General features: G+C 39.5%; 3 protein-coding genes across 5 annotated transcripts; 1 reads left to right on the forward strand and 2 right to left on the reverse strand.

The window, feature by feature from the left end:
* Window positions 1-7,026: 7,026 nt before the first annotated feature.
* Window positions 7,027-18,746, reverse strand: rassf9 (Ras association domain family member 9). The gene is made up of 2 exons (XM_085283003.1): window positions 18,592-18,746; window positions 7,027-11,204 (listed from the first exon to the last, which is right to left on the reverse strand). The coding sequence occupies exons 1-2, from the start codon at window positions 18,636-18,638 to the stop codon at window positions 9,944-9,946; spliced, it is 1,308 nt and encodes a 435-aa protein (XP_085139129.1). The 5' UTR covers window positions 18,639-18,746; the 3' UTR covers window positions 7,027-9,943.
* Window positions 18,747-24,117: 5,371 nt separating this feature from the next.
* On the forward strand, window positions 24,118-29,195 carry nts (neurotensin). 2 transcript variants are annotated; one of them, XM_085281146.1, is made up of 4 exons: window positions 24,118-24,384; window positions 25,772-25,833; window positions 27,827-28,024; window positions 28,748-29,195. In XM_085281146.1, exons 1-4 carry the CDS (start codon window positions 24,324-24,326, stop codon window positions 28,889-28,891), a joined length of 465 nt encoding a protein of 154 aa, XP_085137272.1. In that variant the 5' UTR covers window positions 24,118-24,323; the 3' UTR covers window positions 28,892-29,195. The 2 variants fall into 2 exon arrangements, with proteins under 2 accessions (XP_085137272.1, XP_085137271.1); XM_085281145.1 differs by lacking the exon at window positions 24,118-24,384 and adding an exon at window positions 25,268-25,413.
* Window positions 29,196-43,995: 14,800 nt separating this feature from the next.
* Window positions 43,996-173,570, reverse strand: mgat4c (mgat4 family member C). 2 transcript variants are annotated; one of them, XM_085283004.1, is made up of 7 exons: window positions 173,170-173,570; window positions 150,885-151,126; window positions 120,721-120,791; window positions 106,697-106,780; window positions 50,718-50,869; window positions 49,281-49,428; window positions 43,996-48,607 (listed from the first exon to the last, which is right to left on the reverse strand). In XM_085283004.1, the coding sequence occupies exons 5-7, from the start codon at window positions 50,844-50,846 to the stop codon at window positions 47,451-47,453; spliced, it is 1,434 nt and encodes a 477-aa protein (XP_085139130.1). In that variant the 5' UTR covers window positions 50,847-50,869; window positions 106,697-106,780; window positions 120,721-120,791; window positions 150,885-151,126; window positions 173,170-173,570; the 3' UTR covers window positions 43,996-47,450. The 2 variants fall into 2 exon arrangements, with proteins under 2 accessions (XP_085139130.1, XP_085139131.1); XM_085283005.1 differs by having other exon boundaries at window positions 150,767-151,126.
* Between the last annotated feature and the right edge of the window lie 97,671 nt (window positions 173,571-271,241).

Below are 271,241 nucleotides of genomic sequence, written 5' to 3' on the forward strand. Positions count from 1 at the left end.
GAGTCCCATCTCTACTCCCACCACTGGCCTCCGGCCAAGCCTCCTGAGGTGGCCCATCACCTCTGCTGGCCTCAAGGTAAGCTACCAGAGGGTCTCCCTTGCTGGCCTCCTGTCGACCCTCTGAACTGTTTTGGCCCCTGTGCTGGCCTTCTGGTTGGCTCCGTGAACTGCTTAGTCCCTGCCACAGGCCATCTGGCCAATCCTCCAAACTGCTCCTTGTTTCAGACTCTGGCATCATGTTTTAGTTTTACTTCCTGTATCTTATTTATCTTAAGCTGTTGCACCGGCTTGTTTACCCATCTATTGCCCTTTGTCCTAATCACCCTGTGTGTATTTACAGACTCAGTTCTCCCCTTGGCCTTTGTCATAACGTCTGTTATCCTTCCATCGTGTTCCCGTTATCATCCCCATTGTGTCTTCTGCTTATATTTATATTATATTGGGGCCACATTGCATAACTCGTGACACACTATGCAGGATGTGTTCCTCAGAGGTACAAGGAGACAGCCTTGATGGGACCAAATTAGGTATAATTTAAAAAAATGTAAAAAGTTTTCATATTGCGCTATAATAATAATGGCAACCAAACCTGTTGTTCTGGGTCTTTTGTTATAGACTAATCTGAGAAATATTCTTTAGAAGCCGTTTGCAACAGAGCATGCAAATCCTTGGCAGGTGACTGGTTGAACCATCTGTCACTCTTGAAGGATAACTCACACCTAAAACATGTCTGCACCTGCCACTAGGTCCTCATGCATGTAAGTCGTTTTGTTCAACAAACCGTTGTTTCGTCACAGGTGCATGGCTTTAGGTGTTATCACATTCTTTCTTCACAAATTCCTATTATTCACCCAACTTCCCAAGGAAATTATTGTTCAGGACCTCTTACCAGTGCTTTTGGTTCAAAATGTGCTTTTTAAGAATAATTTTGACACTGACATTCTGGTCATTGTCATGCTGATGATCTTTTAATCTGAGCTAAATATGCAATTTTTCTGTGAGACAACCGATGTCGCTCAGAAATGCTCGCCCAAGAAATACAAATATGATTAAATAAATCTGGAAATTATATGAAAATATGGAACTAATTGATCCTATGCCAGATGCTTTAAGAGCACTAGATTAGACTAGATTCTGATTCATTCAGCCAGGTAAATGGCCTGATATTAATATAAATAATAACTGTTGTGGAGCCCACTTCTTTGAAAGATGATATTGTACAACTGTAAAAGGTTACCCTGAATTAAGATCAACACACACAGTTTAAATAAATCAGACAATAATTGTATACCTGCTGACTCACAAGAATGTGAGTACTAACCGGTTTAGGATTAAATCCTTAGGAATTCTACCTTAATGCAGCTTTAAAATGTGCTTTTTGGCTTTTATCTGAAGGGCTTTATACTAAAGGTGGCTCTTACATCTCTGACCTGACTGAACTGGACCTCCAGTCTAATGTTACTTTGCCAGAAGAATGTGATTTTGTTTGATTGTGCCCACTGAGCTTTCATTCTCCCACTTGGATTATTTCTGCTTCTAGAGCAGCTCAGCCACAGAGCAAAATCCAACTTTTCGTTTCTCCATTTCTTCCTCTGTTTGAACCAACTGGAACCATGTTTTCTGTCTGTGCCTTTGACTGTCTGAGTGGCAGTCTTGTAATAAACGTCTGCGGGGGCAGCGAGCAGCATCAGAGAACACCTGTCGAAAGGCCAGGGCAGCAACTCTAATAAAGAGGAAAATTAACATCCACGCCAAAAGAAAATGTGTTTACAGGAGCTACAAGGAGAGAAGTGGTGGTGGGAGGATTCAAAGGATTTGCAAAGAAACATTAATGTTGGGGAACAAATTAAAAAATTTTCTGCAGTAAACAACCGCACGACCCAGATCACATTTCTGAAATTTTATCTTTAACACACCGTGCACACACACTCACTCGCGCGGTTCCCTGTTTGCACTCTTGCTTTTATCTGGCAGCAGTCATAGTTTATTGCACTTTGGGCTTTTTTATAGGGTGACTCATGACTTGGCTTCATGGCTTTTGGATGGGTGGCACTACAAAAGTGCTTTGATTGAGGCAATTAAGCCCAAGGCATTTAAACTACTTTGACAGGTCCCAATTTGTCCAAGGTGAACTCAGATGTGACTGACTGGGGCTGGCTGCTGGGACTGTTGGAATGCCACATAAACAGCATTTGATGCAAGAAACAATCCTGATGTGTTTCGCTTTAATTCCAGGTCATACTCATAAAATAAACGTCCCCAGTCTGAATTCAGTATGTATAGCGAGAGGGAAGTTACACAAACAGACACAGATACTTTGATTTTAGTATAATAAAACTACATTTACTGCTGGGTGTACTGTGGTAATGTTTCTCCACACAAACACGTGGAAACAAAAACTGAATGTGTTTTGCACGCTTCTTCAATCATTTCCCCGCTTTACAAGCCACTGAACTTACAGTGATGATTTAGAATTTGTTCATTTCACTCAACAATTAGGCACGGTAGTCAGCTGGATTTTTCTGTCTCACCTCATCTGCCACAAACTCGGAGTAGTAATGGCGTCTGTAAGAATTTTACAGTATTATTCCAGTGAAAAGGAATCATGTCAGTGTCCTTGCTGGCAATTTACTGTGCCTTTGAGAGCAAACAAAAGCTTCAATTCAAATAGCAGTCCTATCTGGGTGTTTTCTATTGTAAAGAACCTACAACCTCAAGGAATCAAGTGTTCCCCCATGAGAAGGCACTTGAAGATGGTGGGGACAAAAAACATCAGCTTAACAGGAAAAAACCCTCTAGAGTAGTTGGGGACAAGGTCAGAAAAGAGAGAAAATGCACTACAAACTGTGCAAACTATTGGACGGAAGAGAGAGAGAAATTAAATAATATTTAATGACAAAAAGTGGGGGTGAAGCAGAAATGTTTGATGCATCACAAGAAGTCCCTCAGTAGCATGAGCCATTAGTTATAGCTATGGTAACCGGCACTTTGCAGTTACCCGAGCCATCTGGAAAAAGCCTAATTAAGTATTTTTCACTCTGAACATGATCTTAAAAGCAGAGGGTTGTGCCTTTAAAACCTGTTTTCACAGGACAGGAGTGTGACAGTTAAGTAATTATTTAAACCAGCTCTTCATGTTGTTAGGTTTGCTCCAAGACACAAGAATTGTGGGTTGGAAGCTGCTTCCTGAGCTCACTCAGTCAACCATTCGCAAACTTGAAATGACAATTATCAGTTCATCTTGATACTCCCAGGTTTTGAACACTGCTTAACAAACCATAGCTGCAGCACACTTTGCATACGACGGTGTGCACATTGTTTTCCTCACTATTGATTCACTTTTTTCTGAGTTTAAAAGATCTGGTTTTCTCAAGGCTGAGATAAAAACATCAGATAGATGTAATAGATTTAATACATTTAGTAAATTCCTTTTTGATCTTTTTGACAAGCATGTTTTTGTTTGTCTGTAATTTGAGATACTATGTTTCTGGGTAAAGATATACTACACACAAAAATATACATTAAAAAATCAGCTCTCATCTTCAGCACAGGCAGCTGATGCCAGATTATGGTTTACTCAAACTGCCCAGTTGTAGTAACTGGATGGACTGAACAAAGACAGGTTTGCAGTGTCTCTAATTGTCATTTTGGTAGATGTAATTATTGTTGTCAGCAAACACACTTGTGAGCTGGTAAGTCTTTGAATTGCTGATCTGCAGCAGAGAGAAGAGGTAAATGTTACCTGCAGCGTCCTTCAAACAAAAAAAGTATTTCTGTGGGAAGTATTTAAAACATTGCATATTTTCAAGGCACCTTGACAGTAAATGGAGTTTTCTTTTACCCCTTTCAGCTTAAGCACTGCTTCTGAGGCTTTTCAGCCTGCCCATGATTGGAAATGTATACCCAATCTTTGTTAAATGTCTTTTGGTGTGTCAGCTGCCTTGGCAGCAAATAGTTTGCGAAAGAACAAGCAGCTCCTTAACACCCTAAAGAACCAGAGCCAAAATCTCTGTTCATTTTAATATTTACTGCCATTTGAGCACAGTAGGTGCCTGAACACGTTTAACTGCAGAAAGAGGTGAGTTTGTATTTTAAGACCTCTATTTGCCATTTTCAATAGACCCCTGCAGAGGTTGCAATGGAAATATTTTATTTTGGATCTACTTTCTTTTGGCTTCCTCTTAGTATTTTTGTTTTATTCGACCTAATCCAGAACTTTTACATTTCAGTTCATCGTACAGTGCAAAGTGTAATTATGTAACGCTTGATGTGCTAAATTATTTCAAATGGAGATGTTAAAGTATGCAGCCACTTGCTATAACCACCGCTGCAGCTCTTCTGTGTCGTGGCCTGCTGCTCACTTATGAGCTTTCTGAAATCTATTAGCATAGCAGTTATTTAATTTTGGTTGGTTATCACAGATCGTACATTTTCCCCTTAATGCCTAGTGCATCATATTTCATACACAAGTTTTTTTTTAAGTTTTTGAGACTTTAACAACATCGGTATGACCCCCCCCCCAAAAAAAAAGGCACAATAAATTGCACATTGCATTTCTAAGCAAACCAAACGTGCTTTATTCTTAAAAATTGATGGAAGGTTTAAAAAAACAAAACAACAAAATGCTTCAATTACAAAGAATTTGAATATTCTGGCCATAATTTCATGGTTCAGACTTTAAATGATTATTACTTCCAATGCTAGCCAGTACCAAACTGAGATCTCAACATCCAGCTTTGTGTTTTAATGCCTCCTAAATTCATTCAATCACAAACAGCCCAGCAGAGCCCTGCCAGGAACATAGACCCTCTCATATGAGACTCACAGACAGTTTGGACTTCAACATTCTCCTCAACCATAAGAATGAACAGCAGCAAGGCCGTTAGATCCTCGCTCTCTATATTGTTGAAATAGGATACCTTATAATTACATCTATTGAACACGCTGCTTTGCACATGGCTTCTTGAGGCTCTTATTGACTTGAGAAGGGGGTTTATAAGAGCAAGTGAGGCTGTTGTCAACACTTGAATCGCTCATTTCTTTTTCCTATTTCCTGTTATTGTGGGACCAAATGATATTTGGCTTTAAACAGTCTTGGAGCAAGAAGAGCAGCCATATAAGCTTCTGCTTCAACACATGTGGCTGTTCCAGAGGTACTTGAAGCCCTTGATTCTGAACCCCACATTCTCCTGCTAGTATCTGAGAACCTGTTTTCTGGCTTACGTTGATCATGTGGTGTCTGAGGCACGACACTGTGCTCTTGATGTGAACAGATTTTATTTTTGAAAATTTGGCTCATCCAAATTCAGACTTGCTGTCAGAAACACCCACATTCTCCTCGTGTGTCCATGACTTTTTCAGGAAGTTATTGCTTCACATGCTCAAACTCTTAAATTTATTGATGCTTGTAAACAAAGGAGTTTGATTCTGTTGCTCCCCCTGAGGTATTAAGAGCACTGATGACTCATGCAGTGAAATTTCACCCTCCGGCATTGCACTTGTAAACCATTATTATCATTTTTAATTTGATCTTTCAACATAGACACGGCTGATTTTTCTGACTTTGGTTTCAACCTGTTCTTATTTTTGCATGCTTTTTTTCAGTGAGGGGGCCCTCGTGATATTTTCACTTACGGTTGGACCAGCCTTTGTGGCATTTTAAATGTGCACTGGTGGCTCTGATCAAAGCACAATCCACATCAATATCATTCAAGCACATGTAACTTCGGTTCAGTGTGTGTTGTGCTGTGACTGTCCTTCAGTGGTCCTGTTGGCATTAACCTGCATGTTAGCCACAAAAGTTATTCTCATTACATATGAAAGATTTGCTACCAATCCACCTAAGCCGTTAAAGAACACAGTAGTTTAATACAATGCCTAGTTAGCACAATCATGATTTTCACTCCATACGTCATAAAACCTCTGCACGTAGTGCAACACTCATTATAAGCTAATGTGTCATATGCGTAATCATAAGAACCAAAGTACAACCATGGCTGTAGCCACAGTCTGTCTTTTATCTGCCTCAGCAGCAGACAGCTAAGCAATCTAGCTCTTCTATTTAGATGCTGTGACTCATAGTGAGTGAGTCTGCTGTGGCCACAATCAGTGGGGTCACTTACAAAATGCAGTATCAAAAAACAGCTTGGGCTCTCTCTATAGATCAGAGGGAAATCAAACTTTATTATGACACAATGAAAACTATTTGGTCTGTGGCTCTTTATTTGATCATTTCCTTCAAATGCGCCAAAAGTATATTTCTTAAAAGTTTAATAAAACTAATCCGATCTTGTCGGATTTTGGAAAATGTTAGCGCCTGGTTAGTAGTTGGATAGCAGACTGTCTGGTCAGATCAATCCCCAGATATTTCTGTGTTCCCCATGTCTCAAAGAGCAAGATGGGCAAGATACTAAACCCCAAGTTTTCCCTGATGTATCCATCGGAGTGTGAGTGAGTTAGATAAAAGTGCTTTTGTATAGATAAAACCACTATGTGCATGTATGATAATGTGATTGACACTAGAAGAAAGTGCTTGAGTTCTCAGAAAGGAGTAGAAAGGAGCTATAGAAAGCCTGGTCCATAACACCATAAACCTCCATTTCATCAACAGGTTGGGGATGCCAGTGCAAGATTGCTTCGAACTGTAAGCTCTCAGGCCTTTCATGCTTGGTTACTTGGTAGCTTGAAGGAGCAAAGACAGAGGGCAGGGTGGGTGAGTCAATTAGTGTGTGAAATAGATATCCTCTGCTTTTTTCCAGCCCAGCTCTGCCCTGAGCACAAAGTGTTCATCTGTCAGCAGTACCTAGACATGAGGAGAGTGTTCGCTGTTGTTTGTGCTAGCCTGGTGACCATCTCGTCTGATTATATGGTGCCTGAGGACTCTGAGGTAACTGTGTCATATCTCTATGGTGACTGAGAGCTTAATTCAATTCAATGGGTATGACACACTAGTTTTTTCCCCCTTTTAACCTTAGAATAAAGATTTTCTAGAAGCAGCCCAGTGCTTAACTATTTTTTTTTTTTGCATTTTTAATAACCCAAGATTTTGTGCCTATACAAATGGCAACTAAAATAATAATAATAATGATAAAAAACATTGGAAGATGTATTCTTCCCAAAAAGGACACAAAACTACGCCAGTCTCCAGGCGTAGATTTGTGTTTGATCAAAACCAATTTGTAAGTGTTTAAAGACCCTAACTAGATGTGAAACTGTTGGAAATGTGGCAAGCAGCCCTATGATTTCAAATCCTATGATTTGTATAAGAAGATACCCTTCCTTAGTCAGCGCTGTTGCTAGGCTTTATTTATAAGACAATCAAATCCTAAACAAATGGTGCCGAAAAACCCAACGACAGTGTTTTTAGTTATTTAAAGTATTAGCTTTTATTATGAAAGTCAAGATGTACATTATTCTTTATAATAGCTTACGTTTTAAGTGGTTAAAACACAGGGCGTGTGAATTGAATTTGGTGGATAGTGAAAATAGTGTTTGATTAGGCAGGTAGCGAATAGTGATTTGTCACAAAATTACATCTGAAAAATACAAACCCATTTCCAAATAAGCTGGAACGTTGTGAAAATTGCAAACAAAAACAATGCAGTGATAAGCAAATCTCATAAACCCATATTTAATTAACAAGAGGATACACGTTCAATGCTTAAACTGAGAAAAATGTGGCATTTTAAGAAAAAGATATTAGCTCATTTTGAAATTGACTGCAGCAACACATCTCTGCATGACAAAAAAGTTGGAAGAGAGCCACGTTTATGCTGTGTAGCTTCCCCTAAGTCTGTAAACATGTGGGAACTCAGGAGAACGGTTGCTGGACTCGTGGGAGAGGAATGTTTTCCCATTCTTATTTGATATAAGATTCTTTGTCTTCTTTGTCATATTTTTGGCTTCCCATGTTTTCAGACTGTGTCATTTTACTGACCTGTTGCCAAATTATCTGAAAAATGTCCCACCAGCTATTTATGTACCAGAAATTGTTGTAACTTGAATTTCGTTTGCCCTTCACCAACTTTTCTGAGACATGCTGCTGTCACCAAATCCAAAATGAGATAATATTTTCATGAAATATTAAAATGTTTGAAATGTTTACGAGCAAAATGGGTTTACAAGATTTGCAGATCTCATGAACCCATTGCATTTTATTTTTACTTGAATTTTACACAATGTCCCAAAATTCTGGTAACTGGTAGTTTGGTAACTACAGTAAATAAATAAGCTTTTCTTTTACAATTGTGCCTTTCTCAGTAATTACTTATATTACTTGCAGAAGCATAAGGTGCTGCGAAAAAGTATTTGCCTCCTTCCTGATATCTTATATTTCTGCATATTTGTCACACTGTTTTAAACATTAGACAAAGATAACCCGGGTAAATACAAAATGCACTTTTTAAATGATGATTTTATCTATTAAGGTAAAATAACTAAATGCAACAAGGTCTTGTGTCAAAAACGAAACCCCTATACCCAATAACAGGTTGTGCCAATCTTAGCAGCATGGACTGCAATTACACATTAGCAATAACTGGCAATGAGTCCTTCACATCACTGTGGAGGAACTTTGTTCTACTCTTCTTTGCAGAATTGTTTTAATTAAGCCCCACTGGAATATTTTTGAGCATGAACTAATTGAGATGTTATGCCAAAACATCTCAATTAGATTTCAGTTTGGACTCCTTGTGAGCTCATTGCTCTTTGTGTGTATTTAAGCCATTCAGTGGCGTACTTTGGATCATTGTCCTGCTGCATAACCTCAGTGCACTTGAGTTCCAGGTGATGCCGTCTGCCAGGATAGAGTCTGTTCGGTAGAGAGTTGCCAAAGCCTTGATGCAGGAAAGCAGCCCTAGACCATCACACTACCACCACTGCGTTTGACTGTTGGTATGATGTTTTCCTTATGAAATGCTGTGCTACCTTTTACGTCAGGTGTAACAGGATGCAAACCTTTCAGAAAGTTCTGCTTTTGTCTAATCAATCCACAGAATATTCGGGAATCAAGTTGTTTTTGGTAGATGTGACACAAGGTTTTGTGTTCTTTTTGGTCAGCAGTGATTTTCACCTTGGAACTCTGCAATGGATGCCATTTTTATCTATTCTCTTTCTTAGTGTTGAATCATGAAAGCCTTAGAAATGACTTTGTAGCCCTTTCTAGACAGAAAGATGTCATCTAATCACAGTTAAATAATGATATATCAAGAAGGGGCAATTACCATTTGAAATCGGGCAAACTAGGTTTGTATTTACAGAATAGTCAAGAACAGTGTTTAAAGTATATTTTTCTTTTACAAATACTACATCAAAACTATTATCTTTTTGTTTTAATATAAAACATTGTTAATAGCCTTAAGTGTGTAAGAAGTGCAACTTAATAAATAGCTTGAGGACTTTACAAAAAGCAAAAAGCTTATTTACTATCATCTAAAGTGACAAATCTAAACATCTAAAAATTGGTCTTTGCATCTCTGTTGGCAATTAAAAATGGGAAAACCTTCTATCAATAATGTAGGATTATAAGTAGCGCACGCACAGCCTCAGTTAGTGTCTTGCATGTATTATTTCATGTTACACTGATACCTAACCATCTGTTACTTTGATACCTGAGAAAATTATTCATATTAAACAAGGATATGTTTTGCATCTTGCAAACTCTTTGCAAAAACATTTTTGACCAATTTTCTGTGAACACGTTTAAGAATCAACCACAGTACTCTTGTATTAATTTGTTGGAACCCAAGTTGACATTTCTTACATTCTTCTTTTTGGCATGGTGTGATGACGATGCAACAAAGTTCCGGAGACACTAAAAATTGCAGAAAATGTGTCTTTTTGCTAATTTTGCAAGCACAGAGCATGAAACAAAGAGCACATGTGAGGAGTAAAAAACTGCAGCTGGTGACTGAAGAAGAACACATTGCTGAGTGAACCGGGTTCTTCAAACGTCTGTGTCCAGCGGGGGAGGGAAATCGAGACACGGTGACAGAGAGTCCTGACTGTGTGTGGAGCTAATCCCAGTGTCTGAGTCTGTGTCTGTAATGTCTAGAGGGGACAGGGTGTGTTTGAGTTTCACTGTCTGAGAAATGCCGCACTGGGTCTCACTTTTCCCTTGGACTGTTATGGGCTGCTCCTCCTCTGTGCTGTCCGTGATTTGCAATGAGCTCAGCTGGGCGGCTAGCTGCCAGCACTCTTGATCCTTAGAAACCAGTGTATTGTCAAAGTACTTTATCTGCTTGTCTATTTCAGCAGCTTGGTTGTGAATGGAAACACCGGTGAAGAGGCTGTGATTCAGTTCGCCCCGCAGCCTCTCGATTTCAGCAGTATAAAATGCTTCGTCTGTGTCAGCGGGGATCCAGGAACCAGTGGCCATTCCTTCCTGGTCTTCATCTTGAGCCAGAGCGAGGCTGTCCTTCCTAAGCTCAGCGTCAATTTCATGGGACAACTGGAGGATGAGTTCCTGGTGCCTCTGAACCTCCATGTCCAGCTGTACAACCCCATCGCTGGTGTACAAGTATTCTTGCAGCTGCTCCTCAATGTGTGCCTCGGAATTTGGACTGCAGGCCTGAGCCAAGGAAGTCTCCGACTTGGTTTCTTGCTGGACTTGCAGCTCAATCCGCTCAATCTCTGAATCTAGCTCCCTTATCCGCTGGATCTGCTCTCTAATTGTGTGGTCCTGGTTGAGAATAAGTTGCACCATCTGGTCGATCTCCTCTGCACCTAGGGAGCTTTTGCTCTCCATATGAAGTTTCTCCAGCTTTCGGAAAGCTTTTTTTACCATGCGCTTTTGTTTTTCCGCTGGCAGAGACTGGGAATACTGAGCACGACCGTGCTCACATCGCTTCAGCTTGGCCCCTTTGCACTTTCCACCTTTCTTAGCAGGCTGAGGCACGAAATCACTGGTTTTAACTAGAATAAACTGTATGAAGGGCCTCTGATCACCCCAAGCATACCAGAGTCTCAGTATTCTGGTAAGAGGTGGCAAAGCTCTCTCGAAACCCTTCCACCGTTCAACGAGACAGAAGTCTTTGGGTTCTCCATCCAGTAGCCGCTTGCTCTCTGGGACTGACTTGTGATCATCCAGCAATGCCTGAATCATATCTGCACATGTCGTATGCTTTGTTACTCCACAGACAACCTTCTCTTCATTGCAGACAGTAACTTGGATCTCCTTTCCTACCACAGGCTCTGCATCTTTTGTCCTATGCAGAAGACAAAAAAACAAAAGTTACAACTTTGGCTATGCATGAAAACTTGGAAATGCTTTCTTAAGTTAATGCTCTACAATGTTTACACTCTGTGACATTAAAATATAACCCTTCATGTTTCATTGCATTAAGGCGGGTTTGGATTGCTGGTCGTGTTTCCTTCCCCTCACCTCCAACCAGTTGGGGCAGATGGCTGGCCCCCACTGAGCCTGGTTCTGCCGCAGGTTTCTTCCTGTAAATATGGAGTTTTTCCTTCCCACAGTCACTAAAGTGCGACATCTGATTTTTGAAGTTTTCTCTGTTTTCTCTGTATTATTGTAAGTCTTTAACTTGGTGTTGTGTTTTGGTGCTTTATAAATTGAATTGGAATACATTTTTAGTGATAGTAGTAGTTATGTTCACAAATTCAATTCTAGACACGTGCATTTGGGGATTAGAAATGCTCCTTTCTAGACAGCAGTTCAACAAAAGGGTTAAAAAAAATGTAGTTAGATAAATAATCCCAAAAGGAAATTTAGACAGCCATATTTCAACATACTTGCCATCTGAAGTAAAATAAGTCTCTCTCTCTATAATACTTTAAAAGTTGTTTTCCTATTCTAAGTAGTATGTTTTTATGAATGCATCCTTATTTGATGGCTTTCCATTAGGTCAATGAGCAGAAAACTACATTCAGTCATTTTGTGCTTCCTGGCTTGATTCTATTACTGTTTCTCATCGTCTTACTCATCAGAGATGATCACTTAATGGTTCAGTTCTGAGCTATTTAACCTCAAGGCCCTCATTAAGTTTTTGCATGGATCGTAAAACCTGTTCAAAAATTGACCTCTGATGGGCCGAAGATATTCATTTTTTACATCCTTAATGAACCACCGGTAATATTCAGGACCTAATATCCAGTCATTAAATGACGGCCACAAATAAGAAGATAACATCACCAGACATTTAAATCTGATTTCAGGATAAAGAATGATGTATCACTCTATTATTTATATGAAAGATAACATGTTAGGAACATTCTGCGATTCATGTGTTTCATTAGGGAATCTCTGACTGCCAAGTTTCTGTATTGGTGAATTATTTAAAGTTAAATTCTAGTCTTCAGGGAAAAATAAGTGACACATAATACTCCTATAATTGCAGACAGTTTAATCGCAAAGAAACCCAGAGAAAGATTATCCACATAAAAATCACAGACACAAAAAAGTAGAACTCCTCCTTTGATGGTTTAACTGCAGACTGATTTTTGTGGGTTAAAGGAATGTTGGTCTGTGGTTTTTCAACCCAAAAGACAATACTTCTTTAGTCAGTTCACAGTAATAGAGAAAAACATTCTTCTAATCCTGGATAATATCACATCTACGAATAAAAAGAGGTTGAAAAAATTAGCCTTAAATAACAAAAGCAGAAAACATCAACAAGGAAATCTGGCTGTAGCTTGTCAGGAAATTTGATATAGTGACACTGATGGGTAAAAGGAATGGGCCAACACACTTGTCTGGAAGTGGGATTTTCATCTAAGCCTTTTAAAATTATATTTCACTTTACTATCTACTATCAAAGTTCAGTGTTGTTCCTCAGGTTGGTATGCAGCAATGTCTTCACATCTAAACCCTACATCATGTACCTGCTTTGCCTTTATTTGTTCTGATAACCTTGGCCGAATGCAACTTATGCTAATTTACGTCACCAATGCGGGAGGAAGCAAAAAAACCAACCAACCAAACCAAAAAAAACAAAAAACAAGCCACATCCTATTAAGATAGGATACCCCAACCTGCATGTCTAAGACATTGTGTATATTATTCAAAGGGAGAAAGAGGCTTATCTCTCAGTTTGTAGATTTGACAGACTGATACCACAATGTATTGGTTCCCACATAACACATGAACACCCAACTGGAGCATAGTGTAAACATCTGGCGAATAAGGTCTCAGGAATGCAATTCATAGGTTGGTTAATGGTTATTGAGACTCTTGGAGAAAACCGGAGCAAAGCAAATACCTGAGCTATGTGTAGGCCAAACAATTCCAACATGCCTCAAGCATTTAATAGACAACAACCCTTGTTGCTTTGACCATGGAATTTCCAACTTCACCCAATACAACACAGCCCCAGTGCTACTGCTGCACAGGAAAGAAAACAGGCGGTGTACCCAGTACACCGTACATAGTGGCCACATGCTTAAAAAATGAGCTTATCTGACACAACAGCTCAACATCATAGAGCAGGCAATATGTGTTAGGGCATGAACCATGGCATCAACTGTGGCAAGTTTGTGGTGTGTTTGAAAAAGTCTTATTATAATATAATACAATACATTATTTCACTTTTTAACCCATTACTTTTATTAAACATAGTGTCGTTGTCAGCTTAAATTAAAATGCTATGTACAAAACAAATTCATTTGGATGAATTACGAGTGGTAAACCTGACCAATTATGCATATTTTATTTATTATTGATAAAACAATACTTAAAGGTTACTTTCACATGTGCATTAATGGGTCAAAACCTCTCCCACCTTCTCAGCATGTGATGAGGAATCCAAAAATCAGAGCAATTTCATTATATGGGGCCAAAAAATATTTTGTGAGCCACTGTTATACTGTATTGCAAGGATGAAAGAATGGCTGAGGCAAGAAGTGCAAGGGCACGAAAGAAGAAAGGTAAAGGAAAAGGGAACAAAATTATAATTACATGTTCAGTGCAGCATAGCTATACTACACATCTGTAAATACACAATGCAGATGTTTCCAATAAACCTGAACCTGTCACACACTGTCCTCATTTCTAATCTTGCAGGCGAATAAACATGCTGTACATACACTGGCTATTTCAGAAAGGGTGACCCAAGGCCACAGCTGTGCAGGAAGACAGTACAGTTAGGCAGGGAAACACCTGTATTTGTCTCAGGCCACAATCACCAGCACTCAGGCAACATCCTGCCACTATAGTTTTATGCACTGTAGGAGGAAGGGAGGAAAAGAGATTCCATGTTGCTCACTATGGTTACTTTTAATTTTCATTCTACTGTGAAGAAAGAGCTAACAGTTTCTATTATGCGTTATCACTGGAACACATTGGAACTGAAAGCAAATGATTTATTTGGACGAAAAAGAAATAAATATTTCATTTATTCATGAGAATGACTTTTATGAGTCTAATTTAGTTTCCAAATTAGTTAAAGGAATATTTATTGTTAGAGTTCTTTGATTGTTAAGGTCCAGATACACATGCTGCAACTAATGCCAGTGTGAATTGACTTGGAGAATGTCTAAACACTGTAGCTTATGCAATGCAGCCAAAATGGCAAAGCCTCAATGATTCCCAGCAGTTAGTAGATGTGAAGTCTGTGTCCTGCTGTGGCAGAACTTATTGAAAGCTCTTGGTATCCTGCTTTGCATTTCTGCAGCTAACAGCATTATCACTTACATTTAAGGCCCCTGTAAGCCTCAGGGTTGTGAGTCAACTGCTAGTACATCAAAATCCACATAAACTCCCAGCAATTCCTGGAAGTTTTCTGTCACTGACACAACCTTGTAAACAGTACCTAACTTGCACTTTTATGGCTTTTTACATTGCTTCTTATTGAGGAAAACAGCAATTTTTATCAGGGTACTAAAGGGTATTAAAGACGGCTGTACACTAGCCCCTCAGCCTAAACGATAGCATATTTTTTCTTTAAAGCTCTACCTCATAGAACAATGATTCTTCTGCTGTGTTTATTTTGGAAAGAATACTGCAGGAATATGACTCCATTAATGGCAACTTGAATTGTGCTGGCTTAGCCTCACAGACATCACCACTTTGACTTACTGTACTGGCTGAAATGTGGTTAACCAGAACTTTGCGGTGTTTTTTAAGAGCAAACAATTAGATGCATGGCAAACTGTTAGGACTCTGACAAGAGATACACAAGTAGTGCATGCACTGCTGCGCTGATTGCATCGCACCACATACTTTATGAGGGCTGTCACTTTGGGTGCCATTTGATATTCATAGCTTGGGATTACACAGCAGTTCCAGACGCAGCAAATGAGGGTGCCTTCATAGGTCACACTGCTGGGTGGTAAATGACAAAGCTGACACTGATAGTGTAATGAACTCAAAGCTAATGTTGAATTACAGCTTCAGATGACACATACTTTCAAGAAAAACTAAAATATAAAGCCCTTATGGGTGAAGACGGATGTTGCACGGCAACTGGCACAGTACAGGTTCGACTTTAAATTCACACTTGAATGAACCCGAGAAACCTGAGCAGACCCACTTGACCTCACCTTGAACTTAGAGGCAGAGATATCCAGTTAGAACTGGGACGTGCGGGAGGAAACTACCCACACGTCTAAGTTCAGTTTAACCTTAAATTATAGGAATTTCCGTACCAGCTTCTGTGTTGGATGATTACGTTACGGCTGCATTGCGGTAGCATATTGTAATGCTCATAATGACAACCTGGAAGGAATTAACAGTTCCCACTTGTGTGATAAGTTTGCAAGGTACAAGTTACCACAGAGGCCTGTATGCTGGTGGTTTGAGCAAGTCATAGCAAATGACAGAGTTATAGCTCTAAAGTGTCCCGACATGTTTTGGCAGATCAATGACGAAAAAGAGATGCAAATATGCTCAACAGAAACAAAGCTTTGATAGCAGATAGGCAAACATGTCCTTTAGCCTCTGCTGTCAACACGTCTCACTATGGAATCGTGAGTATATTTGGATTTGATTATATTTGCTGCTGATAAGATCACAGGTTTGCTTTTACAGCTCAAAACAGTCCTGAGTGAAACGATCAAACTTACCCCAGATAGATTAATTCACCTTCTATGCAGCATCAACCAATTCAAAATTAAAATCTGTGTGATTTATGCTAACGCCTTCATTTTGTTTGTGGTTTTCATAGCTGTAATACCTCATAATTAGCACTTAACACGAGGTTGATGGAAAAGTCATGAATTTTACTGGCATCTTGATCTGTTCAGTTAAGCCAAGCTAAGTACAATCAAATAAGTAAACATAAATCCTCAAATCACAAATGCTAACCTCAAGTTAAAACCAGAAAAAAAGGCCTATGTGCAATCCAACATTTCTTACTTACTCATCCTGATTTTATGACTAAACTAATGCTGACTGGAAGAACAAGTTCTGATAAAAAGTTGTGGCTGACTGGATCAACTAGAGATGAAGTGAAGACATTTTTCAGCTGTATTTCCTTTAAAAGGAAACTGAATGTGCGCTGCAGGATATGACACAATGCACTGCAGACTCATGACCTCTGCACTTTTTTTTTCTTCAAAAACATAAATGTCAATAATATCAGACAAGCGAAAGGGGACAATAAGAAGCTTGCATTTGCATTTCCTACACTAATCAAAGTTTCTCTTTCTTCGAGACCAACACTTGTAGTTTATCTAACAAATTATAGGTTTGACTGGTGTATATAAAACAATAGGGGTTTACTAAAAAAGGTAAGATATAGAAATCCAAGCCAAAACAAATAAATCATACTAGTCTAAAGTATCTACAAAGTGTCTGTCTGGCTTGGCTTTAACACAGAGAATGCAGAAGAGAAACTATTGGATGCTGGACAGGAGACGTTTCCTCTTGTTCTTATCTGAGGATAAGAATGAGGGATTGCTGAGGAAATAATGTGACTTTTTTATCTGGATATGTTGATCTCTGGGAAGACTCCTTCCCTGATAAGCATCTGTGAGCAGAGACACAACACACCCTGTTTGTTCCTTTCCTATGTGAAATCGCCCACCCCTATTATCTTTTGCCCACAGGAAGTATCTAAATCACCATAACAACCCTTTCTCATTAAAAGAAATGACTTCCCCTGTCCTTTTTAAACACAAACTGTCTTTTTTTTATTGCTTTCAGCAGCCTGCAAATTTGTATTAATCTAGCAATGTTAAAAACTAATTAACAATGCTATAGTGGTGGCTTAGTGCAAGTGGTCACTACATTGCTTTGGTCACATAATTCTGAGGCTTGTATTTCCTGTTGTTTGAAGGATCAGACTCCCTGATTTTAGTATGGAATATTCCAATATTTTTTACATTTACCAAATCAACATTAACGTTTTCTTATTTTGTGAATATTTTGATGCTTCGGCTTGCTCCGACTGCACATGTTGTCAACATCCAGCTCAAAGTTTCACCTCGAGTAGGAGCCAGCTTCAGGTGTCTCCGAAGTGAAGCGTTTGACATGTCTAAAGATCTAAACACTTGAGATAATTATAGGTGCCTCGATGATAATTACTATGCAAGAAAAAAAAAAATAAGACAGCCACTGGAGACAACTTCAGTCAGACTGTTTGAAGTTATCAAAGATAATTCATCTCAGCTCTGTGTGATGTGAAAATGCATCAATTCTGCTGATGGTGCCTCTGTCAAAGTGTTGTAATTTAGCACTGTACACTACCATACCTCTCAGCGTTGTTGCTGTGTTTGGTGTTAATTGAGACCCTTAATGAGTAAAGCTAATTAAAACCCTTTAACTTTCCTTGTCTTGATCTTGGCAGCAAGGGATTCAATCATGACCTAGATACTCAGAAAGAGAACTCTGTTTACCAGCTCTGCACAACAAAAGTCTGTAGTCAACAAAAGAAGCAGAATGTCTACACCAATAAGAGACGACAGCTTGTGGCTCAGTAACTCTACTTTCCTCCTTGCCTTTACAGAACTGTAGCTGGACCCCAGCTGCAGAGAGAAGCACATCAAAAGGCCAAGCTACGCTCTTAGGGAAATTGCAAAAAGCAAATTATGGTAATACAGATTACATGATCTCTACTACTTTGTACGTGTACATATGTGTGTGCGTTTTTTTATAATAGCAGAAGAAAGTCCAAACGTTTACAAGCTAATGTACAGTAGGCCTGCAGTGTTGTAAACAAACAAAGACCACCACTAAAAGGCACATCACTCATTGGCACACTGATAAAATCGTTCATGTATAGTATTAGTAAAATTAATATATATTACTCCCCAAATAGTATTAAGGAAATTAAGAATGAATTGGTTTAAGATAGTAATAACCTTGATGAAAAAAAGGACGCTCAAAATCTCATATTCCACGGAAGTGTATATTATTTCCTTGGAATTCAGTATGGAGGTTTGTCAGTTTTTCTAACTGGACCGGGGAGACATCATTTTTTAAAACAATAATAATAGTCAAAAAGATGATATGCAGAACTAAATTAACAACTTAACTGCGTTTTATTTTGTGCTGCTCATTCGTAGTTCGATGCGCGCCGAGTTGAGCGTAAATCGTCTCCCTCACGCATTTCATTGTAACGTCTTTTTTTAATGCTCGAAGTTGGGGGGAAACACACTCAACAGGTTTAAAGAAAGCTCATACTCATCTGATCAAGTTACCTGTTTTTCATTCGGGCTTTAAGGAAGTTTTTTCCAAATGGAGCCATGACTCAGGAGCACAAGAAAACAGACCGGCGATCCAAAGTGAGTTACAGTCCAGGCATTGTAGGACGTCGGACACTTATCGGAATGTTTCAGAAAAGTTGACGGGTGTCCCGGGTGCAACTCTATCCGCCCCATCCGAAAAGCGGAGGGAGGTGTTTCCTACAGCCAAACGAGATTTAATGGTGAAACTCTGCCCCCTTCCACCTGCAGGAACAACCTGAACGACTAAACGAAACACTTTCTTCAAAAGGATACTCAGCTCTGCAGAAATACGAAATAACGTAACAATTAGAGAACATTGTAGATTATGTTGAAATATTAGCGGAACTATAATATAAAATATAGAGCAGATAAGGCACAGAATAACAGCATTTCTTTTCATGTATCCACCCTGCTGACGACATAAAAAAAAAGCTGTAATGTAATGTTACAACATGTTTACATTACAACCCAGGAAAATGTAACATGTTGGGTTTTGATAAATGGTCTTCCTTTCTGGATCAACAAATGTTACATTGAGATGAAACAGCCTGTTTAAAAAAAAAAAGTCTAAGAGTGTTTGACGCTGTAAATCTCTCAAAGAGCACGTGGTTTTTCAAGCTGTCCTAACACATATTGAAATTATTTAATTGTTTTTGGGGGTTAATTACTAAATAGGGTAGCCACAAAAACACACAGCTAAAACAACTGACTGAGCATTACTTAAACTCATCGTTGAAAGTGATTTTAACATTAGTGTAAATGCTGAGAGCAACAGCCTCCACACTGTATGTGATTTAAACACAATTAGCTTCTTTCAGAATGTAAATGAACTGACTCGTCATTTTAAAAACACTCTGAATCTTGTCCTGACATATGGTACATCATAGAAACTGAGTATTTAACAGTATTCCCTGAAAACATGTCTTGTCTGACCATTTTTTAAATTTAAATTTACAATAATGGGAATACATTTCATTACAGTGGAGGTCTCTCTGAAAGTGCTGTAACAAAGTTTAAAGACATGATCCTTGCACTGTTATCTTCAATAATACCATGTACTGACTCATGATGCGAGCAGCTACCTGAATCTTACTCCTTCAGAGACAGATTATCTTGTTACCTATGTAACAGCCCAACTATGACTCAACAAAGCAGAGAAACGTACAGCTTTGTATAAGTCACACCTGTCTTAAAGCAGGCAACTTTTAAACTAGGGAGGAAATGGCATTTCACTAAATTAGAAGACCTTCTTCTGATCTGGAAAAAATACTTTGCTACTCTTTAAAAAGCCCTCAATGATTAGACATCTGATAGAGGAAAACAGTTTCTGTTCAGCAGAGCAGCCAGGCAAAGAGTCAGAGCTCTGCTGACCCAAGTATTCCTTTGACCTTAACTGCTAATGACTTCATGAATTTCTTTACAAATAAAATTAACCATTAGGGGAAAATTCTTCTGGGTTCTGGGCTGGGATCAATACTATTGACAGCACATGCTTCCCTTAGACAATGTTAGTAGAAATAACTGCAAAAACTTTCATTGCTATGTTGATAAAACTCAGTTTCTCATGAAGGCAGGAGATACAAATCAATTACTGAACCTTCAGATGTGCCTAATAGACATGTAAGCCTTGATGGTACTACCTTGGGCTCCAATAACACTGCAAGGAATCTTTGATATATTCACTTATTCTTTCATATATCCTTCAGTGTGCATATTAAAGGTATTGTTACGTTCCCCTGAGGGGTCTAGGCGGTGAGGGGGAAGTAACGAAAAGTGTCCGGGTCAGAAAAAGGAGACAAGAAGGTATGAGGGTTAAATTAAAGAGTTTTATTAAAGTAGCTCAACTAAAAGAGACGGACAAGCCGCTATCACCATTTAAGAAAACAAACAAAACTCAGGCGTTGGTCAATAAAGTAAAACGTAAGCCAAAAAGAAAGAGCAGCTCACTAACTGCAAATACACCAAACACTCAGCTCACTAGCTGTAACCACACAAACATACAGCTCACTAGCTGCAACCACACTACTGGCACTCTGGCCCAGAGCTCACCTTTCCCTGGGCTTAAATCTCCTTGATTACTGACGAGAGTCAGCTGCACAAAAGGGAAAGGTGGCACCTCAGGCAGAAGAGGTGGTGGGACACGCCCACACAGGCACCTTCAGGAGGAGGCCCTGCTAGGGCCGTAACAGGTATATATAGGACTACCTACAATGACTGGACTCCTGTAAATAATTATTATCTGCTCGTTCAGAAGCTCCCTGAAAAGGTTTTCATTTGATCCAGATGTTATGGTTGGGCAGATGTGGGGTTTTCTTCTTGGTCTGTCTTTCTTTCTCTCTCTGCTTTGCCTCCCTATGTCCACTCTCGGCCTGTGCTGTCTTTCTTCTGTTCAAGTTTCCTGATCCATGCTTCACCAAGGAGTTCTACAGACATCATCTGAGCTTTGAAGACAGAAGGACTCACCCTCATCTCACCTGCCTCCCCACTTTCCACCAACCCACTCACTACTCCTAAGGTATTGTGTCTGTGTGCCAGCAGTCCCTCTTAAATCCCTGTTCAAGCAAATTACAAGTAAGAATTTTCTCTCACCTCTAATAACTTACAGAGACTTACCTGCATGCACTCTGTCTCCTTCAGTAGAGACTCCCATAAAGGTTGTAGCATTCTAAGTCACTCACCTACCCTTTACTATCTGTTCAATAAACACGTTAAACCCATTAATGGTTGTCGGTGTCTGCTTCTGCAGACACATTTGCAGTTAAATGTTACATCAGAAGGCTGCAGTGAGAATTCTGACAGGGACTAGAAAGAGAAATCCTATTTTTCTACATCGGCCTCTCTTCACTGGCTCCCTGTTAAATAAAGAAGTTAAAATTCTTCTCCTCACATACAAATCTTTAAAGGAGAATTTGAGGTGGAACTTTCAGCTATCAGGTCCCTCTTCTGTCTCCTTGAATTTAATCGTTATTTATTATTAATCTCTGGCTCTCTCAGCATGTCTTCATCCTGTCTTCCTCTCCTCACTTACAGCCGGTTGTTGCAGATGGCCGCCCCTCCCTGAGCCGGGTTCTGCCAGAGGTTTATTCCTGTTAAACGGGAGTTTTTCCTTCCCACTGTCACCAGAGTGTGACATCTGATTGAGAAGTTTTTCTCTGTATTATCAGAGGGTCTATAAACCACATTGAGGCAACTGTTGTGATTTGATGCTATATAAATAAAATTAAATTGAACTAATTTGACCTTAATCGGTTCCCAGTTTGGGAGACAGACAGGTTCTTCACTTTTAAAATTAGGCTTAAAACTTCCCTTTTGATGTAGCCTATAGTAAGGGCTGGATCAGGTGACCATGGACCATCCATTGGTTAGCTGCAATAGAGTTAGGCTCCCAGAAGGCTTCTTCTTCACTTACCTCATCTCATGTTTTTTCCTCAGGCTCAACCGGTCACAACAAATGGCTCCCCCTTTACAATTTTGTGCAACAAACAGTGTTGGTCAAGTTACTTGAAAAAAGTAATCAGTAACTAATTACTGATTACTTCCCCAAAAAAGTAATCCTGTTACTTTACTGATTACTTATTTTCAAAAGTAATTAATTACCTAGTTACTTAGTTACTTTTTAAAAACACGATTTACAACCTGAATAGGTAATAAAGCGATAGATCTTTCAGCCCAATTCTACTTTTTCTACATAATCCATCATACAAAATGTTATCAAACGGAAAGGTCCCTTTTTAAAACTTGTTTTATTATTTTTAATCTTTTAACTTTATGCATCAAGCAAAAATTAAATTATATGCAACATTCTCTGACTGGAAGAAATTTGTTTAATATTTAAACCTATTTTCTGCACATTCCAGCACATAAAATATTTTTTTGTGTGTGTTTACACTCAGTCTTTCAAATAGATGCAAGTAAAACACAGCAGAAAATAAATAAAATCAAAGACTCAGCGGTCCTGTTGCTCTATTTTCACCTGTATAGCAGGAGTAGGGTAGGCGGAGGTTTACCCTGGTGCAGGTGTGCCGCAGCAGTCAGTGGAAGAATCCACGAGTTTCTCTGTGAATTTCCCATTATGTCGTAGCGCACTCTGTGCTTGCTCGGAAGTTTCGGGGTTTTTTTGCTGTAAAAAGAAGTTTTCTTCCCACGCACGATGGACGCTAATGTTTTTGTCACTTTTTATGGGATCAAACTCAAAGTAAGGTCAGTACTTCCACGCTTTAAACGCTGCACGCTCATACTCTCTCCCACAATCGATATGTGATCCATTGTTGATCTGCACACAGCTGTTGCCACGAACTTCGCACGTCACTGTCATGAGACATTCTCGCAAAAAATCACGGTTTTAGTAACGCAGTAACGCAGTAACGCAGCGTTCCTACGGGAAAGTAACGGTAATCTAATTCCCGTTTTTGCAATAGTAATCCCTTACTTTACTCGTTACTTGAAAAAAGTAATTGGATTACAGTAACGCGTTACTTGTTACTTGTTACTTGTAACGCGTTACTGCCCATCTCTGGCAACAAAACCAGAAAACAGCTCTATTTAAACTACACTAACAAAATGAATCAGAAATTAGTGCATGAGTTTATATTTGCTCTTAAGTTCATAGAGTAAGTATGCTGATTTAAAAGTGTTTTCTATGGAATTAAGCAAAAATATAATCCTAAAAAGAGAAATAAAGTTGGAGGATATTTGATGGAAAGCTTTCAAAAATCTACCAAACAGACCTGGTGGTAAGATTATTTTCTTAGTCATTGTTTCCAAGGTCCTCTTAACAAGTTGTAAAAGCCAGGTTAAGCTCCAGTGAAAAAGCTTTTTATTATTAAAGTCAAAAACAGAAATCCCAACATCTGCAGGTTGTGGACTGATTGTGATGATCATGCAATGCAGTAATAAATTTCAAGCTATTTGTTGGTTTATGGATTACATTTATGTCAGCGGGAATTTATAGTAGAAAAAAAAACTATTACAAAGTAAAACCTGCTTTAGAGAAACATGGACAGAGTTGTGCCTTCACGTTAATTAAATTGTAATCGTCACCAATATTTGAGCCTTTAGCATGTAGTGGTTTTGTTTGTTAACCAAGACAACAACCTGGTGAATTAGAAAAAAAATGAAAAGACTGTTCAAACTGTGAAGCAAAAAGTGAGCCTGATTCGTTCATCCTGCCTCATCACTGCTGGTACCCATCAGTGGAACATGAGGCAAAACTAACCTCGGACTGTGTGCATTCATGAAGGGAAATAACCACATCTTCAAAACCTTGACGCAAAAACCTTTCACGTCATGATGCCGGAGTGTCGTCGGATGAAACATCTGATGACACAGGAGAATGAGTGGGATGTGGTAATGGGTGGGAAGGTGGGGATGGAGATGTGTGTCTGTGTGGGTGGGGTAAGTGGGGGGGGGGGGGGGGGGGGGGCAGATGCTGTGACATCATTTTGGCTCTTATATACCCAGGGAATGGAGCCCACTGTGCTTCACATCCCAGCAGCAGAAACTGCTTAAGTGTGTATAGATCTGAAGAAGAAGAACAAGAAAAAACAAAACAGCAGCTTCACTAAATTGTGTCTCCAGCCTCTCTTTGTCTGTGTCTGGCCCCTAACCTTATGGACTAGATTCCTCCTCAGGTGAATTCTTCAGTGTGGGATCCTTTTTTTGTTCTTTTGGGGTATTTCTTTTCAGATTTTTTTGTTCTGATCAAGATGCAGACACAGTTGGCGTGTATGCTTCTCCTCTGTTTAACATGTGGTGCACTTTGTACAGGTAAGCACTGGTGTTCTTTCAACAGGTTTTCTATGTAGAACTTTATGGATTTATTCACAAAACAGGTGCATCATACTGAAATGTTGCATGTGCATAAAAGAAGGAAAAATTACTGCAAATATTTCTGAAAAACCTTGAATGGCAAAGTTGGTTAAACAGGATGGTTTTGAGTTTGGTCCTTTAGATTAAATACTGAAATAACCTGATTTGTTCTCTCGGGAAAAATCAGAGAATGGCGTGTGACTTCATGACATAGCTAACTTTTAAACCTCGGTTTATTAAAAAAAATAACTGTATAAGTGAAAATCTTAATTTTGCTCAAGGATTACAGCTCTTTTAGGCTACTATAAAACCCCTTTCCCCCTCAAAGATCAATTGCCTCTTCCATTCTTTTAAATCCATGCATAATTTGTGCTTTGTTTAACTGTCAGGGTGCACTGGGACTCAGGCTGATCAATAGTGTCACCTGTTGAAAGCTTAAAAGTGGCCATAGTCACATGTGAATATGGGCTTTTATGACAGTTTCACTTCACCTCTTCCAAACACGGCACAGCAGAAAAAACTATTAATGTAACTATTAATGTAACTTACACTATTGTTCTCATTCTTTGTTTGATCTTATGTTAGGGAAATGAAACTTAATTAGTTTCATTTATTTTACATTAAATGCAGTTTACACTGAACTATTTCCAATACTCAAAATGAGAATGGATTGTTACTAGATGATAGTTACTTTTGGATCAATAACCAAATAAAGGACAACTTTTATGCATGCGCGCACATAACACACACACACACACACACACACACACACACACACACACACACACACACACACACATACATATATATATATATATATATATATATATAGGGAGAGAGAGAGAGATGCACATGGAATTCTTATTGATATTATGTGTTGCTTTTTGTCACTGTCAGGGTGCACGGGGACTCTGTTATCAATAGTGATGAAGATGACCACCATCAGATACCGAGGGCTGGGTTTCTTCACCACTTTACTATTCAAATGTAAATGATGAGAAACTATACTTAATTGTTAATTTAAATAACATTTCATTGAGGACTGAACTAAACTACACTCCAAAAATATTTATGCCCAAAATACTGACTTCTTTAAGTAGTTGGATAACATGTCAATTTTTTTATGTTGTTACACAAGTAGAATGTAAAACATTAAATTTAATGGAATCAGTTCAAATGAAACCGACTGAGTATACATTTAGATTAGACCTAGTATATTTGTTTTAATTATACTGATTTATGTTTATGTTTTATTTATGTTTTTTGTTTATGTTTTATCTTTTGTTTTGTGTTTTTATTTGTGTGAAATCTGAATGTTGTAAAGCTGTTTTTCTGTAACTGACAGATGTTGACCAGGAGCAGCGAGCGCTAGAAGAGGAACTACTCAGCAGTCTCTTCACTTCCAAGGTATCTGGTCTTTTTACATCTGTGATATCAGAGACTGGAAAGAAAAGCTTCATCCTGCCGGGTCGGTCTCTGACCTCGCCGATAAAGGCTTTCCAGGTGTTCTTTCATGAAATCTACATCCACGCTTCAGTGGCAACCTCAGCTTGCGGTTGTGCTCATGCTGAGTGGGAGATAAATAATTTACCACAAGAGGCTTTTTATGCCACTCAGGCTGCCTGAGCATTTACTTTGTTTTTTTTAAGTCAATTTGCTCTTTTTAAAAGTGTATCCAGTTCAAATGTGCTCAGAAAAATAACAAATAATCACCTTTCCATTTGCTGCAGTGCTTTGAAACGAGGAGAAAATAAGAGCTGAGATTGGGCATTCTAATTCAGTTGTAACCTTGAGCTTTTTATCACATTTATCTGATGTCTGCCTGAGGCTATGCAAAGATCAGGTATGAAATCAGTGAATGTGGAACCAAAGGCACGCACAGACGGATGGCCGATCCTAATAGGATTCAGATGGACCTGGCAGTATAGTTACGACACATCTTTTACCGTTCTTGCTGATGAAAAACTGCGATGCTCACACGGAGACATGACGGTGACAAATCAGCCATTTGATTCATAGCTGCCGATGCTCAGAGGTTGCTCAGGGGTGATGATTGTAATAATAACTTGCTGCATGACTGACAGACTGCTCAAGAGGCTGGAAAGTGCAGTATGGTGGAAGATAGACCTAATTGTGGCTCTTTATCTACACACTATATATTTGACAATAAAATTGACTGATATACTCCTCCCTTCCTTTCATCTGATTAGATACCACGGTTAATGCTCCGTTGTGGTTTTTCATTCTCTACTGAATACAACTAAATTACCTTCTTATTACTCTGCATAGTGAGTCACTGACCTCTGTGTTCAGTATCGTTAGTTGTTCCGATGCTGGAATTTAGATTGAACTTTTGCGTCTCTATAAAATGCAAGTTTGTGAACGCTAAAGAGCCCAGGAGACTAACGTTAAGGTAGAAATTTCCAGTGAAGCACCACAATCTTTCATATGACATTACAGCACAATTGCATGGCCACACTAACTCAGCTAGTTTGTCTTTTGTGCATGGGCAATTTCCAAATGTCAGCTGCCTATGTTTGATCCTGACGCTTGTTCATTTGATGCCACTAAAGCTTTTATCCACGTCTCCTGCCTGGCAAACAAAAAGAGTTTTCGTCTTTATATTTGAGGATACTTCCACTGGTCATAAATGATGAGTGAGCCTCCCTGACACTGACATCTTTGACTGCAACATGCACGTGACAGCCAGTACACACAGAGGATTCTGGGGGCTCTTTACCATCTCACTGCACTCTAGAGACACTAGATTATAACTCAGTAGTCTCACTCTGTTCACTCTGAGTGCATGTGTCTTTAAGAAATAATAGGTGCTTAGATTACATTGTAAAAGTCTCACATGCAGAATCCTCAGTCCCTTTTTAAAGGAACTACCTGAGTGTTTACTGCTGCAAATGCAAAATGTACAACATTAAAAGTGAGACTAAGGTGTAGTTCACAATACTGACTGTATTCTGTTTGCTCAAACATAAGCTATGAAATGACAAATATCAAAATGATTAAGTCAGATCGAGGTATCGAATCAACAGTTTGGCTGAATTTTAAAATTATGGCCACAGTTTGTACTTACAGTGTTGAGGACGCGGATTGAGTAATACCTGAAAATGTCGTTTTTCAGTCAGATCATTTCTGTCAATATAAATGTTTCACGAGAGAAAACAATCCCCATTAAACCAAAAAGCTTCTAAACCACCTGAAACATCAGCCTCTTGAGTGGTCAGTACAGTTTTCACTTCACCCAAGTTCACAAAATACACGAAAACACCAACGAAAATATTGCTCAAAGCAGGAATCTGATTAAGTGATGCACTCTGAGTGTTAAAAACCCAACCACTCAATCCATTTAACTGTCTCATCCTGGTATCTTGTGCCCTCTGTGCAGATGAAACAGAATAAGCAGAGTGCCCCCTATTGGCGCGTGTCTCTGGCCAACCTCTGTAAGATGCTGAGCGCCCTGCGCCAGGAGGCGTGGAGTGGGGAGGAGGAGGATGGGGGTCTGAGGGAGGGGAGCCTCCAGCTGCTGGATGAAATGTACAACTTGCAACACATCTGCCGAGTACTGCAGAGCCGGGAGGAGAGGGTCAGACAATCATCTTTAACTTACTTTCTTTTGCTGTGTGGGCTACTTTTCAAATAACAACATTGCATACCCATATGGAAAAGATATATATAAATCTTATAAAGTTTGTATCTGTCTTGTGTGAAACTTGTATGAAAAGCATATAAGTGTGAAAACAGATATAAGATCCCTTGAAAAATGATATAATGAAACTTGTATGTTTTGGATACTTACTAAAACAATGTATGAAAGTAATGAGAAAGTGGCCACTTTCATAAGTAATCACATATAAGTTTTTACTATTTCTTTTCCATATGGGAAATTATGGATAGCTAAGGAAATTCTCAAAAGTCCTAATCTCCTACCTAAGCTACTTGTTGAGAAGTAACTGTCAACCAAAAGCCCAGTCAAAACAAATACACAGACTTGTGTACATACACACTTACTCACTCACATCGCCAGAACACACAGGAGTATGTGTGTTCTCCCCTAAAGCAAACACACTTCATTAAATCTCCCCTCTCCCCCACTTCGCCTCCTCATCTCTTCCTCACTCGCTGTCATCGTTTTTCTCTCCACTTTTGGCTCCTCGCACTGTGGCATTTCTCTTTTTTTAAATGTTAACACAACACCTGCAGATTAGCAGTCAGTACCAAAACATGTTTGCCTGCCGCCCGCCCCCCTCACACTCCCTCATGTTGCGTGACACTCATCCTCTGCTGTGTCTCCCTTCACTCCTCACAGCTACTCCAAGACTCTCTAGAGTATTCAGAGGAGAACAGCGACGCTCCACTGAAACGAAAGTCACCCTACATATTGAAGAGGCAAGTGGGGCACATCACTAAGACTCGGCGGCCGTACATCTTAAAACGAAGTACATTTTACTGACATCCCAGAGACCGCAGCACCATTTTAAGGGACCGGACCACATGTTTTGTGTAATTATGTGATTGTGTTTATTTTCTGTCTTCTTGTAGATGCAGTCTTTTTTTTTTTCCTGTTCCTTTTTATCCAATCAGACCCTTTGATTGTATGTCCAACAGAGAGGCCTGTCTTTATCCTGCTCCTGAAAATAAAATCCTTAGCATCAAAGAAATAGTGTATCTCTGAGAAACTGTATTTATGTATGCTATTTATTCACTGCAAAATAAATCTATTTTGTTTCAGAAATTAAAGGATTCATGATACAAAACCAGCACAATGTCACAATCTGCTTTTTCTATTTATGTAATGACTTAGCTAAGTTGTGTCATATTTCATCCTTTATAATACTTAATTAGCATTCACAGGATCACAACCTACAACAAATTACTCCTCTGATCAAACAAAACCAGGAGACACTTTATGTCTCCCTAAGTGTCACCAGTAGCTTCAGTCGGTTTAGCACAAACTCTCCAAGTCTCTGCAACTCTACTTTGACATGCATGGAAACACAGAGTAGAAGCAACACTGTTCAACCGGTTGAAAATTGGTTACTGCAAAGGCCACAGCATATTATTCACCTTCATCATTAATTCAGTCCCACTGCGCGCCATGGATAGAGGTTTTGTCATCTTGGAAAAGATCACTCTCATCAGCATAGAAAAATGTCTCTGTGGACCCATACTGTGAAATCAAACTGCTCCCACGGCATTAAGCCCAGGATCCATATTTTCGCTTTAATTTCTCATCTGTCCTCATTCTTTATCAACTTTAATCTCAATGAACACAGTTTAGTTTAGGACTCAGTACTTTATTGTACATAAAATTGTGCAAAAAGATAAGATAAAAGTTATCTTTTCTTTATGCACAATTGGGCTGCTAGATCCTAAATATGGATTGATATGCATTTAGAAAAATCCCAACAAATTAGAAATGAAACACAAATAGTGCCTAAAATGTTAGCTATGCTTAATCATTTTTAAAAAAAAAAAAAAAAGAAAAAGTACAAACATGCTGTTGGTTTTTGGTCTTCCATAAGACCAAAAAGGTTATTCTATATTTCTTAGTATGGAAATATAGAATGACCTTGTTCTTTAGACATCCATTCTTATGTATAATAATGCAATCTGAGATCTTGATTTATGTCTTTTTTTGTTTGGAATTCAAATCAGTCATTTATACAAATATCAGTGATGGAATTTTACATATCCTAAAATACATTTATAATTTGGAAAAAATAGTAGACTTTGCCGGTAGCAGCATTGTTGCAATGTAATTTATTATTAACGGCGTTTGTCTCCTTTTATAACTTTTATAGATTGATGAAAAATCTATAATATAATGAAAAACAGCCCAATAAATGCTGCCACTCTTTGACTTGGGATCCACTTGCAACTACAGTCAGGTCTGAACACTGATGCCGTAATGATTTCTTGATGTTAAAATTCAGCTTGTGGCGCCTTTAATATCAACACATTGATCTTAATAGCATGTGCTATGCTGAGCATTTTTCAAAGGAGCACAGAGGCCCTTTGACTTCAGCAGATGAAATACACCTTTACTACAGCGAATGAGAGGTCTTGGCCTTAATAAATGGCAGTTTCCTCTCTAAATCAAAAAGCTTTGGTGTTCTTTGAAACTTGGTTCTTAACCTTGACAGCCAAAGCACTTGGATGACGTGCAACACACAATCAAACACGCATTTGGGATGGCTTCATCTTGTTGCCTGAGAGAGCAGGTGATGTGAGAAGATTAGATTTGGAGTTTGACGCAAAGGAAAAGCTGTTTTTATTCAAAACACGTTTGGGCCAAACAATTAGGTACAAAGGATTTCTTTGTTCTACAAAAGTTTTGGTAACACTTTTTGAGATGAAGGTAAGTGAGAAATCAGGCACAAAAAATTCATGTTACCATCAACACCTGATATTTCACCTGAACTCAGTCCCCTCAAAACATGCTTACAACACGTAATCCCGTACGAAAAAGAATCAAAAAGCAAAACTGCATTTCTAAGCGGGACAGCTATGTCCAGCCTTGCTGATAGTAAAGGGTCATACTTGGGTATGGACTCATTATCTCCTTTAAAAAAGCGTTTCGGATAACAGGGATAATCCCCAGACCCCGATGTGGTCATATTTCAGTGGAACCATTTCTCTGTCAGGGAAAGGTTACAAGAAAATATTCAAATGTAATTTCTCAATTTTTGAGTACCTAAAAGGAAAATGATGTTCACCTCCTTTGTATTGGGGTGACAGATGAAATATCAGAGACAGATAGCTCAAAGTCCCACATGTGAAACGAAATCTAACTGTGCTCCTGGATACAGGTGGATGTCGAATTTCTTTTTTATGATATTTACCAACTGAGTTCATTTGGTATCTTTTTCTGAATGTAACACAAAAAAGGTAAAAGGTCCTCTGAACTTAAATTACATCGCTGAGATGAAATAATATGCAGCCATCATCGTTCTAGCTTTTCATTCACTCCAGTTACTGCAGGTATTTATCAAGTCAGTTAGTTTTAAAGCTGCCATTTAAACTTTCATACCAAAATTACTGCCGGCGCACCTTTAAACCAGGTAGTTCTGCACAGCTGAATGCCCCAGAGTGTTTCAAATAGCTCCATTTGAATACATCAAATACATCAGGTGTAACAAGGAAAGGTCAAACTTTGCATGAACAAAGGTTAAAAATATATCATATAGACAACCTTCATTATTATTCTTTTCAAGTCAGTGGCCACCAACACTGTATGCGCCCATCACGGGCAGTGGATGGCGGTGTTGTGTAACTACTTCAGATTTACTGTGTGAATGGCTGCTGTCAGAAATTCAAGTATACCTTTAGGGGGAAGAGTCACATATCAAGAGAAAAAAAAGAAAAAAGAAAGAACAGTCACAAAATCTTTGTAGAAATCTGCATCATAAAGTGAGAGCATTGGGATCTTTTTGGTCAACTTTAAATTTTAACAGAAAAGTATATGCTGTTTAAGAAAAACTGGAATGATATTTTTTCACATACTATGACACGTCAATGAAAACACAATTCTGTAATTGTAGTTGTAGCTTTAAACTGAAACAGGTTTTGTAGCAGGGCAGTATTGTGGTGTTTTGTGGCCTCACAGCCTCACAGCTGTTAACATCTGGAAATCAGTTAAGTCTACAACCATGCTTATACTTGTTTGAATATTCTGTATAAACAAAAATGTTCAAAGCTTAACAAAATAAGTCATATCAATACAAGAAATGACCCTGTGATGTTACGTTCACAATTGTGAAGGCTCTTGCGACTTACATTCAGCAACACATTTTAACTGCATGTTTATTTTTAATAAAACGAGTGAAAATGTCAAAGTGCAGTGTTTCTTGTTTGTGTTGCGATCAAGGAAACCTTTTAAGTGATTTAGTTGTGGATATTGTAAAACTAGGAGTTCAAAAAGCAATAGCAATATCCTGCAGGCTTTTACCCATCATGATACATAATAACAGATATTATGATTATATTAAACTGGTCTGTTTCTTGGTTTACTATACTCCAACCTAGCTCCAGTCAGGAAAAATGTATTTCAAAAGATGGATTGTAAACAAATCAAAATGTTTCATTTTGTTAGTTGTGCACATGCACGTTCACTACCAGCAGATGGCAGTACATCACAAAGCTAATCCAGACCACTTATTATACTGGTGTGGGAAGAGGCAAGAAGATGACATGAATCATTTCAAGACTGACCTTTGGTTCTTCTTTAGTAATAATTTCCTGCTTAAATAGATTTTAGTCAGAATCCTGAAATGGTCATTTGATTTTAATTCAGTTCTATTCAGTTAATTCAGTTTTATGCACACAGTGCCAGGTAACAGCAGTAGCCATTTCAAGGCATGTATGTTGTGAGATACAAATCCTGCAGTTATTAGAAAGAGAAGTCTAACAATCACACAACAAATGAACAAGAAATGTTCTTAATAAACAAATGTTGTCTTTCTCCAGTGATTACTACAACTGGTTCATTTTAATCACATTCTGCAACAGTGTGCTTCCAACTATTAGGAAAGAATGAGAACTTTATTTCAGTGTCAAATAGAGCTCTACAAATTCTCTTTAGATTGGTACTGTTACATCAAGCCTCATAAATGCTACAGACACTTGACTGCTGTGCAGTGCCATGAAACACTATAAGGCTGACAAACCTTTATGGGCCCAAATCTTGACTCTTGGGGCAGGAATAAACTTTAAAACAAGCTTTAATGCTCCTTGGTCCAGAAAATTACAAAGTTCCAAATCCAAAAGATAACAAAGAATCCAAACATCCCACACACGCTTGGGAAACTCAGAGAAATCAGAGCAAGGGAAACAGAAGGCAGTGTGGATGACAGGACAAAGGATGACGGGAAGGCTCCACAATATGTACACCACAAAAAAAAAAAAAAAAAAAAAAAAGAGTGGTGAGCAAACATGAGGGGAACACGGCAGCTGCCATAAGGCGAGAGGCGGGGTACACCCTGGACAGGTTGCCAGTCTGTTGCAGGGCTAACAAATAGAGACAGACAACCTTTCTCAAATGTTTCTGAATAGAAAAAACAAATGTGGATTGGACTTTTAGCTTTAATATAAAGATAAAGTACTATGCAAAGGCTTTTGGCACCTCAGATGATCAGATTCTTCATGTAATTTTCTACAGGACGTCACTGACTCGAGATATACAACCAGAGTCATACACTATCTTCAACTACAAGAACAAGGACTCCTGTAACAGAAGTGTGGTGGCTGACGTTAGACAGTTAGAGAGCTAAAAGCTAAACACTTTCAGAAACTGCTTAGAAGAACTTCTGCTGTTTAACAACTGGTAGATTAAAGCTCTTTCATTTACATGCATTTGAAATCCTCCTTACTTGTAGAGCCAAAACCTTTCCACGGTATGGTGCACAGAATTCACTCAACAATAAATTGGCCAATTTAAATTTGGAAAATTAACTAGGAGAGTAAATCGGCAGTTATTTACTTTAACGCTCTCTATTTACTCAGTATTGGGCAAACATACAGTTGTGGTCAAAAGTTTACATACACTTGTAAAGAATATAATATAATGGCTCTACCGAGTGTCCCGTTATTTCTAAAACTCTGATTTTTCTCTGATAGAGTGATTGGAACAGATACTTCTTTGTCACAAAAAACATTCATGAAGTTTGGTTCTTTAATGACTTTATTATGGGTTAACAGAAAAAAGTGATCACATTTGCTGGGTCAAAAATATACATACAGCAACATGAATTAGCAATTTTGGTGACTTACAAAGTTGTCAGTGAACTGAGCTTCATAGCATGGCCTCTTAACTTCTTGTGAGTGATTATGAGTGACTACAGCTGCTGACTTCTCTTAGGCCAGTTAAATAGGGCTCATTGGATACAAACGCCCACAAACGCTACAATGGGAAAGTCAAAGGAGCTCAGCATGGATCTGAAAAAGTGAATTATTAACTTGAACAAGTCAGGAAAGTCACTTGGGGCCATTTCAAAGCAGCTGCATGTCCCAAGAGCAACAGTGCAAACAATTGTTTGTAAGTATAAAGTGCATGGCACTGTTTCGTCACTGCCAAGATCAGGAAGAAAACGCAAGCTATCACCTGCTGCTGAGAGAAAATTGGTCAGGAGGGTGAAGAGTCAACCAAGAATCACCAAAAAGCAGATCTGCCAAGAATTAGAAGCTGCTGGAACACAGGTGTTATTGTCCACAGTCATACGTGTTTTGCATCTCCATGGACTGAGAGGCTGCCGTGCAAGAAGGAAGCCCTAGTTCCAAAAGTGGCACCTTAAGGTTCGACTGAAGTTTGTTGCTGATCACATGGACAAAGATAAGACCTTCTGGAGGAAAGTTCTGTGGTCAGACGAAACAAAAATCGAGCTTTTTGGCCACAATGCCCAGCGATATGTTTGGAGGAGAAAAGGTGAGGCCTTTAACCCCAAGAACACCATGCCTACAATCAAGCATGGTGGTGGGAGTATTATGCTGTGGGGCTGTTTTGCTGCCAATGGAACTGGTGCTTTACAGAGAGTAAATGGGACAATGAAGAAGGAGGATTACCTTCACATTCTTCAACATAACCTAAAATCATCAGCACGAAGGTTGGGTCTTGGGCACAGTTGGGTGTTCCAACAGGACAATGATCCCAAACACACATCAAAAGTGGTAAAGGAATGGCTAAGTCAGGCTAGAATAAGGGTTTTAGAATGGCCTTCCCAAAGTCCTGACTTAAACCCCATTGAAAACATGTGGACAATGCTGAAGAAACAAGTCCATGTCAGAAAGCCATCAAATTTAACTGAACTGCACTAATTCTGTCAAGAGGAGTGGTCAAAGATTCAACCAGAAGCTTGTGGATGGCTACCAAAAGCGCCTAATTGAAGTGAAAATGGCTAAGGGACATGTAACCAAATATTAGCACTGCTGTATGTATATTTTTGACCCAGCAGATGTGATCACTTTTTTCTGTTAACCCATAATAAAGTCATAAAAGAACCAAACTTCATGAATGTTTTTTGTGACAAAGAAGTATCTGTTCCAATCACTCTATCAGAGAAAAATTAGAGTTTTAGAAATAACGGGACACTCGGTAGAGCCATTATATTATATTCTTTACAAGTGTATGTAAACTTTTGACCACAACTGTATGTGAGGGTGCAGCTCTGGCTTTACAACAAGCCTCGCGCTGGAGGAATGCTATTTATCATTATCTCAACATCAGAACAGATCTGTCAGTTTTTGCAAATTTGCAGGCTGCCTCAGCAGATGTTTATCAATATAACGACTCTTGTGACCCTGAAAAAGTTCAGGCTTAGTACGCCTCCCACATCCACGGGACAAATTACACCCTGCGTGAATTAATTCAACTCCATTAAAAACCTTCATCGACATCTGCCGCTGCAGCAGTGCTCTGGCCTGCTTGTCTTGGCCTTTCTCCAGCCGAACGCCTCTTCAATTTAACTCCAATTTGGAGTTGGTGGATGTTGGCTGACAGCTTGAAGCTTCTCACTGGGATGCTGATAGGAGCGTCTTCACTCCTAAAGGAAAGTCATTCTCTCATCTGGACAGCGTTGCAAATTGCGTAAAAAGCCAGTCCGATCAAGATAATGGCTTGTGAAGGAATGAGATTAGCTTCCTTTGTAAAAAATCTGATTGTGTGGATGGGACAGTGGCATAACAAGTGTGACCTTGTTGCAGGGGCCATCGGAGAAAGTAATTAGGGCTTGCATATGGGCTGCATTACCGAAGCCTTCAGCAAGGGCAGTGAAGGGAGAGCCATGTCAATGCAGTTTATTGTCACAGGTAAGGCTGTCAATGTCAGTTGTGAATAATGCTCCCTGGTTAGTTAGACAGCAGACAGAGACAAAGGGCAACAAAAAAAAAAAAGGCTTAAGAGACTCAGTTCAGTGTTCGCCACCACTGGAGAACACAAACAAAATGCCAAGTCAAAAAACCCCATGACATTTATTTAAGTTAACAGAGGCAGTCAGAACCTTTAAAGGTTGGCCTATAGTTATCCATTACTCCCAAATAGTTGCGACAGATGGCTGGCAGGGGTTTCGTCCTGTTAAAAGGGAGTTTTTCCTTCTCACCCTTGCCAAATGGGTTTTTTTTTTTTTACTGTAAGCACCTTGAGGCGACGACTGTTGTGCTGTATAAATAAAACTGAATTCAACCGATGTTACTAAGATGTGCTAAGAAGGGATTAGGAGCTTTAATACTTAGGAGAAACTTGACACTTGACATGACTGACATGATTAGCAAGACAATGATCTTGCTCATGGCACTGTTGGAGGAAAGGGGGTAACTGCCTGCCAGAAATGCCTGATATGTTTGTTTGCATGCCTGGATAACATATTACCCAGGATGTCTTATATGTCTACAACTATCACATGTCTATAACTAATTAAATGTTTAATTTAAGCAAATGTTAATCGAATTAAGCAGTTCACAGATAATGAGTTTTGAGCTTTAGGCAGCCATGGGTATTTGGCTTGGCAGAGTGTTAATCCGGTCTTTTTTGCAAGGATAACACAACCAGGGTCTACTAGGTACGTTTTCAGTAAATGTTCTTGCTAATCTGACTTGAGTTAATTAAACAAAGGCTATTCTCTGTTTCTTTGGTAATTGTCAGTGGCTTATCAGAAAGTCCTTTCACACATTCTGATAAAGGAAACCAATGGACCTCACCCATTCAACGCCATCTCTGGCTTTTCTATTCCTGGTGTTATTGCTAATGAAACAAGCAAATTGGCGATGTATATGCATTCTCCATAGAACTACAGCTATGGATACTGTATGATCACTGACACAGTTTCATAGTTCACCTGTATAATTATGCCAGTACCACACAGAAGTCGCTGCTGAACAGGGCAAACTGAACCATCACCTTAACAGCTACAAAGGCGATACCAAACTAAACTAATGACTGAAACTGGCATTCACTCTAAGTTTAAGGCTCAAGATGTGCTCTCACAGTAAAAGTGTCGGCAGTAACATAGTCTCTCTAACTCCAGAAAAGTTAAGTAAATATGACACTCTGTGCTGCAGAACTATTTGTTATCTTATGGCTAAGACAGCTGCTGGTTATTGCAGAGTTCTCTCACTACTTTATGAAAGTCTCTTTCTTTCTTGTTCTTTTAACACTTGTTATTTAGAGACGGCTACAGTGTAGGTGTTCAGAAAGGGCTATATTACATGGCTTTCAAACCATCAGAGTTATCTCACTTGCACCTACACAAGCTCTCTCACAATAAGACTTAGTATATTGATTTTGAACATGTACGTTTATGTCCCTGTGTGGTTGCTGTGACACTGTTTGTGGATCTTATTGTCCTCAAAGAAGAGATGATGGGACAAGGCGTTGTTTGTCAGGTGACAGTTAAAGCAACAAGCCCCACTGCAGCACTGCCGGCACTGCGGGGCGCTCCACTGGAGCTGGTCAGATCTCATCTACATCTGTCTGACAGTGCTGAAACACATGTTTACATAAGCACACATGCATACATGTGGTTGAATTGCTTCCTGTGCATACATGTACGCCATTGTGTGTGGAAAGGCATTCACAAGGCTGATTCTCACAGACAGATCCCTCCACTCTGCAGGATGCCCTGGCATTATAAGCAGGCTTCATGAATAAGACAAGGATCAGTAATTGTTTCGAGGGGGAAGAGGGACGTGCGGTTGGTGCAGTGGGTCTTCAACTGGCTGATTGTGTCACTGTGACTGTCTATGATAATTAAAACACCCCCCCCCCCCACCCCCCCACCCCCCACCCCCCCATCCTCAGTCACACTGGTGGCATTGCAAAAGACAGTAGCGGAGCTGTTATTGCTTGTCCTTCAACTGAAAAGATCTGGTTGGCCAGAGAACTGAGAGCTTTTGTTCTGAAAGCTGAAAAATCTGGTGTCCAGCCTGTGCGATTTTAAGCTTTGCGCCCTGGGAAATGTGTTATCTAAGCGGCGCATGCAAGAAACCCTGACATTAATCTTTAATTAAGGCCTTTACAATTTCGGACGACATGCCTGAGAGTGTGAGAGTTACTGTAGTGGATAGATATGAGCAGTGGGGAGGGCCAGGAAATATGTTATATCTTGTGGTGAGCTCATTTTGTCTCATCAAAGTCAAAGCTCTGTTGATCTGCCAAAATATTGCCTGGCTTTTTAAAATTTATTTATTTTTTTTCCTTTTTCTCATCTGTTTGGCTAATCATGAGGCACACTATGAGGTAAGCTTGTCACTGAGGAAGCTTTTTTTTGTATCATTTGAGAAAATAGATAACAATCCCCAGAGGTAATAATAGTGAAACGCGCACTGTCGTTGTCTGTTTTCTACACAGTGCTATAAGTTCTACCATGAAGGTCTTCTGATAACTAAAGTGAATTTTTTTTGCACTTCTTCTTTTTCATTTTGTTTTTGGTAATTGTTTGTCGAAAGAGCCAAGTGATAAACCTGCTGGTAAAACCAGCATGCCACTGAAGCTGTTCTTGTGTTGTGACAGCTGCTGCCTGTGTGATGTTCCACAAAAAGTCCCCAAGACACAACCTGTTTCATCCTGGCAGACAATTCACATGAAAAAAGACAAGTCTCATATGAAACGAAATGGGACTTAGGTAATTGTTTTGATTACTCCTTCCCCTGTTCCCAGTTGGATGAAAGCATTACAAAACTGAAAGTGAAGGTTTTAGGGAAGAGGAGACTGAGGAAAAGTAGCAGCACATCTCCCTGCGGCAAGATTTATTCGCTGGCAACAATGAGAGACAGATGGGAGGGTGGTGGTGGGAACAGGAGAGGGGGGACGGGAGGGGTGCGGGGGGGTCACACCTTTGTGAAGCAAAGCAATTGGGAGCGATTAAACTCTCATTCGCCGTAGGGACTATACACTTTGAGGCAGAAGCTGGCTCCAGCAGCGCCTGCAGCACAGTCCCTTTTATCTCCACTCCTCAAGAAGACCCTGTAAATGCCATGGGAGTTGTTAAAGGGAAGCACGCAGTGTTCTGCTGGGCGGGTTCGTGGTTAATGTTCAACATCATGACGGCAAATGAAAAGAATTTTCTTGAGGTTGCCTGCCCTTGCAATGGATAATCTATGCAGTGAGATTGTGGCTTAGCCCATGTAATTAAACTCATGACCTACACAGTTATATGCCGTTACTTTTTTTTTTTTTTTTTTCCCCATGTGTGACAGCCAGTTCCTCAACTGGTCACTTGAAGTTTGCTCTAAAAGCAAATCAACCACTCCAGACTCTCATGATGACATTTAAAAATCAAAAACAACAACAAAACTAGAGCTACTCCTCTCCTCCAGAGAACTGCATAAAGAACTCACGTGATGAAACTGTATATTAACAGTATTAAAGTATGAGACTCAGGCAGGAGTCTCTGTGTACTGAGGTTTGGAGCCGACTTTGGGATTTGTACTGAGAGTAGAAAGAAGGTGAGAGAGAACCTGGAGAGGTGGAGGTATGCTCTGCAGATAAGAGGAAACAAAGCAAGACAGAATACATGTGTGCGAATGAGACTAACAGTGGAGATGCAAGGAGCAGAGGTCATGAAGGTAGATACGTTTAAATACCTGGGGTCAACCACCCAAACCAACTACAAAAGAGAGGTGAAAGAAGAGAGTGCAGGCAGGGTGGACTGGGTGAGGACGAGTGTCAGAGGGGATTTGTGACAGAAGGACAGAAGCAAGAGTGAGAGGGAAGTTTTACAAGATAATAGTGGTGCTAGACCTGCTATGATCTAAGTTTGGTGACAAAAAGATAGGACGCAGAGCTGAAGATGGTAAGATTTTCACCATGAGTGACCAGAATAGACAAGATTAGAAATGAGTACATCAGAGGGAGAGCTAGGGTTGAGCTGTTTGGAGACAAAGCTAGAGAGGCAAGGGTGAGATGGTTTGGAAATGTGCAGAGGAGGGATGGTAGATATATTGGACAAAGGGTATTGAATATAGAGATGCTGGGCAGAAGGAAAATAGGAAGATCACAGAGAAGAGTCATAGATGTATTGAGGGAGGATATGCAGAGGGTTGGTGTGACAGAGAAAGATAAAGAACATAAACAACACAGTCTCATGGCTATAAATTGCTAATGCTACCCTGTCATATCCAAAGTGGGAGACCCACCTGATACTGGGATACAAACGTCAGTGTAAGAGCAGCAAATTTAGGTCTGAATAATCTGCACAGAGGTCAGAAAGTGAAATATTTGCATCCAAAAATATAGTGCAAAGTATTATAGCATAGAAAGTATGAGTACACTGAAACTTTACATGCAAGATAAATGCATTCCACCACTCCTTCCAGTCATGCCGTCAATCAATCGTACTTCTCATGTTAAGAATACCAGTATACTGCTGTTTACATACAGTTGCTGATGAAAGCTGAAGCCCCCAGTCAGCACAAGTAGATTCTACTTCTCATTGCTTCGCTTTTCCACCATCTGAAAACAAAAGATGATCAAATGCGTCATATGTTTTTTTTTGTTTACCCTCAGCCGTTTTCATCATAGTTTTGGCTGTTAGGAATGCACTCTGATTCCACAACCAGCAGCACAGGCTGGCTCAGGCATCTCAGCATCTATTGTAACTGGCTTCTCATCAACACGATAGCACCAAAATGCTCGGGGACTCCTCCATCACTGAAAGGCACACAATCACAGGTTGCTAGCCAGGTTATTACGAGTCATTCATCATCTGGGCCTGCTTTGTGTTTCTCTACCTTAAGCTTTGCTTCAAATTCAATGCTTTCAAATCCCCCGTACTTGCCCATTTGCCTGTTCATTACACTTCTTTTCAGCTTCCTCAATATGTCTTTTATCTCTCCTCCACCATTTCCCCAGCTTGGCCCAACCTCAGCCAGTGCACCTGGCTCGTGGGTCTGTGCTGTAAGAGCTCCATAAAACACAAGGCACAAAATGGACCCAATCAAAAGCTATATACAAGCTTTGATGCTGCACTACTGTGTGCATGACAGCATATTGCATCTGCACCTTAAGAGAAGAAGCAGCCAAAATAACAAACAAGCCTCGCCCATTGTTCTTTTGATTTGCTGAACACATTGCTGCAGCTTCTTAATAGACATGTGAGGTGGAATTAAAATCCATCTACAATGTTGAATTCCCAGAGAGTGCAGGACAGATCAAGAGGCAAATGAGGAAATCCACACAATCCATATCAGTTTGATATCATGTGGGGTTTTTCCTCCTGTGCAGGTTCGTGCTGGCAGCACCATGGCAACCACAGCATTGATTGGCCGATGTCTCCCACTGTGCACAGCGCAGGTCTTGTTATGTGGGATATTGGTTTTTTACTTGCCTCCCTGGCTCCTTCATGGTGTGTATTAGCCGTGGTTTCTCGGGCGCCGGGTCGTCATGTATGCTTACCTTTCATTTGGTTCTGGATGACTTTGAAGGGCAGCATGTGGAGCGAGACAGAGACGACTGTGACAAAACACTCAGAGGCTCTGAAACAGAGCCAGTGCTATCAAGTCCCAACTCCTTTATTAAACATGTCATGAAACTCCTAATATTTATTGATTCTGTACCATTCCTCTATAAAAAAAAAAGTTAGTTTGCATCCAAATTTGAAATCTAAATCTTTAGCATTGTTTGACGTTCCTGATTAAATAAACTCCAGTTGTCAGTGAGAATTATTCCACTCCTTCTAATTAATATGTTATGCTTCTCTATATTTTAAAAGCAGTCCCTGTATCTCCCAACTTCATGGACTCTCACTGATTCAGTGAAAGGTTTTATAGATAAGAGTGACATTGTTCATTTTGGTTTTGTAAAACTTTATAAAATGTTCATTCACTCACGCACTGCTGGGAAATAACCTTGTCACTCGTGTTTCATCGGATTCTTGCAAAAAAAAATGAAAATCCCCCAAGAACACTTTTTTAAACGTGTTGTTTTTAAACTTGACAGCAGCCTCACAGCAAGAGAGTTTGATCCAGGATAGCCTCCTTCTGTGTGCAGTTTGCATGTTCTTTACATGCCCGTGTGGCTTTTTCTCCAGGAGTTCAGCTTTATTTAGGTTACAGCTACCGAGACACTTCTGATTATGTGATCTCTTGAATTCTGAAATTACTAATTTCTGGTTAAACCCCCCCCCCCCCCCCCCCAAACCAACGACACATACATAAAAAAACATACATATGAGATAATAAATGTTCATGACAGCCACCTCCATATTTTGTTCAAGTGATGATCACTAATTGTCTTCATTTGATGAATTAAACTCTGTTTGAAGTGAAGGGAAATGGACTTTGAACTTGATTTTTTTTATTGTACGTATGCATGTGTATAAACATACATAAACGTTTAGTTTCTAAATAAAAAATAAAATAAAAAAGTAGAATCAGCAGATTGTGCTGACGTATCATTTTATGGCCTAGGAATGTGTAAAATGTTTTCAGCCCACCTTCTGTGGTCTCATTGTTATTCCTGCTATCATTGAACAATATTATCTTGGCTCTTCATATGAACTTAGAAAAAGTAAAGGAATTTATGTTGGGTTGATCATTTCTTGCATTGTTGTTGTAACAGTGCTTCTTGGCAATTAATCTTATAGTTGTTGGAAAACCTGTTTATTTTCCCATAGTAAATGGTAAATGGGCTGTTTCTTATATGGGGATTTCTACTGTATTTGAGCACTTAAGGCACCCTATACAATATGCCTCATTCACCCATTCATATAATCAAACATGGAGTGGAGTTTTTCTTTATTTAATTAGTTTTATTTTTTGTCATAATTTGTACATTTTGTTGTACAACGTTCTACAAAATAAAAATGTTCTAAGAGATGGGTTTAAATAGATTGTTTAAGTGTATATCTACTAAGTGGAGATAACACTGCTGATAACACTGTAAATTGTAAAATGCCTGTATTTATATATATATAAAAGATGGTGTTGTTTTTAATGCACTGGGCACATGTTAAACAGACACTTACCGTACAGAGGCTTATGTATCCATTTACACCGGCCATAAAACTTATACAGCATGTTAGACTGTATAAAGTCCCACTTTAACAACACTGTTTGCTTCAGAATGCATTTTTGCCTGACAGTGCATTTTCAGAAAATATGTGACTCGTGTTGACCAATGGCCCAAGAGCACAAAGCTTTACACGTTACAGTACCCCCTCACACACCACCCCCAATTTCTCTGGGATCATCTGTACACTTTCATTAAGTATGCAGGAAAAAGAGCAGAAAGCTTATGAATATTGAAATGAATAATGTATGTTTTCTGCTTTAAGCTACAACTGCATCTGAGTAAAGCAGGCTCGCTCTTGCTGCAAATTTAAAGAAACTTCAAATGTCAATTATTAGTTTTAGTGAAAATGTATGTTGTAAGAGTATGATCTTTTTTTAATGTCGTTCTTCACACTGAAGCAAAACTAGTTCTTGATTTAGAGTCATGTAAATGCTGTTTAGTTATCCGCTGGGCTTTCAAAGCAACGATTCAAGCCCCGACACACTGCAGACATATATTCAGTATGTTGTGATCCATTGAGCTTACTGGTGTGTCTTAGAAGTCAGTGCACAACAAAGTAAGCATTCATTTGTTTAATCTAACTTATTTTTAAATACAGCATTTACAATACAACATTTGAAATGATATGTATAAAAAAATATATGTCATCTTACAATACAGTACCAATTAGAGAACGATGGAAAGTAAAACAGACACAGAAACAACATCTTAACACACCCGCTCCACTTAACAATATACAGCATGTCAACTCTAAACTTGGTGAATGGTAGGCTTCTACGTACAGACTCAGAACAATTTCATTAGCAGAAGCTGAACAATAATTCATAGATCCTTACATACAAAAGGAGTTGTTTTATCCACTGAAAATGCTTTTGTTCATGCACTTTGTACATGCTCCACTGGAAGACAGCTCACGTTTCATATAACTCCCACACATCACGTTCACACAGTCATCATTTGCTCAGAGCTTTGGGGACTAGACCTTCAAAGCCAATATAACTGAACAACTTAGATAGTTAGTTTCCTGCAGGTGAATCATAAAGTTCTGCTTTTTCCCTCACAGGTCCGGTGAGGTTTGATGCAGTTACTCTTTGATTTTAGACAATTGTAACCTTAAGAAAATTAAAGGGCCCTTTAAGTATTAAGACAAATGTATAATGGATCCTTTTCACGCGGTTCACCCAAGGCCATAGTATGAACTGAGGTTTCCAAACATATTGCCAATAGCAAAGAATGCTCTGCACAGCAGTTTGCTGATATTCTTTTGAGGAATTTATTCAGGCTTTGTTGATCCTCAAGATGTAAATCTGTCCATAATTCTGCAGTGTGCGGCTACTTTTAGCTGACATCTTATTTCATATAAAGACCAGACAGCAATTTCTCCTCCACAAATATCACCTTCACAACATGGTTGCACTGCTTGGAGATGAGGCTTATTAAAGCTATCCATTACCACTTGTGCAACAGCTAACTGCCCTGTGATAACATCATGTGTTTATAGCTCATAGGCAGGTAATAAGCAGGTAACACTGGGTTGAATTGGCACCGCAATGTGTGTCACGAAGAATGCCACACACACACGCACAGCACAATGTAAATTGTGCTTCCAAGCATCATCCATTCAAACAACATCCCCTCCAAGGAGCTGATCCATGCAGGTCCTGGAATCATTTACTAAAATGAATAGTGGTTTTCCCAGGGAAATGTTGAGGAAAAACAATAAGCTGTATTGTAAGGTGGTGGGCATTCTAATTTCATTTCAGATAGTACATGGGGGATTTGCTCAGGGAGAATTTCAAGATTGCAGTACAAGCCAATCTGTGAAAGGTCTCGATCTGTAACACTGAACAAGACCTTGAGGGAAAACACGAAACAGGTGGCTATCACACAAGCGGAACAAAGCTGTACAAAACTGTTCCAGCATGCTTAATGATGACCTGCGTGCGCTGCATGTTCCTAAAGAACATCGGTACAATGTAAACATTTCTTGCCACCACTTCAATTTAGAAACTAATGTGACATATAGCAGATTCTGATCACACAACAAGGTTACTTTTAAAGCATGGTACTGAACTGCTTTGGGTATCATGGCAATGATAAGTTAACATGCCATGTGTCTGCTTAATTCTCAGAAGGTTAGCTGTTTAACAATATTGAGCAATGAGCCCAAAAGCATCTTCAGGGGAAACTCAAGCAAGTTCCCCCAAAAGAAACTGTATGAACAGAGATCAAAGATCACGGAGAAGCAACCATGTAAGAGCAGAAACAGTGAAGGAGTGAGAGCCCAGCACTGGGGAAAGAACGAATTGAGATCTTATAGCTCCAGGGAAGATGTTGTTTTGCTGGTGTAGAGAGTGAGGCAAACACAGACCAATTTACTAGGAGGAAAACTGTGTTGTTAAAAAAGAAAGGAAAAAAAAAGAAAGAGTCGTATGAGCAGACCTGGCCCATTTCTCACTGTGCAATCTAATCTCAGCTCTTGGAGAAGATGGGCGAACACAAACAGTGCTCTCCCGTCAGCAGCGCTGACAGGATATACAGTGTTTGAAAAAGAGCTCAACTCAGTCACACATCTGCCTTACCCGTAACTAAGAAGACGATTAAACAGGAAAGAATATTTAAAGCAGAGAAATCTGGTGTTACTTGATGAATATTCAAGGCAACAATGACCTCTGACACTTCCTGATGAGATTTCGAGCTGGAAAATGATTAAGGGTCAAGAGGGGACATCCTCAGAGAGAAATCCAAGGGCTACACTTTTGCCAGTTCATTGTCCGTCATGATAAAAAAACAAAAAAAACAAAGAAACAAACAACAAAAAAAACCCTACAGGATTTTCAATAAGGTGGTTGTTTAAAGAATACCATGTTACACTTAATAATAAGTCCTTCAATTATAAATTAGTACTTCATAATACTCCGAAACAAAAAACTGCAGCAAATCAGTAGTACAGTGTCCTACAAATAAAATTTGTGTTCATCATTTACATGAAGTGCCTTCCTGAAAAGCTTTCAAAAACATTCCTAAATAATATATAGTTATTTGAATTACTAATGGGTGAGTGGGTGTGATGACTGAGCGTAGTATCAGCTCAACAGTTTCTAAAATTTGACAGTTATTAAATATGAATGATACTGTACACCAAATGGACGCATAATCATGCATTTATGACCTTGACGGTGTTCAATGCGGTGCTCGTCTTTCACAGTTATCATTTTGAGCATATTAAATGTGTGAATGTATGAAGAAAAACTCTTAATGACTACACTTTCAACTGAATTTCCCCACAACTTTGTTATTGTCAACAAATCCCATGAAAAAAAAAAGCCAACACAAAAACTCTGCTCGATCTCTCAAAACTTTCCAAAAACTCCAGTGCTGTTACTGCTGGGCGCTGTAAGCAAAGGATACATTATTTTGTATTTAGTGCTTTGGCAACCATGTAAGAGCAGAAACAGGGTAAAATGATATTTTGGATAACTGAGCTTAACGACACTGAGAAACAACATGCTGTATATCACACTGGAGATAGAGAGTACAAAATAGTATGTTTTAGTCTTTTCATGGAATTTTGTTACAGAAACAAAATACTGAAATTGTAAACCATATTTTCCTTTGGGCAGGAGAATAGTCAAAACAAAGCTAAACAAAAACCCAACAATCAGAACATTGTGACATGATATTACTTAAAGCTGCTAAACAATAACAGTGAATTATCACCCAGCCATGTATTAAGGATCGCTATCAAAAGCTGAAATGGATAAACTCCTGTAACACTTCAACATGTGTTAATGAACACTTTGAGGTCAGCTGAACAGTCCTTGAGAATGACTGTGAAGATGCTCCACTAAGAGTACAACTTGCAGGTAAAAAACTATAGATTGATTTGGCAATCAAAACGAGTATCAATAAATACATATAAAATGAATAAATAAATCTGGAAATACATACATTACTAAATAATAATAAAAACCTTTGCCTTTATGACATATTAAAAGTCTCTGTATAGTCATCATTGGCTGGGGGGTTGCGTAGTCCATAAACTTATACTTCTGATAATGAGCCATTCTTTCTGGCTGCCTGTGACCACAATGCGTACACACTCAATGTCAAAGGCTATTTTGTGGTCTACGTCATGGACCTCAATGTTGCCATTTTTAAACTCTCCTAATGTGATATAAGAGGAACACTGTTTGCCTTTTTTAGTCCCAACTAATTTCTCTCCTACTTCCAGAGCTCCGTGATGAAGAATGTCATTCTGCCGGTCATCAGACCCAGTAACAATCTTAATTTTACTGATTTTGGTAGATTTGTTAAAGACTACAATAAAGAAATCTCCAGTGGAGGGAGGTTTTCCCCAAAAGTATTCGTCCACTGTGCTGTAAGCCTTGGTGGCGTCATAGTTTTCAAAGACATTGATGTTTGTGTAAAGGCTGGCGGGGGGGTTGTCGGGAATGTCTATGGAGTCTTCCTCAAAGTCATCATCCTTCAGCTTGTTCTCGGCACCTTTATAGGAGGAGTAGTAGCCCATGTGCTGGAACAGTGAAGGCTTGAAGCGGATCACGTCCTTCTGTGCAAGCAGGCCTCTGAAGTGGATGAGGAGCCAGTCGCAGGGCATTTCCTGGTAGAACATGAGCAGGAAATGAGCCAAGCGCGGCAGGTCTCTGGAGTGATACAGCTTCCCGATGTAGCCCAGCTTGGAGAATTCCAACATCACCCAGTAGGAACCTTCTCTGGAGGTGATCACCTTCTTCAGTGCCGTCAGGAAGTTCCTGGAGCAGCGCACATCGTCCTCTAACATCATGTAGAAGTCGGAGAGGTTTGTGCAGAAGTTGAGCAGGAAAGCGTAGTCCACGTTCTGCTTGGAGCGGAAACGGACCCTGTCCTCTGGGTCGTTGTAGTTCCTTTTCAATCCGTCCAGAGACGGATAGTACTCCTCTGGAGCTTGGATTACTAAGAGACGTCCAGCTATGATGTGGTGTGCAAACTTCCTGGTGATTTCCTGCACCAGGTTCTCACACCAGACCAGGTCAAAGTCCGCCAGATGGACGACAACCACAATCTCTTTCAGTTCCTCGTAACTGGACTGATCAAATATGGATTTGATCGTTTCCAGGAGGTAGTTTCCTCTTTTTCTTTTGACAGATGAGAGCCCGATGGTGAGATACTCTGTGAATAAAAAATATGAATGTCAACTTTGATCACTATTTCCAAAAACATCTTTAAAGGACAGGTTTCAGATGAACTGCATAAGTTTCAACGCTGTCTGAGAAAATATACTCCTAAAATTGTAAACGTGAAATTAGAGTTTAAGTAAATTTATTTCAAGGTCTGCTTATTAGTTGCTTCCTGAGCCTTCAAATGGTCATCAGCTGATCTTTATTTACAATCAGCCCTTATCACATGACCAAAGTTCCAGCGTAGTTGAAAGTCACTTTGAATTCAAACTATGTCAAAGTCCACCAGTATTATTTGAGAAAATAAACGTAATACAAATTTTTAAATGCATTTGTATTTTTCTAAAGCATTTTCTAAATATTTTTGCTGAATAAACAATTGTGCTCAGTGCTCACTTATTTAACAGCACACAGTTATTGTCTATGAGGGAAAATAGACATAAAAGCTTTGTGAATAAAGCACAAAGCACTAAAGAAGAATTTAATGTTGAGGTAAAGAAGCCCCTGTGGAGCAGTTTCTGTTTATTGCTATGCATTAAATCCCAATGTCACAGATTTTAAATTTAATTTTGCATCCTCTTCTTGCAAATACAATTCACTGTAATTTGCCCCGGCCCATGAAAGACTCAATGTAAATTTCTATTAAAAAGAAACAGTAAACTTACTCTTGCGGTTCAGTGGGGTACCAGCGAGATAGCGATATGTGACGTTGATGGATCCAGAGAAATTACTCAGGTCTCTGAAGGTGTGGACGTATCGTTCTGAGCTTGAAGGGTGGACTGATGTTTCCCTAAGCTGCCTTTTATCCCCTTCCTGGAGCAAAACATTAAAAAAAAAACACATTATCAACTGATGCACACAAAAAAATCTGGAAAAAAAATCTAATTATGTAAATTATTAAAGTTCCCAATTATCAAATAAATAAAGTATTTCACATCTCAGCATCAAATAAGGTGGACATCAGATGTTTCTTTTGACAAGTAAATGAAAAGTAAAAAATTTGTGTCTTGGCATATTATACATATTTAAACATTTCCGCAAAAAACATGGAAAGCCTGTAAAGTTTAAGACTGAAACCATTCCCATCATTATTGAAGCTCTATGACATGCATTAACATCTATTGATTTTCAGAGTATTCGGTTTAAATTCAGTTCAAGTCAATTTTATGTACAATCGCAACAGCGCCAAATCACAACAAGAGTTGCTTCAAGGTGTTTTTAAAGTGTATAGCTTAGTAGCTAGCAGTACTTTTATCCTGTAATTGAGCTTCTTTATGTGCAAAAATTAAAAGAACAATTTTCCTATTTTCCTGATCAGAAGAAGAAGAACTAGATTCATTTTGTGAAGAGCCAGGTTGATGGATAGCTGAGAAAACTAGCTATGTATAGCATGTGTATTAGGGTTTGTGTATATTAGGATACTGCTGATCATTTCAGTACTGGGTAAAACTTTACAAGGCTTCTAAACATACAGAACCACTGAAACAGCCTTAAACTGATGAAAAACATTGCAGTTGACAGTGAAGCCCCTCACACACCCCAAATCTGTGTTTGACCAGGACCATTTGACTATTTTGTGCAGTTCATCCTCAGCAGACATACCCCTGTGTTGTGAAACTTCATATTATATACATTTTTTCAAGTATTCAAATTTAGCAAAGTAGCTTAAAACACTATTTTCTCAAGTGTTGCCTCGGAAAACACATTTCTTTCTTTATATTGATATCAAATCTATTGACATGACACAACTAAACCTCCATTTCAGAAGGTTTGTTTAAACCCCTGCAGGCAGTGAGGAGAAAAAGCCGCCAAACCACCTTAATATTTTAAAGAACAAACACTGATAATATACCGAGATCAACAAGAGTTGCTGGCATCATGAATAAATGATAAATCATAAAGATGATCTCAATGTGTCCACCTCATTAACATTTAAATATGTCTCTCTTACAAAAGAGCAACTGCACATCAAACAGGAAGCACGTCTGGAAATGTGGTCAAGTGTGCATCAAGAAGACATCCAGAAGAAATACAAACATAAAGTGTCTAATGCTCTGTAAAAACACTTCTGCAAATGCGCATACGTAGAACAATTGACTAACCAGCACGTAGCCATCTTCAATGTAAAGGTTCAGGAAGAGGAGGAAGGTGATGAGGAAGCCGAGGAAGGGAATAGTGGAGCGTTTCCTCAGACATCTCATCTTGTCCAGGGATTTCCACATCAGCCTCATGCTCTACACAGTATTGCTGAGATCTGCACGAAATAAACATGAGCAAAAACACATCACACAAGACAGAAGTGTATGCTTTGAATTTCATCAGCCACGATTCTGCAGATAATTTGCCTTTAGCAGACTGTTGTGAGATTTTAACAACATAAGACCATCTTTCATGTATTATTATCCCCCACAAGTGTAATGGGTAATGTTTTTTTTATTGTACACAAATACATTAATATACACTGAGCAGTAAATTTGTTCAGTTCCCGTTCCCCTTTAATCTATTTTTAGGTCTTCAGTGATGAAGGCTCATGCCATTTCTGACAGCACACATTTCAGTGCTTTCTTGGTCAAAGAAAACAATGCTTCTGCCTGCTCTCATCAGCTAGCAAACTCCTTCATAGTGGAATAATGTTTGTAGATTACAGGCCACCATCACTCAAGAGGAGAGGAAAATTCAATTTTCAATCATGTCTCTTTATTTCCGATTTCTGGTCGATAAAAGAAAGAAATTAAAAGACACAGAGGGCAAAAGAAGAGAGAGCAAAATGGGTGAAAGGTTTTTCATAGCTAGTCAGTACATAGGTATTTTCTAAAGCTGCAAAAAAACAAGTACTTTCAATAATCTATTAACTACAATGACGTGTTTTTGCTTCCCATCGTAGGTAAAGTCAGTGCAAAATTCAAAAGTACTGAATCTGTAAAAAAGGCAAAAAGTCAAAACATTTTAGAACTGTCACTGCATTTTCTGTTCTGCGTTACTGGTACTACTACTGGTTTTTATCCAAAGGACATTATTGTTGGTTTTGTTCAATTAACCAATCAGATTTAAGGCAGCTTTGGTTGCATGCAGTAAATGGATTGGTTCGTCTATAGCACTCAAAGCACTTTATACAACCTTCCCAAATTCACCTAAAGCAATTTTTTCTACACCTAAGTGCTTTCTATCTAACAATCACACATCAGAGAGCAACTTGGGGTTCAAATTGCGTGCAGAGTGGAGCAGCCAGGGATCAAACCACCAACCTTCCAATTAGTGGATGACCTGCTCTGTCTCCTGAGCTACAGCCACCCTTAAAGCAGCACATGCGTATAGCATCATACATTCCTAAACATTAACTAGTGAACTTAAAAAACAAATCTGGATTGGATACACTGGCCCAAAAGCCCCCAAAATCTGCTGAGTTAACAGATTAGCCAATGGGTTCCCAGAGTGACGCGTCAGGAACTGAATAATTTTTAATGGTGATGCACAAAACAGTTTCTTCATCCTTTAAAAGCTATAGATACATCTATCTATCAGTCTGTCTTGTTACAATTACTTATTATAACTGCTAGTTATCTACGAAATCTCAGGCTTCGGGTCAAAAACTTATAATTTTATATAAAGACATTTTAGGTTTTATTTTAGTACTATGATGAACTAGGAAATGGTGACCTTGGTTGCCAAGCAAGCACTCACATTCACAATCTTTATTGAATCCTGTAAGCCATTCTCAATGTCTGCTTTTAACTACTATTTTAACTACTATTACTAACAGTGCAAGGACAACAGTGGGATTATGAAGGAAGAGGAGAAGCACAATATAGCACCATTTATAGACCTGTGCAATCAAATGTAATATATATCTAAATATGACTTTTAAGAAGCTTAAGTTATACTTATGTGTTGTTTGTTCCGCACACAGTTTCTCCGTTCAACAAATCAGTTTTGTTGTATGAATTGTGGCATTTCTCTATTGCCGACGTTAATAGTACAAGAAATACAGAACACAGTTTGTGTAATGTTGGTACATGGACAATTCAACAAATAAAAGCTACATCAAACACAGCTTTCAGCTAGAACAGAGCCATACACACTAGCTTCAGTCACAACGGGAACAGAAAGCTCTCAAAGCACATGTACAAGTGAAACCTACTGAGGGAGAAAAAGCCTATAAACAGCGGCAGCAGAAGTAACAGTCCACAGACATGATGCAAGTGGTGTCTGTCCTTTTGTTTGCCAGCAATTAGGCATCAGCATTCCCTTTTGTTCCCTTGTTGCAAAGCCCATGAGATGTCTAATAGAATACAAACTACCTCTAAGCTCAGTTCAATGACCACGTACAAATCAATCACCCACACCAAGAGTCAGCTTCACTGGGGTTTTGACTAGTCAATACCTCTTTTTGCACACTTGAAAACTAAATTTAACATATCTGTCCGGCCTGTTCTCTGCAATTTTCACCTCACTGTGGTTCAGCCATAACTGTGTGTGTATATATATACACACACACACACACACACACACACACACACACACACACACACACATATATATATATGTGTGTGTGTGTATATGTGTGTATATATATATATATATATAAACAAAAAACACCCAGCACGCCCCTGCGGGCGGTTTATCCTTCAAGCTCGGGTCCTCTACCAGAGGCCTGGGAGCTTGAGGTTCCTGCGCAGTATCTTAGCTGTTCCCAGGACTGCGCTCTTCTGGACAGAGATCTCCGATGTTGTTCCTGGGATCTGCTGGAGCCACTCGCCTAGCTTGGGAGTCACCGCACCTAGTGCTCCGATTACCACGGGGACCACCGTTACCTTCACCCTCCACATCCTCTCGAGCTCTTCTCTGAGCCCTTGGTATTTCTCCAGCTTCTCGTGTTCCTTCTTCCTGATATTGCTGTCATTCGGAACCGCTACATCGATCACTACGGCCGTCTTCTTCTGTTTGTCTACCACCACTATGTCCGGTTGGTTAGCCACCACCATTTTGTCCGTCTGTATCTGGAAGTCCCACAGGATCTTAGCTCGGTCATTCTCCACCACCCTTGGGGGCATCTCCCATTTTGACCTCGGGACTTCCAGGTTATACTCGGCACAGATGTTCCTGTACACTACGCCGGCCACTTGGTTATGGCGTTCCATGTATGCCTTGCCTGCTAGCATCTTGCACCCTATATATATATATATATATATATATATATATATATTTTGAGTATGTAAAACTTTCCAAACCTTATCTGTCAGTGCCAACCTGCTTATTCTACTATTGCCTCTTGTTTGGTGTTATTTATTGGACCAGATGATTGAGGTTTTACTAACTTAAATAACGGGGACCTCAGAAGCATGTGGAAGAACCATACACAGTCAAAACAGCCTGGCACCTCCTCCTCATGTTGCTCACCAGCTCGGTCACACATTGCTGTAGGATGGCATCCCATTTTTCAACCAGCATTTATCGCAAGTCAGCCAATGTGGTTGTTCTGGTCACAGAATAGGTTGGCTGGCATTGACAGAGAAGATTTGGCAAGGTTTTAATGGGCGCAACCCACATACTCAAGTCTGCTGCTCAACCCACAAATACATTCTCCTCACAAATGTGGGATAGTATAGGAAATAGTATAGAATAGTATAGGAAAATGGTATAAGATGCCAAAAAAGCATTGTTATAACAAAGAAATAACTCATCAAACACAAATGTCCTTATTTTTTATATATAAAACACTGATGTGGATGAACACACCTGCATTTGTTGTGAACTGCTTGGTTATGACGTCATTACAGATTAACAAACTGTGCTGTTTGAGCTGCAGCAGCACAACATCCTTCTAGTAAGACCACATCTTGAGATATTATTGAATGAACTGTAATCAGTTCAGTCTGAGTTGTAGGGGGCGATATCTTTTATCACATAAGAAACATTTTGCTAGATATTTCTCTAATATATGCAGTCTGAACACCTGAGTTAATATTTTATCTGCAAAAAGAGGAATTGCAATCTTCATGAACGCTTCATGAGCTACTGCAGTACAGATAATATCTGAAAGGAATATGCTAGCTGTCTGAAATGCATCTTGTATAACCGTGCAGAACTATGGTTGATGCAAAACAGCTTGCATATTGTGTGAGGAAGCTGAGTGGAGCACGATGATGAGAAGAATCATTAGGCCGACTCTGGAGAAATCTCAGCTGATGGCTACAAGTACAAGAGTCCTCCTGACGGCACAGCTCAGGTAACTCTCTTTGCTTCTTAGAACCTCCTTAGTGAGATATCAGCAGCAGATCTTTCGATATCTGCACAAACATAAGCTGTGTTGGGACGTTTTGCATACAATTAAATCAAATTAAATTCTTTGGACAATCCCGTGTGAATGCTACAATTAGACAACTTTCTATTCCAATGTTGGGGAGGAGTTTATGCCTCTGGATGGAGACTTGAGTGTCTGTCATCAAGTTACAAGACAAAGAAAGGCGCCTCTTATTTCAATAATTCAGTATGGTCTCAGAGCAGGAAGAGGATGAGATCCTCCTCCTGCCACAGGCACAGCTGGGAAACATGCTCACTTCTGCTACCCTAGATTTCACTTCTTTATTTTATTTTATTTAATTTTACACAGCAGAACATCTAAAACAGTGTCACCTCCTTACTCTGAGAATTCGCTAGAACATAGACCAGGTATACGCTGGCATGCTGTATGAATTCACCGATAGCTTCCAATAACAAGTGGGTGGGATGTGCGGCTTGTTGTGTTTATTCTTGTGGCATGAATCCAGAGTGGAGCTGCAGCAGTGAAATGCACTAAGTGTATTTTAATGGGTGTGTCATCCTGGCAGTCACACAGCCCCTCGGATGTCCTCAGCACCATTTTGGGACACAGTATACTTCCAGCAAGCTGGGGCTGTTAAATATCCATTATGCGCTGTGTGTGAACTGGACCAAATAAACCACAATACCGCCCCTCTGCTTGCTTTTGCCTAGCAGTGCGTTGTGCACTGAAGTCGCATCAACTGCCTGTCCCAAACGCCTTTTGAAAACCGTGCTCTCAATAAGAAGTTAAATCCTGTTACACAGGCATAAAGGGCTCGGTGGCAACAAAACTGTCACAAAAGCCAAGCACTCTGGCCGTAAAGACCTCCCAAATTTGATTTAGGCATTAGGCCACTAAATGCTCAGCGTGATCAAAACTTCTCAAGCCTTGTAATTTTTGTTCAGCATACTTTGCTTTGTATTCTATAACAAGCAGTCTGCAAAAATCCTTTAAGATCGATGCTTCGGTTGCTCCTGGATGAGATAAGATAGAAAATATGCCCCTTCAAAAATCCTCCAAGGAAACTATCACCTGGTTGTATCACACCAGAGCCTTAGGGGTTGGAAATGGCTCTCAGCTGGAAATCTTTCGCCCATCAATCTTTGACGTCACAGCGAGCTTATGAAGCTTATGTTGTTGTGCAGAAAGATGATCACCAGAGGAAGAAAAAATGGTAAACAAAGGGGCTTGGAAAATTATGAGAAGACCTCTAATGTGAACCGGTCACAAAATGAAGATGAAAAATTTATGTTCAACAATCAAGAGCATATAGTGAATCTTGACTGAATGGGAGCATTGATACACTGAAGTTAATGGAGAGTAATATTAAAGGCTTATAGGCTGGAACTGGTTTATTTATTCAATGAGGATAATAATATTAACTCATTCACTGCCATTGACGTCTATAGCCGTCAATTGCAGTGAATGAGTCAATGGGTTTAACTCATTCACTGCCAATGGCTGGCAGTGAATGAGTTAATATTAGTAATAATAATAATAATAATAATAATCCACAGTCTAAGTAAAAGTTGTAAAATTTACCACAATAAAGAGACAAAAAAAAAACACATAACAAATAACAGATTCATTATGCAACACTTCTATTAGTTGAAACAATATCATGAAGGGCGAGAATTTTAAAGCGAGCTTTTACATGTTTCGTAAGCGATATCCCTTTTTTCATGTATCTAGACTTAAACTACCTTGACAAGCAATCTCTGCATTCATCCTCAACGTCCTCCACGTTTCTGTGGCAGTGCATACGACATGACTTATTCAGAAATTGTCCCCCATCCTCCACATCCTCTAATGGTGAAATCTGACAGAGGCCAACTGCAAATGGAAACCAAGCAGCTGCCCCGCGCGAAGAAGGCAATTGTGTGGTCCAGCCTGATGTGCAGCTCTAATGCCAAGCTTTCGATATGATGGCAAAAAAAAACAGAAAGAAAAAAACTAGAGAAAAAACAACAAAAACAAAAGGCTTTCATGTCTTCCTCCATTTGCAGTGGCTTGATTGGTGCAGAGTGGCAGCAGTCCTGCATGCCAACGATACCACTTTCTTTTTGTCAAGTGCTGTGAAAGGAAAACGAAGAGCTCGGCCGGAGTAAATGAAACAAGGTATAGGACGGTGCAGAGCGGCAGTGACACAAACATGAGTTGAGCTCCACAGTAATTTCACATCCCATCTTCCGGAGGTTGTTTTATCAAAGTCACTTTCATTGTGGCGATACCACTGCACCTTGGAGGACACGTAGCTTGGTTGAAGCGTAACACCTGCTAACCTGAATTTGAGAATAATTTGAATGGATAGCTTTAAAAAAAACAAAACATAGTTGGTGTATACTATCAGCTTAATGAATTTATTTTTCTGAATGCAGGCAGCGAACTGGGAAAAGGCCGAATAATGAAGAAGAGATTTGAAAATAAAATGTTCTCCTCTGGGAATCTCAGGTACACACAGCAGCAAGCCCCTCCACGTGCTATTCAAAAATCAAAATAACCTCCTAACAAACACATTTCTTGCCAGCTTGAATCAACTTTCAACATTCAATTTAGGCCACGTTTTTAGAAGAGTGAAGAAGCATTTCTGTAATGGGAAAACCTAAATGGGAAACTTATTGTGAATAAGAAAAGGGGAACAGATTAATAAAATGGGCAGAAGAAAGCAATTCTCCCACATTTCATCTTGTTATCTGTTTTACATTATTTCCCCTGGGTATCCTGCACCTTGCAGATATACAGCTCTGCACAAATAATCAATTAAGCCGGGAGATTTGCAGGTATTCAGCAGTTGCTTTGTGTCAGGCCTTCAGCCACTTTCAATGGATTTTCGTTCTCAATAAAAAGCCGAGAGTAACAGAGGCTTTTGTTGATAACAAAATTGTGGCATGCAGTGGAATAATAAATCTGTTTATTATGAAATGAGTCTTTTATTAATCTAACTGGTCAAACAGTTTACCAATTACTGCATTCTCGCAGCATGCCAGAGAAAGGAATCTGTCATCTACAAAGTCCACAGACCCTTGTCAGAGAGCCACGGCTGTTAGGGAAACACAGAAATGATCTTAATTATCGAGATGCAAATGTAATTCCAACAAACCCTGCGTATCACAACAGCCAATCACGTTTGACAACCTGTCATCTCCACAAAGGTATTCTTCCAAAGGGAGAACACTCCTATATTCCCTCTGTAAACTGCCAAGCAGATTTCTGATCATAAAACCGAGTCAGACGGTTCGCTTTGCCAGGCTGCTATGCCAAGGATCCAAACAGATGTAACACCCCAGCACAGAGGCAGCCCTACCCTCCCCCCATTGTCTCCCTGTGCTGGGCCTGTCACTGCTGTCAGCAGGCTGAGCTCACTCACTCTAATGGGGGGGGGGGGGGGGGGGGGGGGGGGGTGTTGAGTATTGCGGTGGCAGCAGAGGGGAGAGTGAGTGCTGAATGTGATGCATTCCCCGTGGACATACTGTCCAAGTGTGCCACCCTCCCCCACCACCACCGACTGCCACTGCTACCACCGCCGTGGCCCTCGTGGGAGAAACATGCAGACCAGTGACAATGGCACTTCCAGCTGTTCCCTCATAAAGAGCTGGTGTGCAAGACAAGCCATGACGCTTTAAAAACCCCAAATGGTCTCAGCTCGTCATCCTGTCAGGTGCTCTGACACTAGAATATTTCCAGCCTCCACCAAGAGCCCACCAGCCCTCGCACACCCACCCTCGTGTTCTTGCCTCTGTAAGCTCACACAATGAGAGGCCAGTCCATTGTTCTAGTTCCAGTATATGTTGGAGACGCCAGTAAAGGCTTTCAATTCATCAGCACTGGCACAGGTGGCGCAAGCTACTCGAATACATTCTCATGAAATGTTAAGCATGCGCATCCCATTGATGCTAGCTTCAGAGCAATCAAGCATCAAAACAGTCGGAACAAACAGCTCTGGCACTCGCTCTGCCGCGGTACAACTGTGCAGATTATTCATGGTCCGTAACTGAAATGTGATTGTGCAGAGCCTCATCAGATCGGTCCATATATATTTTGTTTAAATTATTTATTTTACTGGATGGAGAAGAGGCGTCTCATAATTTTATAGCTTTCAATCCACTTGTGCCATCTCTGTGCAGCCAACCCTTAACTTTAGCAGCACTGTGAAAGGGAGACTGCATTTATCACGAAACACAAACTGAGTGCAATCAAGGAGCGTAATGTGCTGATAAGGTGGCAACATACACACGCTTCATGACATAGACGCACTCACACTCTACAGTGATACACAGAGATATATGATGTATGGCTCCTACTGAAGCTACGTTAAACAGCGTATATTTGAAGTATATTCTGGATGTAAGGTTAGAGGGAATTTTGAAAAGCTTTTTATGGTTCCAGAGGCAGTGAACATAAAGAGGACAGTGAAGTGTGAGAAATAATTTGGTCTCTCCTAGGCCCTTCTAACCACTTAGCACTTTGACCTAGATTAGCACTCTGTCAGAGGTGCACTTGGGAGGCATGGCAATGGAGGACTACGATAGTGTCTGCTTATTTCCACAAGAAAACACTCTTGACATATGTTCACTCCCTGAGCACATGCAGACGCTTGCATACTGGTTTTATTTTTGATATCAAGTATTACGTAGTATCTCTATCTGTAACACAAGATGATTAGTATTTGGATACTGTGAATTTCTCTCCAGGGCAAAGATATTCAATTAGTTCTTTGTTATACCGCAATCCACTAATGGACCGTGCGGCATCTCGACTTCAAACTCCACATCTATCCTCTGTGCCTGACGTCATGTGTCATAAACATATGCTGCTGCTCCCCTGAGGCCATTTTCTACATTAAAAACACAGACCCATGTGAATTAGCCGACAGCATCCTGTCATCGTGTCTATTCTTAAAAACAAAAAAAACTGGACTGTGCCAAGGGCAAGACGGAGAATGGAAAACAATAGAGGGAAAACGGCCATTTAAAAAAAAAAGTACCAGGAAGAAACCCCCTCTCCCGTTCCTCCCCTCTCTCTGTCTCCATTTGGGAGACAGCAAAAAGGAGACTTGGCTCTGCCTTAAAAGCACTTAAAAAACCAAGGTCACCTCCTGGTCAAATCTGTGAAATGAGAAAATAGCTGAAGGGGCAATAGGCCAGCAGCAGATAACATGAGAATGCACTATCTTTCCCCTACACATTTAGTGCAGTGGAGGATGAGGCACTGGCAGACTTTTCAAAACAAAAGAGGTTGAAATAAGGACTGGAGACACAATAAGATGGCCCACTTTCACCAAGTATGACAGCGCATACATTGAAGTGCTCTTAGAGAATGAGGCTTTTGGTCAAGCAGATAGTGGAGAGCCAAAGAGCCGAATGTGAGCTCACACAACTGGGTTTTTGCATTTAATCACTCAGGTAAATTTAAAGCCACATCCTTGTCCTTCAATTTAAGTCAGGAGCTGTTGTTACCATTAAGGAAATGAATCCTAGAACTCAACTGAAATTCTCAGAGTCACATAGAGTGAACATCCACTCTCTCCCTAAGGTGCAAATTGGAGTAGTAAAACCTGAATTGATGTTATCAGGTGTTTGGAAATGGGCCATTGATGCTGAATTATCTCTTGACATTGGGGGCTCATGAACTTCTGTGAAATATATACCAACAAAATTATGCCTATTTAAGTACAGGGCTTGCAGCTGTGACTCATAAAATGTGCCCATAACATATAAGCCCTGTTTGCACAAAACAGCAGCATCACCTGGAGTCCCACAGTGATTTGTAATAGCTGCAGATGGACGTCACTGCTTTAATCAATGTGTGACTCAGTAGTGTCTATTGTGTGTAAAGCAATATCACCTCACTCTGATGAAACCAAAACATATGAAAGACTGCACTGAGACACGCTTAAAAGAAGCGGAGGATTCTTCAGTGTCGTTGGGGACACTTCTGCTGTGCAGTGGTGCAATTTTTCTATTTCTTTTGTTTTTTATGTGACTTCCGTTGTGTTTTGTGTGCTTTTGTGTTCTGGTGTTTTCCTAAGCTATACGTTTGACCTTTAAGGGCCACCGTAAATATCAGCCATATATCATTTAACAGAAGTCATCTAATACTGGTCTTATCTTGTGCTTGCACAGTCAGACTCTTAGGGTTCTTCTTTTCTACTGTACTTACACTTTGTACACTCACTCCATAACGCAGCATCAAAGCTAGAGAATTAGATATATTTATAATTAGCCGATGACAAACAGCTAAACAGAGGAAGTGGCGCAGAATGTCATTTTAAGTGATAACTGTTTGCTAAACTATTAGCCGCAGCAACTGTATGGGCAATATTAGCTCTTCCTTTTCAGCTTGTGTAGCATCCAAAAAGTGCTTATTGCGACCTTGACTTACAAGATGACCCCCAGGTTGTACTAGTCATGTTTAATTAAGGCTGCAGTGTTCCAGCATCTTCCTCATTGTTAACTGATGTTCTGTTGAGCAACTGCGGGATTAGCTAGCGAGTAATAAATCATGGCAAATCTCTGTGATCAACACAGCTTTAAAGGTGATGGGAACTTGTTCATTTTTAATGAGCATACAGATACATTTGAAGCAGCTAACATCATTTGGAGTGAAAGCAGTTTGATGTAAAAAATCAACATTTTAATAAAATCTTTAATAGCTCTTCAGTTGATAACACTGTTATTGTCACAATGAGTAAATTGCATCTTGTGTGGATTGTGGAAGCAAAATATCACCCCTTACAGTGGGCTGACGCAGCGGTTTTTATCAAGGAATGAATCAAGAAATCTGTAATCTTTAAAGATTTATAACTTCAAAAGCAATCTCCACAGTCCTGCAAATCACAAATTCTTCCCTCCTGAAAGCAAGAGAATGAAAAACCAGCAGAAAGTGAGATGAACAGCACATTACCTGAGCAGAGAAGCACATGTTTCCTGCCAGCCTCACCAGTCTTGAATAACAGAGTTCTCCTGGAGGCAGCTCTCTGTTGATCAATTGACTACCTATCCCAGTGCTAGACTGATGGGAGAATATCCCATATCCCTGCATCCTCTGAATTCTCCCAAGTCTCCATCATGAATATTTGATGAGGGATGTGTGTGCCAATCACTAAAAGACGTTTATCTCCAATACCCATGACTGGGCAGCCCTTGCTGAGCTTCTCTGCTGGTAATCAAAAACAAACGTTTCATGGATGAAAAAAGGGCCTTTTCATGAGAATCAGCGATACTGCTATAATATATGCATGGAAGACTGAGAATGCATTAGGATTCAAACTTGATACAAAGATGAGACATATTCATTTTTAAATGTTAGATTCATATTTCTCTCTACCAAGGAAATGTAAAAGTGAGACGTATATTATTGTACAGCTAACCCGCCTGTGTTTGCTGTCTGGCTTCCCACGAGTCTTCAGGAGCACATGTAGTCTATTAATTAGCAATTCTTGGACTTGTGTCTGTACTCATTCAACCTCAACGACCCTGTTTGTGCTACAGCAACATTGCAGAATGTTCAGCAAATTCCTGCAGTCATTCCTCAGACCTTTTGTTTCCCATCATTTTATAACCTTGGTTATGCAAAACACTGGCATTTCTGCTGAGAGAAATGAGCTTACAGGCCCTCATAAAACCTGATACAGATTCTGTAGGCCTTTAACGATCCTTATATAGAGCACCTTTCACCACTATTCTGACGCAGCTCTTCCGATCTACAAAGAGTGAGAGTGGAAAACTGTGAAATAATATGGAAAAATGTTACATTTCCCCTGCCAGATTTAGTTTCTCTTGAAATCTGAAAAAGCATGGTCATCGTCGAGCCACTCTTATTAATTTATATCATTTGACTTCAAATGCATCAAAGCCTCTAAGGGGGTGAGGAAAGAAACCCGAAGTCATGTGTGATTCAACATAATGTTGATTATTTGACTGCATCCCTTGTTACACACTAACACAAAAGCTTTTTGTCAGTCATATATGAAACTATAGTGGCAGTTTATGGCTATAATCAGATCGAAGTAAACGAGGCACCGAACCAACTGTAACACAATTACACTTTAATTAATGAGTTTTACTGTTCAGTGACATTTATGCAAAGCACTAAACATTGATGTCTCCACAAAGAAGACACTGGTACATTTTCTAGCTCTGATTCCTTTCGTTTTTCAACTCAGGTTGAAGGCCATCCTGTCAGTTAAAAGAGCATTTAAAATTCTCAGTGCAGTTGTTTGTATGATTGTATTACAATCATACAAACAGGGCTCTAATCCACCACCTCCCTAGGGTGTTTCTGTGTGCTGTTTGCATGTTCTATCCGTGTGTGAGTGGGTACTCTGGCTTCCTCCCACAGTCCAAAGACATGCAGTGAGTGGGCTTAGGTTAATTGGTGATTCTGAATGGCCCTGCAGTGAGTGCCAATGGTTCTCTGTCTGTCTGTTAGCTCTGTGACAGACTGGGGACCTGTCCGGGATGTATCCTGCTTTTGCCCTATAGTAGCGGGGATAGGCTCCAGCCCCACTGCAACCCTGAATTGGAGAATGGATGGATGGTGACATGCATGTGAGCATGTTAATTCATACAATTTACAGAGAGTATTATTAAATGACCTTTTCCCACCAACGAGCCTTCACCGAGCCTGCTGAGGTCAAGCATCTATGATTATGGTTATGGTTATGGATTATGGTTCTGACAAATTGTGCCTCTTGTTTATGAATGTGGAGCCAATGGGAGTGTTTTTTTAAACAGCAGTTGTCTACAATTACTCTTGAGGAGGATCTGTTTCTGTCATTTTGAGATGCTGACAAAGGATGCCCTTTACCTTTGAAGTACTTCATCTTGCCTCAGGTAAAAGTGTCCATAACTTGGCAAAAAGGAAAACTTTTTGTTTGGTTCCTTGCCTCGGGCAGGTTTTCAAACCAAGTGGGCTCCTCTGATGTTGAAATATACACATTGCACATACAAAATAGTATGTCAAAGAGAGAGAGAGAGGCACAGAAACAACCCCGCTCATATCATGAAAGTGCAACTCCTACTCTATCAAGAAAGGATGCCGCACATTTCCTCCTGCCTTTTGAAAAAGCAAATCAGAATCCACTAAAAGCTTGTCTGTCTGCATTATTAATGCCTGTATAGTGAAAGAACTATCCAAGAATATGCCTTGAATCCAAATCTTTTTTGGGCTTCATGCGAAACAAAAACCAAACATTTTGACCATTTTGAGTCTAAAATTCACAAATGTTTACAACGTACACAATTGTATTCTAAATAATAATGAGTTAAAATCACATCAGGCCTGATAAAATTATCACAAATAAAGGCTTAAGCACATTAACTGCAACCTTTTTACAGAAGGGGAGAGTCGTGTTTCCAGCACAAATATATTCTACAGACAGCCATTCTCGTTCACCTCCAGAGCAGAGGCTCTAGTGGTTTATTATTCAACATAAGTCTGCACACCAGCCCAGCTCCACCTTTGGCTCATTTCTGAACAATTTTCAAGCTTCCTGTAAAATGAATATGCATTGCCTTTGCTGTGAATCCATTTGCAAGACAGAATGATAATGAGGAGAAAGTGCTTTCAAAAAACCCAATTAATCTCATGTAAAACGGCTGCTCAATGCTTCTAATGAGATGCCATTTTAATAAGCGGGTATGTTGTACAACAAAGCCATTTGGTAAACATTATTGTTTATTTGTTTGATGACATGCATGCAATGGAACGAATTGGATTTTGGGAAAAATAAAACACTTATCAATGTCTGACTTGAAGAAAATGTGCCTTTTGACTTGGATTGTGCAGCTTACAATTCACAGAGGTTATTGTTACTTGAGTAGAAATGCACACTTGTATGTAAAGTTTTCTTTTTTTCAGTTTATGCAGAGACGGATTTCACATTTAACATTTATTGAAAATAACCTTGAGCGCTGTGCATCTCAAGTATATGCTGTGAATATTATATTGGGTCCAGAAATTCAAGTTTGTCTCCATAGGAGGAAACAGCTTTAGAACTGACGCGAGTTTAGACAGAAAATATTTATGGGAACCTCATAAACACGAGCTCAGAGAAGTTGCAACCTAATTTCTTTTTTATTGCACCATGAAATACACCTTTCAAATGCTGCCGTGTGGACAAGCTGAAAGGAGAAGGCGGCTGGACTAAAACTGTTGAGAGATGGATCAAATTTGAGGGCTAATCGGTAGCTTGTAAACAATGCTGCTTTCAGAAGAAAACAAATCTACTTGTTATTGACTCAAAGGCTGCTGACTCCATCTCTGCCTGGTTGAATGTGTTTACTTATTCATCAAGGTGGAGAGGGCCAACCACTTTCTCAAACTCTGGGTCCCCGCAGTTATCCTTTTCCTGCTGTCCAACAAGAGGGACAGACCCGATTAAATATGCATGGAGACCAGTGAGTTCGCCTTAAAGTTCTCAAAGCTTTATTCTTCCCACCTCAAATATTCATGACCTCTACTCTGTTGCTGTGTGGTCTGTATATGCATTTGTGCAAAGGCACTGCATCCTCACCTGCCCTCACAGAAAGAAAAGAACATAAAGGGTGCAGATTTGAATAGCTGTGGGAGGTGTTCTTGCATCATCTTAGAAAAGTGTCACATACCTCTCATTCACTGGGTGGTTCAGTACCGCATGTTATGCTACAGTATCTGACTTGTACTCTTTCCAGATTGCTTGGTATTCAGGGAGACACTCACTAAATGAGAGATAATAAGAGTGTACTGGGCGATCTGTGCATGAAAATGAATGCATAGAGTTGGACTGCTCCGGTATTTTACCGTGTATCTATTACAGGGTGGAGAGAGGTCTTCAGGGGTTGCCTAGTAGCAGGGGTGTCGAACATATGGCCCGGGGCGGCTCAGTAGATGGCTTTGAAAATTGTGAAAAGGAAGTAAAAATGTGAAAATTGTGAAGAAGAAGTATGAAGTAAGGTGTAAATGTGAACTCTTCACTGCATTTTGTGCTGAAGAAATGATCAAGTCATGAGAGTCCAAACTGATGGGTCAGAGTTTTGAATTGTTGTTGTTTTTACAGCCTTCTTACTCACTAAGAAATCCTCCCCAGCCTGCCATGCTACACCAAAATAAATACTAGAAACACAATCACAAAACAGGAAAATAGGTGGGTAATTTATTATTTCATTCTTTTTGTTTTAGAGATGAGCTCATGGATGGAGGTTAGGTAAACAGGCTGTGGCCTATAGAACTTTCAAGAATTAAAGTGATACCTGTATCTTGTGATTTAAAAAATTTCAATCTTAGTTCTAATTTTGTTTCTTTCTGACACACAAAACATAAACTGATTTCCTTAACATTTGCTTTATGCAGCTATTTATGAGTTCTTTCTAGATAATATTACAACACAGTTTAAAGTTGTGGATAACTTGTGTACACTTTGTGTAACTGCATGGATCAGTTGCCAACAGGGAAGCTGCTGATACCCTCTGCTAGACAAACTATGCACCATAACTCATGACATAGTTGAAGGGTGTTTTTTCTCTCGTCTTGTTTCTTTACTTAAATTTTTTTTAGCCTGTTATTAATACATCGTGAAATAGCTAATATTAGCAGATCAGTTGAGCAGGCAGGTGGCCTGACAATTAGTATCAGTTGAACCTCCGTTTTTTCAGATACTATCATCACACAAATTTCCATTTTTTCTACATCACACATTTTGGTGTTAGCAAGTGGAAAGTCATCTGTGATGTTGATAAATCACTGGATCCCATTTACTTGCTAATGCTAGCTCTGTTTTCATACAAAGCGCAGAACGTAACTGATCACCGAGCAGTGAAAGCAGAGCCAAAGGCAGCTTGCCTGGGACGCTGGTCTACCATCAGTTTCCTCCAAGTTTAACGACAATGTGAATTCGCAAACCACCAGAAAAAAGCTGCTGGTTGGTCAGCTCGCCTATAGTTCAAGTCATCATTAATGGGACACGGTCGCACAACCAAGCACAGCTTTCAGTGACAACAGCTAAACTGCTTTACTTTGAAATGTTTAACTAATGTGTTTTTAGATTTGACTTTGCCCTGATAGAACACAACTGCAGCATTGTATATTAAACCAGTGGGTCTCAAACAGTATGTCATGAAACAAGCAGGGTATTTTGAAGAAGTCAGTGTGCATTCTGCCAATGAAATTTCAGTTTCAAATATCACAAAGACAGTTTGTCCATTATTAAAAAATGAAAGAAAGTTATATGATGATACTTCCAGTTTGGATTTGGGAGACAGACACTATCTCTACTTTTAAGATTAGGCTTTAAACTTTCCTTTTTGCTAAAGCATATAGTTAGGGCTGGATCAGGTGACCCTGAATCCTCCCTTAGTTATGCTGCAATAGGTGTAGGCTGCTGGGAGATTTCCATGATGCATTGAGTATTTCTTCTTCAGTCACCTTTCCCACTTACTATGTGTTAATAGACCTCTCTGCACTGAATCATATCTGTTATTAACCTCTGTCTCTCTTCCACAGCATGTCTTTTATCCTGTCTTCCTTCTCTCACCCCAACCGGTCATGGCAGATGGCCACCCCTGCCTGAGCCGGGTTCTTCCTGTTAAAAGGGAGTTTTTCCTTCCCACTGTCGCCAAAGTGCTTGCTCATAAGGGGTCATATGATTGTTGGGTTTTTCTCTGCATGTATTAGTGGTGGAGGTGTGGTCCCTGGCTGAGCTGCAGGGGAGGGGTGGTGCAGTTAACTCAAGGGGCGGTGCAAGGGGCACAAAATCAAACTGATGATGTTTCTCCCTTATATAGTGAAGCTGGAGCCCAGAGAAGAGACAGCATGTGTGCTGGAGGCCAGCTGAAAAGCTGAAGCAGGTGCTGAGCTGAAGAACAGCAAAAACAGCATCGTCACCAATAAAATTGACAGAATTAACACGAAACAGTGTGTCAGATCGTGGTCCTTGCTACAATATTATTGTAGGATCTACCTTATAATATAAATCACCTTGAGGCGACTGTTGCTGTGATTGGGCATTGTATAAATAAAACTGAACTTGTGGAAAATTCCCTCTTGTTAAATTCATTTACTTTAATAAGGGGGCCCAAAGAGAATGCTTGCATATAGGGTCCAGATTTCTGGAGACCCCTGTGGTAGTCAACTGCTGAGTTACTTTTACATCTGAAATGGGACACTATGTATAAAAATGGCTGTAAATTCTTTAAAAGTTATTCCAATACATTTCTTAAACCACTGAATTAAATCTGCAATTGTGCACTCCAGATTGTTTTATTTGTTTTATCTGAAATCCACTGTGGTGACGTATAGAGGTAAAATAAAAAAAATATGTGACAGTCTTAATCCTAAGCAGAGGAGTTTTACCTCGCCTTGACAAATACCATCAGTTTCCACCATCTCCAAGCATGTATAGGATGTACAAGTCACCATGGAACAATATCACACAAATGTAACAAACCTTACTTTAAAGAAAGGTTTATACGTTTGGAAGCAGCAGATGGTCAACCCAACCTTATAAAAGCAGACTTGGACACAAACCTGTTGCCGCTCACTCGTCCATCCTCTTTTTTTCTGTTTGTTCACTTGTCTCAAAGGTATCAGAGGGATACTCAATGATCCTTCCTCAAACCGCAGCCTCCGGCCAAGCTCGCTGCTTCATTATTAACAAATATTTTTCACTCGCACTTGGGATTAGGGGTCTTTGCTAGTGAATCCAGAATTATTTTTACAATGTAAGTCGTGGATAGAGAAGACCTTTGTGAATTAGGAGACCAAAGGGCTCTTAAGATTCTAAAGGTTTTTAAAAAGCACTGAAACAAGCAAAATGGCATGTACTGGACATCAAATACACCAGTGTTTCAAGGCTAACAGTGGTCTTGCAATCACAGAGAATAGAAATTCTTTTAATTTTGAAGTAATCATTTCCTTCGTTTTCCTTCTTCTGCTGACAGTCACAGAAATAGTAAGTTATTTTTGGTCCTTTTCCATCATTGTGATATATTCATATGTGGGTTTAAGCAAGTCGAAGCATACCAGTCCAGCTAATAAGCCATCAAAGAGAGTCTAAAAATACCCAGTAAGCCTCTTCTCTGTGCTCCATTCATGTCTTAAAAAGAAACGTGACAAATAGCAGTCAGATCTGACTGTAACAGCTTTAGGTAGCTTCCGCTGTGACAGTATATATTAACCTACACTGGAATCACTGTATTCACTTTGTGACCACTTCACTCCGCATAGCCATCAGGAGAAAAGTGCAGTCTTGTTTTTAGGGTCCTAATGCTGCTGGGCTCGGATAACTGCGAAATATATAACTTTTAACAAGTGCAGTGATGCTAAATGTAGAAGGCGTGTCATTGAGTATCCTTTCACATTTCATCCCCCTGCAGTGGTGCCTTGAGACTTATTTTCTCACCTTTTTATTCTCGTCTCGAGTTTGTGGATGCATGGGCGATTATTGCCTTGTGTTCAGGAAGAGTGGCTGCTGAGCCATGGACTGCTCTGTGTTTCATTTGTGTCTCACCGGCTGTGAAATATACCCATAACGAACAATTTGTGCGACAACAAAGCTCAGAGAAGGCCGCTGCTATATTTATGACATCCTAGCAAAAATGTGCACGCAGTATTAAGGATGAAAAAAAAAGGCTAACAATTGGAAATGTGTGGTAAACACTGTTCTTTACCGTTTCAGATGACCACTGCCAGAGCTTAAATGAGGTTTACTTTAGTTGTCTAAAAGCCATTTTCATTATTATGCCCCACTTATCAAACTGGGACAGAGTATCTCCCTCACACTGTACAGTCACCCCTCCTGTGAAATCATAAAGCAGAAAATCACCATCCATCTGACATTTTTCACTTGGGAAATGGTGGCAATAACTCCTGACTGAGTTGGCATTTGGAAGTTGGACGTTTGTGCCTCAGGGACAGGACAGGAGGAGTGGGTTGAGAGTCGAGTGGGAGCAGAGAACAAGTTTTTTTCTGTTGTGGAGAGGATCCGCTTTATCAGTCACAGCTGCTGTAGGGCTGGCCCTGGTGGGGACAGACTTTGGTAAAACCCCCTACATTTCACTCCACACACTCCACAGTGGGGAGTCTCTCAAAACAGAAGACAATAATATGCATGGTGGGCTCTTCATGAAGGAAATAGCACGCCATATGGGAGGCAGAGCATGCAAAATATTGAAACATTGCTGTAGACACAGTTGTCTGATGGTGCTGATAGCTTTCTTTCCTGAGCCTGACAGCTTTAAAGCAAGGACTTCACACATTAATTCGCATACACACACAACTGTGTAGTGACCCAAAGCAGGCTGTGGATGTGTGGCCATCAGACTTTTTATTCACTTCTCTGAATATACACTACATACACACGAGACTGTGCACTTTTATAAAACTGCCCTCCTACACACACACACACACACGCACGCACGCACGCACGCATGCACACACACACACACACACACACACACACACACACACACAATACCCCATAAAGACAATGTGAAAAAGTTTAAATAGCAGACACCAAAACAACGTACAGCACCCTGCACAGGTCAGCTGTAACACAGATTTGAGGATTTAAACAGTGGAATAGTTTGTCATAAAGCAGCTCACCTCTGGATAAATCTTGTCTCGACCACAGCTGACAGATATATCTGTAACTGTGACGTTAACTCTGTGAAAAATGGTAAAATTCAAAATTCACAAGAAAATAAGTGAAGGAGCGAGACGAGCGCCAAGAAGACCCGGGAGGACAGAGCTGCAAGCTGATGAAGACATCTTTATGTTCTTAAATTCAGACTGACATTTGACCACTTTGCTCACTTATAGTTGAATATTGTAAACCTGTCACTGTGAGGAAACAGCCTTAGAAACAAATTACAACTCAAACATGCGCGTGTGTAGGGGCGTGCACGTGACCGATGCACTCCGCTACTCAAACAAATAGCACCACACCTCTGTGGATGAGTGAAAAATCTCATGCTCTCATAAATTACATCATAAAAAGCTAGCAGACGACAACAGCAGCAGGCAAATGATTATGACTGACTTTACTATAATCGACTGGATTGTGATGCCTAGGAATGAAATGTGTTGGCAAACGAACTGAACTGTGAATAACAACCATAAATGCTTTGATTACGTTAATTATTTGAAGAAAACCTTCAGAGGAAGCACAACAATCTTAAAAATTGAAAAATAATATTTTATACCCACACACAGGCACACGCACATAGACGCACACACAGATGTACTAAAAAAATCCATCCAGGTTTCAATCGAAAACAGGAGAAACAAATAGCATCCAGCCAGAACTCTCTGCGTGTTTAAACACCACTTTGCATTTAATCATTTGTTATTGTTAAACTGTCTCTCTTCCACAGTTTTTCTTTTGCCTTTTCACCCTCCCCTCCCCTCCAACCACTTACGGCCGATGGCTGCCCCTCCCTCCCTGCTTCTTCCTTCCCAATGACACCAACTGCTTGGTGAACTGAACAACAAAACAACCAGAACAGCTGGTCATGGGTGACAAGAAGCAACTGTCTTATGAAATGCTGTAAAACTGAGGTTCAATTGAAGTTTCCTTGCTTTCATGACTGTTTCGCTTCCTCATAATAAACATTTTTGCAGTGGAAGGTCAGACAGGTACTAACTACTCTTTCTAAAAAACGCCTGTCACAATCCAATAAATATCATTCCACACGTTGGTAACGAAATTATTGTGTCATGTTCCCAATGACATCCGATATAATTCATCCTCCAGTCTAGTCTGTGCTTCCTCCCCCCCAGACATCAAATTAGATTAACATCTGAGCTTTGGGTAGGCTAAAGATATGGATATAGATCCGCTTAGCCCCCATCCACAGCCCTCTTACCCTTTCCAGTAAATTATCTCGAACCAAACCTTGTTTCTGACGTGAATGAGGTATGTCTTCACAAATAGAAATTAGCCCACATTTATCAGAGCCTTGGCGCACGAGCAGAGAAACAAGACAAGTGTTTTCCTTGCTGATATGTAGAAATTATAGTCTTGTCAACAGAAATTCAGACTGTTCAATTAGACAGTAGGCTCCCTCCTGCACACGAGCTGCACAGCAATGATCCAACTGGGAGGAGAGCTTTCTGGTTAACATTGCTTGTCACGTCTGAGCTCCCTTATCTCTGGGTAATGCCACTCAACACCAAAGGGGCCTCGCAGCCAACTGGTTCCAATTGATTTAGAGAGCATCAAAAACTCACCACCTTTATGAAAGGAAGCAACAACCTGGTTAAAGCACTCAGTGACACAGAGGCAAGCGTTTATCCACCCTGCATAGTTTAAACTGCCGACATTGCTTTGAGACGCTAACTGCTGGCATTTAATAAAGACAACAATGCAACCTCCAGGGCTCCATTCAAAGAAAAAGGGGTCAAAAGCTGGATTCGAGCGCTCACAAGCTGAGTTCTGACTGTGAAGGCTATTTGTTAAACGTTAATGCTACTTATGCAATTAAAGCCATTATTCTTTCACTGCCAGTGTTGTATAGACTACTAGGTGGCACAGTAGACGGTGCCTGAAGATAAAGAGGCGCAGATGAAAGGTTAAAATATAAAAAGCTCATGAATCATGAAGCATGAGCTGCGATGCCTTGTCAGCTACCTGTTTTCTTGAATTCAAGCTCAAGTTATTAGTTTTTACACAAACGCGGTGACATTTACATTCTGTCCTTTTCTAATGTGTTTCTAAAAGGGCCGTTTGGGCACTGAAAAACAGAGATGTTGATACTGTGAACTGTACCCTTGGCTCTGTCAGCCATGAATAAACCATGCTGTGCTATCATGATGAAGGAGTCAGCGTCTCCCACTCGTTGGTACACAGGGTCTGATGCTCTGTCTGTTGAGCCAGTGTCCCAGCATTGACTGCCGGTTGTAATTCTCTGCAGAGATTGAAGCTGACAATCTTCAGCTTGCCAGGCACAAAATCCTGTTTATCTGTCAGGATGAGCGGCTGTAGGGCCCCATTTTCTCCCAGTTCTGCCTGTAAGCTCTCTGGGTTGACAAAGTCTTAGACAACATGAAGACAGAAAGACAGGGCTGATAGAAAAAGTGGCTGTGCCAAGAAGTTTGGTCAGTTGTGGCTTACCCAGGACAGCACAGGACGTTCTTCTCAAGCTTTTATGTTCATAAGATTTTTAGTAGTACTTGACCTCTAGCCTTAACGTTGACGCCCAGACCACCGAAAAAAGTGTTCCAAGGTTTTTAGTAGATACATGTGTGATGGGGGTGTCACAGATGTATTTGGCCTTTGTCCTTAAGAATACATCATGTCATCAGAGTCCAAACTGATGGTCCACAGGTTTGAATCTTCATCATTTTTACCTTCTTACTGTCAAAGAAACCATCACTGGCCTGCCGTGCTACACCAATATAAGTAGACACACCATCAAAAAACAAAGAATTAGGTGGGTTTTCATCATGGATGAATCAATGGACTATATACGATTTCATTCAACAGATACGACTTTTTCCATGACTTCAGCGATTGTTACATACATTTTCTGTACGTTTATAGATTGATTTCTTAGACTGTAGACACACGGCTGTGCTGCTTTATGAAAATAACCTGTCCGTGTGTTACATTTAGACTAGCTAAAAGTGGAAACACTGAATAATTTATTTATTTATTTTTGTTTTAGAGATCGAGTTCATGAAATGTACTTAACTTATTCACAAGGTTTTCTTTATAGGTATTAGAAGTCAAAATTTATCCATAAGGGACTCATTTAGTAAAATGAGCTCTAGCCTCTAAGCTATTTTATTAATTTCAAAATCCTAAATTGCCTTTTATTCAAGTTACTGTGTTCTCAGAGTTTGGTGTAAAAGCCACCCAACTGGCCATCCAACCAGGGGGGTTATGAGCCTTTCAGGCTGAAGGGTAAAAATGTAAGTACTGACAAAAAGACTAATTTAGAACAAACAGCTTGTTCACGTATGAGGGTCTCAAAACAGAGGTATTACAGAGGGGAAAAAACATGGCTGAAGAGGACAAATGTGTGACTGGGAGAGAAATGGCAGTTGGGGCTGCCTTGTGAGCCAAGGTGCCAGTGGAGAGTGAGAGGGGAGTGTTGATGGGCTTGCTATGGGGGTGGGGGGGGGTGATGTGCGGCTAAGGTCGGGCAGATGGTGGCCGATAATGAGGGAGTAGAGGTGTAGCGAGGAAAGAAGCCGTGCTGTTTTCAGGCTAGGGCACGGCAGCGAATGCTCTGCACCGGGTTCAGATTCAGTCAGACTGAGAGAAAAAGAATACGAGAGATAGAGAGAGGAATGGAAGAACAGGCGCTGTGATGACAGCGAGCCCGGTAGCTCTATGCAACCTTTAACGAGCACACCTATCATCCCATGATGCCTGCACTCGAAGGTACTGAGCAGTCACCGAATGTGAGAAATATTCAAGAATTCCCTGTCTTGAAATTCTTAATTTCCTTTGGGTGTATTCACTGCTGGAATCTTTTACCAGTGCCTCGACCTCGCCTTCATTAGTAGGTTGAGATTAATGCATAATTAACAAGAAACAAATGAATTTATGCTAATAAGGCAGCAAGAAGTGTGACATGGAGAGTGCACGTTCTTATGCTCTTGAGTCTGGCCAGTGGACAGTGTCTTATTTCCTGCCCACATACATTATCAGATTAGTTTTTGGGGAAGTACAGCAGGAGTTTTGCTATCTCGAACAGCAAGCTAGGAGTAAAAACAGCAGATAGAGATAACAATAGGAGAAGCATTTAACAGGCTGGAGAAAATGGTCTGGAGTGGCTGCAGTATTTCCCCTATAAAAATAATCAGCGCATAGTCCTCAGAAACCACATAATCATGTAATCACGGCACATCTAAAATCTCTTTGCAAGTCAGCCTAAAAATGTGAGAAAAAAAGAACCCAGAAAATCAAATAAAGCAATGAAAGGATATCTTGTAACCTTAGATGTCGTAATTTGTGTTGGCAGAAAAATATGTGCCTTAGCAGGTTCTCTTTAAAGTTCTGATGCGATTTCCACTTGAAAAAATAAAAAAAAACATCACAAATTGGGGCGATCGCGGCTCAAAGAGTTGGCAGTTCGTCTTGTAACCGGAAGGTTGCCGGCTCGAGCCCCGTATCGGACAGTCTCGGTCGTTGTGTCCTTGGGCAAGACACTTCACCTACTGGTGATGGCCAGAGGGGCCGATGGCGCGATATGGCAGCCTTGCTTCTGTCAGTCTGCCCCAGGGCAGCTGTGGCTACAACTGTAGCTGCCTCCACCAGTGTGTGAATGAATAGTGGAATTGTAAAGCGCTTTGAGGGCCCCGAAAAGCGCTATATAAATGCAATCCATTATTAAATTCTATTTTTTAAAACAAATATCTAGATTATGCTACATATATGGACTAAAAGGAAAATGTGTGCTTTATTAAATCCCCCACCTCTCACTCCTCTTTTTTGCCTCATTTGGTCATGATGACAGTTGACAAGCTCCACTGATTTTTTTCATTAACGGCTCATATCGTCACCAAAGTGCTGGTGGTAAACAGGAAATGAGCACTCATATCAATATCCCAGCTGACGTCTCACACACAATGCATCACAAATCGACATCAACTCTGACACAGAGTCCCAACGGTTAGCTATTGATCATCCTCCATTATCATTATCGATCTACAAGACAAATCAGGGGGGACCGCTATTTAAGTCCATTTATATAAAAGAAATCTGAGTTGCTGTGTTTGCTGGCGATTTTGTGAGCTGTCAGAGACCATCACGAGATTAAACATTTTCATGATGTGAGGCATTTCATCGTCTCTTATGATCTCACTGAAGAATCACTGCGTATCGCAACAGAAAATATAATTAGAAGGCTCATCAGTGCAGTGCTTGATTTGTTTTTCCTTTAGGTTAGTGTAAGGGAAAGTTAACAGGATTCTTGATCTTCATTTATGACACTGAATCTGATATACAGGGATGCTCCTGGGGCTTCTGAGTCAATATCAGTATCAGTTTAAAACCTTTCATTAAGGTAGGTATAACACTTCAGTGGCTACCTTATTTTCTCCTTTATCTCGGAGGCTGGAAGGAGGAAATAAAGCACAAGCGAAAGCCTCGGCTCCGTACGGGATAAAATCTATTCTCTATTATTGCACTGCCATTGCTTGAGGGCCGTCAAGCTAAAGGTAATGGCATTGCTGGTGATAAATTTATGGCTGAGCTCCTCCATGTTCCATGGGGGATATAACGGGCTGGGAATTGTCCAGATTGTTGGAGTCACAACTAAAATGACAAATGACCCTCCACTGACAATCAACAACGTCATTTACAATGTCATTCAAATGACTAAGTGTGCTGTAATGGCAGTCGATGCATTATATTTACACAATGCTGCGTGAACAGACGGGCTGTACAGAGAGCTGTCAAACTTACGGAACTGCTGTCAGTAAGACAAGAGGGGAGCAGAGCTGCTTCCAAAGACTTGATGTAAGAGGCTTTGGAAACTTTACTTAACAGGACGGCCCTTGATGGACAACAGAACAGCTGGTCAACTTTATTCCTAACTGACATATGGACACTTGGTCAGACCCCCTTGGCAGCAATTTATTGCATTGTGATATTTTTCAGTGTACATGGTTTTTTATGTATTTTATGTCTTACCAAGCAACAACTATGACATCCAAAGTAAAAAGCAAGTGAAAATAAAACCAAACTAAGTGTAAAAACAGGTGGTGGAACCTACAGTCTCGAGGAGGACAGTTTGCTGACTGATGCCGTCTTATAGAGTCTTGGTGGCACTTTCAAAGTGTCGCTGTCAAATATTGCAATAGTCGGTACATGGATCAGAGATGGCAGAAGCTATAACAAAATAGCAATATAAGTTACCTTGGGAATGAGAAGAGTTTGATGCGTTGTACCAGCTCTGGGTGGATTGGACGTTTTTTTGTGTGTTTTTTTTTATCTATTCATTGTCTCCTTCCTGCCAACCCAGACAGTGAGACGTTCTGTGCCGATTAATCAATACTTACGGCTGAAGTAAGCTGGCAGCTTTTCAGCACAGCTAAGCTAATGGGGTACTAAAATGGCTCCACATTTCCATCTTTTATAGGGCATAAGACCGTCTATTAAAACAGGACATGGCTCCTCCAGGACCTAACTTTTGTCATCATACACTAAATAATAATTGGTTTACCAAAGGTTAATTGCTCAATAGATACTAGGCCATTGGAATTTAATTGTGCTGTTAAATGCCTCAGTTGTAGCCTATGCTTTTGTAATAGCTCATTTGACTTGGATTGAATGGAAACACTGTGGATCCCTGATGACCATTAAAGTTGCTAACTGTTGCAAAGAGTCTGTTCAGATTTGAGACACTGGATCAGTGGTGGATTCTCTAAATAACAATAATTTGACTTTCTTATGCTTGAAACTCTCAAAGCACTCTGTTTTATTTACTAATTAACGATTTTTCATGATTTGTTTTCTGCCTTTCTGGCTTTTCATCCAGCATTAGCACACGCAGTTTTACGCAAGTCAGCAAGATCAGCTGCACATGGGAGCTGTCTCTCCCTCAGCAGATAATGGGAGAATTAAAATGCCAATCTGGGATGTTGTAAGTGCATCAGTTATGCATATTAATTCTTAAATTTCTCAGCACTATGGCTTTTATGTAAAATATGCTCTATCAAATATTTTTTTTTTACATTTTTTTGTTCAACAGCGATTTCATACAGAGCTGTATGCCTCCAGTGTTTGCAAATTAAATAAACTGTAAGTTCAGTGGAAGATAAAGACCTCCTTCCTTTAATGCTTTTGATTAATGTATCAGTGGGTCACTAATGCACTTTGAGAGCAACAAATATTCTTCTTCCTCCCTTTATGTCCTCTGTTTGTTTTTGGATTAAGAGTTAGGTGTACAACATTGAACTGTGAGCACGAAAAGATGAAAGAGATACTGTTACATGTTTGGGAATATTTGTCATTTAAAAAGTAGGTTTTCAACTTCCCGTGCAGCGCCAAGGGAACACTTTCAAGGTAAATCCTGTCAAGAACACAACATAATGGAGGCTTTATAAATTATAAGGACGGCATCCATTCCCACTATCAGCTTATTTCAGAGGCTGAGGCAGCGCTGTATCAAATGAACCTGGAGCAGTCGTCTCATTGCTGTTTATCAAACATCCCCTGGCAGCTCTGCTGGAAAAGCAGACGACCAAGTAAACTAAAACATAATTACTTTGTTTAGGTTCTTCCTCTGCCCTGCCTCCAAGGGCATATTTGACCCAATTATGACAAATGAGTGACACCATTTGTGACTGCATTTTTGCAAATATGTTATATACCCAAACAATATGTGACTCCATTAATATCCACCAACTTAATAATGTCAAAAACCTCTCAGTAATGGTTTCGCAGACTACAGGGAGTGCAGAATAATTAGGCAAGTTGTATTTTTGAGGAATAATGTTATTATTGAACAACAGCCATGTTCTCAATGAACCCAAAAAACTCATTAATATCAAAGCTGAATGTTTTTGGAAGTAGTTTTTAGTTTGTTTTTAGTTTTAGCTATTTTAGGGGGATATCTGTGTGTGCAGGTGACTATTACTGTGCATAATTATTAGGCAACTTAACAAAAAACAAATATATACCCATTTCAATTATTTATTTTTACCAGTGACACCAATATAACATCTCCACATTCACAAATATACATTTCTGACATTCAAAAACAAAACAAAAACAAATCAGCGACCAATATAGCCACCTTTCTTTGCAAGGACACTCAAAAGCCTGCCATCCATGGATTCTGTCAGTGTTTTGATCTGTTCACCATCAACATTGCGTGCAGCAGCAACCACAGCCTCCCAGACACTGTTCAGAGAGGTGTACTGTTTTCCCTCCTTGTAAATCTCACATTTGATGATGGACCACAGGCTCTCAATGGGGTTCAGATCAGGTGAACAAGGAGGCCATGTCATTAGTTTTTCTTCTTTTATACCCTTTCTTGCCAGCCACGCTGTGGAGTACTTGGACGCGTGTGATGGAGCATTGTCCTGCATGAAAATCATGTTTTTCTTGAAGGATGCAGACTTCTTCCTGTACCACTGCTTGAAGAAGGTGTCTTCCAGAAACTGGCAGTAGGACTGGGAGTTGAGCTTGACTCCATCCTCAACCCGAAAAGGCCCCACAAGCTCATCTTTGATGATACCAGCCCAAACCAGTACTCCACCTCCACCTTGCTGGCGTCTGAGTCGGACTGGAGCTCTCTGCCCTTTACCAATCCAGCCACGGGCCCATCCATCTGGCCCATCAAGACTCACTCTCATTTCATCAGTCCATAAAACCTTAGAAAAACCAGTCTTGAGATTTTTCTTGGTCCAGTCTTGACGTTTCAGCTTGTGTGTCTTGTTCAGTTGTGGTCGTCTTTCAGCCTTTCTTACCTTGGCCATGTCTCTGAGTATTGCACACCTTGTGCTTTTGGGCACTCCAGTGATGTTGCAGCTCTGAAATATGGCCAAACTGGTGGCAAGTGGCATCTTGGCAGCTGCACGCTTGACTTTTCTCAGTTCATGGGCAGTTATTTTGCGCCTTGGTTTTTCCACACGCTTCTTGCGACCCTGTTGACTATTTTGAATGAAACGCTTGATTGTTCGATGATCACGCTTCAGAAGCTTTGCAGTTTTGAGACTGCTGCATCCCTCTGCAAGATATCTCACTATTTTTGACTTTTCTGAGCCTGTCAAGTCCTTCTTTTGACCCATTTTGCCAAAGAAAAGGAAGTTGCCTAATAATTATGCACACCTGATATAGGGTGTTGATGTCATTAGACCACACCCCTTCTCATTACAGAGATGCACATCACCTAATATGCTTAATTGGTAGTAGGCTTTCGAGCCTATACAGCTTGGAGTAAGACAACATGCATGAAGAGGATGATGTGGACAAAATACTCATTTGCCTAATAATTCTGCACTCCCTGTAGCTCTAAAACAAGCTAGCAGACACATGGCTCCAATACACACACAAACGAGCCGCAACAAAAACCACCAGTCTAATATTGTCTGGGTCTCTGTTGTGTCATCAACCCTTCTCCGACTGATGGTTTTGGTCTTGAGGGGGTGGCATTTCTGTGCTCTCATGATTCCAGCAGAGGTTAAATTAGTGGGGGGGTTGGAGGCTGAGACAGAGCCCTGTGCACTTTGTCATGTTCTTCATGATGTTCTTGAGTAGTTTTTCTCTCATTTTTGGTGCAATAGCCTGCTGGGGAAGCCAGGGCAGTGCCATGTCAATAGGTTTAATGATGTGGCTGACTGTTGTGTTTGTGTACCTAGTAAAGTTTTAGTTAAGTATTGACATCAAAATGCGGAAATGTCTCTTAGTGATTTTCTCTGACTTTCTAATGGAGGATATTTTTTTTTGATCCATTGTTAGATACAACAGTACTGACTGATGTTGCTGGGTTACTGACAAACAGTCAGGAAAAAATTAATTTGTCTTTTCACAAACCACAAAACGCACTTTAATGTGGGATTTTTTGCTTTTAAATCCCATCTCCTAGTTTAAAGAGTCCTTTCTTACACACTGGAGTCGTACCCGACACCTCCTCTGAGTGCAGCTTGCCAGTAGCACTGACAGCGGTTTTCTTTATTCTCTTCTAAGTGACATATGTCATGATTTTTCTTTGTTCCCTGCACTGTATTGCTTGTGGTGTTTCCATGATAAAAGCAATTTTCTCTGTCGTATCAACGCAGTCTGACACACAGGAGCAATAACAGGTGAATTTTTCATTTTGATATATACTTCCTCGTATCACTTTAAAGGTTTCCTCTCAAACAAACCACCGCCAAGCACACAGCACAGCCGAGACTTCTGTCTACATCCCCTCTAACATCTTATCGAGGCAAAACAACCCCCTGAGGCCACGCGCATGATTGTGGCCGCTGAAATTAGATTAACCGTCAGCTTACCGCTGTGTTTGTTGTGAGAGATCCAGCAGCCAAACATTTGACAAGAATGTCACATGGAAAACGGCCGCCACTCCGGCAAAGCTGTCAACCCTGGCATCTGACCTCTCGGTGCATCTGAGCAGCAACAAGTGCTTTCCATCTCCTCCGACTGCTCAACCTGTCAATCTGCCTATTCAAAGATTTCCCCTTTCTCCAGGAAAAGCTCATTTTCCCTTCCCCATGGCCCAGTCACTCAGTGTCACTTCAGTTTAGATTTCACTGCCTCCCTGCAGCCTTGCACTAAAGCTCCTGCGGTGGGAGTTCTGTCTGTTGTTGTGGACCTGCTGCCCAATTAACACTGTAGGGGACGAGGGATTAAAAAACAACTTTCCGCTGAGTAGCAGGGCCCGTGTCTCTGCAAGATGTTGACACAAAGCAGTAGAACAGTCTTTCCACTGAGTCTTTCTCAATGTGTATTATTAAAAAATATTCATCAGCAAAACAGAAAACCTCATTTAAACACAGCAAAGTAAAACAGCTCAGAGCAAATATGTGTTGCTGATGAGTTATATGGACAGATTTTCTTTTTTTCCCTTCTTTTTTTAAGTTTTAAATGTTCTGTACCCAGATGCCCGCTGGTGAGCTGCCTGTTTACAAGACTCCTGTCAGACCTGTGGTCTGCCAACATCGCAGAGGGGTTGAATCTTAATACAGGCTGATGCTTGTCAAGCTTCCAATCTCCTACAGATTGCAGGACTGTCTGTGAGAGAAATGGGAGCCCGGTTCTGCTGGATTAGGAATTCATAGGAGCTGCTGCTTCTAGAAGAAGGCAACCCCATTTTCCCCACAAATCAATTCCAATTTTGCTCTTCATGTCAATATCCTGCTTATGGCTCACTTTCATTTAAGCCTACTTGCTGTTTCCCATTATCCAGGCCTTTGGTTATGTTATTTTCATTTACATGATAACAACTTCCTGGTTATCAAGTTGTGGAATGGCGTGATTACTTTAAGCAAGTAAGCAAGAGTTATTACATAGTCATAGTTTTGTATTTGTTTTTAATTTGTGAATTTTTGTTTTTAATTCAGTTTCAATTCAGTTAGTTCCCAGAGTTTGTTTTCCTTTTTTTCAGTTTTGTTTTTATTGTTTGAAAATGTTTAGTTTTAGTTTTCTTTCATTGTTAGGTTTAGAGTTTTTAATTATTATTGTCCTGAGGAAATATATCAGAGGACAGATTTAGAAAAATCTGCATAAGTATTCACATAATATTCAAATAAAACACAACTTCTTGAAATCAGTCTTTTAGACACCCAGAGTCCCAATAAACATCTCAGTCAACGCTTCATCAAGGCAAGTTGTAATTTAGTGTTTACCAAACTAACTGACACTAAAACTAAAAAGGATATTTCCTCTACATTTTGATTTTACTTTAGTTCGTTTTCCAAGTTCACAAAATGATTTCAGATAGTTTATTAACATATTTTAGTTGACTAAAATGATTTTTAGTCAACTAAAATAAAGTAAGTTTTTACTTTACTTTATTATAATAACCTTGCCACCAACAAGTGCCACTCACTTCAGCTTTATGTTAAAGTATCTGGCCAGACAGGAAACTTTTCCCCTCTTCTGGTCAATTAGAAAGTTTAGTTCTTTAAAAATGTCCCTCAAGGCTTATTTATATGTACTGTCCTTCTCCTATGGATGGTTCCCAGCATTCTGCGGGTAGATTGCATTTTTTTCCTTGGCCTTCACATCACCTGTCAAGTTACCAGTGTGAGTGAATGTTATTGCAGCAGAGAAATTGCCCGAGGCAACATATTAAAACAGGGTCACAGGCTAGCTTTCTCCAGGGCTCCTTGTCAAATTTTCGTTTTGATGTAACAAGTATGTTTCAGGTGAGGTTGAAATGTATGCAGCGAACCATCTCAGAAATGATCATATTTAGAGTCTGGCTGCATCAGTAAATTAAATGCAGATATACTTTAATTGACCTTGGGAAAATACCCCACTGCTTTCATTAGTATTTTTGCCAGAACCTGGTGGAGTTCAGATACATAGATGAAGAAACTTGAGCAGATGTACTCAATGAATGTGTTTTCTTATGTACACACAAGCACATCTTCTAGCTTTTCCAAACTGGATCAAATCGTTGTTGCTTATCGTCACAGCTCATCAAAGACTATATGGAAGTCAGAACACATAAATATTAAAACCGCCCAAATTATATAGCTAGCCACATGTACAGTAAATACAGATAAACACACTGGAGATGCACAAACTCCATCAGTGCAGCTTCACCGAGAGCCTCACATCAAAGAAATTGTGCTTTTCAAAACTTTTAAGCTGAATCTTCTCCTCTGGCTACTTTATCATGCTCTAAACACAGAAAGCAGTAATTAGAGTAACAAACATGTAAGGATGAAAGGATGGAGGGGCACTTTTGGGGGGTGAAGCTGGTGCAAAAAGAGCTGGCCAAACTAGAGCTAAAATGAGCAGATGTGTCTGCTATCAAATGGCAAAATGTACCTATCAACCCCATAATCACAAAATTGTCCCCAACAAAGGCAGATAATGCTTTTTGTCATTTCCTGTAGGTTATGAGTCACAGAGTAGAAAATTACTTGGCAAGGGCTCATAGTTATGTACCTGCTTCAGTGGCACCTCTGCCCACTCATTTTGTTTGCCGAAACCCATTTCTGGGCCTCTGACTCATCGCGCTTTATGAAATTTTCTGGATGGTAGCTTTTATCACAATAGCACTAATCACACCCTTCCTCAAACCACATTAATGTGACACTAAATAGACATGACATGACAAGTGGGAAAACTCAACACTGGATGTGAACTATAATTTGGAAGTGAATAGATAACGGAGAGGGCCTCTGAATCTACACAGTGTGCCAAAACACCCTTTAAATTGCAAATGCCATCCAATTAAATTCATGTCAAAGTAGATTCTGTTTTGAAAATTTGACTTTTTTTTCTTCAAATTGCAAAAAAGCTTCAAGACAAACCCAAACAATGCTAAGGATGCAATGCTACACAAAGAGGATTTAACAAATACCCATGTGATAAAGAGACAGCACCCATCAGGTGAGGAAACCAATGACCTCTGTGAGAGTAAGAGATTTCCTTGAGTAGAAGCAGAGAACAATGGGCACACACTCTGTACCAAATACTTTGTCTCGGGAATACCTAATGCACTACTTAGCTGGAGAGAGGCCAGATAATAAAGCTCAGTCAGGATCAGCGCAGCCAGCCTCCACTGACTCTACCCCCATTGTTGGATGCCTCACTCCCTGGGAGTCGTTGTACGTTATCAGTGCTCATCAAAGGCGCTGTCAGGAAAGTGTGGAACTGGGGCTTCCACACACTGTCCGAGACGCTACACACATTCAAATGAGACAGGCTTATTAATCCTTCAAAAGACACACAGCTTCGTTTTTCCCCAAGACTCATTTTGGTATACTTAAGGATGATAAAAACTCAGGGAGGGAGCTCTCCTGCCTCTTTCTGCTGTCTCTTTCTTTCTCACACATATATCACGCATACATGATGTAGGCCCATGCGTTCAGCTGATCTCAAGAAGATGTTATTTCTTGCTTTAAAATAGCCATCACGTTACAAAGCATGGAAATAAGGACATATCAGGGACAAAACTGAGTTAAAAAACATGTAGCGAAACCTGTGGTTGGCACTGGATGTTTCACAGCTAAACTTTATGCTTTGTTCTGCTGTCAGCAGCGAAATAGTGGGGTCAGACTGTGTTTATGATATAACCACATATCAAGAGGGCCTGAGTGGGAGAAATAAGTGTGTGTTCAGAAAAAAATAAATAGATAAGAAAAATAAAACATTCCCAGAAGAAAAAAAAGTTTAAAGAAAAGCAATTTACTTTGGATTCCTCTAATAGAGTTACTTCAGCTATTGAGTTGACATGTGAAAGAGACAAAGTTGTTAATTCTGGAAAATGAAGCTGCCATTTTCTCCCCAACTAATAAGAATTGTTTCACTGAATGAAAATGGGATCTCAGACAATAAGAGCTGCTTTACTGGGAGAGAACAGGAGCACAAAGCTTTAAAATTAATTACAACTTTTTTGCATTTTCTCTATATTGTCATGCGTCACATTCTATGCGGAACATCAAAAGCTTTAATTATTCTAATTACTTGTACAATTGCGAGCAGGAAAGCTCCTTGAAACCAAAGGAAAACGCAAGTGTTTCCGTGGCAAAACTAGTCGTTAAAATGCACATAATTTGAACGTTATATGAGAACCTTAATTGGTGAATTCATGGCTATCAAGGGACCTCCTTCATTACAATTCAAGAGGCTCCTTCATGGTGGCCATATTTTCACATAATGAATGTGATGCTTTTCCTCACTCAGTGCAATAACTAATTGGACAGACTGCCTGAACGCCCCCACTCTTCCAACACAGTCAAAATTAATATGGCAAGTGTTTTACTTGGAACCGACAACCCGAACATGAGAAATATGTGTTTACTCTACACAACAGTACACCGGATTAACCACAATCTATTATCAGGCAGCCTCTGCATTAACTGCGGTTTCAAATGTATAACTTTCCATATCCCTGCTTGAACAAATTATTCTTAGATGGGGCAAATCATGCAGAACAAATAAAAAAAAACACTAGTGAAGTAAACTTTTATTTGACTTGATAAAACTATTTTTCTTTTTCATTTATTAACATTTTGCATATTGTAATTCTGCAAGAGAAAAAGCAGAAAAGTTTTGAAACATAGTCCCTGCATAAAACAAAAACGACTTAGTTGTTAAAAAATAAGATCGTACACTTTTTCTCCTTTTGCCAATAAAGAACTTATTAAGTATAAATTATACTAAGACATAAAAATAAAAATCTTTTTATGCAGTGAGCTATTTATGATTATTTGGTGCTTTTCACTTTTACAATATTTTATTATATTTTTACTGCATTTATGAAATTGCAGAACTATGATGCAACTAATATAATTACCAAAAAAAGAGAACAATGTGAATTGGAGGAAAATGGCTGTAGTATACTATATACAGTCATGTGAAAAATAAAGTTTTCACAGGACTCTGTGCACGTCTGTGAAAACTAACTGCACCCTTACTGCTTCTGTAGGAATTAAGAGTAGCAGCCAGATGCTGCTAATTGAATGCATTTGATAAACCAATCATCAGCTGGTTTCCACCTATCAGTACAGAACTTTTGGAATTTTTCTTGTATGGAGCATTCAGGTGCATCTTAGCACTTTTCTCTTAGAAAAACAGCAGCATGGTCTAGATTTGCCATGCTTGCCAATTTAAACTGAACAAACCACAATACTGTTGCAACGATGTCCTTTAGACAATTTGGTGAAAAAATCAAACACCCAGTTAGCACGAACGCCTCATATCGACTATCCAGCACAGTTTTGGAGAGGTGATGATTTGGGCTTGTTTTGCAGACACAACCATGAACTCTTCAGTTATGCTTAATCAGTCTGAAGTCATCAGTCAGTTTCAAAGCTAAAGCTTGGTCTAAATTGGCTTAGTGACAATTAAACTGAATACATGTCTGAGTTATTTAAACAGATCAACAACAACAAACGCAGCAGCAAATCTACAACCGAATGGCTAAAATAAAGGGATCAAGCTGTTGCAACGGCCAAGTCAAAGTCCAGACCTCAACTCGACAGAAATACCGTGGCAGGACTTTAAGACAGACGTGCGGCTGCTGAGTGAGCCCTCATCTGGGACTCTCCTCAGCTCTTACTGGAACAGTGGCGCGGCTGCCCCTCTGTTGGTCTTCCATGGTTTCTTGTGTTCTGGGGGCCTCTGGATGTCTGGAGTTTTGATCTCCTCCATACCTGCTTCACACCCTGGAGGACGGGGCTGTGGCCCCCCCACACTCCCTAGCAGATCGTTACATGGAGAAACCTTTGGAATACAAGCGCGCTGATCCACACAGGTATGCACACGGGTGTTCACTGCTCGTAGACCCAAATTACACCTTTCTTGGCTGCTACTTCGAAGCACATCTGTCCTGCGTGCTGCACAACAACATTGAATATTTAGTATTTACTGCTGTTTACACTTAGCTAGATTAATGCGATGGTGTTGTGTTTAGTATGTTGCTTTGTTTTTTGTTTTTTTTGTCTTTTTTTGCTTGTTTTCTATTCTTCTCTCAACAGGTGATCCAGGAGATTTTTATTTTTTTTCTCCCCCCCTTTCCCACTGTCCCTCTCCCCTTCTGTTTTTCCTTTCCTTCCTCTTTCTTTCTCCCTTTCCTATCTCTCACTCATGTCTGTCCCGCCTGTAACATCTGAAAATAAAATATAATAAATAATAAAAACAAAGATCGCCCAAATGGACCAATACGGCAATGCCACGATGATCCATTTGGCAAAGTAAATCCATTGGGTATCCTTGTTGGTCTTCAGACAACAATTCGGATGGCTAAAGAACCAAATGGGACAGGCGGAAAAAAAAAAAGGGAAAAAAAAAAAAAGAGAAAAAAAAAAAGGGAAAAAAAAGGAAAAAAAAGAGAAAAAAAAAGAGAAAAAAAAGAAAAAAAAGAGAAAAAAAAGAGAAAAAAAGAAGAAAAAAAAGAAAAAAAAAAAAAAGACAGACGTGCATAAATGAATGTGTGCAAATCTCAATGAACTGGTGCAATGGCGTAAAAGCAGAGTGGCAGAGATGCCACAAAGTCTCACAGAAAAGGATAAGTTAAAATTATTGCTGCTAAAGTTGATTTCACAAGCGACTATGGAAGCCCGTTTCCGCCACAAAAAAAAAGGATCCATAACTCGAGATTTCGAGTTATTTTCCTGAAATCTCGAGTTATTTTCTCAAAATTTCAACTTATTAAAGCAACTTGAAACTTGAAAACTTGAAATTTCGAGTTAGCGCTGCCAATCAGTAATCTACGTGAATAACATCATTTCCTTGTTACCCGGAAGCTGAAGCCCTCAGCTACAAATGCTACAGCTAAGCTACCGGTATTACATCCAGTCATGAATGCACAGTTTGCTGAGTATTTTCAGCGTGGCTTCAAAAATTATGAAATCCTTGTATTATTAGCTGAATCACATGGCGTTACTATCAGCCAATGTACTCGCGAAAGAGCCAATTTGTTGTGATCTATTTTTGAGTGTGCGTTACTCTGCGCCATATGCTTCAGGGTAACAAGAAAGTGACCTCATTCACGTAGATTACTGATTGGCAGGGCTAACTCGAAATTTCGAGTTAATTAGTTGAAATTTTGAGTTAATAAGTCAAAATTTCGAGTTATGGATACTTGTTTTTTTTGTTTTTGTTTTCAAGTGGTGGAAACGGGCTTTCATAAGCGACTGACAGCTATGGAAAAATAAAATGATGAGTCTTGTTTATTACAGCACAGTGTTCATTTTGTAAATTCTGGTTTGATTTAAAATATAACAGCACAATAAAACCGTGTATAATTAAGGACATGGCAACAGTGTGATTGAAAATTTGAACATAGTTTGCTCTCAGTTTCTCCATTTCCCCTGCCACTTGAAACCTCAGATTTAAAAAAATAATAAATAAATAAAAACAAACAAATGAAAAGCCCAAGATAAATCACACAAAATTTGCAATTTCATGCTTAAAGATTATAGTCCATATACCAATGGGTGACGACACTGTGGTTACAAAACTTTTTGCATAAAGCCAGTGGCAGAAAACCAAAGCTTACAGTATTTTCCAGCACTAGGATAGTTTAGGTATAATCTGCATAAATGCAGGAGTCCTAAGTTTATAGAGGAGGTTGAAATAAATGCAGACATGTAATAGTTCTCCACAATTTCATTGGACTAAAAGATGATATATCCTGGGTGCATTTACATTAACATTAACTAATTTAAATGTAGCTATGACTAAAAAAATAATATATTTATACTTACATTTACTGGCTGAACAGGCCAGCCTTGTAAAGTACCATGCCACCTTGTCTCACGAGTGAATTGGATAATGTGGTGAGGCTCACCCTCAGGTGCAGGGGATCTCGCCACAGGGGCAGATGACACTTACACAGGTCGGATCTTTCGGGCACAAAGCCCAGCTGACTTGTTTGGCAAAGCCAGCAGCGACTGCCAGGGGGTTAGAGGTTAGCGTAAGCCACTCTGGGCCACCACAGCCCACTGACTCTGAACCGTAAGGTCAGCGGCGGGGCTGTAGAACCCCTCTGCTTGATAAAGCACTCCAACAAAAAACACACAAGCAACACAAACATGATAACTGGAGGGGGGAAAAACAAAAAAACAAAACAAAACAAAAAAACCTTTCAAGAGGATTACGGCTGCTTCAAGCATGGAAAATGTGCAGTTTTATCTGTTATCTATTTATCACACAGCTTAAACACGAAAGATTTTCAAAAAGTACAATTTACTGAGTAAATGCTGCAAATGTTTACCCTGTTTTTAGATCGGTTTCTCAAAAAGATGCCCGAAGCTATTGAAAAGGTGGCCTATTTTACAAATAAATGCTTTGTTTGTCTGAATATGTTCGATTTAAAAGCCCACTTACACTTTCTATCACAAATAAAAGCTGAAGAGAAAATACAATACCAAAGAAAGCAGATACAAGTGAGGCAAAGAAAACAGCCAATCTAATAAGCTTGTTTTCTTCTCCTCCTTTTTTCTCTCTCTCTTATGGATAAGTCGCTGCATATGGATATGTCCACATGCACGTTTGTTCTGCTCAGACACTTTTTCAACATTTGATTACTGCAGCAGAGACACTGCCAGAGTGCTTTCCATTTTCATATTTGTGTGGTGACTGAAAAAAAAATGTATTATAAAATCTAAACCTAATACATTTGTTGGCAACATAATGAACCCCAGTAACCAAGAGGGAAAGTACAAATATACAGATGCAGCTTCTTAGCCCCGAGCATGTTAGCATCAGTGTCAGTTTCTCAACAGAGTCCTTCGAGGCTGATGGCACAAAAGATACTTCCGTTTGAGAAATGATGGAGTTGGAGGGCTAAAGAGCTCCTCCCTCCACACCTCTATCCTCTCCACATGGAAAGATAATTGTCACCTCCTTACCCAGCGAGACGGGTGTATGTCACAGTCACAGTGGTTTGCCATAATTACTTTTGCTGATAGAGGTGAGAGAGGACATTTGCATCAGATGAGGTGCCGAGTGGTTGGGTCTCACCACTCGCCATATGCAGCTTTTAATGTCACCGTAATCTCTAAAGGTTAGCACTGGCAGCACCACTGTATATCTCCACAACCAGCTGAATCAGTGGTTTGGAAATAGGTTTGACATTGAGTTCGAGTAAACGTCAGAACACACGAGTCTCACACACACACACACACACACACACACACACACACACACACACACACACACACACACAAACGCACATACACACACTTTAAAAAACAAATGTCTGCATTTTCCCTCGCACACACTTCCTTTGTTGCACCTTTACACTAACACTTTGGGGCAAGATTGGTAAGGGCAAGCTGTGATTTCAGCAACCAACTCTTTAAAAACTCTTCAGGCTACAGAGATAAACATGTACACAGTGTGCTGCTCACACATCTTTGTTGTCACAGATTCTCCCCTTTTAGTATCTGCTGCTTACAGTAGTAATTTGCCTAACCTGCACATCTACGTTATCAACAAAAGAGCTCAAATCCCTGCAGATTATTTGCTCAGTTTACAGATGCACATTGTATGGAATAATAAAACAGAAAATTGCCAACAGCAAACATTAACTCGAACCCTCAGCTGATAACATTCTTTTGGAAATTAGGCAGCATTTGTCTACATTTGAGCAGAACGGAAATCTGGCCATGAATAAAAGCCAGATTGAGAATTCTAGCTTCATTTTGCTGATTGTTGAAAATTACATTTATCTGCTGAGAGAAGTTTGGAAATGTCCTCCTTTAACTGGATAAGTCAAAATATTATCAATAGACAGAAAAAATGTCTTAAGTGTTAATGAAAAGTGATTTTCTGTAATTTTCACAAATTGCCTTAAAAAGTTTCGTTTTACCTGTAAGTTTTTTCTGAAATGAAATGTTTTCTGAGATATTTCAGTGTGAAAATCATAAAAAATATTCATTTGAAGTAATCATTATTAAAGGTGTATATTGGAAATTAGGTATTTCAATTGTTGCCATTTTACTCCATCCTTACTTGTTCAACTTTCTGCAAAATCTCACATTAAGACAGTTGTAGAAGTCCTGAGATAATCCAATTCCTCCTTGCTATAATAAAGAAGAAACTCACAGGTAAGACACAAACCTTACTGGAAGTTCTTTTAGTTTTTTATTAGCTTGTTTTCAGTCAAATTCACAATACAATATTCCAACGTTTTGTTTTTAAAGTTATAACGTGTAAATTTTTCACCACTAGACATCTCTAGCAGCCAAATGAGTTATTTTTTCTCACCCCTCCCAAATGAAATGCATTATTCTTCCACTGGTGGCCGTTTTGCTTTGATGTAAACACGAGTGCTTCACCTAAATTTGCAACTAAAAACACATAAAGAGGTGGATGTGTTACCAAGATGGTGAGCTCAGATAGAGTGAAAGAAAACTTTTGTCTAGCGTTTAAAAACAAAAGAGCTGTTCCTGTAAATCGCCATTAAAACCTTTACTGGGAAAAAGCCAGTGGGAGCCATTCATCAAAGCACCTGATCAACTAACACTAGCGTGAAGAAAACTGAACTTTGTAGCTGCTTCATCCACCGCTGTTTGTGTTAGCAAAAAAATCAGCAGTAAGGCAGAATTTGTATTCAACTATGCAGATTACTGTTTAACACCATGTTTAAATTATACAGCTTGCTGAAGGCTCACGGTAGCCGTCCTATTTTACATGGAAGCGATACCTGCAACAAACAGGGGTGAGTCTAAAGGGGCCACGGGGTGTACTAGACCCTATTAACTCATTCACTGCCAGCCATTTTCAAATCAGGTAACTCCCCACTGCCAGGGTTTTTGAGCATTTTTACTCATTTTTGAAGAGCCACAGAAAACTGTGTGTTATGATCATTGTTACGGCCCTAGCTGGGCCTCCTGATACTGCCCTTGTGTGGGTGTGGTGTTTTTCTCCGCCTCCTCCTCTTTTGCTCCACCCCTCTGTCTCTCTCTTGCTCTTCTCTCTCCCCAGGACACAGCTGCTTCTGATTAGCCTCGTTTGCCACCTGGGCCCAGTCAGCTATCACCTCTCTGAGGTCATATAAGCTGAGGATGAGCTGTGAACAGGGTGGGGTGTTCTCTGGTGTCTCTGTGTTGTGTGTGGTTAGCCTGCTCAAAGTGTGGAGTTGTGGAAACAGCATAGCTGCTTTGCGTGAGTAGTGTGGGCTTGTGGGCCTTGGCAGCAGTAAAGCCAGCTGCTGTTAGTGACAGGGTGAGCTTGTGGGCCCCTGGAAGTACCTCCTCGTGGTGTGGAGTTTTTGTTTGGTTGTTGTGTTCTTTGTTGTTGCAACCCTTTTTCTCTTTTTCCAAGTGTTATTGGTAAAACGGCGTTGCCGGCTCTTTATGTTAAGATGATCTATAATAAAGACTATTTTATTTACTGAAAACACTGGTCTGTTTTCCTTTCATTCTGTTCTGGACTCATTTGTTACTGGTCCCCTCACTCACATGCCTAGACCCTTTCGGGGGGAACGTAACAAAGTGGGGGCTCATCCGGGATATGACTGGAAGGAACAGCAATTAGGTTTTAGTGAGTTGTTTGCCGGTGGCTTGTTTAGTTGTATTGTATCTGCTGCGCTCTCTCTCCAGTTAGCAAAGGGGAGTGTCTAGCTGAGCGTAAGCTCCTCCTTCGGGCACTCATTTTTTATTTTTCCTTTGTTATTTTCGGAGTCATCCCGGGTGGGGATTAGTTCCCTGTCGGGGGTAGGCTTGTCGGTGCTTTGTGCACTTGACGCTTAGCCTTTACAGTTGCCTCGAGCCTGGTACACTCCAGAAGCTAACTAGGCTAAGATTTTAGTAGGCAGGTCTGGGGAGAGGGTTGGCGGTATTTTTATTTATTGGTTAACCTGTGGCCACACTTTTCCCGCCTGTTTCTCATTTGTGTATTGGAGGTGGTGCTTCTTTGTTGTTATTGTTAGCCTCAGGTAGTTTTTGTTTTAGAGTCAATGGCTACCTTTGATATTGCAGTGTTTAAGGGTGAGCGTGGTGCAGCGTCTCAGCCCGTTCTGCAGGCGCCAGCTCAAGCTGTAGGTCCATTGGTGTCGACACCTGTTGATCAGGGGCTGCCTGAGGACAAACCCATGACAGTGCCTCGCTTCGAACCCCTCTCCATTGAATCAAGTGAAGGCTCGAAGCTGGATGCTAAGCTCCGTGTCCGTCTGGCTCGTCTCCAGCTGGAGAAGGAGCAGCGTGAGAGAGAGTTCCAGCTGAAAAGGGAGCTAGAGCTTAGGCGTTTGGACGCGGAACTGGCTAGGGCTAGGGAGGTTGAGCTGATGAAGGTGGAGGTGGAGGCAGAGACAGCTGTGAGGTTGCGACAGCTGGAACTCCGGCAAGTTTCCCTTCCTCCGACTGCCTCCATTCGTCAGGCCGACACCTCGTTTGACATAGGGAAAAACAGTCGTCTGGTTCCGATGTTCCGTGACACTGAGGTCGATAGCTACTTCGAGTCGTTTGAACGAATAGCCACGGCCTTGCACTGGCCACGGGATTCGTGGGCCATTTTGCTCCAATGTAAGCTGGCGGGTAAGGCTCAAGAAGTTTGTTCCTCATTGTCAGCTCAGGACAGTCTGAATTATGACAAGCTGAAAAGTGCCATCCTGCTAGCTTACGAGCTAGTCCCAGAAGCTTATAAGCAGCGATTTCGGGGGCTGAAAAAGGTGCAGGGTCAATCCTACCGAGATTTTGCAAGGAAGAAAAGTGTGCTTTTTGATCGGTGGTGTGTGTCCAGCGAAGCTACTGACCTGGCGTCGATGCGTGAATTAATGCTGGTGGAGGAATTTAAGAACTGCATCTCCGAGCAGATTGCAGTATACCTCAGTGAACAGAAGGTTTCCTCATTACAGCATGCTGCAACACTGGCTGATGAGTTTGCCCTCATCCATAAAACCAGTGTCATTAAGCACGACCGACGCGATGACCTAGTGAAGGTTAGTGATGTGCCAGCTAGACAGTACCCAAAGGGTGAGGTACTTGTGTCCCATTCCAAGGCAAAAAGAAAGTGTTTTTTCTGTTTAAAGTCTGGCCATTTAATAGCAGATTGTGGGGCCTACAAACAGAAACAGTCAGTCTTGGGAGTTAGGAGTGTGCCAGCTAACAAAGTCAATACAGGCGTGGTTTCAAGAGCCAAAACAAAGCTCTGTTTCTTCTGCCACAAACCTGGCCACCTGATTGCTCACTGTTTGAAAGAAAACTCAAAGCAAAATCGATCTGCTTTCAAAAGAGTGAACTGTGGTTCACAAACCAACAAAGTTGCCAGTCCTAGGCAACAATCGGCGCATAATTGCTCAGTGGTGTCATTCGGTCACTGTCAGAGATCAACTAATTGTAATCTGCCACCTGTTGACTGTCTTTCGGGTCCAGATGACCTGCAGTGTGACCCATTGTGTACGACACAAACACTCAAACCTGCACCTCTGGGTAACCCGCATGCCTTTCGCCATGACCTAGTGAAGAAGCATCAGAGAAGTGATGCTGTATGGCCTTTTAGCTGCCTGATGGGTCCTCCATATGTGATGGCTCAAACACCTGGCTATCACTTGAGACACTATGTTGAGGGACTTGAGCCAACCCCGTTCAGTGTTTTCAAACCCTCAGAAAGGTCTTGGCAGAGTTGGCAGGGTATGCGTGCATGGTAGGTGATATGTTTAAAAGCTGGGTAGGACGTTCTGTGACAAACCACGGGTTTGTATATATGGGAGGGGATGTTACGGCCCTAGCTGGGCCTCCTGATACTGCCCTTGTGTGGGTGTGGTGTTTTTCTCCGCCTCCTCCTCTTTTGCTCCACCCCTCTGTCTCTCTCTTGCTCTTCTCTCTCCCCAGGACACAGCTGCTTCTGATTAGCCTCGTTTGCCACCTGGGCCCAGTCAGCTATCACCTCTCTGAGGTCATATAAGCTGAGGATGAGCTGTGAACAGGGTGGGGTGTTCTCTGGTGTCTCTGTGTTGTGTGTGGTTAGCCTGCTCAAAGTGTGGAGTTGTGGAAACAGCATAGCTGCTTTGCGTGAGTAGTGTGGGCTTGTGGGCCTTGGCAGCAGTAAAGCCAGCTGCTGTTAGTGACAGGGTGAGCTTGTGGGCCCCTGGAAGTACCTCCTCGTGGTGTGGAGTTTTTGTTTGGTTGTTGTGTTCTTTGTTGTTGCAACCCTTTTTCTCTTTTTCCAAGTGTTATTGGTAAAACGGCGTTGCCGGCTCTTTATGTTAAGATGATCTATAATAAAGACTATTTTATTTACTGAAAACACTGGTCTGTTTTCCTTTCATTCTGTTCTGGACTCATTTGTTACTGGTCCCCTCACTCACATGCCTAGACCCTTTCGGGGGGAACGTAACAATCATATAAACGCTGAACCTACCAAAATGAAGAACAGACTCTCTTCTTTCATCCAAAAAAAAAGCTTGTTTCTACCATTTTCCATTCTTTAGTAATCAGCTGTAGAAGAGAGGTGGGTTCCACCAAAAATGCCTGTTTTGACCAAAAAAAGGGAGAAAACGAGCTTTTTGTGAAAAATACATTTCAAGCAGAAAAGTGCTAATATTTCTTGCTTTGTGACACCTCTAACATATAAAATAGTTTTTCACTTCTATAAAACAGAAATAACACTGAGAAAGGTTATGTTTTAGCAAAACAATTTATTTACAAATATATGAAAAAATAAAATGTATTCTAGCCCCTCCCATTGAAAAACGTAATTGACGTCTATAGACGTCAATGGCAGTGAATGAGTTAATTACAAGGCTTTTGTAAACTTTTTCAGATTGAAATTGACATAATACAAATTGTGTGTGAAAAACCTTTTTCACAAACCAATAATATTGTAAATGGGCCAGTAATTATGAGCTACGGACAACTTGTTGCTAGTAAGTTGTTAAATTAGACATTGAATTATTATTAATATTCATTAGCATTTACACTATCATAATTTTATGTCTTCAGCTACACAAAAACTTTGCATCAAAGCACAGGGCAAACTTCAGAATGCTGATATCCTCACTTTTCTTCATTGTAGCCACCACATTATCTTTGAAAGGCTTACAAACTCACTTATTCACTTACACACTAAAACATGCACAAAAACTCATAAACATGAACACACACCAATCTACCTCATCCAGGAGAAAAAAACACTGTCAGAACTTGTTTTCCCTCCTATTAACGTCAGAGTAAAGGTAAATGTTTTCTGCCTTAGTTTGGATTGCTTATATTTTATTTGACCTTTTACTGTCCTTGAGATTATGTTGAGAAAATGTTTTCATTAAAATTTAATATAGCACATAACACACATTCAAAGGGTTGAGTTGTTTTTTTTACAGATGTTTTCTGCCTTTAAACTCTTTTGAATATTTATTATTGCTCATTAATAAGACCAATGTATTTCTTATTCGATTACTCAATTAATCAATGGAATAATCAACAAAAGACTCGATAACTAAAATAACCGATAGCTGCAGCCGAAGACTGGATCCAGATCTACATTCGCTCCAGCGTTTTTCCCTGTCTGTGGAAAGATGTCAGTCCAATGTTTACCTCTTTTCTAAATGATGACAGCGATAGTGAGGTGAGTAGCTGAGGATATGCTGAAGTTTTCTGTCAGTAAGACGGCTGTTTTTGCTATTATCAGCCTCTGTTAGCCGCTGTTAGTGAAACTGTCTTTGAAGTGAATGTAACTTTGTTTGACTTTGACACTAAATGAATGAACTATGCTATGTGAGAAAGTAATCAAACGGTTTATCAGATGGAAAGTGTGACTTCAAGCCTACCATTAGCTGGCATAATGTTAGCTTATAATGCTTATAATTTCGTAATGTTTAGCTTATAACTTGCTGTAGTTGTTGTTTAAAGCCCTCACTTCAGATCAGGAAATGAGGGTTGAGGTGAGAAGGAAGAGGATTTTATTGCTGCTGGCATTGTTTCTTTCCGTTCCTGCAGACACAAATTGAAATGTTCCTCCACGGCTCCTATGACTTCTCTTCTTCTCAATCTTTAATGTTATTAATATGTGGCTGGTCTCTAGCCACTCACATAAAATTTGATTAGTCGAAAGAAAGACCTATTGTATCCACTGTATTCCAATATGGTGGGGGAACATGGCGTAGTCCGCAAACCGCAAATCCACTCTTATGTATTTTTAATGAATTAATTCTAAATTTATGAGAATGGATCCATTTGTTGAAAGACATAATTACACACTGTTTTGCTTTGAGGATCACTATGGGCACAATATGCAATACTCAAGCACTGAATTGAAATACCCCTTGCCATTTCACTCACAGCAAAACTGAAGCATGATGATGTATCAAATTGGTATTATGTTACAGAAATTGCATTTGAGAGTTGGCTAATGAACAAATGATTAAATATTTGAAATCAATTTGGTCATCCAGACAGAAAACGTATCTGCTGGTTTGTCTGATTTTAAAATGACACGCTGAAGTGCACAGTGAACCGGCGAATTCAAAGATATTTCTTATATCAATAGTTGAAAGCAAGAAATCACTTGCAACCCTCTGAAGGCTGAAATTTAGATACGTCCTTGAATCCACTTAACACTTGCACACTGTATAGCCTAAAACAGCCTGCATCTCTCTGTCTTTGTGCCATTGTTTTTATTTCTCCCAATCTCCCACTCTGTGAGAACGGTTCAGCCTTTCATAGTCTCCAAATCCCACACCTCCCAGAGCAAATGCGTCTGCTCATCACACTTTCTCCATTCTCTTCATGTTTCTTCCTTTTTTCTAGTGTGTTTCTGGGATTTCGGTAACATTTTCACAGTGCCAGATCCTTGCCTTGAGACAGCGTGCATGTGCCCACACCTCTCCACCTCCTAAAATACACATACATAAACACAATGAAAGCAGATATGCACACGCCTCGCCTGGAGCCAGGCCCCTCTGTGCTAGTCTACCTCAGAGAAGCCGAAGCTTGGCATAGAGAGGAGGTTCCGGTGGATTCTGTGCTCCGCCTGCCAATGCTGCTCTTTTGATCTGCAGCCAGCTGATGACAGATCTACATTAAGCTCATAGTCTTCACTCCTTCGCTCTGTTTCTCCTCTCCTTTTTCCTGACACTGGGGCAAGATGCTACCATAAGTCAACGAGCATTGGTGGGAATCAAGATTTATATGGGGTTGACTTGTCAAGTCTCTTCTCACACCGAGCTGAGAGAAATGAAGAAGGCTGAGAGGGTTACCAGCATGCAGAAAAATATGTGGGTGTACGCTAAAGATAGCGCCATTCCAACAATCTAGGGGCAAGCTTTACACATCTCTGATGTGCACCTCCAAGAAAAATCCACACTTTAATGCGTTAACTTTAACACTTACGGATATTGTTAAATTATTTTTCTAAAATGAAACTAAATAACCTTGATAAAAGGCCGTCTCCTGCAGTTAAGACACACTGAAGTAAGAAAGTAGCAAATCTTGTTAAGATGTTATCACAATCATTAGGAGACTATGAGGTTGCAAATGATGTAAAAAATGTGTTTGTCTCCTCTTATGATGAATTTCTGTCTTTGTGAGTGATGAATGTGGAAAATATGTTAAGACAGAAGTCATGGGGTGTGAGTAACTGACACTAAAAATTAGACATTTAAGTATAGTCAGTGAACAATAGTTCACAAAACTCTATTAGAAGCAAGAAAAAAGAAATAGCTTTCAAGAGTAACTTTCACTCAGCTGAAAAAGGGAATGTTAAGATTTAGAGGCAATTTTAATTTGCAATGAAAGCATGTTATATGTCTAAGCTATGAATTCTCCTGGTGGGGTTCAAATTTAATTAGAAAATGAAAAGCTTAACAAACATTAAGGGTTTCTAATATGTCTGGTGGTTCAGCATGCATAAAAACGTTCTAACAAAGACATGTAATTTCAAAAGCTGGAATCAATACCGTTCCTTCTACTCATAACCTCATCAGAAACAGCTACTTTGTTCAGTTGATCAACTGTTATTAGAAACGGACTAGGTAGCCATGTTTCTGCAAACTACTTGTGCAGAAATTGTCCTCATCCACCTTAATGTTTGTGTTATGATGCATTTATCCAAACTGATATGTGCCAATAAAAAACTGCACTACAGCAGAAGGGTGAGCGTGATGGCTAACAGCTGCTGATGAATGAGGAGTGACGGGCAGTGATGGAGACTCACCATTAGAAAAAACACAACCAGCTGTTATTTCTAAAGCGGATAATTTGCTTATTCCTGCACTATGCAGCAGGAATGGCTTGCCATCATATTATTTGGCATGGCGGGTGGTTTAGAGTGAGGTGTGACTTTGTGGTAATAGGTGACAATGTCTTTTTTGTTTTAGTCACTAACATTCTCAATCTTTTTTCACACTCAGTATAATTTTAAAGATGAAGAAGGGGGAAAGGAGATAATGTTCAACAGGAGCCAGCTGTATTTTCTTTGTGTGTGTTTGTCATTACAGAGCTGCACTTTGATTTACTGGTGTGCTGGTTTTGTGTGGGCTGTAAATTGGTAATCTGTCTGTCACAGTGCTATTCAAATGGTCACTGCAAAGCTCCTGTGAAGAGATCAGGCTTGTGACCTATGGTACACTTTTAAAGATCATTTGGGAGGTACGAAGAGTAGATTGCAGACATATGGAAAAGTAAACACACACCTTGTGCTTTCATCTTTGCTGTGTTTGGATTTTAGCGCTACTGATGCAGATATTTCACGCAGAGACAGAAAACTGAACAAATATGAGAGTAATCATGAGAGTAAGGGTGCATGTGGGCACAAGAAAGAGAAGGCATGATGATAGCAATGCATTTGCTGTGAATGTGTACCTCATACCTAACACTCACAACATAGCTGCCTAGAACTAGCATTCATTATCACTGCATCTATTGTGAAACATCCTTAAAATGTCAGCTGAAACGTGTTGGAAATGCATTGAAATTATGGCATCCTTTCAAGCTGTCTGTGACCATGTTGCATCAATTTAACATGAATTAAAATGTTATTGCAATGTGTTCTGTGAAAATAACTTATTTGGGCTCTATGATGTGTGTTTCCATGAATACGTTTCACTTATTCAGTGGTTTCAGATCAGAATCACCGAGGATCATAAAGTAGACTGTTGCTTAATTGGTCTGTTTTAGCAAATTTGAGTCAGTTTTACCAAACTCTATTGTAAACACAATTTTCTTTGCTGCAGGAAATTTATGGATTCCTGCAGCCAGTTTCAAAAAATGTGTTTCTTTTGCTGATAGTAGAGCCAAGCATATGTTAATTTCCTGTCCTCATACACGACACTGCATGTGATATTCTTCAAACCCAGCTCTTCTAGACTTGCCTGATTTGAAATCTAAGCCATGCTCTGTGCCATGCTGTCCTGTAGAAGAAACAGCTGTTTGCATGAATGTTTAATGTACACCCACACTGGTATGCCATTTCAACAGATGAGAATGTGGAGGATCACCTCAATCCTTGATTTAAGCTATTTGAAGTCCCTGCCATTTCAGAATGTCAAATGCCTCATTTTCTGGAGAGCGCCACTTAAAAATGTTATAGGTTAGCAAAGCAACAGCAGCAACAACAGTTTACTCAAACTGTGGCACATACAGTACAGTGATACACGTATATATATATATATATATATTAGGGGTGCAACAATACTTGTATCGATATTGAACCGTTCGATACAGTGCTTTCGGTTCGGTACGCATATGTATCGAACAATACAAAATTTTAAATTTATTTTATCAACTTTCCTTCTGATGATGCTGTCTGTGTTGAGCGCTCAGTGGATCTGCGCTCGACAGTGCAGCCTAGGCGGAGTAGTCGAACGCAGATTCACTGAGCGCAGGGGAAGCTAGCGAGACAGCAGTTAAGCTCTCCTTGCAACATGGCAAATTGAACCTCCCCTACCCTCATTCAGATCTGGCGTTTGGAACTATTTTGGTTTTCATGTGAAGTATGACCCTGAAGGTAAGCGCGTCATGGGCAAAAGTAAAACAGTATGTTGGATGTGCCACGCAATGCTCAATTACATGGGTGGGAACTAGTGTGTTAGCGCAGTTAGCTCGTTAACGTGTTAGCCGTCTAGCCCCACGCACGGGGCCCAGAAGAAGCGGATAGTATAGCTTTTATTTTGGAAAGAGCCATTTCTCTGTAATAAAGTCTCTTTTCCAAAGATGAGTGATTCCTCAATCAGATACAGGGCTCGCAAAATCTCTAGCCCGACGTCCCGGGGCTAGCGATTTTTCCAGTCGGGCTACCAAAATCTATCTCTTCCCTGCCCGTCAGCCTATCGTAGGAAGGAAAAATATATGTCAATGCTTTTGCATTCTTTCGGAAATGTAGCTGGGTAATTATGTCATTGGCATCGGTGAGCCACTGTCAATATGTGACATATTGAAATCGCGTTTGAATTTGCGCTTGTTTTTTGCTTTCACTTTGCAATCGCGCGAACTGTGTATAGAGAGCGACAGCACTGATCTGTGAGTGATGATAATTTGTGCACCAATTCCTCTGACATCGTCTTATCAATCGTTAGCTTACTATGCAAACATGATAAGTGGAATCTCCCGCAGCAAGCTTAAACATGTGAGAGGTTGATCGCGCAGAGAATCGCTGAGCTTATGTGAGTGCGTGTGTAAAAGCAGCAGGATATATATTTTAGTTCTGCTGAGCCAAATAAGACAGGTCAGGGTGAAGAAGTGACAGCCAAAGAAAAGTTTACCACAAAACGGAAAAGTTATGACAAATCAGACTATAAGGCAAAAAGAAAGTGCAGCTTTATGGTTTCATGGACAAAAGAATTTCTGTGGCTGCAATATGACGAGCTATATAACCGGGGCTGCACATAAGTGGTCCGCAGGTGCGCATTCGCTGTCAAAATAAAGAAAAAAAAACGCGCACAAGATATGAAGTTGCAACGCGTGTTTGCATACATAAGATTTTCTGGAGGAGGACAGACATTTGTTTAAAACTCTTAAAGATGTCGAAGAAGCTCCTTTAAGCACTTTGGTGTTCCTCTACCTCCAAAGAAATGTCAGAAGGAGTCCGAACCACAAAAGAAGCACGTATTCTCGAAAAAGTGGTTGCAGGAGGTGAGCTGGCTTCAAACAAATGATGAACGCACAGAGATGTGGTGCGGAATGTGCCGTGAAAATCCCACTCTAGCGGACAAAAACAGTGCTTTTTATATGGACGCAAACACGCGTTGCAACTTCTTATCTGGTGCGCGTCTTTTATTTTGACAGCGAATGCGCACATGCGGACCACCTATGTGCATCCGTGTAAATAACATAATGTTCTGCCGGGTGTGTTGTTGGTTTTCTCTCGATTTCTGAGTCGACAAGTGCCTTTGTTACTGGGACCAGTCATTAAGAAAGGCCCCCATTAGAACCCATGAGAAATGCAAGAAATGCATTATTGCTCAGTCTGCAATATCTGAAAACACCAATTGCAAATAACATACTAAAAATAAACCTGAAAAATCTGTTTAGAACAGTGTACTATGTTGCAAAGAGTGAACTACCAATGGCAAAATTTAGCAGTCTTTGCAAACTTCAAAAAGCAAATGGCTTAGATCTTGGTTCCACTTGCCTCTTACCTGTGACTTCAGTGGAAATTTCAAATTCAGGATCTGACACAGACGGATTCATGTCCTACACAGTTCTTACAAGTTCATAGAAATTTCTGTTCAATTAGAACCAAGTATTTGAGTTGATGATTGTAATTTTTATACAATGTTGTAATTTGTTTATCAACAATTTTTTGATTAATGTTTTGTTTCCGTTACAATATTATACTTTAATGTATAATATTGTAATGGAAACAAAACAGGAAACAAAGCATCAATCAAAATATTGCTCTCTTTTTTATTCGGGCTACTTAAATTTATTTTGGGCTACCAAAAACTGAAGAGTCCCTGCGCGAAGGGCTACCGGGGATTTTGACATTTTGCGAGCCCTAAGATATATTTATTTTTTTATTACTTTTTTGTTTCAGCAACATTAAATTTAAAAACTGTACATTTGAGTTAAAATATATATTTATAATTTTAATAAATGACAAATTAAAAAGGTATGAACATTTTTTTTTGTATCGAAAATATATCGAACCGTGACACCAAAGTATCGAACTGAACCGAACTGTGAATTTTGTGTATCGTTGCACCCCTAGTATATATATATATTAGGGGTGCAACGATATTCGTATCGATATTGAACTGTTCGATACAGTGCTTTCGGTTCGGTACGCATATGTATCGAACAATACAACATTTGTAATTTATTTTATCAATTTTCCTTCTGACGATGCTGTCTGTGTTGAGCGCTCAGTGAATCTGTGTTCGACTACTCCGCCTAGGCTGCACTGTCGAGCGCAGATCCACTGAGCGCTCAACACAGACAGCATCGTCAGAAGGAAGAGCGCAGGGCAAGCTAGCGAGACAGAAGTTAAGCTCTCCTTGCAACAGGCAAATTGAACCTCATTCAGATCTGGCGTTTGGAATTATTTTGGTTTTCATGTGACGTATGACCCTGAAGGTAAGCGAGTCATGGACTAAAGTAAAACAGTATGTTGGATGTGCCATGCAATGCTCAATTACATTGGTGTGAACTAGTGTGTTAGCGCAGTTAGCTCGTTAACGTGTTGGCCATCTAGTCCCATGCCGGAGCGATCGACGGTAGCTCGTTAACGGAGATTTGCCGTGTTGTGGCGTTAAGGTCATTTCAACGAGATTAACCTGAAAGCACTAGTGGGAACACAACAAATATGACTGCACATTTACGCCGACATCATCCTAGTGCAAAGACCAAAACAACAAGCATGCTACTAACTTTAGCCGAGTCATTTAGACAGCTGTTAGCACATGATTCTCCTTATGCTGCTGAGAATATAGCCCAGAAGAAGCGGATAGTATAGCTTTTATTTTGGAAAGAGACATTTCTCTGTAATAAACTCTCTTTTCCAAAGATGAGTGATTCCTCAATCAGATACAGGGCTCGCAATATCGCTAGCCCGACGTCCCGGAGCTAGCGATTTTTTCAGTCGGGCTACCAAAATCTATCTCTTCCCTGCCCGTCGGGCTATTGTAGGAAGGAAAAATATATGTCAATGCTTTTGCATTCTTTCAGAAATGTAGCTGGGTAATTATGTCATTGGCATCGGTGAGCCACTGTCAATATGTGACATATTGAAGTCGCGTTTGAATTTGCGCTTGTTTTTTTGCTTTCACTTTGCAATCGTGCAAACTGTGTATAGAGAGCGACAGCACTGATCTGTGAGTGATGATAATTTGCGCACCAATTCCTCTGACATCGTCTTATTAATCGTTAGCTTACTATGCAAACATGACAAGTGAAATCTCCCGCAGCAAGCTTAAACATGTGAGAGGTTGATCGCGCAGAGAATCGCTGAGCTTATGTGAGTGCGTGTGTGAAAGCATTTCAGTTCTGCTGAGCCAAATAAGACAGGTCAGGGTGAAGAAGTGACAGCCAAAGAAAGCTTACCACAAAACGGAGAAGTTATGACAAATCAGACTATAAGGCAAAAAGAAAGTGCAGCTTTATGGTTTCATGGACAAAAGAATTTCTGTGGCTGCAATATGATGAGCTAAATAACCAGGGCTGCACATAAGTGGTCCGCAGGTGCGCATTCGCTGTCAAAATGAAAAACACGCACAAGGGTTAGGGTTAAATTTAAAAACTGTACTTTTGAGTTAAAATATATATTTATAATTTTAATAAATGACAAATTAAAAATGCATGAACATTTTTTTGTATCGAAAAAATATCGAACCGTGACACCAAAGTATCGAACCGAACCGAACCGTGAATTTTGTGTATCGTTGCACCCCTAATATATATATATATATATATATATATATATATATATATATATATATATATATATATATAGTAGTTGGTACGAGACATAGTAGTCGTTTAATCTAATTGTTTTGCATTTTTATTGATACCCAAGGCAGGTAAATAATTGTGTTCTCATCTTATGCAGCCATCTGCCACCAGATGGAGCATCACTGTTGAGAAACGCCATGAATCCTTTAATCTCAACGGGGCCTTTTTGTTAACACTATTATCACTACTTCAATTAAAGGCTAAACATTAGATTTCGGAGACAACCATCATAAACAAGCTTTATCTGAAAGGTGGATGGGCTTTCCCTTAGCGATAGAAAGAGGAGTTCAGTCGTTTGGGTGGAGCACAGAGTAGAGCCGCTGCTACACATCGAAAGGAGGCAGCCGAAGTGGGCTTTTCCTGGGTAAGGTGTTCTGACTGGGCATGTCCTACTGGTAGCAGGACCCATGGTAGACTCTGGCCCCACTGGCTCAACATTTCCCCAGATAAGCTTGAGGAAGTGGTTAGGAGATCCTTCTTCAGTTTTCTGGAAAGTAATTTGTCAGATTTTATAATACTTTTTTTTAATTTTACAATATGCTAAATTTTGTGGTAACATGTTTTCATATCGTATTTAACATCTGTCTATTTAAATTTGCTTTTCATTTTCTGAAGTATAACGAGCAATGTTGATACTGCATGTGAGGTGCCACACAATTAAGAAGCATGATTTGTTATTAAAGAATTAATAACAAAGAATTAAAGAATGATTAATGGGTTAAAATGCCTTTGTTTAATGAATTTTTGGCATTAAATGGTTCTCAGATTTAGTAATAGCATATGTACATATATCAGTTATTATATCACTTAAAAAGACAAGAATTAGGTGCAACAGTTTGGCTTTTTTATTGTAGAGTACACATTGTTACAGTACCAATAAACTTATCAGTGTCATATAATCATAGTAACATCAGTATCTCATTCAGAGAATCATGCACACCTGTGGAGATAGCTAATAGCTCGATGCTACTCTAAAACTGAGGTGATAAACTTCAATTGTGCACTAGCCAGTAAGGAATAATAATAATAATAAGGAAGTAAACACAGCTGATTTAACAAGTGAAATCCCAGTATATATTAATGAAAAATCACACCACATGTGCACAAACACAGATTTGTCTTGTCACGTTGTTTTGCATTCATATTTCAGAATCAAATTAAGAGGCCACTTTGGGTTTTTGCATTTCACCTAAACAATAAGTACTTCCTTTTCTTTTTACCAGGTTCCTGTAATCTTACACCATCTATCTGCAAAAAGCACTCCAGTGAAATAAACTAAAATGTAAACACCACAAGTGGAATATGTTGTCCTGTACAGAAGAGCAATGCGACCGTCGATATGGCTGCGGGTTTACAATTGTTGTACTTGGCGACTGCTGTCTGTATCACGCAAGTGTGAAAAGCAATAACACCACCAAAGTGCAACTGTTCGCGGTCAATATTTTCTCTCCCTGATAAACCCTCTGGGCAGAAGCGCTCCTTAGTCTAGCCAACGCAAACACAGCTTTGCAGCTTCAATCTGTCACACAGTATGAATATGGAGCCAAAAATAAATAAATAAATAAATATTATCATTGCAAATCCTTTTCTTGTCACTGTGCATTCTCAGTTTTACAAAGGAATCATCGAAACAAAGTTTAAGCACTCCCAAAAATGTTTCCGATTTCTCCTAAAACTAAATTAGCCTTCATTGCTCCTGAGCTGCGAGTCTGATTTGCTTTACCTTTTCTAATGTCACTGCTCTGCAGGGGATTTACATTTACTTTGACTAGACACAAGCACACTGCAGATTTGCGACACACATGCAAAAACAAAAAAGGCATTTAAACGCACCTTGTAAAAGTCAGATGTGTCTGTAGGAGAAAGTCTGCAGGTTGACATGGACGGGATACATGAGCACGTCTACCTCAGCTATATCTGGAAAAACAAAGACACCCAAAATGCCAAGGTTATTTCACACATCATTTACAGCATGTAGCCTTATGCACACATCAATATAGAGAGCAGTGAGTTATCCACATATCCTATAATGCCATAATGATGGAAACAGGAGTGCGTGGGAAACATGAGATTTACAAAGTTTACAGAGATACTGTTCCAACTTACAGCACCCACACAGCACTCATGCACACCTACAGACACATGCGTTAGCACCCCCCACCCACCGTCCACACACACACACACACACACACACACACACACACACACACACACACACACACACACACACACACACACACACGCACATATGCACACACAAACATACATACAATAAACAAGCATTCAATTCCCAAAGCAGCTATAAGGCTCAACACACTCTGTTACCCAGTGGCTTACTTTTAAAGATGAATCTCAAGAGTCCCCTAAGGAAAACAGCACTTTGCCAGGAGATGTCCAGGAACGTTAACTGTCACCGTCTCTCTCCACACTCAGACACTGACGGCTGTGATGAGAAGGTGCAGTGCTCCCACACTGAGGCAGGGTAATTGGCTAGAGATGATGGGCCATAAACATACATCACAGGGGCGGCGAAGCGCCAAGCAGACAGCTAACTAAGATTCTCCTTTGACTGCGTGGCTCTTGTTTGTTGTATGCACACGTACACACATGCTCCTCATTGTCTTCCTTTCCCTGGATATTCACGCTCTTTGAACACAGGGGCTAGCCTCCAATTTTCATAGCTCAAAAAAAAAAAAAGATCCTGCCATTCTCTTTAATCTATCACCATAAACCTGATATGGCACATTGTATATTCTGTTCAGACCCTTTCACCCATTTCTTGGCATCATGACCATACCCAGAGGATGCTCTTTCCTGGCATTATCATCCACTGATATATAATAGGCACTACCCATTCAAAATGCATCATCACCATAACAGATAGGATGCCCTCTGTCTCACCATTACTACCACTACACAGTGGAGGATAATAGGCTATGCGCTCCTGAGGTGCTATCGCCACGGCACAGACTTTCCTTCTATTACCATAACACTTCTGTCATAATAAGCTGAGAGAGCCTCGCAGTCATGACCACAGCTCTCTGAGAGGAGGTCAGTCATGTCATACTGTTTGCTCACACGCTGGTAATTGGGAGAAATAAGGCTGGGTAAGGAAGTAGCAGTGGAGCTGCCCTTTCTTCTCAGTGCTTGCTGTGCAAGGCAGCTATGATGCTATGATCCAGCAGCGCTGCTCAGCCGTTTGTTGTGTTTTAAAAAGCAGTGAAATAAAGTCAACAAGGAAAACAGTGCCAGCTAATTTGGCTCGCAAAATTGCAGCTGTTTGCGACATCTTATGACGCTCCCTCATATTGGACAGCTCCTATGAAACAGAACTCCCCGTCCTAATGCCGTAAAATGAAATGGGGGAATTATATCAATAAAAATATACTTCATTCATCATACGCTTCTTTTCTGGGTTTTACAGATTTAGTTTGACAGATTTGCATGACCACATTTTTCTTCCTGGACACGCGACAACCTAAAGACCCCTTCACTCTCTCAGCAGACTAGAACTTCAAGGGGAAGAGTAAAACTGATGGCACGGAGTGGAGACAGGGGGGTACAGGCAATGTGCTCATTATTCAGAGAGACACTCGAGGCCACAGGAACCGGCACACTTCATTTTTCTTGTCAAACTTTGACTGGCTTAATGGCATGTTCACAGCAAGCGGTGAGACAAAGAGATGGTGTGGCCAGGCCAGCATGTGGAAGTAGTGTCAATCACAACACAGGCCGCCATCGTAGTGGTGGATAGCCTACATTCTTTTAAACGGTAGATCGCCTGAGTTGCCAAAGCTCCTGAACGTGACATTGTGGCAAATAAATATGTCTCGTCTGTCAGGGAAGGAGAAGGGAAATATAGTAAGGCTAGTTTTCAAAGAGCAAGCTAAAATATGGTCTCAATTATACTCGTAACTACTGAGAGGCACAGATGCTCCTATTGTTCCTCCCATTCCACATCTTTCTGAACCCTATGTCAATATTGCCTTCATTACTGGTGCCATCGATATGGAAGGCAGCTGCCAGAAAACCCGGCTGTATCCACAACCCATCATCCAAACACCAATTAATCATCCGCCCAGCAATTACACAATATACCTTTCACTAATTTCAAACACAGTGATTCTTTTTCTGTTTCATTTATATACAAGAAGCTCTCATGTTTGCAAGTCATGCAAAGCAGTCTCTTTCTGTTCTATATATTCCCTGGACTGGAATTGTATTTTGATCAGAGAGATGATGGGGCAGGTGTTTTGGTGCGGCTTCATGTCAGCGAGAAGCCTCATTCCATCGCAGTCCAATCTCTAGGCATGGCAGTGGGCTGCTGTGTCAGACAGCCTCTTTTGTTCAACTCCTAATTGGGATAATTTATTGTTCTAACAGGAAGAGCAGCTGTGGCTTTACGGCGTAGCACCAATTAAATCCAGATGCTAGAGTGAAAAGATGGGGATGAACGTGACTTGGGGACCAATCGCTAATATTAATTCAGATCCCTGTGAGATACATGTAACAAGCTGGGATGAGAGATTCTTTTCAACACATTGCTTTTGGGCTGATACTGAAAATGTGCAATTTTGAGGGAGATTCGTGAAAATGGTCACGATCAGATCTCTCAGACATTATGAAAGATTTCGAACAATGAATGAAATTATGTGCTAGATTAAACAGAAACGAAGATCTCGGGGACAAGGACTGTGGCTGCAGCGCATGAACAATCACTGGATTCTGAAATCTTGCTCTAGTTTAACTGTTGTTAAAGAAGTTTTTCCACCCAAAATGGCTCTGACACAGGATCAGGTGAATATGAGCGTGAGATCTGGGGAATAAGGGGAGCAACTGAGTGAAATCAGGTCGCTGTAAAGATTTCTCCAGGGCAGGTCTAACCCCGCCATACTGTGCTTGGCCCGCCTGCCTCTTCAGTCGAGGCTCTTTAGACGAAGAGCCCTGGGGACAGACACAAATGTGAGTAACACAGAGAATGGAGGCAGCATGAGGTCAGCACCTCAGAGCTGCAGCTCAAATGGTAATCGCAGATACATAGTGACTCCTTAAGGCTTAAAATTCAGAGGGAAAAGAGAGCAAATAGTGAGAACATCCATAGAAAGAGCCTCCTTTTGTTTCTTAATTTGACTTCGCTCTAAAGTTTTAATGAAGTGTGCTTTGCAGCTATTTACTGTAAACAGGAGGTATGACATGTTTAATATCTAAACTGCTTACATAGAATTGCAAATTTCTTCAACAACAAGAAACTTTGCTTTGGATTTTGGTTGTAAAATGCAAAAAGAAAGAAAATTCTCATCTTTGAGGAACCATTTTAAATATTTCTCTAGCACAAAATGGTTAAGGAGTATGGTAATATGTAGAGCACAAGGTAAAATCTAGGCAGAGCTCGTTTCTTTCTGTCCATTTTAAGACGGTAGTACCTTGTGAATACCTTGTGCTACCATGATACACTAAATATCCCCATAAAGCTAGCCTTCTCTTCTTTCCAGAACTGTTTGAATTTTTTCTCTAAAATTTTGTCTCGCTTCTAAAATAAAGACTTCAGAATGACTCCTTGACAGCCATTCAGCCACAAACAGTAGATGGATCAACTGAAAGGCCAAATGGATCTCTTTGGCTCTGTGTCATGGCTGTATTTTTTTCTATTTCTGTGAGAACAGATACTGTTCATCTGCTGTTCTCATTGTCCAGATTCCTCAATTTTTTTAAGAACACACTGCACACCATTCATGCATGTCATGTCAAGTTTTCAGCTAATAGCTGTTTGGGATTCACATTCATGGTGCAAAAATGATATTTTATGCCTTTTTAACTCATGTATAATATATTTAACTAAATGGGAACAACATATTTCATGGAAGTGGCTTAACAAACAAACATATGGCTGAAAATGGCCAGGTACGAGGACTGGATTGAAAAGAAGTGAAAAAGCAGCCATTGTCTGAAGAAAAACTTTGAAAGACTATCACAAAGCTTGCAGGATTACTGCTCAAGATCATTTTTTAAAAATCTGTCTCTGTGTTAGCAAAATATAAAATACTTAGGCTTTCACACAATCCTTCGGTTTTTATGCCCGTCTATGCAGACAGCCATATTTATTACATCAAAATTATGCTAAATCATGCTGCTTTTATAGATGTCACCTGTTACATAATCCACATTCCTCATTTATAACCTATTACTGGAACAATTGCACTGCAGTGGATAGTTAACTATTACTGTGTACTGATGATATTAATAATTAGCTAAAGAAGATGGCTTTGGGCGCTGGTTCAGCTCAGTTATGAGCAGGTGCCCATATACCGCATGGCTGAAAGCAGCCGGCCCTGGTTCAAGTCCGACCAGTGGCTCTTTGCTGCACATCTTCCCCTCTTTCTTTCTCTACGCTTTCCTGTCAATCTTCTCTGTTTCTATCAATAAAGCCAGTTAAAAGGCCAAAAAAAAAAAAAAAAAAAAATCCAAGGCAGGTATTACTAGTGTCAACGAGTAGGAGAAACAAAGTTTAATCAGTTAGTTTCAAATACTTTAATTAGTTATACTTCATATCCCTAAACCTTTATCACCAGCTCCAGTCAATTTGATTATGTATTATTACTTTATTTTTAGTTTTTAATTTCATTCATTGATTTTGCACAAATATCATCATATAAAGTGATTAAAGAAGGTGTGATAAAATGCAGATACCACACAAGGCAGTAATCTTTGAGAATTTCGAGATGCCTGAAGACTGAATGAAGCTGACCTGATAATGACTGGATCATATTTACAACATGGCTGAATGGTTCTCCTTCTAGAAATTAAAGATGGAAGGAGTTCATGATATTGTACACCTCTGTAACATCTCCCGCTAAATGCATTCTTGCCACGCAGCTCCTGTGTATTTCATTACATTCTACATTGTACAACAGACTTCAAACCCCGAAGACAATATCAAATAGCTGTTTGCAGTAGCCTTGACAACAGTGGCTGTTTTCCATCTCCGACTTAACCTCTCTTCTTTTCTCTCACTTTCTTAGATGTCGTCAGAAGTGCCATAAGTTGTCCAAATAGCAAGAAACCTTGGAACTTTATGAGGATAAAGAGCTCTGACCCAATTAGCCGTCTTTGTTAAATAAAACTCCACCGGCCTGCATTTAAACCACCACATAGCCCTCTGTTCACCTCCCCTGCTTGTGTTTTTACAGTACAAAGTGATTACAGATTTAATTAGCTGAGGACCTTGCTTCAGGGAGTCTCCTAAATCCATATTGATATTTCTGCAGTGTTCAGAACAAGAGGCCTGGACTCTGTGAGGATGACTTACGAGGGTGGCGGCATAAAAATATAATGACGATGTGATTTTCAACTTTTACCAGGCTCTGTTTACTTTTCCCTCTGAGACTAATTTTACAGTAGTACGATGCAGCGAGAATTATGCAGCGAGCAAAGAGCAGTTCAATGCCATCTTGCAGCAAGAGTCGTGGATTTTAACAAATCTCCTGTCATGAAAGCTCGTTTTCTGCTTTTGACACGTGGAGAAATTTAATGTAAGTTTATATACTTCAATTCTATATTTATTACCTTTGCCAAGTGGGTTAAGGATTTGTTAGCGTTTAAGTGTGTGTGTGTGTGTCTATCTGTAAGCTCAAAAAGTTATGAATGAAAGGGATATCGAGTGAGGTCATGTTAACAATCCATTAAAATTTGGCTTACAGCCAATTTCTTCAAGGTTAGCTTAATGATTTATTGGTTTTTTTATGACTTAAAAACTATGATTCTTACAAGTCAGGTGTATATTGCCAACATGAAGAAAGTATCTTATAATATTTAAAGTATGATGTCACATTTGACCTCTGACCTCCCCTTTATGGTCAACAGACTGATTTAAAGGTCAACATGATATTAATGCTATACAGAACTATTTTATTTATCTATTTTATTTATATTGACAGCATATAGGCATGCTGGGGTATTATGATATCATGGGGTCTCTAAATATGTAACTTTAGACCTCTGATTTCATCTTCGAAGTCAAATAAGGTCAAACTTTTATAAAAACAAAAAATGTTTAAACCTATGCGTCAAATTTAGCTGCCTTTGATTGTATTGGCAACATTTAGGAAACTATGCTAATATATATTAAACAGAGAGAGACTATGGCTATGATCTCAGCTGTTAAAGATAATAATGGACGTCTTTTCTTTAAACCTAAAGAAATTAATACAATATTTAGTAACCTTTATAAAGATCTTTATAGCTCGGAATCAAGCATTTCAGAGAGTGATATAAAGAAATCTTTGTTATCTTTAAATCTTCCTAAGGTGACAGTGGATCAACTGAAATATTTGGACGCTCCCATTACCGTTGAAGAGATAGTGGGAGTTATTAAACACCTGCCCTCTGATAAAGCACCAGGCCTGGATGGCTATACGGCTGAATTTTATAAATCCTTTCCAGAAGATCTAGCGCCACTGCTTTTAAACACTTATAATGAATCTTTTCAAGAGGGTAGGCTCCCACCTTCACTATCTGAAGCCATCATTACACTTATCCTAAAGAAGGATAATGACCCCACTGACTGTAAAAGCTACAGACCGATAAGTCTGACCTCCTATGATAGTAAGATTTTATCTAAAATTCTGGCTAATCGATTAAACCGGGTAATAACCTCTCTTGTACATGTAGATCAAGTTGGTTTCATAAGCTCACACTCTTCAGCTGATAATATTAGGAGGTTAATTGATACTATGTGGGCGGTTCAGGACAGCCATTCTCCCATAGCTGCGATTTCGCTGGATGCCGAAAAGGCATTCGACAGAGTCAAGTGGAGATATTTATTCGCCACTTTGGAGTGTTTCGGTTTTACCAAAAGCTTTATTAATTGGATTCAGCTTATATATGTACACCCCAAGGCATCAGTACTCACAAATGGAATAATAGGGCCTTCTTTTGAACTAGGTAGAGGAACCAGGCAGGGGGATCCCCTCTCTCCATTTCTTTTTGCTCTGGCCCTTGAGCCGCTGGCAGTGGCTATTCGTAGGGAGCCCAATTTTCCAGGTGTCAGTATAGGGGAGACTGTCATAAACTGATGTTTTACGCCGATGACATTTTGCTTTTTATATCAGACCCAGAAAAGTCTTTAAACTCCTTGCAGGCAATAATAAATACGTTTTCAGCTATTTCTGGTTATAAGGTGAATTGGACCAAATCAGAGGCCCTTCCGTTAACTAGTTATTGTCCTAGGTCACTTTTTCAAACCTGTATGTTTTCCTGGCCTCAGAAGGGCATTAAGTATTTAGGCATCACCTTCCCGCCTCATTTGTCAGACCTGATAAAGATAAATTTTGAACCTTTACTCAGCGATATGAAAATTAATATTGAGCGTTGGTCTCAGATGTATCTCTCAATGTGGGGAAAGGTAAACGTAATCAAAATGGTATGTACACCTAAGTTCAATTATTTGTTGCAGGCTCTACCAATTCATGTTCCTTTGAAATACACCAAACAATTTGACCAGCTCTGTAAGGCATTTATATGGAATAATAAAAAGCCTAGATTGAATCTGAGAAAACAGCAGAAACCAGTGGACAGAGGTGGGTTAGGGATGCCTAATCTACTTTTATATCATTATGCTTTTTCTCTTTGGCATTTGGCACATTGGTTCTTACCCCCTGAGAAAGCGCCTCCTTGGTTTTCCATTGAAAGTACTGCTTGCTCGCCATTTACACCATTATATAGCTTATCAACTAATTTGTCCCCCCGTATCCAATCACATCCGGCACTTTCTCATTTGAAAGAAGTATGGAAAAGAATGTCCAAATTATTCACATTTGATCCATATCTTAACCAATCTGCTGGTATTTGGTATAATCCCCAACTTTCTATTGCTAAACTACCCTTCTTTTGGAAGCTCTGGTTTCAGAGAGGTATAACAGTGTTGGGGGATCTTTACAAAAATAGTATATTTAAATCACATGGAAAACTTGCAGAAGAATTTGATTTACCTAGACAGGAATTTTGGAAATACCTGCAACTAAGAAATTTGATGGCCAATACATGTGGTTCATTCGCAAAGTTCCCTTTAAGCTGAGACTTTCTGGAGGAAATAAAAAAAACCTTTGGGCGTGGACAAGAGGCATCAGCTTATTACAAAATGCTTTTATTAGCTTCTGATCCTAACACACTGTCCCTCAAAAGAACGTAGGAAATGGACTTAAATCTCAACTTTACAGTGGAGGAATGGAATGGCATCCTCAGGAATCTGAAAAAAATGTCACGCGAATTGCGTTCAAGATTGGTTCAATTTAAGATTTTAAATAGAGTATACTGGACACCCTCACGGTTACATAAGGTGGGTCTAGCGACTGATGATGCATGCTGGAAATGCCAGCAAGGAAGTGGCACACTTTAACATTTGCTCTGGGGGTGCTCCAAAGTCCAAGATTATTGGATTCATATTCACACTGTAGTAGAGAAGGATGGAAATATGCATTGATTCTCAATTTGTTCTGTTGCTGTTACTGGGAATGTCCATTCTGCTATCTTTTGGGTGTTTTTTTTTTTTTTTTGGGGGGGGGGGGGGGGGGGGGGTTGTATATTAAAATCTAATCTGAGTCATAAAAAAAAGGAAACTATGCTAATATATGAGGACTCTAAATATCACGTTATAGTTTGCATTGAAATATCATGTGACATTTAACCTCGGATCTCATGTTTACATTTCACATCTGCCTGTAATGATGAGAGTATTGTTAAGCGAAAGTGGATGGATAGAAGACTAAAGCACCTGCTAAAAAAGCACAGCATCTCTTAGCAAAACATGATAGTGTCAAAAAGGTAATACTGCTGTTTGTGTACATGAATACTATTGTACTAAATATTATTTGACAGTCAGAAAAACTTTGAAGCTAAATATAATTAAATTGGAAGTATATTTACTTGACACCCAACAGGTTCCCAGGAAACCTAAAAGTCAGAGTTAAGTCAAAAGGCGAATGGTCGACTGCTATTTTTATTTGGTGAAAAGTATATATTGACAAGATGTCCTGATAGCAGACCTCACCAGCCTTTCATGTTAAACCATGGAAGCCTCGAAGCAAAGAGAGCAGCAGCAACAAAGCAGGCATCAGTGACAACAGATGTGACAATGATTACAACAGATACAGATGCAGTGGGTTGCAAAGTGAGTTGCAGATGCACAGCAGCTGTAAGCAGACTAAAACAGCTTAAATAGCACACCTATTGGCTCAGGTTCCTACCTGCTAAACAATGGACGTTGGATAAACGTGTCTATATTGTGTCCGTTGGTCCATGACCAATTCTGGACATCTAGACGACATCCGAACTTCGCAATTTGGACATGCAACCATGACACAGCCTCGACATCAAGATGTTCAACATTTGAACTTTGGACTGGGTAATTTTTTTGGGCATCATGTGGACGTCTATGACAGGTGCAGGAAATTTACATGATTAATAAATGTAATATTTTTTATTTACAAATATCAACATTGTTGTTTTCAACATGATGCATATGAATACTGATTTTGTATAAACAAACAAGAACTATTATGTGTTAGGCTATTGATTTATTCAGTATATGTGGGTTTTTGTTTTTTATCTGTTATTTCACATCTTCCTGTTGTTCTTTAACTGGTTTATTTATTTTTATCAATCAACTTATAATTTGTAATAATAATGGTAAAATAATCACGATGAAAGTTTTCAGAAAATTTTTTGCAATTCCTTTTAAAAGGAGTGCAATATGTTTAATACATTTAAAAGAGCATTTGCATTATACATGGCTCATTTTATTGTGAAGAGCTTTGTAAGAGGAAGTGTGTGTGTTTGTGAACGGTAGCAGGACTGAGAGAAGTTGCCAGGCACATTATGAGAAGTTTGTGCAAGTGTGTATGTATGAACTTGACTATCTGCTCGACAGTCTTTGTCGATGCTCAGCAGGTTGGTAAAATCACACCGACCAGCTGCTCACTGTTGTTTTAGCTCAAGAAGCCGCATCACTTTGTGCAGTGGGCATAAAGTAAAACAAGAGGTTTGAGTTTATGACATGAAACATATCTGTATGCATTTACACACTAAAGGAAATGTCAGGTCTCTTAACAAAAATCAGTAGATTAAATGTAATTTCATGAGCCTTTACACAAAATGAAATAACTGAAACTGTTGCACACACTGTCAAATGTAAAACTTTATTTTACAGAATGTCTTACACACAGTACTTACATACAGTAATGTGCAAATCTCCTGAGTCAACCCTCTTTCTTTAGATTTTGCTTCCAAAAAGCCACAAAGTCTCATAATTTTTTATTTATTTTTTTTGATAACTGCTTCTTTACTCATTTTAGTCCATTCTGTGTACCTTACCACTGTTTTTGGTTTAAGCCACTTAACACTGCCCTATAGATCATTCAAGAAAAAGCACCTAAGTCAAGGAATGAACTAATGTTGTGTCTATGCATAATGGACAACTTGGCAAAGAACCAAATAAAAACTGTATCTCTAGGTACTTCTCTGTTGTCCATATCTTTAGTCTATGAAAAACGATAACAGTTTGACAGTGATAAAATAGTACTTTTGCATTTCCAATGACTACCCATCCATCCATCCATTCGCTACCGCTTATCCTTTTCAGGGTGGCGGGGGGCGCTGGAGCCTATCCCAGCTGTCATAGGGCGAGAGGCGGGGTACACCCTGGACAGGTCGCCAGTCTGTCGCAGGGCTAACACACAAGGACAGACAACCATTCATACTCACATTCACACCTAGTGGCAATTTGGATTATCCAATTAACCTTTCCCCACAAACTGCATGTCTTTGGACGGTGGGAGGAAGCCGGAGTACCCGGAGGGAACCCACGCAGACACGGGGAGAACATGCAAACTCCACACAGAAAGACCCCGGCCCTGATGGTGGAATTGAACTCAGGACCTTCTTGCTGTGCGGCAACAGTGCTAACCACCGTGCCACCATGCTGCCTGCCAATGAGTACAAACTTCTATATTATATATTTTGCTTTATATGTTTAGTACCATGCATGTCTGCAGGTGTTTCAATAAATCACAGCAGGTAGTTTCCATTTTATTAGCAAAATATAAAAAAATGAAAGATGACATGAGATTTTTGCACATAATTCCTTAAAAAAAGAGCTTATGATCCTGTGGTTTGTTGTTGTTAAACCTTCTCACATGAATTTTTATAGAAATCTAAACTGGAAAAATTGTTATTTATATTGAAACCTTTTTGGTTGAGTTACTTCCTTATTTCTGGGATAGATGCCTATATTTAGATAAGATGCTGTTAAGATACTATCACTATACAAGAGAATAAAAAGGTAGAAAATGTTGAATTCTTTACAGAGACGCACCAAATCAATAATTCCATAATTCAGGGGCAAGGTGCAATGCAACTTTAGAAAGAGGTCAGACTTTTTTCACTAGACCAATCCTGTCTTGTTAATATGAATTCTATTTCTATTTTATCGTGATATTCTGTAATTAAACCTGTAATCCGACTGGGTGTGTTTGGCTGAGTTTTTTGACTGATGATGTAAGACAGGGAAATGTTGGAAGTCAGGTACAACCGATGTCGAATATATCATCCGTTTTGAATTTAAACTGAAAATGTTCCCAAGTTGCTATTATCGCAGCACAAGAGGGATGGCAAAAAGCATCTCAATGAACAATTTTACCATGAAAACCTTCAGAGAATAGTAATAAAAATTCATATTTGAGATTTACAGCTAAAATATTCACTAATATGCAGTATTTTTCTTTGTTTAACATCACATTCACTCAGCGATGAAATGTGAAAGCAGCATGCTGTGGGCTTGTTTTCATCATGTACTGAGCCTCTATAATACAGTGTTGAATGAAAGACCAGCGGAGCTCTGAGGTAAAGTGCCAGCGCCAGAGAGGAAATGAAAATGAGGGTGGTGACTATGGAAGTGTCAAGTGCTCCTCGTCAAACTCCCTGCACATACTATGAATATTTCACTGCTGAAACACAGCAGCCTTTCACCCCATGCTGCACCCCTGGAGACAGACAAAGACAAACAAAAGAAGACAAATAGACTCTGTAGCTACATACGGTATATAGATAACTATAGATGGGGAGTAAGATAAATGCATATCTATTTCCCCCAACTACTTCACTACGTGGATACCTGTCTCAGGCTTCATCTTTCAGCTCTAGAACTTGAGGCAGGGCTGACAGGAAGATAGCTGACAGCGCTGCCTTCCAGCACCAACAGGGGCTGTCTCAGAGCTCACCAACATCACAAAAGCAAGTAACGCCCTGAACAGTATTGCAGACTCCTCTCAAACACAGAATACATTCACTCATACAGATTATGTGCATGCAGATTACGTCCTATACATCCACACATTGAGACAAGTAATGCAAAGACTGTACAAGAAAAAGGGAACATGACTACATTCAAGGTACTAAAGAAATTTTGAGACAATGTTGATGATGTTGAAGTGACACGGTTATCAGTGCAAATAATAACTCATCACTACAAGAACTGTAAATCACAGTACACAATGCTGGCAATGTTTTCTTTTTGCATACACCGTCCTGCTGGTTTTGTTAGATAAAACCTCTTGAAACTATAGGGATGTATCATCAGGCCACAACTGAAATCTACAGTTGTGCTTCTTTTTTTTTTTTTTTTTTTTTGTGTGTTTGTCCCACTTAGATCTTTCAGCTCATCAAACACATTTAAATATCAGACAAAGATAACGCAAATAAAAACAAAAATGCTGTTTCTAAATGAAGTTGTTTACGATTAAGTGGGAAACAAAAATCCAATCTTACATGGCCCTGTGTGAAAAAGTGATTTAAATATTTAAATTTGCTTCATGAGCTGAAACATTAAGTGTGACAAACATACAAAATACAGGAAATCAGGAAGTGGGCAAACAGTTTACACACTATCTATACTAACTACCTGTACTACTTCAGTTTGATATATTTGTTCTAATCAATGAACCCTAATCCTTGTGAGGACCATAAATATATTGATCAGATTTACAGATGTGCCAACCAGCAGCCTGAAACTGCCATATGTTTACCTACACCACAAACTGTCAGCTACTTTAGACAGTTTTTTTCTTTTTGTACATATTTGTACAGTACATGCTCATCAAACAACTTACCAATGTTTCTGGTAGAATCCATCACAAAAAGTACCACATTTAAGTGGGAACTGATATTGAGACAATATTACTAAGACAAACATGAATGATGTACATTAGTCTATGCCATAACCTGAAAATCCCAACCCAAATATAATCATGCTCCAGTAATTGAAAAACTCCTTCTTAACCGAAAGCAGTAAATGCAAAACAGATACTGAAACTGTTCAACTCAAGCAGTAAGTAACACATAACAAAACCTAATCCTATACTTCTTTGGGGACAATGTCCCAGTATTGAGGCAAAATATGCTTCCTTCTGCTGTGAATGCGATCTTCAAAAGTTGCCACAGTGCTACAATTAATTTCTAGCCACTGCCAGAGCACTTGAAATCCAATTTTCTCCTTGGGAAGCTTTGTTAATTCTTTGTTTAATATATATAATCAACTTCCTTTTATTTTTCCAAAGTTGTAAATGGCTTCTTCACTTCCAACACTTCATGAGCTATAAAAATGCACAGAAATGAACTTGTTTGTCCAGTGCATGTGTTGTACTAAATATTTGCTTTCATGCTGACAGTTTCATGTCAAGTGCCATGCTATGATTTAATGATTGCTATGTAATCCTGATCGATACTGCCTCAACAAATGAGCTGAGGTTCAGAAGGACAGTAAAGGGTGAAGGAACATTCCAATCATAAATCAGACCAGAAGCACTTACTTTCACTGTGTATCCTATGGGCCATTATTGGTGGGTGTGCTCACACATCATAGTGGCAGGGGTCTTCCAGGCTAAAAAGGAATAAAAAAAAAACAAAGGACTATTAAATCACAGTGTGAGACCAAGCTCCAAGCAACATACACACTTTAACACCGTGGTATAAGGACTGTGAAGCTAGGTTAGGACCCACAAAGAAGGATGGCGAGAGGAGAAGGAGAGAAAGGGAACGCGACATTGATTTTCACCCTCTGAAGTGCCACTTCATCATTCTGTGAGACACACTGTATCGATCCCCTGCCTTTAGTTTGTTTGTAATTTTGGAGGCTCAAAACTGTTCACAAAGATAGATCCTCTTATATGCCACTTGCCTCCAAGATGAAGAATGGAGGGATCAAAGGATGTGTGGGGATGACCTCATTTTACAAAGTGCTTCTCACTCACTTGGTTTTTGTGGCCCAAGAATTAAGGTGGTTACTGTTTCTACAGTACTCTTCCTTCCTTTTTCCCTCTAAAACATAATTTATATAGACATTACATATATATTTTGCAATATTAGGAGTATTTTTATTTACACATTACATTGTATCAGTTTAAATCGCTGGGATACAAACATGTCATATTTTGGCGAAAATCAGTTTCAAATCCAAATTTGTGTGATTTCTGTTGATCTGATGTTTTTCTTTAAAGGGTTAGGGCTGGGATTACTGTCAGGGAGAATGAAATGAGCGCAGTACCTTCAGAATTATACAAAATACTACTGTCTTTAAGAGGGACCTCTCTGACAGATCAGTTTTTGTAACTGCCTGAAAGCTTTAAAGGTGCTATGTGTATTTTATTTTGTAGCTTCAATCACTGATAACTAATGAGCTACTTGTTAGCATGTCCCTGGGACCATCAGTTGAGCCTAATCTCTCTGCAAGGTAAGATAATGTGAGATTTTTAATGTAAAATGCACAAGTAATTTAATAGGCTCCTTTTCCACTGTTCTGAGTGAAAATTATATAACCTTTGAACACTTGCATTTGTCACTTAACAGCTTTTGTCCTGAGGCATGTTTGTAAAAAGTAAATTACAATTACAAATTACAATTAATGGTGTTTTATTCTTCTGTGGCATTAATATCTACAGTCAGGGTATAAAGGATGCAACTGTGAACCAATCAGACCTCAGAAATGTTTAATTCCATGGCAATATACTAAAACACAGTTTTATATATTTTAAAATGTAACAATCTCTACCCTTGTGATGTCTTGTAAGTCAGAAATTTGTGAGCTGTCCCTGTTAGGTTGTTATTATTTCTCCACCTGTTAGTACAAGTTGTTAGCAAGGTCTCCGTAGTCCGTTCCTGTTAGAAAGTTTGGATCTTTAACGGGTGCATTGCCATTATTTAGGGTCTTTTGACTTTACATATGTAAGGTGTCTAAAATTTACTTATGCTCTGGTTTGGAGATATAAAATTTAAACTGAACTGAACCAAATGATAAATAGAGGCTTGACTGTTTTTAGCTAAGGTATGTGGGATGGATTAAGCAAGCTTCAGTGCAAAAAATCATATTCTCATCGAGTGAGCAGAGAAGGATTTTACTCCCAACATTGTGCTGGCACAAAGCATATTTACTGCACCTTTCTACTGTGACCTTCATAGCTTCCAGAAAAACTCCTGAGAGACAACCACCCACATACAGTCCTACCTTAGCAACTCATCTGCACTTTATAATACCCCCAACCCACTGCCCTTTATTCAGAGCAACAGAACGATAGCACCTCAGAATACCTTCAGAAATACCAAGGGAATACTTGAAGGTTATCATTTTCAGGAAAATATCCTTTAGCGAGGGTTTCATGAGCAAAACAAATTAAAACACATACACCTACACATGCAAAAAAGACGTTCCATGTCTTACATTGCTATTATTACTGTGATATTGTTACACACTGGTGTAACAAATACACAGATACACAAAACATATTTCTAGCAGTCAGCATGCTAGAACTTTTGTTTTATGGTAAGTGGATGTTGTCTAAATGTAGGCACAGGAATGCGCTTATTAGCAATATGCATTCAGCAGCCACTTTGTACACCTGCTCAACTGCTTGTTAATGCAATTGCCTAGTCTTGAAGGAGTTCCCAGAGATGCACTTGTTGGCCCTTTTGCCTTCACCCTGCAGCCCATCCAATCCCAAACCATCTCGATTGGGTTTAGGTCAGGTGACTGTGGAGGCCAGGCCATCTGGTGCTGCACTCCATCACTCTCCTTCTTGGTCAAACAGCCTTTACACAGCCTGGAGGTGTGTTTGGAGTCATTATTCTCTTGACAAATAAATGATGGTCCAACTAAACGCAAACTGGATGCGATGGCATGTTGCTGCAGAAGCTGTGGTAGCCATGCCGGCTCAGTGTGCCTTCAATTTTGAATAAATCCCCAACAGTGTCACCAGCAAAGCATCCCCACACCAACCCACCTCCTGCTCCCTGCTTCACGGTGGGAACCATGAATGTTGAGACCATCCGTTCACCTTTTCTGCGTCACACAAAGACACAGCAGGTGGAACCAAAGATCTTAATTAGACTAATCAGACCAAAGAACAGATTTCCACTGGTCCAATGTTCATCCCTTGTGTTTCTTGGCCCAAACAAATCTCTTCTGATTATGCACTTTTGCACAACACAACCGATGGTTCCAACCCCTTTAAGAAGGCAAGAAATTCCACAAACACCCTAACAAGGCACACCTGTGAAATTAAAACCATTTCAGGCAACTACATCATGAAGCTAATTGAGAGAAAACCAAGGGTTTGCAGTGCTGTCAAAAAAGCAAAGGGTGACTACGTTCAGGAATCTAAAATATAAGACATATTTAGTTATTATTAGAGTTATTTATTAATTTTTTCTTTGCTACATTATTCCATATATCTTACTTGATATATTTCACATCTTCAGTTTGTATCTACAATGTAGAAAGAAATACAAATAAAAAAGAGGAGATAGATAGTTATGAACACAACAGAACAGCCTTATGTGAAGAAAAATATCACAACCAGTTCTTTTAAAAAAAAGCTTTTAAAAGATCTCACCGGACCAGAATCAGTATTGTTAAACCTACATCATAACAACGAACTACATAACTAGAATTATATATTTGCAACCTTTTTAAAAGTTAAATCTGCCTGCTTTCATCCTTATGTGCACACATTCAGTTATAGATGGGTGTGTGCATGGTGATTGGTTGCAAAAATTAGCTGCAGATTCTTGAGATTAAGTAGCACATGCTTTAGAGGTACTGTTTAAACAGAAGAAAACCAGTCCATCTGGTGAGTTCTTTTGTGCAGCATTCTCTTTTCTGTATTTCTAGAGGCAGCATTTCCTTGCGACTGAATCAACATACTGTCTCAAATTATAAACTGTGATGTCGGATCTTATGGGGGCTATCTTGCATTTTTGGAGCAAGAGCCCACTCACTTACCTGCTGGATGTGACTGCGACACACCCAGCTTTTTAATGATTGACTGCTGATAGTTTTATGCAATTGACAGCTTCTTAAATCATGACAAATATAACATTGACACTAGATTTAAAAACACAAAAATCTTAACATACTATAGTTTATACAGCATTAAAATCATTCCGAAGCTCTTACAGTTAATGTGTTAAGCTACATGTCTGAAGGTTCTCAGTCATCCAGGTCATCGTAGTCAAAGGAGCTTGCAAAGAAAAGCGTCTGGACTTCTTTAAGTTGCTTGAAGACGTTTCACCTCTCATCCGAGAAGCTTCTTCAGTTCTAAGGTCAAATGGTGGAGAGTCCCAGATATAAACCTAGTGGAAGTAACCCCCCACAGAGGGACAAAAGGACCCCCTGATGATCCTCTAATCGCCTGAGCCAAGGTGTGAAACTGGGTGTGGGTCCCAATCAGCCAGAGTTTCGGGTGTGTGCAAAAAAAAGCGTCTGGACTGACCTCAGGAATTCGCATGATAAGGTGGGGCCAGGTTTCACAATGAACACACCCGAAACTCTGGCTGATTGGGACCCACACCCAGTTTCACACCTTGGCTCAGGCGATTAGAGGATCATCAGGGGGTCCTTTTGTCCCTCTGTGGGGGGTTACTCCCACTAGGTTTATATCTGGGACTCTCCACCATTTGACCTTAGAACTGAAGAAGCTTCTTGGATGAGAGGTGAAACGTCTTCAAGCAACTTAAAGAAGTCCAGACGCTTTTCTTTGCAAGCTCCTTTGTGTTAAGCTACAGTTAAGCTAGCAGTTAGCACATGCACTGTGTAAGAAAACATTTGTTAGTTTAGTTTAGTTAATAGTTTAATTACTTATATAGCACATTTAATTACAACAGGAGCGTTGACCAAAGTGCTGTACAAGAATACAACCTGAAGAATTTTTTTTTGTACATTAATTTAAAAGATCTGAATCTGAAAAAATGTAATCTGAGACTGAATAGATTTTTTTAAAAATAATAATAATGAAAAAAAGATTACTGAAAATTTTTAAATAAAGTCTACTCAGAGAAATAGATAAAAGAACCATTGGGTTTTCAGTTAATACAAATATTCAAAACGTTTGATTTTATTTTAAATCCAACTCTTTCTTTTAAAAAGTTCACTCGAAAAATGTGACTTTTGCTTTCAGTTTACATATTTTTGATTTCAAATTTTTCTTTTAACTACACAAACATTATGGCCCTGATTTAACTCCATAAAACTCCAAAACATGTACAAACTCCAAAGCACATGCAAACTCCAAAACACATGCAAATTCCAAAACACATGCAAACTCCAAAACACTTGCAAACTAAAAAACACATGCAAACTCCAAAACACGTACAAACTCCAAAACACTTGCAAAATCCAAAACACTTGCAAACTAAAAAACACATGCAAACTCCAAAACATGTACAAACTCCAAAACACTTGCAAACTCCAAAACACTTGCAAACTCAAAAACACATGCAAATTCCAAAACACAACGGAAGTGCTCCAGGACGCTAGAGGCAGTGTTGAGCTTTTGTTACCTAGTAACTACACAAGCCAGGAAGTACCAATGACCGGATTTGGGGTTTGCAGCCTTAAAGGCCGCATTTTAAGGCCGATTACGTCACAGCCACAAGAGAAGGCTTTCCCAATTCAAAGGCTGCTCGAAATGCGGCCCTCAAATGCGTCCTTAATTTCCCTGAATTTTAAGGATGGGTCAGTGTAGCCTTCATGGCCCAACATATCCCAGACTTCATAGTGCGGTGGTGGTGTGGATAATTTTGCCGAAAAAAAAAACGGTGGAAGCGGAGCGGAGGAAGAGTAAACTTTCAGAAGTAAGTACTGAATATTATGTCACTTATTTATGCGCAAATATTTTTTTAATGAAGAACATTAAACCATTCTTGTTGGCCACATGTCGGGAAAGTTATGTGACATTAGCGATGTCTGTACTTTCAGAATTAACTTGGTTTTAAAGCCTTTACTTCAAAAAATATATATATAGTCGACCTTAATCTTACAGAGATTGTGATGATTTTGTGGATAATTAAAGTCAGTCATATATCCACAAACACAACAAGCTGAAAGTCAGTGATGCTGCTCGGTTTGCAGTCCTGAATATCACGGCACAAGCAGGATCCACTGCACTGTTAATGTTAGCTATGTTATATTGCTGCCTCTGTTCGGTGGTGTCGAGCCAAACAGACTTTAACGTGTGTTTGAACGAGCTGACGGTTCACTCGTTAAGCTGAAAGAAAGATGCTTTAATCACAGGGGTCACACATGTGTCCACTGTACCATCTGGGAACTCTTCTTGTTTCTTAATAACACAAACACTAAATCCTCCTTCTTTTGTGCTGTTTTGTAGCAGTGTGTAACCTGAGACTGTCACCTGTCTGTCTGTCCTGCACTCGCTCTCTTTTTCTTTCTCTCTGATTGTGTAATAAAAGTATGAACATGTGCTTATAAGTTACACTTGTGTTTGAATCCTGCAGCTTATCACACATTTGATTTCCATGTGTGACACCTGCAAGTGTCCAGAGTGAGGACAGACTGAGGGACACACTGCTGCACATCATCTGTGAGGCTTTGCACCCCTGATGATCCACCAGGACAAACTCAACAGTGTGTGAGGAAGAGGAGGAGGAAGAGCCAGCAGCAGCTGACAGATGGAGAGAATAGACAGACTGTTCCCTGTTTGTGAAGGACTGCTAGAAAAGTTTAAAATAACTAATTGTCTGTCCTGAATCAGTCTTATTAGGTAATGTTCAAATAATTTGATCATCCCAGTGTTTTCAGTGTGGGAGAAAGTACTCAGGGCCTTCAAGTTACACACTATGAAAGGCAGCAACAAGTGTAATGTTTAGAAACCTAAAGTATGTATCAGCAGCAGAATGGAGCTAAAAATAAATGTTTGTTTCAGTTCTATGAAGCTTTGAGTATTTTGGATTAGTAGTACTGCTGTGTTTGTTGCATCATATTGCTGTAATTGTTTATATGCTTTATATATTCTGAGGTAAGTTGATCTATAGTGTTACATCATATTCTATAAGGATGTTATGTGTTTGTATACTTTCTGCCCAGTTTGACCCATTTAGCAGAAGCCAGCCTGTTTAAGGCTCTGATATCTATTCTGTATGACTTAAAGCAGTTATGACATGGTCTGATTTTCTCACCCAATAAAGGAATATTTCATATATCAGTCTACTCTTCATTTTATCAGAAACAGTTATCACAGCTTGTACATTTTCTTTTAATAAATATATGTAAGCAATGAGCCAAATTTAGTAATGCCAACATACTGAAGGAACAACATTTGTCTCTTATATATGATACACCTATATATGCACTGTCAAAGATACTTGTCTTTGAGTGAAGATTTAAGGTGATAAGACATATAAATAACTGCAACTTGAATCTGTACTGAAGCTCAGTATTTGACACAGAGTTCATGTTCACTGCTGTAATAGCTAATAATGATTAATATAATAACTATAATATTGGCCATATTATATTTACATTACCAAAGTGATATGACTTTAGTCTCATGAACAACATTAGCTAATTGTTATTTACTAACTAATCTTGAAATAACTGTTCAGTACAGAAATGAAGCCCAAAAATCATGTTTTACTGTCCTGTGGTCTCAGCCTCAGATACTTATCAAATCACACAAAGCTCTTGTAGAAACAAACAAACAAATGAACAAAATATGTTCTCCCTCATTTCTGTCAAACCAAGTTGTATGACATGTTTCCAGCGGTTAGTATCATGGTTGCTAGGCAACCTGGGAAGCGCGACGGAGACTAGACCGTTCCATACAGACAAACTTGCCGTTTATTTTGCAATTCGAGCTCAACACTGCCCCTAGCGTCCTGGAGCACTTCCGTTGTGTTTTGGAATTTGCATGTGTTTTTGAGTTTGCAAGTGTTTTGGATTTTGCAAGTGTTTTGGATTTTGTACGTGTTTTGGAGTTTGCATGTGTTTTTGAGTTTGCAAGTGTTTTGGATTTTGCAAGTGTTTTGGAGTTTGTACGTGTTTTGGAGTTTGCATGTGTTTTTTAGTTTGCAAGTGTTTTGACTTTGCATGTGTTTTGGAATTTGCATGTGTTTTGGAGTTTGCATGTGCTTTGGAGTTTGCAAGTGTTTTGGAGTTTGTACGTGCTTTGTCTCTAGGGGCCACCGTAGGAATAAATGCCCTTTTACATGCCAACCCAGCGTTTTCCTTCATCACCACGAAGGAAAACAGTCTGTGGTCGTCAGAGTTTGGTGATTTTTGTGTCACAGGTCTACGTGTTTAATACAGGGACTTCCACAGCCTTTTCAACAGCGCTGCGGACCGCGGGGTGGGGGCGGGCAGTGTTTTGGAAATGACAGTCTTCATTACAAAGCTTTCTTCGTTATGAATTAGCATACATGTTTTTATTGAACATTTGAGGAACCAGCAAAAAAAACAGAAACTCTTGTAGAGGACATAAAGTCAGAGATAGAAAAGACAAGGAGCAGGTGCATCTAGTACAGGTAGAGCTGCTGCAAAAACCCACAGAGCTCAGCAGCCAGCGCAACAAATTCTGGATCCTTTGCTTTTAGTTAGCAGTTAGCATTAGCAGCACATCCTGCGTCCAATGTGAAAGGACTTTTATGCTGTGCACTGTGACTCACAGCAATGGTCCTGGGTCAGCCCTGACTTTGTGTTAAACTAATCCTAAAGTAATAATGGTATTTCTAACCACTGATATACCACAACTTTTTCCTTTCAACAGCTACTGAAAGTTAGGGGACCTAGCTGCTATCGGATATTTATATCCGATTGTTCAGTCTGACGTCACTAGCCGTGTCTGGGTCTAAACTCCGCTGCAGGTCCATATATCAAACGATCACTATGGCATTACTGAGAGTTGAAAAACTATCTAAAGTCTTTCATCTTTAATAAAATGATCAGCGTTCTGCTCTACCAGGTGTAACAATTGAGTTTAACATCCAGGCATCCATGAAAACGGAATTTATGACATTTAACGGAGTTAGAAGTTAGCAGGAAGTTAGCTCGCTAGCTTCTATCTAAATACAACATAGCATGTCCTGACTGCGGGGTTTTGGAAACAAATTAAAACGTACAGCTCTGCTATCACTTCCAGCATAAATTAAGACAGAAAACTAAACAGCAGTGACGTTTGTAGGGTTACTGAAGTTGGGCTAGCTGGTATATAATGATGTGCTACGTGACCGCTAGCGACACAGCTATGTTAGCATAATATAAACAAGCTAACTTTTTTTCCACTCGATAAAAGTTAACGTGAGTGTTCTCGGTGGTCAGGAACAAATGTAATCGCATGGCAGGATGCTGTAAAAGGACCAAACTTCAGCCAGGAGAACAACTGAGATAATCCATCCACAATACGAGGTTAGTCATTCATATACTGCTGCATGGGCTGGGCTGTAGCTACATCCTAAGGTTTTAAAAACTGAGCTTAAATAAATGATTAGTGGTAATAAAAGCCGAGGGAGGTCAACAGTGATCACTGACTGTTTTAGGAGCTTTTTGAGATCAAATAGAAGAAAATACATAGCATTAAACATGTTAACAACACAAAAGCCATATTAAACGCAGACTACTTTAGACCCGGAAGTAGGATTCGTCGCGTCATCACTGAACAACCAGATAGAGATCCTCCAGCTTTCAACTGTATCACCCTTCAAGGAAAAAAAGGGCCCCTCTGACAGCCAAACCCATCTGTTCTCTGATTGGATTGTTACATTTGTGATTGACATGACATTGACCAATCAGATGAAAGGAAGAAAAATAGGGTCAAAATCCATACTTGTAACTTGCAGGGGTTTTTTTTCTAAGTCCACACACAAATCTTTTTTATGCACACACAAATCTTTTTTACGCACACACAAATCTTTTTTACGCACACACAAATCTTTTTTACGCACACACAAATCTTTTTTACGCACACACAAATCTTTTTTACACATACAAATCTTTTTTACGCATACACAAATTCTTTTTACACATACAAATCTTTTTTACACATACAAATCTTTTTTACAAGTACAAAATATTTATGACCACATTTTGAGCCCATAGGAAAAGTTCAGTAAAACAACTGGACTCACCGACTCTCTGCCAAGTTTCCGTTAAAAGCATTAGATCCAGTTCCCGATCGGTAAAGAAGTCCTTAAGAATAAAAGTTTTATTTGCTAGCGATCGTGCATTAACAAGACTTAATCTCAGTGGTACAGGTGGCTCAGCGGCCGATGTGGGTGCCCGACCTATCGGCCGTAGATTCTGAGGGTTTACTCCACCTGAGCGAAGACGGGGGGGACGCTGGCGCGGGGTTATTGTCGTAAGCCCGTCAACAGGTGTCAGGCAGGTGTAAGCCGTGTCCAGAGAGTGCCAGTAGTTGACGCGGTCAAATCCAGTCGGGATAGGGTGAGGTATTTTTCGAAATCGTGTCCAGGTAGCCTTCATTCTCACCAATAAGCCACTGCGTTTCCCACGGCGTCTACGGCGCCCTCTCAGTTGAGGTAGCGCCGGAACGCAACGGATACAAGCTGGAACTCCTGACAGGAGTGGTGGGGAGACGGTTCCCTGATATCCACGATTGCAATAAAGAGTTTTTAACTGAGAGGATCTTATAGCCAGCAGCATTTGACGATCATATACAAACAGAGAGTTAGCATGTTTTAAAACAAAGTAAAAATAAAACACTAGTACAAACAGAATCAGACAGCAAGCCGTACACACTGGCGCCATCTACACTAGTGTGTAGACTAGTCAGCAAGTCTACACACTTGTGTTTCTCTCATCACTGGTACCTTGATGAGGCCCAGAGTTATTGTAAATATTAGAATTATCTGGAAATGAAATGTTGATTTCTGAGATTTTAATATTAGACTGAGGATGATGTAAACAGTTTTACATCCATTACTCACAGAGCACTCTATATCCTGGTAACATATAAAAACAGAAAATAGAAAACTTTAAATAAAATGTTACATTTAAAAGCACATCTGTCAAAGGTTTCAAAGAAGTGTAATTTGTTCTTTCCATTTAACCCTTGTGTGGTGTTCATATTTTTGTTACTCAACCAGTGTTCTTGGGCCTGGTGGACCCGCTAGAGTTTTGGCTTTTCAAATTAACACTATCAAACAATTATATGTTAAATCACTCAAGAGATGTTTACTTCATCCCAATTACAAGCCATATGAACAGCAAACATGGTTTTTCCCTTTACCTTTGTTAGATCACATTTATGAATTAATGTGCTTCTCGTTTTTTTTTTTTTTATAAAATGTTATTAAAAAAATAAATCAGTTATAATCAAGTGGAGTGAGTGGAAAGACAACACATTTACACGTGAAGCAATATGTTTCACAACTAAATGGGATCAGCTGCTCATCAATGGTGACATTAGGCCCAGAGTTGTAAAACAGGGGGAGGTGGTGCACACACTTATCCAACACTGTCCTGATGGCAGCAAGCTTGTCTCTCTGCCGTCGAGCTGGTCTGTCGTCTCGGTTATCAAAATGGATAATCCTGGAAATTTTGTGGAAGTTTTCCAGAGACATTGATGCACGGAAAGTTTCTTGCCGGTTTCTGCATCCCACAGGGATTCTGTGGATTCCCCTTTGGACCTGAAAACTCCTGCGAGGATAAGAACCCCAAAGTAGGCCTTTGGGATTCTTAGATGGATTTGGTCCATCTCCTTCCACCTCTCTCCAAAAACACATCTTCCTTCTAGATTACTGCAATCCAGAATCATTTTCTGGATGGAATCTGGGATGAAAAGCTCAAATGAAGACTTGATGTCCTGCACATGAGTAACTGTCAGCCGTGTTGGCCCTGGCTTATCACAGTAGCAGCTCTGCAGGGTGGCTCATTTCTTGGGCAAGAAGACCATTCAATTTCACCAGTTATTGACATCCATATTTCTTCACTTGCTGTCTGGTGGGCTTGTTCTGGTCCTGGAGCTGGCTGCAGATGCGGTACTCGTCTTCGTTTTGTTACTAAATGGTGCTCAACCTCATCCTCTTCTTCAAAGTCACTGTCAGACTCTGAATTTTCAGAAATGTGAAATATTCTGAAACCTCTTTGTCAACATCATCATCCGAAGCACCTCTCTCTTCCAAAAATCAATTGGATGGCCCTCGCAGCAGATAATCTTTTGCCATCTTGATCAGTTGTGATAAAGAACCACACTGGCAAAGTCTTTTTTATAGTATTATGCCCCTAATTTGCAGGTGGGACAGGGTATGAGAAAATAAAATTTGGATCCCTAAAGAAAGAGGGTAAAATGTGCGGGAATGTAAGAGCAGACGGTGTTGATAGTTGAATTTTCAACAATGTTGCAACTTTGTGCGGAGCAGGAGGAGAAGAAAACACTATCAGCAGCACCAGAAAGGAGGAAGACAGAGTGTGGGAACACAGGACCTTCACTTTCAACACTTTTATTAGACCTGGGTCCAGTGGACCCGAACACCTTGTATGTAATGTAAATGCGTGGGGGAAGGTACAGTATGAGGTCATTGAAAATTAGTTCGGATTTATGTTCTATACAGAAAATAAGCCAAAGCCAATGAATTTCAGGTTGAAAAAATAATTAATTGTTTAATTTTTCTTTTGAAAAAAACTGAAAACAGGTCTCACAGACCCGAACACCATACAAGGGTTAACAACAGGACCCAGAGTCCAGATTATTATTAACAGCTACACCCTGGGGGGGAAAATGAGTGAGGTAGACCATCGGCACCAAACCGAGCATGGATTCCTGGATTGAGAGGTTTGCAGAAATGCCCTCCCTTTTTTTTCCATCATAGACTTCCTGTACTAAATGATCTGTTGACCCAGTGAGGCAGATATCGTGTCAGAAAAATCAGGAGAACTGAAACTCATTGCAGGTACCAAGCAGGACTCAAAGTAAAATCTTCTTTTTTAGAGCCCCAGCGTAGGCTCAGTTGAGAAGAAGGACAAATCGCATTATGAACAGTGTGGTAGCAACCTTTCATTTGTGTAATGCTAGAAGTACTGAACATTGTTACATCATCACAGAGGCTCTGGAGTTTTGCCAAATTATGTTGTTCCCTCCTGCAGAAAATAGTAGATTTAAAATATCTATTATACTCCCTGGTTACTTTGGCATGAATGCTTCTTAATTACTTTATGGTAAATAACACACTATTAGCAAAACACAGTGTGAAATAATTTCATATTAAAGCTTTTTGGCACATACACATGAAGAATTTTTTTACCCTATACTTTTTACCTCTTGTTTTATTTATTTATTTGTTTATGCTGTCAAAAAAAAAAAATCTACATATCATTTTATGTATTGCCAGTTTCACCCACAGTACATAATATGTTAGCTTAGTATATGTACTATTTTTTTAAATCAATTAACTATGGAGTTACTGCAAATTTACACCAATATTACAACAAATAAATGTATTTAGTACTTTTGTCTCTTGTCACTGGGTGGTACTCAGGTCTGAATCTGAGAGGAGCTCCTACAATCAGAAAGAGAAAACCATCACAAACTGTAGAACATCTCACAGACTTCAGGTTCTGTAACTCTGCGCTTCCTTTTTTTCAGTCTGCAGTTCTACTGACATGCTCACACAGCTGTTTTTAGATATGTAATAATATTCTTCTGGACAGCAGCTGAAAAAAAGTCCAGCCTGTTGCTCTTGCAGTGTAATACTACTAATAAAAATACAGTAACAGTAGCGTAAGCCAGTGACTGTGTAGGCCTGCAGATTTTTCTCTGCTTCACATATAAATCAATGCAGTGCCTCATCTTTGGCTGCCTGCTACAGGTCTGAACATCCTTCAGTATATTGTAGTCAGATTTACAACGTTAATATCTAAACTACATCACTGACTTTAATTAACATTTAAGCACATCAGAGATTTCTTTGGGGCGATCGTGGCTCAAGAGTTGGGCGTTCGCCTTGTAATCGGAAGGTTGCCGGTTCGAGCCCCGGCTTGGACAGTCTCGGTCGTTGTGTCCTTGGGCAAGACACTTCACCCGTTGCCTACTGGTGGTGGTCAGAGGGCCCGGTGGCGCCAGTGTCCGGCAGCCTCGCCTCTGTCAGTGCGCCCCAGGGTGGCTGTGGCTACAATGTAGCTTGCCATCACCAGTGTGTGAATGGGTGGATGACTGGATATGTAAAGCGCTTTGGGGTCCTTAGGGACTAGTAAAGCGCTATATAAATACAGGCCATTTACCATTCTTTAGTCAAGGTAAATTCATTAATGTAGACAGATTAGCTTCCAAACATCAGCTTCCTCCCAATAGCTGACTGGTCATCTTAGCTAACTAGCCAATAATGTTAATTACTGATTAGGCTAGATATCACACATTTACCTAATGAAAAACTGTGACGATCCCTTAAATCCCTTATATTGATTTGTCCGGTTTAGTGCGGAATACCTCAGTCTGTCAGTTTGAAGCCCACAGTGGTGGTTATGGAAAGTAAACACTGGACCTCCTTTCAGTGGCCCTACTCTATCTGCAATTCCTGAACAGGGATATGCAAGTTTCTCCGTAACTGCAACTGCTAATCAAAGCTGTCATCATGACATTTCACAGCATAATGTTAACAATTAAAATCAAATCAGAAAAAGTGACCCAGTTAACCCAAATCAGCATGATGAGCACAATTAACAATGGCAGAAAGCAGCTTTGGGAAACCTTCTTTTCTTTTAAGTTGATCCAAGTCTCATCCACTAGCATGGAGATAGCGGGTTTACGACCTATACTGCACCCAAACACCAGGGGGCGACATTTTGGCTTCACTTTGGGGCTGCCGTTGGGCAGTCCATGTTTTCTGCAGTCATGTAAGGATAAGTGTCACTTTCACATATCTCTGAGAGGCCATGCACATACTGACAGGAACACGGCTTAAAGAATTTCACTGTAACAAGCGCTCATCTTCACAGTTACTAGCAGTACAATGACTGACAGCATCAACATTCTGGATGGAGGTCATCTATGTGAACAGAGCACTGCATCCTCCAGATGCTCTTGCCATATTTGTTGCCTACAGGCAGTCAAGTATTTCTTCATTTCCTTACTCCCCAGGTTTTTAAAATGTCATTTATGTCTAATGGCCGTGCTCATTAGCTGCATCTGAAAAACACACTCTGGTCATTACTAGCAACATTTGCAGTCAGGCTTCAAGCCGAATTCTCTTTTTTGAGTCATCCGTCACAGCCCTGTTCCTTGGCAGTTGGCACTAGAAATGACGCAAAGCACAAATCTTCTAATTATCTGCAGCTATCTTTATATGCTTACATTGGTAGTGAATGTGTTTTGACAAGGCTGTTTTATCAGTGTAGCGAGAAACCCAATCTGGAACAACATCCATCATGTTAAGGCTGCCAAGGCCACTTGAGGGACTACACAGGCAGTAGTGCGCTACGAATTGCACTTTACCTTGGCATGATCCCCTTGTGGGGAGAGAAAGAGAGGCATGTGCGCTGTGATGGAGACAATAGCAACTATCTTTCATTATTTACTTGTCCAACTGTCAGATATGGACAAATATTACAAACAAAAAACAAACAAAAACGTTGGCATGCTGGTGAAGATTGCCCAACGACAACTCCTCAAAGTCAGGAAGATAAAAAGTTTCAGCAGCAACCAAGACATCCACTTTTGTCATTGTCAGAATCAACAGAAACCTGGCTTGGTATTTCTACGTTAACGGTGTAAAATAAATAAGTGCTTTGGAATCACACAGTGGCAGACTTTTTAGATTCTGCATATTTCTTTAGAGGAGCGTTGTGTGGGTGTGCAACAGCCTGTCCAAGTGAGAAATAGAGAAAGAGGGAAAGTGGGTGGGGGAGCATGCTGGCTATCCTTTGTCAACTGCTCAGTGCCATTTAATGGCCTGTAAACCCCTTTGCTGGAGAAAGAACAGGCAATTAGCATACTGAGTGGATTACAAGATTGCTCTGACTGCTGGATTAATGTGTGCACTTAATCTTCTCTTTGCTAAGCGATTCTTGGATATACAGCTATTCAAGGGAAATGAATTTACCCACCTTCCAAAATACATGAAAAGGAATTTCTTCCATGATGACATCAAAATTGTTATAGTACAGCTACTTAATGCACTGTTGGACTGAACTGACCAAGATTTCTTTTTATCTATTTATGTCACATCAGATGGGAATCAAAGTGGCCCAAGTGCCCCTCTAGGCTAAGTACTCATCAAGTGCTCTTTGTTTGAGTCCAAGTGCCACTACCAATGTCAAGTTTCCCCTATGTGCCAGTTCCAAGTGGGCCACCTTGACTGACATAAAGACCTCAGTCAACATCATAAAATCAGCTTCCTTTAGAAAACAAAACATTAAACACATCAGACTGTCCAACAGCAATACCGTACCATGTAGCTAACGATTCTGGATTTTCTTTAGAGCATTGTCTCCAAATCTAATATAGCTTGAAGTACTAAACATTTCCCTGCCTTTTAGGTACATACTGTTCTAATATTACTTCAAAGCCCCTTAAACAGACTCCACTCACCACTGTGTACTAAATGATGTTTTGATACACCATAAACTTACTTAATCCCTTTTTATACAGAGGTTTTGGCATAACGGCATTCAGATGAGCTCTTCATGAGGCCTTAGCTTGTCCAGACTAACCCACACCAAGCCAGTGTAATTCCTCTCCAGTGGGCGATTTTTCATATGATGTGGAATATAGGGGGCATAACACCTTACACAACAGCAATGGCAGTCTGAGATGCCAGCTCTTCCACTTACACAAATGTCCATATCTCCGCAGTCGGCTTAAAGGTCCCGCAACAAAGACCCCATTCTTCTTTTGTATCTTTACATATAAAAAGTGTGAGGCAGAAAAACGGGACAATATTACAGCCTCAAACAGAGGCTTTACACGCCTACATAACTCTGTGTCCTTGAACGTAAACATTTTCTGAGTCCATCCCGCACAGCACACCATCTCCTTGATTGCTATACACTGGCTATTGTTGCGCTATATGATAAATACAAGGCTGTACTCCATATCACCTCAAACTTTGTCTGCGTTTCCTGACTGTGCCATCATACTTGAGACACTTTGTCTATTTGCTGGGTTTGATATGATCTTTAATCTATGGCTTACCACCTCACATTAGAATCTTTTACCCTGGAGCGGCGCCCAGAAGGAAAAGTACAGCTAACACTCAGACCCAAGGCAGGGCGTCATAAAATGGTAAAATGTACACACTGTGGCAGATAATGTCAGAGTCATATATTCATTCATTCATTCATTCATTTATTCACAAGAAGCATTTTGTTGAAAAAAATACTAAAAATACTATTTTGCTGGAGGTAAGCATATACCGGTGGGGGGCAGCACAGTGGCATGGTTAGCACTGTTGCCTCACAGCAAGAAGGTCCTTAGTTTGACTCCAACATCTGGCCAGGGCCTTTCTGTGTGAAGTTTGCATGTGTTCCCCGTGTTTGTGTTGGTTCTCTCCGGGTACTCTGGCTTCCTCCCACAGTCCAAAGAGGTGAATTGGCCACAGGTGTTAATGTGAGTGCGAATGGTTGCCTGTCTCCCTGTGTTAGCCATGCGATAGACTGGAAACCTCTCCAGGGTGTACTCTTTCTTTCTCCTATGACAGTTGGGATTGGCTTCAGCCCCCCTGCAACCCTGATAAGGGTAAGCAGAAAAAAGTGGGTGGGTGATAACCATATACCAATGGACCATCATGTTGTTGAGAGTTAAAAATCAAAACAAAAAGCTTGTTTGCCTCACAATATTTTTTAAGAAAGTGGGTGCAGTAGCAATAGCACAATTTATTGTTCCCTTCCTCTTAATATCAACACAAATTACCGTCTTCACAGCCATTCCCTGCCTCCATCCTTGCAGATAAAAGGCTTTTAGGATGCACCCGTTCAAAAAACTCAAGTGCTGATTCACTGCATTGTATCAAAAGGGAACAGATGGCTGTGGTGCAGTATACAGTACCTTCACTGTCAATTGAGACGAGTGCTCAGTGTTCCAGCAGCTAGACTGACACGTCATGAGCTACATTAGGATTTTACATCTTGCTTTCACTCCTCAGACATTTTTTTTGGGAATACAAAGCTGTAGAAAAAGAGCAAGGACAACAAGCAGAATGAAAAAGAAGGCCTGGATCCCTGGACACATTAAGAATGCGTTTTCTCCTTCGAAATCAATAATGTCTCATTGCCTTGAAGATCGCCAGGAATGCCATCGCTTCCAATTTATTCATTCATTCTTCTCAATAGCACACTGTGGTGATCCCCTGTTTTCCATCCCATCAGCCCTCCTTCTCTTTCCCAGTCCATCTCGTGGGAGGTTCCTTTAAGTTGTTAAGATCTCTTCTCTGTCCCTTTAACAATGGTATTTGTCTGAAAATAAGTACACACGGTCAGCCCCGGCAGTCTGCAACTAGACCTGGGCGATATAAGATTTTTTCATATCATGATATGTTGTTTTTTTTTCATTTCAGGCGATAACGATATCTATCACGATAAGCCAAATAACTATATTTGTAAGATTTAAATGTGCCGTTGCTCACAAGTAAAATGTGAAATAATCAGCTTGTTTTGATTTAAATATTTATTTCCCATAATAAGTTTGCAATATTTGCCTTTATTTATCTGAAAAAGTCTCCTGTTCCTTAAGTACATCTACCCTGTTGAACTACACAAAAGGCAGCCGCTAAAGCGTTTCAGTTTCAAAATAGAACAAACGAAACAGACTAAATTGTCAATTCCACTTAGAAACAAAATATTAATTCTAAAAATAAATCTTAGTTTGTTTTACAGAAGAACAGACAAAACTGACTAACTTTTGTCAATATCAAATAAACTGAGAACTAAAAGGAAATTCTCAATCTCTCCTTGTTGTATAGCTTAGCTTTTCAAACAGTTTTAACAGTTACTTTAGTCTGACAAAAGCCGAATGACGAATTAGCGCTTCCAGTCAGAGATTGAGCATGCACCGCTTTATTGTATTTCCAGACTTGCTTTCGGCACAATTTACAGTGCACGCTACTCTGTTTTTTGTCAGACTTGAAATAGCCGAAATACTTTCACACTACGGAACGTCTATGGCTCTTCCGTTCGACAATCTCTCCGGCATTGGAACCATCAACTGTTTTCTCTTCGGTAACCTTCGGTCACACTCTCGGTTGATTTTTCTCTAGTCGGCACACCCGGGCGGCACGGCGGCTGGCTGCTTCCCAAACAAATACACATGTGCGGCTTGGCACTTGTGCTGTACGTAACAAGTCACGTGACGTGACGCTGCGGCTGTGATTGGTTCGGCTCTGCGCTACTTAATTTGGATTGGCTGTTCTTTTTTATTTAAGAGGACAAGAGCGGTGAGGCCTATCGCAATAGTTAAATTTTTCTATCGAGAAAAAGTTATTTCGCAATACATATCGTTATCGTTCTATCGCCCAGCTCTATCTGCAACCCTGGGGCTGTAATTGCTGGATTGTATCAGTAGAAATAAGCTTAAACATTCATGTTTTACTCATCAGGCCTCTATTTAATATGCAGCACTAAGTGGATATTTTTTTCCACACACATCCTTTGTCTCACTTTGTGAAAGTACCTAGTTGAGACGAGGAATCATTTCAACCCACTCTTCACTTTCCAACGTCCCCAAAACCTGCTCGGATTTACCTTCAAGGTGCCCTGCGACAGGTCGAGGTTGAAAGTAGAAGCTACTACACACCAGGGACTTCCTAAAATGTATTTACTCCTTAATTATCGACATTAGCCAGAGACGATGGGAATATTCAGGCTCAGACAGCTGCCGCCAGTTTCCAGCCTCTCTCAGAGTCTTCAGAGTGAACTGAAGACGTGAAATATACTCAGACATCACAGAAAGCTACAACCCACCATCTGTGGGCTAAGCACTTAAAGAAATCACCAATCACATAGGTAACTTTAGGGGAAAATGCTCATTGCCAGATGTAGTTTTTAAGAATTGGCAGCCATCATATTTTCATCCTGATGCACCTATAAAAGACCATCTGTTTCATGTATTTTTTTAAATATTTTTTGGACTAAGCCATAGATTAGCAAGATTCATCTGTTAGTTCTCTCACTGTGAGAATAAAGAATCATGTTTTATTTTCTGATGACCAAAACACCTGTAACTTCCTTCATTTCCAGAACTTCACAGAAATCTCAGAGGACACTCGTGTGATCGTGTGCTCTCGGTGAATCTCCGTCTGAGTTTGTGCATGTGTGTACACTCGCATCACTTCTGCTGAGCGTAACAATAAAACACAGCTGAACTGTGAAACCCTTACTCAGCAACTTTAATGCTGGCTCTGTGAACAACGGGGTCAGAGCTTACAGTAATTTTTGTTCTCTCTGCATCAATATATGATGCTTCACTGGGGGCAATGAGAACCTGTCCAGAGTTATAAAAGTAATCTATTTGTGCCTGGTGAATGAACACACACTCTTTGAGTGAATACACACCCACACACTGCACACCTTTTGACCCTTCAACAATGTGGGGTGTGAAATAGCAAAGCTTAACAGCTCAATTCCTCACAAAACCACTTAAGTCAACTCTGGTTTATTACAGCTAACATACCATCTGCTTCCCAGGGTGGCTCCTCATTAAATATGGAGGAAATAAATAACATATCTTAATAAAGTATCTCACTTCTGAAGTGCTGAACCTTAATGTGACCAGTCCTAGTAGAGGGGAGGACTAACACAAGTTTGACAGCTCTTTTTTTAAATATATTTGACAGGCGGTGGAACATGGTGAGAAATGTAAGAAGTTTTTTTTAGAGAGTGCTGCTCCTCCAGACAGTCTTGACAGATAATTTTTATCTGAACACATCCCAGGGAGAGTTGCAGGCTGTGTAGAGCATCAGAACAACCTTAGCCAAACTGAGCAGAGAGTTCAGAGTCTGGACTTCTAATCCAAGCAAATAAACAGAGAAACCAAAGGAGAGCAGCCGAGTCGGTCAGAGGAGCAGACCTGAGGTGGAGCAGTGGGGATAGATGATGAGAGAGATGGAGGTGTGGCAAAGATGAGTTTTTGAAAAACCTTCATTGCAATAATTAACTTATTATTTGTTTCTTATTTTGCTTCAGCCAACTGTGAGGGTGTTTATAAAGCATAGGCATGTCACCTCTTTAATCTATTTCACAGTGAGTGATCTTTGTTTTATACCCTCTTTATTTTAGTGCAACCAAAATGACACATCATCTAAAATTCATTTTTCAACTTTTCCATAATATTTTCTTCTACTACATATTTTAGCTGTTTTAGCAATTGTGTTGTGATGTACCTATTTATTAGTGAATTCAAATTTATATTTAACTTTATGATGTAATAAATAATGGTATTTAATTAATAATATATCAAATTTGCAAAACTAATAAACCTTCTGCAACATTATCTTAAATACTTCTAATCTAATCTTTTTTATAATTAGATAATTAGAAAATCCAATGAAAATGCCACTTCCTCAGGAAATGACCTCTTTGCCATTGTTGTCACAGGGCACGGTCAAAATGACCCTGGTAATGTAATTTCTAGCATTATAAATTGACAATAATGCAAAGTAATCTCTTATGTTCATCGATTTGCCCGGACAGCTAAAGCCACCATTACTGTCACTGTGTATTAACAGACATATGTTGTGTGGGTGTGTAGATATCTGAGCATAAAAGCATAATAAATTGCTGCTCCTCTGATGCTGCTTAATTTAAGCCAGCCACTTGGGATGGTGTCGTTTATATGAGCATCTGTTTACTGTCGAACACCACTATATGTATTTATGGTAAGATAATATGTGAGAATGCTTTTGTCAAAATATTGTAACCGCAATTAATCACAACTTTAAACACTGGCTGGTACCATTCAAAATGAATGGATTAATAATTCAACAAGAGCGGGTAGAGAACGCAAGCTAGTTTTTAAAATATGCTTGGTGTGCAGTGTTGTGGGTTTTCTGAAAGGTGATAAATATTTATTTTTTAATAAGCTGAATTCCTTAGAACAATCACAGCAGAGCTGAGGAAGGTGGTCTTTTATCTGCTTTAGAGGGGTGTGCAGGTGTTGCTGGCTGTAGCGCTCCCTACAAATTTGTTTGCCAACTAGCAAAATTCATTTTTGCTTTTCAGGATTTGTTTAAGCTAAAATATATTTAATAAATCATAATGCAACGTGACTTGCATTCTAACTCGGATATTTAACTGTCCAATTACAAAAATTCTTTGGTGACTGAGTTACATTTCCAAGCTTTCAAATCAAGTCAAATTGTGTAACAATGTATATTTAACCACTAATTCTACAAGAGAAAGCTAAGATCTTTGATCTTGTTGTATCTTGTTTTATTGAAACAGAACACATTAATTCAACACTACAATTCAGCAGTAAAGCTGTTTCAACAGTTTCTCAGTCCATTTAGTTAAGCTTTCACAGTTTAGAGTCCTTTCCAGTTTCTTCAGTTCTGTTGTGCAGAACTTACTTAGACCCTACCGTCTCTGACAACACTGACAATGGTAATGGTAAACAGTTTGATTTCATTGTATCCACTTCAAAGAAAGTTTCACTAACACAGCAGCGCTTACTGACAGGAAAATTCAATAATTCACCTCAGTGACTCATTTAGACGTGTTTTGGGATTCTTTCATGAAGTTTTACATCTTCTTCCAGAGTAAATAGATGTGGGCACTCGTCCTACACTCATGACAGATTAATGGCATAGTTGTTTGTCCTACATTGCCCACCGTAGCTCGGATTATACAATTAAATTGGGAGGAATAAGAAAACAGAATTCAGTTGCTTGCAATTTGCAATCTACTGCCATCTAGTTGTGAGATTTTACACACTGTACCTTTAAAAAAGACATATTTCAAGAAACAGTCTCTTTAACACTTATGGTTAAGATCCATCCACGTCATCCATTTTCTTCTGCTTATCCAATTTCACATAGAAATCACAAGTTACAACAAAGTCAAGACACTAAAAATTCTTATGAGCAGCTCCTCTTCAAATGTTTCTTCTCTACACGTTTTGCAGAAGCACCTGCACTTTCTATTGCCTAAGAATGACAGTGACTTCTATTTTATCCCACTGGACACACTGAAGAGCTTTGCAGATGGTCACATGCTGTGTTGCCTTCTTATGAAAAAGCACCACAGGCTACATTTGGGGAGGTACACTCTACAGGCAGGAAGCTTTATTGACAGCTCAAATGATAGAGGCTGCTGAAGTCCGCTTCTGGCAAAATGCAACAAAGCTGGCTACTACTTATATATGGCACATTCAATATTCACACCTTACCTCGATCTGTCAAATCTACCTTAGTCTTCCTCCTTTCATTTTATTGTTATATAGTAGCAATTCAAAGAATTTGCCTACATAACTATCTGAGATAATAAATAATTATTTCCTGAAAAGTTCTCTGAATGCATATATAGTTTTTTTCCTTAATAGAAAAAAAGTTTGGATAATATACCACATTAGTGTTCTGTTGATTTATGATCTAGGAAGTTACGTGTTATCATCCTCCAGCTTAGTAGTGACTTTCAAATGCACTATGCAACCATGAAGACCCTTTACCCCTGCAGCAGCTCCAGAGCCGGGTGACCCTAATTACAGTGTTGGCTTTGCTGCCAAACCATCTCATTGGAAACCAGCCACAGCTTTGGCGACCCTGGCATACGAGCTGTTCCCAATGGAAAGCAATTTAATGCTTGACTGCTCAAGGAACAAAATATATGCAGCACAAGAAATCCCTTAGATAAATTAGAGTAGGCAAGTGGACTCTGTTAGACCTTTATTTGAGGCCTTATAAGCCACATGTCACCTTAGAGGTGGCATGAAACCAAAACATGGCAGAAAGCAGCTGAGTTCTATTACCAAGCAGTGGGAGACTTCTAAAAGAAGCGCGGTGCACCAACATACTGACAGGAGGAAAACCCAACTGTACAGTACAGTCGAGTTTCAAAGCAACCAACCAAGTTAGCATTGTTTATTTTTGGCCTTTTTGAAAAGAAAAGACTCCCCTATAAAGTTTCTTGTTCATCTGCATTCTAAGAAAAAAATGTAATGAATCATATTCACATAAGTTTTGACCACAAAGTAACTGCTCTCTGAATTCCTCAGTGAAGTAGGATTAAAATAATAAGCAAGTGGAGAAGACAATCATTTCTCTTTCTTCTTCTGTTTATTGCTCATTAAGCCACTGTCTCTGCATAATTCATCCTTTTTATACTAGATAAAGGCAATTTACACCTCATGCCATAATTCTGATACAAGTGACAAAGTCTGGCAGCAGTCTGACTTAACAATTTGCACATAGTATGCTGATTTGACAAATCAGTGGTCAATAATTCGAACAGCGACTGTTTCTGTTATATAACTTTCATTTATTTTTTTAATAATTTGTTCTTATTAACACTGAACTTACCAGACTGGACTGTGTCTTACTGACAACCTTCAGGCAGTGCTACCTGATTTGTTAATTAAATTATTCATTTCTGTTTTTGTAATGTAAGGACCAAGTACTGAAATCAGCTGTACTTTAGTGACAGGTCAGAGTTGTTAAGGGGACTTAACAACTGGAAATGAACCAAAAGTATAAGATGTCCTGACTTATCATTCTAATAAAGATATTGTTTCTAAATGCTTTTAAGGTATTGCCGCTCATATATTGAAGATAATAATAACAATAATAATAATAATAATAATAATAATAATAATAATAATAATAATAATACTGGATTGCATTTATATAGCGCTTTTCAGGGCCCTCAAAGCACTTTACAATTCCACTATTCATTCACTCTCACATTCACACACTGGTGATCATAGTAATGTTCTCAGAAATACTTCAAAAGTTGTAACAGAACCCTCTCAAGTATAGTGGGAAATATGGTTCAGAAGCAAATTAGTCTGGATTTTGAGGTGCTCAGTTAGAGTTAAGACCACGGTGACCTTTAGATTGAAACGATGTCCTGGGGAGTCAGATCCATTAAGCACAGTAGCCAGAGTGAGACCCACACTGAGAATCCATCTCTTTAGATTAGCCAACAGCAAACAGGCCAATGACTGTTTCAAGCCTGCTTCAAGCCTCCTGCCTGGGTGGAATGACATATGCAATGCCTTGAAGCAGGCCTGACAATATAGTACCATTTTCCCTTCTGAAAATTGGAGTTGTGCTTCCATCTAACCTTTTTTTATTTTTTACAAAAACATACAAAGGATACATACTTTCCCACTAGGCAAAGATAAGACTAGACCGCATTGTAATTGTGCTCGCACTAGGCACAGTTGCTTTGTTCAATTTGTTTGTACCATTGTCTATTCTTGCCACTTGCCTGTAAGCCTCACACAGCCATTAACAACTGAAATGGGAAAATTTTAAGATCGCGCTACTTCTACTTCTTCCAGGCCAAGTATGCATGCCGCTCTTGCACTTTCCGTCTCTCTCTTCGTGTATACACACTTGAAAAGGACTCATGCTGAGCAAAATCAAGTTCATGATTTTGTGCACTTTGCGGCTCCATCCTCTCATAGGTACTATAGATTTGTTATTTACCAAACTCATCAGTTTTCACAGAGGAAGCTGTTGTCTAGGAATTTGTGGAGTAGCGATCACACTATATGATCTATGTGCTCTAGTGCAACTGAAGCTCTCCGGGGCTTACCTACCCGACCGGGGACAGTTTGCTTTGCTGTGCCTGGGCATGACACACAGAGATCATAGTAGACAAACAAACTGGACTTTGAAGGTCACTTTGCTTGTGAGTACGACCTTAGCTGTTGCAGAATGTTAACTAAACCTTTACATATACATACTGTAGATCTACTGTACATCTAAAATACAGCTTAATTAGAAGACAAATGATTGTAGACTTACTCATTTATATATTCAACTCAGTGTCATCACATCATCACATTTTTAGGGTTTCTATAGTCAGTAACTGATAATAAATACTTTCAATACCTAATGGTTATTTTTTCTGTTGCCCAAAGCTGCATAGTATGATTTTACATGGCTCAGAAACTAAGAGGAGTATTAAAAAAGAGACATAGTGAGACCACAAATCTAACAGCCTACTGTATTGCAAAATACATTATCCTAGTAAGCACAGGCAAAAATGTCTGATTTAAGCGGGCTGATTAAATTAATTAATTGTTGTTACCAACTCTACAAACATTTCTCTTCTAATGGCCCTTACAACTTACACATGGTGTGCACAGTCCACTGAATAGCTGTCTTTTTATTTATTCTTTTAAATTTAATTTATTCTTTGTCTGGGAGGATAAGCGGAGCACAGCTGAGTGACTATTTCAGGTTTGTTAATATTCTGCTTTGTTTACATTTGAAAGCTTCTTGAATTTTTTATGAGGATATATAAAGAAAGATTTCATGAATTTTTGGGGGGTTTGTTTTCCAACAATTTACCACAGTATAATTCTTTTTGTGATTTTATTTTGCATTCATATTTAGGTTATTTATTTGAAACTGACCAAAGAAAGACTTCACATTTTAGACCAGCCAGAATTAGGATTTTGTTTATTATATATAACTAATACCTAATGTTATTATTTAAAATACTGTTCTGTAATGTTCTACAGCACACTTATCATGTTCAAATTCTGACAGAACAGAAAACAAATATTTAAAATCTAAATTAACTATAAAGTATAACTTCAGTTAGGAGTAAAAATGACATTTTAAGCTTGACAGAAAAAGCTATTTTATTTTCATATTGACTATTGATTTATACTTATCACTACTATACTACTATCTCTACCAGCCCTATGTCAGTGTTTTACTCTAAAGGTAACACCAAGTCTGTAAATGATGCCAAGCAATACCCTTTTGTAGTACTGTTTGTTGTTGAACAGTCATCTAGGTTTGCCTCTAAGTGCTGAGTATATTTACCCTCTATCCAGTGCTATGCTTTGTTGCACTCTGTGAAACAAGGAAGAATTCAATTACATGGTGGCCGAGGCCCTGACAAGAGCTCACTCTTGTTTCAATCACCCCACAGGTAGATATGGGGATGAGAGGAAGTGGCATGCCAGTTACCACACCATGGACCACAAGGAAGCAATGAGGCGTAAGGAGGCGCTCAGAAGGTGGTGGTCAGTGGCATGGAAAGACCAGCAGGAGCAGAAGTCCTGTTCATCAATAAACAGCATCTTTGTCTGTTAAGAGAACTTTATTTAGAAAATCTAGAAATATAAAACACAAAGATGGACAAAGTAACAGTGTTTCAAAAGAAACAAAGTAGATAATATCAAATTTACATGTTTGGAGTTCTGTATAAATTTAATATTATATTTTAATGACCCAATGCACCGCATGGAGAAAAAACTATTTTAAGTATGGTACATTGCAATATTTTATGGCCTTTTTATTCCTAAGTTGCATTAGCTTTTTTTTCTTCCTTTTTTCAAAGAATTCTCCAGTTCAATTTTACATTAAGCGCATTTGAAAACTAATGGATTCATGAACAGACTCAAAGAAAAAGAACACCATCAATCACCACTATTGCCACACTTTTCATTGTGTTCATAATTTTACTGTACAAACAACTGTGGGTCCATGGCTGCAGAGCCCATTTAAGGCACTAATCAACCATGTTATGAGTCCACAATGATAATTAATGGGTTATACTGGTAGTCGGAGGGCATCATGGAATCAGAGCAAACTGTTGTTTGTGAAGCCCTGTATATTTCTCCATTTTCCTCTCCATAATGTGCTATTATTGTGTGCATTTCTTGGGGCTGGACTGTCTCCGGTGATTGAATGCCACTGTGTCCTGGAGGAATCCAGATCATTTAACTGCTATTGTCTTCAGTTCCCTTTGGACACTTTTGTGTGAATGTCTGTGTGCTTGTGCATATTGCCTATAAATGATATAAATGGTTAAAGCCTATAGAGGGATATTGGGAAAATAAAAACATACCAACAGGCTGGGTGACAATGACAGTTTACTAAAGAGTGGGGTGTTAAAAGGTGCATGGGAGGCAACTTTTATCAATGCTGGTGAGAAAGTGTAAAAAAACGTACCAAGATTCAAGTACAACAGAAGGATTGTTGAGTGCGAGAGCAGGTGACCGGAAAGATAAGATCATGGGAAAACTGGAAACCTGAACCCTCCATAGCTCATTACTGAGACTATGTGAAGTATCCTCTGAAGGTCTACTAGAAGACGTGAATGCAGCATTACGGGCAACCATCACAGTGGCAGACATCTAAGAAAGGGTCTCCAGGATGAAGAATTGGACAGCATCAGGCCCTGACATGATTCATGCCTACTGGCGGAGAAGCTCTCTGCACTCCATGAGCACCTGGCAGCACACATGAACCAGCTGATAATAGATGAGGCACACCCGGAATGGCTAACTGAAGGCAGGACATCAGGATTGACCCATCCAACTACCGTCCAATAACCTGCCTCAGTACCACATAGAAGCTCCTGTCAGACATCATAGTGGGTAAGACGGACAGGCACATGGCTCAATACATGAGCTCTATCTACAACAGACTAGTAGACAGAGCAGTAGACTGAGACTGCAAGACCAGACTGACCAACCTGTTCATCAACTGGATTAACTACAAGAAAGCCTATGACTCAGTGCTCCACACATGGATCCTGGAATGCCTCGCAGTGTAAAAGATCAACAGGACACGAAGAGCCTTCATCAGTAAATTAATGGGGATGTGGGGAACAACACTAGTGAACAATTTAAGCCAACTGGACAAATCATCATGAAGTGCGAGAGCTATATAGGTGATACTCCATCCCAACTGCTGTTCTACATAGGCCCGAACCCCCTCAGTGAGATCATTGACAAGACTAGCTGTAGAATGTAGTTGAGGACAGCTACAAGTACCTGGGAATCCCACAGGCAAATGGGAATCATGAAGAGGCCTCTAGGAAAGCCGCAACTGCCAATTACCTGCAGAGGGAAAGGCGTGTCCTGAGGAGTCAGGTGAATGGAAAGAACAAGATTTGGGCAGTTAACACCTACACTCTGTTGGTAATCAGATAACCCCCTGGAATAATAATAATAAGGTGGCCAAAGCGGAGGTAGAAGCTACTGACATCAAGACAAGGAAGCTCCTGACCATGCATGGAGGGTTTCAAGTCAAGTCCAGCACTCTGAGACTGTACCCTAACTGAAAATATGGAGGATGTGGACTGGTGAGTGTCAGAACCATTGTCCAGGATGAGACAACAAAGATTCATTGGTACATCAGAAAGATGGCCACAACCAACCATGCAATTAGAGAATACCTCAGGCAGCAGAAACATGAGAAAGAAGAGGAGGAAGGAGAAGAACCATCATGAAAGAACAGGCCCCTGCACGGTATGTATGACAGGCACATAGAAAAAGTGTCAGATATGCAGAAATCCTACCAGTGGCTGGACGAAGCTGGACTGAAAGACAGCACAGATGCACTAACCATGGCAGCACAGGAACAAGCTCTCAGGACAAGATCGATAGAGGATGGGATTTACCACACCAGGCAAGACCTCAGCTGCAGCCTGTGTAAAGTTGCCCGTGAGAGAATCCAGCACATAACATACATGAAGCGCCATAGCCAGTTAGATGGACATAGTCACTATAACGCGGTTCACCTTTTGCAGCCTCGCTGTTTTGCGGATTTTTTTCTTTTGTGCAATTTTGCATGATTTTTTTTTTTTTGTGTTCTGTGTCCTGATTGGCTGTAGACCATTGTCAGTCAATCTCATGCTGTGGTCCTGTACAGTACAGAATGCATTCAGCTTGTTAAAATTACATACATCTTCTATCGCTAGCAGTGTGACTCTGAAGTGCTGTACTGTATGTTTGCAAGTTTTCTCCCCAAAAAACACAACAATGTCGATGAAACGTTTTCCACCGTCAAAGGAACCTGTGGGTGTCTTTGGCTTCATTCTATAATACTGGACTTATTTTTCTACGAAAGTTTGAATTTTGAGAGTGTTTAAACAAGACAGAAAAGTGTGAAAATTTTCACGCCTGTCTGGTTTACAGCTTTAAAACATCTATAATAATTGTTAAAAATAAAGTTGGCTACTTCACGGATTTCACCTATCGCGGCTTAGTTTTAGAACGTAACTACAGTGATAAACGAGGGACCACTGTATATCCAGCAGAGCTCTGGAGGACCTTCAACAGCATTCCAAGAGAGAGTGGGGACATTGAGACCAAATGGACCATGTTCAGCACCTCCATTGCCGAAGCCACTGTACTGAGCTGCACAAGGTGGTTGATGCCTGTCGTGCTGGTAACCTCCAAACCAAATGGTGGACACCAGAGGTGAAGGGAGCGACCAGGCTGAAGGAGTCCTATCGGGCTTGGATAGCCTGTGGGACTAACTATCAGGCTTATCATATCATAGCTACCGATGGGCCATACAGAAAGCGGCTCGGGCAGTGGCTGAAGCAATAACTTGAGTGTGGGAGGAGTTCAGAGAGGCCATGGAAAAAGACTTTTGGATAGCATTGAAGAGATTCTGGCAAACCATCAGGCAACTCAGGAGGAGAAAGAAGTGCTCTACCTGCTGACTTTGACTGAGAAAATTGTCGGGCTGAAGGAATACTTCGAGGACCTCCTTAATCCCACTGGCACGTCTTCCATGGAGGAAGCAGAGTCTGGGGATGAAGGGGATGACTCACCTATCTCCAGGAGCAAGGTCACTAAGGCAGTTAAACAGCTCCTTGGTTGCAGAGCCTCTGGGGTGGATGAGGTCCACCTGAGTTCCTGAAGGCTCTGGATGTTGTAGAGCTGTCTTGGTTGACACACCTCTACAATGCCTCTACAATGTTGAGTGGAGATGAGGGGCGGTACCTCTGGATTGGCAGACTGGGGTGCTGGTTCCCCCCGGTCCTCCGGTCCCCTTTCTTTCTTGATGTGTAACCTAATGGGTAGGGGAGACAACGTATAGCATAAGTTGAGGACAATTTTGCCTTACCTGTGTTTTCTCTTGATAATGTGCCAGAAAAAGAGTCCTCAGGTATCCTGAGTGCCCTTTTAAAGATATTCCAAACAGGAAAATATTTGATTTAATAATTGTAATTATTGTAATTATGTCTACAATATTGATCAGATGTTAGTAAACTCCCTCTTTGAAAAAAGACTAAGCAGTAAACTAAACACTGACTGAGACATATGACTGAGGTATGGCTCTCTAATTTATGCATAACAAAGAGGTAGCCATACTGAGTTTTTCATTTCTCTACTCACTTAACCACCAACTAGGTCACTTCTTTAGCTCTGCCTCATCTCATTAAACTCTCAATTATTCATTGTGGGCGTATATTTTTCAGTCCCAGTTGGTTTACAGCTAATCCGCTTATAGCATGCCTTTACTTGCCTAACTGACTCTAACTGGCCATAATCGACAGGGGAAGCAGTATATACGAGACAAATGGACTAACAAACAACCTGCATTGTCTTTTATACAGGTTTGTCCAAATCCAAAGATATTATTTTAAAGTGACAGTTGATAGAGTATGTGCAGACAATTACTTTATCGCCGAAAACAAATCAAATAATCAGTTATCAAATAATCTGTTATATTACTTAGCACCAAAACAACATTTAAAAACTAAATTAATAATTACTACTAATAAAGGCATTCTAGTTCTTGTTTGTATGAGTGCAACCAGTAAAAGGTTTGGTTTTTAGTGATTATGTTCTACAATGCAAGCACTGAAACATTATATCAATTAACAAAACGCAGCAGAACGGCAGTACGGTGGCACGGTGGTTAGCACTGTTGCCGCACAGCAAGAAGGTCCTGAGTTCAATTCCACCATCAGGCCAGGGCCTTTCTGTGTGGAGTTTGCATGTTCTCCCCGTGTTTGCGTGGGTTCCGGCTTTCTCCCACCATCCAAAGATATGCAGTTTGTGGGGATAAGTTAATTGATTAATCCAAATTGCCCAAAGGTGTGAATGGTTGTCTGTCTCTGTGTGTTAGACTGGTGACCTGTCCAGAGTATACCCTGCCTCTCGCCCTATGACAGCTGGGATAGGGTCCAGTGGCCCTGAAAAAGATAAGCGAATGGATGGATGGACAAAATGAAGCTTATAAAAAAATTGGTAACACAGCATTTGTTTGAGTCTGAACACCAAAGACAATGTTTTTTTTCTTCTTTTTGTATAAGCTTAAAATCAAAGGTAACCAGAATGCAGGGACCATAAACTAAGCCCAACACCTCTTAGACTTCCAGACTACATGTCCGCCCTTGCTCTGCTACCAGGAAAATCATTTCAAAATACAGCACACTGACCTGGAGTCGAACTGAAATCATCAGTAGCATACAGTAAAGCTGTAAATGCAGTTTGTTCATAGTGATTGCCGTATTCAGTGCACCCTTTTAAAATCATTTTCATTCACAATGAAACGGTCTTGGAGCCCACCACCACCACACGCGCGCGCGCACACACACACACACACACACACACACACACACACACACCACCACCACCCCCACCAAACACACACACACACAATAATTCAGTGGCAAATGGATTTTTGCTTCAGTACAAAAAATGCTCAAACACCGACAGTGTTTCCTACATATTATGGGCACACACATCTATACTGGGCCTACTTTTGTCCTTTCCAATCTTCTCCAGTTCTTTCTATTCATCTACTGGTGCTTGGCTCTGATTACTGGATATCAGGTCTGGGCACAGGCTAATCATGTGTCCCACAGGCTCATTAAGACTCCAACAATCTGAGAGTAGCACATTATCCCAGACATACTCTGGTGTGGCATAGCAGCTTGAATGCCATGTCCATGGAGAGTGAGAAACCACTGGTGCTTGGCCCATCAGTTTCTTTCAGCTGGTTTTTGGCTTTGTGAAATCATTTCACATCTCTAAACATGTTCTTTCACAAGCCATAATCCATCCATTCCCAATTTTTTTAGATAGCCCATTGACAGCGTGCACAGGAACAGGTGAAAAGTAACCTTGCTTCAAAAGAGTATATATATAATTTCCTTTGAGCTGTGGTAAAGATTCCAGCAAACGACTTATAGGTGAGGCTTTCAATTCAGACAAGGCTTTCCATTAAAAAAAAAGAGAGAGAAGCAGAACTGCATTAAAGTTTGATGAACTAGTTCATGAAATATGGAAGGGCGGATAAAGTGGATGTTAATAGGTTGCCTATGGGTGCACCAAGCCTCTAAGTGAGGTGAGCCCCTCTCCAGCAGAAACAACTATTAAAGAGACAAGTGCATGTGTAACTGTGTAATATACCAAATCTGTCCTTAATGAAACAAATGTGGAGCTGTAGAGTTTGCACAGTATCCAACAGATGGATTAGTAAAACATTTAAAAAGTAATGGATAGTCATTACCCACATACTTATTGCCGTCTCTCTCTAATTGTACACTCAATAACAGGCTTCAGATTCACACACTGCTAAACAATGATATCAAAGCCACAGGTGCAAAACTACACAATTCCAAAACTACACGTAATATTAAACTTTTATAACTAATGTCAACTAAAAACATAAACGAGAAGGTTGCATTAGAGGAATCCATCTGGACATCTACAGTGGCTGAAAACTAAAACTACCAAGGGGGTAATTTTGACCTCTTGGCATTTTAAAAGTGATGTAACTCTGCTAGAATAAAACTCCATCATCTCTTATGTATGATTTTTCCTAAAACGGGTTATTCATCATATAGTGATTTTTGGGGTGATAAAAAAGAAATAAAACTACTATAGCTAGGACTGATGGTGGAGTACAGACCCAAAGTACTGAAATCAATTATTAAAATAATATTTAACTAAACTGTTTGAATTTGAAGCAAATATATTTTTTGGGCTTATGTCAGAATTTCTTTTCAGTCATTTTGATGAGTGCAAAAACAAACGGTGGATTAAAACAGTGCAGTCCAAGGAATCTTAATGTCTGTCCAATATTTTTTTTTGCATTACTATGCTTAGCATTGGTAGGATACAGGGGGCTACAACCTGCTATAGCATCCCAGTACTGTAGTGGGTTAAATCCTATTCTCAGTGTACTCAGGTTAAATGGCTATATTATAGTAGGACTACACACATATCCTCTTAAGACCATATGGTGACATTAATTTAAGAATCCACCCTGTATTCAGTCAATATTCTTATAAAATAACAGAATGAAAATATGATGAGACAGTATTACAGCAAGTCTGATTTCAACACAAAGGCTTGGTGTTATGTTTTAACCCAGTTTGGGTGCAGAGATTGTGAGAGATGAATAACATGTTTGTGTTGCTCTTTTGAGAGTGACAAGAGAAAGGCGGAACTTGAAAAGAGGCTGGAAGTGCTAATGAGGCTTATTTTAACAACACAACAGCTCCATGAATATTTAACAGCTAACAGTAAAAAGTCTGATGAATTCACTATCTGAGTGGAAAAAATGCCAATGCAATGCTGCTGCTACCAAGACAGTGCTGTACAATATGTCTGTATAATAGTAATGGGTCTTAGAAAACAAGACGTCTATTTTCTATTAATACAGCAAGGAGCATTTTAAATGACTTGCACTTTAAAAAACTTCACACATCCACATGTACTCTGGCAGCCTTAATCAAATTAATTCACAGCAATTTTTATTGAGAAGGGAAATCACACGTTTAAACCTGTGGTGAGCTTTGAATAATGCGACTATCAACTGGCCTAATTTTTTTTCATTATTGTAAATGGTACTTCATTAGTCATGCACAATAATGAATACTCAAACTTTCTTCTCACGCCTAAAGAGGAGACTTTCAAGGTATTTAGAAAGATCCTGCAAGATGCTAAGTCCGTGGACTCACGCAGTTGCTAGGCAACAGCAAGGGCACCAGTCCTTTTTCGGGAAAACAACTTCACTGTCCAAAATAAATAAAGATAGAAGGAAGACACCATGAACCTCTTGAGCGGGGTTAAGTCGCTGGGAATAACACTCAGTCAACATCAAGTACTGTGGCTGCAGAGGCCAAAGTGGTTTTCTTATGTTTAGTATCGAGACTCTTTACTCTTACGAAGGAAAGAAACATACAGAATAGCAACATTTTCTAAAAGGATTACAGCGTGTGAGTAGGACAATGATGACCTATTAAGGTCAAATCTTACATTTCATATTTTGAAAACAGCAATACATATTTCTGTTTTTCCAAAATGGAGTTAATTGTTTAGGGTGTAAAATGTAAATTGTGTTGATGGTTATATCCTTTTCATCATGAAACAGTGAACAAATACCCTTAGAACAGATCAAAAGGCTACTATGCTACTAACAACAGTAAAAAGGACTCCTTATCAAAGAAGCCTGGCTTTATCTCATTAAAACAGGCAAGAAAGTGAGAAAAAAAATCATTTCCAAAGGGATATGAAACAGTTTTACCCATATTTGCTTTGTTATTTAGCTAGCACAGCTCAAATTAATTACTCTCATCTTCTTCACTCTATTCATTATTCTAGTAGTAAACACATTAGTCAAATGAAATGTCTCTGAGCACACCTGGCTTTCTTATCTTTTCTGCTGTCGACAACAGGGTGGTTCAGCTTTTTTACATGCTGTGAGCCGAGCATTAAAGAAACCCAGTGCCATTTATGGGATATGGTACCTGCCGCCTATTCAACCGATACCTGCCTCCCAGGAAGCCTTAATGTATGAGATTTGTCAGTGTCAATTTCCCAGTTAATCTCTCTAGTCCACCTCGCTGCTGCCTCTGCCGCCCATTCATTCCGCTGCTCTGTCTCTATCTGCTCACACTATCCTACGCAGGATACAAAGGCAACGGGAAGCCCAGGAATAGGAACTACCTCAGTGGTAGATGGTGCTGCAAAGTAATCCTGCGTCTGAAACCTGCTGAAAACTGCTGGTACATGGCCTGAATTTTGAGGCGCAGTCTGAACATTCCTTTGCAGCAAACACTGAAAATAGAGACTATAAAAAAGTCAGACTATAAAAATGTCATTTATAACCTACTGCGGTCGAGGTATTGTTACTGAACATACCAATTTGTTGTGGTCACAGAAACACACTTGTACACTATATTGTCAGAAGTATTCGCTCACCCATCCAAATCATTGAATTCAGGTGTTTATAATCAAGCAGCTAATGATGAGGACTGCTTCTACAAACATTTGTGAACGAATGGGTCGCTTTCTGGAGCTCAGTTAATGTCAGCGTGATCAGATGTCTCATGCAACAAGTCAAGTCATGATATTTCTTCATCATTATATAATATTCCACAGTCAACTATTAGTGGTATTATAACAAAGTGTAAATGATTGGGAATGACAGCAACCCAGCCATGAAGTGGTAGGTGCAAAATCACAGAGCATGGTCAGCAGATGCTAAGGCACAGTGTGCAGAGGTTGCCAACTTTCTGCAGAGTCAGTCACAGACCTTCAAACTTCATGTGGTCTTGTGGGTAGTTAATGAACAGTGTGTTAAGAGCTTCATGGAGTTTGTTTCCATGGCTGAGCAACTGTATCCAAGCCTTACATCATGAGGTGCAAGCGTGTCAGATGCAGTGGTGATGTGCGGTTGTTTTTCATGAGGCTTTGGCCCTGTGTTCCAACTAACGAAACTCCTAATGCTCTTAATGGTTCAGTAAGACAATTTCAAACATTTCATGCTCCTAACTTTGTGGGAATAGTTTGAGGATGGCCCCTTCCTGTTCCAACATGACCACATACCAGTGCACAACGCAAGCTCCGTACAGAGTTGGATGAGTGAGTGTGGTGTGGAAGAACTTAACTGGTCTGCACAGTCCTGACCTCAACATAAAAGAGCATTTTGAGATTAATTAGAGTGCAAACTGCAAGCCAGGCCTTCTCCTTCACAATCAGTGTCTGAACTCACCATTGTACTTCTGGAAGAATGATCAAAATTCCCATAAATACACTCATAGACCTTGTGGAAAGCCTTCCAAGAAGAGTTGAAGCTGTTATAGCTGCATAGGTTGGGCTGACATCATATGTGTGTGAAGGCAGATATTTGTTTTATCTGCGTTATATGTATGCAATGTATGCAATATAGGGTACATTAAGGTTGGCTAGTCCAACAATCAATTAACATATTTGTGAAGGTGTGTGTGCAAAACATCCTATAAAAACAAAATATTTACATCTAATCCTGTATTAACAGGTGGAATGTCAGCCAAGGTTTAACTGGTATTTGTTTAATTGAAAGTGCTCCGGTGTGTTTTTCAATACCGTACTCATAATCTATAAATATAGGTTTGGAGGAGGACTGAATGTGAATGCTGTGTAAGTAGTATTGATACAGAACAAGATTCATTGCTGTCAACTATTTTCATATACATGTTTATATCCATTTTTGGTTCATGTAAGCTCAGAATAAGCTGCAAAAGTGAAACACAGTGAAGCTGAAGCACAAATTATGGATAAACTGCTAATCAATACAGAAAGAGGAGCTTTTTGCTAAAAATGCATTACTTTGGCTCCTGAAATGCTAACGTGTTCTTTTTAAAAGTGTCAAATCCCACTGTTACTCAAGAGCAGAGAAAATGTTTATTTCAGCAGCAGACTAGAATTTGGCAAGCAGAGAAGTATAATTTGCCTTAAAATCTGCAATGTGAAAAATGCTAATTTAGCCTAAATTAACAAAACTCATGCTTTCAACTCATTAGTATTGGACACCTTTATAGGACACCAACATACTTGAAGGCTGCCAGAAACATTGCAGCACTGATAAAACAGAAATTAAAACCTTGACTGAAATTAGTTACAAACTTCTGACAATTACAATAGCTAAGCTAAAATAACTGATACTATCCCTACTGCTCCAGGTAAAAACCCTGCTTAATATTTAATAAAATGAATCCTTTTTCTATATAGACATTTCCTTCAGCTATAGCTATTGTGCTGTTACTTTATACTTGCTTTACAAGCTCTGAAAATACCTGTGATTGCCCAAAGTCTCACATCATCAACTAGATTTTCTAAAACCGAAAAACACAGCCCATACACCACTCAGACCACTTGAATTAGCGTAATCTAAAGGGCCTTTTTCTTTCAGGGGCAATTGATGCCAAAAACATGTTTTCTAGCTATTTTCACTGTAGACAGAGCCATACCGATTGTTGTGGGCATCTATGCACTCATCTAATTACAGAAACAACACCATAAAGTTCATATATCCTGTTGATCATCCATTTAGCTGTATACTAACTTTATACATGTTCTCTATCATCATGACGTTATTTACTTTTCTGACTGTATTCTGTTAAAATCTGTAGCAAATTTAGCTCAAGATGCGTTTAGACTTACCATGGTTTGCTGGCCACAAAGCCTTAAGATGCAGAAGATGACACTAAATCTAACAACGAACAAAAGAGAGAGATCTAGTACTATTAATGTTAGTATTCAGTAAGAGTTGATTCATTGGTTTAGTTTTGAGCTCACCGATTGGCCTTCTTGGATTTAATGATTGATTTTTACCTACTTATAGCTATATATTTATTGCTGTTAATAGCTTATTCTTCTACAGCAGCGCACAGTGTGTTCACGTCTAATGAGTAGTCCAGGCATTTAGTGGAACTTTAGTTTGATATCTGTTCTGAGCGTGCGTAATCGCACTCATGAGTGAAACTGACTAACTACTATACTCCCATTAAGTTTCAATATTGTAAATTACTTGTAAATTAAGATATACCTTAAAGGCTTCCAATTCATTCACAGCATCAAAGAAGGTAACAGATGCCTGTGATGGCTATAATTAGTTGAATCTTGCAAACATTACCCGTCAAATTTTTTTTTTTTGCAATATTGTAAATGTTTTCATATGGTAAATGGCCTGTATTTGTATAGCGCTTTTACTAGTCCCCCCTAGGGACCCCAAGGCACTTTACACACCCAGTCATCCACCCATTCACACACTGGTGGAGGCAAGCTACAGTTGTAGCCACAGCTGCCCTGGGGTAGACTGACAGAAACAAGGCATATTGCACCATCAGCCCTTCTGGCCAACACCAGTAGGCAGTAGGTGAAGTGTCTTGCCCAAGGACACAGCGACCGAGACTGGCCGAGCTGGGGCTCGAACCGGCGACCTTCCGATTACATGGCGAACTCCAAACTCTTGAGCCACGATCGCCCCAGCATAGTATTGGTAAAGTCTGTTTCACATTTAATTTTAATGTTAAAACAGAAATCCATTAATCACAGCATAACAACTATGAAGACTTTGAACTACATCTATTCATTCCTTTTGTTCTGCTTCACTTTCATTAGAAGTAATGCTAAAATCTGTCAGCAAATCTGAGCTCAATTGTGCAGGAATGTACTGAAATGAGGCTTTTATAGCCATTTATCTTATCTCCCAGTTCCTACAGAGGTTTTTAAAGTCTTGTGCTGTGCATAATACCTGACCTGTCGATCTGATCCATTCAGCTGAGGACAAATTGTGATTAAAATAACTTCAATTCATTAGCTACTTATTTTGAATGCACTGTAATGTCCTTTTGGAAAGGCATGGCTTTAACGTGTCCAAAAATACCTAAAATTCTTTAGATAAGTGACTACTGGCAGCTCTGTCTTACACTGTAATTTTAAAATGGCACAATGATTTATTCTCCACTAAGCATAAGGCCATCACTTTGCTGCATATGACATTATTGCTCATTCAAGGCTGTCTGGGGAGAAATTATGATGCCTTATGATGTTCTATGAATTAAACCCATAGAAGTGATGCAGGGCTGACGTTAAATTCAAAGCACGACAATTTTTTTTATTCCAAGCTCACCAGGCTCTGTGGGGGAAACCTGCTAGGTACAGAGGAGAGTCAACAGTTTTGTGAATGTTATGTAATACATATACCGTATATATACAGTATTGTACAAAAGATTATTGAACCACTACTTCTAATGTGGTATTGAACAATAGTTCTCCAGGATATCTGAAGTCTGAAGTTCAATGCTTGTCTTTGGATATTTGCTGCTTTTTGACTGGTTTTCAGTGCAGTAACCAACCATTTTCAGAAGAATGTTTTGCTTGCTTGTTAAGCCACTTACAAAACTGACCTATGAATTGTTCAAGAAAAATAACCTAACTCAAGTTGGTGTGCTTTGTCTGCACATAACAAAAAACATAGCAAAGTACCAATTGGGAACTTTGTTAATAGCAGCCTGCTGCAAAAAACATATTTTGTCCCCATTTCATTAGCTGAACCCATGAGAAATGGCAAGAGGATAACAATGTTTGACAGCCATAAAATAGTATTTTTGAATACTCAAGCCTCATCAGAAATGGTCTCAGTTGGATGGTGCCCGTCAAGAAGCCATTCTTAAGGAAAGGAAATAGCCTGAGCTATACCAAATACCACAAGAAATGGAAGAAGAATCCAAATTTGAACATTTTGGCTGAATATGTACAGAGGAAGTCAGGAGAGAAGTACAACAGCGAATGTCTACAACTATATGTAAAACACAGTGGAGGCTCTGTCATGGTTTGTGGCTGCTTTCAGCCAGTGATGTTGGTGATCTTGTGAAAACTGGCAGAATTATGATTGTAGAAAAATGACATCAGATTTTAATCCACTGTGTAATACCATCTAGAAAATGTCAGATTGGCAATGGGTTTTTTTCAGCATACTGCCAATGCAGTAAAGGCATACCTGGATAGAAAATGCACACAATGAAACCATGTGAACATCCAGCCCCACCCAGATATTACTAGAGCAGCGTGGGATCGTCTGGGCAGAGAACACAAAAAAGGAAGACAAAATCTGAAGAAGAGCTTCAGAGTATCCTTCAAGAATCTATTTCTAAAGACTACTTGAAGAAATGAGAAGAAAGTTTGTCCAACAGAGTTTCAGAATCAGAATCAGAATACTTTATTAATTCCGAAGGAAATTATTAGGATATACTGAAAAAACAAGGTGGCGATAACAAATATTGACTTTCAAGCTCCTTAGTCTTGTACCAACTTTGTTTTAGCCATATATATTGTATTCCCTTGTATGATTGCATGTTTCAATAAACTGCAGCACCAAGTTCCCATTTTTCAAGGAAAACATAAAGAAACAAAGGGTAGCTCAAGAATAGTGAATAGTGCTGTGCATGTTTTCAATGTGGTCTGATGATCATTGATTTATGACAGAAAATTCTCCCCCATTAAACGTAAACTCTCCTGCTATGTTGAAAAAAAATCCTTCAGTATTCTTTTTTTTTTTTTCATTTCAGTTGTAGTCGGTGAGTTAAATTCAGATCTTTACATTGAAATAAAGAGTACACCTAGGAGAAATATGTAAACTACTTCTAAAACCAGATTACGGTTCCAAAGTGTTCAGCAGGGACAAGCCAAGTGTGCTATTCAGAGAACGTACATTAAAATGATAAATTGCCAAGTGCACATGTTACCATTTTGTTTTTCTCATTTACTCTTCACTGTTGAGATGGTCATAAAAGCACTGCAGCTTTGAGCTGTACATTACCATATAATAATGCTGCTAAACTGCTGTGGGAATTCGTTTTAATGGGCAAGAAAACAATTTTCCAGTAAAGTCCTACATCCAAACTACTGATAACTATAAGAATGGACTGCAGTAATAAAGCAATCACTGGCCAAATAGCTGACCCTGGAGACTTGGCTGTGGCATTTGTGTTACTCATTATAGCAACTCTGACAATAAAAGCTATCATAGCAGCAAAACTTCACTCTCTAATCATTTCAGTAGCTTTTCAAATATTTTAAAAATTAACATTTTGCTTGGAAAAGGATTTTTTTTTCATTTTAAAGATATGAGCAACACTTGTTATGTACACTTATTTAAAGCAACATTTTTTCAATATTTCTCTTCTCACAACACGTACACATGCACATGACAACACTATACATAATGTAAACATGTCAGGTGATAGGATAACAGTGAAAAACATTAACACAGCCCCCTCTGCATTCATGCTTAATTCCTGTTCAAACTAAAATGGGAGAAAATATTATCAGTGTTGTCGTAAACAAAAGTACAAATCCCTGCTGTTATGGCAGTCATACTGAGAGACTTCTGATGTTTCACAGTCATTTCCATTCCACAGCCAGCATTTGCATTTGTTTGATTTCCAGCAGCAGTCTGCAATGCCTCTTTGTGCAACAATACAGACACAAATAAATTAAGATCCGTCCTTCCTGGCAGAGATTATTTATCTCCCTACTCAAGCTGTCTGAACTTCGAAAACACAGCTTCAAGTTATTCATTGCTATTCCCATACTCATCGCCCACTGCCTTGACAGTAAAGACTACAGTCGTCTCCACGCCTGTGCATGTTTTTGTAAAATAAAAGTCTTATACAACTGCTAATAAAGAATTTGTTTTGCTTGCTTTGGTGTGCAGATGCCGCATAAATCATTGTAATGTAATGCATGCCTATAGCTATAACCCCACCACTAATCCTTCTGCAGAAAATCAATTTTTCACTTTGGCCTTAGCTGCCCTTAGGAAGACAAATCACAAAACTAGTCAAACCAGCGATCAGAATCAAACAGACTGGATTCAGACAGAGGACGGTATAATGCCTCTTGTACAATCAGTAACAAGTCGCTGCCTCAATGCCATGCCATTTCGTTCTCATCACCCTCTTAAAAGACAAACATTGTGTAATTAGGATGATTAAGATGAGCAGAGACTAAAGGCCAACAGTGTTAACATAGCTTGAGATAATAAAAGGATTAGGGGTGATTCACTTAGAGAAGCTTAATGGGTTTTTAAAATAGAAAACAGGAATTCATTAGTAAATGTGATTGGCAGTTGAAAAATCAGTGAATTTAACAGCGGAGAAAATAAAACCGCGATTAACATAGCAGGCCTTGTTGTTGAAGAGCAAAGGCTGGAAGTCACTTATAATGTCACAAAGTCAGCTGCAAAAAAAAAAAAAACAACTTTTAGGAAAACAGCGAGCAGATCCGCAGCAAGCAGATGAGCACTGACCCACTTCTTCCTGATTTATGGTTTATGGTCCCTCAGCAGACACAGCTTTGTTGTGGGGGGTCATAAATCTCCCGCACCTCAGAGCTGATCAGCTGACCCTCCAATCCTGGCAGCCGTCCCCTGCTCACAGGCCTGTCCTCCGGCCGCAGCCCAGCTCTCAACACAAAGCAGAAATCACCCGAGCCACAAGCGCAGGCAGTTAATCACCATGAGCCGACAATAGTATGAAATAGAGTCAAGCAGGCCAGGAAGGCAATTCATTGCTATTGCTAAAGGACTCGGCGAGACAGCCGAGGTTTACCTGTTTGGTAACTTCTGCAAAGTTAAATGAAGTTTTCGATGTATGGAATGAGCCAGTGCAGGTCAGGGTAAGAGGGGCTGAGCTTGAGGTACGTGAAGAAACCTCACTGGAACGACAAGACAAATATGACGCGATGATACAGCTTTGTATTTATGCCTCCAGCCATGTTTGCAAAGGTAAATGTTGGACGTAAAATAAGGCATCTTAATTAATTTGATGAACAGAGCACATGACTCTGAGACTAAAAACTTGGGTCATCAAACATTGCACATCGCAGCACGACTATGCAGGTTAACTGTTGCAGCATGGAAAGCACCATATGTCTCAGATGACTTATTACGTCTGGATCAGACATAATGACATCTTGACAATGTCAGTGGCAAAAGAGGAAAAAACAAAAGGAAATTACAGAGTGGAGGAGCAGAGCATTGAACACCACAGGGACATCAGGGATTTTCATTTGAAAGGGAGCAGAGGCACAGTGTGAGATAGAGAGACACACAGCCAGAGAGCACTCGGATATTCCTCTGTTAAGACAATGAGACTAGGAATAACATACATATGGAGCAGCATGCAGAGAATCGAACCACGTCGCTCATTCGCAGCAGCACCATCATGAAAATAATCAGCACACACTCACCTGCCTAAAGCATGTAAATGCACCTCTGCACTCAGTCATTCCTACCGTGTTTGTATCGTGAGGGAGCTCTGCTGGTGCTCTGCGCACGCCACCAGTCTAAATGATCTCCATGATTCATGCGGGAACAGATAATTGGCATTCAGAAAAGTGGGATAAACAATCATTGTAATGGCAGTGAGTAGCCTGGCAATAGTTTTGTGTTCTCACTTCTGCGCATGGACATTCTTTCTTTCATTATTCTGTTCCACCCCCCCCTCCAGTCTGTCTCCTGCATCTGCTGACTAGCTCAAGAGCCCCCACCCACACTCCAAAAGTCCCACCACACCTTCCTCTTTATCCCTCACAGCCTTACTCTCCTCGTCAAGGTGTCACTAACAGCTTCTGCAAACCATGGTTTCTTATTGGTTCATTCCACCTTATTCTTCTCCGGTCTCCTGTTTTGCTGTCTTAAAGGAACAATGTATTCACACCCCCTCAACCCTGCCCCCTCTCTGTTCTTGCAGCTCACAAAGTGTGTCATGATGAGAAGTGTTGGGCAAAACTAATTACAGTTTAGGGGTTGAAGCAGCGGGACAGACATCCATAATTCATGAGCTCAATTTAAAGGGTGACGGCAGATGTGTACCTAAAGTAGCGAAGCTTGCAGAAGGAGCAATATTAGGTTTTCTTAGAGACACCCTGTTGACACTGTGTATGTGTGTGTGTGTATCTGGAGATATACACGGCATAAATGAAAGGCTATCGAGTAATCTCCTGCATTTATCAGTCTTTTGGCAACTGAACAAATCTGTCAGCATCAAGAGGTCTGGAGGTATGTGTGGCCTCTAACTAATTCAAACAGGGAAATCATATTTTTCAAAAAAGAGACAAGTAAGCAGTTAGATAGCAGTGTGGTTGGTAGAACAGCTCTTACGTAAAGGAAATGTGTCCATTTATGATTTCTTCATCAAATCTTCTTTCCACAAAAACAATATATTGTTCATATATCAGTCATTAGGCATAATAATAAAAGGTAAATCAGTGCTTTTTAATGTAATACTCAGGTCAAAAATAACAGAAGTTATTGATTTGGTTTGTTCTTAAGGTTTGATGTGTTCAAGTCATTCAAGCATCCTTCCAACCATTAGATGCACCTCTTTTTTGTTTTAAATTGCTGTGTAAAGAATATGACATGTAAACCACTCCCCTGGTGCTGGGCATGTTTAAGCACATTTTCTATTTTGGTTTAGGCCCAAAATACTAAGGGTAATCTTCAAAACATCAAGTTTTCCAAACAGCGTCATCACAGTTGGACATTTATTTAAATCCAGCAATGTAATCTCACTGAATAGGGATGTAGAGGCCAGCTCTTTAATCCCTTAAAATTTACCCTTTAAGGACTGAAAATATTTTGTTTGTTGGACAGTGAAAGTAGTGCACAGTGGTACATAGTGACTAATGTTATTAAATGTTGTTACTTAGTAATGAACTAGTGTTACAATGCTATTTTATCATCTTATAACCATTTAAACCAAAGCTTTGAGCTTTTAAAAGATGAACAAATGGAGCAATTTCAAAATAAAGCTACAAAAAACTGAAGTAACAAGGGCTCCACCTGAACAGGAGGCTATGACAATGTAAGTCTTGACAATATTTGTGTTCTATTAAAAAGGAAAAAGAAATCAAATATATCAAATTCAAACGGCTTCAGGTGTCATTGTCAATTACATTGCTAAAGACTCGATGTCAAATATAACTGTGTAACAATCACCTACTAAATGTATTTATTTGTAAAGCTCCTTTTGGTTGCTCCCTGGTCACCACAGTGAGTGACTTCACATGTTTAAATTTGGGTTTGAGATGTCCTTCCTAACACAACTCCAAAAAGGACTGTGTGCCTTGAACCAGCAACCTGTATTATTCAAATTATTCTGTTAGAAATGTGTCAAAATATTTTAGGAAAATTTACAGAAGCACATTATGAATCAAATCCAGCAGAAGTCTTCAGACTTACACATACTGTCTGAACACCTGTGTTACCTGAAATTACACTGATAAATTAGTGATGGCAACGAACAGCTTCAATTGCAGGTGCATCAACTGTGCTATTTGAATTTCCTTCCCAAGGCACCTTGTGCATATGCTGAGTTTTGCAGTTTGCACCTTTTGTCAATCTGAGCTTTTAGTGAGCAGCTTTTAATAGCTCACTCAGACCTATTAACTGAAAATACCAGCACATGCAGCCACTTCTTCAGTCATTTATTTGATAATCCTTGTGACTCTATTAGGAGAAAATCTACAAGCAGTTCATAAAAGCTTTAATGTGTCCTGGAATGTGTTTTGCATAACACCTGCATAAACTGGCAGCATTTGTATATAAATGATTCACTCGGAATATTAAAAAAACAGGCTGGCCCACGATACTTTTTACCACTTTTAACAGTTTTAACTGTTAAGTGTGGGGAAGTAAAGCAAAACTTCTTAGGACGAAATTAACCAATCAAACTCAACTTTAAAATATTTACCTCGGTTGAATTTCCAAACAGAAATGTATAGCAATAAAACTATTTTAGGATAAATAAACAAATAAATCAAGAAGACAGGCAGCGTCAGTTGCCTTCAGGTCCACATCTGCACTGTCAATGTTAGTGCACCTACTCTTGCTGATCAAAGCTGCTTGTGTCTTCATCAGCAGCTGGTGTGAAGATTTTCAAAAAAGGAATGGCAATATGGTATGGTTATGCAACCTATTTCAACCAGCACTCCACCCTATTTTCCAAACAAACACAGCTTGCCTTTGGTCTTATTTCATTGTCATTGATGCATATTTCATAAGGGAATTCACTGTCTTGCTTTGATTCTTCGGCACTTCGGTGCTGCTGTCTAGCAATACATTAGTGCCCATTATCATCTCTACAGTCTTTATCAGAGATAGCAAGAAGTCTCTTACAACTCTAATACACTGTATATTACATCTCAGCTCTGCTCTCTAAAATGCTCTCCAACTGTTAGAATAAAACACACCGCTAAAGTAATTTCATACACTTTAAACAGACCTGATGCATTTAAAAAATGAATATTTAGAGACGTGACAAAGTAAGTACATGAAATTGCTGACTAACCTGAAAAAATAATTTAGCTATGTGCAATGTTTAAAGTCTTTCATGCTTGTGCTACACATTTTAACATCCCCCACAAGAGGTTCCATGTTGACTAGAAAATTTCATAATCTTACCTCGTTAATGTGCTTAGAATGATTATATCCCTAAAAGAAATTGTACACTTCTTGATCAATTTCAACTTTAGGAAAGAAGACCTCACATATTAAAATAGTTTCTGGTCCACAGCAAACATGTTTAATGTTGTTGTGACAGAAAGTCTCTGTGATCCTTCCACTTAGAACACATTACTTTTAAAAAAAAACCCTTTTACTGGCACCCATGCATATCTTCGTTGTGAATGTTTGGTAACAATAACAGTAGCAGAGTGCCTACAGAATAGTTTGCCCTTGAAACGACTGAGGTTTCACTTCTGAACAAACTAGCAGTTGTTTGAAAATTGTAGATGATGTTCCCCACAGTGTAATGCTGTCTTGCTCCTTGGTATTCACATCATTTTATGAAGCAAGCATTGGGTGTAATCACATTTTTCAGTAAAGCAGTAATGTAATGCGTTAATGTACAAAATTTACTAATTACACTCCAGCTACAATTTGTTACTTGCATTAGAAAAGCTTCTCAGTTACCTGCATGATGGATGCGTAGAAAGCAAAAAAACATCAAACAAAGTTGCCTTTTTCATTCTGCTTCAATCATCTGATTTCATTTCATGTGCAGGACGGGGGTAATAGTGGGGTGGTCTACAGTTTTTCAGGAATGGAAATATGGACATTACTTTTACTTTTATTGCACAAAAGCACAATAGCACAATGATAAAGGGCAAACAGCATTAAGGGTGGAAGCAACTGTATTGTCCTGCAATCATAACTTGAGCTCTTTGCAAGCATATGCACAGACAGTACACTAACATACTAGCCAAGCTAGCCAAGAGCACAAAGTGATAATAAAGCTGAATGCTGACCCCAGTTCAGCAGCCAGAGCCACAACTTCAACAGGTAACAAAGGCAGTGATGAGCAGTGAGGGTTACATGTTTTGGGTTCATACGTAAACACTACTATCATTAGGATGGGAATCTGTGTTGTTGTGAAGAACTGTTGCCTTGGGTTTATACTGTCAAATGATAATTGGGAGACAATACACTTCAGGTTATTTTTATTGACTTGATGAGTATAAGAGTATGGTTAGTCATTACATCAGATTTTTAATATGCACAGTTTTAATTAGAATTAAATGTTTTATACATTATGGTACTACAAGCCAAACCCAAAGAGGTTACAAAGAGGCACTGTTGGGTGATGACTATATTCCAAACACAACAGATAAATCCTTTAAAGAAAATTTTGGTATTTCTTTTTGTTTTGTAAATTTGTAAGTTGTTAATAGGATATTGAACCAGTATTGATTGCTATGTTTGCCACAATTTAGAAAAAGAGTAGCCACATGCGATTTGTTTTTTACTCTAACTTGACTTTACTGTAGTCTCTCTCTACACACACACACACACACACACACACACACACATATATATATATATATATATATATATATATATATATACACATACCTTTCCACTTCTCTTTGCAGAGAGCCTTTTAGCTCTCTGCAACTCTTGTTGTCTTGTTGTCTTCCTGCAACAACTCAACTCCTGTGAGATTTCAGAGCAAGACTTCTACATGAGCTTGACTTCTGAAATATGTTAGACAGATCTCTGTAGTAATGCTTTCCATAATATTGATGTTTTGGCTCAACAATCTGAGCCTGTCACTGCAAAAAACAAGTACCTTTACTTTGACATGGACAGCTGTTCCATGGGATTACACTGACAGGACTTTGAGGTCATAATGATCTCACGCAATATAGAACCAATTCCAAAGGTTTTTTGGTCCATGTAATATATTAGACCATGAAAAATGCCAGAAAATGGGCCTAGTTTTAGAAATACCTAAATTTTCCTATAAAATGAATAGTCTATCTTCATTAATCTAAATCCAGCAATAAACTGTGAGCATGACTCTTCTTGGCCACCACTGGGCCAGAAGTCACATTATAATAAATGAGCAGCACAAGGAGAAAAACTGCAGGAAAATAGTTGTAGACAGGACAAAGGCAAAAGAACACTTCACTGAGTTTCGGGTCAGTCTCCAAACATAAGACTTAATTCAGCTAATAGGTATAAGTATTTTTCCTGGTATGGATTTAATAAGCTGTTCTTGCTTGAACTATTTTGTAGCTCAGTACTGTCACATTAAAGCCGACTCTTTCTGCTATGGTTGGAAAAAAATTTTTAAAACATGTAACCACAAGTGGATTCAATTCAAATAGCTTTAATTTGTTTGGGACTTTTTTTATGTCATGCAACTTAAATACATTCATCCAAGTCCTGTACAATTTAAAATAAAACGTCAATTTTGCATTTAACTCCAGGAACAGCTGCCAACATTTAAGGTGAATTCAATTAAACACTCTGATATAAAAACAAAACAAAACAAAGAAAACATGCTGAGCACATGGGGCTGAATATTATACCCACAGCCAGAGACCCCCTCCTCTCCTCTCTTAATAAACATGATATTCAAGCTTTGCATCACAATGCTCACTGAACCGGCTAAGCACTTGACAGCAACATCAGTGCATCTCTGAGTGTATGAATATACAGTCTGGATTCATGCCTAGAGTGTTTCATCTCCTTCCTGTGCTAATCTTGGCATCGATGTTAAGCATGCTGTAAGTAAAGTCCATTTTTTCACTCATTCAGCCAGCCAGGAAACCAGTCAGCAACTCAGTCATTCAGTCATTGCACTGACATTAAGATTTTTCTTCACAGCAACTGAACATATACCAGAGCTAAGATCCCACTATCACTGAAGCAGCCTTCATACTCCAACGCTTACACCTCACATCCTTCATGTCACAGCAAAGCTCAGTGGCTGTCCAATAGATTCGAGCTGCCCAGAAATTCATGACCTGCGCCACCTCAGAAAATCAACATGGTAAGTCACTAGGGGGAATAGTATGGTCAGGAGGCAGACTAACAATTATTTATGGCATTTGTCTAACCTTTCACGGATAAATCAAGTGAGTGGCTGCCCAGACTATCTGAGCGGATGCTGTGGCAATTTTCAGTGTCTCCAGACAGCTAAAAGTTCAGTGCATCTTACACAGGGATAAAGTTACTCTTTTAAAAATCTAATTAGTGCTTCTTTTATTTTGGAAGCTGAAAACAGTCTAACGATAGGAGGGATATCCTCACAGCATTTTCAGTTGCGCTTGCCAGTTCTAGAAAATTCTCAAATAAGCTATAGTAAGAGTGAAGTTATACCGACAATGTTTGGAAAAAAACAGCTGAGAATGGATTCAAGTGTAAATGTCTTACTAGGATGGACACTTCCATCTTCACTACATAGAACGTCTGTATTAACTGTGGCAAGGCAACAGAAATAAGCCTGCATGTAATTCCATTCAGAAAGCAGAAAGGATTAGAGCATTTTAGGTTTACGTTCTGCCTGAGCACACAGTTTCTCTATCCTTTTAAAGAAGTATGACTTTATTTAAATTGCTTGGACAGTAGAAATGAATGTAAAAGCATGACTCATTTTTTTTGGGAGTCTAGTCATTTTATAAACTGGTGGAGGCGGAGGAGTGGAGCGGGTGGGGGGGGTGTAGTTCCATTGTTGGTTCTAGCCAGACTTCTACTCCATGCTCACACTTAAGAGTGAGATTTGCCTAGTATTACTGTACCAAACAGGGCAGTGTAAAGTTTATGTTCATGAAGTCTTCATGTAGTAGGCTTGAACAGTGGGTCAGTGACCAGTCAGACAGCTTATGTAAATGTATGTACACTGTGATTTTTATTTGATGACTTCTGTGGAGTTGGCCCTGTCTCTTCTGCTGTCTTCTGGTTGACAATGTTTTTTTTATTTTATTTTCGAGCTGATAACAGTTGCAACATTATACACTGAATAATCAGAAATGTCCTACTTCACATATTTACACTGAGGACTGGACAATCAGAAGCACCATCTCCTGCAGTATGTAAGTGGATAATTTATTTATTTATTTATTTATTTATTTATTTTTCTTTTTAATGTCATGATGAAGTGATGAAGTATTCTATTTTGTTGTTGTTGTTGTTCCATATATCTAATTCAAAGCCTACTTCCATGACCAAAGATGCCTTGTTAAAGCTGGGATAAGCAATATGTTATTCAAGAGGCCTTAGAGAGAAGTCGACTCTCTCTCCTCCTTTGGGCTCTACTTTCAGACTTGAGGAAAAATGTAGTGTCAGGCTGGCCAATTACAGGTCTTTTCAGACCAGATCAGATGAGTAAAATAAAGAAGTATAAAGAATACAAATGGAATAAAGATAGTCGCACACTGGGTTGAACATTCTGTGAAGCCAATCGCATCGGCTTTATTTTCACATATATTAGACATGCTTGTTTGATGGGAGGGATTTAGGAGAGAGGTGTCTATATATGATATATATATATATATATATATATATATATATATATATATATATATATATATATATAGATAGATAGATAGATAGATAGATAGATAGATAGATAGATATAGATATATAGATATATATATAGATATACATACATATGTACACACATTGGGGTTTTGTTCATTTTTACTGTAGCTTTAAACTGAAAGCTACTGTATTTATAGCACAAGTTTTATACTGGTTTTTGTGCGTCTCTTCAGTTTTTCTGTAAAAATGAATTCATTCCAAATACCAGTGATTTCACAAAGTGCCGTGGTAACAAGTTGCAGCTCATAGTGGGAGACTCGCCCCTCTGTGACCCCTAATGAGCCAGCAGCCTCCCGCCAGAGGAAGCCTGAGCCGCTGCTCTTGTAATGAGCTGCTGTTTTGCTACAGGCCTTTCAGATGAGCCATGGAGCTGTCATTCGCACCGCAGGCCATGAGCAACTCTGGCAGATGATGCAATTCTTTGATGACTTTAAGGACAATGCATGCCTTTGGTGAAGCCTTACTGTTAGAGTTTTAATTCAGCCTTTCAGAAGTGCAATCGCATCTTGTGCTTTTCATATTGTGGATATCATAGTATGTGACAAAGTTGTTCATGCTTTGAAATAATACACTCATATTCATATTTATTGCTCCTTTTATTGAGTTATATTATTCAGGTGATGCAGATGCTGTTTTGATTTGCAGAACAGTTTCAGCCAATTAAAATGTAATTATATAACCTACTGAATACTACAGTTACACAACGACTAAGTCTTTAAAATGTGAAGAAGTTTACAAGAAGACACACAAAAGAAATTGTCCAAACTTCTTACTTTGGTCAGAAAATAGTCCAAAGACATTTAATTTATAATAATAATTTGTGTTTTGTTTTTTTTTAAATACCAAACCTTCATAACAACAAGCCTTTTGTACAAGATTTTTTACATTTTTGAACAATTTAAAACGTGCTTGATATTCCAATAGATGGCTATGGTTTATTAACCTAATATCAATATTACCGAATTCTGAGCCATGATCTTTTAAATATGGCACAGCCCGAAGCTATGACATCGCATGTCACGGATGTTTATGTGATTTCTTTAGATTAAAAAAAAAGATAATAAATAAATAAATAAAAGCCTCCCACAGCGTGTTTTAAGACAGTTAAAGATGTGAACTCCTTCCCTCTGGTGCTGCCTGGTTGCTAGGCTGGATAGAAATTGCACACACGCTCTCCGAGTGTGACTTATTGCATTTTTGATGTTATCAGACACGCAACCCCACATGCTGTGACGCCTGTGCAGCGAGGGAGGCTGTAATGTGCAAAAGTTATGACTTGGTTCGCATCTCGGTGACATGCTGTGCAGAGCTTGATAAGAACCAGAACAAGCGTGCTGGTACAGTTATCAGTGTACCCACGTGGCCTTACCTTCAGCATCCGTCACCTCAACTGGATATCAAACCAGCCAACATCCCACAAACATGACATCTGCACTCACCTCCACACCGGCAGACTCTACCGTGGACCGAAGGCAGGTGTCAGCGGGGGCTCTGCAGAGCCAACGACCTCTTTGTTTTTCTCTTTGTTTCTCTTTCTTATCTTCTGATGGTTAGACTGGCGCGGACACCGGCTCCGATGCGCTTCGTAATCTCCTACGACAGAGCCCAGGGAGGCGGGCAGGCACCGTAAGAAATTTCTCTAACGACCGATGGACATTTGTTTTTTCTCTCACACGCGGTTTGATATTCTCTTTTAGCTCTAGTAAAAGACAAACTTTGCCAATTTCGAAGGTTATTTCTAAGCATAAAACATTGCTGCCACATCCCTAAGGTACCGCTGCGCTCCGGTCTGCTCTCTCCTCAGCTCCTCCCGGCAGCAGGCGGACAGGAGGGCGGTGCGACTGGGTTCGTGCGCTCCAGCGGTGCATGCGTGGCACGAACGCTCCAGGATTCAACCGTTATCACAAGACAGAGTGCATGTGTCCTATTCAAAATGCACCGATTATGAGACATACCTCACAGGCTATAACTCTCGGGTCCAGGGGCGCTGATAACATTTTAGGAGATCCCATCTCTGATCCAACAGAGATGAGCATTTGTCCAACCCCCCTCCTCCTCTGGGAGAAGTTTAACAAATAACAGCAATTTGCTTAGAAACCCTCTACATGATGTAGAGTGCGCCAGGTTAGAGAAGAAATCGTTGACTAAACTTAGAGCCATATTGCTCACATTTTTATGTGAAAGAAATCAATTCAGATCTCATTTGATAGTGACCTCTCAGAAATAACCTAAAGACCCTGAGCCCTGGATTGGAAAGCACTATCTTTTGCCATTTTCCATATATTCATATATTCATATCATTTATGTCTATCTATCTATCTATCTATCTATCTATCTATCTATCTATCTATCTATCTATCTATCTATCTATCTATCTATCTATCTATTCAATAACTGAAATCGCAATACATTAATAAGTGGGAAAAAGGATTCAAACCATCTTTAACTGATTTATGATGACAGCTGTCAAATTGAAAAATAATTTGATTGTTTTGAGCCTGTATAGTTTCAGACTTCTGACTATATGTATAAATTGCTCAATATCTAAGCAGAAAATTAATCATCCATAAAATGTGACTTTGATATCAGCGTGAAAGCCCTGACATTAATCAGTAAAGAAATATGCAGCATGAAAATATTAGCCTGTTTATAATCACAAGTATCCATGGTGGGCCTATTAAGTCAAGCTGATTGGAAATTTTCACTGAAAATGACTTTGCACGAAAGAACACAGTCACTCAGAGAAAATGCTGGGTACCAGCTCACGCTCCATTTGAGGTCATTTTTGGGCTAAGCTGTTTATATGCATATTCATATCCTAATCACAAATACCTCAGCACACATAATTGAGCTGAATACTTTGGATATTATTATGGATAGAGAACTTAGTGTGACAGCAAAATAACATTAGGATATCCTGAGCCTATCCCAGCACATAATTGTGAAGGGAGCTTATACCAGATGGGAAACACTGTTTTCATGGCCCAAATGGAAATACTGAGCCTCCTGAATAATACTGGGCTGTAAATGTGCATGAAAATGCCTTCATTATAGCATTTAGTTGTGTATCACTGTTGATGTAAATATTTATTTTGTGGTACACAAAGAAAAACAGCCACTGTTACTTAGTACTATATTCCTAAATCACATCAGCGCTGCAAGTGATACAAAAACAGTGGGAAGTTTAGCTTGATAACAGTACATCTCTTAACATTTGGGCTTTGGCAAAGTTTTCATTCCTTTTCCAGCAGATATAATGTGGAAAATAGGACGTCTTTACTCAAGAAAAGCATTTCAGTGTATTTTGGTACATTTTTAAAAAACATTTTTTAATAAAGTTCACTGATGCAAGCGCTTCTTTTTTTTGTTTGTTTTTGTAAAAATTGATCATTTTCCGATTAAAATAAGGTAGCAAGAAAAATTAGAATTGCCTTCTCTGTGGTTATAATTTCATCCCCCCACATATTATGAGAATATAATATGTTCATATGATATGTGACTGACTGATATTCTTATGGTAACTGTCTGACTCCTAACCAGGAAAGTCACCAAAGACTAGTACTTTTAAACCAGAGACAGGGTGCTGTAGGTCTGTGCAGCTAAACAGACCGTCGGAGAATGCAGAAAGATGTGGTAGAGACTCTTACACTGACGTGAAATAGCCCTTCCCCCTCACAGTTTTGGAGGTTCTTAGAATAATGTAAACAGCCTTCAATGTTTAGTTCTAATACAGGGGCATGCTTGCAGTGTGGCATGGGCACAGGGGATCTGCCTTGTATTTTATGCATTCACACAAGCCTGTTGCTGGTCCTTTACAGCAGCCTCTTACATAATAAATGAGGAACGAACACAGCAGAGGGACTAACACCAACCCCAACAGTGGTCATCAACGACTGTTTCACTGTATATAACAAATGAACCACAGAAACATTTGAATTATTAATCCATTTTGAAACAAATTAAATGGTTACTGATAGATGATGCGGGTAAGGTAAGGCGATCTCATGAGTCGCATATAATCTTGTGTCACCGAATATTGTATTTTCTTGTATTTCACTTCTGACAGCAGTGTTGAAATATTCTACTGACAGGCAGGACTTCTTAACATGCATGTCCACATATTAGCCCTTAAAAGTGTGAACCATGAAATAATTGCTAAAGAACTCTAAATGTGAAAAGCTTAGTGTTACCTGAACCTTCTGACAAATGCAAAAAAAAAAAAAAATAGCAAAATATAAATTTGGATTTATTTGTATCATTTGTGCTACATCTGGTATCTTTATGCAATTTATTGCTTAAAAGTAAGTGAGTGTGTCAGATATAATGCATTTGGGGTTTTAGGTTTGAGTTTTCTGTAAGCATCAGTAGGATGTTCGACTTGCTTTAATGCCACTTTAAGAGTGCTGTGAAATTCATTATTGATAGAAGTGTTTTGTTTTGTTTTCTGATTAATTCACTGAGCAAATCCAAAATATCAGTCGCTGGTCCTCTGCTTAAAATACCTGATATATGAGAGGATAGGGACAAAGCTGTGTAAAGATGTAGATTAGATGACTTGTTGGATTGCTTTCCCTCGTAAAGTACAAATGGCTTAAGGATACCGTTTCAGGTTAGGATGCAAAACAGAGTTGACACAGGCGTTCGGCTGTTCTTTTGCGGGGGCTGCAGGGGCTATTTCTGGACATGCTCCTATGATTCATTAGTGGGTGTTTGGAGGTCTGATGTGTCAAGATGTGTCATTCCACTAATTGTCATTCTGACTTATCCTAAGCCCTCTCCAGCCCCTCAGCTCTCAGCAGAGATTATTTCAGCACAAAACTAAGAAGAGAGAGAAGTTTTTATGCACCTCAGGGAAAGAGAATCTGGTTTGGCTCTCTTGAGGTTTAATAGAGCTGGACTACATACACATTTGATACTTTTCTCGACACTGAAATCAGATACTTCTTGTTTCCATGTCCAGGTCAGAGTTTAGTTTAAAGGGAGAAAATACTCAAATTATTTTATCGCCTGCATTCATAACTTGATTATCAACATAGATGTGACCTGATTTTTTTTAGTTTCTTTTAAAACACTATGAAGAGCTTATGTTCTTATAAGCTTTAAAAAAAGCTCTATAAACTGTTATAAAAAGAGAACAAAACAACCAAACAAATCACACTCCATTTCAAAGGGGTTGCAATGTATGCCAATATAATATATACATGGCTGAGAAGAAAATTTTTGTTAACATCATTTATTGTTTTAAAGCCACCATCGTAAATATTCTACCAGGACGCGTTGATCACATAACTTCTTGTATGAGAAATGGCTTTGCTCTGATATACCAACTGTAAACAATTTAGCAGCAAGAAATACAAATATCTATCTATCTATCTATCTATCTATCTATCTATCTATCTATCTATCTATCTATCTATCTATCTATCTATCTATCTATCTATCTATCTATCTATCTATCTACACAGTTGGCTCAAGGTGCTTTATTCTGAAAAATTAAGAGCCTACAATAATACAGAGAAATCAGAAGACCCCCTATGAGCACACAGTGGGAAGGAAAAAGTCCCTTTTAACAGAAAGAAACTTCCATTCTCAGGGAGGGGCGGCCATCTGCTGCGACTAGTTGGGGTTAAGGGAGGGTGACAATGCAAAAGAAATTTCTTATGTGAACTAACTTCTGTTTCATGGACTTACATAATATCACGATAAGTCCTTTACTGCTTCGTGACTACTTTTACAAAAACAAATATTGTTAACACAACATCTATGAATTCTTCTTATCTTATCCTTATACAGAATAAAAATTATATTTTACTACAGACAGCTGGGTGGATAGAATGAGTTATGCAAAAATATTACAAACATGCATACACTATATTAAGTCCTGAGGTAAAAATGAGTAGATCACTTGAAGCAGAAAGCAGGCTGCACAAACTGGCCTCATCTGACATGATTTTACATCATTTCACAATGCCTGCAGATTATTGATCACAGCCTGATCTGATCGAAGACTGGATGGATCTCAGTTTGCCTTAGAACATTTATATAGATGAACATTTAGAGGCTTTCAGCTGTACGCTTGAGCAATCTATTGATATATGGACTGACAAAGACCAGTCTTTGGGATGCAATCCATCTCAAGCATGAAGCTGTGGGCCTGGTTGAAACATAACACCATCTTGCTAGTTCCTCCTCACACAAGTTTAATCCAAAAAACATCTTGTTTAAATGAGAAAGTATTATTCTCATCATTCAACAGTGTGGCTATCACCAAAAACAAAGCATGATGACATAGTGCAGTAATTACAGTAATGATAGGCCTGTGCTGTATTCACGTGAAAAAAGGACACTAGATACTCTGCATGTTTCAGCAAACCTCAGTAACCTACAGTACACAGCAAATATATTAAATTTGATCCATATATTCTTTCATAGAGGTTTGGCCCAGTCGCCATGCATTAATTTGAATTTATGGGTTTGTGCTTTGTGCAAAGTATGCAAAATATCTGGTCTATTTTTAAGTCCTTCCAGTAACTTTACTGTTGCCCTCTTAATATATCAATTGATTTCCTGGAATGAGTCATTACTGAGCTACAAAAGAGGGAAATTGATCTTACTTGTAATTAAAAAAGCTTAATTACCAATAATTAAGCTTTTTTATTTAACAAGAACCGTGTGCCTCATATCTCACAGAGCATGTACAGTACAAGGTGTATTATGTGCTGAAAGGACAACACTAGATAATTCACGTCAGCCAAACAAACGCTTAACAAGAATTCAAGATTTCACAATAGAGGACGAAAGGCCCTTTTCTCCCAGTATCATTTGTGCAGTGAATTATATCTGGTAATTGGTCCGAACATCTTGGTTCACATTGTTTTCACTGCAGGAAGCAAGAGCAGGAGAGCTCCGCATTGAAAACTTTCCCAAGCCTTCTGCAAGGGGGATGTAAAGGAATCTTGTGAAGAGGTTAAGCCATTGTTAATTCCACAATGCTTAATCGTTCTCCTAAAATAACAGGGAAAGCATCATTCCGAGAACAGTTGCCAATGGAAAGATTAACTGGATTAGCAAACAGATGATGTGGCCGAGCAGTGATTGCTGTGGGTCTGAATTGTATCAGTGTGGAAAGTGTTTAGATCTATATTTATTAAAAACCCAAATCTCTACTTTAAAAATAAAAACAAAACGTGAATGCAACCGTTGTCAGTCACAGAGCGATGAAGACTTTTTAAAACATCTTTAAAACAAACTAATTGTGATTAATTTTAGACAGATGATGCACAAAGCAATGCCTGAGGAAGACTTTCATTCAACTCTGTTCCCAACCTTGACAGAGGAGATGGAGTCAAAATAATAGATTCTGTGGAGATATGGCTGGATTTTTTAAAATACACTGTAAATCTTTGGCTAGAAAAGCCACAGTGGGCTTGTTATGTTCTCTCCTTATGAATAACTGTGGAGGTCCAGAAGCCTTAATAACCTCACTAACTCAGTCTCCTCTCTTCCCCTATGTTATTTTGGTCATCTCCATACAGAGGAACACAAAGCGACCGTACCCCAGGGTTGCCATGAATAGGGATGTTTATGACAGTGTGGTACAATTTGTCACTCCTTAGCGCAACCTGTGTCCTGCAGGAAGCCAAATAATGATTTTAACTGCCCGTCTGAAAGATTGATCTTCCTAATCCTCCCCACCTTTCTTCCTACTGAAAGGTGCAAACTAATTTACGACAGGGCTGACGATGGGCATGCTACGCCTGTGAATGAATGATCTGGCCTCTAGCAAAAAGAGGTAATTTCCTCTTAATGTAGTGCCGTAAACATTTATCATCATGCTGAGCTGACAGCACATCGACACAACGAGGACTGTGCAAGTGCTTGCTTTAATCTGAGAAGATTTTTACCTTTGATTACTGGTGTGGCATACAATCACCACCCACCATGCTTGGCAAATTTTACCTTCACCAGTAATTGTTCATTTGGAAGGTGATGTAAATAAATGTTAAACCTTTAGGCTGCGGATGGGGACATTTTTAGACAAGTACCAGTAACTGCCACTTGGATACTGAAGAAATATTAAAGTATGGGGTTTAATAAAATGAGAGAAAGACAAGCAGAAATGCAAAAACTGAATGAGGCATGACGCTAGGCTATTTAATAATGTGATGTAATTATGTCGACAACCGAGCTTGTGTTGACACTTTGGGACAAGTAATATTCCAGTGAATTGGGGAAGCTAGAACTCTTCATTCAGCTCAGGGATAAATAATGTAGATTCACATTAACTTGCTCTGGCTGAGAGACTGAGAGAGAGGCATTTGCACATGAATATATAATGTGATGAAACAAAGGAAACACTTTAAATAATTGTGTACAGCAAGAGTCAATAAGAGAGACAAAAAGCAAAAAGACAAGAAAGGAGCAGAGGTTGTCCACTTCTGCTCTAAGCAGCTAACAAGGTCCATTTGTTGTAGCTCTACACAAGAGAACTGAAAGCATCACAAAATAACACAAAACAAAACACCCAAGAAAACTGTCATTGCTAACTGATATTGGCTACTAATGAATAATACTTCATCTGTATATGAAACATTTTGGGGGTCGTGAATCCATGGCATGTTATGTTAATGGTTTAGCAAGCAAATTTGTAACAGGCAGGCATAGACCAATATTAGCATATTTCTGTCAAACTGATGAACATATCTCTAAAGGATCTTTTGTTTTTCACACCACAAACTCTTAAAAAAATCTGGCCCTATAGCTATTAAATTTTTCTGTTTCTTCACTATATAATCATTAGCTTTTCAGCTTTTAGCTATTAGCTAAAAAATTACTAAAAAAAAAAAGAAAAACCCACAGAAGCAAGATTAGTGATAATTAAGAGGATGGTCATAAATAGCAGCAATATTGTTTGTGTTCCATCCATTCGCTTCTGCTTATTCTTTTCAGGGTCACGGGGGGCACTGGCGCTATCCCAGCTGTCTTAGTGTGAGAGGCGGGGTACACCCTGGACAGGTCGCCAGTCTGTTGCATATGAGGTGCCGTAAGGGACATTATTACTGAAACGCTCTCACACAACTGAAATGCTCTCACACACACTACTGAAATTTTAGCTCTCACACACACTACTGAAACGCTCTCACACTGTGTGAGAGCGTTTCAGTAATAATGTCCCTTACGGCACCTCATAGTTGCAGGTCTAACACATAGACACAAACAACCAGTCACATTCACTCCCCCATTCACACCTTTGGGCAATTTAGTGATTTCAGTTAACCTAACCCCACTAACTGCATGTCTTTGGACTGTAGGAGGAACCCGGAGTACCCGGGGAGAACCCACGCAAACACAGTGAGAACATGTAAACGCCACACAGAAAGACCCCGGCCTGATGGTGGGATTGAACTCAGGATCTTCTTGAAGTGAGGCAACAGTGCCACCATGCCACCGTGCTGCCCTTTTGCTTGTGTTGAAAAGTAATTTTATTTAATATAAATTAATTAAATATATTTCACAGAATATATTAAATATTTGATAGCATTTTCAGTTTTTTTTTAATGTGATGTTGCTGAGCTGCATTTCCCAGAGGACCTGTCAAACAGTGAGCACATTGCTGTGAAATTATTTCCCCATGGCTTTCCTGTTGAAGACGTATCTATAGCTTTATATGTCCATGGTGACAATGTTGCTATCACTATAAAACTGTAAAACTGTGAAAGCTATCATGTCGTATATGACGGCTGAAAAAGCTGTAATGATCAGACAAGAGAGAAATAAATAGCAAGGACTCTGACAGATGAAAATGCCACACATTTTTACTTTAAAAGCAGTAATGCAGCAGTCACATACACTGCATCAGTGACTGCACCAATGCTGACTTTATTGAAGGGTCTAGTATTGACCAGACATGTGTAATTTAAATTGCTGTCTCGTTTTATCAGTCTACACTGCTCAAACAAAATTAAATCAGAATCAGAATACTTTATTAATCCCGAAGGAGAGGAACACTTAGAACACAGAATCAGATCTCAATGGGAAAACCCTCGTGCTGGATATCTACACTGAAATGGACTGAGTGATATGTTAAGTGTGAAAGGATGCATCACTGTGCTCCAGGACAGTTTGAGATGAAGCCTCAGAAGGACTAATACATAATGTCCCAGAAGTGTTCTACTGGGATTAGGTCAGATGAGCATGGATGAGCAATGATATGTATTTTTCCAACTCCAAGAACTACCTTCACACTATTGCCACAGTATGAAGGTAGTTCTTGGTAGTTCTCCTATGCATTGTTGTGCACCAGAAGGAACCCAGGACCCACAGCTTCAGAGTAGGGCCTAATTGAATTCAGGGTGTATACCCAACCAAACAAGGATGGTAGCCCACTCCAGTGGCCTGCTGGAGGTCATCCTGTTCCTCCTTGCACCAAGGAGCAGATACCATTCTGCTCATGGGATTAGGACCTTCAATGTCCCTGTCCAGCTCTCCTACAATCTTTTCCTCATTCCTGAGACTCTGCTGGGAGACACGACAAATCTTCTGGCAATGGCAAGGCAAGGCAAGTTTATTTGTATAGCACAATTCAATAACAAGGTGATTCAAAGTGCTTTTGTGTTGGACTTGATGTGTTGGACTACCTGTGCAACCTCTGTTGTACATTATAAAATAATCTAAAAACGGATGTATAAATATCGTTGTCATGTATGTCTATCGACTTATGTTCATAAATGCTGTTAAGCTAAATACTAAAGAATGATGTTAATCAAGTCAACAAAGTATTATTTTAAACTGTAATAAAAACCCAAAAAACGAATCAGAATTGGCATTGTGATAGATCATTGCATTTACAATTGGATGGCATATTTGTGTAAGCCTTGTGATGCTGCTGTGTGTGCTCAAAATAGAACTTCTCCTCTCAGTTTAAGGCAAAACGTTCATCAAATCACAGTAAGTAGAGCCAAGGCGATGCTTCTCTTGTGGCTGTTGACAAGTACAAAGCATATTAAATCCAGTGTTGTCCAAAGATCAATATTCACAGAAAGTGTTGACACTTGTCCACCGGGGTAACAGAGTGTAGGCGTGCATTTGCATCACACTGTGGTCCACTGCCTATTGCAGTGTTAAAGTTCACTGCCAGGGAGTGGGGTAGATCAATCTATGTTCTGCCAATCACAATAAACTCAAATGAGCAGTTTTAAGCTGACCTGACACTGGCTGATCTGGCAGGGATGTAAAGCTATCATTATCATTTATACTTTTTGTTTTTTTATGACAGTTTATATAATGCAGTGGGTATTTGCATTTAACTTGGAAAAAAAAAGTATTTGGCTGCTCAACAGTCATCATGAACTTTAATGGCTTGTCAAACCCATAAAAAGTATAATTAGGTGTAAATCATTATAAATCTTATAGGAAAAGAATAAAATAGAAGTAAAATAACATATGTTAAATTTACCTTTCAGGTTATCTATTTTAGGGGGCGGGGAATAGGGTGTGAGATAAAAAAAAATTACATTAAAATTGTAAACAGACCAAATATCATCAAATCATATTTTATTGAGTCGTGTTGAAAAAAGAAATGTCACCAGTGTTCACCATCAGGCCATTCACTTCACTTGTCCTTATACCTGAAGTGAAGTCGTTGGGGCACTAGTGAAGACCTCCACTCTTCTCCATCTGTTCTCCATCTGGACAGGCAAAGTCAAATTTATCTATATAGCACATTTAAAACAACAAGTGTTAACCAAAGTGCTCTCTACAATTAGGATAATCAAAAGACATGAAAACATAGGAAGACATGTTGATGCAGTAGAAATAAAGCAGAACAAATGATATATTAAGTCTTAGTAGAGAAAGGCTATGCTTAGCAACCTTCAAAAAAATGGCACACCTTGTTTTTGAATAACAGGCCAAGTACGCAGGGCTTTAGAATGGAAGCACTTGAGTAAAATGGCAAGAAAATATGCAAGTAATCAGGCAATTATATGAAAAATCTATTGTAAGGACATATTCACTACCTCTGACTAACAGGATCCAGATCAGCATTTTGTTAATTCTACTGACGTTTTTGAATACGGCAGCAATCTTTCTGCTCCGTCCTTTCTTAGATTACCTGGTAACCCATTACAGTATACACTAATGTGATTCTGGGAAGTATGCTACGACAGTTAGCATAGCTCAGCCTCTACCAAATTACCTGGGTGACCCAGAAGTCTGTTAAAACATAATGATTTCTCTTGCACATTTACTATATATGCAAAACCAGGATGTACAAATGACAATTTTTTTTCCTGAATAATTAACCTCGAGAAAAAAAGACGGAGTCTGAACTCCAATAAATATTTATTACTTGACTTCCTTATGATATGAAGCCTCTTAAAGCTTTGACTGGGGAGACAGTGACAGGGATGAGAGTGGGGTATTACTGATAATGATAATGCTGATTGAGGTAATAATTAAGACGATAATGATAATGATTGTGAGGGTGATGACCTTCATATACATCTGTTCAAAGAAATTAAACCCTCTCACTGATAACTTTTTTTTGGTACTATACCACAATAATTACCTGCAAAACCATTTACATATATTAAATAAAAGGGAACTTCAGCCTTTCTTACTTTCTATTTACTTATTGAATTATGGATCTTTTAAATTGTTCTGTTAATGTAAACAAACAAATGAAAAATAAACATCATTAAATCTGAACTACAAAGTTTGGTAAAACTGTAGTGTGGTTAATATGTTAATGTGGTGTCAGTCCCAACACTAACAGCTAATGTACAACAGTGTAATGTTTAACATGTTTAACATGTTTGCATGCTGAGCAAGAAACAACAATTACAGCTGGGACAGATGAAAGGTTGGATGAAATATTGACCTCATATTATCACAAGAAAAAAATTCAGTGTTAGAATAGAATAGAATAGAATAGAATTCAACTTTATTGTCATTGCACATGCACAGGTACAGGGCAACGAAATGCAGTTTGCATCCATCCAGAAGTGCTTTAGTGATATAGATATATTACAATATATATTAGCAACAATAAAGATATGTGAGTATATTACAGAAATGGGTCTATTATGGTATGTTTTAATGTACACGGTATGAAGTATGTTGTGAATGTTCTATAACTATAAGTATGTACAGGCTGTAGTGAGTACAAGCTATGTACAGGATATGAACAGGATATAAATATGAAAAACTATATAGAATATGAAATAAATAACTTTACAGAATCTGGGATATACAGCTATACAGAAATGGGAACTATGCAAGTTGTAAACAGTTGTAGGATTAAAGATTATCGAATGTACAGAATGATTATTTACACAGAGCTATACAGTAGTGCAGTTAAGATAAGTGAGATATAATTCCTACAGAGGCTATATAAAGTGCTAGTGGTTGTGAGTGGTGGTTCAGTCCATGTTATTATTGTGTTTGAGGGTACAGTTGTCCATTGTGTGTGTGTGTATGTTCAGTCCATGAGTTTAACGTGGGTCAGATGTCAGGAGGCAGAGTTCAGGAGTCTGACAGCTGTGGGGAAGAAGCTGTTCCGGTACCTGGTGGTCTTAGTCCGGAGGCTCCTGTGGCGCCTCCCAGAGGGCAGGAGGGTGAAGAGTCCATGTGATGGGTGACTGGGGTCTTTGATGATTTTCCCAGCCCTTTTCAGACACTGCTTCCTGTAGATGTCTTTTATGGCAGGAAGTGGTGCTCCGGCGATGCGTTGGGCAGTTTTCACGACCCTCTGCAACGCCTTCCGGTCTGAGGCAGAGCAGTTCCCGTACCAGACTGTTATACAGTTGGTCAGGATGCTCTCGATGGTGCAGCGATAGAAGTTCACCAGGATGTCTGAGGACAGGTGGTTCTTCCTCAGAGTCCTCAAGAAGAAGAGGCGCTGGTGAGCCTTCTTGACCAGCTTGGAGCAGTTGGTCGTCCAGGTGAGATCCTCGGAGATGTGAACTCCCAGGAACTTGAAGCTGCTCACACGCTCCACAGCCGTCCCCTTAATGTGGATGGGTGGATGTGGGTCAGCATTCCTCCTGTAGTCCACGATGAGCTCCTTGGTCTTCTCGGTGTTAAGCAGCAGGTTGTTTCTGTCGCACCACTCAGCCAGACGATCCACCTCCTCCCTGTAGGCGGCCTCATCGTTGTCACTGATGAGGCCAATCACCGTGGTGTCATCTGCAAACTTAATGATGGTGTTGGAACCATCAGCAGGTCTGCAGTCGTGGGTGAAGAGGGAGTAGAGGAAAGGGCTCATCACACAGCCTTGTGGTACACCGGTGTTCATCGTGATTGTAGATGAGCAGCGGTTATCCAGCCGGACATGTTGGGGGCGGTTGGTCAGGAAGTCCAGTAACCATTTGCAGATGAGGGAACTGATGCCCAGGTCTGTCAGTTCCCTGATGAGTTGTGAGGGGTGGATTGTATTGAATGCTGAACTGAAGTCTATAAACAGCATTCTGGCGTAGGTGTTGTTGTCCAGGTGTGAGAGGACAGAGTGCAGTGCGATGGAGACTGCATCCTCTGTGCTCCTGTTCTGGCGGTATGCGAATTATTAGATAAAATACATACCTGCAGTCACATACAGTTAAAACAGCTGGTCGTGATTTTTTTCACATCCAATATGAAGCTGTCAGTAGTATAAGCTGTACAAGGTAGGAACACATAATCTACCCATTGTCTGCACTTATCTTAGCAGTGAAAAAGACACAAGCTAAACATCTTCAAAATTTAAAAAGGTGGCTCATGTTTTGTTCAACTTTTAAATTCAAAGGTGGCTGTGGCTCAGGTCGTAGAGCAGATCAGCAGTGTTGGGGAGTAACGGAATACATGTACCGCCGTTACGTATTTAAAATACAAAATATGAGTAACTGTATTCCGTTACAGTTACCGTTTAAAAAGGTGGTATTTAGAATACAGTTACTTTGTTGAAATAAATGGATTACACTGCGGTACTTTCCTGTTTCATATTGTCGCTGGTCAGGACTGTTTGGGTTTTGTTTGACAGCTACGTGCTGTTGTTCCAGGCGGCAGCGTTACGGTTGCCATGGTTACAGGGCGACGCTCTCTCTCTCTCTCTCTCTCTATGCGACTGTGTGTTTCCTGGGTGAGAGAGCGCCTTTTCGTTGTTGTTGTTGTTGTGCTAAGCTAACAGGCAGAATGCTACAAGCATAGCTCTAAAGAATGTAGCATCATGGGCAGTGTAGTCCGTGTTGCAGGGAGAATGGACTGCCATACACGTTATGGGTCTGTGAGCGCGAGGAGGGAGAAAAAGGGGAGTGGAAAGGTACGAGTTGTCATCGAGGAAAAACGGGAGCTGGAAGCATGTAAATATAATAATAACCACTGCAGCCAAGAAGAGTGCCTGACGAGCCCAGTTGTAAGTAAGCTATTAAGACTCGACTGTACACCGTGTTCGTGTTTTCCTCCGAAAACAATAAGTTCCGTTGGAGCAGCCTTTCAACGCCTCTCTCTGTCTCTCGCAAGAAAAGTTGACCCACACAACAAAGTAAAGCTAGTTTTGGGCTACGAGCCGACAGCGACCCCGCCGTATTAGCCAGAGGTCCCTTTACTACAGTTCGGAGTCGCGGACCTTCAGTAATAGTAATAAATCACACAGCAATAGTACATTCACGTTGTTGTAAAAAGCATGATAATATATTAAGTAATCCAAAGTATTCAGAATACGTTACTGTCATTGAGTAACGTAACGGAATACGTTACAGAATACATTTTGGGGCATGTATTCTGTATTCTGTAATGGAATACATTTTAAAAGTAACCTTCCCAACACTGCAGATCAGCTACTGATCGGAAGGTTGCCCTCGGAGCGTGAATGTTTATTAGCTGCACTTGAGTTTAGAAGTGCTTGTATGAGTGTGTGTGTGAATGGGTGAATGAGGCATGTTGTATAGAGCGCTTTGAGTACTCCGGGAGAGTAGGAAAGCGCTATATAAGAATCAGTCCATTTACCAAAGTTTCAGTAAAATGGGGTCTGTTTATATTTACGTGATTTCACTCTGTCCACCATTCCTGTTAGCCACAACGGTAATGCACCATCTGCAACAAACCATTGTAAATTAAATGAAGTAATTAACGTAATTGGCAGAAGTCTATGTTGCTATTAAGTTGCCACTCTCTTAGAGTAATCATTCACATCTTATCCACTTAATTGATTGGCGCTCTGCATCACAAACATTGAGGCACTCTCATCTTGTTTCCCCACTGAACAGTTTCTTTCTCATCACAGCACATCATAAGAATACTGATTCATAAATGACAGGTGTCTATTGCATGTGGGGCTGTTTTAGGTGTTTTAGGTATTCATCCTATGGAGATGGTTTAACAATGAGGTGTGATAAAAACCAGCTTCACAACCCAGAACTCCCAAAGATGTAGATAGCTATGTTATTCAAATGTCATTTTATTCAGTGGAATTTCAAAGAAAAGCATTTGAAACTGGCGCTTTTCTTTTCTTTGTACCCTGTATGAAGGGCTCACTCTGACTTATCTCCTGCTGGATCTTATCTGGATGCCTTGATGGGTTCTGGTCCAGTCATGCTGCTTTCATCTCTGAAAAAACGTAGTCTATCTGAAAGTTGAAAAGAAAAGGCACTTTGCACTGTTGTTGTCAGCTGAGGAAATGTCAGCATCAGTAGTTTTCTTTTTACTATTAATGGCAGAGATAAATAATGTAAGTTGCTCATGGAATCAGCTTTGAGTCTGTCACTTTGTTACAGTAAATGTCTGCTGACATTGTGATGAAACTTTGACATGTGTGCATCTGTAACTCAAGTGCTTTTGTTCACTTTTCTCTGTTAAATCACATCCTTCTTCTTTTTCCTGCCTTAGAAGTGTCAGATTGCTGCAAAACTCCATTTTAAAACCACCCCTCCCCCAACAGAAAAATTTAAATAAAACAAAAACCAAGCATGGATGGATGGATGGCTTTTTATAATTACATGACTGCAAAATGATATAGCAGTTCTTGTAAGTCACCAGCACGGGGTAAATGGATGCATGGACGAACAAACTTTTAAAAAGTTTTTTTTCTGAACAAAAGTACATTTGCTTTTCATTTACTACAGATATAAATGTATTTTTTCAACATTTGAACTATATTTTGAGTATGTATTAATGCTTGTGAACTTCAAGGGAAGGAAAGGGGAGTGCATTGAGCTATTAACGTGGTTTGAAATTTTCTGTAGTAACGTGTTTCCCTGTAGGAATTATCCAGTTTTGATGTTTCTCACCAAAACTCTGGTAAAGTGAATTTTTCATCTTCCTAAAAAACAAAAACAAAAAAACCCACATACACTGGTGTGTATCAGAAAATACTTTACTGTTGTGTTCATGGTCATCACACTGCTTTTTGTCTGAAAGGAGAAAAAAGAAATCTTTCTTGTGAACCGAATTCCAAGGTTGATGAATCCCATCTCTATAGATTTCTAAATTAGTGTGTTTCTGTCAGGTTGTACAGTTTGGGCATTTCACTGCTCTGCAAGCATGAAAGCACCCGTGTACTTAGGCAGCTCAGCTCCCTAACACCGTCCAATCACACTCCAGCCGAGAGGAACCAGAGCAAAGTGGATGTCAGCATGCGTCTGCGATGATGGATGGGATTCACTAGAGAGATGATGGATGACCATGGTGGCCATGTTTGTTTCATATCACGCAGAATGAGTTTCTATGGCAATACCGCTGCTCCAGTGACCTCTGGTTGACTTGTTTCAAAAAGAGAAGTCAGCTATGACTGCTTTCTAGATGACAGATTCAGCTAAGCTCTCCAGAAATATGCTTAGGTTTAATATTTTTGTAAACAAAGAAATGAAAAAACTTTTCATTTTGCTGTTTTCCTTGAGCTTCAAAAGCTACACCCCTTTATAATTGATTGCTAATGTTTATTTTCTTCTTGTCAGCACAAAATTCCAAGAACGCCTGCTAATTAGAAAAAGAGGAAGTAATTAAAAAGCCCACTACCTGCTGTAGACACATGTGATATATAGAGAGGACATGACTTTTATTTCCATTTCAAAATGTTTTTAAAGGCTCCGCCATAATCTCCAAGTCTGAATCTTATGTTTGACTAAAACAAAAATGTCATGTTAATTCCCAGAAAGGTAAAGTTAGTTGTTTTTTGACATTATGTAACTTGTTTGTGTGAAGAAAAGACATTTACATGTATAAATAGCTTTAAATTTATATTAGGCTATATATTATTATATTATAGGCTATAGCCCCCCTCATGTCATATAGAGGAGCAGTAGGAGTTAAATAAGAAAGTACAGGACAAAATACAAAAAACAAGTAGGCTCTTAGAGTCATCTTACAGCCACAGTTTTCATGACAACTTCATTCCTCTTTTCAATGACAAAGTGAGTAAATTATAGGACTAACGTATTTACTCCTTTTTATTTTCTAGTAACCATAATTAAATACACAAATTTTGTCCTTTTAACCCTAAATCAACACCAGGATTGATGCATTTTGTAAATCCTCTTCTCTTTAAAAAAAAAGATACTTCTTATAACTCTTTGGAGATCAAACATATAAGTTCGAAATGATGAAGATACATACGTTTTATTTGTTAATTTATTACCTTCATATTTATTTCTTAAATTTGCTTTCCTGACCTCAATAACCCCTTTTCAACACTTTCATTTAAATTGCCCTGAGGATCAGTGAATGAAGATGAACTTAGTATCGCGTCAAAGTCTCATAAAGCAGAAGAAAGTGTATTTAATCACCTCTTTACACACTCGAGGAGTTTTGTTAGCTTCGACAGCTGTGCCACATTTCAGAGTTACAAAATGATGTGACTGGATGCCTGAAGCACAAGAACCCATGATGCACCATGAAACAGACAATGAGACTTTTTTTTCTTTAACTTTAGTAGCACATTTATTTATTTATTTTTTTCACTGAACACTGAAATAATATCTTATTACTGGCCTCAGATGGTTTCTGTAATTTTCATGTTTTCTTTAACCTAGATTGATGGTGTTTACCGCATTCAGACGAGGTACACGATATTAGAAAGACTGGCACAGCTGAAAAGTATAACAGAGCCTTATTTTCCTAAGACATTTATGATTGCATTTTATAATTACTGAACTGCTCTCAAATGGTGTATTTTGGAGGACTCATTTGTGCAAGATAATGAAATTAAATTAAATTAATTAAATTAAATTAAAAACCCTGAAATCATATTTCTGGTATGTTTTCCTAAAGCAAAACCTGAAGTTTTTTCTCTTTACCTCTTCTACAGATTCTGCATTCCTTGTGAGGAAAATATGAAAATGCGGATTGTCACAAAAAAGAAATTATGGGGAAAAACAGCTATTTTCCTGAGAGTGTTATTAGCCAGCATTTATCTTCTGAATGTTGGCATGATGGATTATTTACTTTTTTCAAAAAATGAAAACATAAAACCTAAAAAAAAAAACCCCACTGCAAATGAAACTGCAGTAAATGGAAAATAATTTAATGTCTCTCAAGTAATAATACAGTCTCACATTTAATTCAAGCAGTGCACTCTCTGCAGCATGCCCATCTTTCCTCTATAGAAGCCAAAAACATAATCTACATTTACTATTAAAGAAATTACAAACTTTTCATTTTGCTGTTCATTTTACAGCAGAGTGACTTCACTGTTTCTGCCATGAACTCCAATGTGCCATCAACACAAAGACATTGCCCTCCAGCAATGTGAGCAGTGTGCAACCTTGAAATACAAATAAGAAGTCTTCAAAAAGTGGCTCCCACTGAGTCCAGGGTAGACACATATTGTGTGTATGTGTGTAACTAGCTAGGCTTTGAAAATCACCTTGAGTTTTCAACCTTTAATATAAGATCAGTTTGGACAGAGTAAGGACGCAATATGTTAAGGTTATGGGAAGGGTCACTGTTAAGGATTTCTCACCACAAAGTCACATCTGTCTAATTCCAAACTTCACAAATGTCTGTTATGTGCAAAAAAGTTGAATTGTGGCGTCCACCCCAATATCTGCTGTCATTTTGCTAAAAACCTACATAAACAACATTTTTATATTTTATATATCTTTAAAAATACAAACATTTTCTATAAGATAAGGCTACATTGGTAGCAAAGAGGTTACGTTTGCAATAAATATTGAATATCAAGGGTTAATGTTTCAGGAGTAGATGTAGGCAGAAAAAGTCCCTTGTGTATACTGATGCAAATGTGTCTGTGTTGGTTTATGTTAAGAGCAGGGTGCTGTTGTCCAATGACAAGAGAAATGCTGACTACCCTGACAGCCTCTCAGAAAGTAAGCTGAGCTGCTCTTGCTGTGAGCAGACAAAGTGCTCACACATGCATCATTATTCATCCCCAGGACTGTGTTCAAATGAAGCTGTGTATAATGGCGGACTCTGGGGATGTCAAATGCCTCTGTGTGTGTGTGTCTGTTCAGGTGTTTGTGTATGCATTAGCACTTTAGAAATTGTCGATTGGGAGGAAAGAAAGATATCAGATCCTGTTCAGATCCTGTTAACTTGTTGAAGAAATGATCTGACTGTCTGAACTCTAAAAATCTGATATTGTCTCTGACAAAGTTTGTATTAGCAAGTAGCATGTTTGTGTCCATGCATCGTTCACATAAGTTATTATTTAATGTATTCTATATATGTAGTGCAGTGAGAAATGGTAAAGAGAGATCTTACTAGATATATGTACAAGACAACAAAGGACTTTTTCTTAAGCAACCAAATGGTCTTGGAGCTACATTCAGTTTATGTGTCAATGATTGCATTCCCTTTCTATCTTTCCAGTCTTACACTTTCTTTTGACCTCACCACACAGTCATCTGCACTGTTGCTGCTCACTCCCATGAGAATAACAACTACCCATATCACCATGAATATACTGTATATACTGTATCACTCTCAGTATCAGTGTTTTTGTCTGATCATCTTTGTCCTGTTACTGAGGTTTTTGCAGACATATGACCACTAAACATGTGATGTTAACTTTTCTGTCATTTTGGCCCAGTGAACCCAAGGGAAAAATGAATGTTCCCCGACTGGTTGCAAGTGATTGCTGGATAGCTTGATTTTAGAAGTACAGAAGGCGTCCATCTCTTGAATCCACACTGGGAGCTTGGTCCACAGAACAGGGGCCTGAAAGCTGAAGGTTCTGCCTTTCTTCCCACTGTTAAATATGCTAGGAACTACAAGTAAGCCAGGAGAGCGAAGCACACTATTGGGGTGATGCGGTACTAAGAGGTCTTTAAGATATGATGGAGCCAGATTATGAATCAGTGATGAAAAGCCAATATGGCAGAAATATGCTCTCTCTTTCTAATGGCTGTCAGTATTCTTGCTGTAGTATTTCGGATCAACTGAAGGTTTTTCAGGGAGTTTCTAGGACATCCAGATAATAATGAATTACAATAGTCCAGCCTACAAGTAACAAATACATAAACGGGTCTTAGTTATTGTGCAAATGCAAGAACAAATCATCCATCCATCCATCCATTCATCCACCCATCCATTCATCCATCCGTCCGTCCATCCATCCATTCTCTTCTCAACCCTTTTCCAGCTGAGGACCATGGCCTCTGATTTGGAGGTGCTGATTCTCATTTCCACTGCTTCACACTCGGCTATGAACCATTCCAGTACGAGCTGGAGTCCTTCACTTGAAGCCAACAGAACCACATCCTCTGCAAAAGCAGAGATGAGATTCTGTGACCACCCAAGCGGTCTATCCATAATTTTTATGGATAGAAAATTCTATCCATAAAAATTATCAACAGAATTTGTTACACAGGGCGTCACTGGCAGAATCCATTACCCACCTTCCTTAAAGATTCCACCACCCAAGTCTGCCAGTCCAGAGGTACTGCCCCTGATTTCCACTCAACATTGTAGAGGCGTGTCAATCAAGAGAGCCCTACAACATCCAGAGCCTTCAGGAACTCAGGGCGAACCTCATCAACCCCAGGGCCCCTGTCACCAAGGAATTGTTTAACTGTCTTAGTGACCTCACCCCAGGAGATCGTCTCCCTCCTCCCCAGACTCTGCTTCCTCCAGTACGATTAAGGAGGCGTGAGTGCCAAGGAAGAGACATGCCAGTGTGATTAAGGAGGTCCTCGACGTGATTGCTCCACAACCTGACAATTTTCTCTGTTGAAGTCAGCAGTGCTCAACCCGCACTATACACAATGCAGGTAGAGCACCGCTTTCCTCTTCTGAGTTGCCTAACAGTTTGGCAAAATTTCTTCAAGGCAGTCAGAAAGTCTTTTTCCGAACTCCTTCCACACCCAAGTTTTTGCTTCAATCACTGCCTGAGTCGCATTCCACTTGGCCTGTTGGTACCTGTCAGCTGCCTTTCAAGTCCCACAGGCTAACCAAAACTCCTCCTTCGGACTGGTGGCTCCCTTCAACTCTGGTGTCCACCATTTGATTCAGGGATTAACACCACGACAGGCGCCAACCACCTGGCGGCCACAGCTCAGTGCAGCTGTTTCAGCAATGGAGGTGCTAAAACAGGGTCCATTCGGACTCAGTGTCCTCAGTATTCCTCGGAATGCTGTAGAAGCTCTGCCGCTGGTGTGTGTTGAAGATCTTGTGGAGGTCTGTCCAGGATCCTTCCATGTGTCAATCACCTGATCCATATCATACCACCTGATCCAACTCACCACCATGTGGTGATCAGTTAACAGCTCAGGCCCTCTCTTCATCCGAGTGTCCAGAACATATGGCCGCAGCTCTGACGACATGATTACAAAATGGATCATCGACCTGTGGCCTAGGATGTCCTGGTGCCACGTGCACTTTTGTACACCCTTATGTCTATAAGCTTTGAAGTCTCCCAGTATAGGACAGAGGGTGCTCCCAGAGGGTGCTTGAGCACCAGTACGACCATCAGGACACCCTCTTCCTTTTCAGGAAAAGGAAGTTTGGATTGGCCTATAATTAGCTAAGATTGACACAAAAATGGAGACTGTTTGCCTTCATAGTAAAACTTTTGTCCTTTGAAACATATTGGCTGCAACATTAAAGTAGTTTTTTTTTTACTTTAAATGCAAGTCTCCTCCATTTCAGGTTTTGCATCATACTTTTTTAAGTTTTACTACCACTTGGCTAGTAGTTAGCGTGAATTTAAAAGACAGATATGATAATCAAAAGCAAACTGTAGTGATCTCCTTGCAAGCAATGCATTGCAAGGAAAGCTATAACTAGGAGGATTTTGGTGCAGCAGCTTCTGCAACCAGTTTTAAATAGCAACAGCCAGTAACAACCAGGAAACCCTGCATGGGGCAGTACACCTTGCAACTTGTTGTTGTATCAAATCCAATATGGCTGCCAACTCTTGAGTAATGTGTCTATGACATCATATGACAATCCTCAATGCAGTATACAGCTTCAGCTTCCTTCAGCTGCTCACTTGTTCTCCTACCAGTCAGCAAGAAAGAAAAACCTTTTTTTACCTCTTCTCCTTTTTAAGTCCCTGCAGTACATCGGAAATCACCTGTGAAAGACCAACTAACAAAAGGTTGAAGTTCAAAGAGCTAAGATGAAAATGAAAATATCATCAGTGTTACAAATGATGTCCCTCGTAGACATATGACAGGCAACAATTCCTTCTTCTGACTTGGATATAAACATCCAAATCAGGGGAGGGGGTGGGGGTACCACCTAGCTCTGCTATCACATGCTGAAGTGGATCAGATTTCTAGTTTGCAACCTAGAAATGCCTAAGTCACACCTTGTGGTGTATAGTCAGGCAGAAACTATTTGATTAATTATGCAATCTTCACGTGGATTAGAATCATGACAAAATACTGTCTGGCCCAAGTGTTATCCTCATCCTAATCACCTCTTGCTAATCAGTACATTGCTGTACCTGAGGCAAGTGTGACATGATGCGCTGTTGTAATATATTACGTTTGTGAGCAATAAACCTTTGGTGAAAAAGGGCTGCAATCTGTGTCTGAATTTAGAGATTACAAGTGCTCATCCATTTACAAATGTAAGGAAGGCACTGGAGCATGTTGTGGCAATATAGTTAGATCAATACGATAGAGTGGAATTGTCCTTCCCGACAGTACACCAGTGAATGGAGTGGTTGTAGTGTTTATTTCATTTCTCCTGTTATTGCTGAAGCAATGAACGTTGCTGAATTTATATGATCTGGATTTGTCTTTGTCGAGCAATACCACACGTCTTTTCTATCTATTTTTTCTTATCTGTTCTGTCACTCCATTCACAATAGCATCATTTCTAAAAGATTTTATATAGGTCTAGGAATATTTATTTCCAAATGATAAATTCAGGTAAATGTTCCTTGTAAAGATTCAGATTATTCTGATTTGTTGAATAAAAGTAACCTAAATCAATAAGATTCTTTTTTTATCCTTTTTCCAGTAGCTGATTCAGAATCTTGTCCAATTTGTTGCCTCTTTTAGATATGCCCTGTGCTCTTCTGACAGCCCCCAAAAATATGCGGGTGGGGGACAGTCAGTGCTGACCAAGTGCAGAAACTGGTGTGCTGAAAGCAGTGGAGTGGAAAAGGCCTGGTTTGGATTTGCTTGGCACAGCTTGACTTACTGTATCTGTCTGTTGATCTGACAAGATGGTAGGAAAAAGAAATGCTAACACCTGACGCATCAGTTAACGTGGCTCAAGGCTGGGCTCAGCTCCAGAGCTGTCGTGGCCAATAATGTCCATGAGTGTTCCCTAGTTTCTCCGAAACACACACAAAGATGCACATAAACCATAATCACCATCACATTAGATGTGCAATACAACTACATAGTACACTATATATGTATGTTTAAATGGGGGTTAATTTTGATTGTAGAACTTGTTTTTTTCTCTGGGATCAATAAACTGAGACCTATATTTTACAAAGAGCTAAAGACGCTTATGCATGTTGTTATTTCTCCTAGCATTGATTACTCTAATGCACTTTTCTTCTCACTTAGTGAGTCAGCCTTTGATCACTTGCATGCTATCAAGAATGCTCGTGCTGGAGTACTTAATAGGACAAACAGACAGTATTATATCACCCCATTATTTATATCTCTTCACAGGGCTCCAAGTTGCATTCAGGATATAATTTAAAATTGTGATCTTTCCATACAAAGCATGCAAACGCTCATCGTATCATCGCACGTGTCATCTTCATCATCCCTCATTTTGCTTAGTTAGTCCAAATACACATCTGTCACGTGTAACCATCCAAAGATGAGTTAACTGAGCTTTACAGTCTGACCTGTGGACTGCTCTACCGATATTTTCAGATTCTGTAGATTCTTTTAACTGACCAACTGTCACACAGAGGCCTGTCATCAGTCCCCTTGGAACCTCCTGTCGCTGCTCTGGTTGCTGGAGGTTGCTGTCTGTTGCTACATGAAATCAGCTGCAAAGCGCTTGCTGCACCCTAAACCTTCTTGTGTTTTCTTTGGAGCCTGACAAATTGGCCCCTTGCCCATAGTTTGTGTGGAAAATGCTGATGCGTCTATAAACATTCACCAACTTGGCAGTGACTGTAAAAATTAAGAAAGTACGACATAAACTGGAAAAAGAGAACAAACTAAAAACTTGACTTTTGAAGCAGGTTGGTAGCAGCAGTAAAGCACAACTTTCACTTTGAAGGAAAACATTCTCTGCTTGTGGTTTGCATCACACTTTTCACAGTTATGCTCCCACACAGCTGCCAGTTTGCGTGTATAGACAAGTTACCAGCTTCCATGTAAACTATGTAATCACAAGGAGATTTTTCGTATGTCAACCATTTTTATTATTAGACTGCCAACAACCTGGAGCTATCCAACTGGTCAGGTAATACCTACTGGTCACTGTCTCTAGACTTGTGTGGCTCGGGTCCAATGCAGATACTTTATGTAGTATACATTTTTAACAGGTATATTGTTACTAAGATAATTTGAAAGGTTTGTGTAATATATAAATGTGCATATATATATATATATATATATATATGCAGTTATTTTTTTCTGTTAATGTATGCTCTATAAAGCTTTTGTGATCTTCGTCTGTGTGGGGTGCTAATATAAATCGACATTACTTGCTTTAGATGTATAGTCACATGTTAACACCAGCTTATTAGAATTTCACTGTCATGTAATGGGAAACACAGGCACGCACGCACACACACACACACACACACACACACACACATATACACAGATGCATACTATTTCCTTGATAAATGAGTGTTCAGGGTGACAGATACATTTTTGTCTAAATGGATCTCCATTGTGCAAGGCATAATGTCATCTTCATTAGAAGCATGTCATCCCTTAAAATGAGTGAACACGCTTGTGAGAGTGAAATTTCTTTATTTTGCAGAGGAACAGGCCTATTAAGAAAATGCAGATGATGATCATGGCAGTTGATAAAGCAAGTTGATCTGAATCCAATTTTTGTTCCAACTGAATTATTTTGCGTGTCATGTGAGCAGCTTAATGATATTTCGTACTGTAATACTACAAACAATGTTTGTGTAATAAATGTTCTTTTAAAAAGTAATGGGAAAAGGAGCCTTTAGTTTTTAGATTCGGTATAGTCATGCGGAAAATAATGTATAAATTGTTTATAAAATGTCAAGAAGTCAAAATGAATGTCGTTATTAGCAAATTCCCCACATTACTGTAGCAGCAGGCAAGTTATTTTACCACACTTTTTAAACTTGGTAGTGTAATTTAAATTATACACCATTTTATTATAGGTACAGTAAGCCAAGAAAAGTGATAACAACATGTATCTACTGATTAGTGTATAAAAAGGTATAGGTCCACCAGCATTTAAAACGGTCATAAATTTCCATTGTTTGCTTGCATCAGTCCCACAACACAATGGGCTCATATGTTTCTGAATCAGCTGTTGATTGGCTCTTTGGGGCAGGAGCAGGAGCCATCTTTGCCCTTACGGATTTTCACTGATATTTTTTATATCGTGGGTTGTTGAGTGCCATTTTTCATCCATATAACACCATCCTTATCATTATGATTGTATTCTATATTATATCTTTAAGTATATATATCATAAACAGAAGTATTCACGGCCTTTTCTCAATACTTTGTTGGGCAAAGTGGTCCCAAGAGTAATTCCTTCTTTTTCATGCGCCTTTTACTGAGGAGTGACTTCGTCGGGCCACCCTACCATAAAGGTTTAATCTGAGTTCTGTCTGAGTGACCACTGGGCTCTTGATCACCTCCCTAACTAAGGCCCTTCTACCCCATTCACTCAGACTGGCTTGGCAGCAAGCAATAAGAAAAGTCCTGGTGCCAAAAAGTTGATTCTGTTCATCTGGACGTAACGTTTTTAATTGGAGAAATGTTTCGTCACATCCAAGTGACTTCTGCAATCTCAGCTAACTGCAGGTTTCCCCAATCTTATAATGACCATTGACATGGCCATGAGTACACAAATTTCTCTTTTCAACCTCGCTTTTCTCTGAACTTCACATACACGTGTTTATGTATATGTGAGTCTATATCTGTATTGTTATGTGAAGAACACCTGCTTGCAGGTGTACATTGTGATTGAAGATATATTATACAGCTTGTGGTAGCACATATATGCATGCGTGTAGCATGTTTTGTGTGTACATTGCTTGATAGCACTGGGTGTTAGAATCCCTAAAATAATCAGAACAATTCTTGGGTGGGTTGGAACTGGGGCAAGCACTCCAGCTAATCCTGTGTTTCGACTGGCCTTAGGTGTTACAAATCCACATGGGACATCGCAGCTCTTCTGTAAGTTGACAGTTTGACACATCATCTGTATACCCCAGACTCATTGAGTGTTTTGGGTGTTTATTACAACATACCCTCATCCGAGGCTGGCCCACCACAGGCTGATCAGACCTTGGTGCGTGTCACATGGTAGTTTCATGTGGTCCTTTTGCAGTCCACACTGTCTTCCACATTAACCAAAGCCAATGAATGCTCCTTTCTGTGTTAGTGGCAAGCTCTTTTATTTCCTTTCTTCGAGCCTGCCCTCTTATCCCCAACTCCTTCAGGAGCCTTATGGTTGAGCTGGCAACAAAGCCCCTGCAGCCCACTTCCAATAGATCCACCCTCACATCCCATCCTCTCTCCTCTGCTTCAGCTAATAAGTTGGCATACCGCAGCCTTTTCTTCTCATTTACTTCATCAGTGCCATCTTTCCAAGAGTTCGTCAGTTCTACAATGAAAGCACACAGACAGGAGCTGGACGAAAAGATCTGGGCACAATTGGTAAATACTATAAATATATATCCTCAGTGCTTAGGGCCAAGATGGCATTGTCCCGCTTCCTTTTTCTCGAGGGTGAGTCTTTGCTCTTAAAACTGAACTGTACACCCCACACTACTAAAGGTGTCACATGGACTTAATACCCACCTGTAAGTAATGGATTAATGGTATTTCTACAATGGAAGACAAACGCTTTGGATCAGAGAACGAAACATCTCATTAACTCATTAACAATGCAAATGCATTGAGGTGAGATTCTGAACACTGATGCTTATAGTTAACAACTGAATGAAAGCAAAAAACACCCATAGACACCTCCAGGGGAAAAAAACCCCTAAAAGGCTATTAACCATATATGTGATCTGTATTGCTTTGAGGTGGGATAAAGTAAACATTTATTAAGTACTGTATGCTTACATAAATTGTTGTGGGTGTATTGATTTAAAAACTATGCATAGTATTTAGCTTACAATGCAAAGCACCTTTGGGTGACTTTTGCTGTGATTTAGCACTATATAAGTAAAACTAAATTGATGTGAATTGACTTGATGGGTCAGTTAAGTAAGCAGATGAGGTAGATAACAAGAAGGAAGTGTATCCCATTACCAGAACTAAGAGTGCAGGAAAGATGCTTCAATGATAGATGAAATGTGTTTTTAATATTTGACCCTCAAGAATTTAAAACAAATGCAAATGTCAAATTGAAATGCAAAACAGTGAAGGTAAAACAAACAAAACTGTGTGCATGTGTGTTCATGGCGATTTTTATTCATGATACTACAGAGAGAACAAATATTATGCCTACAGCTGAAGACATCTACGTGAACTTGAACTTATAAATATAATAATATGATCTGACAGCAACACCACTATAATAAAGCTGCTGTATTCTTTTTTGTTTGTTGCTTCGAATTTGTGCTTCTGTGGCCCAGTTCCAGTCCCTATTTAAGGCTTCATGATAACATCAACAAACTTAAATGACATCATCTAAGCATTGGGACAACAATGTTTCATTGCAAAAGATTTTTATTGAAGCATTCAGTAAATGAATCTATAGAAAAGGGGCAAGATTTTCCGTACCTGAAGCATTCTGGTTTTTAGCCTGCTTGTGTTGATATTAATCAGTGATATCTGAGGAAGGATTTGTTGGATGTGGAGAGCAAAAGAATGACAGCAACTGACAACAAGTTTCATTTTTATAAGTTAATATTAATTTAGTGCCATTACAGTTTTTTACAGACGCTAGGACACATTTCTCAATACTTAGGTCACGTTTGCAAAACTCCTCACACAGTGAGCACAACAGAAGTCTATGTGGGCTAAACTGAGGACCAGTTATCATTGTTTTGGCACAAAATGCATTCAATGACTACATCTCTCAAATTTCATGAATTATCTTCTCACTCAGACACAACAACTGCCAAAAATCTTTGTACGGACAGGACATTTTGCATGTGCTTACATACTGTTTTCAAAACTGTTAAACTTATGGCCAAAACAATAACATAATGCAAAACTTAAAAAGACAGCAAAATCCAACAGCAATATTTTATTGAAACATATTTTAAATCTAAAAATGCAGTTTAACCAGCCACAGCTGATTCTCATTGTAGATGAACATCTACACAGTTGTTACTCCTTCAATTTTTCAACTCCTTCAATTCTGGCATGCCAGAAGATTATTTCCTAGGTGTATTGCCCTAGATGACATAAGATGTGATGTGGATGAGAACCTGTGGCCAAATGGAGAAGACCGAGTAGATTAGCATTACTATTGTATGTGTATCAGTGGATGGTGTGTATACAAATTCTTGTATTTTGGGATTACTTAGTGCAAAAAAATAAAAATACAGAAACAAATATTAACGAATTCTGCATGATGTCTGATTCATTCCAGTAACATATATTGAAATTATAAACAGAGATGTGTCCTTGTTTTACACAAGAAAACACTGTGTCATGCTACATGTTGTTAGTGTTTTTTAGGTCATTGTTTTGTGGGTGACAAAGTGTGTTTGTCGGCTGTCAACCTTTGCTAGTGTTCTGGAAGAATGAGGTTATTTGAGACCTGAATGAAGTGTTTTGGTAGTTGTAGTGCATTTTGAATGTGAAATGAACTGCTTTGCCAAGCTGATGGTCAGTTAGGAGGATTGTGTGAAGTGTTTTGCAAAAGTGACCTAAGTATTGGGAAATGTGTCCTAGCGTCTGTAAAAAACTGTAATACATAATGACCGGCCAAACAGAAATTGAAAACAGCACAGAAACTGCTGCCCACAGAGATTAGCTTTTGGCTTTCAAGGTTCAAGGTTCAAGGTTCACTACATACTGTTCAGTAAGTATGACGGAAACTACTTCAGGTAACCTGAGTTTAAATATTCAGAGTGAAACTGAAGAACATAACACATAAAATTCTTCTTCATATTGATTAGTGAACATTTTTTGGTTCTTTGTACAAAATGAGCAAACTATATAAAAATTCTTATTTTTCATTGTTACAATTCAACCTTTCCAAAGTGACTGCCTGATGTGTTTCAGTGAGCCTGAAATAATAGATTTAATATGTGTGTGTGTGTGTGTGTGTGTGTGTGTGTGTGTGTGCTGTGTGTGTGCTGTGTGACTAGGGCCATAAGCTACAAACATTAAGTAATTTGCACCCACATGGCAACAACATAGACTAAGTGACACTCAGGTGAGCATGGCCAAAATAACTGCAGATGACAAAAAATGGGCAGGACCTGAGATAAGATTTTCTCAGCTTTCATGTAAACAAATGAAGCTACTAATATAACCTGGTAATACATTAGAGGGTCACTTGGGTAACCAGGAGCCTGGAAGGTCAGGAAGCTAACATCCATCAGCTTTAAAGTGATGTAAGATAAGTGAATGGCTTCGCTTTGTCTGCAGTATGACTGACTGCACACGAGGTGATGAAATTATTCTCTCTTTTATATTTTCTAAAAACACTTATTATTGCTGTTTCATGTCACCACAGGTCTCTCTTAAAATTGCTATTTTTTCTCTCAGACTTGCTTACTTGAGGGCAATGTTCATGTTAGCTTAATTTGTGGCATATTCTGCTTCTTGCTATGCAGAAATGAGGTACAGAAAAAAATCTTACATATAATGCAACATCTCTGAAAGGCAGAAATTGGAAGGCCTAAGGATAATGACTAGCAAAACCCAGAAAAATCTAATTCTTGCCTTCGAACCACTTGATAATAAAAATGAGGCACTTCTTCCAACAGCACTTATTCACCTTTGTACATGTAAATTCTCCTGGAAGATAGCGCCTTCGTGCACTGCTTTGGACAAAAATATCTGCCCGATTTGTACAAATTAAATGTGAGGCAAGTTGTATGAAAAAAGACGTGACACACAAACAGTGAACTCCCGCAAAAAAATTGACATGTTGTAGTATGTATTGCACCATGTTTTACAGGTGCTGTATTTTTCCACTCAGTTTACTAAAGCCCTTCCTTGGCAGCATGCAGGCCATCTTTTAATCCACTGATATTTTGTAATGCTAAAATATCCACCTCTGGCCCCACATGTTGGCATGGAGACAAAACAAATTCTCTTAGCATTCTCTCCCCCGCTCTGTTTCTCAAACAGCTCCAGCACTATCTCAGAAACAGATTAAGGGGAAAAAGGCAAAAACAATAGGACTGCTTTAATAGAAGGACCAAGTTCATACACATCTTTAGGTGACAGAACATCTCTAGGTCCTTGTTGAGTAACACGCTGCAGGGCAGGCAGATAAACCATGTCCTCCTTTGCCGGAATGCTGAGGGTGAGTGGACATGAACAGAATATGCTTCCTTCTCCACAAAAAGCTGTGCTGTGAGTGAACAATAAAGTGGTGCAGATGGACGACTACATCCCTGAAGCAGAAACTGTTCCATGCATGAATAGTAATTTGCTGAATGAGCAATATAACAGGTTCAAATAGAAGGAGTAGTAGTAGTGCGGTAGGGTGGAGGTGGAAGGGGGGATTTGGGGGGTTGCAATTGGCAGTTGGGAAGGTGAAAATAGGTGCAGTGTAAAAAGCAGAGGCTCAGGGGGCTTGGTGTGCAGGTGTCAGATGCTGAGACATACGCTGACATGATGGGTAATGAAAAGAGGGCAGCTCGTAAGCACATTTGATCCTCGGCATGGCTTTGCCAGATCAAGGAGGGTGGCAGTTGATAAGAAGGAAGAGATGTGTGCATCATTCTCTTCGTGTTACTTCTAAGCCTCAATCTTCCGTTTAAAAGTGTATCGAGCATGCTTGCTTTTTTCTAGCGTTGCCATCCTCACATGCATAATTTTCCATTATACAAACTCTCAATTTACATAGCCATTTCGATGCAGAGGCATTTACATACATGCTTGAAACATTTTTCTTACAGCAGCATAAAACAACATTTCAAGGAGGAGTTTCTGTTCTCATAAAACATTTAATTGGCAGTACGGTGGACAAAAAATAAGTTTAATTATAAGCTGAGAGAGAGGCAGATAAAACACTTGTACAGTGAGGGATGCTGGTGTCTAATTGCCATGTACCTGTCTCCTGTGAATAAGGCGTATAGAAGGTCTGATAGAAACAAAAAAACTAGCCTGACAATCTGCAGGAATAACTTTACTTATGAATCCCTGAGAAAAGAGTCAGCAACATGAAGGTGTAAATCTATTGCCAGGCTTTTTTAATGCAAATACAGTTAGTGGGACACCATTGTCCCACTAACATTACTCCTGCCTACTCGTTGCCAGAGGAAGTCACAACACTACAGGTTTCAACTTAAAGGATCTTAGTATTGAATCAACACTAAACACTTGCTGTAACCTGTTTAAAAAGTACCTGCTGATCTAAACGTCACTGGACTCCCTCGACATTTCGAATTCTTTATCTCAAAGGAAGCGAGACCTTGGATGAACAACATCACTGTAGGTCAAGTGCATGTGTCTCAAAGTGAATAAGTGTGTCTGTGCACATGGGAAGTGTATCAGTGAGTTAGCTTATCTGTATGAGCGAGCACCTGTCCTCGAGATGCCCCAGCCCTTCACAGTTCACCGCCTCAGCCATGCTAATTTCCATCCAGAGGTGCCAGAGCACAATCTTGATTATGCTCCATAACAAACTGAAAAGCAGCCCTAATTTACACACGAGGCTCCCTGCAGAGCATCATTATCTGCATTCATACCATTACACCAAAGGTCACACTGACTTCTTCAGTCACACATAAACTGCTCCAAATGGGTCACAGAGATTAATCTTCTCTATTTCTGTGTTGATACACCGGACACCTCCTTTTGTTAAGCACAACTGAAATGTAGAAATTAAAGTTCTGCAATATTGCTTAAAGGTCATTAGAATTTTTTCATTTTTGACAGAACTTCCTTTCCTTTCCTTATTTCCTTTTTATTTTATCTCTTTATTCATTTTTTTGGCATTTTGTGAGACAAATCAGCAGAGCCATGATAAAAGTGATTTGATAGTCCTTAAAGACTCTTTTTTTTAATGGTATGGGTAAGATCCGGGGCAGGCTGGGTTTTTTTCCCCCCGTTTCATTTTTTTTCTCCCTCACTCTTGCTCTCGCTCTCAGGTGGAGAGCTGGGCAGAGCTGCTGTTTCCCGTACTCGCTGCTGCACACCTGCTGGGGTACTTAAGGCTCGGCTATGGCGGTGATTCTCCGTCAGATCGTTGTCTCTACGCCCTTTGGGCAACGTTTTGTCACTAAAGCTGCTGACGTTCAAAAAGCTATTCCCATATATTTTCTTCCGTCTAGTAACTCTCTGGAATTCCTGCCTCTCCCTTTTGAAGAAACCTACCTGTTACCATCTGTTGTATGGTAACATAACAACAATATTGTATTTGTTTTCAATGTTATGTACTTATGAAGTACATGTATTTTGACTTTTGTTGCCATGATACCAGGTCTCTCTTAGAAATGAAATATTTAATCTCAATGAGATTTTTTACCTGGATAAATAAAAGACTAATAAATCTCTAGAACTAAACAGTCACAGCCAGCTCAGAACTGCCTTGTCATACTGGTTGAAACTCTCCTTTGAAACAGTGACATACCTGGAATCCACCTGCCTGCCTTCCCACTTTCTGCTGAGTTGCTTTCTCTCTATCTCTGAACTCTGCCCACCAGCACCCCCCTCTCTTGATCCAGCACTGTGCCGGGACAGGTAAGCCTGTGAAAACATCCAGAAATTGACAGAAACATCCATTAGCACTCTCCCTTCCCGCAGATCCTCTTTGAGTGAGGCCCACTATTGTTGCCTCTGTTGTCTGCATAAGATTAATTCTTTATAACTTGAGTTTCCTTGACATGGCTTTGCCTTAAATAAGTTTTCTATTTCATATTCCTATAGAGGAAGAACCCCACTGAAAAACTTAAAAATCAGACAAGCTAAGATATAGCCTTAATATATACTTAACTCAGCACTTTAATGTCTAGTTTTACTGAGGCTAGTTTTGCTGAGTTGGAGCTTAGAAAAAAGTTTGAAGTTAAGCAATAAGGTCTTCAGGTCATCAGAAGCATCCAGGAATCTAGTAAAGGTCCGGTTTTACTGAGACTAGTTTTATCCAATAGTGTAAACTAGCCTCAGTAAAACGGTGTGTTATTGTTTCCTACAATTCTATTTCCAAAGAAACTGGTACTCTGTAAAGTTCATTCAAGTATATACATATGTATATATTGTAAATCCTCAACAAATTATCCAAAAACCAAATACCAGATTCTGAAACTGAGAAATGTTGCTTCAAAAAGTTATGACAGGGCCATATTTATGACTCTGCATCATTTATTTGCTTTTTTAGAATGTTTATGAACATTTTGGGAAGAACTTTGAGAATAAAACTTTTAATGACTGTGCTGGAGTGGCAGATGTAAAGCCCTTTTGAAAGATCTTGTCTTGATGGTAGCACATGTTGCTCAGTAACAGTGCCTTTAAAGATGTGCAAGTTCTGCATGCCTCCCAGATGCTTGAACTGTGTGCTGATGGTCCCACCCCCTCTCAGTCTGGACGATGTAGCTTGATTTACAATAAGAATTTCCAGTTTCATATCCACGTACCACTAGGCTTTTATATGCAGTCTGTAAATGGCCAACTAGGGACCAGCACTGCAAAGTAGCTTAGCCTATAAATGCTGTGGTGTGTTGCCTTGTTCATGTAACATACTTTTAACTACACTCTGTATGTATGTAGCTTGTGTATGTAAATTTTAATGGAATGTGGTCAAATGAAATTTGAAATTAGACCAGATTTGACCTTTTCAGTGGTTTTTATATATATATATATATATATATATATATATTAGTAGGGGTGCAACGATACACAAAATTCATGGTTCGGTTCGATACTTTGGTGTCACGGTTCAATATTTTTTCGATACAAACAAAATGATATTGAATCGTTCGATACAGTGCTCTCGGTTCGGTACACATATGTATCAAACAATACAAAATGTTTAATTTATTTTATCAACTTTTCTTCTGACAATGCTGTCTGTGTTGAGAGCTCAGTGGATCTGCGCTCGACTACTCCGCCTAGGCTGCACTGTCGAGTGCAGATCCACCGAGTGTAGCGCAAGCTAGCAAGACAGAAGCTATGGCAAATTGAACCTCCCCCACCCTCATTCAGATCTGGCCTTTGGAACTATTTTGGTCTTCATGTGAAGTATGACCCTGAAGGTAAGCGTGTCATGGGCAAAAGTAAAACAGTATGTCGGATGTGCCACGCAATGCTCAATTACATGGTGGGAACTACTGCGTTAGCGCAGTTAGCTCGTTAACGTGTTGACGCCGTCCAGCCCCACGCACCGGCGATCTGCGGTAGCTCGTTAATGGAGATTTGCCGTGTTGTGGCATTAACGTAATTTCAGATTAGCGCTGACAGCACTAGTGGGAACACAATGAATATGACTGCACATTTACGCCGACATCATCCTAGTGCAAAGACAAGTGAAAGCAGACAAAAACAAGAAGCACGCATGCTACAAACTTTACCCGAGTCATTTAGACAGCCGTTAGCACATGATTCTCCTTATGGGGACCTGATATGTTTAATATGCTGCTGAGAATATAGCCCAGAAGAAGCGTATAGTATAGTTTTTATTTTGGAAAGAGCCATTTCTCTGTAATAAACTCTCTTTTCCAAAGATGAGTGATTCCTCAATCAGATAGATTTATTATTTTATCCCTTTGCTGTTTCAGCAACATTAAATTTAAAAACTGTACGTTTGAGTTAAAATATATATTTATAATTTTAATAAATGAAAAATTAAAAAAGCATGAACATTTTTTTGTATCGAAAAATATCCGTGACACCAAAGTATCGAACCGAACCGATCGGTGTATCGTTGCACCCCTAATATGAAAACACCCAGCACGCCCCTGCGGGCGGTTTATCCTTCAAGCTCGGGTCCTCTACCAGAGGCCTGGGAGCTTGAGGGTCCTGCGCAGTATCTTAGCTGTTCCCAGGACTGCGCTCTTCTGGACAGAGATCTCCGATGTTATTCCCGGGATCTGCTGGAGCCACTCGCCTAGCTTGGGAGTCACCGCACCTAGTGCTCCGATTACCACGGGGACCACCATTACCTTCACCCTCCACATCCTCTCGAGCTCTTCTCTGAGCCCTTGGTATTTCTCCAGCTTCTCGTGTTCCTTCTTCCTGATATTGCTGTCATTCGGAACCGCTACATCGATCACTACGGCCGTCTTCTTCTGTTTGTCTACCACCACTATGTCCGGTTGGTTAGCCACCACCATTTTGTCCGTCTGTATCTGGAAGTCCCACAGGATCTTAGCTCGGTCATTCTCCACCACCCTTGGGGGCATCTCCCATTTTGACCTCGGGACTTCCAGGTTATACTCGGCACAGATGTTCCTGTACACTATGCCGGCCACTTGGTTATGGCGTTCCATGTATGCCTTGCCTGCTAGCATCTTGCACCCTGCTGTTATGTGCTGGATTGTCTCTGGGGCATCTTTACACAGCCTGCACCTGGGGTCTTGCCTGGTGTGATAGACCCCAGCCTCTATGGATCTTGTACTCAGAGCTTGTTCTTGTGCTGCCATGATTAGTGCCTCTGTGCTGTCTTTCAGTCCAGCTTTGTCCAGCCACTGGTAGGATTTCTGGATATCAGCCACCTCCTCTATCTGCCGGTGGTACATACCGTGCAGAGGCCTGTCCTTCCATGATGGTTCCTCGTCTCCCTCCTCTTTCTTGGGTTTCTGCTGCCTGAGGTATTCACTGAGCACTCGGTCAGTTGGGGCCATCTTCCCAATGTATTCTTGGATGTTCCTTGTCTCATCCTGGACTGTGGTGCTGACACTCACCAGTCCCCGGCCCCCTTCCTTCCGCTTAGCGTACAGCCTCAGGGTGCTGGACTTGGGGTGAAACCCTCCATGCATGGTAAGGAGCTTTCTTGTCTTTATGTCAGTGGCTTGTATCTCCTCCTTTGGCCAGCCTATTACCCCAGCAGGGTACCTGATCACGGGCAGGGCGTACGTGTTGATGGCCCGGATCTTGTTCTTACCATTCAGCTGACTCCTCAGGACTTGCCTGACCCTCTGCAGGTACTTGGTGGTTGCAGCCTTTCTAGCGGCCTCTTCATGGTTCCCATTTGCCTGCGGGATCCCCAGGTACTTGTAACTGTCCTCTATGTCTGCAATGTTGTCTTCTGGTAGTTCAATCCCCTCAGTTCTGACTACCTTCCCTCTCTTTGATACCATCCGACTACACTTCTCCAGTCCGAACGACATTCCAATGTCATTGCTGTATAGCCTGGTAGTGTGGATCAGTGAATCGATGTCTCGTTCACTCTTGGCATACAGCTTGATGTCATCCATGTACAGGAGGTGGCTGACAACTGCTCCGTTCCGTAGTCGGTATCCGTAGCCAGTCTTGTTAATGATCTCACTGAGGGGGTTCAGGCCTATGCAGAACAGCAGTGGGGACAGAGCATCTCCTTGGTAGATCCCGCACTTGATGGTGACTTGTGCTATGGGCTTGGAGTTGGCCTCTAGTGTTGTACGCCACATCCCCATTGAGTTCCTGATGAAGGCTCTTAGGGTCCCATTGATCTTGTACAATTCTAGGCATTCCAGTATCCAGCTGTGGGGCATTGAGTCATAGGCCTTCTTGTAATCAATCCAGGCAGTGCACAGGTTGGTCAGTCTGGTCTTGCAGTCTCGGCTGATTGTTCTGTCTACCAGTAGCTGGTGTTTTGCGCCTCTGGTATTCTTGCCAATTCCTTTCTGTGTCCCGCTCATGTATTGACCCATGTGCCTGTTCATCTTAGCCGATATGATGCCTGACAGGAGCTTCCATGTAGTACTGAGGCAGGTTATTGGTCGGTAGTTGGAGGGGACCAGTCCCTTCTTGGGGTCCTTGGGGATCAGGACCGTCCGGCCTTCAGTTAGCCATTCCGGGTGTCTCTCGTTAACTAGCAGCTGGTTCATTTGTGCTGCCAGACGCTCGTGGAGTGCAGTCAGCTTCTTCAGCCAGTAGGCGTGAACCATGTCGGGCCCTGGTGCTGTCCAACTCTTCATACTGGAGACCCTTTCTTGGATATCTGCCACTGTGATGGTTACTGGACCCTGTTCAGGGAGGTCGCTGTGGTCTGCCCTCAGATCCTCTAGCCACTGAGCATTGCCGTCATGGCCAAGCTTGAAACCTGGATCCCCCGTAGCCGGTTACCAAGATTACGTGAAGTACCCTCAGAAGGTCTGCTAGATGATGTTAATGCAGCACTACGGGCAATACCTACAACCACGATTACCGACACTAACAAGCTGATCTACAATACGGCAGCAGTGATCAGTGAGATGCTTGGCTACAAGTTGAAAAGCGACAAGGGGCAGTACCCTCCATGGAGAAGGAGGCTAGAGGGCAAGATCAAAGTAGCACGGAGGGAGGTTAGCCAACTAACGGAGTTGCAGCAAGGTGCGACAAATAAGGTGCCTAAGAAATACAGCAAGCTGTCCATACCTGAGGCCTTGGAAACTGCCAAGCAAAGACTCACAGCCTTGGCCAGCCGCTTGAGGAGGTACACCAGAGAGATAGAAGGCAGGAGAATAAACCAGCTGTTCTCCACAGAACCAGCAAAGGTGTACTCTCAGTGGCAAGGGAACAATAAGAGAACAGCACCACCAAGGCTGGAGACGGAGCAATACTGGAAGAGCATATGGGAGAAGGATGCAACCCATATATATATATATATATATATATATATATATATATATATATATATATATATATATATATATATATATATATATATATATAACTAATTTAATACAATGGAATAAATACATTCTTTAGAAAGCAGCTGCAGATACAGGCTGCCCTGCCCTTTTTACAAATTTAAAATCATGAAGTGGGTATAAGTTAATAATCATTTCAGACATTCAAAGCCAATATATGACAAAATGACAAAGACACACCCAAGCCAAAGGTTTGGGTTTAAATGGTTTCTTGTGGTGTTTCACACTAAATAAATTCTACTTTAGCCTCGCTCATCTCAGTTCAGGCACTGAAGAGAAGAGTGAAGAGGTTGATGGTGACTCCTGACCAGTTGGAGAGAAGTTTAATCAACGACTCCACTTCACATTAATCTCAGCTAATGTTAGGGGGAGTGGTAATAAAAAATGTATAATGTGGCTTGATGGCCTCATAAAAACTCAGTTCTAGCTTCATTTATTGGAAAAAAAAGATATGATTTTCCTCTAGTGGAGATGCATTTTTGATGAGGAACATGAAGCGTTTAGAGAGAAATAACCAAAAATGCATTAGGCAAACAATCAAGATAGGATTTGTATGTAATCATTGCACTGATGTCAATCTTTAAGTTGAGGATAGACAAAAAATTCTTCTTCTTCTTCAAGCCTGTGAGTTCTTCCTTCTCACAGGCTTGGAGGGTTTTTTGTTTGCTTGAATAATTCAGCAATATTTCTTCCTCATCTCTTTTTTATATGTAATCAAGTCAGGCTGTAATTATATCCTTTGGAGGACCTTTCAACATACCTTCCAGGCCCTTATTGGGAATTTGCATTTGTAATTGCTCTCTTCCTGCTGTGCTCCACTGATTTGCAGAATAGCAATAAACAAAACATGTCTCAGGATGCTTCCAACAGGAAATCAATGGGGAATTCTTCCTTTTAATCATTTTATACTTCAGCTGGGGAAAAAAAGTTTAATAATCAAGCAAAGGATTTTTGCTAGACTAAGCTTTAGTTACAAAAGTATTTCAGGTTTAGCTCAAAACAAAAATCCAGCCATCAGCAGTCATTTGACGTTCTGAGGGTGTTCCTGATCATGACCAATGAACCTTCACTTACTAACTCGGTGTGTGTTTCCCTCAGGCCACCAGTTTCTCCCGTGGCCACTTATATTAGAGTCAGTGTATCTGGAATCTCAGTCAGTCAAATTAGTGAGCAGTTGAGATATTAGACACTATCTGTCCTGAGAAATGCCTTGTTGATTTATGTGTTTTAATGTGGTCTACTTTTTTTTCACCACTAATGTTGGTGTTTCTTTAAAAGCCAGGTAAAACAGGACATCAAACACAGTTCAGATCTAATAGCTCATTTGCAGATTGCATAGCTTGGGGCGTGACTTTTACAATAGGACACTGGGACTGAAAATACGTGAATTCAGTGATTAAGAGGTATGGCCCATATAGTTTATATAGTGTACCCGCAGAAAGGGTATGAAAAAAAACCTAAGAGGAAAAAACACAAAATAAATTAAAAATAGCAGTATTAAACACAGTAAGGAGAGGAGAACATAATGAGAGGTTCTCCATCCACCTGGGCCTATGGTAGCTTGGGTTTTTCAATCATGTAAGCCATTACAAAGCTTTGGCATCTTAGTGAAATTACACTCACTGGTCACCTCATTAGATATGGCTGTTCAACAGCAAATTGGCACAAACATCTAATCAGACAGTCACGTGACGGTAACTCAGTATATTTACACAAATGGTCATGTTCAAGTGAACTTGCTGAAGTTCAAACAGAATGCTAATGAAAGGAGATTTAGTTGACTTCTAATATGACATGGTTGACGGTGCTAGTCTGCTTCAGAAACTGCTTGCTGGGATTTTCCAACACCTCATATCTCTCGGATTTACAGAGAGGGGTCCAAAAGAGGGAAATGTCAAATGAGCGGCAGCTCTCTGGGTGAAAATGCCTTGTTGATGCCAGAGGTCAGATAATGGCCTGACTGCTTTGAGTGAAGGCAACAGTAATTCACATAACCACTCTTTGAAAGAGTTGGGCTGTAGTGGCAGAAGGTCAGGATGGGTCATTCCTGTAAGCGAAGAACAGGAAACAGGAGGCTACAATTCACATGGCTCACCAAAGATGGGGCCTATCCAGATGTGCAAGCTGAGTAGCTTCTACAGTTTTGTGGAGACTGGTAACACTGAGCATCTTTACTTCTAAAAAAGCCCTGTCTCTCTCAGACCCTCTTTTTTCACCTAATCGTCTTACTGACCTCTTGTCAAGTAACCTAAGGAGCTGCCAAATGTTCCTCCAGGTGTTTTGCTTTTCCAGACTTTTGTTGCCCATGTCCCAACTTTTTTTTTTTTTGTGCTGCCATCAAATTCAAAATGAGCTAATGTGTTTCTAATGCATTTGATACATTGTTTATGTTCTATTGTGAATAAACTATGGCTGCATGAGCTTTGCAAATCACTGCAGTCTGTTTTAATCTGCGTTTTACACAGCATCCCAAAATCTTCTGAAATGGGTTTGAAAAATCTGTTGTCTTTTCTTTCAAATGTGAGAAACATGTAATCATGCTACATGTTTGTGTGATGCTGTGTGCTCAACAAGGACAACTTGTTTTTAAGCAACAATGTCAGGATTTAATTGGATTTTTTTTTCATTATCATCTTATTTGTCATCTTTTCCTCTCTTTCTTTCTTGCTCTTTAGGGAATAATGTGAATTCAATTACATTGGGCTCAATTTCTTTCCACAGCAGACTGCAGCTGAAGTGTATGGAGGAAGGGGACAGGCTGGCTAACCGCTGGGTGATGTGTGGTTTATGGATGACTTCTTCTGGGGCTCTCAGGGAGTCTCTGTCTAAGTGTAGCTCCTCAAGGGTCAAATTAACACCCCAATCCACTAATCATTTTGAAGAGAAATTAACACAGCGCTTGTTTCTTGTTCTTTTCTTTTTTTCTTTCTTCCTTCCTTTTTTTTTTTTTTTACAGCTCCTCTTAGTGAATTTAAATGCTACAGGTTCATGCACATATGTGTTTTGGTATCTGCAAGAAGAATAAAAAATATACTGTTCTCAGGGAACAAACCCTTTTCTAACAGTTGATAATTCATCATATAAAACTACATTCTCATGTCAGGTCACTGATCGCAACCTGTGGCAATTACACCCAGGCACAGAAATGTGTGAACATCTTCTGTGACCTGTATAAATCATATCCTGTGGCATATTTAAAGTATTATCATGCTATAATGAAATATTCAAATGCAGCCTGCCTGCTTCCAGCACGATAGAGCAGGTAAGTCTGCAGTGATGACACAGCGGCCTGGGAGGAATAAATGGGATTCATGGGAAATGAATCAGAGTCTGTAACACTTTCAGTGTGACGGATGAGGGCAGAAAGTGGGACAGAACCACAGGTTGGTTGGCTGCACAACTGGGCCGAGACACAACGCCCAGGGCAATGAAGGAGCTTCTGTGCGCTCCCAAAAATGTCACGCTCTGCACATTTTTTCCCCCTCTTTCATTAGCAGCATTGACTTTTATATTTTTTGCCTCTAAAGACACCTGACTGGGGTAAACAGTGAGGCCACGAACAAACAACTCTTGGTGATTTATGCTCGTGGAGGTGAACAGTGAGGAAAGAAACTACCTGGCAGGAGTAAGTGGTCTCACCAAGATAAACCAATAAGTAGCTTATGCATTAAACATGAGCTGCTCAGTTTGGATGTGCCACCCCTGAGAGTTTAGGCTTTGAAAGGAACGCATTCATATTTTAATCACACTGGAGGTTCAATTAATCACTGCACGGTTTAAGGGTGAAATTGATGAATATTCAGTTAGCAAGTGAAACGACTTCTGACCCCAGCTACTTGCTTTGGTTTTAATCATATTCCTGCATTTTGCGCCTCATCCTCTGGTTGTAATCTCTGAAGAGTAGCTCAGGTTGTTTTCTTTCTTTTTTTTTTATTTGAGTATGTTGATCTGTTTCACTTTATAAAACAAAAAAACAAAACATCTGAAAATAGAAAAGAGATGTCTATTTTTGGCAACAAAGAGGCAAGGTGGCAGAATAAAGGAACTTCTAAGGATTATGTGTATTAGTCCTCTTCTTGAGCCTCTGTGACTACAAAAGAACTCTAATACTTGGGCTAATACTCCCTTTTGAATTTAACATTCGATATAATGGTATGGAGGCGAGTGACACTTCTATATGTTTTTACTTTCAGTTATTTCAAACTGAACACAGATTAAAAACTGCTTTTACAGAAAATGATATGTGACAGGGAAGATGAGCGTCAGAAGTCACTGACAGGAGCAACAACTTCAAAGTATCGATCTGAAAAAAGATTAAAATTGCTTATGAAAACTGTAAATCTATGACCCGGGAATTGCAGCCAAAAAAAAGTTACACCCAGTAAAAAAAAAGGTTAAAAGGGCTGCAGATTTCTAATGTCAGTGTCTGTTGCTGTGAGATGACAGTTTTTCATCCCATTGTCATATTTTGTGCACTGTGAGCAACCTTACATGGTGTATTGTACAGTTTGACCATTGCTATCCCAGAACATATTTTTCTTATTGTACTGATGTCTGCAATTGTAGCAAACACTGACATACAGGAAGCATTTTTTATGAAGAAATTAATATGTCCTTAACACCTTAATCCCTTTGTAGCATTTTAGTTTGATACTAATTTAACAAAAAACAAAAAAAATCAATTTCCATCTGTTAAAGGAACTATTTCCATCTCTTTTCTCTGTTCACAATCTGCATGTTCCCAGGGGTGCAGCGACTGAGGACTCGTCTCTGGAGCTACAAAAATTTGAGTTTCATGTTCTCTCGCGGCGTGAAACTTTATGAAAGTTACATGCTTTCTACATGCTTTCAAGCGCTCATATACAGCACTAGCTATAACATCTGCATAGAATATTTTCATTTTGTTAGGATCTTTAGTTTCCAGATAGGGAAGAACTTTACCGATCTTTTTTTTTTTTCAGAAAAAACGTAATTTAGAATTTTGTTTATTTATTTATTTTAAGTGCTACATGGTCCTCACCAGACAGTGATGATATTCCGCCTAAGGATTAGGCAGATAATAGCAGACTAGAATCAAAATTACATTTTCTATAAAAATCTTATTGGTAAGTAAAGGACCACGTCAGTTACATGTCAGTGATCTCCTCCAGCAAAATGGACAGACATTGATCTGCCCTGTTATGGATGAATAAGGGTCAGACTAATCTGCTTACATGCACTATCGCCTGCACTGATTAACTAGGGATTAAATATGCACTAGGTTGCGCAGTCCTGCACACGAACATATCAGGGGGTTACTTTTTTTAGGAATCCCTGAGTATCTCCAGACAGCAATTTAGCACTTTAGCTCCCTCCGCCACACTGGCTGGAAAATTATAGAGCCAGGCTGCTGGATGCTGAAACATTAAAGGAGGCTCCTCAGAGTGTCTCGCTGACTGCCAGACCCTGAAATGCAGATGGGTCCATATGGCTAGAAGAGCTGCTTAGAAAAGCTGAAGAACTTCAACCAAAACAGAGCAGAAATCCGAAGAACTCTATCCTGAAGCAAAGACCTTCATTTTCCAGATGTTCAAGCTGAGATCCAAACTTTAACTCACATCTCTTTGTGTGACTGTCTATTTCTATCACAAGAGATAAACTACAACAGAGAACAATATGAGCTCTCAGTGAGTCTCAAAGACTGAGCAAGACACTAACATGAGATGTTATATTTTCTTTTATGTCTACACTTTTTGAAAATTTAATTTTTCCTCGATATACCTTTTTTTTTTAAAAAAAATCTCTCTTTGCTTTATGTGTCTCAGTTTTAAAAAGACTTTAGGATTTCTTTCTCAGCCTTACTTAAATTTACCCCTGTTCTATTACTCAGTTACTTGTCTGTGCATTTTATAGTCCTGTATTCCCCAATTCAAACTAGAAGAGAGACGTGAACAAGATGCACTTCTGCGTTTCTTCTCACTCACCTTTTTCTTCATAAAAGTGACTCTTTATTTGTAACCAGGTGGATGTCTCCTTTGGATTATCTGAAGAAACACTAACAGTGGCCTTAGTGTGAAAATAATGATAATAAAAGTAAAGAGACTGCACTGAAAAACTTACCTGTAGGTAAACATTTTTATGTAGACTAACAATCATTTTACATAATTGTGTTGTGTTTAATATGTTTAATAGTTGCATATTACTAGAGTATTCAAGATTGTACTTGATGGATAGCTCAGTCTCATTTTACAGTGTGGGACAGATACAGTCCACCCTCATCTCAAGTGGGTTGGACTAGTCGAACTGCCCTTTCTGTCAGTGCAAATACATTTTACTAAACATTTAATCCCTTAGACATTTTAATATAAGTAAAAGAAGTGCAATTTAACAGTAGTTCTCAGTTCCTTTACACGAGAAGTTCGTAAAAAGACAGAAAATAGTTAGTTAGTTAGTTAGTTAGTTATGATAGTTTATTACCCAAATTGTCCTGTATTTGTGCTGTATCACTAGTGGAAAAGCAAAACTTTTCCGTCATTTAATTGCTTATCTATGACTTAACTGCTGTAGCATGTGTGGTATGGATGGCAATGCAGCTGTAGACTTTATTGACAAGAAAAGCTGCAAAACGTCTGACATACAGTTCTATGCACTCCTTTACATTTTCTAAAGCTTTCCAGTGGGCCAGATAGGACTCTTTGAAGGGCCGATTCTGGCCCCTGAGCCTTATGTTTGACACCCCTAGTATACGCTAATGCATCATATTCTACAAGATGATTATATGTTAACATTGCCATTGAATAAAATCTGTAGCGAAAATATTAATGAGCTCTGAAAAGCTATCCTAAATTTAGAGTTAGTGAAGGTGCTTTCTGGTGATTCCAAGCATGGCCTTCAAATAATGCACTTAACTTGGGATACACGAAAGTCTTCTCAACCCATAAAACTGTGCTTCATCCAAAAAAAACAAAAAAGAAAAATTCAAAGTCACTCACTGTGAAGAAAAATGCCGTTCATCATCTGCATTGAAAGGTTATAAAAAAAAAATTATTTATAAAATAAAATTTTCCTTCCATCTGCAGCGGTGTACAAGTATAAAGTTTCTTGCATTAGAAATACTGAAGTAAATCAAAAACACCTTCAATGTCCACATATTGAATATATGTATTTAAGTATATTCCAGCAGTGACATTTTTTTCAAAATCATTATTGTAATGCAAGTCTGTATCGTATATTTGTAATGTTTAGAACAGCAGTTCCTAAACTTTTTTTACTGGGCCCCCCTTTGTTTTACAAGAAAAATGTCCCCCTCCCCCCCACCACCCCCAACATATCCTCCAACCACACACACCCATATTTTGCTCCATTGCCGTTTATTTCACACCTCAAACATTTAAATGGTAAATGGCCTGTATTTATATAGCGCCTTACTTAGTAAACGATTAAGCAAATACAAGTAATCTGCAATAAATTACAGGTAGAAAGAAAGTAAACTACTAACTCTTTTACGCTACGTCCGCACCTACACGGGTATTTTTGAAAACGCAGCTGTTTCATCCACACGTAAACGGCGTTTCCAATCACCGAAAACGAGATTTTTTAAAACTCCTTTTTTGTGTTTATGTGTGGACGAGGAATACAGAGTTTGTCTGTACCTTTTTTCACGTCATGCTGTGCGCCACATTATTGTTTACATGAGATGAATTGCAGAATGGCAGATAGAGACAAAATATTGTTACTGTTAATCTGTATGTAAGCGTTTTACACGATTACATACACACACGCAGTTACTGTCCCTCTATTTAGAAAGGCAGAGGCGTCACGGTGTGATTATTTTACGTGTAGTTGTTTTTTTCCTGTGTAATAATATTCAACATTGCTATCAATACATTTTTCAAAAAATGCCTCTGTGCAAAATGGGTTCAAAAACATAAACAACCGTGGGATACTGTTTGTCTGTGATTTGAACAAACAAATCGTGGCAGGATCAGCCTGATATTATTTGTATCCCGCTGTAACTTTACTGTATAAAGAGCTAACATCTCCAAAATGTCAGGAGTAGTTAGTCATTATAAGAAGTGTTTGTGAACTAAAAATCAAGAATGTGGGATACTGTGTGTCTGTGATTTGAAGAGCCCAGCGCTGCTCCCGAGGAAGGGAAAACCAATTCTGAGACCTACCTCGGCACTTGTGCAGGTGAAACCAAAGGGCAGATATGCTTCACCAGATTTTCTAGTCTTTGGCTTAGAATGAAGTTGGTTTGGAAACATATTCAGCGACGCTTCAACTCCTACTTTGCGTTTGTGTGCCCCGTGCTAGCAGTGTTTGTTTTTTTTTCCTTTTCATACCGTGCCCCTCCTGCAATGGCTCTGCGCCCCCCCCACCGGGAGGCGGGCCCCACACTTTGGGAAGCTCTGGTTTAGAAGATTGGTAGCTGAATAACTTTTCATAAATAAATGTTTATGAACTTCATTAGATTTGGCTTTAGGAATCGGAAGTGGACGGTTGGGTGTGCAAAATAGTCCTGGCTGACTCCCCAAAGCTCTTTGAGGTTAAGAAAAGTTCAGGAGTCTGGTTAAACATGGACAAATTCATAATGTCTCAAGTCATCGCAGACTGTCACTGTATTAGACCAGGCCTTCATCTTTCCTTAACCTTAATCACATACTGTCAGATGTAACCTTGAAAAATGCTGAATATGAGAAAAGAAATGAATGAAAGCATTTTTGGCCTGCAGATTCATGTTGTACTGACAGTCATGATATTTCAGTAGAAAAAATAAATATTTATGTCAGTGAACATTATGTTCAGTATCAGTATATTTGCAACTTATGATACAGATTGTTTATTTATTTACATTAATTGAAAAACGTGTGTAAGAAGAGCATTCAGTGGTGATAAATTAAACACCTTCTGGTTAAAATAAGTCAAAATGTATTATTTCTGACCAAACACGAATGTTGGTCATTCACATTGATGCGTTAATCTTCTGGGCTAAAGTGTGAGTTACTGAGTTAACCAACATGATTATTACCTTTTTCTAAATCTAAGGTACAATACATCTTATACACGAGAAACATATACTTCAGATCTCCTCAGTTTACGCAACCACTGAGACTTTCCCCACTGCTAAGCAAGAAAATTATATGTCTGTTTCTTCAGAAAAACCTTAACCTAGAAACTTTTGCCTTCAGTATGTGCACAGTCAGAGAGTGTCAGCAGGAGGACTTTGACTTTTGCTTTAGCAAAGTACGAAGCTGTTTCAAATAAAGTTGTGCTGCATAGGAGAGGATCTGCTGCCCCTGGACACTTTGACATGTGTGCTCCAATTCCTGCACTACACACTAGTGCCACTGATGTTTATGTAGGTTTGTGTTAGTGTGTCTGTTTGCGTTAGCCATCATGTGTGTCTTCACGCCGTGAATGCCACTGTTGGTGTGTGTGAGTTTGTGTAGGTGATGAAGAGTCCACTCCAGCAAGAAGGCAGAGGGAAATGCATCACTCTAAATAACAGTGCTTAGAGCTGGCAGCGAGGGAGGGAAGGTTTGCTGAGCCTTTGGGGATAGTAGGCGGACAAATGCATCACACGCTATTTCCACCGAATCTACAGACGGCAACCTTTTGCTCATATAAAGATGATAATGAATCAGAGTCGAGATGGATGTCAGATGGAGCCACTTCCCTTTGCCCTGCTCTCCAGCCCAGCAGGTGGTCTTGCAGCTTGTGCCATGTTTGTCTCTTGGCCCTTGCTGTAGCATGAGTCATTGCCCTTAACATGAAGAGCAAGACAGATGAAGCCAGGGCGCATACATCCAAGCACATACTAACAAACACACATCCACACCAACCTGCTGTTTACATCAGGAGCATCTCTTTCTCAGAGTGCAGCTGCTCCCAGAGGAGGTGAGACATTCTGGGAGCTGCTTCTCCTCTGCAGTGGCTGCACTACTGAATTGCAGGAACAGAGGGATGGATAAATAGAAAATCAATGTGGCTTCATGGTCAGAGGATGCAGGGCTGTTTTCCCAATTATGGGAAATGTTGCTCCTAGTCAGTGAGGTCTGTCAGCCCTTTCCTGAGCTGTATGACATGCACAAAGCATGATTTGGGCTTATCTACAATATCTGAATAGATTTTAAAGAAAGATCTGGTTAATATTTCCTTTCCGTTTCTGTATAATCGACCTTTTGTTTTAACTTGTAAGATTAAAACTATGTCAGCATCACTTGGTTTGTAAATACCGTACTCGTTATTCTTTGGTACCGCTGTAAACATTTGTTTTTAGCTACTAAGCTGAAGTTATCATGTTGCCATTACTCATACAGCTGCATTACAGTTGTTTATGTTTATACACCACCACTCATTTAATCCATAGTTATTCTTCTCTGGCTCTCTTCCACAGTGTGTCTTCGTCCTGTCTTCCTCCCCTCACCCCAAATACGGCACACGGCTGCCCCTTCCTGAGCTTGGTTCTCCTGGAGGTTAAAAGGGAGTTTTTCCTTCCCGCTGTCGCCAAAGTGTTTGGTCATAGCGGGCCATCTGACTGTTGGGGTTCTTTCTGTTTTCTCTGTATTATTGAAGCATGTTTACCTTGCAATGGAAAATAGTTTGATGCAACTGTTGTTGCAATTTGGTGCTATATAAATAAAATTGATTTGAAAATTGAAAGGAAATAGGTTTGATCCTTCAGAGATATTATTTCATTTTTAAGGTGGACAATTTTACAAACATGGAACAAGATTGAATCAAGTGTTGAGCCAAATACCCACAAAAACGTTATGAGGATTTCTAAACATGTCTCACTCACATTTTAGCATTAATGAGTTAATATGCATGAGTTCATATATGTGAATGTTAACATTCTCCAGCTTGACCTCCTGACCAGCCGGACTGGGTGAAAACTGTTTTTAACCTAAAACTGAGCAAATTTGGTTGCACTGACAATTGTATGCAGTAATTAATATATATTGTATTGGATCTAGGTTACTGTGCTGTATCAGAACATTATATTTATATATTTCAAGAAAGAAAGAAATCTTTTTCCCTGGCAAAGAGAATCCCTTTGAATACTTGTCTTCTCCTTCAGAATACCATATGTGAAGGGACTTATTCTAAATTGGCACTGACAAACAATGTCTCTTGGGATTTGGAGTGAATGATACCTTTTCACAGCTTTTTTTTTTTGTGAAAGTCACTCTTGAAACTTTCTTTGGGAAGATTGAACTTTGAAATTCAAATGTGCCATGGTGGCTGTGTAACAACACAGTAAGAGAACAATCTCTTAGCACAGACAGAGACTAGACAGCATGGCATCTTTCTTTTTCAAATGCTGCCAGAATAATTGAAAGGAGTCCCTCTGAGGACAAATCATCAAATGTTTGTTTTTTAGATGATCTGCAAACTCCGCCAGCTTTAAAGTGGCCTTGACAGCAGCAGGGAGATCACTCCAGCTTTTCCATCTGTGATGCAAAAGGCAGTTCAAGTAGCTGCTAAAATACAGCAAATAGCGCATGTGGCGTGGTTGCTTAAAATGGTCCCGAAACGCATCTCTTCAGCCATTCCCAGCTGAGAAAAATCCATGAGTTTCTGGCCTAATTTTAGGTGGAGCACACTGCAAACGGGCTCATTTCTGTTTGTAAATCAGCCCAGATATTTCCCTTCTCCTTAAGTGGGCTTTTGCTACAGCATAGCAGCATGTGTTTCTCTGGCAGCGTTACAGCTGTTTTTAAGAGTCAATTGAAGACGCCCATCAAGGCTAACTACTTGTAATGAAGACTGTGTTTTTTCCCTTTCCTCTGACTTCTTAAAATGTAGCTGTAATAGAAGCTGAAATTACATTGCTTTTTGCTGTAGTGGCTTTCAAGTTGACTGGCTTTGTGAACAATGAAGTCATCAAGTGAAAGTTGTACTTTACCAGGAATTTCTTTCTACTTAGCCTTCTGCCCGACAGTAAGCATTCAGCTCGGTGTCATTCAAATCAAATATGAATCATATGATGAATAAACCTTATTCACCCTGTTATCCACAGACAGACATACGAGAATTACCGGTAACAATTATTCATAATAACTTGATATCAAATGTAAATGTAAAACCCTATTTATGTATTGCATTCTATAAAACTTACATGGCATAAAATGTATTGAAAAATAATTCAATAATAAATGCATGTTTTAAATATGTCAGTGACTAGAACTGAAGAACACAATACAACTGACAATTTATTAATATACAGTTTAGATTAGAAGCAATACTGGACATGCAGATAAACTCTTTCTCCTATTCAGACATTGATCTGAGATTCTTGCATTGGGGGTGGAAGCCTATCCAAGCTGTCATAGGGCGAGAGTCAGCGTGCATCCTGTACAGGTCTATCGCAAGGCTAACACAGAAAGACAGACAACATTTCACAGACAGCCTTGGTATATTGGTATAAACGAAGAAAAAAAAGACAGAAAAAACACTATTTATTGTTTTAGTTATAATAATAAAATTTATAGTGTAGTTATAAAAAATAGAATAACAACAATGATAGAGCTGCTGGTTTCAGCTTCTTTTTGAAATAATAGGTAAGATTGCCATCTGACTCTAACAGATACTTGGTTCCAGCTTTGGGCAGCATAGCAAATGCAATACCTTATTAGCCTATTTCGTTTCAGATCTGTGGACTACCAGTTGACCACATCTTGCAGACCTTACAGACCTACCAGGTTTGTGTGCATTAAACATTAGACCAACAATAACTAAACAGTTTGAGACTTATTTAATGCAGTCACAAAGTGTTTACTGGGCACTGAGCAGTGTGTGACAGCATTAAACAGGCAAATATATAAGTGGTTGGGGAGAAGAGGAGATGACCAGATGAATACTGTGTGTTCAGATGAAGTGCTTGAGCTTCACTGTGTGTCTGGAGAGGCAACTTCTGTGATAGGGTAGTGGCATCAGATGTAGGGAAGGAAAGATAATAATATCAGCAGGCACTGCTTTCAGGTGCAGACCTGGATGAGATGGAACTGCTATAGGGCATCAGCTGAGTTGATAGATTATTTTCAGATAAGGTGATGTAGCAGTTGGAACAGTTCAGAGAGGGGGGAGAAAAAACTCCATCCAAGACCCCCTTGTGGCTTCAGACTACCACTTCAGCCCAGGATGACTGATGGGTAGGTGTCGAGCAGGAGGAGGCCTGAGGATACATGGAAGGCTCCCACATGACTGTCTTTCTTGAGCAGATCATCCAGTCAGCGATGTCATGATTGTTTTGATTAGTTTAGCCATTTGGCTAAACTAATCAGTTAAGTTAAGCGGCGGAAATGAGCTTCCTCCGAAGGGTGGCTGGCCTCTCCCTTAGAGATAGGGTTTAAAGTTCAGCCATCCGGGAGGGGCTCATAGAGCCGCTGCTCCTCCACATCGAAAGGAGCCAGCTGAGGTGGTTTGGGCATCTGACAAGTATGCCTCCTGGGTGAGGTGTTCCGGGCATGTCCCACCGGGAGGAGGACACAGGACACGCTGGAGAGATTATATCTCTCGGCTGGCCTGGGAACGCCTTGGTGTTCCCACGGATGAGCTAGAGGAGGTGGCTGGGGAGAGGGAGGTCTTGGCGTCTCTGCTTAGGCTGCTGCCCCCGCGACCCGGCCCCAGATAAAGAAGATGGATGGATGGATAATCAGTTCAGTAACTCTCGGTATTCAGTTCAACAAACTGCTGTTTGTTTGAATTTTTAAACATGAACTTTTAGTCCACATAGTAAATTCAGACCTCTGATGCTAATAGTTCAGTTAGTCCTACACAGAGCCTATGTACTGCCTATAGAAGCAACAACATATCAAACCAATCTATTTAATTATTCTATTTCAGCTCTCAGACATAATGTTAACAAATTGATCTGGAATCAAGAAATGCCCACTTCTCCATAATGGGTTAAAAATAATAAACCGTAACAAAATCACAACTATCACTGAACTGTCACTGTTCTCTGAACATGACGTTACAAATGCTAAATGTTTTTCATCTGTTTTTTTCATGCATTATTTCGATGAGCACATTTTTTTCAGCTACAAGAAAGGATTATTGTTTAAGTTTGTTTCCCTTCGTTTGACTTATGGCGTAATCAGAGAACTGAACTGTGATTTGAGAAGTTGCAGCATCAATCAAATAGTTTACTCCCCAAACTTTTCCATTATTGGAAAAATTACCCTGAAGTTTTATAGAAACATGAAGTTTTGCATTTCCCAGCCTGATTCCTGGTTATTACACAGAAACTGCCACAAGTGTTTTCATGTCATAAGCCTCAGGATAAAACACGATATTGACACTGATGCCTTCAAAGAACAAAGAATATAGTAGGATTGACTCCAGCATTATAATATGGGAATAGTATGTTAAAATGTTAAACCATCAAAAACTTTACATTATTATTATCAGGTATCAGTTTAAAGTCATCATATAAACATTCTCATGCACAAATGATACTAATATATTGCTAGCAGATTATAATATTGTTACTTATGTATTACTTTAATATTAGAGGTTTCACGTCATAGGCCTACTTTTGTTTCCACAGTTTAGCCCCAGTTTCTGGTCCTTTATTAGCAGATTTTATGAATTTCATTATAATAGTACTCTACTAAAACTATTGTTTATACAACATATTACTTAGTTATTGCTTTGTTTTGCTTGTACATTACTTTATAAGTAAGCAGTAATAACATGTTATTTACATATTATTACCTTGTTGTTCTACTGTATTAATTCATTATTACCTAATTTTACTGAAGTGCAATGAAAAGTGCTTTTTTCTTTTTTCCTTCACTCTGAATAGAGTGGTGTATATAGGCAAATCTATGCAAGAGACTCAGATAGAAACAATGTTCCCCAAGATACTACATTAAGAATAAAAGTATGTCAGCAAAATCTACTCAACATACACTTGCAGGTGCACAATAATATCTGGTTGTTGATGCTGCATTTTTTTCTGCTCTAGTTGGTCAAAGTCAAGACATTTTATGATCTCTTGGGGAACTGGAAGTCTACAGGAGTACATCACATTCACTCAGCCCATTCTATCCTCTCTTATATAAAGTTTAAAATAAATGGTTCTGCATTTAACATTTCTCTTTTAACTGTTCAAGAAATAAAACTGCTGTTAACTCACAAATCAACACGATCTAGGCAAACTGAAACTTGTCATTGGGCAGGAATGTGTCGGTGGAGTGAAAATACACGCAGCTGTATTTATTTCACTGCCATTGTAATTTTAGGCTGAAATCTGTCTTTCCAGTGGACACCTGTGTGTTGTTAAAACTCTTGACTGTGTTACAATGACTCATGTGCTTGTTACAGTGAATCATGTGTTCAGTTACTGAATTAGTGGATTTGTGGTGACAGTCTGCAGCCCCGGCAATTAATGAACGGTCTCAAGAGTTGCTGAGGCAGATCCTGAGGCATAGCTGTTCACTTTATCTTAGCTTTTGCAGAAACATAGAGCACCGGCAATGATTTAGTGTTGGGTTTCTATGAAAGGTCACAGCCATTCATATTATCATGAAATAACTCCCACAAGGCCGCAGTAGTGTGTCGGAGTAACATGTACCAGAGTTGTTACACACAGATGCCTGAAGGTGTGTCTGAAGCCCCAGCAGATTTCTGCAGGGTGTCTGTGTTTCTGCGTTTTTGTTTTGGGAAGGAGTTGATAATTAATCAGATGCTGTAGATCAGGTTTTTAAAAATCACTGATAGCTAAAAGAAAAAACCTGTTAGCACACAGCTTTATTGCTTTGACTACGAAGTGGCCACATGTTTGGAGCACCATTTTCAGTTTTGTACTATACTTACAAAAACAAAAACTCATGCTCCAAAGAATTATTACAGACTAAATTGAAAGCAAGAAAAAATTCTTGCGTAGCTAAAACTTGTAAATCTAGCAGTTAAAATTGTTATAAACACATGTATTTTTTTGTTTTCGATTAAGTAGGTTAAAGAACTCATTGTAGTCGTGTCTTTAGAAGTGAAGAGAGTTTCTTTCTCATGCAGTGAAACATTAACGGTATTAATTGTAAAAGCTTATCATTTCATTCCCCAGTTTGCAACAATTTCTTTATACACCTCATGTGTGTATTTAAGTCTTCAGTTTCCCTTTGTTCCTTGTCACATTGTTGTGTGTGTGTGTTTCCCATGTTTCTTAGTTTCAGATGATGCCTAAATTTTGCATTCCCTGAGTTCTGGAGTTTAGCAATAAAGATGCTGTTTAAGTTTAACGTTGCACCTGAGTCCTGCATTTGGGTTCTCACAGCTGGGGCGACCGTGGCTCAGGGGGTTGGGAAGCGTATCTGTAACCAGAAGGTCACCGGTTCGATCCCCGGGTCCTCTGTCCTGGTCGTTGTGTCCTTGGGCAAGACACTTTACCCTACCGCCTACTGGTGTTGGCCAGAGGGGCCAATGGCACGATATGGCAGCCTCGCTTCTGTCAGTCTGCCCCAGGGCAGCTGTGGCTACGACCGTAGCTGCCTTCACCAGTGTATGAATGTGAGAGTGAATGAATAGTGGCATTGTAAAGCGCTTTGGGTGCCTTGAAAAGCGCTATATAAATCCAATCCATTATTATGACAAGTGCAAGTATAACTGTATTGGTTGAATTTCCATAAATCTTAGGTACACAAACATCCTGCAATTTTAGACTCAGCTTAAGTTTATATTCTACCATTTTGATGTTCTCCTGCCATTCCTCAGAAAAATGACAGACAGGTGTAGTTATGACCAGGGAACAGCAATATCTGATCCAAGCCATCTTATTTTCATGCTGAGAGGCCAATTATATAACCAGTAATGCTGACACTATGTTATTCCTTTTCCTCAGGATTTTTTTTTTCTCTTTCATATCTTCCTTTATAAAATTACTCTCTGTCAGAAACATGAATTCAATAGGAGAAAGATTGCATGGTGACCTGTGATGACATCTCATTCACTGCTCCTGTTTTTGCTGTTGAACCAAAATATAAAAAACAGACAGCAATTTTAATAAGGGTCCCTGGATAGTTTGACAGCAAAATAAATACAAAGAGAATCTGTTAATATTAAGCAAGAAATTTTCACCAGTCATAGATGCCTTTAAAAAGTGAAATTTCAAAAATAGTCTTTTGAATCTCTTGCTCATATGAAATTAAAACGTTTTCCTCCTCGCTTGAATTTCAAACATGCTAACTTTCTGAGCATGCACGATTTTCATCTTGCATTCTCATCTCATCATGCATGCACTGCTGATACACTTGCAACCAGATTCAGTCATACCTGCTGCTGTTTTGATGCCTTTTTTAAGTCATTTACAGAACAGGAAGTTATTTGAAGATCAGCTTTCTTTTTAATTCTGACGGACCAGAAAGATGAGGGAGAGTAAAAAGCGTCTCTGTGGGGAACTTCTTTGAAAAGTTTGAACAGGCGATTGCCAGGAGGTGACAAGGGTGTGTGAGTGGCAAAGTCTGCTTCTAGGTTTTAGATAATAGTCGGGCTCGGTTCACCTGAATCAAAGTTTTAAAGCTATTTGTGCAGTTGAGTCGTAGGCTCAAGCTGAGAGCACTATCAGCTCAGTGCAGACACCTGCATGGGCACAGTTGCACGTCTGCTGGCTTTGACGAATAAATAAAGTCACACACCACACACACGCACGAACGCACGCACACACACACAAGCCCGTTTAGCTATCTTAGTGAGGACCTTCATTGACATAATGGTTTCCCTAGCCCTTTACCCTAACCCTAACCATTAAAAATGAATGCCTAACCCTTACCCTAAACCTAACCATAACCTAATTGTAACCCTGACACTACAACCACATTTTGAGCCTCAAAAAGGTCTTCAAACTTGTGAGGACCGGTGTGTGTGTCCTCACAAGTGACTGTTGGTTCTCACTAGTAGAATGCAGATTTCGGTCCTCACAAAGATAGCTAGACAGGAGCACACACACATACACACACACACACTTGTTTTCATATCTTAGTGAGAACATAATTGACATAATGCTTACCCTAGCCACTAACCCTAACCATCAAAAGAGTTAGGGTAAGCAGATGCTAAGCTATATTTCTAAAGAAAGTTTTTGTTGTTAGACAGCGAGCTTATCCTGTCTATTAACAGACAGCTCTATATTCCAAAGATTTTGCAAGATTATAAATGTAAATTTTTCATGAATGTATTCATATCATTTATTTTAGTAGCCAGCTAGTCAGGACAGTGTTTGGACTGTAAGTCTACTGTTCGTAATGGATATATGATTTTCAGCCTCAACATGTTTTATTTTCTACCATATATTAGGTTTCACAAAAATACAAAATTGCGTATTTTCAATTAAAAAAAATCATTCCTGCCCTTCTTGCAGTTTTCACTTAAACACAAAAAAGAAAAGAAAGGAAAACAAAGTTTAAGGATTTTCTGTACATCACCTTCAATAGGAAAGTCCTCTGAGTCCTGCAGCAGCTTTACTTAATCGTTTTCTCCTGTATCTCCTAAGTCAGATCTCACCGGGAGGCCATCCGAGACGACCGGAAGGCCGTCTCAGGAGAATAAATGGCATCCCCTGCTCATTTGCCAGGCAGCTGAGATCGATGGTAGCCGATCAGAGATGGAGATAAAACAGGAGTGGTCAATTGCTACACACCATTTGATGTAGTCTCAAGGTCACGTAATTAAATCAGCTTTAACTACAATCATTTTGGGTTTCTGTTGAAAATTCTATGAAATGTGTAGGTGATTAATTGGCCTTCTGTTATGAATCGTATTAAACCGGTAGCTTTAAAAAAGGTAAAAATACTGAACTATTAAGCATCTGTGCTCTCATGGTAGATGGTTAGTGTCAGGGTCCTGGGACTGGGCGACCCAGGATCCCTGAGCAGTCATGTATTATATTATTATTATTATTATTATTGCTGTGTATTTTGGTGTTGCTCCCCCTTCCCTGTGCTTGTGTATATGTGTGTGTGGGTGGCTGAGCACTTGTTTATAGGCGGCGTCAGGCCTGGAGGGTGTGGCCCTGCAAGGGGACTGGCCACACCCGAAGCCACACACCTGCTGCTGATCAGGCCTCGTCGGGGGAGCTACTTAAGAGAGTCTTGGAGCTCCCACCGACGCGGGATCATTGCTTGGGACTCCACGTTAGTTACCCAGTTTAGGTTTTGGTTGTGTAGTGTATGCCTGCCATTGTTCAGTGTCCTGACTGCTGCCGCTATTGTTTCCCGCAGGAGGAGCGTGGAAGGCTTAAGGAGCAGCGAGCACCGGGAGTGCAGACACGGGAGCAGAGAGCACTTGGAGGACACGACACGGGAGTCTGGGGAGAAACACGGGGAGTTATTGTGTTTACAGCTTTCCACTGTAAATAAAGAGCACTGTTTGCATCGCAGAGTCTGCGTTTTGGGTCCTCCTTTCCCCACATCCCCACGGTCTGCCCTCCAGACCGTGACAGTTAGTCCATGATCTCCGTGCAATATAGATATTTCTTACCAGCACCCTGTGAGTAACCTCGTTTAGCCTCTGTAGAATTACCCTCATATACGTGTGTGTGTTTCTGTGTTTGTGTGTTTCATTACATTAAACAGATTGCAAAGCATTTCTAGAAGCATTTTCCTCTTAAAAGCTTGAGAGTTTTCCTCGTGTAATGGTTCAGTGTTAGCAGTTTGATGGGTGTGCTGGGTGTGAACTCCCCACAGCCATGAATAAGACTCCTACCATGAAGTAGCAGAGGAGCTTCAAAAGCTCAGTGTCAGTTTAAATGGCACATTATTTCTGTGGCTTCTTGTTCTGTGAACAAAAGCTGATTCATTAGTGTTAACTGCTCCAGCGTTACATCTACAGACCGATTTCTGAATTGCACTGCATAATAGTCTTTATCTGAAGTCATTAATCCAGATAAATGTGACTGCTTTAGCATTTAGATAATTCGAGTCTTCAGTAATTTGTTGGTGAAACAAGGAACTAAAAGAATGATTTGTGGTCACTGAGGGCAGAAACAGAAGTGATGCCAGCTGGTTCACAAAAATCTAACCATTCAAGAGGATACATTCCTGCAGGACTGGTGTTTGATTACAAAGTTTAAATCCATAAAGTTTTTTTTATAATTAAAGGTATAGAAAAGAGGTAAGAAAGGATGATTAGAAGTAAAGAGGCAGCTGAACAGGCACTTCAAATCTTTTAGCCAAAGTTGATGTTCAGATGCACATCAGGGCAGATGGAAAAAATGCCTGTGATCGAGGCTCCCTTCCCTCCCATACATATGCAATAATACTAAGTGCAATAATCCTTTCTGTCATCGTTGTATTTTTACTCAGTTGTATATAGTATTTGTATTTGTATTCTATTTTTATCTTATTGTATATTTATTTTATTCTACTGTATATAGTATTTTATTTTATTCTATTCTGTACAGTTGTGTACTGTATTTATTCTTATTGTATTCTAATTTTTGCCTCATAACTTTTGCACTGTCCACTTCCTGCTGTGACAAAACAAATTTCCCATGTGTGGGACTAATAAAGGTTATCTTATCTTATCTTATCTTATCTTATAAAGTGCACAGATAATGGCCTATCTTATCCTCCTTTTTCACACAAAGAATTTAGTTTCTTTGGTGGAGAATAATCTGAAAGGTCATTTCTAGCTGAATGCTCTGGACTGGCTGAATTACCCTGACGTATTAGTAGTAGTTTTCATAGCTGTGGAGGTCATCTGCTATCTTAATCTAGTCTATGCCAGTCTGTACTGTAATTTGCACTGTGAAATTTTCAGTGCAAGTTGCCTATTATGCTTCACAAAATATGATGTGATAATGTTAGTCTTGTGTGAAGTGGCATCTCTGTGATGCTGGTTGTTTTCACATGCCCTGTCTTCTGCTTCAAGAATGCTGAAGGCCTTGTCAGTAAATATAAATGGATGTTTTGGATAGAATTTTGGGTACAAATACAAAAGTCCTCCTGATGCTATTTATAGAAGCTCACAATTATGAGAGGAACAAAATCTCAGAGGATACGATAAATGACACGCAAGGCAGCATGTGGTAAGGAACATTTTGTGTCAACAGGCTCAACATTTATGTGACGGCATATTAATCGTAAGAGCAGTTTTAGAAAGTCGAGAGATCAAAGCGACATCAAAGTAACACAATACTTGTACTATATTGTTGGACCAATATTGTTAGTGATGAGAACTTAATCCTTGTTAGAAATGGCATTATACAAGTTGGTTTGACTACAGGACAACATCATGAACCTCAGGGCAATAAAACACAGCTAAACATTTTATAGTACCTTTATTTTGGCTCTGGATTTCCACAAGTATGCCACAGCAGGCTGCAGGAAAACTGTAGTCTACAGTAGGTTTGAAGAATTTGAAAGCATGTCAGAAAAGAAAAATGTTAATGTTAGCTGTGGAGCATGCAGAGTCAGCCCCCATTATTCTTTGGTGGATACAGTAGGGGAGGTCCTGTGGTGAGGTACAGGAAACTATGACCTTTCTAGGAGGCCCAGGTACTGAATCATTGTCTAAGCCACAACGTTTCCATGTAGCCTAAGATAAAGTGGACAGCTCTATCTGGGGATCTGCCTCAGTGACTCCTGAGACCCATCTCATTAATTGCTGGGGTAGCAGATGCAGGGGCAGCCACCTTTGGCTAGAATTTCCAGTTAAACGAAAGAGCTGACCAAACAGATTCTGGGGTAGAACTGTCTTGCTCTAAAAAGTTGTATCCTGGAGCTGCATTTTAGTGAATTTATCACTTTTTGTCCTTTAGTTAGATATATAACTTTATAGAATATATCTATTACAAGCCACAATACATTCTTCTTTGAAAACTTTGAAAATCAGTTTCAGACACTTCTAAAAACAGTAAATCACTTGAAGAGACTTGATTTTTATCTCAAATGAAAATTAAATACATTTTTTGTTTTACACACACAAAAACATAAATAAAAAGAGGCCAGGGCTGTTCAGTCTGAGTCTCAATTGCAACTGGTAGCTATATAAAATGTAGACACTTGCAGATATCCAGTATTTCTCTCAGTTATTTTTTCATATCGTCAGCGATTTCCCCCCCAAAGCTGATTGATCCACATACCAAAACAGCTCCAGCACAAGGATTTTATTAAATGTAAACTCCTTACACAGGACTTATTTTGTTGACCCCATCAGTTTGCTCTTATAACTGGTATTTACTGATCCAGCAATCATGCTAAGGGACACTTAGACCAATGAACATCCCTGCAAAGTAACACCCTCTTCTCTCAGTCAGATGGCAAAGATGGCATTTATAGACACAGAATCCTTGTAGGTGGTTGTCAGGACAGATCATACTTTGTTATAGTCTGTCAAATGATATCAGGCATACATACACTCTTAAATGACAGGTGAAGAGCTAAAATGCCTTTGAAAATAAGACATGTTTGTTGTTTAAAGTTAAATGCATGTAACTGTGAATCTGTTGATTCCCATGTTTAGCCCACTTTAAAGATACAAGTGTGAAGTTCTATTGTGTGTGTATTTGTGTAACTAATGGTGAAATTCATTATTTATCCATATGTCACAAATGATTTAGATACAGTGCACAGAAAGGTTGGGCTTTAAAATATGAAGCGTTAGAGTCAGTTGCTGTGAACAGTGTAGAGTAATCGATGCTTTTAAGGTGTAAAAAGGGTTGAAGTTTTTTTTCTTTTGTAACATGCATGACAAAAATATCTTGGGATGTGTGAAGGTAAATGTGCTGTGGGTGCTCATTGCTGGGTGACACATAGCGAAACTTTCTCGTGCCTTTGAAAAGTGCAGAGAAACAACCAGAAAGGTTCCTGACTATCTTTTTCCATGATGCAAAAACCTTTCCAGTAAAATGCCTCTTTTTATTGCTCTGAATCTTTTTTTTTAAGAGTTTGTTGCTCAAGACCATAAACTGCTTGGCTAAAAGTATGCAAATGTCCTCATGTGACTGGAGAGCAGTCACATGAGGACCAAAGGAATTGTTTTGGTTTTAAGATGTTAAAACCACAGTAGTTCATTTGTCTTAATATGCTTCATTAAAGCCCTCCTCCTCCTCTGGAAAAGATATCTACTAGATTTGAAGCCTGGCTGCAGGGATTTGTTCCCGTTCAGCCACAAGAGTATTGCTGAGGACGGCAACTGATGCTGAGTGATAAGGCTCGGGTCACAGTCAGCAGTTTATTCTGAAGGTGCTGGATGTGGTTAGGGTCAGAGTTGTGTTCACGACAGAAAAGTCCTAGATTTGTGTATTGCATTAATTTTTAATCATTTCAGTATGTAACTCTGAAAGATTATTTTCTCAGAAATGCTAGAGCTTAAATGGTAGAGCACTGTCACTTGCCACTGTCTTGGCAAGGGATACGGTAATTAACATCACTCAAGCACCTCTAGACTGAAGTTAGATTTTGGATTTTTTTCTACATAAGTTACATCTTTGAATCCTATCAACTGTGCCAGAGCACATTTATCTCCTGGGTAAAGTCGGTGTCACAGCTGTCAAGACACAGTTACATGACAAGACTGTCTCTGCAGTGCTTGTAAAACTTCTGAAAAAGATGAAAAGGCGCAATTATTAACACTGACAGGCAGGTTTCATTTGGATCATCCCAAAATGATTAAAAAAGACAAACTAATTAACAGCTGTCCAACTTGTCCAAGAAATCAGAATCACTTTGACTTTTCAATCAAACTGCAGAACGAAAGCATTGTTACTGGAGCCTGGGGGGTGGGAGTGGTCTAGCCGAGGTGTTAATGACTCATCTGGAGGGAGAGTAAATTATTCATACACTATTATGCTGCATATAAACAGTGTGTTCTAAGACGTTTTCTTATTTCCATCTGTGCCTCAACGCAGTGAAAAAACTCCACATTAACCTTGCTCCACTGATGAAGTTCCTTTGTTCCCTGGGAGGTATGTGCCAGCATATGATGACATAATTTAAGTATTTTCCAGCCGAAACATGTTCACAATGTCCTAAGACACACACACACACACACACACACACACACACACACACACACACACACACACACACACACACACACACACAAACAAACACACAACAGCTTGTGCTCGATCTGTCAGTTATCACTTTTTAGGCCATTGACAACACTATTAGAGTCGATCTGTCAAATAGGAGTATATATATAGCCTAAAAAGAAAAGCACTCCCCCTCCCTTTTTCGAAAATAACTTTGATTGGCATTGAATTAGCATCCTTTAATGCGAGTAATTTAGCTGTTGCTTAAAAGGACGTGGAAAGTGCACAGTAGTAGTCTGAGCCTCAGTTCCTGGATCACCAGGCCTACAGAGGAGGAAGGGGTTTAAGCTGGAGGCACTCTAGCATTCCTGTAACCCCATAATAATCATGAATAATAGAAGCAAGGTACAAGAGGATGAAACAAGCTGATATGAAAGAATGGGGACAATGGATTACACTTCTTAACTGCTATCTGCTAAACTGCATGGAGGAGATAAACCAACAATCACAGTGAAAAAGGGAAGATTGACATTAATACAGTTAACACTGAGCTGTGTGTGAGTTTAGTGAGCTAAGCTGGCTATGACAAAGCAGGTGAAGCTTCGTCTTCAGCTTCACACAGAAATAATTATCACTACAAGAAAGAACTGTTCATACTGACAGTAATGTGGGTGGTGGTGGATCTGTCCTTGTGGCTATGCAAAACACAGTTCTTTAATGTGTTGTTTTTTTTATTGAACCTCTACTGATAAATAGATTAACAGAAGCTTAATAGAATTAATAGATTAACACTTACAAAGTTAGGAAAATATTGTGGACAGGCAAAAAATATACATTCTCATGGTGTAAAATAATAATAACTAAATAAATAAAAAGAAGTCCCCTAGTTTCTCCATGCACCCTGTCCTTATGCCTTTTAGATTACTGAGCCATGAACATGTCTGTGTGCCTGTAAGGATCCATCAAAGGTAAATATATGTTAAATGTGTTAAATATGTTCTTCACACATTGTTCTCAAATAAGTTAGCTTTGTTTTGATTTTTATGTAGTTATCATATGCTGTTTACTTTTCTTGCTGTTTAGCTGTTTGCACTAGTTAAAATGTTTTAGCCAATTTTCTCTGAAACATAGATCATTTATGTATTTGTATAAATAACCACCAGTGAACATTGAGGGATATAAATTTATGTTTTTTTTCCTTACCAAATTCACTTTTCATGGAACAACCACATATTGGTATATTCATGGTAATCAAATGTTAGTTTCTCATTGGTCTTTTTACACCTTTCTGTCCATTAATCACCCAATGTAAAGAAATTGTGGTAGTTTTTATCAGTGGGAAATCTCATTATCACATTAGATGTACTCTGCCTACTTATCATTCATGTTTCTCCCTGTTTTCATTAGCCACACTGATGTTTTAACAATGAAAACCTTTCATCAGCCACTCAAATGATAAAGTCATATTTTTAATTCGCAATTCAGAGAACATAAGTGTGCACATTTTAAATATGTCTACAACAGTGTCACCTCTGGAATTTACTCCACTTTTTAGGCATTCAACTTTTCACTTCAGCTTTTATTTTCTGTGAGGATTCTGGTGGTGCGGCGATTAGCACTGTTGCCTCACAGCAAGAAGATCCTGAGTTTGATTCCACGACCTGGCTGGGTCCTTTGTGTGTGGAGTTTGCATGTTCTCCCTGTGTGTGCGTGGGATCTGTCTGGGTATGCCAACTTCCTTTCAAATTTCAAGAAGATGCAGTTAGTCGGATTAGGTTAACTGGTAATTCTAAAGTGCCCATAGGTGCAAATGGTTGTTTGTTCCCATGTGTTAGCCCTGCGACAGACTGGCGACCTGTCCAGGGTGTACTCTGCCTCTCGCCCTATGGTGGCTGGGATAGACTCCAGCCCCCGTGCAATCCTGACAAGGACAAGAGAATGGATGCTTTGTAGATTTTAGTGCTGTGTGTTTTATGGGGGGAAATGGATGGAAGGACTTTTTTTTTTAAACTTGAATGATTAAAAATTTATGCTTGTACAAATACAGAAACTGTGTTTGTTCTTAATATTTTTTAGTGTTTTTGTTTAAGATTACAGAACACAACACCAACCTAGAGCACATACTTCACTGTCATTGTATTCACTGATTACAATTACTTTTTGGTTTCTTTGTTTTTATAATTTAGATCTCTGAATTCTACATATTCAGAATATAGAATATTCAGATATGATTATGAATAATCAACAGGTTATTTGTGTCAGATAGACTTATAGGACACGCCCATTACTAAATCACATTCTTATATAGTGACAGCTACATTGCTTACCAAATAGGCTATTTTGCATCATCACAGAATAACATCATGAAACACAATGGTAGCAATTTCAGAACTGACATAAACATTAAGATTTAATTTATCACAATAAAGTTGTTTGGTCTGAAATGTTAGACGCCTCATTGAACAGACTGAACAGTTTCCAAAAATAAATGTCTTGGGCAGACAGCAACACATGCAGGAGTCTCAACAAATCTGCTTTACATTGCCAAAGGTGTCACATTTGACTAATGTAAGTCAGCAGCTAAGTCATACAATAACATGAAAAGGAATTCTGTCACTAAGCAGTCAAATTATCTTCAATTTTCTCTCTCATTTCATTATAATTTCCTTCTTTTTTGTTCTCTAAAAGGCCATCTTTAGAAATTAGAATTAAGGAAGCATGTCTGAGTAGTTTCTGAGTATAGCAGACAAATCCACATATCCTCTCACCAAGTCTTTTTAATTCCCAAGATCTGCACAGAAAGATGAAAGGACGCCTTTTTTGTCCATGGGAGATCAACAAATCTGCCCCCAGGCAACTAACATGGGTGATTAATTATTATAATAATAACTCACTGCACTGCAAGAGAGCCGTGAAGTGTATAATGACTCCTTATTATACTGCAAACATTGTAAAAGAGTTATTTTTGAGGTCATGCTGCCAGTGAATATTCAATGTTAAAGTTATTAAATCATGCATTTTAAACCATGTTTCTTGTAGAACTTGTAGATAACAGTACTTAAGTGATCTGTTGGGTCTGAAAGAAAGTCACAGGCAACTTTTGGAAGGTAGAATGTTTATACACCTATAAGTCACTTTATGCTGTCCTGCAGGTTAGCTCAGTGACCTCTTAAGATCAGGAAACTCTTAATCATTTTAATGGCCTGTATTTGTATAGCGGTTTACTTGTCCCTAAGGATCCCAAAGCGCTTTACACATCCAGTCATCCACCCATTCACACACACATTCACACACTGGTGATGGCAAGCTACATTGTAGCCACAGCCACCCTGGGGCGCACTGACAGAGGCGCCCCAGGGTGGCTGTTGGTTCAGTTGGATTTTTTTTTACCCTGACTGTACCAAAGATTTATGTCAACGAATCCCCCTTTTAATGAGGAATTATACTTCTGATGATATTAAAAATCAAACTGGGAAAGAGAAAACCTCATGGCACAGCCGCTTACCCACGCTGTGGGGAAACGTGCCCCCTAATATAATTCTACATTTAGTTTTGTAACAGAAAGGTGGTTCTTTATTTAAGCATACTTCTTGTGTATGTATGTATGTATTATTATTATTATTATTATTATGTATTCAAAAAGAAAACCAAGGACCACTCTTTTCCATTCATATATTTTGTATTTTTCATATATTTAAAAGGATAACCTTGAATTTACTTGTTTTTGTTTGATTTTTTATGATAGACTCCAATATGATGTAATCAACACTCAGCAGCAAGTTATTTTGAAGGGCAGATTTAATGGAGATGAAGTGTCACACTGTTTTCATTAAAAAGCAATTATTATTAAAATTTTGACATTTCCAACCTTCATTTAACACGAGATGCACACCAAATTATGAAACAGAAAATAACCTTGTGACTGCACTACACTAATGCTTTTAAATATCACTCTTTTATGTGAGCAGAGAAACCCTGTGCATTTATATATTTGTTTTTGTTTGGGTAAATGCTTGTGTGTGGATACCATGCTATCACCAGAAATATTTTCAGTGATAGCACGGTATCCATCCATCTCTAATTACTTTATATTTCAGAAAGGAAACACGTCAAGAGATTGGCCCATAAAAACTCAATAAATTCATATAAAAATAAAGGCTAGACAAGGGTGTATTTGTGTCTACAGACAAAAAAGGCAAAACAAAAGCAGTTTTAACCGCCATCAGCAAGTGACAAGGACAATTTAAGAAGTGATAGCCATCACAAAAATAAAAGTAAGTGATGTGTGGTTTCATCCACAAAATCACAGTCAGTCGGTAAGAGTTGAAATCAGACTTTTACAAAAATTAAAAAACAATGATAAACCTTCATTAAAAACACAAACTGATTGTGGATTCATTTCCAAAACTTCAAAGATTTTGACAATGCTACATTTAAATATGTCTTCCACATAGTTTTGCATTGCATGCTTGCAGACTTGTAAATCACTCCAGGCACACACATTTAATTGCTTACTAAGTAAAATTAGTCTAAAATCAGTGTTAGACAATGAGGTTTGCAGGTGCGGTGACATGAATAGCCCCATCATTCAAGTGTGGTTGAGTGACCAGTGCAACAATCCAACTTTTGGGGTAAAATAAAACAAAAACAAAATAATTTGCCAACATGCTCACAATGTCAGTATGAATAATGAGGAAAGTACATGACTATAACATTCCTCAGTTTATTAAGCATTGTACCAATATGTAGTATATTGTTTTTAACAGTCAATAAAGCTATTTATCTCTATATGCCCACTCCATGAAGCACCTCAGCAGGACAAAGGCTTTTCCTCTTACTGCCAAGTTTACACTGAATATCCAATAATCAACATTAATCCAAGTGCGTGAGCATTTTGAAGGGCAGTTTGTAGCAGTCATGCATTTGGAGATGTCCCAGCCCCTCACACTTTCAAAGACAGAATGCTCTGATTCTCACCTGTCAGGAAGTAGCACATGGTGATTTATGACTCTCTGCACTGAGCGGGAGAAGGTAGAGGGGATTTCATTCCGGCAAGCTTCGTGACGTCTGCTTTTAAACTAATTTCTGCATACTGAAGTACTTTCACTACCTGCGCTTGTGTCATTTTTCTTAATGACTGTTAAGGGGAGACTGAGTGAGCAAGGCAAACAGGCACTGCTCCACCACGGGGCTGCTGAACAGAATATAATTAAGGTGACGGGAGAGGAAAGGTTGGGTGAAAGACTTCAGTAGGTAACTGAATATTCATTGCAATCACACTAAACACCTCGGTGATTAATTGCAGGGCTGGTATGATTAAAACATGACTGACTTAGTGGAAAATTCCGAACTTAGTCAAAGGTTGGCTCAATTTAGTTCCTTTTGATGACCAAAAATGACACGTCTTTTGTTCCAACACAGGGAGACAGCTGGGGTTTTGAAATAGTCATGAATAAGGTTGGGTAAAAGATATTAAAGTTCATTTTTAACTCGTGTGCAAAACAGAAATTAATTATCTGTCATTTTCTCCTCTTAACATCCCATGGCCTCATTTTGGAAAGCTACAATCTATAATTGACCTCAGGATATATGTCTACTGATGCCTGATCGCACCTTGTATCTTGGCCCAGATGTGCAGCCAACCAACCTGTGGTTCTAACCCACTTTCTAGCCTCATCTTTCACAATGTGAGTCCTGGAGACTCTGATTCATTTCCCATGAATCCCATTTATTTCTCCTAGGTCATTATGTCATCATTACAGACTTACCTTCTCCATTGTGCTGGGGGGAAAGCAATCTGCATTTGAATATTTCATCAGGGGAAGATAATACTTTAAATATGCCAGTGGATATGATTTATACAGGTCATGGATGGTTCTCATACATTTTTCTTACCTGATCACAAGGACCTAACAGTCCTCAAAAATGGCCTGTTTCAGCCAAGAATCTGATTCAAAAATACTCAAACAAATGCAAAAGTGTTCCATAAATCACAGAGAAATAATAACGAAGAACTATGCCACAAATAACCTGCTCCTTATCACTGCTTTTTTTTTAAACACAAGCAGTGAATTATAACACCCGGGAGGAATATATTTCCTTCTTGACTTCAAGCACAAGAACCTGTGTTCATTTCCCCTTCCTCTCCAAGTTGATTAGTGGATCAGAGGGCTAATTCAGCCCTTGAGGAGCACAGACAGAAGTTCCCCACGAGCCACAGAAGAAGTCATTCATAAACCACGAATGTCAGCCTTGTTGCTTGCTAATTCCCCATCAGCAACCGATGAGCTCAGAATTCCATTCGCCCCAACTGTTGCTAAGGTGCTGAGTGTATTCTCCCCTCAGTAATTAAAAGTAATTGAATGGTGAAGCCTGCTTGAAAAAGCACAAAGGGAGACTGTGGCCATAGCAATCTAACTGGACTCCATCTGGTATTATAGCAACAAAGAAGAGCCATCGGCTCACTTACCAGCACTATCTTGGCAGATTCAAAAGACAGGAGACTGGAGTCAAAAGTCATTAATTGTAAGCAAATGATCAGGTGAGTTCTGGGAAAAAAACAGCTATGCACTGACTCATTTTATGTAGCTATTTCATTTTTTTGAGCATTCGCATGTAGTGTTTATACTTTACAGTACAATATAGAATACTATGAAGATGAAAATTTGAAAGGTGATTCCTGCAGGGAATAAAGTAAAAAAAAAAATACTGGAGAATACTGGAAGCACTTATTTTATTCAAAAATAAGTGCTTTAAAAGCTAAAAACTATACTCCCTCCATGCTCTAAAATATTAATCAAGAATTGAGCACATATTTGTTAACGACAGTCAAGCTGTTTATACATTCTAAATTGATCTGTTGTTCAAAATTTGCTGTAGACACCCATTCTTGGGTCCGATCAAAATTGACCCAGACCGTGCTATGAATACACAGATTATAAGCACTACATAAAGGTCAAGGCCTTAAAATTTTATATTACATTTTTTATTAAAAGAAGATTTATTATTTTTAAATGAGATTTTGAGACCAGCAGAACAGTCTCATTAATATGTCAATGTTACTTTAGAAAAGAAATATGGACAACAGCCACTTACAAATTCCAAATCCAGTAAAGCTATAATCACGTTGGAATTAAAGTTGTATTTCTGGCTATCCAATTAATTCCAGTATTCATTCTACTTTTTCTGTTTAGGGTTGCAACAACTCCAGCAACCCCTTTGTAGATTATAAATTTAGATTTTCTGCTGTGTTTGAGATCATTACCCTGTTGCATGCCCCATAGTTAGCAGATTTCACTAAAACACACTTGATGCTAAAAATAATTCATTAAATTGTGGCCTTTTAAATCAAAACAGTGGTCTGAAATATGTAGAAAACACGTAGAGCTGAGAGGAACAGCGCTCTGTGCAGTCTGTTTGCACCTGCCACTATATTTCCATATATGTATTTTAAGTCTACTGGAATGTTCCACTGATAAGAATTATATAGATCTCAATCACAACATAAACTCATGAATACTTACCACTCAAAAATAAATTAAACAAATGATCCCAGTATATTTTAAATGCATATTAACCATCTCACTATGGATGACCTGCCACCGTATCACCCCATTCTCTTCTGTCACACCACCCATCTGCATGTCCTTCCTGACACAATCATCCCTGTTTTTCTGAGCTTGGTACACTGTAGAAGTACACGGTCTCCCCCACTCATCCAGCCCCATGACTGGCTTTAATACAGATTAACTATTAGGTTTTGGCAATTTGGGTTTCCTTATTTCATTTTGCTGAAGGATAATCTATATGAATCTACATGAATTTAACAAAGCTAATAGACCAAAAATATTATTTAAATGTATAAGCAATTGTTGTTTGATCCATATTTTAGTTTTATTTATTTATAAAATTTTTTACATCCAACTGTTCCACCAAGGACAACTCATAAAATGATTATGATAGTAGATAGTAAAGGGGGAAAGGAGACGTAAAATAAAATGGGCTGCTCAGTTATCCCTGAAACCCCAAAATAATGAGCTCAGTATAATGTGTACACTTTACAGTTTTGAAACAGGGTCCAATTATGGCCAGTACTTTAATAAATTAGCTGTTCTTACAAATGGCTCTCTTCCTGAACAAATTACTAATTTAAACCCCCTACATGCGATAAGTTAGTAAATTCACACAGTTCTTTTATTTCAGCTAACATTGTACAAGGAAGATTGCCAGATCTTGTCTGATCCTGATTGGTGCTCAGTGGGTCTCACTGTGAGCTCTGTTTGTATCGCCAAATATCCCATCATGCCATGTATTTATCCACTTATCATTACCTGTGAATGGAGGGAAACGGTTTTGTGCTGCATGAAATCATGTCTGCTGTGCTATTTGCCTCCAGTGAAGAGAGCAGAGGTATTAACACATGGAGCCAGTTCAGGGCTTCCGAATTTTCCATTATCTTCTGATTTACACCTGTCTCTCTGCATTAACCAGCAGAGTAGCTGACACTCAAACAGTGTTGGGCTGGAAGGATTGAGGGAAGCGGGAAGAGATGTGTGTGCTGTCCAGGAATTGCTCATCTTATGGGGACAGAAATCTCTGCATGGTCACATTCCTGGGATGTGTCTTCCTTATGAGGACAAAGAAAACAGTAACCTAAATCATTAATCATTAGGTTGTTTAAGTTTAAGGTGAAGACAGATCTTAAGGTCAGAGTAAGGGTTAGGCAAGCAGTGCTTATGTTTAAGGTTAAAGTAAGTCTTCAGGAAATAAATATAGGTCAATGTAATGTCCTTTAAAGCCATGGATACATGACTGCATATGTGTGTGCGGTTGTTATTAAAAAGCAGCTCCTGGCTATTGTTAGGGGATAGCATGCCTGTAAAAGTAGATGTTGCAGTAGGCGATTTCAGGTGCTTAATGACCCAGGAGTTGCGTGATTAATGGAAGGGTTTACACGATATTTCTTTGGAGCCGAGCGCAAGTAGAAAGCCTGGGCATGTCATCTTTTAAGAGCCCCCCGCTCAAGGTCGGTTGAGCCTGGAAGAGAGCCCACAGAGACGACAGGGCTATTAGTGGTGTTTCTTTTCCATCCTGGACCACTCACACACACCTATGAGAAAGGTGTATATGGGTAGTCACATACACAAACACACATAGACATGCACACAGGTACAGCTAAGTGTAAAAACACACATCCTTGCAGACACACATTTACACCAGGGACCACCCCAGCATTGCAAAGACCGCTGGGAATGCTGTAACCTGCTTTGAGGAAGCAGAACTCATCTCCCCTGTTAGGCGCTGAGAGCCAGAGGATGATCAAGTGCAGGCACAATCAGATTGAGCTGTATCCAGGCCTTCCTTGCTCTTTTAGCTTAGTGCCATGAAACACTCCATAGAGGATAAATACGGCTATATATTTATACAAACCTCTCTTCTCACTTTGTTTCTTCTGCTCTTTTCAAACTTGAAAGAGAGGGCAACACTGCTGCTCGAGCAATCCTGAGTTTAACCTTCTCTGGTTTAATAAAGAAACCCAGATCATGCTCTAAAATATTCCTTCCATCTTAAGGGAAGGAAAAGATTGCACTGTTGTTAAACCCAAAAAGTGAGAGCAATTGGTATATACAAACACCTTTGTTTTTTCTGTTTCCTTGCTGGAATAGTTGGTTTAGTAACACTTTTTCTGGAACTATTGACGTTGTCATGAAGGTGCAAGGAGAGTGATTAGGAATGGAAATTTCTAATAAATGCCTGGTTGGTTAGTAGAAATAAATGACTTGTGTCATTATTTTTACATTCTAAAGTAGCCTGAAATGAAAAACGCATAATGTATCCAAGCAAACTAAATGTCCTCAGAGCGTGAGCCCACAGGGTTTTGGTCTTTAAGGAAATGCAGATATGAATCACAAGAAATTTCACACTAATTTAGTCATAAAATGTTTTTCTCGTACTATTACACATAAGTATTTTATGACGATGACAGGGAATATGCAATGTATAGATGGTACCAATGTTTGACAGACATTTGAAAGAAATAATGTTTTCATGTGAATACAATGATAGATTTATTTTTTTAAGTATTTGAAATGTTGTAGATGGATATTTGATGCGGTGAGATTTTAGTATGTCTTTTATAGGGTTGAACAAAAATGTTTTTTTAATCTTAATAGTGTCTCATAATTTGTCAGTGTGTATATACACGTATGTTTGTTGTGTGTTTGTGTGTGGACAGAAATAAGTCTGACCTTTGCTTTGGCATAATGCTGCGAATGAAGATAATGAATCTCAGTAGGGAACCCAGAGTGTTGATCAAGACTTCCTCTCACTTTGAGCATAATCACATCTCTGCTCAGATGGAAATTAGCCAGAATGAGGGAGTAAACCATGACAAGCTGATAAAATTGTCAAACTGAATTCTGGAGTGAGCAAAACTGAAGTAAACTATGTGTCACTAATAGCATGAAGTGCCATCAAAAAGCAAAGAGTCTTCCTCTGTCCACTTGTTGGGCAGATCTGCTGTTGCTATGCAACTATTGACTTACTTTCAGTGAAATTCAATTTATTTATACAGCACCAAATCACAACATGAAGTTACCTTAAAGCACTTTATGCTGTAAAATAAAGACAACACAATAACACAGCGAAAAGAAAGAAAACAACAGAAATCAGGACCTCCTATGAACAAGCACTTTGGCGACAGTGGAAAGGAAGAACTCCCTTTAAATATGAAGAAACCTCCAGACGAACCAGGCGTAGCGTTTCTTTGTCATGACACAAGGACTGGAAAAACAAAGTTGTTGTTTTTTTTCTTAAACATCTCAGGCATCTCAGTTCAACTGCTTTGTGAATGCACTAATTACTAAATATGATCAATTTGAGAATGCATTTTACTTCTTCACAAAAAGGGAAAAATTTGGAGTGTTTGTTTTGTTTTGTTTTTTAAAAAATGCAATCTTGCCATGGTTTTACAGGTCTGGACTACTTGAGATCAAACTGGGCTGCATGTGGCTTATGAACTAAATACATTTGATACCTCTGCCTTAAGAACATCAACAAAAGCACTGTATATGCCACTTAAAGCCAAAAAGCCTGTAACTGTATTGCAATACTGCCGCAGTTACAAGAGGTGGAGCCAATTTGAACTGCTTTAGGTATTAGTTGATCTAATAAAAAAAAATAGCATTAAGAATTTTAATAATTAATTTGTCCAACTGACCTCTGCATAGAAACAACTTTTTTGTGAGACATGATTACTTTAACAGACTCTTAACAGACTCTTTTTTTTCTATTGCAATCACATTTTTTTGCTACATCCAGCTCTTCACAATAACTCACCTTTTATTACTGTTAGGTCTAATTCTTTGTGTTCTGGTTCCTACCAGCTGTCTACAATAAACATATAATGAGCTAATTGCTCACCTTAGCTCATATGGATGGTTTCATGTCTGCATGAATGTTTAATTATTTAGACAGGCCTCTTTTTTTCTCACCAAAAATGAATCTTTATTTCAGTATGCATGTATACATTAGTGGTGCTAGAGTAAAGAAACGAAAAGTAAAGTAAAGAAAAAAAAGAAAAGGGCTTAATAAATAAACTCACTTACATCTTGTTACTGGTTCAGCAAAAGGCCATGGTCTCAAAAATGAGATGAACAAAACAGACAAGAAAAACTAACACTATGGCTGTCTTTGCAGCTTCTCCCATTAATTACAGGAAAAACAAAGAAAATCTACATAGACATGCTCCAGGGCCACTGGTTTGAAGGCTGTTAACAAATTATACTGAATTATACTGAAGCATAGTCCTCTCTTCTTTTTAAAATAACCATATTTATCTATAATTTTAACCTTCCCTACAGGCATCAATAAAATCGAATTTTACATCTTAAAATCCAGCACAGCTATATGTTACAAGTTTAGCTAGTAGCCCCAAAAAAAGATGCCACAGTTTCTCTCAGCCAGGAAAAAGACCTCTCCTGTGGCAATCTTCCATTTTACACAAATGAGTGTGAGAATCATGCCTTGCTTTCTACACTGTGGCATTACTCAGCCATGCTGGAGGCATATCCTGTTAATTTTAATGCACACCAGCCTGAAACCAGAAGCTCAATCTACTCAGGAGAAAATTACAAAGCCCAATCAATACAAATGTGTCCTACAAAGTTAAATACCAGCTTGCCTGATAAACAGCCACTTCTCCCTGTCATACTGCACAGAGGCAATCTAGTGCTACAAATTGCTTTAGAGGGACAGCACAGGGGAGCAGGGTTTCATGTGGGGAAAATTGGGACTATTTTTGCCATTTTTAGAAAATGTAACACTTAAGAGTGATCCTGTCTGACTCATAATGGCTAAATTGCTCATTTGATCAATGGCTATTTGGTAAGTGGTCTTTTACATTTGTAGAAGACATGATTACAGAAGTTTTACTAGTTTTGGAATGTGTGACGATGCCACTTCTGTTACATTCTTTTCTCTTTTGAGCCATCATCAGTGACTCAGAGGAAAGCTGAACAGTGGACCTGATGTATGTATGAGGTGAATTCAAAAAGTTACACATCACCAACCATGAAAAACAATTAGCATACCTGATTTAAGTTTGGGAGAATGTCCTTTCAAGGTTTCCTTCCTTCACTGCCTACTTTTTCTCCTCTCAGAATCCCTGTTCTGACCACCTGCTTTTCTGAGTCCAATTTTAACACAGACCTCACACTCAAAGAGAGAGCAAAAGTAGGGCCAAGAATGCAAACATCAGTTTCCCAGAAAAGTCCACAGTCTTCAAACCCAAAGTGGTCATATCAGATCAGACAAAGCTATATGACAATGTCAGGAGACTTTGGTGGCTTTATCTTGAGTATGCAGGATTTTATTTTTTTTTTTTTTGTCCACACCAACACAGTGGTCACTCTGCAACGACTGTACTTTCCAGATTTTCCAGATTTTTTGGAGGAGACCAAAAATGTCTAAGTGCAAATGGTGAGAACATCAAATGGACTCAAAGCAGGTTTTAGCTCTTTAATTACACAAATTAAAGTGAAATCAGGATTCAAGTAAGTGTCATGCTGGTAAGTATTACAGCAGAGAGAGAGAATGCAAACACAACAGGACTGCCAGAGGGGAGAGCAAGGTTAGCACCATTTCAAAATAGTTATTATTCCCAGAATTATTCTTTCAGGTTTGATTCAGATTGCTACATGTATTTTTCTCATGAGCTTGCAGGTGGGGGAGGAAGCCAAAGTTTCCCTGCGGCAGTGATGGTGGAGAATGGACAAGCAGGAAACTCACAGGCAACTTTGATAACTGACAACCAATTTAGTTTTTTCAGAGTAAGCTCTTATTTCTCAGACAAAACACTCCTGAGATTTCTTTGTTTGCAAGTTACATTATTTATCTAGCCAACGCACACAACAGGAGAAACGCAGCTCCAAAAAAGCTGGAGCGACCTGTAAAAGCAGAATGCATTGATGTTTGCAGACAACACTGTGATCTGCAAAGAGAGTAAGGGGCAGGTGGAAGAGAGCTTTGAGAGGTGGAGGTATGCTCTGGAATGAAGAAGAATGAAAGTCAGTAGAAGTGAGACAGGATACATGTGTGAATAAGAGGAAATAATCAGGAATGAAGCTGCAAGGAGCTAAGGTAGTGAAGGCAGAGTAGTTTAAATATCTAGCATCAACCATCTGAAGGAAAAATTCAAATTCAAATTCAAATTTTATTTGTCACGTACACAGAATGGACAGTGCACAAGAGAGGTGAATAAGAGGCAAGGTGGAGCAGGTGGAGACGAGTGTCAGAGGTTTTTTGCCGCAGAAGGATAGCAGCAAAAGCAAAATGTAAGATTTACAAGTTGGTAGAAAGACCTGCTACGATATATTATTTGCAGGTGGTGGCACTGAGAATAAGACAGAAGGCAAAGGCGTTAAGGTTTTCACTGAGAGTAACGAGGATGGACGGGATTAGAAATTAGTTTATCAGAAGGGCAGCTCAGGTTGAGCGGTTCAGAGAGAAAGTGAGAGAAGCGAGGCTGAGATGGTTTGGACATCTTCAGAGGAGAAACAGTAATACCCTCTATTCCTCCTCTGAACAAAGACTGGTACATATTTTGGTTGTTGAAAAGACTGCTGGATATGAAGTTATCAGACATAACTTGGATGTAGTGAAGAGCAACATATAGAGGAATGACGTGACAGGATGTTAGGAATAAAATGAGATGGAATCAGAGGATGTGCTACAGTTCAGTGTCCCTGACAACTGAACGAATTAAATTTTTAAAAAAGAACCAGAAGTATAAATATTTATCCTGGACACCACAAATGCATATATACACATAAAATATCTATAAATATGTTGCCTGTGATGTAACATGATGATTTGAATAGCAGTGCAGTTGTAGACCCATAGCATTTGCCCACTAATCCTAATAGGTCAGCTCAACTGTAAAAGTGTTTTCTGTGCTTTAGGAACTTGTATATTATCTAAAAACTCATCTTAAAGTCCATATGCTGAAAAAGGGAACAGAAACTGTTAAAACTTACATGCATGAGCACCAATATGTTACCACAGCAGCAGTCTATCCTTCTGTGAAGAAAGTTTGGAACCTGACTAAAGAGAAATCTTCCATTTGACTATCATTATTAGAGAGACGAGGCTGATTCTGTCTCAAGTTAAAAGAACTATCTCTATGCAAATTTTCACCAGAATGTTTTTTCTTTGTTTGTTTGATTTCATTTTGTCATTGTTCTTGTGCGTGTACACTATGTGCTTGTGTGTGAAACGGCTGTGGCTATAAATAACAAAATGTGTTTTTTATTGACGTTATATGGATGTGTATACCATTTGATGGTCTTTCTTATAATAGTTTGTGTGTGTGTGTGTGTGTGTGGTGAGAGTGGTAATACTGTATATCATTGAAGAGCATCAAAAGGAGCCATTGAGTTGCTTCCTGGTGCGAGCGTACCTCTCACCATTCCTCACTGCACCCACACCCACCCCCTCACCAGCAGCTCTAAAAACTCTCTGAGTAAGCTTGGACTCAGGACTCAGATAAAGTTGGAGGATTAATGAAGAGGCAGCACTTTAACAACAGCACAAAAATGACTTCTTTTACTTTTTGTGCCACTTAATGTCACGGTACAAGGTAAAAAAAAATTCAACTAGAAGCAATTTCTGTCACGGGAGTGGAACGGTCTCAGGCGCAGACTGAGGTAGCACAGTTCAACGACACTTTATTAATCACACTGGTGCACTATATACACGTGAAGGGGGGGGAAACACCAGGGTCCCGGGGATCACTTGGCTGGGGAGACACACTTCTTCGCACTCGCTCTGCTCCTCGTCCAAACAGTCTCCACACAAACAGCTCAGCTCACTCTCCTACTCACGGGGTCCAGGGGTCACAAAAGGGCTGATCCAGGTAAACCTGTTTACACAGACGAGGGTAAGTCGAAGGCAAACACGGGGACAGTAGAATCGCAAGGAAGCCAGGCAATACTAACGAGAGTTACTCAATATTCCAGCGACGAACAGCTCAGAGCCCCAGCCTTAAGAGCCAGAGAACTGCAATCCGCTCGAGATCAGCTGCAGGTGCGTGGGCCAAGGGCAGGAGACCAATCAGAGCTCCGCCCAGGCAGACAGGTAGGAGAGACAGAGTGAGAGAAAAACAACAAACACTTGTGGCCACACTGGGCTGGCCGGGGAGGCACAGGGACCATGACAATTTCTTAGAGAATCAAAAGAAAAGCTTTCAAATGAAAAACAAATGGTATCTTCACAGTGTTGGGTCGTTTCAGAGTTGATTCCTGAGGGGCAGATGTATGAGCTGAGGGGTTTAAGGCACACCCGGGCCACAACTGTGAACGCATCAATAACTGTCAGGGCAGTAAAGCCACCCTGTGTGTGAGATTGGCTTATTGATTTGCCTCTCTGAAGATAATATCTTTACTCTGTCTGTTACAAATTCAGAAATTCAGCCAGTCAAACATCCAGTTTTGTTCTTAAATGCATTTGATGCCATACCACAAAATGCATACTCTGCATGTAGGCTAAGTTAAATCTTTAATTGGCAAAGGAAGTAAAAAAAAAAAAACCTTGCCTAATATTATTGAAGCATCTTTAGAGGATCGTCAGAGTGTCTGTGGCGTGACAGTGTCTTGACAGAGGTGACATTTAGTGCTCAGTATTGGAGTATTGATCACAGACCATGTAATTCAACTATTCTTCATGTGGACTCACTCCCCTATCATCTATATCCGCCTGCATTGTTTGGCTGGTGCAGGCAAGCTTAACCTGCACAGCAACGTGGTCAACTAGATATCAGCTGCAGAACAAACCTTATTACCTTAACCTCTGGCCCTCATTAGTTTTCCCTTAAGTTCTATTTTCAAGTATTTATTATTTATTTAGATACAGTGCTGTGAAACAGGGGTTGCAATCCGGTCTTTAAGTCTGACGTCATTAGCCATGTCTGGGCCCAAATTCTCCTGCAGGTCCCTAAGTCAAACTATCACTACAGCATTACTGAGAGTTGAAAAACTGTCTAAATTCTTTCATCTGTAATAAAATGCTCAGTGTGGCTGCTCTACCAGGTGTAACAATTGAGTTTAACATCCAGGCATCCATGAAAACAGAATTTATGATATTTAACGGAGTTAGAAGTTAGCAGGGAGTTAGCTCGCTAGCTTCCATGCAATCGCATGGCAGGATGCTGTAAACGGACCAAACGTCAGTCAGAAGAACAACCGAGATAATCCATCCACAATACAAGGTTAGTCATTAATATACTGCTGCATGGGCTGGGCTGTAGTTACATCATAAGGGTTTAAAAACTGAGCTTTAAAATGATTAGCGGTAATAAAAACCGAGAGAAGCCGACAGTAATCACTGACTGTTTTTAGGGTCTTGTTGAGATTAAATAGAACAAGATACAAAGCATTAAAACATGTTAAAAACACAACAGCCTTTTTAAATGCAGAGTACTTTGGGCCTGGAAACAGGATTCATCACGTCATCACTTAAAGACCGGATTACCTTTTCATATTGGGCCAGGCAGGTTTGGATAGCTTTCTTCCCTGATAAATAAAATCCTTCTTTAAAAACTGTATTTTCTATTTACTTGGGTTATATTCATTTGATAATAAAATTAATTTGACATGCCAGCACAGTGGCCTCACAGGTACAAGGTCCTGAGTTTGATTCCACCATCTGGCCAGGGTCTGTGTGGGTTCTATCCAGGTAGTCGGGCTTCCTCCCACAGTACAATGACATGCAATTAGTGCGGTTAGGTTAATTGGTAATTCTAAATTGCCCATAGATGTGAATGAGAGTGTGAATGGCTTTCTGTCTCTCTGTATTCGCCCTGTGTCAGTTTGACACCCTGTGATAGATGGTATAAGCTCCAGACTCCCTGCAACCCTGATAAAGATAAGCAGAAGAGAAAGGATGGATCTAAGATATGTAAGTGTGACAAATATAGAAAGATACATAGAAAAAAAGAATGCTTTTCACAGCATTGCATGTAATATACACAAGCTGTAATGTGCCACTTGTTCCTTTAATTTCTGTAAGATTTCTGTGGCACTGCACTAGAGCTCCAAAAATACTCACTGCTATAAACCATAATGTGATAACTTTAGAGTCAAATGTGTTAATCGTTATCGGCTTATGAAATCTGTGCGATATAAAACTTCTGTAAGAATCAATAAGCTATTGTTTCTGGATTTCACAAATGTATCACAAAATCTAATGAACATTTAGTTTGTTTTGGTGTTATTGATCGGAATGCAATAAGCCTAAAACTCCTTATTGATCACAGTGGCTAATATACATTTCTCGTTCCATGCTGCACACACCAGTCAGAACTTTTCTATCGAGTCAACAAAGCAGGGACTTTTAGAATCATTCAGTTGTTAATTTTTGCAAATTTAGTGCTTTTTCATCTGCAGAAAAGACAGAATTAGAGGTGTCTCCCTTACCAAACTCTGAGAAAATGTTTTACTCTTCACCATTCATTATCAGTTTGAGTTGCCATTTACATTACAGATTAAGAGTTTGCATATAAATCACTGAATTTGCAAAACTACTCAATAATTAACACAGTAGCAGCTATAATATTTGTTAATCCTGAATCCTGTTTGGAAACGTTGTCTGGTCTCTCTGAGCTGTGGGTAGATAAGTTGCAATTTCTCTTACAGTACAAGTACAGTAGGTACAGTACAGTAGTTTCTTCCATTGTAAACAGCAGGACAGCACACACTCATCACTCAGACACACATTACTTTGAGAATGCCACACTCTATAGTAGTCCCACAGTAAAAAATAACAGCTAGTCCCATTAGGGTCCATCTGCCTAAAACTCACCTTCTCCCTAGCATCCTCGTCCGTCACACCAACCCTCTGCTTGTCCTTCACAAAATCCATGAATCTTTTCTCAGAGCTCATTCTTTTCCTCCTGCCTGGCAACTGCATATTCAACATTCTTTGCCCAATACATCTATTACCCCCTTTATGTACATGTCTAAGCCACCTCAGTCTTATTTCTCTTTGTCACCAAAACACTCGACCTGAGTTGTCACTCTGATATATTAATTTCTAATTCTATACATTCTGGTCACTCCCAGTCCAAATCTTATCATCCTTAACTCCATCTCGAGCTCAGCTGCGGGTCTTTTTGTCAGCACCACCATCTCCGCACCATACATCATAGCAGGTCTCACTACTGTCCTGTAAACCTGTAAACCTTTCACTCTTGCTGCTATCCTTGTGTCACAAATCACCTCTGACACTCGTCTCCACCCACTCCACCTTGCTTGCACTCTCTTCTCTGCTTCACGTTGCTTTAAAAGGCTCATGCACAGTTAACCAGTTAAGGGCGTCACCTCTAACTAACAGAACAACTGTATGTTCTAACCTCATTAGTAGAATATTATGGTCCACCATATCAAAGGCTGAGGACAAGTCCAGTAAGACTAAGACCGCAGAACAACCTGAATCTGCAATTAGGAGAAGATCATTAAGGACTCTCAGCAGAGCTGTTTCAGTGCTATGACGTGGTTTAAAGCCAGACTGAAATTTACAAGATATATACAAGATATATACAAAAACAATAAATAAGGATCAAGAAAAATAATCATCAAATATATCCAGAATGCATAAAGTTGTAATAAAATGCATCCTCCTGTAGAATCAATATATATATAATATATATAATAATCACAGTGGACATTTATCTAAAGTGAGGTCAGTGTAAAAGCACTAAATATCACTTTGGCCTGGCTTCCGACCTGTAGTGCTTTGACCTAACATACTTAGTAGGCAATAGTTTAAGAGGCCGTGTTCTTTGTTCTCAGTAGCTGTTTGGTTAATGACAGCTATGCCAAAGCTACACATGAACATAACACCCATGTTAAATGAAACAAAAAAGCCTTTAATAACTAGCTTTATATTGTTGTACCCTCACACCTTTTATGGAAATACATTACTTACACCTGTTAGTCAAGCTACAGTACAACTCATTATAATCATCAATGGCATTTGCATTCCATCTGATGCCCATCCAAGTACTGATGCTCATTTAATTAGCTTCCCTTTATCAGAAGCAGCAGAGGTAACGCAAACCTTTCTGCCTTGTTAATTGAAATTTTGATTAATTAACTGATTGCCTTGTGTGAGTCCCATTCATATCAGGCAGTACAAATCATATGTAAAGAAGCTTAAAGCAGTCTCTGAAATATTTTGCCTTTTTCGTCTTTCAAAACGTGCGAGACTCCACTGAAATATAGATCGCTGTTGTTTTTCAAACCTTTTCTGTGCACCATGTTCAAACAACTGTGAAACGGATAACAATAGATCTGTTGTATTCACACACCCGGAGGGAGAGGGTAGTTTGTCTGACAAACACTGGCTCTAAAGGGTATCAAGCTCCCTGAGTCGGACTACCAACAAAGTTAGTTGCTGCGGGATACTTTTTTTCCTGTGTCATTATTTCCTTGGACCAGTGAAACTAGATGTGAACCTATTTTCTCCAAGATTGTAGAACCTCCTGGATGTTCCGGTTGGGAGGAACTGTCCACTTCATTTACTCCTTCCATTTGTTAAGCCTTTTATGAAAGTCACGCACCATCTGCATGGCAAAAACACTTCTGGAAACTTCTCTAAGGAGACGGTCTGCTACTCCAAAACATTCCAAGCCTGAGTTGTTCAGTGAAGAGCTATGTTTTGAGGTTTTTAGCCACATGTGTGATCTGTGTTTGTATTCCCCTGATGCCTTGTGATTAGTCACATTCTCAACTGAATCAATCTGCATGCAGTAGGTATATATGTTGCAGGTTGACGTAGCCTGCAGTGTTCTCAGGATTCTGTCAGACTGTATGGCTCAGCTCTCAGTGAAACATGAACTGCCAGTGCAGAGGCCTTCATCTGCTCCCTCTGGACTTAATTTGTACATCATTTTGTTTTGAGGCAAATGCATGCCAAAAGATTGGAGCAACCCAAAAAGACACATGTACCTAAGTATTCCCAAACACTGTTACAGCTGATGTCAGTAGATTGCTGTGTGTATGAGAATAAATAGAAAGAAAAAAGAATGAATAAGCTCCGATATTTGTTGATTCTGAAAAATGGTGTAAAAATGAAAAGTCCAATTAAATCGACTTAATTTGTCAAGCACAATGACTTCACAAGACAGGCAAATATTAAACGCAGTCATATGTCAAGGGAAGCTAAACTGGTCCTTCAGTTATGTTATTTTGAGTTTTGAGTTTATGACTTCTATAGTTCAGTGTCCAGCGATGTTTCATATGTCATGTGAAGGTGTAAATTGTTGTGAAGCTGCCAGGTCCATCTCAGGGCAGTTTCTCAAGAATTCACACATTGAAACACACAACTGAACTCTGACATACACACTCTGTGATCTCAACAGCTCCCAGATGTGATGGAACCACAGAGGTCAACAAAGGTACGTGTCATATATCCACTGACTACAATGAAACTACAGTACTTCAGAATTACATATAATATATAGACTTGCAGACAGTAAATAAACACCAGGTGCCAAGGCAAGCTGAAAACTAATCAGACTTTGATGGAAGCACTTAGAACAATTGCTCTTTAGAAGTACCAACTAGTACCTAGAAGTACCTAAATCCTTGCTCTAACTTGGCTGGGAAAACAAACAGACTAAATACGAGTCACCAACCAGTCAGTCACCAGACAGTATTTGACTTATAGGTTGCATTATAGCAATGCAATGAAATTAAGGCTTGCTTATCCCATGGATGGGTGAAATAGTGAGATACAGATTCATATTCATCCAATTCTGTGGAAGTGACAGTAAATCCAATATTGGTTTATATTGCAGGTTACCTTTGATATGCATTTTAGATCAGAGGCCAAACATTCTACAATTCAGAAAACACTAGCAAACAGAAAAACACAGCACAAACTCAGCGGAAAGCACAACGGAAATTGAATACAGCACAAAGGAAATAGGGGGGGAAAAAGCTGCAAAAAGTCACACAAAAAACTCACAAAACACAGCAGAAGTGTTTTTGGAGAAGCAATAACACGACAGGCCAGCCAAAGAAGTGATAAGCTAACACTAAACAGCGATGAACAAACATGTATCTACAGCATTATATGAATCATGTGATTAAAACACACATTATTTTGAATTCTTTTTCTCCCTGACAACACTGATGAGTCCTCCTTGTTTTTTAAGTCTGCTTCAGTGTGATCTTTTGCATGTTTTGGGTTTAGTCCCTTCTGCAGCTATTCCATTAAGTTATTGTCCTCCCAGAAACACTTTTGTTGTTTCTTGTGGGATTCTAATTTATTCTACTTCTATCTTGTTTAATATGATTTGTTTAGAGTTTTTGGTTGTTTTCCGTTTCTCCATTGGCTCCAATCCACCTGGATAAACAGTTAGGAAAATAGATTGTTGTAGCCTGTAACCAGCCTTCGCTGTCCAGGTCAACTGTGCAGTGATAAGGACTTGATACAACGAATGGGGTCCGTGTTTCCTTTTATGGAGCAACAAACATGGTGTACAAAACTAACTGTTCTACTGAATCTGGCTGCCCTGTTAGCATGCAATTCATGTTACATCTTCCACACTTGCAACAGAGTCATTCACTTCTCAGATCAAGGACAATGCTATTTTCTTAAAGTGGATAGACTGTCGGGCACACCACTTATCACAGTGTATTTCACACCATATCTGTGGTATTGGTGTTGCAAATAAATACTGATGCTTTTACATTATACCAAACTCCCTCTCAACAAAAGTCTTGCGTCTTGGAAGTCATCTGGGTAATACCTCTGGATAGTAATTTTGATGCCCCTATTAAAGGGTATAGGAGAGTAAACATTAATATCAGTGAGAAATAAAAACTCGATCTATAGAATGATCAGTCGAATCTGATAGAAACCCACCTGAAGGCTTTGGTGACTTTGCCTAAAAATAAGGTTAAAAAGTTGGTTTGTTTTTCTCTCCACTAATTCTCCTACATCACACATGTGCACAACATTAAGGCTCCAGCTCAAGTTCACAGTGATAACATGTTCAACCTGCCTGGCTCATATATAATAAACACTAAGCAAATACTAAATGCTAATTCACAGTATGAAAAGAGTGAGCCAAGAAAAACAATACATGCACTTAGCTACATATAAACTAGGCCAGTAGCCATACAGCTGATATTGTTGTGAACTTGTACCATGCTTCAGCAGAATAATATGACTGGCTAATAGATTCCCCCAAATCACATCTTTGTTGTCAGCAAATGTTTTTGTTTTTTTGTTTGTTTGTTTTTTTGCTTTTAGTGCTCCATCTTTTGCTTATGCTATACCTTATGTTTTTTATCATATTGCGAAAGATATTTTAGGAATATGGTCCAATCCTAATTTGGACATTGTAAGATGGTTATGAAATTCATCATAACCACATAATGCATATGCTCAGGTTAAAAGCATGACTATTTTTTTCTCTTTTTTCTGTGTTTGTTTATTTTTCTTTAGCACACCGTGACCTTCTGACCTTTTCCTCAAACAAGACGTCGGAAAGACCTTACATCAGTGCTTAAAGCTCACGTTAATACCCACAAAGGTAACACCACCTTGACTTAGCAGCGGGGCTCAGCGTTGACACTGACAGAGCCTTTGTCTCCTTTCAGAGCTGTCAACCTTTGTCACGTCTCCTGCTGCCATTTCTTGCTACACAGTACTCCTTATTTTTTACACTCGGGCTCAGCATGAACTCAGCTTTCTGTTCTCTTATTTGAAGCTGGAGGTCTCTCTGCAGCGCTGTGCACACATTGCTGGCGGGCTGCCACGTTACGTAGACACAGGTGAACGCAGGAGGGCAAGAGAGAGCCGCCACTACGGAGGAGAGAGCGGTGACATGAAAATCAGGTGTTGACGAAAAGTGTCAGGGGTAATCACCATTGTTTCTGAGCAAACAATCTCATCCTCTCTTTGAAATATAGAGGCTAACGTGTCACAACTCATAAGCAGCAGCCTGCTGTTGCACATATAGTTTACATTCCTCTGACAAAGTTAGATACAATGAGTCCAGTAAATGTTTTGACAGGGCTTTTGTTTTGGAGAAATGTGCTGTGCTTTGCAGTATGACAAATCTATTGACCCAGTGTTCTGATAACAAGAGAGCAACAGATAACACCACTTCCCAAACTATCAGATGATTAATTGAAAACGCAAAAGAAAATACAATAGTGCAGCGAGTCTCATTAACCGAAGAATGACCCATCATAACAAGCAATTAATGCAAACAACATGCAGCACTGATTGGCTGCCCAGCAAGGCTCCATGCATCACAGCACATGGAGACGAATATTTCGATGTGATGATTCACATTCATTGCCCATCATGACGGCAGCCACATAGTGAATGCACTTTCTGTGTGCAAATTGATAGCTACACTGCTGTGAAAAAAATATCTGCCCTCTTCTTGATTTTTTTAAAAGTCTTTTACATATTTGTTGCTGTTAAACGTTTCCAATTATCAAAAAATTGATATTAAACAAAGTAACCAAAGAAGAAATATAAAATGCAGTTTTTAAAATATTATTTCAGTTATTAACGATTGACTACATTTCTTTGGACAGCTGAGTTGTGATTACTGCCAGATATGTAGTCTCAACAAATCACTTACATAGAACCTACATAGACAGAGTGAAGCAAATTAAAAGATCTCAAAAAGCAACACATCACACCACAATCTAACAAAACAGCAGTCATTGGCTGACAATGCAATAATAAATTACATAACAAGACATTCCACAGATGGTGTGTGCCACAGTAACCTTTTGCTGTGGCACCTTTATGCATACAGTTTCCTTAAGGTTCCTTCTTCATAACAACACTAGAGGAAGGGGTTCTTTTTTATAATAAGTCATCTGTCTGGACGCTGAAGTTAGGGATTAGACCTCAATGACTGACAGGTGTCCAGACACATAGACAGCTGCGGCAGACGGGTGGATGTTAGGCCTCATCTTTGCTAATTAGAGCCACGGAACTGTCCATCATATCTGTGCTGTTGGTCCTTTTTGGAGCCTTTTTAATGAAATTATCTCACGAATAACATGATTTTCTGTACAGTTCAGTACAGGCTGCCTAATAAGTTTGATGAGTAAAATTCTAGTGTTGTATTGTATTGGCTATGGTTTATGAACCTTGCTAACCAAGCTTGCTAGGGTTGTTTGCTAACACATATTTAATTGTAGATATGTTGTATAGTTATATGCATTATGTAAGATTTCATATTCCATGAAAACAAAACAAACAAACAACCAAAAATAAATAAAAAATACTACAACTCTTTAACTCGTAACTGCGAGCAGTCAGTTTGGTAACTTTGTAGCCTCCATTTCTATCTGTACATATTTATAGAGTAGACTCAATGTTCCGATTGCTTTTGAGTCTCTCAACTTTTCTTTGTGCTCATATGTATACAAAGTGACAGTGCATTTCACATCATGTTATGGAGTAATGCTAAACTAATATAACAAGTTACTATCTCTGGGAGTAATTAAGTAATACATTGTGTCACTTTTAAGAAACACAACAAGTAATGTGTTTAATACGTGAAGTTCTAGTGAGTAAAAACCCAAACACTCATAATACTGATTGGTGGAATTTTAAGGTTGTACTAAGGCAGGGATAGCTCAGTAGGTAGAGTGGTGGCCCCATGATCGCAAGGTTGGGGGTTCGATTCCCCTGAACAGCTACCCTGAGTTACCCCTGAGCAAGGTACCTACACACTGCTCCCCGGGTGCCCAATGGCTGCCCACTGCTTCACTGAGTTAATGGGTTAAATGCAGAGAGGAATTTCCCCATGGGGATCAATAAAGTATACTTTCTTTCTTTAAAACTGGATTTCAAAACTGAGCCTCACATTAAGTCGAAATGACATGAATATTTAATAATGTGCAACACACCTTACTTTGCGTTAGTGAGACTTTTGCAATACACGTTTTAGAGAATTACTTATTTTTTTACGTTTAATATAGCTCCCAATTTGTGTCAGTGATTGCTACGAAGCCCTAAAAACAGCATTTTAGAGATTCAGCCTAATTGTCTTTTGTTTATGCTGCAATTAGGTGTGCCTGGGGTTTGAGCGACAGAAAATAATGACTCGTACAACTCAAACTTTATTTATACGGCACGAACATAACAAGCCCTTTGTGACCTTACCAGTGATGATCTACAGCATTCAACACATCATTCCTCAGATTCCCACTGGAATCCATTATTCTGGCAGGTACAGCGCTGAAAGTCTTCTTTCCCAAGCAAACAACAGAAAACCCACAAAAAACAAAACAAAATCATGTATTTGCTATTCTGTCGGTAGGTGAATATTCTGCAGCTCTGCAGAAATGTATGGTGTGTGTTTTTTGCCGACAGAGTATATTAACCGGGAGGTGTTTACATGTGACTCCTAAAAGATAAGAACATAAAACAGGGTTATCGGGCAGACTTGGTGTTCAAAATTGAATGTGTTAGATTGTTTAGATAATACCAAAACCTCAGCTGAAAGTTCTGTAGTGTTCTCATTAACAAATGCAAAAACCCATCAGCAGTTACTTATCAGACATCACCTAATCACAGCCAGTCCAAAAAGATTTAACAGCACTGATTCCCCTGTGGAGAACAGTGTGTCATTGAACCAGTTAAGCTAATCTTCCCTCCTATCACACCTTTTCATGCCAAATAGAGGTGCTTAATTTCCCTTGTTGTTGTAGAAAATTTATTGCACATTAGTCTCTTTTTATTTGAATTTAAACACTTCTTTCTAAGCCTCCGCCAGCAGACTCGTTCTGTTTGAGCAGTGAACTGGCCAGTATCTGACAATATGAGTGGGCTAACTGCTGGAACAGAATAATTCTCTTTGCACAAACAAACAAGGCAACAAACTAAACAAAAAAAAAAAGAGAGCTATGAATAAAGAAGACAAGGGCATATTTGATCAGACGCTGGCATAATCTCAACGTCTGGTTCTGTGTGATATGTGGTGATCCAGGAGACTAGCATATTTGTTTGTGTTGCCTTCTCATTTGCATTGAAATATGTGTGTTTCCTCCCCAAAGAACATCAGAGGACATCATTAAATGTTGAAAGGCGCAGACATAAATTAAACATTATCATTTCATGTTTCCTCATTTTGTAAACTTTCTGAGAGATTTCTTATCACAGCCCCACATCTTAATTACACCCATGTACAAATCACTCGGGTATGTCTTTATTCTGTGAAGACTGAACATATAGAAGATGGAAGTAAAAGTCACAGAAATGTTTCCAACAGTAGATATCCATTAAGTACGCAATGAAGAGGGGGGGGGGGCGTTAGAAAGGTCAAGCAGCGTGGTGGCCTATTTATCGCTAATGAAGAAGAAATCAAGAACCTGTCAGTATCTGGGCAGGCTCTGGGTTTTTCTCTGATTACTCTCTTCTGTTCTCTCAGGTGGAGAGGTGTGCATACCTGTGTCTCTGCCTATGGGCAGGGCTGCCCTTTGCACTTATCCACCTGCACAGTGTTGGGGAGTAACAGAGCCTACCGCCGTTACGTATTTAAAATACAAAATATGAGTAACTGTATTCCATTACAGTTACCGTTTAAAAAGGTGGTATTTAGAATACAGTTACTTTGTTGAAATAAATTGATTACAGGACGGTACTTCCCTGTTTCATATTGTGGCGGGTCAGGACTGTTTCGGTTTTGTTTGACAGCTGTGTTCTGTTGTTCCAGGCGGCAGAGTTACGGTTGCCATGGTTACAGGGTGACTCTCTCTCTGCGTGTTTCCTGGGTGAGAGAGCACCTTTTTGTTGTTGTTGTGCTAAGCTAATAAGCAGAATGCTACAGATATAGCTCTAAAGAATGTAGCATCATAGGCAGTGTAGTCCGTGCTGCAGGGAGAATGGACTGCCACACCCGTTATGTGTCTGTAAGCGAGGGAGGGAGAAAAAGGAAAAGTACAAGCTGTCATCGAGCAGAAACGAGAGCTGGAAGCATGTAAATATAATAATAACCACTGCAGCCAAGAAGAGTGCCTGACGAGCCCAGTTGTAAGTAAGCTATTAAGACTCGACTGTACACTGTGCTCGTGTTTTCCTCCGAAAACAATAAGTTCCGTTGGAGCAGCCTTTCAACGCCTCTCTCTGTCTCTCGCAAGCAAAGTTGACCCACACAACAAAGTAAAACTATTTTTCGGCTACGAGCCGACACGGAACCCACGGTATTAGCCAGAGGTCCCTTTACTACGGTTCGGAGCCGCGGACCTTCAGTAATAGTAATAAATCACACAGCAATAGTACATTCACGTAGTTGTAAACAGCATGATAATATATTAAGTAATACAAAGTATTCAGAATACGTTACTCTCATTGAGTAACGTAACGGAATACGTTACAAAATACATTTTGGGGCATATGTTCTGTAATCTGTAGTGGAATACATTTTAAAAGTAACCTTCCCAACACTGCACCTGCAGCACATAACCTCATTAAGACGTAGTATTTAACAACCAACTGTGGCTGTTAATCTTTGCTTCCATTACAGTCAAAATTGGTTCAACAAGTTTAGTTCTTGTTTTTGTGCTTTTTGCTTAGTAATCCTCTTTCTTTATCTGTTTTCTAGTTCCCGGTTTGGTGTCAGTTCCCTGGAGATCTCACTTGTGTTCCTTTGTGGAGTCAGAAGATCACAGTCAGTCACTGTGGAAACAAGGACATACCTGTTAATGGCCTGCCTGCCCAATCTCACTGAACTGCTTTCATCTTCTCTAGATCCCAGCCACCAGTTACCTTTTCTTAGCTTCAGATTGCAATGCTAACAAGTAAGACCTCTGAGCTTCTTAACTCCGTTTTCTGCTGGAGTTGCTAACTTGTCCCCCTCACCAATAACCAGTCTCCCTCTGCAGACTGTCTTCCTCCTGACTGAAATAGTTCCTGCCCAGTTCCTCACATGTCTGTCATTCATTCCATTTGGTTGGTAGATAAATTTTTTATTGGCTGAGTCTGCTCCTTAAATTGCAGCAGCATCATGACAAAAGCATCCTCGAATGTTGCTTGACTGATGAAAGCCAGAAGTCATTTGTATAGGCTCACTGAATTTATCATGTTGGCTGTTCCTAAACACAGGCATGCCTTGGTGCCTGCTGTTTGTCACCCTCCAGGAGCATCCACCTGTAGGCTACAGGTGAATATTTATTGACATCCAGTTTCTATATGTAATATCTTTGAAACATTCAGCAAGATATAGTTCATTACTGTGCATAAATAAATAAAAATTCGTTTTTAAAAAATAAACTAATCATCAGATTAGGAATAAAAATTGACTAATCACCCTCAATCTTATCCTAAAGACCTCATAGTTCCATAATACCCCAATAGACGTATTAGAGCACTTTACTGTCAATGGAACTAGCTCCCAGTTTGCATTTGGGAGACAGACCCTTTTTAGTAGAATTCTTGCTTATGTACATGGCATAGGCAGCTGGGGGCTTCCATTGATGCGCTGAGTGTTTTTACCTCGCTCACCTTTTTTTTAACTCACTGCACTTAATCAGTAGTCGTCATTCTCTGGCTCTCTACCAACATGTCTTTTGTCCTGTCTCTGTCCTCGCACCGCCAACCGGTTGAGGCAGATGGCTGTCCCTCCCTGATCTGCAGGTTTCTTTCTGTTTAAAGGGAGTTTTTCCTCCCCACTGTCACTCAGTGCTTCCTCACAGGGGGTTGTGGATTGTTGGAATTTTCCCCTGTATGATTGTAGGGTCTAATGTGCTTTTCCAGCTTATGTTGGTCAGGTTACTGGATAACTGCAGAAAATTTTAGTTACCTGGGTACTGGGTTTTGAGACCTTCCTTGAGCTCTCAAGGGATTTCCTGGAAGTTCAATGATATTATCAAATGTATTTCTTACACCAGACCAGAGCAACTGTGGAATCTCTCTGCTCAAAAAGGTGCCCTGTAGTTTTCAAGTTTGCATCTACACTTGTTTTAATTCAGACAATCATAACTGATGACATGATATACAGCATAATGCATATCTAATGTCATAGCTAACATTTAGACCTTGCAGAAAGACAATTTATGTCAGCATATTAAACTACAGTCAAACTGTTTTCATTTTAATTCTACGATCTTTTCATTGGCAGGAAAAAAGACTTTAAAGTATAAATGTGAAAATAGCCAAGTGATAATTAATTATTTCAGGAAATCACAAACGAAAAAGAAAAGGCAGGGATTCTATGAAGAGGGTGGAATTAACGTTAATTTGTGTTTGTGCTCCACTGTGGACATACCTTTTTTTAAATGGCAATGCAAAATGAAGAATCACCTCTAATTTGTGAGTTGGAATATTAAAAAGCCTTTGGGAAATGACATGAAATTCAATTCCTTGTGTACAGCTCATTTGAATATAAATCAAAGAAGGAGGATGTTGATGTCTGGCGCTTATGCCTCATCATTGTGCTACGGCAATTGTCCAACGAAAATTCAGCAAGTCAATTTATTTCCCTAATGAGAATATTGTGCAGTAGCACAGATAACAACATGCAACCCACAACAGCAACTATTTGTCATTTAAAGCATTACCAGAAACCCTGAGAAAATGTACGGAGATACACCTCACGCAAATAAACTCTAATTTCCTTCCTGAAAATGTCATTCATGTTCAGTGTCAGGGAAGGGCATGAGAAGGGCTGAGGCACAGATAGAATGTGACACTAACGCTGCACCTCACAGTGTTTCATCCACAGAGCTGTCCTGCCTATTAGTCTTATGTGTGCTGGAGTTCTGATGCTGTGAGGATTTGACAGGCTCACTGCAGAACCTCAAATTAACTTAATTTAGGTTTAGATGTCATCCTCCAAAAAGCCGCCTTGCTTTTCCTTAGTTGTAACCTCTGACTGTCCCTCATCTTGATGCCTGGTCATTATAGGAACACAGTTTTTCCTCGAGCCAGGGAGGACTGAAGGCATTAATGAGCAAGCCGACTGGCGCAGACGGTGGCTTTTTAATTAGCAACAAGACCACTTTCTAGCTCAGTGGTCTCCTCCATTTTCATAGCAAGAAATTATTTTTGGATACTTTAGCTCTCTTATGTTAGGCTGCCCATTAAAGTGTGAATGGCACAAATGACAGGGCGTGGTAATTGGAATCGCGCAGAATTACCACAGAGGTCTGGAGTAATTGTGTGTTTGAGTGGCATTTTGTGCTGCTACTCTTCTTCTTTTTCAGACCAAGTCCAGAGATGAAAGAAATTGCATTTTACTCACATTGTATTCATATTTAATTTTGGCAGGGAGTAAAGACGTGGCATGAAAGAACACAAATCTTCATTCTGTTCACTTAAGGCAAAAGCCTCCCGTGGTTGTATGGCACTCAATCTCAAAGCTTTACCTTGGCAGCTTTAGCTGATTTGCTCGGACGCTTTGGATTCTTCGTTTTAAGATAAGATCATAATTTTGACATCAGTACAACCAGCATCAAGAGGCTGGAACACTTTAGTCCTATAGCATCTACTGTTACAGTGCCATTAGTATTCATACACAAACCACATAGGCATCGTGAATACTTCACATAAAAATCTAAAAATGTATTATTCAATAACAGAAAGGCTTTACTTTGAAGTGATCTTTTGGAAAACTTCAGTCTAAAGGTAATCTTTGGTTCTATCAGTGGGGTGTACATCCTCAAGTTGAAATGCACTGGAATACTCAGAGTGAGCGACCTGACCCTTGGGACCAGGTTTCTTTGAACATTTTTACATAATGGAGCTCATATTGATTTTTGTTTTTGAACCAGAGAGAAGAGAATGAATAGGAAGCGCTAATATTTTAATCCTGTATTCCCAAGATGGAGACACACAAAAACAAATAACATTTTCTTTCTTTTGTATGAAAGAAATTTGTATTTTTTTTTTCGACATAAAGACTAGTATAGATTCACACAGAGAAAACTCATCCACTCTATACTGTTAGGTGTATTTATGGTGAAGTAATTCTCTCACACTGATCCTTGGATTGTGCTCTGTGTCATTCTGGACTGACAAATAGCTGACGAGTGATCAATTGCTCCACTTAGAAAAGTTTTTGAAAGAGTCAGCTCAACAGATCACCATCTTGTGACGGAGCAGAAATTGAGTGGGGGTTTGCAAACATAGGCTTATATTGATTTTCATATGAAGAGTGAATTATTTCTACCACATCTCTCCAATTTGATTTATGCTCATTTTGCTGTCTGTACTCCAATTCATACAAGCAGCCAGAAACCCCTTTCTTATGCGGCGAGCGATACCCTTTTGCCAAAGGCCGCTCAAACAGTAATGTGTTCTTTTAGATTAGCCTGTCAGGTACAATGTAATTGACTGGGGAGATTAAAAAGAAGATATCACAGTGCATTATTGATTCACATGTTAAGAGGGTCACGTGTACCACAGTTTATCAGCACCCCAGCAGACAGTCTGGAAATGGGAGACTTTTTATAAAACCCTCCTGGGGACAAGGGGGAGATATTAAAAGGTTGCACTCAGTCAATTGTTTTCAAGTTTGTGTCCACGCCCTGTTCCCACTCTTACACTGAACCCACATTGAAAAAGGCGTCGAGCACAATACATCAGACACTTCTCAGCAAAATTTACCTCGGAGAAGAGAAAATGTAGGTGACAGTGACTTGTGAGTGGAAAGTTGCCTGGCTGAATACTAAACCTGACTATTAAAATGTCAATCAGCAAAGCTGCAAAAGGAATGAAAGGGCCTACAGTCATGTGTAAGGTGCTGCAAGGCTGTATTTAAGCACAGCAGCGCTTTGAGCAAAACGCTAGCAGCATAAGAATAACAACATATTCATATTCCTACTCTGCAAAATATCAGTAGCATTGGAAAAAGTGAATGTTGGTGTAACTGAAGAATAAAAAGGGGGGGGAAGTCAGCTCGCCAGTGCCACACTGTGTCCTGACAAACATTTAAAAACCTTTGTAGAATTTGTGAAGTGCATATTCCTCAGCCTGGAAAAATGTCACGTGTTTGGTGGAGCAAATATTTCTAGACGTCTTCAGAACTTCTGTTATTAGATGTTATTCATTTGTAATTATCAGTGTATTCGAGGACTTCTTCGCTTAGCTTTACTTAGCCATCACCCTTCAACAGGTCCCTCAAAGTATATTTTTTATGCATTTATCATAGTACACTGATGTTTATTAAGGTCACTATTGATAATTGGTGAATCATCTTCTGCAATGATGGTTTTATCCTTGAATGATGATTTAATGTCATTGCACAAGAGAGGCCAATGTTACCATGTCATTTTCAGGTATTAACCAGCTGATTAGCTGCTGCCAATAATTATTTCGAGTGTGACAGGTCAGCAATTAGACAGCTGCTCCGCAAAACAACAGGAATAATTTTTAACATCTGATTTTAATAAGTCTGCAGGGAAAAAAAGTTTTCACACTACTCTTGGTACTCATTGGCAGTAAAAGACCTTCCCGGTTCTGGGTATCTCTCTCAGTTATGAATATTGTATAAACACAGAGCTTGTGGAGCTGAAAAACAGCATGCTGAAAAAACCCTTCCCTGGACAAATAGAAGTTCTGAGATGTGCGAGAAAGGTCGTACACTTCGGTCTTCCCTTGAAGACGAAGGAATGTTTCATTCATATTTTAATGAATGTTCTCAGGTCAGGGATGAATACACACAGGAGCAGGTGAAAGGTGAAGCTGATATAAATAGCTGGTGTGGAGAGGTGCAAAGCACGACCTTGTCCGTCCATAGAAAAAGATAATTACACTGCTGTGATCACACATTTAGACCTTCCTTGACCCTATTCATCTTTTGAAGTACAAATAAGCATGTTAAGTCAAGCTAAATTCAAGCAAAGTAAAAGAAAGAAATAATACTGTGGCTGTCATTTAGCAATAAATGCGTCTTTTGAAAAGGTCACAGTGGTTCTTTTTTTTTAAACCCCAGCCGTCCTCACAGACCTTTGTCAGCACTTGGTTCTTTAAAAAAGCTCTTTTTGAATTTCTTTTGAGAGTAAGGCAAATAAAAACAACGTTTGATGCCTAAGAAAAATAACAGCCCTATAATGAATTTTGGAATGAAGAGATAACCCCATTCATCTGATTTTACTGGGAGTGCTTCTTTTACTTCTTCGGTCAGTATATTTTATATATGACAACATAAACTTTTATATGATCAAATTATTTAAAAATGACATGCTGTACGTTATGTTTAACTATCTACCTATAGAACATGACTGGAAGGGTGGAAGGTTGTAGTATTTATCACAACCCTTAAGTTGAGACTCTTGATTTCATAGTTCGTCTTTGTTTCCCTCCTTTTGACCTTGTGTCCATGCTAATTTTATGCTTATGATTTCTGTAAAGGGCCTCTTTTCAGACATCCTTGTGCTGCCCATAACTGGTTGGAATATCAAGCCATTTCACCACTCAAAAAGCCCAGCTTTTTAAAAAATTGCCTCTAGAGGAGATGAATCTGAAAACTGACTTGTTTTTAGTGTGGGCGAAGAGAACAGAGATTTTGGAAGCCCACTCAAATACATTTAGGAGATGTGTCAGTAAAGTACAGCTCTACATGCTGACTGTTTTACGCAAAATCTCCTTGGGAGATGTTGCCTGTTTTGTTTTAAAACCGAAAACTGATAAACAGATTAGGAAATTATTTAAAGTGATGTTTTTTTGTGTTTTGATTGAGGGTGGGAAGTGATTTTTACCACCTTACAGCAGTGATTTGGTCTCAGATAAGCAGAGCAGAAACGTTGCTACTTTCTTTTTGCAACTTATTGCCACACAGCTGAGACTTTTATCTCTAAACTCTGCACAAATATCAGTACAGATATGGGAGCAAGGTCCTGAGCTAATTAAATCTGTAATCACTTTGTACTTTAACAACACAAACGGAGGGTGAGGCTGGCATAAGATTCAGCTGGTGGTTTAAATGAGGGCCTGTGGACTATTATTATATAAGGATAACTAACTGGGTCAGAGATCTTTAGCAGTAAGACGGGTTCATGCACACCTGCAAGATGAAAGTTTTCCTCAAGGAAGCTGGGATAATAATTGAGAGAGAATTGAGAAAGAGGCTGGAGAGAACTACATGATAGTCTTGCCAATGGTCAAGAATATAGGTGCTCTATTTTGTCTGCAGGGGTTGAAGTCAGTGGGTCTGAGAGGGGGAGGTAATAAGTTTCAGGAAGGATCCTGGGTGAGAGTGCAACCTAATGGAGGACTGAACAGCAGACAGCAGAAGTCAGTGAACACTTCAAAGGCTTTTCCATTTCAAATAAAGAGCTCCTTCTGCCCTCTAGTGGGAATCTGAAAAACCTGCATCAAAATGCAATTCTCATTTGTATCACACAGCATCCCTTTCTTCCACTTTCCTCTTAGCATGTTTCTGGGCAAATTTAGTTTTGTTTAATTATTTTTATTCATTTCCAGGTATTGTTTCTCACAAACACCAATGCAACATCATCCTTTTTGGTATACACATGCAGCAGTATTAAGTCATCATCTTGTGCCCTTCTCCCCTTCTTTGTTTAGTGTGGGAGGTTTAATTTTAAAAGATGTATTTCAGCATCAGAAGATTTTAGTCCTGGGAAACATTCATACACTTGTATTTTTGTTATTACAGTGGTCCCTCGTTTATCGGGGGAGTTAGCTTCCAAAAATAACCCGCGATAGGTGAAATCCGCAAAGTAGCCAACTTTTTTTTTTTTTACCCTCACTACACACTTTATACACCTTTCTCAGACAGGCACGAACATTTGCACACTTTTCTCTCTTGTTTAAACACTCTCAAAGTTCAAACCTTCATAGAAAAATAAGTCCAGTGTTATAGAATGCAATCAAAGGCACCCGCGGTTGCCTTTGACGGTACAAAACGTTTCGTCGACATTGTTGTGTTTGTTGGGGTGTGTCGGTGTGTGAAACTATAGCCCAAGGTTTATAATGTTAACTGGTAATTATGTGACAATGCATTTCAGGTCATGTTATGGAGAAACGGAAAAGTAATGTAATGGGTAGTGTAATGGATTACTTTCTTCAGCAAGTAATTAAGTAGCACACTATTGGAATGGCTTTTTAATTAATATGTGATAAATGCTCTGGTATTTTCTGCAATGGGCTTTCTATATCCTCCAAACAAACAGTTTTTGTGTTCATTCGGGCCTTTTTCCCTAAAAGAAAGGAGGTCTTTAAGAAGATAGTAATACCACATTCAAAGCCAAGTTAACACTAATGAAAAAATTACTGACATTTGTCTGTTGAGTCAAAAGGATAAGATTGTAATGTCCTAATATAAACAATGCATACCCTGTAATATTACAAAATAAAGTGAGAATCTCCCAGCATGTTTCAAAAATGAAAAAACAAAACAAATAGAGGGTGTGTAATGGTCAACACTATTTTATTTTCCTAAAACAACTTCAGCTGAAATGTCAAATATTAGCAAATGTGTTTTGTATTCATGCTAAAAACACTGAAATAATTTTATGTTACATATGTTTAGCATAACACTTGAAAAAAAATGCCAAATA

This window comes from Mchenga conophoros, linkage group LG7 (genome assembly GCF_057382185.1).
Source record: "Mchenga conophoros isolate Kocher_MC1m ecotype Shallow Benthic linkage group LG7, M_conophoros_male_GT1.1, whole genome shotgun sequence".
Lineage (NCBI taxonomy): Eukaryota > Metazoa > Chordata > Actinopteri > Cichliformes > Cichlidae > Mchenga > Mchenga conophoros.

Bases quoted from the DNA above. Each gene is read 5' to 3' on its own strand.
- rassf9 (XM_085283003.1), bottom strand. From the start codon at position 18,638: ATGGCTCCATTTGGAAAAAACTTCCTTAAAGCCCGAATGAAAAACAG. The intron at 11,205-18,591 runs GTAACTTGATCA...TCTTCTGCATAG, and splicing joins AAAGCCCGAATGAAAAACAG to GACAAAAGATGCAGAGCCTG.
- nts (XM_085281145.1), top strand. From the start codon at position 25,299: ATGTGTTGCTTTTTGTCACTGTCAGGGTGCACGGGGACTCTGTTATCA. The intron at 25,834-27,826 runs GTATCTGGTCTT...CCCTCTGTGCAG, and splicing joins GCAGTCTCTTCACTTCCAAG to ATGAAACAGAATAAGCAGAG. The intron at 28,025-28,747 runs GTCAGACAATCA...CACTCCTCACAG, and splicing joins TGCAGAGCCGGGAGGAGAGG to CTACTCCAAGACTCTCTAGA.
- mgat4c (XM_085283004.1), bottom strand. From the start codon at position 50,846: ATGAGGCTGATGTGGAAATCCCTGGACAAGATGAGATGTCTGAGGAAA. The intron at 49,429-50,717 runs GTTAGTCAATTG...GTTTTGCTCCAG, and splicing joins TTGAAGATGGCTACGTGCTG to GAAGGGGATAAAAGGCAGCT. The intron at 48,608-49,280 runs GTAAGTTTACTG...TTTTATTCACAG, and splicing joins TACCCCACTGAACCGCAAGA to AGTATCTCACCATCGGGCTC.